The following is a 283,285-nucleotide window of genomic DNA, read 5'->3' on the forward strand; positions in this document are numbered from 1 at the left end:
CTACATATGAGATCATACACAACGTCATTATTTGTAGTAGCAAATATCTGGAAACAGTAAAAAATCTATAATGGTAAAGATGATGAATAAATGTTGATATAACTAGAGCTATTTGTATCAACATGGACAGAATGTTGAAGGAAAAACACGAATTACAGAACACTTAACACGCCAGGTATATCAAGTTTTTAAATATGCAAAAGCTATGTATTACTGTGCATATTTAACACACGGAATAAAAGTACAAAGAAATATAGGGGAATGGTAAACTTCAAACTCCTCTACCAGGGCCTGAGGGCAGGCAGGAGGCAGGGAGAGAAGGATATAACTGGAGAAGGGTGCACAGTGGGTTTAAATTGGATCATTACTTTTTTTTTTAAGTTGAATGGTTGGTTCATGGATGTCCATTCTTTATATCAAGTTGTATACCTTGAATGTTTAATAATAAATAAAAATGTGAGTTTAACATGAGTTTACCAAATGGTGTACCCTGTTTTGGGGAAGTGGGGTCAATCTTTATTAAAATCCTTGAAAACTCAGGTTTAAGTCTGGATGTCTCATACTAAAAAGAAAAAAGTTGTTTCACTTTTAAAAACTAGACTGACCCTTAGGGAAAAAAATAGAAAATTGTATCGCATTCTTGCATAGATAGCTTATGTAAATCTTCCAGCAACAAACTGGGAATTATTTTTGTTTCACAGAATCAGAGTTGAGTCAGACTCTGAGTTGTCTAATAGGTTCAATCAGCTTTGCCTTTCTAAGTCCCTTGCTCCAGACACAGCTTCAACAGCATGACAGATCCACATGCCCTAGGCATAGTGACTTGGCATCAATCTGCTTCAAGAGAGCAAATAGAAGTGTAAGTGGCAATGACGTTAGTGTTTCAGTGTGTGAAAACCTAGTGTGAATTTTCCCCTTTCTCTGGCAACAGTTCACAAGGTATTATAAAAAGAAGAAAAAAACCCTTCTTGCTCTGCTTTTACTGACTTCAGAAACAGTAATCGTTAAAACTGTCTTTTGATCTAGAATGACTTAAGTAGTTCTTTAAGGATCTCTTACAGTCCCCTATCTTCAAGTTACCTCAATCACAAGCTCCTTTTTTCCTTCCACTTTTACCCACCCCTCCAGAGTAAAGTGACATCAGCCGCAACTGTTGGGCGGGTACTGCCCTCTAGTGCTTATACTTTTATAATAAAAATGTATAATAAAATTAAACACTAACATCATACCACAAAAAAAAGTCTGTCAAAACTTAAATAACATCCTATTAACCCAGGATTTTTCAACTTCACACTGTTGACATTTTGGGTCAATAAGTCTTTGTCCTGGTGTATCCTGGGTGTTAGCAGCATCCCTGGCCTCTGACCACCAGATGCAGTAGCATCCCCAACCCCAGTTGTGACAAACAAAAAGGTCTCCAGACTTTGCTAAATGTCACCTGGGGAGCAAAATCACCTCTGGTTGAAAACCACTGTTATTATACTAAAAAGTTGTCCAAAATGTTCACATTAGTCCTGAAAATTATAAGCAGAAAAGGGTCTCCTCTAATTACTCTAAGTGAGATAAAGGAGAATTTCATTTCTGCATTCAATAAAAACAAAAAAATAGAGAATTAAGGTTATCAGGTCTCCCTCCCTACCCCCCTAAGTTCTGGCTAGTGGGAAATTCTTTACACCTTTAACTTTATACCCCAGTTTTACTTCTTAGATCTTTTCACTTCCTTTCAAAGTGCTTAGAAAACAAAGCTTGCACTTCTAGCTGAATGCAGGGAAGATGGTAGGGAAAAGGGTAGGGGGAGGTATGGTCTGTTCTGTGTTCTAACATAATATGAAACATAATAATTGTACACATAACATGAAAATTCTTATAAATTATCAAAATTTTAAATCTGGATTTTAGAAAGTTACAGTAAGAGGGTTTATTTAGATCTGCCTGCTGTGAATGATTATTCCTCATGTAAGTACATTATGCTTATAAATCCTGATTCGGTGAATTTTAAAACCTACAAATGACTACAAATGAATTTTAAAACCTACAAACTAGATACTTTAAAAATGAAAAAGGAGTTTGGACTGGCCCTGAATGTAACTTACCCCCTTCATCAAATTTCTCACTGACTTAAATTGGTTTTACTAAAGAAAATAAAGAAATAAGAATCAATAAATAATTATTATTTGGTTAAGAATATATCACTTTTACAGGGCGCCTGGGTGGCTCAGTTGGTTGAGCGTCCAACTTCCGTTTAGGTCATGATCTCGCAGTTCGTGAGTTCAAGCCTCACGTTGGGCTCTGTGCTGACAGCTTAGAGCATGGAACCTGCTTCGGATTCTGTGTCTGCCTCTCTCTCTGCCCTTTCCCCGCTCATGCTCTCTCTCTCTCAAAAATGAATAAACGTTACAAAAAAAAAAAAAAAAAGAATAGATCACTTTTGGGACACCTGGGTGTCTCAGTCAGTTAAGCGTCTGACTTCAGCTCAGGTCATGATCTTACAGTCCATGAGCTTGAGCCAGACATCAGGCTCTGTGCTGACAGCTCAGAACCTGGAGCCTACTTCAGATTCTGTGTGTGTGTGTGTGTGTGTGTGTGTGTGTGTGTGTGTGTGTGTCTGCCCCTCCCCCACTTGTGCTCTGTCTCTATCTCAAAAATAAATATTAAAAATTTTTTCAAAAAAGAAATTCACCTTTTTAAAAAAATATATTTATTTTTCTTTGAGAAAGAAAGAGTGTATATGTGTGAAGGAGGGATAGTGAGGGAGAGAGAAAATCCCAAGCAGACTCCACGCTCAGTGCAGAGCCCAACACGGGGCCCCCCTAGGCACCCCTAGAAAGTCTTCTAGTGGTATAATAAAGCAAGGTAAGATAGATTTTAGCCTTTGATCTTTTTAAAGAACAGCCAAATGGCTTAGAATGTGTATTTAAAATGATAACACAGGGGTGCCTGGACTCTTGATTTTGGCTCAGGTCATGATCTTACACTTTGAGATTGAACCCCACGCCTGGCTCTGCACTGACAGCTTGGAGCCTGCTTGAAATTCTCTCTCTCCCTCTCTCTCTCTGCCCCTCGCTCCCCTCTTTCAAAATAAATAAACACTTTTTAAGCAAATTATTCTAGACATTAGTTTATGTATTCATTGCTAATTTCATAGCACTCTAAACCCTGTGAAGGAAATATTTCCTTAGGTTTTCATTTAAAGGAACAGGATAATCACCCCACTGTTCCCCAGAAGTCCATGTCCTGATTCCCAGAACCTGTGAATGTATTACCTAACATGGCAAATGAGGTTTTGCAGGTATGCTTAAGCTAAGGATTTTGAGACGGGGACATTAGGCTGGATTATCTGGCTGGGCCCAAGGCAATCACAAGGCTCCGTCTTCAATCCGAAGAGAAACCAGAGTATCATCACAAGTGTCCTTACGAAAGAAGGGGACAGGAAAGTCAGAGGAGATATGATCACGGAAGCAGAGGTCAGAGTGGTGCAGTGGCCACCTGTGAAGATGAAAGGGACATGAGCTTAGGAATGGGGGCTGGAAAAGACAAGGATGGGGTTCTCTACTACAGCTTTGCGGACACCTTGATTTAGCCCCATTAGACCCATTTCAGACTTCTGACCTCCAGGACTGTAAGAAAATTAATTTGTATGATATGACTAAGTTTATGGTCATTTGCTATATATAGCAGCAATCGGAAACGAATACAGAAACATTTCATGAACCTTTTAGTATTTTTAATATCCCATTAAGTTGGCATTTCACCATTTGAACAATCACATTTCATCATGTTTGTGTTCTTAAAATGTGTGTTCTCTTTCACTGGTTGCTGGTAACTATGTTTTCACTAAAATATACTTGCTATCTACCTTAAGTTAAATAACATTCCCAAGAGCCAAACCTGGAGACAAACACATTCAATGAGGAGCACCCATACTAACCACCGCAAGACAAATTTAGTGGACATGACACGTGCATTTAAACACGTGGCAGTAGCTACCCATGAAATCTCAAGAGATAAAGTAAATCCAGTAGCACAGCCAAAAAAGTTGAAATTTGATTCAGAAAATAGAAGCTGACTTCAGAAGACAAAATGACAAGAGTCAACAATGCTACTTTGGTGTGACCCTTTAGCAGAAAGCTGACCTTTTCAGTAGATGTTAGAAACATGTTAGGTTACTGTAGGAGAGAACTAAGCTTGATAACTTGTGAAAAATAGGCCTACCCCCTTCATGTGGACAGAGGGAACTGGCTGTCAATGTATTCTCATCTCATTTCACTGGTATTTTCACGGTGAAAGCAGCCATTGTGAAGGCTCCCTCCATGGTGCCTCGGAGCCTCATTGTGATGCAGCTCCGGAGGGTCCTTCCAATGGGAAGCATCCATACAACACTCCTCAACTAGAGGTATTATTCAGACATGCTTTATGGAATTATAATTAAAATCTACCTTCAAATAATTAAAATAATGGCATATACTCCCTAAAGAAAACTTTCCTTCCTTTGCCACCCACTGACAAATTTAGAAAGATCCAACTCCAAACATAATGTTCATTATTGCTTATGATTTTGACTCTTGAAACTTTGCGAAGAAAATTCTGTACACATCTTTTCCAAAGTACTTATGAAAAACAAGAATATTTAATCCAGATGCTGTTTCCTAAATTGGCCAAAATGTGTTCTTCCCTGATTTGAAATGTAAGAAATTAGTTTAGCTTAGCACTTAACAGTTTAAGAAAGTAAGCTTCAGAAATTATCTTGCTTCATCTTCTCTTGTCCTGTTTGAATATCACCTGGCCTTTCAATTAGAACATGGGTTCATTGCTTCTTAGTGTCCACAGAGTAAATTAATTCATTACAGAACATTTCTTTATTTTCAGCTGGCATCAATGCAGACATCAAGATGCTCCTTGTACTAAGCAATTTAACCTGAATTGTCAATATATCGATTAAATATGTATAGTACTTTAGGGATTTAACTGTATTTCTCTCTTTACACAACTTATTTTTTCTCCTTTGATATGGAAAAATGTCTCTAGACAACTTTATGCTTTATGTCTAAACAATAAGAACAGTGTGAGGTTATGGGGAAATATTTCAAGAAAAGTAAATTCTAACCATTTTTAACCTAGCATCATAAACAAGGATTATAAACAAGCATTATAAACAAGATACTGCTACAAAAGGTAGAAAATGCAAACACCTGTCCTCCAGGAGTTTTCCCTTTGGTGATGCTTAGAACAAGAATTTAGTGAGAAAAAAATGTAACACATTTTTATTTGATTTGTTTAAACAAATTTTATAACTAATTTTTTTACATCAGGTCTACATCTTCCTCATAAAATTAAATTTGTTAATGATAACAACCCATAAGAAAAGACGACATCACATTTTACTTACATCTTATTACTGACTAATGTATCCCTAGAGCTTGGAACACAGAAATCAATAAATACCTATTGAATGAATAAATATGTCTTACTTTTTGTTTATTCTTTTAGATCAACTTTAGAAATAATTTCAGTTGCCCCTCAAAACATTCCAGTGAGAATTTAAATGGAAACTGTATTAAATTTTTAAGCTGACTTAAGATAGCCTGAAATCTTTACAATGTTTAGGCTTTGCATTCAAAACAGCATTTTGAAAAATTAAGGGTGTTTCTATTAGAGGGTGTTTCCAATGTTTTCTTCTCTGGTAATAATTTGATGATTTGGATTATATAGATCAAACACACTCTTCATTAAGAGCATAACTATAAATTGCATTTTTTGATATGGTAAATGAAATCATTTTTCATTACATTCCCTACCTAAATATTGTCAGAACAGTAAAGTGCTTTTTCCTGAACAACTTTATTAATTCAAACATTTAGTCTAACATAAAAACTCCATCATCTACTTTCTGCAACCCCTAGATTAAAATACTTGTTTACTATCTTTTGCATTAGTCAAAAATTTCCAGACAATTTTATTTTTATTCATTTTTATTATTTTTTTAATATTTATTTTTGAGAGACAGAGAGACAGAATGTGAGCGGAGGACGGGTAGAGAGAGAGGGAGACACAGAATCCGAGGCAGCCTCCAGGCCCAAGCTGTCAGCACAGAGCCCAACGTGGGGCTCAAACCCACAGTCCGTGAGATCATGACCTGAGCTGAAGTCGGACACCGAACCTACTGAGCCACCCAGGATCCCCATTACGATTTTTAATAATAGTGGCTGAGAGACTAAATTGACAAATGGACAATGGCCAGACCATATAGAAAATATAAACTTGGCCCACAAGCTTCAGCCACCTCCCCAGGAAACCAAACCCTTATCTACAATAAACAACCCAAGAAGCCAGCCTATTACAAGTCAGACTTACAGGAAGCCAGGTTGCTATCTATACTGACAATCCAAGAAGCTGAACAATCACTTCTGTAACAATCTGCCCCAAATGGCCAGGACTTCATTAATAACTGACAGCCTCCCTAATTTTGGTCCCAACTCCCCGTGTGGGACCAACCACAGAAGGATGCCCCACTTCTAGTTAGCCAGGCTACAAACTTCCCCATGCCAACAGTCTCTAGACAGGCGGGCCACACGTGAAACCTTCCCTTTTCTCCACTATAAAGCTTCCCCAATCTTCTGCCTGCCTTTGAGTAACTGACAAAACTCCAGTGACAGTAGGATTCCCTTGCTATATCAAACTCAGAATAAATAGTCTTTGTTTTTCTCATTTGGTTGGTCTTCATTTATTTGCACAGGCAACAGCAGGCATCCTTAATTTGCTCCTTTTAATGGAAACATTCTTTTTAATTATTATTATTTTAATTTACATCCAAGTTAGTTAGGATATAGTGCAACAATGATTTCAGGAGCAGATTCGTTAATGCCCCTTACCCATTTGGCCCATCTCCCCTCCCACAGCCCCTCCAGTAACCCTGTTTGTTCTCCACATTTAAGAGTCTCTTATGTTTTGTCCCCCCCTTTGTTTTTATATTATTTTTGCTTCCCTTCCCTTATGTTCATCTGTTTTGTATCTTAAAGTCCTCATATGAGTGAAATCGTATATTTGTCTTTCTCTGACTTATTTCACTTAGCATAATGCCCTCTAGTTCCATCCACATAGTTGCAAATGGCAAGATTTCATTCTTTTTGATTGCCGAGTAATACTCCATTGTGTTTGTGTGTGTGTGTGTGTGTGTGTGTGTGTGTGTGTGTACACATCTTCTTTATCCATTCATTCATTGATGGACATTTGGGCTCTTTCCATACTTTGGCTATTGTCAATAGTGCTGCTAAAACATTGGGGTGCATGTGTCCCCTCAAAACAGCACACCTGTATCCCTTGGATAAATATCTAGTAGTGCAATTGCTGGATTGCAGGGTTGTTCTATTTTTAATTTTTTGAGGAACCTCCATACTGTCTTCCAGAGTGGCTGCACCAGTTTGCATTCCCACCAGCAATGCAAAACAGATCCTCTTTCTCTGCATCCTCGCCAACATCTGTTGTTGCCTGAGTTGTTAATGTTAGCCATTCTGACAGGTGTGAGGTGGTATCTCATTGTGATTTTGATTTGTATTTCCCTGATGATGAGTGATGCTGAGCATTTTTTCATGTGTTGGTTGGCCATCTGGATGTCTTCTTCAGAGAAGTGTCTATTCATGTCTTCACTGGATATACCTATTTCTTCACCCATTTCTTCACTGGATTATTGTTTTTTGGGTGTTGAGTTTGATAAGTTCTTTATAGATTTTGGATACTAACCCTTTATCTGATATGTCATTTGCAAATATCTTCTCCCATTCTGTAAGTTGCCTTTTCATTTTGCTGATTGTTCATTCGCTGTGCAGAAGCTTTTTATTTTGATAAGGTTCCAATAGTTCATTTTTGCTTTTGTTTCCCTTGCCTCTGGAGATGTGTTGAGTAAGAAGTGCTGCAGCCAGGGTCAAAGAGGCTTTTGCCTGCTTCCTCCTGGAGGAGTTTGATGGCTTCCTGTCTTACATTTAGGTCTTTCATTTTAATGGAAACATTCTTAATTATTTTGCCACTAAGAATAGTATTCTTATTTTGAAAAAGATTTTATCATGTTGAGTTGTCCTTTTATTTCATTGTAATAACTACTTAAGATAGAATGTTCATTTTTATCAGATATCTTTTCAGCATTTTATATAGATAGATAGATAGACAGATAGATAGATATAAATGTTTATTTTTGAGAGAGAGAAAAAGAGCATGAACCTGTGAGAGGGGCACAGAGAGAGAAGACACGGGATCCGAGGTGGGCTCCATGCTGAGAGCAGAGAGCTCTGTGCAGGGTTTAGACTCAGGAACCAAGAGATCATGACCTGATCCGAAATCCAATGCTTAACCGACTGAGCCACCCAAACGACCCATATCTTGTATTTTTAAAAAATGTTTGTTTGTTTGTTTTTGAGAGAGAAAGAGAGAGAGAGAAAGAGAGTGTGCATGAGCGGGGAGGGACAGAGAGAGTAGGAGATAGAGAATCCCAAGTAGGTTCCACACTGTAAGCACAGAGCCTGATCTGGGGCTCAAACTCACGAATCCCAAGATCACGACCTGAGCCAAAGTCAGATGCTTAATGGACTGAACCCCCACCCAGGCGCAACTTAATATTTAATGTTTTAAGATTAGATTTATTATTGAATCATCCTCAAGTTTCTGAGATAAGCATTTCTCAGTTATTGAATTATTCTTTCAATATATTGTAGGTAAGACTCATTTTCAGTAGTCAGTATTAATCTTGTGTTTTTTTTTCCAATGGATAATTTTATTTTCAGATTAGGAGGGCATCTTTTAAGTAACTAAAAAAGATAAACCAGAACATTAGTAGCCACTTATAATTACAAAGAATAATAAATAAATGCCTCATCTTCAAGAATGTAACAACAATCAAATGTATTCAAAAGTAAAATGAGGGGCACCTAGGGGCTCATTCAGTTGACCTTCTGACTTAGCTCAGGACATGCGTGATCTCACTGTTTGTGGGTTCGAGCCCCATGTCAGCTCACAGCTCACAGCTCACAGCTCAGAGCCTGAAGCCTGCTTCGGATTCTGTCTCTCTGCCCCTCCCCTGCTCACACTCTGTCTCTCTCTCTCTCAATATAAGTAAACATTAAAAAAAATTTTTTTAAGTGAAATGAAAATAAACCTACTTGCAAATTTCTGCTTTAATCAAGTAGAAAACCATTATTTTAAGCACTGTCTTTATTTGAATATTCTCTACTGTTGAAGCATTCAAGCTAGAGAGAAAATCCTACTGATACTAGAGATAGAACTTAAGACTTCTCAGAAATAGGAATAGTAAATACATATAGTAATGCTTCTTTTTAACTCTAACATACCCTGTATTAAATGATAGTACATTTTACAGATTAGATTAATATATGTTGAAATTTTAACTTCATGAAGTTAATATCCTGATGTTAATGGTACTAACATTTTCAAATAATTAGACATAAGTAAAATACAAAATATAAGATTTAATATATGCTTAAAAAGGTATCACAAATCACTGGCAAATGGATAGATCATTCAATAATAAGTAGTGTTGGAATAACTAACAATTTGAGGGTATGGAGAGACAACAAAGATTGTCCAAAGAATCATCCAGAATGAGCTGGCTGGTATCTGGAGGTACCTGATCTCACCTTCCCCCAAAATACCCAAGCGCTGGGCAGCTAACATTCCCAGCTCCTCTCTAAAGAGCTAGCACCCAAACTCAGGCCATTTGACACCGAAATTCAGCTCCAATCTCAAGGCCACTCCCATGTTTGACCCTGCACACCTGGTACACTCAAGCAAACACACTACTCTCCTGCTTAGTGAGCACATGACCCCAGGAATCCTGCTGACCTTTCTATTTTTGAATTCCTGCTTGAACCAAATAATGCTTTCTGGTATTTGCCTGAGCCCACTGCTTGAGGAAATGTGTTTAAATTCTGACCTCACATTATGCACAAAAACTAATTCTAGGCAGTCAACAAGTCAATCAAAATAAATCAAGGTACGGAAAAGTTAGAATAAAGTAGAATTAAATGATCATCAAATCTCCGGAAAATGAGACGAATTTCCAGGCTTCATAAGGATAAGATGAATCACAAACAAAAATACTAATTGACTTACTACATAAATATTTTGAACATTCATATAACCAAAATAAAAAGACGGGGCACCTGGGCGGCTCAGTCAGTTGAGCACCCAACTTCGGCTCAGGTCATAATCTCTGGGTTCATGGGTTCAAGCCCCGCATCAGGCTCTGTGCTATCCCATCTCCTTCTGCCCCTCTCCGGCTTGCACTCGCTCTCTCACTGTCTCTCAAATGAATATTTTTTTAAAAGAATGGAAGAAATAGTTTTATGTAGTATGACAAAGGATTAAAGTCCCTATTACGTGAACAAATTAATACAATTTTATTTTAAATCAAATGGTAAAAGCCCACCTGATAAATGTTATAAACAATCTACAATGGAACTTGCAACCAGTCGTGAAAGAAATGTAAATGAAAGCAACAATGAGGTAACCTATTTACCTACTTTTCCTCCTACTTTCCTGGTAGGTCCTTCTTAGTCTCGTTTGCTCCTGTCTCCCCAACTTCTGTATGTTGAAGTGTTCCCAGAACTCAGTACTGAGACTTCTCTTTTTTTCAATCTCTACTCATTCCCTAATGATCTCATCCAGTCTCATGTTTTAAATAGCATCTATTTATCAATGATTCCCCAAATTTATATCTCCAGCTTGGACTGGAATGCCAGCTGCCCACTTAACATCTCTCCTCGGATTTTTAACATGTGACTCAAACTTAATGAAAATGTATCTCAGTCTGAACTACTGAGCCTCCCTCTCCCAAACCAGTTTCTCCTGCAGTCTTCCCCTTCTCAAGTAATGGCAATTCCATTCTTCCCGTTGCCCAGACCAAAAATATTGGTACTACCCTGACTCCACTTTTTCCTTCATATGCCACATCTCATCGGTCGGCAATTCCTGTCAGCTCCACCTCCAAAACGCATTCAGAATTCAATTCACCTCCCCCATCACCACCAGGACGCAAGCCACCATCATCTTTCTCTTGGATTATTGCCATAGCCTCCTAACTGGTGTTCTGGCTTCTGTCCTTGCCCCTCTTCCTGTTTTCAGAATAGCCAGAGTGAACCTCTTAACACCTAAGATAGATGCCCTCACTCCTTTGCTCAGCTCTCCCATAACTTCTCATTCTCATTGAGGGTACAATCCAAAGACCTTAGGAGCCCTACCTGATCTATCCCCTTCTTACCCTTCTCTACCCCTTATCTCCATAAGCTTATCTAATGTTTCCATCCTTCTTGTTTACACTGTTCCAGCCGCATGGCCTTGGTATCCCTCCACCACACCAGCCATGCTCCTTATCTGGAGTGGTCTTACCAAGGAATCAAAGAGTTAGCTTTTCCATTTCCTTTGGGTCTTCACTAAAAATTTTCCTTCACTTTTCCTCCTCCCATTCCCTTCCTTTCCTAAGCAATTCAGTCTTAAAGACATTAGGATGGGGCAGAACAAGGTAGACTAGCCCACAGTGGTGTGTCAGAGTCAAGAAGGGTAAGGAGGGCACCCTTGCAGAGGGATGGCCTGGCATGAGATGTCAGACCTGAGCAAGGTGGAGGCATGCTGAATGAGGTTAGAAAAGGCATGGAGGGGCACGTGGGTGGCTCAGTTGGTTAAGTGTCCAACTTTGGCTCAGGTCATGATCTCACAGTTCACCAGCTCGAGCCCCACGTCAGGCTCTGTGCTGACAGCTCAGACCTTGGAGCCTGCTTTGGATTCTGTGTCTCCCTCTCTCTCTGCCCCTCCCTCCCTCATGCTCTGTCTCTCTGTCTCTCTGTCTCTCTGTCTCTCTGAAAAATAAACATTGAAAAAAATTTTTTAAAAAAAGGCATTGAGTCAGGGAAAGGTGTGGCAGCAGAGGAAGAGATTGATAATACACAGAGGGTTTGATCAAGTAAGTAAATAAATTGAGGATAAGGGGAACTAATTTCTGTTAGATTACAGAGGTATAAAGATGCAAAGGGGATAAAACTAGAGTGAACACTGAGGTGTTGGATTGAAATTGGGAGTGAACCATGGTTTTCAATATAGATATACAGAGATAGGTAGATATGTATATATATTGTGTGTGTATATATGCAAAAGTGACAAACACATACACATATATTCACTGTCCATTAAGAGGGCCTGGGAGGGGCACCCGGGTGGCTCAGTCAGTTAAGAATCTGACTTCAGCTCAGGTCATGATCTCACAGTTCATGAGTTCAAGTCCTGCTTCAGGTGAGCCCAAGCCCTGCTTTGGGTAAACTCGTGCCTCACTTCAGGTGAGCTGCACTCACCTGCCCCCTCTCTCTCTCCTTTTCTCTCTCTCTCTCTCTCTCTCTCTCTCTCTCTCTCTCTCACTTGGCTCACTTGCGCTCGCTCTCTCTCTTAAAAAAAAAAAAAAAAAAAAAAGGGGCCTGGGAGGAGCAACTCCATTCAATCCCTGTAGCAATGAGCACACCTAGTCCCCAGGGAATGGCTTCAAAACAGCATTCTTAAGGGCTCCTCAGAGAAACAGCTGATTCCAGGGCTGGGCCAGGAAAGTACAAGATAAGCCTGGAACTTGCTGGCATGCCTGAAAACAAGGAAGTGCTCAAAGAATGACGGGGGCATGTCAAAAGGACACAGAAGCTAAGCTTGAAGGGGTTCCAATGGGAAAATCTAAAACCAATTTAAACACTGAAGAAATGACACTCACTCACTGACTAAAATAGGAAACTATGAGCTCACATACATAGAAACAAACAAACTGAAAGTCTGATGAGGAATGTGATCAAGTTTTTCCCCACAAAACACTTAATTACAAAGAGAAGAGGAACAATTTTACAGTGGACAAGATTGAGGGGCACCTGGGTGGCTCAGTCATTTTAAGTATCCAACTTCTGATTTCAGCTCAGGTCCTGATCTCACAGTACATGAGATCAAGCCCCACATCCAGCTCTATTCTGACAGCACAGGGCGCACCTGGGATCATCGGGCTCCCGCTCTCTCTGCCCCTCCCCCGCTCGCGTTCTCTGTCAAAAATAAACGTTAAAAAAATAAAATAAAACACAGTGGACAAGATTGAAAGATACTATCTTTGATACTACAATTGTAGTGATCAAAGTAAACATTATCCCTAATGGAGCAAACGGATATTATGTGTCACCTGATAAGATACAATAAGAACATAACATTGTCTCTGTCATAGTCGCACCAGAAATGAATAACCCTAAGTCTGATCACGAGGAAACAGCAGACAAATCTAAATTAGGGGATGTTCTACAAAATAAGTGGCCTGGAATTTTCAAAAGTATCAAGGTCACAAGAGTTGAAGAAACACTGAGAAACTGTTTCAGCCTGAAGGATACTAAAGAGACATGATAACTAAAAGCAACAATTTGATGCAGAATTGGATCCTTTTTTTATAAAAGGCATTATTCAGACAATTGGCAAAATCTGACTGGGGTATGAGAATAAGATAGTATTAATGTCTCAGTGTTAATACTCTTATTTTGATGGTTACATTTTGGTTGTGTAGGAGAAATATTTCTGCAGTAAAAACACATCAAAGTATTTGGGGAGGAAGAACATTACATGAGTAATTCTCAAATGTTCAGGAAAAAAAAGTTCTTCTATACTTGCAAGTTTTCTTTGGCCTGTGATTTAAAATATATTTTCAAATTTTGTCAGTCACTCAATGAGACCTTTAAAAGCCACTCTAACTAAAATGCTCACCCTGATGACACCCAATTCTCCTTCATGCTTTATTTTTATCTGTTAGCACATATGTTTTATTTATTTATCCAGGTGATTTTTTTCTCCCAAGAGGATCTGTGAGGGCAGGAACTTTTGTCTGTTTTATTCACTGCTGTGTTGGGAGGACATTGCCTGGAGCATAATAAGTATTCAATAAATATTTAATGAATAAATGAATGTATAAGCCTATTAAATAAGTAAATGTTTTACGACAGATAATAACCATTATGAGTGAAGTAAAACTGTTACTCTCATAATCAATGATAGCTTGTTAGAAATCCTTTGTTGGGGGTGGGGGGGAGGCAGTGCCTGGGTGGCTCAGTTGGTTGAGCATCTGACTTTGGCTCAGGTCATGATCTCACGGTTCGTGAGTTGGAGCCTGGCATCGGGCTCTGCACTGACAGCTCAGAACCTGCTTCAGATTCTGTCTCCTCTCTCTGCCCCTCCTTCACTTTCTCTCTCTAATATAAATAAACATTACCCAAAAAAAAGTCCTTTGGGAAAATAGGCAATTAAGAATCATAAAAATATTAATGCCCTTTAATCTAGAAATTCTACTTCTTGGAATTCATTCTAAGGAACTACCCTAAAATATGGGAATGCAATCACAGTATTAAGCTGTTCACTACAGTGTTTTTTATACAAAGAGAGAGAGAGAGACAAAGAGAGAGAAATAGAAAAAAAACATTGGATAAATTAGGCATATGCACAGAGTAAAATTCTATTTCATTTGAAATTCCATTTGTTTCAAAAACCATTTCATTTGAAATTCTAATAATATGGGGGAAAGTTTTTATGTCTTATTATATTAAGGGATAAAATTAACAATATGAATTTATAGTCTATGATTCCGACTAAATAAAAATATGTACTATAATAAACAATTATTGTATTATGGTAGCTTTTATTTGTTTTTCTCTATTTTCCAAAATTTTAGTAATATGATTATAATTTACGTTCTTAAAATACATTTATAATTAAAAATATTTATTTTTAAAAATACATCATGGATAAAGTTAGCCAATTGTGGTATTAACCCCCATGAAAGAAAATAACTGCGTGGGTGAAGAGATTAGACACATATAAATCAGATTAACTTCTCTGTACTCAAACACGGCCAAATATAAAAGAGGTAAAGAAATTTAAAAACCTGTTTGAATACAAAGTATGTTAATAGAAGAAAGCAGTTTACATAAAATCAGAAGAATTTGGCCATAGTAGTCTCATACTCCTGAGGCAAGACATGCTTAATACAATAAATACTAAACCAATGGGGGCGCCTGGGTGGCTCAGTCAGTTAAGCAGCCAACTTTAGCTCAGGTTGTGGTCTGGCAGTCCATGGGTTCAAGCCCTGCCTCGGCCTCTGTGCTGACAGCTCAGGGCCTGGAGCCTACTTTGTATTCTGTGTACTCCCCTCTCTCTCCCCCTCCCCAACTCTGATCTGTCTCGCTCTCTCAAAAATAAATAAAATGTTTAAAATTTTTGAATAAATACTAAAACAATGAAAAAGGTATATTCTAATGGGGATCAAAGTAAGTTCATCCAGCTTGCCAGACCAACAACTTATCCCCCAACCATCTAGCACCTTCAGTTCTAATTCCATGCTGTAATTAACTGGCCTCCCAGTTTTTCTTTTTCTAGGAAGGGGATATCCTAGACCTCCACGGGGCACATGAGTACTTGAAATGTTGCTACTCCTAACTGAGTTGTGCTTAAGTATAAAATCCACCCCAGCTTGCAAAGGCTTAGTATGAAAAAAAGAATGTAAAATATCTCAGCAATAAGTATATATTGATTATATGTTAAAACAATAACATTTTAGATATACTGGGTTAAATAAAATATATTATTAAAATTAATGTTATCTGTTTCTTTTTACTTTTTTAATATGGATACTAGAAAATTTTAAATTACTTCTGTGGCCCACATTTGTGGATAGTATTATATTTTTATTGGAGAACACTTATCTAGAGCATTGAACAAGAATACTGCAGTTAATATAAATGTACAATATCCCTGAAAACCAATTATGTTGACCCTCAGGTTTAGGCATCAGTCTCTGTGAGCTTTCATGGCACAGGTCTATCCCTCACGAGTCTATCCCTCACATCTGCATTGACAAAATCAGATCTTCACTGAGGTGAGTAAAACAAGGTTCTGGCAGCCTCCACACTTCCTGGGCACAAGTTGTCAGCTCTGCTATTTGTCTACCTTCTATCATTTCTCTCTTGGCTCATAATCTTGTGTTAAGTCTGTGTTCTTCAAACTGAGGGTTGATGGGGGTTGAGGGAGAGGGGAAAGTGGGTGATGGGCATTGAGGAGGGCACTTGTTGGGATGAGCACTGGGTATTGTATGGAAGCCAATTTGACAATTAATTATATTAAAAAAAAAAAGACTGTGTTCTTCAAGGGATAGGGTTGTATATTATTCATCTTTGTTTTCCTAGCACTTCAATGCCTTAAACAAAGGTATTAAAAAGTTCATTAGGGACACCTGGCTGCCTCAGTCAGTAGAGCACACAACTCTTGACCTCTGGGTTATGAGTTCAAGCCCCATGTTGGGGGTAGAGATTACTTAAAAATAAAATCTTTAGGTGGCATCTGGCTGGCTTAGTCCATTAAGCGTCCAACTCCTCTGATTTCAGCTCAGGTCATGATCTCAGGGTCTTAAGATAAAGCCCCAAGTCAGGCTGAGTGTGGAGGCTGCTTAAGATCCTCTCTCACAGTCTCTCTCTGCCCCTCCCTCTCTAAAAAATAATAATGAATAAATAAATAAAATCTTTAAAACGTTTGTTAAATGAACAATTTTCCACATCTTATGCCTTTGATCATAGCTCTAGACCTCCTTACCTTAAAAAAACATGTGGACATAACCTCTCCATTGGTTTTTTCCTCACCAGGTAAATTGGAAATGACTTGTGAAGATTGAACACATAACAACCTGAAAGAAAGTAAATCACAAGCATGTGAACTAAAAATAATGAATCGCTAACATGGGGTGATAGCTTCACAACCATCACAGCACAGTGTATCTTACTTTGAAGGACAGAGCCTTACAGACAGACCACAGAATTGACATTTCATCATTATGCAATGACCTACATTATATGACCTCTTATTTGTCCCTGAACTCCAACAGCAACCTCATGGCTGATACAGAATAGTGGTGGAAGGGAAAAATAAAGGACACAAAAAGAAAAGATTTATCATCACATCGGTGTAATGCTTTGGCCTCTTAATATAGACGAGATGGCTATAACCTCTTTCTCAGCAAGTAGTTTCTCAGTGTTCTACTGGTTGTAAAAAAAAAAAAAAATTCATTGCCAACTTCCCCTGTTAATAGTTATTTTTTTAGAGAAGATTTTTTTTAATGTTTATTTATTTTGAGAGAGAGAGAGAGAGTGCACAAGAGGGAAAGGGGCAAAGAGAGGGAGAGAGAGAATCCCAAGCAGGCTCTGCACCGTCAGCACAGAGCCCAACGCAGGTCTTGAACTCACGAACCATGTGATCATGACCTGAGCTGAAATCAAGAGTGGGACACTTAGCCAACTGAGCCACCCAGGCGCTCCAATAATTATTTTTGAATGCTGTGGCAACATCAAAACAATGCTAAAAATACAATTTCCCAATATAAGGGGGAGGGGAGGAGAACTTACTCCTAAATATTTACCTTGTCAAAAGGAAAATCCTTTTCTGAGAAATGCTGTTACCCAACAGAAAATCTTGGCTTCTTAAAATCCAGGTATGTTCTCATCTCTTATTTTAAACAAAGTAGTTGGTCTTCATTTAACCCAATTTTGTGACTGTTTTGTAAAAGCCATTGAAAAAGCCTGAGAAGGGGCACCTTGCTGGCTCAGTTGGTGAAGCCTGTGACTCTTGATCTCAGGGTTGTGAGTTTGAGTCTCACGTCGTGTGTAAAAATTACTTTTAAAAAAATGAAGTCTGAAGAAGAAGAAGAAGAAGAAGAAGAAGAAGAAGAAGAAGAAGAAGAAGAAGAAGGAGAAGAAAGAAGGAAAGGAAGGAAGGAAGAAAAAAGAAAAAGCCTGAGACATTATTGGCATTAGATTTACTCGAGTTAAACATTTATAGGGGTACTTGGCTGGCTCAGTTGGTAGAGTATACACCTGAAGTTCTGGGTTGTAAATTTGAGCCCCACGTGGGGTGTAGAGATTACTTAAAAATAAAATCTTATGTGGTGCCCGCGTGGCTCTTGGCTCAGATCATGATCTCACAGTTCGTGAGTTCGAGCCCTGCGTTGAGCTCTTTGCTGTCAGTGCAGAGCCTGCTTGAGATCCTGTTCCCTCTCTCTCTGCCCCTCCCCGGCTTGCACTGTCTCTCTCACAATAAACTTTAAAAAATAAGTAAAAATAAAATCTTACCAAAAAATGTAGTTGCTAATTCTATAGAAACATAAACCCAACCTTTTTTTCTTAAAAAAAAAAAAATGTACAGTTGCTAATTCTATAGACACATAAACCCATTCTTTAATTTTAAGATTTTATTTTTAAGTAATCGCTACAACCCAAGTGGGGCTTGAGCTCACCACCTAGAAACCAAGAGTCCCATGCTCTACCAACTGAGCCAGCCAAGCACCCCAGCATCCTTTAATATTTTTATAGAAACTGTACACACCGGGGTGCCTGGGTGGCTCAGTTGGTTGAGCGTCCAACTTTGGCTCAGGTCATGATCTCTGTTTGTAGAGTTGAGGCCTGCCCTGAACTTTCTGCTGACAGTGTGGAGCTTTGAGCCTGCTTGGGATTCTGTGTCTCCTTCTCTCTCTCTCTCTGCCCCTCCCATGCTTATGCACATGCTCTCTCTCTCTCAAAAATAAAAACATTTTTAAAAAATTACATACAGGGGCGTGTGAGTGGCTGTCAGTTAAGTGTCGGACTTCAGCTCAGGTCATGATCTCACAGTTCCTGGGTTCCTGCCCCATGTCAGGCTCTGTGCTGACAGCTCAGAGCCTGGAGCCTGCTTCGGATTGTGTCTCCCTCTCTCTCTGCCCCTCCCCTGCTCAAACTCTGTCTCTCTCTCTCTCTCAAAAATAAACATTAAAAAAATTTTAATTGCATACACACAAATACTATCTGAAATGAAAGGTGACTTACTAATTCCAATAAAAAGTATAATTTCATGACAGTTTCTCAATAGTTTTGAGGCACTTCTAACAAACTGCAATTTAGCTGCCCTACCTAAAAGAAAACCTTAAATGCTCAGCCTGTTGACCTTTACAAAACTTCTCCTATGGAACCATTCTTTCCTTTTAGGAGAAAGGGAAAAAACTCAATCTATGTTATATTTCTTTTGTCATTTTACTTGTGGTCTAAGTATCATTTTCCAGTGCTTTGCCTATAAGCAGTTGCTTGCTCTAATATTTTCCACAACTGATTCGTCCTTAGGTACCAACCTGACTGAACTTTAATACAGAAAATGAAAATAGGAACACCACAGGATAGCAAGCTAGCTCCTAGAGACAAGGAGCAAAGTTCACAAACAAACGTCACTCGAATGCAAACTTGAACATGCACAAACAAGAAGCAGAAGCAAAGTGTCCTCGGCTCCAGCCGCATTTCCAGCTTAGAAATCACGAAAACGTACATACAACACTAACTTGGGTGATACTCATGAACCTGAGACTAATTCAAATTTTGAAAACAACAGCTCTGTACATCGTTAAGCGAGAGCTGGAAAGTGTAAAAGAATGAATAAAGTTAAGGTCCTAAGGACCTGACCAGCGAGTGTCCCTGGGTGTCAGCGGAGCGGACCCAGCAGGAGGAAGGAAGCGGGAGAAGGACCAAGGGCGCTTTTGTGCCGACCGTTGGCGCCAGGACTCCCAGCGCGACTCCGCCGCTCGCACAGCGCGTGCGCAGCTCATCACAGAAAGTTAGGGGCGAGCGGCCGCCCTCTTTTATCTTGGCGGGGAGGGAAGGGAGGTGGGGCGCGAGAGCACGTGACCAGGAGTGCGACATTTCTGGTCCAATCGAAAGCGTTTCGGAAAGCGCCCTTGCAGACCCGTTCGGGTACCTCCGGTTCGAGCGGAGGCCGCTCCTCTTTTCGGTCCACTGGTTTCTGGACTCCGGCTTTTGGATCTGAGGGTCTGGTTTGGGGCAACTTTTTGTTGCGCATCCCGCGAATCAAGTCAGGGTCACGGTCTGGAGTGATTGGCGCTTTTTATTTCTTGTACTCCCTAATTAGAGTTTCATTTCTCTAATTTCAAGGCCTGGTGTTCTCTCCCCAAGACGCTCAAATCCGGTGGAGACTCTGGATGCCCTAAAGGGCGTCTTGTTGTAAAAATGGTACTCTCAAAAAACAAAAACTGGTTTATCTGTATTTCAGGGGTTGAGGATTGGGGAAATAAGTAAAAATTTAAGGAGTCAAGTCTCCCATAGGACTACGATAGGTAACACCTCAAAAACGTACCCCTAGAAGATTTTATTTCAGTGTAATCATTTAGGTAAAAATCTCTCGCTCTGTTTATTCAAACCTATCAGGAATCTAAAGCAATGATGCTGGGATAAGATTACCTACAGGGTGTGGTAGGTAATCAGTCGCCCCAGAGGAGTGTGACAAGCAAAGAGGCTTTAGAGAAACTCAATCTTAAGGCTGAAGTCCTTGAAATGAGAAGGGAGGGCTGACAGCTTCAGCTATATTCCAGGAACCTTGGCAGTGGGAAATCAAACTGCAAAAAGATAAAATGTCAGGTGTCAAAACGATACCAAGGGATATTGCCCTCCACACATCCTATTATAGATACCTTGGTAAAAATAAGACGCCTCACCTGGGATCCTAGTCAGAAAATTTCACTAATTTCCTACAAATTACAAATCCTCAGCCCAGCAGAAATGAATTTGTTCTTAACTTAGAATACTCTCATAAAAGGAAGGTGGGGGATGCATGGCTAAAAGGACCGGACTTGCACGGACTTCTCTGCCAGAGCTGCAGAGTGATAGTTAATTGCTGCTTCCCTTGCAGATGCTAGTTTCCTCTGGTGCTGCTGTCTTTGGTTCTTAAGTAAAGTTGCTTCAGCTGTAGTTCTTTCTGTTACACTTAAAGATTCTTCTACCAACCCCAATCTTCCTTAGTCACAGCTGTCTAGATAAGTGACAGCTCCCCCGAGCACACCGTTGCTGGCTTCTCTGTGCCAGCAGAAGACTTGGGAGAAAAGGCCAACAAGTAGAGAAATCCAGTAGCTTCAGTGAGCTAATTCTGGGGCTGGGGAGTGAGTTTATCACACTAAAGTAGAGGCACAGATCATGGCCTTCATCTGCAAGATGGTGTCATCGGAATGTTTAATAGGAGGATGACAAAATAGGGACGTATTCGGTGGCAACGTTCCATCCTGACAGCTAGAATGGGATTTTTTCCATCAGTGTTGTGTGCCTATTTGATGGCCTGTGTCAATAGACCAGTAATGTGGGTGTGTGCATTTTATGGGTAACCGGGTCCAAATGATGCCTTAGCAAAAATTTACTTGTAAATGTTCATAAATTTGAAGAAATAATTGTTGCTTCTGATTGTTAGTCAGAATTGCTATTATGAGGTAACCCTGCTTGGATCTTACCACCCCCAAAAAAGTGAGTAGCTCTGTATGAAATGAAACTATTTTACCTGTATATAAAGTCTTTTTATAAAGATTTTCCTGGAGATCAACCCATTTTGTAATTTCCATTTTGTGGTATAACCTGTTCTCCTTCAAGTTAGGGCTGATCAACAGATTAACACAAGTAGCTGCCTCGGGCCAAATTACCCAAACCTTGTTTTCAAATCTTAGGCTCATTAGTACATGAAAAAGGAATGCAGTAGTAGAATGCTATTATTAAGCACCAGCTGCAGAGTATCATTGCTAGTACGAGGAACAGAGGCGAAATTTTCAGCAACTGGGAGAATGTCCCTTGTTCCAAAGCCTCTCTTTAAAATATAGAAGGAATAAACAATACTTGTGTTTTGAATCACCATGTCACACAGAATTGTTTCATTACCTAATACCTTCATCAAAAACTTTTAGTGTAATTCTACCATTTTCTTTAACCAAGGGGTAAAACGTTTTGAATTTTAAGTTTACTTATTTTTTTTAATTTTTTTTTTTAACGTTTATTTATTTTTGAGACAGAGACAGAGCATGAACACAGGAGGGTCAGAGAGAGGGAGAGACAGAATCCGAAACAGGCTCCAGGCTCTGAGCTGGCAGCACAGAGCCCCACGCGGGGCTCCAACTCACGGACCGCGAGATCATGACCTGAGCCGAAGTCGGCTGCTTAACCGACTGAGCCACCCAGGCGCCCCTAAGTTTACTTATTTTGAGAGAGAGAGACAGAGACAGAGAGAGAGTGCACGCGCTCGCGCACAAGTGGGGGAGGGGCAGAGAGAGCGGGAGAGAGAGAATCCCATGCCAGCTCGATCCCACGAACCAGGAGATAATGACCTGAGCCAAAATCAAAAGTTATGCATTTAACTAACTGAGCCACCCAGGCACCCCCGAATTTTTTAAAGAGGTACAACACACACACACACACACACACACACACACACACACACACACACACACACACACACAATTTCAATAAACAGTTTCTGTAGTTGAGATACACTCCAATATTTTCCACCTCTCAGGGAGCAGAGTTCCGTAATTAAAATACTTTTCCAATATTAAACTGTAAGTAATCACAAAAACATTACTTCACATGCTTGTGCCTTGACTTTATAAATAGACACATGCCAAAGCTGTCTACAAATGAAACATGTTAAAAATCACTTCTCACTGGATAACCCAGAGAGCAGAAAAAAATATTGGTTCAGGTTTGATTTACTCAAGGTAAACACGAATTAGGTTTGTATCATATTATCTTAAGTGTTCTGAAAATACTATACAGTATAAATGAAGACTTTGGATTCATTTTTAAAAACTACTGGTGTGTGACAGGTTTATAATCACGTTAGTTAACTATGGATAGGTTACATCAACTGTCGGAAACAAAGTTATGACTTCAAATCAAAATACAAAACGTGCTGGCTCAATTTGCAACTCCAAAAGGAAAGTTAAAGAACCCAGAATTTTTTCTGCTTCTTGGACAAAAGTGAATAAATAAGGCAGATGATGAGTTAAACTATTAAACTGTAATGTCTCACATGACATCCAAGTGTTTGAGAACTTTCGGGCTGTTTCTGTTTTTAAAAAGACATTCAAAGCCCCATTGGAGGGTTCAAAAAGTGAATGTCATACACTGAAACTATTAACAAATCTTCCATTTATTTGAAGCAATTCAATTTCAAAAACTTTTAAGTTACAGCAGTCACAGAAGAAGAAAAAAAAACAGGGAACAGTCAGAAACAAAATAATCAGGAGTGCTGCATTTTTTTGTTTTTTAACACTGTCATGGCTTTATTCAAAACACAGGTGCACAAAAGTATTAACTTCAAAGTTTTTTAAGGACAGTTTTGAGGAATTTAACACACTATATACATACTGCCATACAAAGAGCATTAAAATAGGACCAAAAACTTCTACAAAATATAAAACCCACCCTTACTTATTTGCATGAAAATACCACCCACAAAGCTAAATAAGTCTTAAAAAAGTCATTTGGAGGCTCTAAATGTTGTTTTCAAACCAAAGAACTCTAATTTTGATTGCACAATAAGACGATTGATAAAGTCAGTATATAGATTTCATTTTAAAAATAAGTATTTTATAGTCTGGCATATACTCTGTGATGAGAATTCTTAGGGACTACAACAGGGTATTTCAAATGTTAAAAAGGAGTAAAATGTTAGCCTTTTGGAGATTCCAATCCCCCCCTCAAAACTTATTCCAAGAGTTTTATTTCAGTCACTTGTGCAACGTTTTTAGTTTACCCACAAATAACTTTGTAGTTTTTACTCTAAAACCCAAAGTCATACATTTGAAACTAAAAAAGAAGTTCTTTACTCAGTAATTTAAATGTGTCCCAGTAACTTCAATTAATTTGCTGAATGCTAACTTTACAAAAACTTACAGATATCCAAAACAAAGCAGAAAAACATTTAGATAGCCAAGATTTCAAAAGCAATTGCCTTGACCGTGGAGCCTCCAAAACAAAAAGGGGATGTACTTTTCTATTGTTATTATACTTAGTAGCCATATATAGAAACACACATTCGTCCTGAAATATTTTTGATTTTTAATGGACATCCACTTGAAAATAAATCTTAATCTTGAATACTGATTTAGTTTCAAATATGTTTCCAACTGCCCAGTATATTCCAATTAAAAGCTATATCTGGTAATACCTTAAAACTATAAGAAGAATAATGAAAGGTTCTACTCAGAAAAATTAGAAATACTTTGCCGTGTGGTATCCAAATCGTTTGGAAAGCTAACTTGAAAATTTGACTTGAATGTCTCATTAATTATCAACAGGCAATAGTTCTGACTTTTGAGGAATATTAATTCTGCTTCTGAAAGCCTCCTCTACTTTTCTTTCTGCATCCTAATAATACGGTCTGTACATCTTGTCAATCAAAAATGATTTACAGTAAGCAGAATCTGTTGCATACAAACGTACTGGTAATAATATTCGTATCTCAGAAAATACTGAATTTCTTTCACTTAGCTTGTTTAAAACTGAGACAGTGTGAAAAGGTGGTTGAGGTATAAAAGACTAAAAGTTTTCCTGGGTATCACATGAGTTTCCCAACTTTTTTTTGAGATAGAGGGAGAGGAGTGAAAAGAGAAATGAAAGTGATTATAAAGGAATTGCTGGGAGGAAAATAAAGAATGCACATTTAAAAACAAAATAACCAACCTACTAGTATGTTGTAATCTTCAGCTTGAAAAAGAAAGGGCTCACCTGCATGTCTCTGAACACATCTCTCTGAACTTCAAAAAGAAAATCGTATTAGTCACCTGACTTTAAAAGTTTTCAGAAGCCTCCACAAAAGCTATGAACTATATTGTTGAGTAGAACCTTTACTATTCTGCTCCTACTTTCCAAGCTACTCAAGTGACAAAAAAGCATCCAAATACCCTTAGCCAAAAAAAAAAAAAAAGTCATTGCCTTCAAACTAAAGATCTCTGGGTCACCTCTAAAAAAATAACCAACTTCTCATTCAAGAGACTTCATTTCATATTCCAGCTGATCGTGATTTCCATTAACTATAAATAACTTTAAAACCTTATGAATGAAATGCACCAAACTACGCCTGTGTAAAAGTGATCATGTTTTAATTATGGGCTAAAAATAACTAATACAATGAGTTTGAATGAGAAAAATGAAGATTCTAAATAAATTGCTAGGGAATTTCACAACGGGGTCAATGAAAATGTTTTCTCTACATACAGTATGATTATTAACAGACTAGTAAATCTTATTTGGAATGATAAGGCAAAAATAGTAAAACCACACTTTTCCTATAAAAGTTACAGGTTATTTTCCGTAGGGTTCACTATGGTACATGAAGAAACAAAGAAGATGTGATCACTCTATTGCACACCCAGGAACTTTAGGGAATCTGGTCTTAGAATGATCTAGTCGTCTTCTTCATCTCCATCGTCTTCAGCATCTCGTTTCCTTTTTTCCCCTCGAAGACCTTCTTCTTCTGAAGGAAGAGTGAAAGAAAAATTGTAAAGTACTCAATTTTAACAAATGAGTACCTGTTAAATTACAAAGTTTTGAATCTTAGTGAAAACTTAATGGCATAAAAAAAATTACAGGTTTGGGGCACCTGGGTGGCTCAGTTGGTTAAGCATCCGACTTCAGCTCAGGTCATGATCTCATGGTTAGTGGGTTCGAGCCCTGCGACAGGCTCTGTGCTGACAGCTCAGAGCCTGGGGCCTGGAGCCTGCTTTGGATTCAGCGTCTCCCTATCTCTCTGCTCCTCCCCTGTTCATGCTGTCTGTCTCTCTCACTCAAAAAGAAATAAACATTAAAAAAAAATTTTTTTTAATTATAGGTTTAAGTTTCCTCTCTGAAAATTTTTCAATTTTAGTGTATTGTAAAGGCTTAATAGACAGAAATCCATAAATAATGACGGCTTGCTGTGCACCCTTGTGGCCAAATCATGAAGTACAGATCAAGAAACTAGGGGCTTGTCATTACAAGAATTATTAGCGAATTTTTAAATTTATTTTGAAAGACCTAGGTAAAGAGGACTAGAGAGCATTATTTGAGAATTCCACTGCTCTTGAGAGATAAGGCTTCACCCTCTTCAAAATGAAAGACCTAAGAAAGTAATAAATTAAGGCTCAAGGTTCCATGATCTCTTCATACCATTTTAAAAATAAATGTTAGAGTGGTGCCTGGGTGGCTCAGTCGGTTAAGTGTCCGACTTTGGCTCAGGTCATGATCTCACAGTTCGTGGGTTCTAGCCCCGCATAGGGCTCTGTGCTGACAGCTGAGCCTGGAGCCTGCTTTGGGATTCTCTGTCTCCCTCTCTCTCTGCCCTTCCCCTGCTCGTGCTCTGTCTCTCAAAAATAAATAAACATTAAAAAAAATTTTTTTTAAATAAAAATAAATGTTAGAGGCTGGTTTTTTGTTTGTTTTTTAATGAAATTATTGAATGCCCTGAGAACATTACTCTTTTAAAGAGGTTTTAGGGGTGCCTGGCTGGCTTGTTACAAGGAGCATAAGACTCTTGATCCCAAGGTCATGAGTTCGAGCCCCACGTTGAGTGTAGAGATTACTCAAATCAACTTTAAAAGAAAAAGGTTTCATACTTCTCAAGGTGCTCTATGTTACCAAAATCAATTACAATTTGAATTATAGACTCATTTGTTAAAGTATACGAATAATAGCTGTAACTTGAATGTTAGGATTTCTTTAATGGCTAATGTAACTCACCATCTTCTTCCTCTTCTTCCCCTTCTTCAACATAGTCATCATCATCTTCTTCATCCTTGAAAATCAAATATTTGATTTGAGAATAAAAAGCCATGACGCATATTTTTCACTGTTTGGTAATAATACATTCCAACAAGAGCAAAAAACTATGGTCATTCTACATTCTGACAACCTGTGCCTAACTTACGTAGGTGTTTTCTAGGAACCCAACTAAATCTAGATTCTTTATGAAAGTAACTTATGTTTTGGACCAGCACTGTTCAAAAGAACTTTCTGCAACAATGGAAACGTTCTGTATCTATGCTGTCCACATGTGGCTACTGAGCATTTAAAATGTGACCAGTACAGGGGTGCCTGGCTGGCTCAGTCAGCAGAACATGCAACTTTTTTTGTTTTTAAAGTTTATTTACCCAGAGGGAGAGGGAGAGGGAGAGAGAGAGAGAGAGAGAGAGAGAGTGTGTGTGTGTGTGTGTGTGCGCGCGCGCAAGTGGGATAGGGACAGAGAGAGGGGGAGAGAGAATCCCAAGCAGGCTCTGTACTATCAGCATAGAGCCCAATGTGGGACTCAAACCCACAAACCGTGAGATCGTGACCTGAGCCGAAATCAAGAGTTGGACGCCTAACTGACTGAGCCACCCAGGCGCCCCAAAGTGTGCAACTCTTGATCTTGCAGTTGTGAGTTTGAGCCCCATGCTGGGTGTAGAGATTACTTAAAAATAAAAAAAAATCTTAAAAAATAAATGAAATAAATAAAAATAAAAAAATAAAATGTGACCAGTACAAACAAGGAACTGAATTTTTCATTTTATTTTAATTTAAATAACGAAATATGTCCAGTGGCTACTATAATGGACAGAGTACCTTTAGACTATTTCAAAGAAAGGTCTTCTATTTTATAGAGTGAGAAAGGAATTACCTGAATTCTTGCCCCAACATAGTTATATGCACTAAATATGTCACTTAATCTCTCTAGACCTCAGTTTTCCTTTTTTTTTTTTAATGTTTATTTTTTAGAGAGACAGAGCATGAGTCGGGGAGGGGCAGACAGAAGGAGACACAGAATCTGAAGCAGACTCCAGGCTCTGAGCTGTCAGCACAGAGCCCGACGTGGGACTCGAACTCACAAACGGTGAGTTCATGACCTGAACCGAAGTTGGACACTTAACCGACTAAGCCACCTAGGTGCCCCTGGACCTCAGTTTCCTAATCAATAAAAGAAAGTATTCATCTAGAAAGATCTACAAGTTCCTTCTATATCTAAAAATCTACACATCAAAACAGCAAAAAAATCACACAAAAAAGTCACAAAACTTGATCTACAACTCTTGTGAAAGAGCTGTTCAGGATAGCTAAGATGTAAACATAGCCAATTGGGATACAAATCTCTAAAGTGCACTACCATTTTATGCTAACAAACCTTTCCCTTGCATAATCAGTCATCATTTTGACCATGAACACTATACTCATTAGTGTATGCTATTCCCTCAGAGCCTATTAATATATGTAGGATGGTTTTCTCCTTTTAAAAATGACCCTCGCCTCTACTTTTAATTGTACCTTTTCCTAGTTTTCGTGCCTTCTCTTTTACAGTAGGTTACTACTTCAATTTTAATCTGCTATGGATTCAGAAAATAGATCAATAAGCTTATTAGAGATTTGAATATAAAAGAGAAAATAGGTTTAGAATAACAGCTGAAACACTGTCCTACAAAGAAAATGTCTTTGGTTACTTTATATTGGCTATTCAGAGGCCTTTTACACTTACTGCCAAATAGTTGAGTTCTACTATATGTTTGAAAAAAATGAAACCAATCTAGGGTCTCCCCTCCAACCCCACAAAAGTTTACTGCTCCTTAAAAATATTTTAATTGGCAGGGCACGTGGGTGGCTCCATCGGTTAAGTGTCTGACTTCAGCTGAGTTCATAATTTCATGATTCTTGGGCTTGAGCCCCATATCAGGCTCTGTGCAGAGCCTGCTTTGGATTCTGTGTCTCCCTCTCTTTCTGCCCCTCTCCCACTCACTCTTTATCTCTTTCAAAAATAAACATAAAAGAAACACTTTAATTGGCAAATGTCAAGAACTGCTGGGTATTGAAGGAAAATTTGTACAACCCATCCCTTTCACAGTATCCATAGCCCCATTTGTGTCTAGAAATACTAAACAGAACTTAATTTCCCAGCACGTAGCTAGGATCCCCTGAGAAACTCAACTGCACAACACTCATATCAGAAATCAGTCTTATACAATTAATTCAAATACTGAAAAGCATTCTATACCAGAACATCATCAAGCTACAAGGAGCAGAAGGAATAGATGGGGTAGCCAATAGTATAAAAAGGAACCACAGTAAAAATCGGAGAACCTAAAGCCTTAAACTAAAGACGAAAAGAAAGGAAGAGAGAAGGGTAGAGGAGAGAGGGGACAGGAAGAGGAAGGAAAGGGAAAGAAATAAAAAGAAAGAAAAACAAGGGACACATTTTAAACATCTCCTATCTGCAAATGATAAGTGAGGATATTTAAATATTTGCAATTTTTTAAAAAACAGTGGAGACACTAATCACATTTATTCCTTAATTTAGAAAAGCCCAAGTCTCAAAAGCTAATTACTTCTCTGGATTTTGCTTTAAACAAAATATGGTTCAACTAACTGATTCATGGAGTGGCTCAGTCAGTTAAGTATCTGACCTTTTTTTTTTTTAATTAACATTTTATTTATTTTTGAGAGACAGAGTGTGAGTGGGGGAGGGGCAGAGAGCGAGGGAGACATAGAATCCCAAGCAGGCTCCAGGCTCTGAGCTGTCAGCACAGAGCCCAGCAGGGGCTGGAACCCACCAACTGTGAGATCATGACCTGAGCTGAAGCCGGGTGCTAAACCAACTGAGCCACCCAGATGTGCCAAGTATCTGATTCTTGATTTTGGCTCAGGTCATGATCTCACAGTTTGTGAGTTCGAACCCCACATCAGGCTCCGAGCTGTCAGTGCAGAGCCTGCTTGGGATTCTCTTTCTCTCTCTCCCTCAAAAATAAATAAATAAACTTTAAAAAGTTGATTCATGTTTTTAAGCCTTTTTTATTTTTTATTATTTTTTTAATGTTTATTTCGAGAGAGAGAGAGGGAGCAGGGGAGGGGCAGAGAGAGGAGAGAGAGAGAATCCCAAGCAGGTTCTGCGCTGTCAGCACAGAGCCCAGCGTGGGGCTCAATCTCACTAACCTTGTGAGATCATGACCTGAGCCGAAATCAAGAGTCAGATGCTTAACCAACTGAGCCACCCAGGCATCTCTAAGCCTTTTTTTAAATTGAAGTAGACTTGACATACCATGTTACATTAGTTTCAGGTGTACTACATGGTGATTCAGCAAGTCTATATCTTCTGTTACACTCACCACAAGTATAGCTATCATCTAAGCCTTTAGTTATTAATGTCATCTATTAGATAATACCCCTCAATAAAAACTCAGCTTTCATCAGTGACTTGTTCAGTAGAGACTATGATCTTTTCCCAATTAATGGGAAATAACATGTTTCCTCATTGTACTATGTACAGTACAGGGGCACCACAATTCCCAATTCTTCTACAGCCCCCATCCCCATTTTTAACGAAATGTCCTACAGATACATCAAGACCTTCTTTATCCATATTAATTCCTTACCTCTAAAGAGCAGATGAAATAAAAATATTACTCAAACCATGCAGGTACTACACTGACTTAACATCGTGGGAATTACCTCAGAGATTTTTGCTCTATACTGGACTGTGTCACTTTTAACATTTCCCAATATTCAGTGGAATGATAAACACAAACATCAGCAGTCAGTTGAAAATCATTTTAATGTTTATTTCTTTTGAGAGACAGTGCATGGCTCCACGCCACCAGAGCCCGACAGAGGGCTTAAACTCACGAACCACAAGATTATGACTTGAGCCAAAACCAAGAGTCAGATGCTTAACACACTGAGCCGCCAAGGCGCCCCAGTTGAAAGTCATTTTTAGGGGCAGGTGCCTGGATGGCTCAGTCAGCTGAGCATCTGACTTCAGCTCAGGTCATGATCTCGCAGTTTGTGAGTTCAAGCCCCTCATCAGGCTCTGTGCTGACAGCTTGAATCCTAGAATATGATTCAGAATCTGTGTCTCCTTCTCTCTTCCCCTCCTCTGCTTGCCTCTGTCTCCATCTCAAAAATAAATAAACATTATGGGGTGACTGGGTGGCTCAAGTTGGTTAAGCATTCGACTTTGGCTCAGGTTATGATCTCCCAGTTCGGGAGTTTAAGCCCCACATCAGGCTCTGTGCTGACAGCTCAGAGACTAGAGCCTGCTTTGCATTCTGTGTCTCCCTCTCTCAAAAATAAATAAATGTTAAAACATTTTTGGGAAAAAAATGAATAAATAAATAAATAAACATTAAAAAAAACTTTTTAAAGTCATTTTTAAACTACTTAATACTAGGGGTGCCTGGATGGCTCAATCGGTTATGCATCTGACTTTTGATTTTTGCTCAGGTTGTGATCTTATGGTTCATGAAATCAAGCTCCAGGACAGACTCTGAGTGGGTAGTACAGAGTCTACTTGAGATTCTCTCTCTCCCTCTCTACACTCCTCCCCCTCCTTATAAATAAATAAATAATAAAATTATATCAGAGAAAAATTATCATCAGTGATATTACCTATCTAACCAATGTAAAGGTCATTAGGAAAACAAATAATGCTAACAATTCCTAGTCTAAATCAAGAGATATTATTTTTAATAATAAAAAACTTTGAATTATTAACATAAAACAATAATTTAACAACATTAGGAGAAAACAGTAATTCCCAGGGGCTGAAGATCATTTGTTCAAGTCAACTGACGTTTTCTGTGAGCTTACTATGTTCCTGTCAATGCACTAGATGCTGAGATACAAAGATAAATGGCCCTTCCCTCAAGGAGCTGACCCTCGAGTAGAAAGTGGCCAAATAAACAAGTTTTTACAAAAGTGTGTACAGGCAATAAAGCCTAATCAAGGTTCAAAGGTAACAGAGGAAGGAGTAGTTATCTATGAAAACTTACAGAAAGCTTCAATAATGAAGCAACTCCAAAACTGAGTTTTTAAAGAGTCTGCAATGCATGATTTGCATAGCAGTCACAGGAGTATATATACATAAGTGGCTTGGTCATGGACTTGTACATAAAATCAGTGTACTTTACAAGCTTTACTATACTTATGTTTACCTCAGTAAGAACAGAAAATAAAGTTCACCAGAGAGCATGGGTAGAAAGTCACTACAGATAGAATACACAATGTAGCTACAGTCAGAAAGGCAAGAAATAGCTCGGTGTGACAATTTAATTTGGTACTGAGGGAGAAGAGGCTAGAGGAGGAAGCAGGGGCTAATAATGATGGGCCTTGTATGTCTTGGTGGCAACAGGGAAACAAAGTGATTCATGCAGCCTGGTGACATGATCTCATTTGCATTCAGAGTACCCAAGCACATACTGTGGATGATACACCTTTGTGGTGACACTGTATTCAGAGAGACCATTTGGAAAGCTACTACAAAACCATTAGCAAGACATAATTAGGGGAAAGGAAAGTCTTCTTGAGTGCCTACGATGTGCCGGGGACTAGATACTTTAAGTGTATTATCCTGTCAGTTCCTTAAAATAATCCTAAGAGGTTGGTATAATCTCCGTTTTATAAATGCAGAAGCTGAGGCTCAGAAACTTTTGTAAAATGTTCTCCACCATCCCACGCTACTGAGGGCTGAGCGGTTTTGAACGATAGCTGGGTGGTAAAATAGGGGTTTGCGATTATCTGGATACACTGTGAGCTGACGGACAGTGGTAAAAAGGACAGGCAGACAGATACATGCAGACCCACAAGTCAGGAACAGCTTTCCACTTTCCACTCAACTTCCTACTTTAGGACTTGACCTTAGGCCTAAATGGCTTTCAGTGCAGGTAAAAAGTGCCTATTCACCTGGATTTCTTCTTTCATTAAGTAGGAGAGGCCCACTTCCTCTTCTCCCTCTCCCAGTTCTGAGCCTGCCTCCTCCTCCTCCTCCTCCTCCTCCTCCTCTTCCTCCTCCTCCTCGTCCTCCTCCTCCTCCTCATAGCCTTCTGGTGGACCAGCTTCATCTTCCTCTTCGTCTTCATCATCTTCATCTCCGTCTTTAAAAATATTTTGAAAGATGAACAAATGGCTGGGAAAAATGTTTCTTGGTAGTATGTCGATCCTATTTTCCCTTGTCCCAATCACCTCAAACTCTTAAGCCAACGGGTGGGTGGAAAGTATCCCAGGGTGATTTTCTTTTTTTTTAAGACTTCCCTTTTGTAACATCCTCCTTTACTATTTGAGAAACATGGCTTCTAAATACTGAACTGTTTCCAACATATAGATTGTCATCAAAACGTTGCATGCACTAGGGGCGCCTGGGGGGCTCAGTCCATTAAGCGTCCCACTTCAGCTCAGGTCATGATCTCGCGGTTTGTGAGTTGGAGCCCCACGCTGGGCTCTGTGCTGACAGCTCAGAGCTTTGGAGCCTCCTTCGGATGCTGTGTCTCCTTGTCTCTCTATCCCTTCCCCACTCTCACTCTGTTTCTCTCTCTCAAAAATAAGTAAACATTGGGGCGCCTGGGTGGCGCAGTCGGTTAAGCGTCCGACTTCAGCCAGGTCACGATCTCACAGTCCGTGAGTTCGAGCCCCGCGTCAGGCTCTGGGCTGACAGCTCGGAGCCTGGAGCCTGTTTCCGATTCTGTGTCTCCCTCTCTCTCTGCCCCTCCCCCGTTCATGCTCTGTCTCTCTCTGTCCCAAAAATAAATAAAAAAAACGTTGAAAAAAAATAAAAAAAAAAAAATAAAAAAAAAAATAAGTAAACATTAAAAAAAATTTCTTTAATAAATAAAAAATGAAATGTTACATGCACTAAACTTTATTTTATTTTGTGGACACTTCAAAGCTCTTTTATCTATCATTCCATTCCATCATTTTCTAACATTGTTTATCCATCAAATTTCTTTTTAGAGTAAAAAACTTTTTTTAAAAATATTTATTTTTGAGAGAGAGGGAGTGTAAGTGGGGGAGGGGTGTGGAGGTGGGGGACAAAGGATCCCAAGCAAGCTCCCTGCTGACAGGAGAGAGCCTGCCCTGATGTGGAACTCAAACCCAGGAACCTTGAGATCATGACCTGAGCCAAAGTCAGACGCTTAACCAACTGAGCCACCCAGGCACCCCGTTACACTAAAAACTTTTATGGGGTCTTTTATTTGAGCAGGTCATGATCTCAAGGTTCATGAGACGGGGAGCCCCGGGCTGTGCTCTGTGGCTGACAGCACAAAGCCTGCTCGGGATTCTCTCTGCCCCTCCCCCACTTGCGCTCTCTGATGCACTCTCTCTCAAAATAAATAAACTTAAAAAAAAAAAAACAAAAAACTTTTCTACCAAGAATAATAAACAGTATCCCATAACTAACAAGATCCATTCCATCATCTGTTAGTCACCCATTTATCCAAACATGTATATTCAGTATCTAATTTTAGAACATTTTCATCACCCCCCTCAAAAAAACCCATACACATTTACAGTCATTCCCCAATCTCCTCTCCCCCAGCCCTGGTGACCACTACTCCATCTTCTATGAATATGCCTATTCTGGACACGCCATACAAATGAAGTCATACAAAATGTGGCCTTTTGTGTCTGGCTTTTTTCACTTCATAGAATGTTCTCAAAGGTACAGCATTTATCAGTGCCTCATTCATTCTTATGACAGAATAATATTTCATTGTATGGACGTATCACATTTTGTTTATCCATCAGTTGATAGGCCATTTGGATTGTTTCCATTTCTTGGCTATTATGGATAACACGCAAGGAATGGTTCCTTTTTTAAAAAAATAAATAAATAAAAGGTACTATTTTAAAAGTTACCACTTTTACTAGGTGGTGGTTACACAGTTTATACAGATATAAAATTTTCATGGAGCTTGGTACTACAATAATCATTAAATTCCCCAAGCTATCAGAAATCTTAAAGAAGAAACACAGGATTAGGGCTTTGGGTTTTTAAATTTTTCTTCTTACTAATCTCTTTTTTTTCCCCCCAACACCTAAATATCCAGGCCCAATCTAAATTGCACAGCTAGACTGGAGGCTGTATTTATAGGCATTAAGAATGATTACCTTCATCATCCTCTTCTTCTGAGTCCGGTGCCTCATTATCATCCTGGTCAAATCCATCTAGGTAAGTGATTTGCTGCAGCAGTTCAAAAATACTTTCTCTGTAATCCTCCAGGTTTGTGATCTCACAGTTAAACAAGTCAAGGCTTTTCAAATTTTTAAGATTTTGCTGGAAAAGTAAAAAGTTAAAGCTTACATTTCAAGATTTTAAATACTATATTACTTCTTTGTAATTCATGAACCAGAAAACACATATTTGAAATCAGAATGATTTTTGGATCTTTCGCATTTTATAATGAAGGGTTATTGTATCAATTCTCTTAATGAGGCCCCAGGATGCAAGTATCACGAGGGAAGGGGCTTTATTCTGTTCACCACTGTAACTGCGGCACCTGATTAGTGCCTTACTATGGTAGCCACTTGATAGATTCTGTTGACAAAATATGTGCATAAATAGACAATAACAACATTGTGGTTAGCTTAAATCTAGTCAAGCTTATTGTCAACAATTTTTACCTCCTCCCAAGCTTTTCTTTAAATCAGAGCAGCAGGGGCCCCTGGGTGGCTCAGTCAGTTAAGCATCCAACTTCAGCTCAGGTCGTGATCTCAAGGTTCGTGGGTTCAGGCCCCACACAGGGCTCTGTGCTGACAACTCAGAACCTGGAGCCTGCTTCAGAGTCTGTGTCTCCCTCGTTCTCTGTCCCTCCCCTGCTCGTGCTTGGTCTCCCTCTCTCTCTCTCTCAAAAATGAATAAACATTTTAAAAAATCTTTAAAAGAAGTAAAAGCAGTAACCATCTAGATCAAAACATGTAAGAAATTCAGAAGTTTCAAACAGTGAAATATAAATCAATAATGAAATATAAATCAATAAAACAGAAGCAAATCTCAGAAAATCAACCAAAAAAGAGAAAGTCCAGAGACTTTCCACTTACCAGAGCTTCTACTGTACTGAGATCTTTGATTTTGTTTCCACTCAGATTGAGGTAGGTAAGATTTGGACATTTCTCTGCCAGGACTTCCAAGCCTCCCGAAATTATATTGTCACTGAGTTCCAACTAAATATTCAACATGGAGAGAAAACAAACCATTGTGAAAGCTTAGGGCAGATCAGATTTTCAAAATATATCCATGTGAAGAAGAAAAACAATTGTCATTCTCTCTGGCTTCAAGAAACTGTCACAAATTATTAATTTCCAAATTCCCACCTACAAATGCCAAATAATATATTAGAACCCCTACAGAGTAAGCTTATAACCCTAGTTTGGCTCCAGTCGTATTATAGTTGGATCTTTATGTTTCAGAGAAAAATATTTGGTAGATATTAAATCCAAATTCATGTCATAAAGCAATTTCATTAGTAAATGTAAATTTCTAAAAGCATTAATAGAGCTGATTCCAAAATCCTACATAACCCTTTTTCTTATCTGTAGAAGTTTAGAAACTTCTAATTAGAAGGCAGAATGGTTGTTTCACTTGGCCAAAACCTGGGCCTCAAAATTATGATGATTTCAAGCTTAATGCCAACTTACCTTTCGAAGTTTATTTAAGCTGGGCAGCCGAGCCAGTGAACTTAGTTCCACATTAGCCATACTCAGAAACTCTAGTTTTTTAAAAGTATCATTCAGGCCCTCAATTTCCCCATTGACACATAGGCAATTATCAAGGACTAATTCTGTCACCTGTAAGACAGAAAATGAAATGAGTCTTTACTCTGCAATCTGTTTAGCAAAAGATCTGAGTCTTGACACACTGGAAATATGAAGATAAAACCATCAGTCCTGGGGCGCCTGGGTGGCTCAGTCAGTTAAGCATCAGACTTTGGCTCAGGTCATGATCTCGTGGTTTGTGGGTTTGAGCCCCACCTTGGGCTCTGTGCTGACAGCTCAGAGCCTGCTTGGGATTCTCTTCTTCTCTCACTGCCTCTCCCCCACTCCTGCTTTCTCTCTCACAAAATAAACTTTAAAAAAAGAATACACACATCAATCCCCTTACCCAGATCCTTTTCATTCTCTCCTCTCCCACCAAAACCTGAAATACAATCTAAAGTCATCATTATAAGTTAACCTTTTAAATTTAAACTTAGACCAATTAGTTCAATGCCTGTTGAAATCACTGATGCAGGGGAAAAAAAACTTTGAAAAAGGTCCCATGTGAAACTTGCTTCTGCCGGTGATGAGAAGGACTCTCAACATGAGAGCATATACTTTACAGTGAGGTGATGCCTGGGCTACTGGTAAAGGATTCCAGGGAGCTGCCCTAAAGCATAAGGGAGAAGAAAGGAGACTATTTTATTCATGTTTCCAGTTTAAATTCCTTGATCTTTGGTTGATAAATGCCACCATAACTCCCAAATACCTTATTACCCTTCGTGAAGAAATGTTAGAAAGCTCATGCTGAGAAAGCTGGCTTTTAGAGTGGCCTAACAATGTCACCCAGAACGATACATCCTTGACAAAATGTTATTTCTCTGTAACACCCTCCTAGCATTTTTGTTTCTCCCACAGTGGGGGAGGGGGAGGGGCTGCATCCTCTATTAGGTCACAGTTGTAGAACAAAACTTGCCGCTGTGTGGACCTGGAAGGACTTAATCTTAAGGGGGAGCCAGGAGACTCTGGCAGTCTATTCCCAATGCAAAAATATGTTTGAGGTATTTTGAGGGCTAAAAATTAGCAACGAGGAATGCCGCCTTCTCTAGTTGAGTATGACTTTGACAATTATTTTAGAGACCAGAGAAGGTATATGATCTGTTTAGAGGTAAGGAAGCCAAGGCCCAAAGGGTAAGAATGACTTGGCTAAGGTCACACAGTTTGTATGACAGAACTGTGCCTCACTCTAAATCTTCTGACTCCTGGTCCAGCTGAGCGGGAGGAGAGAGAGCCACAAGATTTGGTGTCAGAAAGCCAGTTCTTCCACTTAAGTAACTTCACTGCCCCGGAGGGGACTCCATTTGCTAATTTGGATTCTAGAACAATACAATCCACCTTACAAGTCCCTCCAAGGAGAAAAGTAAAAAACAAACACAAACAGGTTTTGTAAACAGTAAAGAGCTATACAAATACAAGAGACCGTTATTACACCACAGGGGAGGAAGGAGAGACTGCAAAAAAGCAACATCCGGCACTCCCCAAAACTGGCAAGGAAATTACTATGGATAGGGTAGGTAAATGAAAGGGGGGTATGGAGGAGCAAATTCACTTTTCCAAACTAAGACATACAAAGCATACTAAATGTGTGCTTCTGTAAGGCAGCTTTTTTTTTTTCCTGAAGCCCCCAAAGAGTAGGCCCTAGAAAACTCCCATCTCTCTCTGGGGTGATAGCAGCGACTGTTTCCTCCTCCCCGCCCTTTGCCAATTTCAGAGAAAAAGGGACTTAAAACACACACACACACACACACACACACACACACACACACACACACACACACACACACATTAAGACATTGGGTTCCCATTCTGCAGGCCACCACAGCCCACCGAACAGAGCCCACTCCTCCCCTGTGCTGGTGTGCGCAGGCACCACCCCCACCCACCCCTGCAGAAAACAACTGTATCCTCATGTTCCACCTCTCGTGTTTATTTCAGAGGCCGCAATTAACAAGACTCGACGCTTTCCTCGGCGTCCTGGAGTGCGAGCTTCCTCACGAACCACGGGCCCCGCTCTCGCGACCCGCAGCTCCGACCCACGGGAAACCCAAGACGGGGCGGGGACTCCTCGAGGGAACAGGGGGTCGCCTCCCCGCCCGCGTGCCCGGCACCTCCGCCCCGGGCGGAGAGGGCTGGGTGCAGCCGAGGAAGCGCCCTCAAGCAGGAGGCGGAAACGCCTCCCGCCCGACCCCCGAAAAGTTGGCCGCGACCCGCCTCACGTGGCCCCTCCCAACCCCGTCTCTTTAACTGAGGCGACGGCAGCAAGAGCGCATCATTTAGTTTCGCCGAGCCCAGCTTTAACGCACGAAACTACTACGGCCCATTTGTTGAGTTCTGTGAAACCTTCTCCCGGGATCAAATTCGGAGTGACGGCCACTACGACACGACACGCCGAGTAGCATTACGCCGCGGGGAGACCGAGGGGATTACGCCTCGCGTCCCCTCCCCACCTCCGGTCTGGGCGACGACTCCCAAAACTTACCCGCGGCCGCGGAACCGACCGCTGACCCAGATTCCGCCCGGCGGCGGGCGGCGCGCGCCGCTTCCCGGGGGAGTGGGCGCAGCCGTCGGCAAACGGTACGCGGACTCCGCCAGGGACCCCAGCCCGCGCCCGGCGCGACGTCAGACACCCAAGGGCCTCGAGGCCGCGGGCACCCCCCGAAAAAAAGAAAAAAAGAGTTGGCAGCGTTGCAGAAAAGTTGGACTAAGTTCTCAGGCGACGATGGCTGCAGCGGGGGCAAGTGCGACCGGTGGGTCGCCCCCACGCCACCGGCCCCCAGGAGGAGGAGGAGGGGACGAGGCGGCGGAGCGGCCCCCAACACTCCGCTTCCTGCCCCCACCAGGACAGGACTCCCGACTCGAAGAGGGCTGAAGGAGGCTAAGCCCCCGGGTACACACAAAAACGCCCCTAGAAACTTAAACCTTCGCCATTTTTAAGTAGAAGATTTTAATGATTTAACACTTAAAATTAAATATTTCCCCCAAACCGTAACCTCAGGGTTACGGGGTTAACTCAATACCCCTCCTCAGACACCCACCCGGATCCCTACAAAGCCGATCTTCCCAATACAGGTCCGGTGGGGAAGGGGAGGGGGCTGAGTCATCTCACCTCCTCCGGGGCTCTGTTCCTTAACTCCAGGTTAATCCTCTTCTTCATCTCCATGTCCTCCTCCTGCTCTTCTGCGGCTACTCCCTTCCCTTACCCTTTCCTGCCTTTCCCACTACCCCCAACCCTTAATTTTAAAAGATTTGTAAATGAATGAAAAGAAAAGCAAATATAAACGCCCACCACCACCAGATAGGTGTGGGGAAGAAAGAAGAGAATAGCAAATGGAGTCCAAGGAGTTGGGACTCTAACTCGACTGCCCCCACCTCCTTGTCCACACACTCGCGCGCACTCACACGCACACACACACACGCGCGCGCACACACACACACACACATACACACACACACACACACACGCACACACACACACACCCGCAGTTCCTTCCCCTTCAATGGCTGCTCTGAGACTGAGCCTCCATGACACGGCACCGCCAACCCCCTGGCCTACACTCCACCCACCTCCCGAATGTATTGGTCAAGTCTTCAGCATCGCACTGTTTCATTGGGCTGCACAAATGTCCGTCAGTCTTCAGGGTGGACCTGAACCAGAAGTACTGTGTCTATTGGCTACGACCAAGCGCGCAGTTAACTCCGATAGGTCCAGGAGGGTGTTCGTCCTGGGGAAATGATTTTGAATCCCTGTAGCCCCCCTCCTTTTCTTTGTGTGGTTGGCGCGCTTTCCCTAGGCGTTCGACGGTTTTGATGCTCGCTGGATTTGTTTGGGTTTTTTTTGTTTTTAGTGTGAAAGGGAGGGAGAAAGCATCTTACGTGCCCAGGTTGCAGGACTGATCATTTGGTACACAGCACGCACGAGCTCTTGGCCTTTTTAAAGCACCTTGCAGCCAAGGTGCGCCGCAACGTGCACATGATCTAAAAAGCGTGCCTTCATGGTACTGCCCTTCTTGAGACAGTCTTCTGGTGCAGAACCAGAGCCGGGATAAAGATAGTATTTTAACTTCCACCCTGAAGGACTGAACGATTTTGAAAGAAGTTGGGTGAAGTATGTAAGTTAGGCACCTTTAAACAAAACTACCCTGAAGGAATTGTTACTGGGGTAATTGTTGCTGTAATAAACACTAAGTCCTTGGAGGAAAAACAGTGCTGGACTAATGAAAATCAGACGTCGATTCGCATAGAAATGGTACCCCAATGCCTCTCCTTTCTAATTTCCCCTCCGTTGGTTTCAATGGATATCTGTAGGTAAAATGTGCCTTTAAAAGTCTGAATGCGAGTATAAACCAGCGGGATGAGTTTTGTTTGTTGTTGTTTTTTTTAATTTTGTCTTGAGCAGTCTAACTTTTCTCAGTTCTTGCTTAAATGTTGTCCTTCTCATTCCCTTACACCACTCTCAGGATAAACACCCAAAGAAATTCCAGATGATTTGGAGAAGAAAGTGGATGAATTAGTCCCAATTCCTCTCAGCGGAGTGCTTGTTGGCTATTTTTTCAGTTTCTCGGGTTAGAGACCTTTAAGGGTTTCAAACAGACTCCTCACCACTTTGCCACCACCTCTGCTTCTCCCACTCAGAGACACACCGCTCCTCAATTAGGCTTACATTTAAAATGTAAATATTTAGTATTTTGCATGTTAAGTACTTTATGGGGAAAGAAAATAGTGATTATCTTCTCGATAAGTGTTTCCTTTGAAATCTTGAAAAGGAAATTTTGTGAAGAGGAAAACAGGGAAAGGGAGAGCTTTTGGTATAAAATGACTTGGGGGGTGGGGCAGTCAATTCAGCGTTAGTTAAGCTTGTTTTGTTTTCACACAGGCTAAAGGAAGCCAGGATAATATGAAAACAACCAAATGGATTGAGGAACAGTTAAAAGGAAGAGTTTTAAAAGGGGTGGGGGGAGGGGCAGGAGTGGTGGAACAAAAGGGCTATAAAGAAACCTGAAAGTACATTTTAGTACCAGCTTGAGTAGAAGACCTATGGTTGGTCTCATCCCACCAGCCACAGCAGGGTTTGGAACTCTGGAATGGCATCCCAAAGAGAGTTCAGGGAAGGCGATTCAGATCTAGGAGCCATACACATATGAATAATAGTTGAGACTATGAGAAAAAAATAATAAGATGCCCATATTTAAGAGGAAGGCTATCCGGCAAAGGGGAGCAAAATATGATTGAGGGGAAGGAGAGAGGGACTGTCTACCAAAATAAATTAAGGAACAGGCAGAAAAGAATGAGTTGAGGGGTACCTGGGTGGCTCAGTCAGTTGAGCCTCCGACTTCCACTCAGGTAATGATCTCACGGTCTGTGGGTTTGAGCCCCCTGTCGGGCTCTGTGCTGACAGCTCAGAGTCTGGAGCCTGCTTTGGATTCTGTGTCACCCTCTCTCTGCTCTTCCCCCACTTGCGCTTTGTCTCTCTCTGTCTCTCAAAAATAAACATTAAAAAAAAAATGAGGTTGAATTTGAGGGCAGGCGATACATGGAAGCCAAAGAGTTTCAAAGAAGAGATGATTATTGAGGTTAAATGGTAGGACTTTTATATCAGAACACAGAATGGGAGAGTATGTTGGAAATAATCAATGTGGGGAAAGGCCATGAATTCGTTTTGCCATTGGATAATAGCTTCAGAAAATACACTGTAGTAAGCATAGACAGGGATCCACCAAAGTGAGCCTCCCCCCCCACCCCCCATCCCATAGTTCCCACCCACCTGTCATCTCTCATGTGCCTTACCTCACCTCTTTCTAGTCTTAATCAAGAAGCCAGGATAAGAGACTGGGCGAAGAAAGAGTCTCCAGAGGATTGGTGCACAGAAGGAAAGGTGTCAGGAAGAGGTTGGATGAAGAACATTACCAGGCTAGTAGATGGGTATATGGAGCTAAATGAAGGATGAAAAAATAAAATAGGGTCAGGAGAAAAGCCAAACTCATGAACTAGGACACGTTTTAAGCTGAAGTAATACGGCAGAGTTTATTTTAAATGGCAGGATGAAAAATGAGGTTAAGTTATCAGAAGGTAGAGGAAAGCAAAGGAGCAAGGAATTGAATGAATGAGAGTGTGGTTGGGACCACTCCTCTAATCCACCAATAAGATGTACACATCAGGATATTATTTAGCTCAACATGCCTTTAATGTTCAAAAACTAAACTCACCTTCTGCTGCCGAATATCTTCTGTTGCCCCTCTAGATCCACTCTTCACCCTTCTCCACTCTGCTCTGTAACTCAAAACCCACAGAGTCCTGTGACTTCCTGAGTTTGGTGCATGGGAGAGGGCACTGGCAGAAGATCGGAAGTCTGGAGGACTGTGAGGTTGGAGTATTTATTCCTCAACGTCCTCGGTGGCAGGTTATAAGAGAGCTGAGTCTATCTACCAAAACCCACAGATCCTGTTAGAACTGTGGTGACCACCGTGATGTACCATCCAGATTTTCCTTCAGATACTACACTTGATCTTAGCCAAAAGGCCGAGAAGCGATCAGTTTCCCTCAGGAATGAGTGACTTATTCCCCCTGAATCTTGAGTAAATAAAGCATGGTTGTTCTTTTAAACTATTCAGTTTTGAGGTGATTTGTTACAGTGGATAACTAAGCAAGGGTATATACCCAAGGTCCTGTGCTTAGTAAATTGTGAAGATGAATCTCAAATCCAATTCCTGTGATCAAAATTAAAATATTTTTCCAAAGGTGGCCATTATAATCCTGTTTACTTTTTTTAATATTTATTTTATATTTGAGAGGCGGGGGAGAGGCAGAGAGAGGGAGACAGAGGATCCGAAGCGGGCTCTGCACTGACAGCAGAGAGCCCAATGCGGGAGCTCGAATTCACGAACAGTGAGATCGTGACCTGAGCCAGTCAGACACTTAACCAACTGAGCCACCAGGTGCCTCTATAATCCCGTTTAATTCTCAGATGAACAAAATGTTCTTCTCCCTGAAATATCATTCTTACTTCCTACTGATGCCCAGAATACTACAAATAGATATTCGATATTATGACCCCTGTTGAGATACAAAAACTCTAGAACTAATAAATAAACTTGATTATTCTATTAAAACTTAGTTGAAGATATGAGATTTTTTTTTAAGAAGAGGGTTTGATTGGCACCATGAATATTATAAAATAATTGAACTACCCTGCATTTTCCAGGTGTTTTCCAATTCCATTCTTTCTTTAATTCGGGATCCTTTTCACCTTAGGGGTTGTTAGTAAACACTGAAGTGGGAAGCATACACATTGTTGTGGTAAAATTTTTATTACTGTTGTGTGAAAACCAAATTTGGTGGAATATCTGCAAAAATTTTTAATTCATGGCCGAGATTTTCCAGTCTGAGTCACCTCTTTATATGTTAACATTGTGCAACCTGGTTTTAACATTAGCCAAAGTCAAACAAAATTAGAAGAGTAAGTCTCCCAAATAAATCCATATTGCAATGGGAAATACAAATGATTGAGAGACTGTAACCTAGGAATTATTGCATCATTGCATTCTCCCAGTAGCACAAATAATAAATAGTTTTCTTTTTTTAATTTTTTTTTGCATTTATTTATTTTTGAGAAACAGAGTGAGACAAAGCATGAGCGGGGGAAGGGCAGAGAGAGAAGGAGACACAGAATCTGAAGCAGGCTCCAGGCTCTGAGCAAGCGGCAAGTGGTAAGCCTGATGCAGGGCTCGAACCCACAAACCGTGAGATCATGACCTGAGCCGAAGTCAGACGCTCAACCGACTGAGCCACCCAGGGGACCCAACAGTTTTCTTAAAAGAAATTTGTAACCTTGGTAACAAAATTACTTTCTGGGGCCCCTGGGTGGCTCAGTCGGTTGAGCGGCGGAATTCGGCTCAGGTCATGATCTCATGGTTAGTGGGTTTGAGCCCCGCATCGGGCTCTGTGCTGACAGCTCAGAGCCTGGAGCCTGCTTCGGATTCTTTTGTTTCCCTCTCTCTCTGCCTCTCCCCTGCTCATGCTCTGTCTCCCTCTGTCTCAAAAATAAATATAAACATTAAAAAGCTTTTTAAAATTACTTTCAAAAGACTAATGTAAACTTCTGGTTAAAAGGAAGATAATTTAGGGGCGCCTGGGAGGCTCAGTTGGTTGGGTACCTGACTTCAGCTCAGGTCATGATCGCACAGTTTGTGAGTTCAAACCCCGCGTCAGGTTCTGTACTAACAGCCTGGAGCCTGCTTCTGATTCTCTGTGTGTGTGTGTGTCTCTCTCTCTGCCCCTCCCCTGCTCACGCTCTGTCTCTCAAAAATAAACATTAAAAAAAAAAAAAAAAGGAAGATAATTTAATATACATATTTACTTCCATTTCTTCCCAAACCTTACTAAAATAACTTTAAATGAATAAGATCTAAACCCAAATTTGTAACTCTGTGTGGTGATGGATGTTAACTAGACATACAGTGAGCATTTCACCGTATATACAAATATCCAACCATTATGCTGGGAACCTAAACCTACTATAATGTTACATGTCAATTATATAGCTCAATAAAAAGAAATTTTAAAGACCTAAACCCAAAAGGACAAAGAGAGTGAGCAAAGAGAAGAGAGCTGATAAGAGAGCTCAACAAAATCTTAGCATCTGCAAAGTGATGTACCATTTAGTTCAGAAATGCTTCCTTACTCCTGATGTCTGACCTCTTGTGAAAAAAGCTTGGTTAGTATAACTGGGCCTCTCTCAGCCCTTTGTTCATCCAACCTAAGTGGAGTGTTCCACTCTGCTCCTTGCTCTTGGGAGAGGGAGCCTGTTCATCAAAGCACATAATTCTGCTTGGTTTGTCCATACCAAAGTCCACCTCAGTCCAGACTGCCTGGTTCTGGGCACAGTTAGCAGCAGGCCCATTAACTCTCATCCTAAAAAGTACATCTCCTATCTGGCCTCCATCACTTAGTAATACAAGTGATATGTTTGTCTCCATATCTGCCTGTTGCTTTATTTCTCAACTTGTTCAGGACCACTCCACCAAGAAGGAATGCCATTATTGGGATCCCCTTCAGAGATCCCTATAGACTAGAGGCAATCATCTTAGAAGAGAGGGGGAAGTTGAAACTTAACTGCTTGCAGGAGATTGAGAGACAAACTGATTTACATTAGAACCACACAAAAATTCTGAATTTGGAAGCACTAAGAACCCCTGAAGATGAGGGGAAGGGTGTGGCTAAAACAGATTTGGTTGAAGTTCATGGTTTTTTGTTTGGTTGGTTTTGTTTTTGAAGTTCACGTTAAAAGCAACTGAATTCCTTCCCAACTCTGAATCGCAGAGGTCAAAATAAGGTATTCTAAACTCAGAAACACCTGGTATAACTAAGACTAAGTTAAATGTAATGAAAATTGGCAGGAAAAGTGAAAAATCTATATTTCAAATAGTGAGAACTCTCCCCCAACAAACCAACCCTTTCTCTCCTCCATTCATCATACAATTGGGTATACCTTCAGGTAAAAAGTTAGAGGTTTCCTCTCTGGAGAAACTAACCAGAAGAGACAAGTCCAGAGATACTGACAAAACAGTAGGAAATGGCCAGATACCTGTCCCACCCCCTCATTGTACAGTCTACCAGTCAACAAGTTTCCATACATAGTTACACACACCATTTAAGTGCCTTGCTCTTTTTTCTTCCTGAGAGAGAGAGAAAGAGCACCAGCACACACAAGTGTGTGAGTGGGGGAGGGGCAGAGGGAGAAGGAGAGAGTCTTAAGCAGGCTCCATGCACAGTGCAGAGCTTGACACAGGGCTTGATCCCACAACGCTGGGATCATGATCTGAACTGGAATCAAGAATCAGAGGCTCAACAGACTGAGCCATCCAGGTGCCCCTAAATGCCTCACTCTTAAGTGTAAATGGATAGGTAAAGATAGCCAAATATTTCAGAAAATCCTTTCACATAAAAGCAGAGACCAAAAAAGAACCACAACAAAAACCTAACTGAAGAAAAATAATTCAGAGGAAACAGAGACAAGAAGCAGAAGATAATTTTTAGAAGAAAGCCTAAGTTAACATTATAAAAGATAATGTATTTGTGAAAATAAAATAGTGCTATAAAAAGAACATTCATGGAAGAAAGGGCTTATGAAAATTAAAAATATGAATGCAGAAATTAATAATTCAATAGTTAAAGTTAAGGAAATCTCCCTGAAAGAATAAGAAGCAAAAAGATGGAGAGATGGAGTTGCCTGGCTGGCTTAGTAGAGCATACAACTCTTGATCTTGGGGTCATGAGTTTGAGCCCCACATTAGGTGCAGAAATTATATACATAAATAAATAAATAAACAAATAAATAAACACACAAACGAGCAAGCAAGCAAAAATATGGAAAATAGAACTAAAAAGTTGGGATTAGAGAACATTCCAGAAGTTTCAACATACAATTAACTGGAATTTCAGAAAAAGGGAACATATAAAAAAAAATTATCAAAGAAAAAATATGAGAAAACATCCCTCAGTTGAAGGAAATAAATTTTTAAGCAAATGAGCTCACTGAGTGCTCTTCCAAGAAATAAAAAAGACCTAAACCAAGATATATTATCATGAAATTATAGAACATCTAAGGTAAAGGAAATATACTAAAAAGCTTCTAGAGAGAAGTCAAACTTCAGAACTGGAGAACTGAGAGTTCCAAGAGGAATATTTCCTTAAAAAAAAAAAAAAAAAAGTTTATAGGGTACCTGGGTGGCTCAGTCGGTTAATCATCCAACTCTTGGTTTCGGCTCAGGTCATGATCTTGTGGTTCATGGGTTTGAACCTCACGTCAGGCTCTGCACTGACAGCTCAGAGCCTGGATCCTGCTTCCGATTCTCTGTCTCCCGCTCTGTCTGCCCCTCCCCCACTCATGCTCTGTAAAAAATAAATAAACGTTAAAATTTTTCCAAAAACAAAGATAAAGCAACTAGAAAACTAAAGCAAAAGGTGGGGAGGCTATTATCAATTCAAGGGAAGTTAAAAGTTGTACAAGAAAGAAAATATACACTGCTTGGCTCAGCTGTGAATAAATATTGATGATAATCTAAATGCTGCTTTAGCTAAAATTATGATTCAGTAACTAATCACCAAGGAAATGCAAATCGAAACCACAATGAGATATCACCTCATACCTATCAGAATGGCTAGAATCAAAAAGACAAGAAATAACAAGTGTTGGGGAGGATGTGGAGGAAAAGGAACCCTCATGCACTGTGGGTGGGAATGCAAATTGGTGCAGACACTGTGGAAAACAGTGTGGAGGTTTCTCAAAAAATAAAAACACGAATTACCATATTATCTAGTAATGCCACTACTGGGTGTCTACCCCCCCCCCCACCCAAAAAACAAAAACACTAATTCAAAAAGATACATGCACCTGTGTGTTTACTGCGGCATTATTTACAACAGCCAAGATATGGAAGAACTGAAGTGTCCATCCATGGATAAAGAAGATGTCATACATGTGGCATACAACACAATGGAATGATATTCATCCATAAAAAAGAATAAGATTTTGCCATCTACAGCAACTTGGGTGGACCTGGAAGGTACAGTGCTGAATGAAATGTCAGAGAAGGATAAACACCATTTGATTTCATTCATATGAGGAATTTAAGAAAACAAATGAACATGGGGCGCCTGTTTGACTCAGTCGGTTGAACGTCCGATTCTGCTCAGGTCATGATCTCACAGTTCGCGAGTTCAAGTCCCACATCGTGCTCTGTGCTGACAGCTTGCAGCCTGGAGCCTGCTTCAGATTCTGTGTCTCCCTCTCTCTCTGCTCCTCCCCTGCTCACACTCTCTCTCTCAAAAATAAATAAAGATCAAAAAATTTAAAAAAAAAGAAAATGAAAACAAATGAACAAACAAGGAAGAAAAGAGACCAAAAAACAGAACTTTTTTTTTTTTGGTTCCCAAATTTTATTATGAACTCATATAAAATATTCCAGATAAATGAGTTTTAACCCTCTTCTCCCTCCTCTTTCTGGTCCTAGTTAATCTGGAAGTAATGATTTGTAACTCTGCTGTTAGTAACTGTGCACAACCCATCACGTAGATTAATCTTCTTTTTTGGTTTATTTCAAATACCTTTTGGGAAAAGTCACCTCAAATATTATCATAATCTTGGGGCGCCTGGGTGGCTCAGCCGGTTGAACATCCTACTTCAGCTCAGGTCATGATCTCACAGTGTGTGAGTTCGAGCCCCGCGTCGGGCTCTGTGCCGACAGCTCGGAGCCTGGAGCCTGGAGCCGGCTTGGCATTCTGTGTCTCCCTCTCTCTCTGCCCCTCCCCCACTCATGCTTCCTCTGTCTCTCTCTCTCTCTCTCTCTCTCTGTCAAAAATAAATAAACATTAAAAAAAGTCTTAATAAAAAAAATAATTGTAATCTTGCTCTTGCTCCCTTCAATGGTTATAACCCCTACCGGAGATTCACAGCTTTTCCTCTCCTCACACTCCTCCTCTTTTCCTTCTCCTTACACTTTAATTCATTTTTAAAACATTTTTTTAATGTTTATTTTTGAGAGAGAGAGAGCGTGAGCAGGGGAGAGGCAAGAGAGGAGACACAGAATCTGAAACAGGCTTCAGGCTCTGAGCTGTCAGCACAGAGCCCAATGCGGGGCTTGAACTCACGAGCCATGAGATCATGACCTGAGCCGAGGTTGGAGTTTAACAGACTGAGCCACCCAGGCACCCCCACTTTGATTCTCTCTTAAAGAAACTTCTCACAATTGGCAGCATCCACGATTCCATCTTCTACAGGGTAGTTGCCGTCAAGGGTAAACTTCAGAACTTGCTTCTTTTTTTTTTTTTTTTTTTTTTTTTGTCCCCCTTCACTGGAAGCTTTTCCACAGGCACCGAGGCGGCAGGAGGCAGAAAGGGAGGTAGGCCTACTATGCAGAGGCAAAAAGCCCACCAAAAAACCAGAGTTTTAAATACAGAGGACAAATGGGTGGTTTCCAGAGGGGAGGTGGCTGGAGGGATGAGTGAAATAGGTGAGGGGAATGAGAAGCACACTTACCTTGACAAGCGCTGAGTAATGTAGAAAATTGTTGAATCACTATATTGTACACCTGCAACTAGTGTGTGATGCTGTATGTTATTTATACATCAATAAAGAGTATAAGATAATAACTATCAGGAGGAAAGGGTAGAAATATGTGTTGGGGAGGGATACTGTGTCAAAGAGGTAAATCCTCCTCTTTTGTAGTTGCAAGTTAATAGACAATAGTATCTGAAACTGAAAAATCAAGAAATAGCAGTATAAAACATGTTTTTGAAAATTTGGTGTTTTACCCTCAAAGAAACCACTAAAAAGTTGCAGTGATCGTCTTAGGAAATACAAGTTGGCGGGGGGGGGGGGGGGAGAATAGAGTGTTATATTGTGACTTTTATCACTCTATTTGACTTTTTAAACTATGTACCTGTACTACTTTGATACAATTAAAAAATTAAATTTAAAAATAATATGAAGTAAAAAATAATAATATGAAGTAGGGGCGTCTGGGTGACTCAGTCAGTTAACTCTTGAGTCAGTGACTCTTGATTTCCGTTCAGGTCGTGATCTCACGGTTTGTGACTTCCGAGCCCCACATGAGACTCTGCGCTGACAGTGCAGAGTCTGTTTGAGATCCTCTCCTTCTCTCTCTGCCCCTCCACTGCTCTCTCTCTCATTCTCTGTCTCTCTCTCTAAATAGATAAATGTTTAAAAAATAATGTGAAGTAGCTAACAACTGACTTGGGGACCTCCTACAAAGATAATAAAATGTATTCAGTGTTTTAGCTATCTTTAAGCCAACGTGTGCTTTTCTTATTCTGTGGTAAAAGATTAGAATGTAGGTATATTTTGTTACAGAGAAGTTTAGCATGCCAAATCCAAACTTACAGTTACAAGATAGAGAACTTACTTATTCAATGCCCAATGCCTGTTGACAGGATTTTGGTATACTCTTCTGCCTCATGTTTTAATAAGTGTGTCCCCCTACTTATTTCTTAATACAGTTTAGATTTTTGCCAAGGCTGTGTTTGTGTTTCCATTTAACTTTAGTTCAATCACATCAATAGCTTCCACAAAATGCCAAAAGCAAAGTCTTAGTAACCCAAAAGTTTAATGCAATCCTACTGAAATATATTGAAATTTGATAGAAGCTCGGTGACTGGTACAACGTGGTCCATTTAATTCAGGTTTTCTCCTGCTTGGTTATTTGAGCTGTTTTGAAAGTAGTATTTTACATTAGTATAAATTATTTTGGTGCCATGATTTCTAACAAAATGATGGGTTTACTTTCAATATGTGTCTTTTTTTGTTGTTGTTTTGCTTTTTTTATGCCTTTTTTGTTTCTTATTCACTGTTTTGGTGCGTCTTTGAAGAGCTTGCTACAGTCACTAATGTAGACTTTACTAGCCTTTAAACCAAAATTTCCTCCAATTGAACATATCTCTCACTTTATACTGAAAATCCACGAAAAGATGGGATTCATTGTACAAAAATTTAACCATGATACAAGTTAATTTTATCTGTGTAATAGCTAAAAGGTCCTGAAGGAGAGAAAAATACTGCAACTCGTGTATATACCATTGCAGGAGTATGACCTTTATGGAGGGCAATATTACAATAAATATAGCAAAAAAACTAAAAAGGTACACAAAACCCAGGGCGCCTAGTGGCTCAGTCAGTTGAGTGTCCGACTTTGGCTCAGGTCATGATCTCATGGTTTGTGGGTTCCAGCCCTGCGTGGGGCTCTGTGCTGACAGCTCAAAGCCTGGAGCCTGCTTCAGATTCTGTCTCCCTCTCTGCCCTACTGGCACTCTGTCTCTGTCTCTGTCTCTGTCTCTCTCTCTCTCCCTCAAAGATAAACATTAAAACATTTTAAAAAAAATTTTTAAAGGTACACACCCCAAATTAAAATGAAATATCACAGGGCGTGTGGGTGGCTGTCTGTTAGCCATCCGACTCTTGATTTCAGCTCAGGTCATGATCTCACAGTTCATGAGTTAGAGACCCACATTAGGCTCAGCGCTGACAAGCATAGAACCTGCTTGGAATTCTCTCTCTCCTCTCTCTCTGGCCCTCCCCGCTCTCTCTCTATCTCCTCTCTATTTCTCTCTCAAAATAAATAAATAAACTTACAAAAATTACATACATATACATAAATATATATATATAATTTATATATACATATAAAACGAGCAAGTGGAGTTCTCACACATTGCTGGTAGGAAGGAAAAACAGAATAAGCACCAAGACAGACAGTTTGGCCTGTTCTCATGAAGTTGAACATACACTTACCATTCAACCAAGCACTGGGTGTTCATTCCCACTACTACTCCCACTGAAGAATAAGAAAAAATATGTTCATTCAAAAACCTGTACTCAAACGTTTATAGTGGTTTGATTTGTGGCTGTGAAAAACTAGAAACACACTACATGGTCTTCAACTGGTAAGTGGGTAAACAAAGTAGAAAAACTCAGCAATAAAATGCAACAAATTTCTGATATGCAACAACATGAATGAATGCTAAGTGAAAGAAGCCAGACTCCAAAGGCTACATACTGTATAATTTAATACATAAGACATTCTGGAGGGAAAGGCAAAATTACAGGATCAGAAAACAGATCAGTAGTTACCAAAGGATGAGTGTGGGAGGAGACGCTGACTACAAAGGACACAAGAGAATTATGGTGAGGTGGGGGTGATAAACTTCTGTATCTTGACTAAATGACGGTTACATGACTGTATGAATTGGTCAAAACACATAGAACTCTACACTAACAATGATTATGTATGTGAGTTATAGCTCCATAAACCTAACTTTCAGTAAAGGGTTGAGTTTGAACTTTTTCAAAATAAAAAGTTTTTAAAAAAAGCATCGGCCATCTTGCAATTGTAGGAAACAATTGGACAATGTGTAAATGCGTATGAACAAGGATATTCTCATTGAAGTGTTGTTACAGATAAAAACTGGGGGGGGGGGGGGAACCTAACAGTCCAAAGGCAGAGGGTTGGTTAAATATATTAGGTTATTTCTATACAATACTATTTCTATACAATTCTATACATACAATACTATGCTGTTTAAATTGATGACGGGGGGCAGCGGTGGGAGGGAGGGAAGGGTGGGTGATGGGCATTGAGGAGGGCACCTTTTGGGATGAGCACTGGATGTTGTATGGAAACCAATTTGACAATAAATTTCATATATTGAAAAAAAAATAAATTGATGACAGGGAAGGGGAGAGGGAGCTTCTAGTGAACTTCTTTATCTGACTGGGTTCCTTGGGAAGTATAAACATTTCACTATCAGAATATCCAACTATATCTGGTGCTTAGAGTATCTCTAGAAACAAATGTGAGGTCACTATATTCTGCTTAGTTAGAATATTGATAAATATAATATTAGTAGGGGGAGAAGTGAATCTAAATTGTAATTAGAGAACTTTCTGATAGTCATAATACTTTGAGGCTCTAGTGAATATGAATATATGCTGGGTTTTATATGTGTTCAATAATTTAAAATGTAGGAGTTCTTTTTTTTTATTTAAATTTTTTTTTTTACATTTTTATTTATTTTTGAGACAAAGAGAGACAGAGCATGCGCATGGGAGGGGCAGAGAGAGAGGGAGACACAGAATCTGAAGCAGGCTCCAGGCTTTGAGCTGTCAGCACAGAGCCCGATGCGGGGCTCAAACTCACAAACTGTGAGATCATGACCTGAGCCAAAGTTGGACGTTCAACCGACTGAGCCACCCAGGTACGCCTAAAATGTAGGAGTTCTTATTTGGTCTCATTCTTTTTGTAACTCAAGAAAGGAACAAGCCATCTAGTAAAGCAGCAAATGCCTCAGAAAAAGAAGGAAGGAAGGAAGGAAGGAAGGAAGGAAGGAAGGAAGGAGGTAAATAATGTCTGACTCTTAATTTTAGCTCAGGTCATAATCTCGTGTTTAGTGAGTTTGAGCCCCATATCCAGCTCTGTGCTGACATCTCGGAGCCTGCTTGAGATTCTGTCTTCCTCTCTCTCTGCTCCTCTTTCGATCGCTCTCTATCTCTCTCAAACAAAAGAAAAAAAATTTTTTTTTAATTTGTAAGATATTAGAATGTTAACACGATTTTCTCTAATTGACGAAATTTTTAAGTGATGTTATTTTTTGAATCTTCTCTTTTCCCTAAACCCATCAGATATTACTTGTACAATTAAAAAATAATAATTAAGAGGAAAAGTGACAAGCCATTGCTACGATCTGATTTTCTCTACGTTCTAGAGGCAACTCCAAGTAACTATTTCCTTTTTATTTTTTAAAAAAGAGCAAAAAAGTCAATTTTTCCCAATGTGCATGGATTTATAAACAACCTGTGAGAGTGCTACTTAATTAAAATATATGTAATACCTGATATAACAAGTATGTTGGATAGTAGAACAATAGAAAGAATGCAGGATCTATGAGCTCAAAAATAGCTGCATTTCACTTTTGCAAATGCTGCCTTAGAAATGACTTGCAGCTTTGAGAGGCACCTGGATCGCTCAGTCGGTTGGGCTTCTGACTTCAGCTCAGGTCATGATCTTGCGGTTTGTGAGTTCGAACCCCGCTGTCAGTTCAGAGCCTGGAGCCTGCTTCAGATTCTGTGTCTCCCTCTCTCTCTGCCCCTCCCCTGCTCATGCTCTGTCTCTCTCTGTCTCAAAAATAAATAAAAACATTAAAAAGAGAGATTGTGAGGTTCTTGAGGGCAGAGATTACCTCCTGTTCATTTTTTTGAGAGAGAGCGCAAGTGAGCATGAGCAGGGGAGAGGGGCAGTGGGGAAGAGAGAGAGCATCTCAAGCAGGCTCCATGCTCAGCATAGAGCCCAATGCAGGGCTCGATCCCACAACCCTGGGATCATGACCTGAGCCAAAGTCGAAAGTTGGTTGCTCAACCAACTGAGCCACCCAGGTGCCTCTTGTTAACTCTTTATTTCTAGGGTGTGGTAGGGTGCCTAGCATCTAGAAGTCCTCAATACATAACTGTAAACTAGTGAAGCTATTGTGGCTCATCTCTGTAAAGTTGAATGCAAATAACAACGCCAGATGGCTGGAATCCCTACAAAGAATGGCGAACCCCCTACTACCTCCCCTCCTCCAGTTGGTATAGGGTATTGATTCTCAAGTGTGGTGCCTCAGACCACCAGCATCACCTGAGGACCTGCTGTAAATGCAATTCTCTGGACATACTCTAGACCCACAGAATCAGAAACTATGGGAGGGAGGCCCAGAAATCTTTATTTCTCACCAAGCTTTCCAGGTGATTCTGATGTACACTGAGGTTTGAGGACCAGTGGCATTGCAGAAAGTCCAATGGGGCCTGTGCCCTTGCTCTGGTTCAGCTTAGCTGCTGTGTCTAACCATGAGAGAATCCCTAAACCCCTGGAAACTCTGTCTTCACAGGATATAACAAGGGAGTTGGAATGATGCCTGAGAACCCTTCTGGTCTAAAATTCTGTGACTACCAAAGACAGAAAGAAAGTAAACAAATGTTCCAATGACTAGATTATTCATTTGGTCAGCAAATACCAGGCAGTGATGTGGGCATGGAATCAACACAGGACACAAAATTACTCCTTTTTCATTACAGTTGTGAGATTTGAGACTACAAACTTACCTGTCTTCCGTTTACAATAGTCTCATAGTGCATTTGTCATGCAGTGTAAACTGGAAAACTAAGAAAATGATCCAGAGTTCTGATCAACCCTCCCCCAAATTACTTTGACTCTAATTCCTTTTTTTTTTTTTTCACTTTGACTTTAATTCTTGAAAGCACTAATATGTTAGGAGACAAGCGTGTGATAATAAATGTGATTGTCAAATTAGAATACCTCTGGGTCTACATTACTTCATGGTACAAGGTTGCTTGCTCTTTTAGAAAACCGAATTCCATCTAATTCTGTCTCCTTATTGATTCTCTCTTCTTGGTAATTAGTTATCACCTGTATGCTTGACTAAGTTCCTGGGTTGGTCATTCTCTTTTCCTTTTGATCTGTCTCCCTCCCACATTGAACTGTAAGGTATTTTAGACTATTTAGGACATTTGTGGATTTTAAATGTCCAAATGTCCTTTTTATGTATGTATGTATGTATGTATGTATTTATTTAATTTATTTATAGAGAGCATGAGGAAGAGGGGCAGTGGGAGAGAGAGAGAGAGCTCGACCAACTGAGCCGCTTAGGCACCCCTAAATATCCTTTTTAAAAGGACTTCTTAATGGGGCACCTGGCTATCTCAGGTCAGGAAAGCATGCGACTCTTGATTTCGGGGGTCATAAATTTGAGACCAAGTGGGGTGTAGATATTATTTAAATTTAAAAAATAATAAAATTTAAAGGACCTTTTAAGAAAAAACAAACCAAAAAGTCACCACGCTTGGACACTTGATTCTCTGACCTGTTTACATTTCGCTGCACTTGAAAGGACAGGAGATGGCGCCAGAAGGCAGTGGCATGCGTTAGATTTAGCCCACCCCACCGCTTCCCGGGGTGAGGAATGAGCTGGAGAGAGAAGTGGGAATTAAACAAAGGTGTCAGAGTTTAGTAGCTACTGAGGTGAAGGGAATGCGGGGTGGGGTGGATTTTGTTTTGTTTTAACATAAGGATCCTCTTGACTCCAAATTAGCTTAGTGACAACAGAAATATCCATAGTACAGCCAAAGATCAAAATAAAGGCAAGTCCCTGGAGGATGGTGTTTGCCTAGAAAACAAGGCCTTTGTCTATGTGGGAAGCACAAGAGCCTGAAAAGGCTGCTCACTCAAGTCGGAAGGTGCTGATTTGGGACTAAGACGTTTTTGTGAAACAATGTTTATTTCTGTAGGCAAAATCCCAAATCCCCCCAAGCAGTGAAACACTTCCCTGAAGCAATCACACACCCATTTTAAATTAAAAATTTTTAAATGAGGGGCACCTGGATGGCTCAGTCAGTTAAGTGTCCGACTTTGGCTCAGGGCATGATCTCAGGGTTCATGAGTTCGAGCCCCACGTCAGGCTCGTTGCTAACAGCTCGAGCGCACTTCAGGTTCTCTGTCCCCCTCTCTCTCTACCCTGCTCTGCTCGCATGCTCTCTCTCAAAATATAAAGATGTAAAAAAATGCTTTTAATAAAAAAAATTCATAAGACAACCAGGAGGTGGCGCAGGGCAAGACACACTATTGGCCTTGGGAGGCTGAATCACGCTGGAAGGGAACTCTGTCCTGGCAGAGGTCATTCTGTCTAGGCCTGTTCTTTCCTACCATGCAGTAGATGTCTCTGCTTTTCTTCTTTTTTCTGTTCCTCTATGTTAACTATCTTGATTCCCAGGAAGTCTAGTTTATACTTTACACTTTTTCTTCTTCTTAGAGGAAATGAGTGGGGCTTTGGGGGAACTTCAAAACATAAAACGCTCCTTTGAGGGAAAAATAATTGAGGGTGATGAGAAAATTCAAAGGAAATGACATCTGCAAAACAGTTTTGCTTTGCAGATCAATCACAGGGGACGGAAAGGCACGTGGCTCCTGCCTCAGCAGGCACTGATGATCCAGCACATGCATTATTCTGATCGTTTGGCTCTTATCCTGCTCCCTTATTTAGTTCCTGCTCCCTTTGTTTTGGCTTTTTCTTGCTCCTTGGCAGGAGCGATGAAAGCAGAGGGGGTTCAAATGGGTGCATCCTCAGAGCTGGGGACTCTGGTGAAGGGCATGGAGGAGAAAGAGGTGTGAGTGTCTGGCTCGAAATTATCTGTGCGTTCACATTCTCTAATGAGGGATTTAGGATGTACATTCCAATCGGGATTTCCAGTCCCATGAGGAAACAAGCACCAGCCCACATTCCTGAGACCCAGCAGCCTCTGTGCTCTACTCATCCAGCTCCCCTGTGGCAGATTTCACTCAGTCCCACAAGTCCTGCCACAGCCCTTTGTTGGGCTGGAGGGAAGACCCTGGGCCCCTCTTCCAACTAGATCACATGGTTTCTCTCTGCTCCCTCCCCTCCCTTTCTCTGGATTCTTTTTTTTTTTTTTTTTTTTTTTAGGGTGGTAATGATTGTTTCTGAGGTCTCCCCACCTCTCCTCCTGCCCTGGCCTCCCTGCCAGGGGTCAGTGTCCTCTTCAATGACAAAAGCCGTCCTAGATCTGGGCTCCCTGGGGAGGGAGGTGGCTGGGTCTGGCAGTTGGAGCCGCTGTCTCTCCATGGTGCTGCTGCAGCCCCTCCCCCGCTGGGCACACAAATGGGCTTTATACAGCAAACAAAACCACCCCCCTCCCACCCGGCCACACAGGCACGTGGACCCAGGCCTCACCGTGGGAAGGGGGTGGTGACAGGCACAAGAGAAAGAGATCGCTCCAAACAAGTTCTCTTGCCTCACTTCTCTTCTTTATTTTCCACAAGCCAGGTTTTAGCCCTTGACTTCCTACCCTCCACCTGCACCCTGAGTCCCCAACTCCTTCTGGTCACCTATCTCCAAACTCTGGACTCAGCTCAAATTCTGCAGGGGACTGGGAACAGGTCTTCCCACCCTCTGCCCTATGCCACCCAGGGAGTCGCTCCTCGGAGAAGCCAGATGGGAAATGAGAACCCAGGGTCCCCCTGAGGGGGCTGGATTGGACCCCCAAGCCCTCCTTCCAAGCCCCAGCCCACTCCAGGGGACACCTATCTGGACAGTGCCCATAAGAAGAGCAGAGGAAGGAAGAGCTCACCCCAGCTGGGCTCCTGAGCCAGGGCCAGGGCTCCCGTGAAGCCACTACCCGCTCCAGCTCCGAGCAGGGCCATCCTGCATGCCTAATCGGCTATTTAAGGAGCTGTTCGCCAGCAACCCGGCAGCACCCCCCCACCACGTACACCCGTCCAGAGCCACCTTAAAAGCGGGAGGCAATTGTGAAGTCGCTGGCCTGCAAGTGGAGTGAAGACTGTAGAGGTAGATTTAAAAAAGAGAGGCGGCGAGAGATTTGTCCTGGGGACCCAAAACCCTACGGTACCCTACTGAAAACCAAATCCCCTGGAAGCCCACAGAGACCCAGAGAACGCAAGCAAAAAAGAGATAAATACATCCAGCTCAGCTCCAAGAAACTCCTCTCTCTCTCTCTCTGTCCCTTCCCACTTCCTTCTCCCTCCCTTCCTCCCTCTCCCTTTCTCTCTCTCTCTCTCTCTCTCTCTCTTTCTACCTCTGTCTCCCTCCCCCCCCCCCACCTTTCTCTGCCAACCCTAGCCCTCTAGTCCCCAAACTCCCAGTACCTGCTTCTTCTGGGGATACCATGTTGTTCTTCACTCTCCTGCTGGAGGTGATTTGGATCCTGGCTGCAGATGGGGGTAGGTACATCTGGATGTCTGTGTGTCTGTCTGTGCTGGTGTCCATGTGCCACCAGGCTCGCTTAATGGGGGAAGGGAAGAAATGTAAAAGGAAGCCTAAGGGGCTAGTATAATAGGCTCGGGATGGGGGGAAGCGAGAGGAGTGGGGAGAAGGGCACTTTCCATCTCCCCCCTTTGCCTGTACAGCCCTGCAGTTAGTGGGGATGGGGGGGGAGGGTTGGGGAGCTAGCTGGGGAGCAGAATGTATACACACATTGCGGGAATCTCCTTACAGGCTACGGATTCTCTCCGGAGCTCTTTGCCCCGCTGCCCTAGTCCCAGGCAACCCTCCTGGCCTCATCTATTTCAGAACTCCCCCAATTAGGGAGCCAAGGAGGCAGAGAGTGAAAAGATAAAGGACTGATGGGGGTTGGGGGCATATCTCTACACTTCCTCATTAACTCAGATGCTTATCCCCAACTATGAACCTCATGGCCAATGTCCCCTCCTGATTCTATGGGGCGACTGGTTTCCCAGTTTCTCCCTGAAAGCAGTAGCAATAATAAAGGCTGTTGGCCCTTTACAGTTTGCAAAGGACTTTCAGATGCTCCCAGGAGATGAGAGGACTTTTGGGAGAACGGGCCTAGGTGCTTCCAAGAGTGTCCTCAGGACCCCTACCCCTCATTTTTGTGTTTGCTTTGCCATATGCCTATGCTATGTATGCCTACCTCAGTATCCAGGACATAGTAGGTGTGTAATTAAGATCCCTTGGAAGAGCAAGGGGGGGGGAGGGAAGTGTCTAGAGAGCAGAAGGGAAATGCAGGGAGGGTGATGGGGTGAGGAGCCAGCCAAAAGGAGGGTTGGAAAGTGCATCTGAGGGAAAGAAAAAAATAGGGAAAAGGAAAAAGAGGTGAAGAATTAGCAAGTTGAGGATTTGGTGGGAGGGGAAGGGCAAGATTACCGGCCCAGCACAGAACCAGGGAATTCAAGTTGTCTGAGTGTCCCAAGGAGCTGGTGAGACGTTGCTTTCCGCCCTTCCTTGGGCTGCTTTTCGGAGTTGTCTGAACCAAGGGATGGGCCAGAATGAGAGCCCAAGGATGAGATCAAGGATATCTCAGAAGTCTGAAGAATTTAAGGGGATAAGAGAGAGAGAGGAAGGAATTTAGAATTTTTTTCCAGAGTTTGAATTTGAAGTAGCAATTTGAATAATGCAGAGAAAACCTGAAGGAAGGCCTTCCCTCTCCCCTTGAAGCAGTTTGGTCCTGGGTGAGGCTGGACCATCAGACCCCCAGCCTTTCAGCCTGAGACAGGATTGCACGAGAGCCTGGCATGTGACCCAGCTGGCAGCTCTCTTTTCCACATACAATGCTTCGTTTTCAGTCTGTCTCTGCCAGCCTGGCTGCCTGTGCCCACCCACCACCCTCAGTGTGGCCTGGACCCTGCCCTGACTCCTGCCTTCCCTAGCTAGCCATCTAGGGATCTAGGGAGCAGAGGCTCCTGGCAATGGGGAAAGTTTCCTTCAGAGCTACCGGGACCAAAGGAAGAACTTGAATGTTATTTCACAGCCAAGGGCCTCAACGTGTGCAATGCTTCAAAGCAAATGAATAATGTCCCTTCTCCCCTCAGTAGCAGCACCCCCCCCCCCCAAACAACTGCAACCTTTTTTCCCCTCCCCTTGTTCTAGTCCCTTGCCTCCAAGCCCTCTGTCCACACCCTCACCTCACCCCAATCTAATAAGCGTGGGACTGGCTTGGCCCAGGTTCAGAAAAGTGAGGGTGGGGGCAGGGTGCCCATTCGGGTCCAGGTTAATTTTAGGCTCTGGGCTCGATCTACGTGTTTCTCCTCTCCCTGCACTCAGCACGCACCCTTACAGCCCGGCTGGTGATTTTAAATAGGCCCCCCGACCTTTCCACCGAGGTGTCGGGTTTCAGGGCTTCCTCTGGGAAGTGCTCCGGGCGGAGGGCGGAGAAAGATCGGCGGGAGGTGGGGAGGGAGAGGAGCGGGGAGGACGCGGCCCCTGCTGAGCGGTCTGCAGCCCCGCTTTCTCTGCCTTGCAGGTCAGCACTGGACATATGAGGGTGAGAGCAGAGCCCAAAGCCCACCGCCACCCCTTTCACACTGGGACCTCTTCACCTGCCAGGAAGACTTATGTCGAGTGTGTGGGGAGTTCGTTCCCTTTAGTTTCTCAGCCCAGCTCCTCCCTCCCGAGCCCCCACCTCCACTCCCGGCCCTTGTTTTCCCGGTCGGACTCCGGGACCCGATTCTAACTGCCGGATCCTGTACCTCCTGATTCAGAAAGGCTGGGAAACCGGGTAGGGAAAGGAACACTGAGCCTAGCTGCCAGTTTACTTCCTGGCTGTCTTTCCAACCTCATTGATCCTACCTGCATCCGAAATTGGGACAGAGCCTGAGGTCAGGGGTGAGGAAGAGGCTGGCAGCATAGTTTGTGACCCTGGTGGAGGTGGATTTCATCCCTTTGAACTTCTGACTAACGACTGAATTCCAGAGTCAAATGCAAGGTCCAGTGTGAGAGCAAGAAATGAATTGTGGGAAGTCAACCGAAAGAATGGTATCCCCACTTATTAGGGGCCCCCACGGAGACTTGCTCTTTCGAGGATCAGTTTATTTTCCGGGCCATCCTGTTTCTGCTCTCTAGCCCCACCTCTCCAGGCACGCAGGCTTTCCATCCACCCCCTTTTCCTCCCATTCAGCTTTCTGGTCCCCAAACTGCTGGTAAGTAAAAGCCTCTGCTCTCCACCTATCAGGAGAGCTGGGGAGTCATCACAGCCTGGGGGCAGGGAAAGCGTTCTGCAGCCTCAAGTCTAGCAGGGACCCCTGCCTCACCTAGCCTTGCACAACTGGCTAGGTTGCCTGGGTTGGTAGGGGAGGGTTCCAGAAGGGTGGCTGGGGCTTGGAGAGCAGGACAAATGTCTCTGATAATCCCCACCAGGCCCACATGGTCAAGACCATTGGCCAGCCTCTTACCCTGAGTGTGGAAGCAATGCCCAGTCCCCCATCAATATCCAGACAGACAGTGTGACTTTTGACCCTGAGCTGCCCACTCTGCAGCCCCATGGATATGACCAGCCTGGCACTGAGCCCTTGGACCTGCACAATAATGGCCACACAGGTAAAAACCCAGGCTCCAAGGAGGTGTAAACTCCAGTTCCAATCTTAGGAGTCAGGAGAAAGATGCATTCTAACTTCCAAATTCTTAGAAGGCTTCATCTATAAATTTGGAGATGTGACAATGGTGATGAGACTCCTACAGCCTCATCAAGGGTGGGGAGTGAATGTCTACATTCAAGCTCTAAGGATGGATTGGTATCATAGCATGAATTGGATCCTCATTGAAAAAGGGAGACATCCCCCCATGAAAAGGGGGATATGCTAGAAAAGCAGAACTGGGTGCTACTGGGGGGCGGAGGCAGAAAAGGCTGGCCAGGTCTCCCAAGGAGCAGTGGCAATGGGAATGTGTCCACATTCCTCCACCAACCCTGACCTTCTCTCTTTTCCTCACAGTGCAACTCTCTCTACCCCCTACCATGTATCTGGAGGGATTTCCCCGAAAATATGTAGCTGCCCAGCTCCACCTGCACTGGGGTGAGACAGGATCCCTGGGGGGATCAGAGCACCAGATCAACAGTGAAGCCACAGCTGCAGAGGTACTGGGGAACAAAGCTTGGGCTAGGACACAGGGACAGGCATGGTCAGCTCCCAGGAAAGGAAGGATCTGGAAACTGGGAAAAGTCATACTTGGGGGATAAGGCCAACCTTTGTGGGAAAGTTTTAGGGCATACCGGAGGTGGTGGTGGTGGTGGTGGCAGCGGCGGCTAGGGTCAAAGCCTTTAGGAAGGGTTAGTGGAGAAACATTAAGTGATTTAATTCCCTTTCCCCCCCTTCTCAGCTCCACATTGTACATTATGATTCAGATTCCTATGGCAGCTTGAGTGAGGCCGCTCCAATGCCTCAGGGCCTGGCTGTCTTGGGCATTCTCATTGAGGTGAGTGGCCCTCAGTCTCCCCCAGGGCTCTCTCCACTCCCTCTGCACCCCTCAGTCCTATTCTGCCCATGTTTGTTGCTCTCCCTCCCTAGGCTAGTCAGCAACCCACTGTGACCATTTGTTCTGTATGTGAACGTCTTACTCCAAATGTGGACCTATTCCAAACTCTCCCTTTCCAGGTGGGGGAGACTAAGAATCCAGCTTATGAACACATTCTGAGTCACTTGCATGAAATTAGGAATAAAGGTGAGCCTGTGAGATTAGACTTCAGGGACACTTCCCCAAAAAGGCCAGCAAGGCCTGGGATGACAGTGAGTTAGGAACGAGAGGGTGTCACCTCTGGGAGCCCTATCTAGGTAAGCTGGGGGCCAGCGAGGGGAAGAGCAGTCCTAGCCTGTTCTCCTCCAGATCAGAAGACCTCAGTGCCTCCCTTCAACGTGGGAGAGCTGCTCCCCCAGCGACTGGACCAGTTCTTCCGCTACAACGGCTCACTCACCACTCCACCCTGCTACCAGAGTGTGCTCTGGACAGTATTCAACCGAAAGGCTCAGATTTCCATGGGACAGGTGAGTGGTGAAGAGGTGAGGCAGGGGGCGCCTGGGTGGCTCAGTCGGTTTAAGTGTCCAACTTCAGCTCAGGTCATGATCTTGCGGTTTGTGAGTTTGAGCCCCGCGTCGGGCTCTGTGCTGACAGCTCAGAGCCTGGAGCCTGCTTCAGAGTCTGTGTCTCCCTCTCCCTCTGCTGCTCCCCTGCTCACACTCTCTCAATAATAAATAAACGTTAAAAAAAAAAAAAGAGGTGAGGCAGCAGAGACCTAGTGGTAACCTCAGACCCTCTCCCACTCCCCAAAGTGAGTGATACTTCTCCCCTAATCCCATTCTTCTGCTCCTCAGCTGGAAGAGCTTCAGGAGACATTGTTCTCCACAGAAGAGGAGCCCTCAAGGCCCCTGGTACGGAACTACCGAGCCCCCCAGCCTCTCAATCAGCGGACAGTCTTTACTTCTTTCATCCAAGGTGACTATACAGGGCTTGGAAAGGAGATGGGAAACTGGGGGACTCCGTGCCAAGAACTAGGGAGTCCCTGGGAACAAAAGGAAGGATAGGAGGGGAAGCGGTTTCTAGGGCTTGCTTAGACTGGGAACGTTTCTACCCCTGAGTGCCAGGTGATCTCCCCGGGGAATAGAGGTAGAGTGCTGTTCCCCACTGGGATGGGGAGCTCAGGTCACACTGACCCAAGTCTTCTTCCCTTACAGTGGGATCCGTATATACCACAGGTAAGCCGGCCCCACCCAGGTATGAAGAGAGGGAGGCGTGCTCCACAAAGAGGGAGGGAAAGGCTCAGTATCTATGGGAGTTCTAGAATGAATGACACTTTCCACCTTCCTCCCAGGCGAAATGCTGAGTCTAGGAGTGGGAATCTTGGTCTGCTGTCTCTGCCTTCTGCTGGCTGTTTATTTCATCGCTAGAAAGATTCGGTGAGGTCCTACTTTCCATTCCTTCGGTCCTTTCTTTTCTACCGGAAAGCACTCTATTCCACCTCTAATCTGTTTCACCTAGGACACTAGTCATTTCCATGAACTATTCCCCCTTCCAGGAAGAAGAGGCTAGGAAACCGGAAAAAGCGTGGTCTTCACCTCAGCACGAGCCACAGAGGCATAGACTCCTTCTCGGACATCATGGATGCCTTCCCCTCATGCCAATCAGAGAGCTTCTAAAATGAGGGGCAGGGACTGGCCAGAAAATACTGTAGAAGTAGTGGGCAGACACCCCTCCTTCCTCCAGACAGCCCCTCCCGAGAGGCATGGACAAGCTCTCATTCAAGGAATAACAGCAGAGCCCGCGGCCTCTCAAATCATATAGATCAGGACCATCCCCACATTGACAACGCAGAGGGCAAATTGTGTTTATTAGTGGGGGAAGTTGGGGATGCGCCCCAAAGTCCTCTATCCCCTTGCCTTTATGTCCCTTTCCCTACATGTCGTGCAGATTCTCCCCTTAGGAAAAAGAGTTGCTGCTTTTGGGGTTATATTTTTTTGCTCAATATATCTGGAAATTAAAGTCTCTAACCCCACCCCTGGCCTTACCTTTGGGGCCCTTGAGAGGAGAGGAGTTCCTTAATCCCTCAGGTGGCAGAGGTGTGCAAAGGACAGGGGAAAAGAAGCAGGGGTGAAAAACTCTTTTTACCCCAGTCCTGCGAAGGGAGGTCCACTTCTGGAAAATGCTTAACCCAAAGTTTCTGACATATGAGACCACCAGCCCGGGTTTTTACCCTTGTACCAAAGCCATGCTGGAGGGGATCAGAGGTTGCCAGGGTGGGAAAGAGGTTGGGTAAGAGATGTGGGAGGGCAGAAATCTCAATTAACATGTTATCCCCTCCCTTAAAAGCCAAGTTCCCCCACAATTATAAATTCCTTTTTATTAGTCAAAATCACAATCACCTTGATTAAAAGGATGGGATGTGCCATCCTCAGCAGAAAATGATACAGTTCATAGAAAACCTCCCCACCCCCCCCCCACACCCCAATTAAAAACTAGAAAAAAATCTGCCCTCCTTCCCTGTGATGTCATGGTAGTCTGACTTCTCCAGGGGCATTGCCGCTCCGGAGTGGGCCAGCTCACCGCAGCACCCTCCACTTCACCTTGGGGAGGGGAGGGATGCTGGTGGTCTAGGAGGTGAAAACATTAGTTCCAGTAATACCAGTTTCCCAAACATGCACTTCCTTCCTTTCCCCCAAGGCCCATGACCAAAGGGAAAGGTGGACAGATAAGCCCAGCCATGAAGAGTAATTTGAGGAGAGAAAATATAGTCCAAAGAGGTTAGAAGAATTCCAACTCACCTCCTCCCTCCCCACTCAAAAAACAGAAACAAAACCAAAAAAAAAAAAAGGCAGTTTGGGGTCTTTATCACACCAAAAATGGTTCCCCTCAGACCTGAGAAAAAGACCAAGATGCCCAGTCTGGGGAGGAGGTACTGGGAAACTTAGAGCTCATCTACCCTTGAGCCTCCGTTAATCTCATCTCCACAGCAACAGCTAAGCTAGGTCCCTTTTCTTGGCAACCTGCACTGTCCAGAACTGGAGATGGAGAAATACAAGGCGAGGAGATCAGGAGGGCACCCCAGGCCTAGGGGCCCCCCCAGGTTCCCTCAGTCCTCGGGTGGGATGCGCAGGGCAGAATACACCATCACCCGACTGTCCTCCTGCCGTCGGCCTGCAGAGGGGAAGGGGGGTGAGTCTTGCGCAGGGTGAGAGCAGAGCACTGACACATGGGGAGTCCTGGACAACAAGGGGGTCCCCAGATGGTGGGGATAAGTGCAGATTCAAACCCACCAGTCACTGACTGGCTGAACCCAGGCTGCTCCTGGTAAAGCCTAGAGACTAAAGGTCACGAGTGGACAAAGCAAAACCCTGAAGGTGGTGGGATAGACCGACGAGGAGGAGACAGAGAATGGTGGGTAAAGGACCCGGGCTAGGGCTGGGCTCAGTCATGGGCAGTGGGCAGGTAGGTGGGATCTGTCAGGCGATCAGTCCAGGTAGTCAGTCCTTACACGAGAGGCTGCGCTGGATACTTCGGAGGGACCCTCCAGCTGTGATGAAGGCCCAAAGCCCCATGGAAACAGTGACTGCATAGATGGGCAGCAGGCTGGCCTCATACCAGGGATTCAGGAATGTCTAGGGATGGAGATAAGAGTAGAAATGAGTTTAGCTTCTCTCTCTGCCTAATCCCCAAATTCTCTACATGCCTTTGACCCAAACCTCCCTGCAGGTAGCTCACCCAAATCCCCTGATCCTTCCCTTCAGAGCACCAATATTTTGTGGTTGAGGACTTTTGATTTTCAGCTCCCTCAGAGGTTTCTGCCCTCTTGCTCACCTCCAGCCATTCGTATTACAGTTTGACTAATCCATTCAAACTCCCAGAGGATACCCAGGGCAGGTTATACAATTGATGCTGAGATGAGAGTCTTCTAAACACTAACCTTTCTGCCTCCTCCCTAGATATGTTTTAACGTGTTAAGAAGTGAGAATAGATCTCCCTTCCATCCTGCTGACCATTAAATATTTTTCTAACTCAGGCCCCTGTCCCCAACTCACCAGTCCCGAGGTCAGTAGGTGACTCCCGACTACCAGGCCCAAAGCCCAGTACCGTCTCCTCTCACAGGCATCAAAGAACACAACTCCCCAAAAGGTATGGAGCAGGATAATGGCTGCTGTCAGAAAGGCTGCAGGGAGGGAGATGGGAATGAGATACATGCCTCATCTGCTCCCAGCCTCCTGAGATGCTGAGCCAAAGAAGTCTCCCAGGGAGGACCAATAAATCAGATCGGGGCCAGGGATGGATGGGGCATGAAGGCAAGGCAGAAAGCAGATCTTACCTGAAGTCAGGAAGTAATAGGGTGAGTCTCCATGGATCCCAACCACACCTGGCCCAAGTGCATCAGCCAAAATATTGATAACAGAGAAGACACCACTGATGATACCGAAGGAAAGACCAGAAACTGGGGGGAAGGAGGGTCTCATCAATGTTAGAGATCGCTGTAGCCTGATTACCAGTGATCTCGCCCCATTCCCAGTCACAATTCCCCCCACACCTACTTTCCCTCCAGACCACCTCTCCTTGGAAGTCAGGGATGAAGGGGAAAAAAGCAGCCCCTTGGAACATGTGCATGTTTTGACTTCCCTGGGAGAGGGGGGTGTCCAACCCCCTCCTCCAGTCCCTCTCCCTTGGCTCACCATAGGCCATCTGGCGGATGGAGATGGGTGATCTTCCGTCCTCACTCAGCGATGCTAACCCCTCATCTGCCTTCCTGGGGTGGGGTGGGGTAGGGTGGGGTAGGGGAAACATGAGGAAAGGCAGGAATGCTCCTTTCCCTCTGACATCCTCCCTTAGTGCCTCCTCTTCCAAACCACCACCCAGGGGCTGCCCCACTTCTCAGAGTGCAATCCTCTGCCCTTCTCCCCTCTGGACCATCCCATCTTCTTACTTAAGCAGCTTGTAGTAGGCAAAGCGGAACACCTCCTGTAGAAGGACAGAGACCGCAGCACCAAAAATCAGGAGGCCATACTGGAGCCGGGCATCTGACCTGTCGGTCACATGGACCAAGATGAACCAGACCACAGAGGCCAAGAGCAGGGAGACCAGCCAGAAAAATGCCCTGAGGAAAGACAAGGGCAATCAGACAGGCCAGGGTAGGGAGAGCCAGAGAAATCAAGGAGGAGAACCAATCAAGGCTGCAGCATGTAAAGTGGAAGTTAGACTTCCGGATGGTCTGGAAGACTGGGAGGAGACAGGATAGGTGTCTCCACCAAGGGAGTCTTGTAGGGATCCGGACGCAGGGGAAGGGATAGAAATCTGACTAATGAGTCTTCAGAGCGATGAGAACCAGAATGTACGCGCACAGTAGTAGGGAGAGGTATCCATTCCTGGATCCTCCTTCAGGCCGGCGGAGGTCAGCACACCCCCCTCACGAGTCTTGGCCTTGGGCCTTCTCTGACGTCGCCGGGAGGAGTATAGGAGGAATCTGTGCGATCCCTGGAAGGCGGAAACCAACTGCGGGAAAGGGCAAATCATCTAGACCCCTGACTGGACCCTTTCCAATCTTCACCGCCGACTTGTCTCCCCCAACTCAGGCTCCCAAGCTCGCCCAGCCCCTTCCGGATCTCTTTCTCTCTTTCTTTCTCTCTCTCTCTCTCTCTCTCTCTCTGGCGCCCTCCCGCGTCTTCCCGACCCCCTACTCACCCCGCCACCAGGATGATGACGCGAAGAGGGTCCCCAGCCACAGTGATCAAGAAAAGCGCAAAGGCCGGGCCGAAAGCGACGAAAGTGCATCCGAAAAACACTGCGGCCCCCATGGCTGGGCAGCTGGGGGCGGGGTGGAGGCCTGGCCAAGAGGGGTGGACGGGGGCAGCACGTCAGCTAAGGAGTCTGCTTGGGGTGGCGACGCGACCCCGTGAGGGGCGCGGTGCAATGTCACCCCGGACCCCAGGGAAGGGGAGGGGGGACACCGAAACCCCTGATACAGGTCCGCGCGACTTCCTCTACGGAAGCCGAGGAGGGAACAAATCCCTGCCGCAGCACCATGGCCACCTCCCATCCAATCCCCACCCCCGAAGGCCAATGAAGACTCGGCGGGGGCGGAGCTGCGGGGGCGGGGGACAAGGCAGCACAACCTGCCGGGAGTTGTAGTCCTCCTGCCCTACTAAGCCTTCGACTTCGGTCCTGGGAGTGGCTTGAGCTGGTAAAAGGAGGGAGTGGGCCGGGACTGGCCCGGCTTCCTGGGTCCCATTGGACCTTGGCTGCGGCTTCCTTTCGTTATTTTGTGGGGAAGGGTGGTAGCAATTCTGCGTCTTCTTGAAGAGCTGCAGAGCGGGGGAGGGGAAGATCCTGTTGGAACCTAAAGGACAAATACAAAGAAAGCACAGGATAGAGGGTGCAGGGAGATAGGGACGGGTATTGTTCTTACTTGAATGAGAGGAAATGGGCTTGAGCTACTGCCTAAGAGATGAAGGTTAGACTTAAAAGTAAGAGCTCTTTGAACAGACGAGTATAGGAAACATGCAATTCAGTGAGTATACCGCTAATGACGCTTTCATCTGTAATGACCAGAGAGTAGGAAAGACGAAGAGGAGCCTGGAGAGCAATGTTAGGAAGGAGGTCAGATGGGATTCGGTGTTAAGATTCAGAGTTAAGACTGTTTGTAAAAAGCAATTAGAGCTGTGGGGTTAGAGGAAAACGACAAGCACCCCCGCCCCCCAAGTCACACAGTTCCTTTTAGGTCATACTTCCTCTATTTATTTCTGAAAATGAACTTCAGTGGTGTCTTTTCCTTAGGCCAGGGGAAGACACAGGGGTTGTGTGTATTAGAGTGAAAGAAAATTAAAGTAGGAGAGGAGGGTATTGTAACCTCATTTGGATGGGGGTAGTGTCAGTCTTTAGGGAGGAACGTTTAGGCAAAAGAGTACCAGGATGGAAAAGTGAGGGGATCTGGAATATTGTTTTTGAGAGACTAATCAAAGTACAAAGAAAACAACTATAGAAATTGTTCAAAGAGAATCGGGCTTCCTTTCCTTACTGGAAGTGATTTATGAGTTAATGCATATGGGTACATCCACAGAAGCGTTTTACATTTTTTTCCAGGAAATTCTAGAAAGGAGCTGAAGGAATAGATTGTATAGATGTACATGGAAAATCATCATCATCAAGCAAATCCTCCCCCGCAAAAGGTTAAGATGGTGGAAACATGCTGGCCAGTGGTCAAAACTCCAGTGTGTCTTGCTTCCGAGGCTAGCAGGCGGAGTCAGAAGAGACACGAGAATACAAGTCTTCTCATCTCTCCTTTGAGCTATTCACACAGCATTTCTAAGTGCTAAAAGCAAACACCAAACCTCTCTTGTCCACAGGTGGTTCCACAGAGACTTTCATAGTGCCTGGCTTGTAGTAGATGTTAAATAGATATTTATTAACTTCCTTTTAAACAACATAACTATTCTTATTCCCTCGCCAGTGACCTCTGAATTGCCTATCAGACTGGGCCTAGCATATATGTTACTAAATGCTTCTGAGTTGAACTGAATGAAAATGGGAAATATAAAAGCAGAGAGAAGGGTGAGATGAACTCTATCCCTGTGGATAGAATGAAGGGGGCATAGCAAGTGGGGAGGGGGGGCATCTATTCGAGGAAAGAGGCTGTTTCCTCCCTTCTTCCATCCTGTATCCAGAAAGTGGAGAAAGACATGAAGTGAGGTCAGTACTTGCCATAGAGGAAATAAGTGGCCTTGGCTGGGAGATTTTTATCAGAAGTACTGCAGCAGGTGCTTTGGGTATCAGACAATGATGTTAGTATTGCTCTTGTATTTCAGAGTCCAAGACAGGCAGAAGAGAGGACATTCTTTCAGTCTAGAAAAAAGTGCTCATCAGTTCCTCTAAAATTTTGACTGTGAAGAAAGAGATTGTGAATAAGCCTGGACTCTAGATAGTGATGGTAAGTTAGGGACCGTGAAAGGGAGGGTGAGCTTTTTGTGAGGACTAGGAGGGAGTCCTCTTCTTCAGAGAGGAAGCTTCTAGATAGGCACGGGTTTTGGGTTTTGGTCTGGCTTTTGGTTTGTCTGCTTGCTTGCTTTGGTAGTGTCAGCGGAATCCTGAATGGATCTAATCTAGGACTGGGGAAGCTCAGTGAACACGTTCACATCAAAATCCACTTTGCCTCTCTCTTAATCTGGGCAGCTCTCTGGCTGACCGGTAGCAACCATTGATCTAGTCAGTCGGCAACTGGGCGGGGAATTCTACTCCCTGGGGAAAAGAGTTGCAGCAGCTTTGGAGGAGGGCAGGAGGCGGGGGAAGTTTGGTGAGAAACGCTGTAATTTCCTTTTTTACTTTCACAGCAATAGTGCAGAATCCAGAATGGATGTCCTCTTTGTAGCCATCCTTGCTGTGCCACTTATCTTGGGTAAGTTCACTCTCTCTCCCTGAGCTTTTGGGCCAGATCTTCTATCATAAGTAGGGTGGGAGGAAAGAAAAATGAGGAGTGGATGAGAGGTGCAATTTAATGGGGAGTAATAACACTCATTTGTGCCAGAGTCCAGTGTTGGGGCGGGGCGGGGTGGGGGGTGGGGGGAATCTGGAAAGTAGAGCCAGAAGAGGGGGAGGAAAACAGAGTCCTGTCAGAAACAGCTGATGAAGATGGAACCCTTGACACAGGGAGTCCCCACCAAGAGTCACGTCAGCTGTCCATCACCGCAGAGTTGGACAAGAGGGAGAGGGACTACAGTGAGGGTGGAGGAGAGAGGTGGGCTCTTGGAAGGCGGGGCACTCTGATACTAGTGAGAGAAGCTGGGGGAATCTTCCTTCCCAGAGGGTTGGAGAAAACCCCTTGTATTAGTAAGGACACAGAAGTAGGGGGTGGCCTTTATGGTAGTGGAGAACTGGCTTCCCTTCAGGGACAGACTCCCAAAAGTAGCTTGGCTCCTTCCCTCCTTTGTTCCCAGTCTGCCAGGTACTCTCATTGTTTCCTTTTCCTCCAGATTTGTATGTCATTGCCTGGGATTCAGGGAGAGCATTCAAGGAGCATAGGGAAGTGTTTAGTAGGAGGCCTGGAGACCTAATCATGTCAAAGCCACATATTTTTAGTCCTAGGAAGGAAGAAAAACTAATGTAGATGGGTCATTTAGTCCAGCTGACTCATTTGAAAAAAGCGATGGTTAGTGGCTTCTTCAGGGCTATTCCGTTAGTCTGCAGCGAATCGGGAACTAAAACCGGAGTCCAAAAGCCTAAAGATGTATGTCTCCGTTCTGTGTGAGACACTGAGGTGAGAAGGTCTCTCACAGATCTAATATGGTCTGCAGCATTCTCCAGAAGAGATTTGGAATTCTTCATTTCTGGTATCTCTGCTTCCTACCTTTTTCAGCTTTAGGTCTTATTTTGGGTTTACAGAATGTGAAGGGACACATTTTCTCTCTAGGAGTTCCTGAATTGAAAGGGCACAGAGTCACAAGCCTCATCACAGATATGGAGCCCCAAAGACTGAGAAGGGCTTAGAGGTACAGGGGCAGTGAGATAGTAAGGCCTTGGAGGGGAGGCAGAAAGCAAAGACATTGACAGAGCTGAGATCAACTTCAGGTGTCCTTCTTTTGCTAAGGAGTTCCAGATGCCCCTTGACCTCTAGTCCTTGTCCCCGTAGGACAAGAATATGGGGATGAAGAAGGACTAGAAGAGGATGATTATTATCAGGTGGTCTATTATTATACAGTCACCCCCAATTATGGTGAGTATGTATGCGTCTCTGATCCCCAGCAGGATGGACAGAGGTTTTGGGGATGCTTAGTTCTGAGACTTTGCCTTTCTCTTTGCAATTGGAACAACTAGATCAGAGGAAATTTGGCTATGAGCAAAGACCTTATCAAGGCTTGTGGCATTATTTCTCAAGCCAGTGACTTTCAATTCTTTGGAAATGGGTTGAAACAATTTAAAAATTCTCAAATTTGTAAATTATTTTGGATACCAGATTGAAAATATAAATTCAGACACACTCACAAACATTTTTAACATTAAAGTTCATTAGAATTAGATTACACCAGTAAATGTTACAACTTGAGCAAGTTGAAGTATTCGGAGCAATTTCTTCCTCTTTCCATTTCTAGACCTACTGCTACCTTTTTCCTTTGTCACTACTGATTTTTTTCTCCCCCCCCCCCCCAGATGACTTTGGTGCAAATTTCACTGTTGATTACTCCATATTTGAATCAGAAGATAGACTGGTGAGTGACCTCTACATCTAAAAGCGTCAGAATAGGTAACAGTTGAAAAGAAAGTGGGCAATGTTGAACTGTAAATGATTAGCAAAAATAAAAATGAGTTAGGTGAAATGAAACTAGGTAGTGGGCCCAAAGCAGATTTGCTAACCACAGGTGGGGAGAATAAAGCCAGAACTTAGTAGGTTTGCTAAGACATTGAGAGGGAGGGGCAGTCCTTGAGTCAAGAGAATTGGTGAATGGAAATGGGTACATAATCCATGCAAACAATAAAGTGGGGAGGACTCCTGAGCTTAAGTCTTGGGCAGTGGGGCGTTCAGGAGAGAAGGCTTCTAAATAGAGAATCTATGAGGATATTGGATGGAGGCAATGATAACTCTGTTTCTTGATCCTACTGAGAGCAGAACAGGTTGGATAAAGAGGTAAGGGAAGGAGCGGAAACTACTACCATTAGTCACGAAACAGAACTTACAGACCATCAGAAGCCTGAAACATTGAAACCAATGACAATGGAACCAGTAAGTAGATTGGGGATGGCAGGGTGGTGGGGGGAAGGTATGAGACATCTCTTAGCCCAGGACAGATCCCAGGGCTGGAGACATAGAACAGGGGGAGGGCTGGAATAATAGGCTTGGGGAGGGGTGGGGGGCGGCGGGGGAAGGAACCAAATAACTAGTACACCAGTGCAGGTGCCCAGCTCAGCTTGGCCATCATACCTTTTGCTGAGATTCAATACTAACCTTGTATTCAGAAAACTGGGAAGATTTGGTGCAGTTAAATTTCAGTTCAGTGGTACTTAACGTGTATGAAACCTATGACTAAAGCTGTGAAGGATGCCGCTGCTGCTGCTGATGAAAAAGAAATCTATGATGTTGTTATTGCCCTGAAAGTATTTATAAAACTCAAGTTTACACTTGCAAAACATTTCGAACAAAATGAAAATGTTTGTAACACTGTTAAATTACATATAAATTTGAGAGCATAGGCAAATTTGAGGCAAGTGTTTTAGGCAGTAGAAGGACAGAGATCAGTATGAGCTGGAGTTGCCTGGAAGACTTTTAGGAGGTGACTATGCTTCAGATACACTTCGAAGGATAGGTGAGCTTTTGATTGGTGGTTAAGTTATGAAAGTATGAAAACAATTAGAGGGAAGAATAGAGAATGAAAGAGCTGCAGGGGTGAGGGTATGGAGCAATCATGCATGTCTAGTGGGTAGGGTATGATTGAAGGAGAAGGTATACGGGAAGGTACAGTGGGAAATTAAGAAAAAACAATTTAATTTACAAGGCTCCTAATATTTGCTTGGTAATTTCACATAGGGCAAGATAGGGCTGAATTACAGGAGAATCTGAAGTGTCAGGCTGAAGTTTGGACTTACAAGCAATGGGGAGCCTCGTAAGTTTTTCAGTGTAGTAAAGATACAGTGAAAATGGTATTTAAAAAAATTTTTTTTAACGTTTATTTATTTTTGAGACAGAGAGAGAGCATGAACGGGGGAGGGTCAGAGAGAGAGAGACACAGAATCTGAAACAGGCTCCAGGCTCTGAGCTGTCAGCACAGAGCCCGATGCAGGGCTTGAACTCAGGGACCACGAAATCATGACCTGAGCCGAAGTCGGCCGCTTAACTGACTGAGCCACCCAGGCGCCCCTGAAAATGGTATTTTAGAAAAACTATTTGTCTGGTTGTATGCAGGATGCAGTGGAGTGGGGAGAAATGCATGAGACTTGCATCATTCCAGAAACAATCCATTAAAGGTTTGGACTAGGGAAGTAGCATTTTGAATGGAGAGGAGAAAAATAAGAAATATTTTGAAGAAAGTGCCTTGCTTCAGTGATAATTTCAGAGGAGCAATAAATGAGGAGAATGTTGAAATAAGTTTCAAATATGGATGTCTGCAAAAATGGCTGACCAAAATGGGACCTGTGGAAGGAAGGTCAGAGTGGTTTAGGACTGAAGTTATAAATTTGGTATTGGCCAAGCTGAATTTATGGTGACAGCCCTATAAGGGTGTCCTAAAGGTAGCTGAACTAGGTCAGAGCTACAGTCCTAAAGCCACAGTTACGGAAGTAGATGAGCTCAACAGAGGCAGTACACAGAAAACCAAAAGGCCAATGAATGTGCCTATAGCTAGTAGAAAGAGGACAAGGAATCAACCGAGAAAATGTGGAAGTGACTGGAGAGGCAGATAGCCAAGTTTGTATTTTAGAATCTAGAAGATTTAATTTAATATAATCAATACAAAGCTACCAAGAGGCCAGAGAAAAGGAGGTTACCAGTAACCCCAAAGAAGAAAGTTTTAATTGAGTAGTTAAGCAAAAGGTTTTTGTGGAGTTAGAGAGGGAGTACATTGTGAAGAAGGGGAGGGAGAGTATAGACCAATCATTTGAGAAATCTGATAATGAAAAAAGAGAAACAACATGTTGCTAAAAAGGGCAACAGGACCGAAGTGCAGCCTGAATATAATTGACCACAGATGGGAGGAATCAGTAGGAATGGAAAGCTGATTGATGACAAGGACGAAGAAATATTTTAAAGTATATGGTAGGCTCCATTTAGAGTGTAAACTCTTTGAAGAAAGGGGTCAGATCTTAATCACATTTACATCCCCCCTATAGCACCTAGCACATTGACTAACACAGTGTCAAGCCCATAACAGATAAAAATGTGCATTCTTGAAGTGAGTTGAAGCTCCCTGGTATGGTCAGGAGGCTGAAAGGCACAGAGGAAAGGACTCCTTATGGTAATGGGGAGGAGAGATGGATCCTTCTGTAAGCTCAGAGGAAAGGAAGACTGAGGTTGGTGTAAAGAGACGGCTACCCTTTCAGAGGGGGAGGGGGATGGTAGGAAGGATGACACTGGCCTACCGTGGGGGGGATGTCTGTATTTTAGCAGAGTCCAGATCTGAACGATGCTGTATCCAGTCTGCAGAGTCCTGTTCCCCTCCTCCTGTCCTGGGCCCTCGTTCAGGGGGGGATGTATTTCATGTAGAAGGTGAGAGTGCAGCCACTGGCCTTGGGGGAATCAGTGAACTAATTTTTTTTACCAGTATCTCTGGCTAATGTTTCCAGCCTGGTCAGTTCTCAGCTACTTAAAAGGAAGAAGGATCTCGTTTAGAAAAATCTTATCTAATTTCAAGAGGTCTAGGAAATGTTGAGGCAGAGACTTTTCAAACAAGAGTCATTACTTTTTCTGAACTGGGAGGACTTCAGCACCTTGTACAGCAGAAGCAGATGAAATAGAGAAAAAAACCTCCCCAGATTTCCAGTCTGCCTTGAGGAATCAAAGCTGGTTCCAGCAAGGAGGTGGTTCAAGATATGGCAGTTGCCAGAGGGCATAATGGGAGGGGCCTTACAACCTGGCAGAGTCTAGAGGCAAAGTTCAGAGGCTGTAGGGGTGGTGGTTGGTTCCCTAAAGTAGAGCACAGGTGGTGGAGACAAAAGGAGGGAAAAGAGGCCTGTACTATAGGGAAGGAATTTAAAATTCGGATTCTAAATAACTAATGGGGGGTGTGTGTGAAGAGATTTAGCAGAGTAAGGAGTGAGCAAGGGAGGGGACACATCTTCCAGGAGACGTCAGGGGGAAATCTAGCTTGGAATCTGAAATATGGGGAGTTTTCTTAGAGGTGGGGGGCCCGGAGGGGCGCTTCCTCAGCCACCTGAGCCTGGTGTTTTTCCCTTTCTTTGCTTTTTTTAGGAAAAAGAAGGCTGCTACAAATCTTTGGATGGGGATTTGGGAAGAGGAATTTGGAAGATAAATAAATGAAATAATCTGGTTACTCTCTACTCCCTGAGAGGCTCTGTTCTAAACTCACAACACTAAAGAGAGCACCAGGATATGGGGGGTAGGAAGGGTAGATTAGAAAGGGTGTCAGCTGGCAAAAGAATGAGAGGAATAATTAGGACTGTGAATCAACCTGAAATTTTGTGAAGAATGGAGAAGAGCACCACAGACAATTCCGTCTAATTCTTTTATTACACATGGTTTTGAGGCTGTGTTTGGGAAAAGAGAGTTGAGGTTTATGTAGAACACTTTTTCCTTTTTGTATAATAAGCACATTGTTAAACATATGTAAAATATTAAAAACTACTTAGAATAGATTTTTAAAATTCACACCCTCCTCCACTCACACCCCCCACCCCCCACAATGTGCCTTTTCCAGGGCGTAATTAGGGCAGGCAGGGACACATTTTAATTTTCTCTATCCTCGAGACCCTAATCAGAACTGGGCTGCCCCCTTGCGGTCTCTTTGGTGTCTCACCTTCTATGAGCAAACCGTCCCTGAGCCCCTATCCCCTTCTCCGCACTGTACTTTCAGTACTACAGGGGGCAGCGAATAGTCCATTCCGGACTCTGTGAACTCCGAACGTACCACCCTCCCTCCTTCCAAGCCTTCCGAATCTTCTCCAGGGAACAAATAAAGGAAATGAAGGTATCATCTAGGAAATCAGGGACCTACCCATACTCCGTTCTCTACGTTAGGGAACACGGAATTCAGGGCGCAAGGCCGGAGGAGCCTGGATAGAAAAGTCAGAACACCCGAGCTCAGCTTTGACCTCTACAGTCGTGGCCGACTGGCATCTGAGCTGGTAACGTGCGTGGCGGGTTATGTAAGGAAAGGGCCGGAGGAGCCGCCCCAGTGGGAGTCTGGGAGAGGACGCGGTGTTCTCGGCGGCAGTCCCCACCCTCCTCACCCAGCAGGGCAGGAGGCACCCAACTTGTAGAAGGAGGAGGCGGGGAGAGGGAGCCAGAGATCGGAGAGTCACGAGGGCCGCGCGGCCCAGAGGGGGGAGGCTACACAGTAGCATACAGCCGTTCTCTCACACACGTTGCAGACCCAAGTTGCTGCTGGCTTCCACGTGCTGCCCTCGTGAGCGGAGGCTCTAACAGCTGGAGGGGAGATAAAGGGGGAGGGGAGAGTCTGCTACCGAAAAGGAGCCGGGAGTCCCACATCCCAAGACGCGCGCCTCACATCACACACCCCGTCCGTGCACTCCAACCGCACGTCTCCTGCCCACCACCATCCTATTTAAGACCGCGGGCTCCTCCCTTTTCCACTCTTCTTCCACCCTCCGCCTTTTCTCCTCACCGGGTCCCGGTCGCGAGCCGCATGTAGGGGCGGAGCACGGAATCCTTTCCTTCCAGCCAATCGTCACCTAACTGGGTCTCTATTGGCCGAGCCCCTAGTAGGCTGTAGCAAATGGGATGTGAAAGTCAGTAGCGGGAGTCACGTGCCACCGGTTAGACAACCAATGAGGGTGTGAGGTCTGTGTTCGCAGGGGGAAGGCACGTGCCTCGCCGCACGTGTCTGGGAGGGGGAAGGGGCGGGACCCAGTGGGAGAGAGGCGGAGGTGGGTAGCCGAGAGCGAAGGAGTTGGAGAAGCCGGAGGCAGCCTGGGCTGAGCAGACCCGACGCAGGTGAGGAGGCTTGTAGGACGGGGAAGCCATCCGCGCGCGGGAAGATCAGACCCCGAGGGAGTAGGTTTAGGGACCGAAAGCAGAATTGGGCATTGGGAGTGAGAGCATCACGTGTCAGGCGCGAATGTAGAGGGTCCTGGTGCAGGGCTCCGGATTGGAAAGATTGGAAAGAGGCGGGAGGTTCCTGTGGGGAGCAGGCCCTACAGGGTCACTAGGTGGCTTCGGTTACCGGAGATTTACGGCTCGGCTCGTCGTAGCCCTTGCTGCGGGGTTAGGTTGGGAACAGACCTGGCGAACAAATGTTCAGGGTGGGGAGATGGAAGGTGTCGAGTCAGGTAATTTACTCTGAACAGAGGGAGGTAAGAACAGAGTGTGCGTCAGACTAAGTAAGGGCTGCCCTGCGGAGCCCATAGGGGCAGTCCAGGTACTTAATTGAGGGGGGCAGGCGGAGGAGATGACCTTGTCTGTCGGCTCTGAGACAGGTGATAACTGGGGAGGAGAGAAGAGATATTATCATCCCATGCAGTACACCCCAGTCTCCCAGTCCATTTCCTAATTTTCAGATTATGGTGACATGCTCCCTTGCTTTGCTCTTCAGTTGCAGGTCCCGATCTTTGAGTACTCCGGGAGCTGCTCTCCAGCCCCTGCTTCTGAACCTATGGATTCTCCATCTAGCGTTTCTTCCTGTTCTTCCTATTCTCTCTCTTCCTCTTTTTCCACCTCCCCAGTGAACAGTGACTTTGGTCTCCCCTCCGATAGTGAGGGGGAGGACAAAGGGGCCCATGGCCCCAGGCCAGACACTGTTGGGCAGAGGGGAGGTTCTCGGCCACGGCCCGGTCCTATCCGCTCCAGGCAACGGCCCAAGGTCTCCAGCAACCAACATACAACATCTTACTTGGAACAGCGGGGCTTGGCCTCTCCTATGGCAGGATCTGGGGTCAAAAGATCAAGAGACGGTGAATTACAGACCACTGTAAACATCCAGGGTTGTATCACAAAAGGAGACCTGCTTTTTGCTCAGAAGGTAAGAAAGAGCAGGGGAAAGGAGACAATACTGGAATGGCTTAGCACCCAGATGGCTAGTAAGGACCCTGTGAAGTGGGGAATAACAGTACTGGTGTGTGGGCAATTCTCAGCCCTCCCATAGCCTTTGTCCTGTTTTCCTACAGTGTAAAGAGCTCCAAGGTTTCATCCGCCCTCTCACAGACCTACTGAATGGGCTGAAGATGGGTCGATTTGAGAGAGGTAATTATTTGGTTAGTTGCAATTATTTGGGCTAGGTTCTCCTCTTTCTTTTTCTCTCTTGATGTTTTAAATGTGTATTTCTTTTAAATCTTTGCATTTAAAGCTTTATTTTTTTAAATCTTTACATTATTTCTTTTGTGCTTCTGTGATTTCATTTCTTTGGGTGAATCTATTTTAACCATGCTTTGTTCTTCCTTTACCTGACTAAATTGTTGCATCTCAATCCTTCATGTCTTTCCTTCTCCCTGACCCCAGGATTGAGCAGTTTCCAGCAGAGCGTGGCAATGGACAGGATCCAGCGTATTGTAGGTGTTTTGCAAAAGCCCCAGATGGGGTGAGTTCTCCTGGTTCTTTCCTCAGTATTTCATTAAAAGGAGATGTCCACAATCCTGTCTTGTTGCCTTTTTCACACTTGATGGCATTTTAAGTAAATGTCTTTCTCACAGGGAGCGTTACCTAGGAACCTTGCTACAGGTGGAAGGGATGTTAAAGACTTGGTTTCCTCGTATAGCTGCTCAGAAGTCATCTTTGGGCAGTAGCAGGCACAAGCTGACCAAGGTAAGAACTTGTAAACCTGAGAGAGAGGTGGGGAAATAAGAGAATGAAGTGTACATGGAGAAATGGGTTCTTTCTGTTTTCTTCTAAGTCTCTTCCTTTTTGCCAATAAGTTTCTTTTCATGGGAGGGAATGCCCAACGTTCCTTCATTGTCTTGATTCTTATATGGTTTTTGTTCTATTTTGTCTGTATCACTACAAAGAACTCCATGAATGGGCACCTGGGTAGCTTGGTCAGCTAAGCGTCTGACTCTTGGTCTCACTTCAAGTCTTGTTCTCAGAGTCATGAGTTCAAGCCCCACATTGGGCTCCATACTGGACATGGAACCTACTTTAAAAAAAAAAAAGGCACTCCATGAAGTTTAACCTTATTCCTCACGTTTCAGCTTCTCTGCTTTCTGCATGGATACAGAGGACTTTTTTTAAATACTTTTTTTAAATGTTTATTTATTTTTGAGAAAGAGCATGTGCACGCATGTGTCGGGGGAGGGACAGAGGGAGAGGGAGGCAGGATCTGAAGTAGGCTCCATACTGTCAGCAAAGAGCCTGACTTGGGGCTCTAACTCAAGAGCCATGAGTGCACAACCTGAACTGAAGTCAGAGGCTTAACCAACTGAGCCACCCAGGTGCCTCTATAGAAGGCTTTTTACCTGGCCAAATGAGTTATGCAGTAAGAGTTTTTAGTTTTTCTTTACAAATCCTTTCTCCTCTGCTGCCCTGAAACCCTTCCCTTCTCTTTCTTTTTACTCCTACCCAAGTACTCTGTACCAAACCCTCTGGAAGTGTGGGTTTCAAGGACTGGTCATAACAAATATATCACCGAGAGAGTAGGAGGGCGGCCATGGAACACCTATAGAAGGAGTGTTGGATAGATTTTTTTTTTTTTTTTGAGAGAGAGAGACAGAGCACAAGTGGGGGAGGGGCAGAGAGAGAAGGAGACAGAGAATCCAAAGCAGGCTCCAGGCTCTGAGCTGTTAGCACAGAGCCCGACACGGGGCTCAAACTCACAAACTGTGAGATCATGACATGAGCTGAAGGTGGATGCTTAACCAAGTGAGCTACTCAGGTGCCCCATGTTGGATAGATTCTTAGACTTAGTGTGGAAGTGATCCATTTTTTAAAACTTTTTGTTTATTTCTGAGAGAGAGAGGGAGCACGCTTTGGGGAGGGGCAGAGACAGAATCGCAAGCAGGCTGTACACTGTCAGTGCAGATCCCCATGCAGGGCTCAATCTCACAGAACCATGAGACCGTGACCTGAGCCAAAATCAAGAGTTGGCCACTTAGCCAACAGAGCCACCCAGGTGCCCCTAGAAGTGACCTATTTTTTTGTGCCTTCAAACAACAGTGTGTTTATGGGGTACTCAAATGATGGGGAGGGGAAAGTCTCCTATAGATAATGGACAGTCCTTGTTTTCAATCAACCACGATTATTATTGCTATGGGAATAACTCATTTAAAAATAAGCAGAGGGAGTGCCTGGGTAGCTCAGTCAGCTAAACCTCTGGCTCAGGTCATGATCTCACCATTTTTGAGATTGAGCCCCAAGCCAGGCTCTGCACTGACAGCATGGAGCCTACTTGGGATTCTCTCCCTGTCTCTATCCTTCCCCTGCTTGTGTGTGCAGTGTGCATGCGCTCTCTTTTTTCTCTCAAGATAAATAAAACAAAAAAAAATTTTAAATAAGCAGGAGGATTCTTGCCTGCATATTTTTAAACAATTTTTTTTAAGTTTATTCATTTATTTTGAGAGAGAGAGAGCACAAGTGGGGTAGGAGCAGAGAGAGAGGGAGAGAGAACTCCAAGCACTATCAGTGCGGAGCCTGATGCAGGGCTTGAATTCACAAACTGTGAGATCATTACCTGAGCCAAGATAGAGAGTCATACACTTGGAACGCCTGGGTGGCTCAGTCCGTTGAGCGTCCAACGTTGGCTCAGGTCATGATCTCACGGATCTTGGGTTCAGGCTGGAGCTGAGCTGTCAGCACAGAGTCTGGAGCCTGCTTTGGATTCTGTGTCTCCCTTTCTCTTTGCCCTTCTCCAACTCACACTCTGTCTTTCTCTCTCTCTCTTTTTTAAAAACAAATAATCATTAAAAACAACAACAACAACAAAAGAGCCGCTCAACCGACTGAGCCACCTAGGCACCCCATTGCCTGCATATCAATTTACATTTCTTAAGCAATTCAACCAAGGGAAATGAAAAATTTTAAATATACAAATTGGGAAATGATGATTCCAATTAAAAATAGGCTTGAAGTCGGGGCACCTGGGTGGCCTAGTCAGTTGAGCGTCCGACTTTGGCCCAGGTCATGATCCCGTGATCCTGCGCTTCATGGGTTAGAGGCCCGCATTGGGCTCTGTACAGTTCGCAGCCTAGAGCCTGCTTCAGATTCTCTCTCTCTCTCTTTGTCTCTCTCTCTCTCTTTGTCTCTCTCTCTCTCTCTCTCTCTGTCTCTCTCTGTCTCTCTCTCTCTCTCTCTCTCTGCCTCTCTCCTGCTTACACTCAGTTTCTCTGTCTCCCAAAAATAAATATTAAAAACAGCCTTGAAAAATAAGTTCTAAAATGAACTATTTTTTAAATAGTGAAACCTTACAGGACTTTTATTTTGCCCACCTGGATGTCCAGTGTTTGATATATATGTGGTACGTAACAGGCTTGCAAGTATTCGTCAAGTAAGTGAAAGTCTAATTAGGTTACTAAAATTTTTATTTAATCATGGCCTGCCAGGAAATTATCTGTTGCATAAAACACGGTATGTTTGCCTTGCAGACAGTCCCCAAGGAAAGAAAAATTTTAAGCAACTAAGTGGAGTTCATCTGAGAGCTCTCTCACGTATTTTTTTTTCTCTTGTGTCTTCCTTCTAGCATTTTCCAAGCCACCACAGCCATCCAGCTGCTTCCTCTCCTGCACCTCCCACGGAAAAGATGGACCAGACACAGCTAGGACATCTAGTGTTGAAATCGAAGCAGCCTTGGCACCTCACAGAATGGCCAGCCATGCACCTCACTTGGACCCACACCACTCCAATTTGCAACCCACCCCTCAGTTCCCCAGGTACCATTTCCCTGAGCCACGGTCCTTTAGGCACTGGAGCCAGCATCGGTATCATCCTTTTTGTCCAGCACGGAGTACAGCCCTTCACCCACTCTGCCCCAACCACTTCAGTTCTACCTGCTACAGCATCGCCTGTCATCCCCAGTGCTCCTAAGAAACTCTCTGGAGAGGGACCTCCTTGTCACAGTTTGCCAGTAACTCTGCCATCAGACTGGAGCTGTACCCTGTCCCACCCTGGTCTACCCACCATGGCCAGAGAGATGACTGGGAGACATCTAGAGCAGATGAGAAGCCATCCTTCAGTTGCCCCTGATGTCCATTCTCTCAACCCCTAACCCAGGACTCAAGACTGTGGTTTCTAATTTGTGTAAATATGTGTCTCTCTCATATATATTTTTTACTTTTAACGTGTGCATTTGTGTTGAGGGAAGAGCAATCCTTTTTGATTAAAGAAATTTTATACCTAAACAGTTTGTTGATTGGAGGAAATGTAAACCTGCTTCAAGTACCAGTATTTATTCTCTAAGCAGCAGGAAAGAAGAGAGGGGATGGGAATGTTTTCGAACATGAGCTCCAGCTAGTTAGAATCTGAATGGGATGAGAGAGGTCCAGTGGAGAAGAAAAGGGACTCTTGCTGGCTTCCTCGGGACCACTGTTGGGACAGTTACAGGGTTCAGAATGGGCCTTGTGTTTTCATGTAGTCTCAGAGACTAGTACATTTCCTTTGTGTCTCTCACTTTTGAAATCTTCCAGTTGGCCCAGACTAGCAGGCTCTTCTGCTCTGGGATAGCTCTTTGCTTTGATGGGAACTATTGGTGCTTGTGAATAAATGCACATGTAATCGACTGCTGCCAGAAGGGGGACACAGGAGCCAGGACAGCCACTGGGGTTGCTAGTTGTGATGAGGAAGGGGTGCCCTAGAGCTGTCAGAATGGGGAGTCCACTCAGACACAGGCCACATCCTGATTCAAAAGGCTGCAGCTGCTAAACGTATGGAAAGCCGCCCGGTGTTATCAGGACGCGGAAATGGAGTCTGTACATTTATCTACGTCCACTCTTCTCTCTATATCACTCTGACTCATTTGTCCCAGTGACCACCAAGACCATGTCCTCTCCCATCCTAAGCCTTGGCGATGTATCAGACGACTCAGCCATTTTCATTGTTCTTATTGGCTACTTAGCATGTTTCTCACAGCTGGTTATCCATCTTTCCCCCATTGCTCAAGTTTTCTGTTCTCAGGGAAGAATCGTCTCTTGATTGAATTCAGAGAGCGTAACCTCCTTTCTAAGACAAACCACTCCATTTGTGCCCTTGATTACCTTTCTCCTCTGGAACTTTTGCTGTGTCATTTATCCCCCTCTTTATCTTGTAGCTTCACTTTGTTCTTGAATTATTTATTTATTTCTCCTACAAGTAATATTTATTCCTCCCACAAGTGGGATCAGTTCTCCCCCTTCTGGAAAACATCTTTTGAGTCTGCTTGTCCTCTTTCTCATATTTTCTTCATAACATTATAAGTTTATTTATTTATTTTTGACAGAGGGGCAGGAAGGGCAGACAAAGAAGGAGAGTGAAAATCCCAAACAGCCTCCATGCCCCAGCACAGAGCCCAATGCGGGGCTCAATCTCACGACTAGGAGATCGTGACCTGATCTAAAACCGAGAGTCAGACACCCAACGGACTGAGCCACCCAGGCACCCCATTTTCGTCATATTTTTGACAGTCTAATCTTTCCAAATCCTGGGGCTCCTGGATGGCTCAGTCAGTTAAGCATCTGACTTCAGCTCAGGTCATGATCTCACGGTTGGTGGGTTCAAGCCCCGCATCAGGCTCTGTTCTGACAGCTCAGAGATGGAGCCTGCTTCAGATTCTGTGTCTCCTTCTTTCCCTGCCTTTCCCCTGCTCGCACTCTTTTTCTCTCTCAAAAATAAATAACACTTCTAAAAAATTAATCTTTCCAACTCCTACCACTTACTCCTTAGCCCCCTACAGCTTAGCTACTACCACTCTGGTGCACCTTCCAGAGTCACTAATTATCTTACAGAATCAGGTATTCTAATGGAGCTTCCATCAAATCAATAGCTAGATCCAGGATCCTTTACAAAGGCTATGTGCTTCCTGCTCTCTGTAGCATTTGACACTCTTGATGCTGCCTACTGAAACTCTCCTCCCTTGGGTTCCATGACAGCACACTATCCTAATTCTCCTCTTACCTACCTGGCAGCAACTTCTGTATCTCTTAATGGCCCCACCTCTGCCCACTCTAGAATGTGGGTGTGCGCTCAGGCTCAGTCCTTGATTCTTTTCTCTGACTACATACTTTCACAAAAAGATTTCATCTTTCATGGCTTTTAATTATTGCCTCAACTTTGAAGACTCCTGAAGCCCTATCTCTAGTCCCAGTATTTCCCACAGAAGACATATTGAGCATCTACATTTCTGCTGAACAGTTCTGTTTACATGTTATTAACACCTAAATATTATTGAAAATTTCAGCATTTTAGAACCAACAGGTGTCACTCAAACCCCTCAAACTCCCCTTTTTAGACAAGGAAACTTAGGTGGCTTGTACAAGACAACACAGCATGTGGTACAGAATTCTGAGTTTCCAGTCTGGTGCTTTTTCCAGTAGTCCCCAATCAAAATACTTTCTTTCCTTTGAAGATGTCCTGTTCTGCCTTTTTATACTCGTCTTCTTTTGTAAGCGCTATCTATGCTACCATCATTTCTCTAAACTCAAAACTTGGTGCCATTCAGTCAACATGTTCTTTTTTTAAAAATATTTTTTTATTTTGAGAGAGAGAGAGTGAAAGTGTGAGTGGGGTAGGGGCAGAGAGAGGGAGAGAGAATCTGACTGCACCCCAACATGGGCTGGGAACCCAACCCTGAGATCATGACCTGAGGCAAAATCAAGAGTCAGACACTTAACCAAATGAGCCACCCAGGTGCCCCATCATCAAATCTTTTTATTCTGCATTTGGAATGTCTTTTTTTTTTTTTAAGTTTATTTATTTTGAGAGAGAGAGCACGCACGCACATGCAGGCACCCAAAGGGGGAGAGGACAGAGAGGGAGAATCCCAAGCAGGCTTCGGGCTGTCAGCACACAGCCTGACGCTGGGCTTGAAATTAGGGACCATGAGATAATGACCTGAGCTGAAATCAAGAGTCAGACACTGAACTGACTAAACCACCCAGGCGCCCCTTGGAATGTCTCTTAAAATCTATTTTTTCCTATCCATTTCATCACCACATCTTTGGCCTAAACTTTATAGCAATAGTCTCTCTTACCTCTAATCCTTTCTCACTGATAACCAGAATACTTTTACAGAACAATGTCTTGAATGTTATATCCTATTTGAATCCTTCAATGGCTCCTCAGTGCTTGGATAAGAAAGTTCAAAGCCTTTAGTCAAAGCCTTTGTTTCTCCTTCTCCCCTAATTGATCTCTTTGCTCACTTTTTTATTTGTCCTTGAACACTTTAAGACTTTTTAGCTCTAAACTCTAATTCATGCTGGTTACCTTGCCTGGCCTTTTCCTGCTCCTGTTAACCCTTCCATTCTTTCAGTGACCAACTCAAGTCCTTCTCCCAACAATTCTCTCCAATAAACATGATATACAGGCTGTCTTTGGCCCTTTACTCCATCAAATGAGATCATGCACTTAAAGTGCCTGTACAAGGTTTGGTATATAGCAGACTTTCAAAAATGTTATGTTCCCTCTTTATTTCAAAAATAATTTTATATTTTATCCCATTTGATTCCCATGACAAATTTTGTGTGATTGAGGACAGATATTAGCACAGATGAGGAAAGAGACTGAGCATTTAAGAGTCGGGGCACCTGGGTGACTCAGTTGGTTAAGCGTTCGACTCTCGATTTTGGGCATGGTCTAACTGTTTCTTGGGTTTGAGCCCTGTGCCAGGCTCTGCACTGACAGTGTGGAGTCTGCTTGGGATTCTCTCTCTCCCTCTTTCTGTGCCCCTCCCCTGCTCACACTGTCTCTGTCTCTCTCAAAATAAATAAGCTTAAAAAAAAAAAAAAAGGCGTCAGCAAGGGTCAATCAGATAGTAAATATTTTAGGCTCTGTTCCAACACCCAAGTCTGCCATTGTAACCCAAAGCAGCCATACCTAATATGTAAACTAATGAGCACAACTGTGTTCCAATAAAGCTTTGCTTAACAAAAATGAGTGGAACTGGATTGACCTGTAGGCAATAAATTGGAGACTAATGGTTTAAGTGACAGGACATGTGAGTATCAGAGTTTGGATAGAAATCAGATCTCTTGACTTCTAAACCAGTGCTTTCCCATCATGTTATCCTGTTGCCTATATAATTTATTTTGCATTTATTATATGCTGATGTTTTACTATTTAACTTTCACGTCTACCATACTGTGTTCTGGTGGTCCAAGAGGCACTGGAATGGTATCAAAAACGTCTAACAAAGAGCAGACATTTAATAAAAGTTTGTTAATAAGCATAGTAATGTTCCAGTCTAGCATTAGTTTGATACTTTGAACCTGGCTTAGTTTGAGGCTTTTGTTTTTTGTGAGTTCTATTAGCGTAACTGATGAGGATGCAACTGTGTGTGTGCTGGTGCACGCCTGTGCATGTTAGGGGAAGTATGCAAAAAAACCGTATTACACAAGTACCTGCTTGTGTACCTTTCTTCTTTCGAGCCTTTCCCTACTGTTTTCCAGTAGCTCCTAGATCTGAATTTATATGAATAACCGCAAATGGAAATGTAGAAGTAACAGAGACAAATAAAATAAAAGCGGTTTCCACAGTGAAGAAGAAATAAAGGAGATGTTTCTACTAGGTCTCCCTAAGAGGCAAAGGGATAGAAGTCGACATAAAAAGAGTCTTCAGTTCAGGGCACTTGGCCGGCTCAGTCCGTGGAACATGTGACTCTTGATCTGGGGGTTGTGGGTTCCAACCCCAAGCTAGGTGTGGAGATTGCTTAAGAACAAAATCTTAAAAAGAAAAGGAGGGGGAGGTGGAGGAGGAGGGGGAGGTGGAGGAGGAGGAGGTTGGAGGAGGAGACTTCGATTCTAAAACCTGAAGGTGTTTCCCAATTCCTTATTTCGTAATTTCATTTTATTTCGTGAAATGCCTGGGCAGATGATTTCATAGGCAACTCGTGGTTTGTTCATTTCTTTTCCTTCCTTTTTAAGCAGATGAGGGGTTTGAAGCTGTTTTTCCCGGAGAGCAGATCTCAAAGAATCTGTGTCCTTTGAGAAAACAGGAAGCGTGTTCAGGAAGCTTTGCCTATTTCTCTCATTTTTCTTCCAGAAAAAGAAATCTGGAAATATCAGATTTGATAGGATTTAGGGATACGGAATCGCGCTGACCTCAGACATGGAGGGAGGAGAAGGCGAGGAACCAGTTTTGGGGGGACTTTAAGGCAACGGATATTTTGCTTTGTCCGGCGTGGCGTCCGGAGTGGAGGCGTCGGGAGTCCGGCAGGAGGCGTGAGGGGGCGTGGAGAATCCGTCGACTCGGGCTGGAAGCAATATTGCCATGCTTTCCACACAGGTGTTTTCTTCTACCCCCGCCCCCCCCGCCCGCCCGCCACAGCCAGTACTTCTTCGCGAGGCGCAGGAGATTACGTATTTCCGCTTCCGGCCGCGAGCCAGCTTCCCGGAGGCTGGTTCCGGAGGGCGTGGGGTGAGGAACCAGGGCTGGCAGTAGGGAAAGCAGGGCGGGTGTGGCGGAAGGGAGGCTTGCGCGTGGTTGCCCCTCTTCGTAAAGACCTAGAAAGACTCCGTTCCCAGCCCTCAGCCCCAACACTCCTGGGAACGTGAACGATAACGGAGTACGCTGCGGCGCCTCCCCGTCTTCCTGTGCCACGACAACTCCGTGGTGCCCCCCTGCTGCCACCTCTTCCGTAGGCTAGGGTGTGTATTGCCACAGAGAACTAGGCAGGCTTTATAACGATTCACGTATGCTAAGATATGAGGACGTTGCTTTTCCAGATCCTGAGTAAGCCACTCGATAGAGCGGGCATTCTGTGTTTTTGTTGTTGTTGTTTTAACCTGGTCTCTGTACTTTCCTCCCCCTTTCAGCACTGTCCTTTAGATCCTGCAGAGTGAGGATTTAAACCCCAAGGTGATGGCAAAACATCTGAAGTTCATTGCCAGGACTGTGATGGTACAGGAAGGAAATGTGGAAGGTGCATACAGGACCCTAAACAGGTAACCAGAATCGTGCCTAGACCAGCTGTCTTGGGAAGTGTGGTGGTTATTCGCTCCCTTAGTTTTTTATCTTAAAGATGAAGTTTCTCCCAAAACCTGTCTGAAGTTTGTTTATACACAGCCTGAATTCTCTCCCCAAGACTTAAGGAACCCAAAGGGAAAACCAAGTTATAACGTGGTTGGGAAGCAGGAATGTAGTGCATGATAAATAGAAAGCTGAGAGAGGGATTGGCAGAGGACAAGGCTAATGGAAAGACAAATTCAGATTTGGGATCTTGGAGAAGCAAGCAAGAGATGTAAAAGTATAACAGGTTTAGAGGAAGGTTACAGCATAAGCAAAAACATACAAGTGGAAATGAACTGGGTGTAGAGGAGCTGTATTGATTGGTTCTGAATGCTACATTACGAGATTTAGAATGGCTGTAATAAAGAATGTCTTACTATTATACTTAGGCCAATAGTTCCTTAGTCTTACCTTGCCACTGGTTGTAAGTCTTTTGATTTTCTGGCTTGCTTCATCATTTTCTCTCCCCAGTGTAAAACAGTTTGGAGAAACAAATGCTTGTTGAGTTGAATTATCAAAGAATTGTATGGGGGAGACTGGGTGGCTCAGTCAATTAGGGATCTGACTCTTGGTTTCGGCTGAGGTCATGATCTCACGGTTTATGGGTTTGAGCCCCAAGTCAGGCTCCTAACTGACAGTGTGAAGCCTGCTTGGGATTCTCTCTCACCCACCCCCTGCCCTTCCCCTGCTTACACACTCTCAAACAAATCAACTTAAAAACTAACTCAAGTAAGTTAAGAATTGTAGGAAAGAGATATTAAGAGATTATATGAGTTGGGCTTCCACCTTAAAGCCAATAAGGTGGTAGCTTTATTTCACAAGTAAGGGAAGCTTAGGACATTTAAATTACGTTTCTTGAATCACACAATTACTGAATGGAAGAGAGGAGTGCAAAACACACCTTTCGAGTGCGGTGCTCATTGCTTTATGTCACTAGATTGTTTACTACTTCCTCTGGAAAAATAAACACCTGTTTCATTAATTTTCGAGTTAAGAATCTTTATTTGATTGGGTTTATTAGTGGGGTTCTTGGGGACTGAGAGGGTAAATGAAAGATGATCTAGTTCTTAGCAGAGTTTTAGGTGTGGGTGGTTGGATGGCAGAAGACCATAATAAATGAGGACCAAGATGCTGTCAGAAGCTGTGTAATCAAGAAGTTGCAGGCTTAAGATGGATTGTGTGTCTTTTAAAAGGATCTGGTCTTAGGTCTCAGCCCCATTACTTCATTCTGTGTTTGTGCATACCAATCCTGTCCTTGGGTGGAAGCTGTTTCCTAAAGATACTCCATTAAGTACTGGATAGTAAGATACACTATATTATTTTTTTCTGTGGCTGCTCATTCCCAGCTCTTTCCTATTTCAGACCCAGTGGCATGTCTGTGAGAGGGTTGAGATGTCTAATGACCTTATATATATAGACCTTACATATCTCTGCCTTTATATTAGAAGCACAAAATAAATGTCTTTAAAGACTCAGTAGTGAATTAGCTAGTGAGATGAAATGCTGAATTTGGGAAAAGTCTTACAGATTCCTTCACCCTTTTTCTGACCTTTCTCTGTAAGTCTTTGATTTATTTTGGTAGATTTAGATGGGTCTGTTAGCCAGGGTGATTGAGATGTTTGTATTATTGAAGGATGTCAAAGGGCAGCTGTTATTTAATGATGAAACATATTTCCAAAGGCTCAGCTTTAGCTCTCCTAACCTCCCCTGTTCCTAAAGTGCAAATAACACAAAAGCAAAAAATTGATTTTTTTAAAGAAATTAGCTGCTTTGGGGCTGTCTGGGTGGCTCAGTCAGTTAAGCCTCCAACTCTTGATGATTGAGCCCCGCCTTGGGCTCTGTGGTGACAGCACCCTGTCACCTCCCTGCTTACTCTCATACATACTCTCTCTTAAAATAAATAAATAAAACATAGGTAGGCATTATGTGTTTGCTATGATAATTGGAAGTCATTGTAAGGAAATTTTTACCCTTTTGGTTTTGCTTTTTGGTGATTTGTTTATTTATTTTGAATGATTGAGAGTTTGCTTTAGGAATCTGTTTTCACATCCCTGTTTCCCTTTTTTTTCCTCTCTCCCTTTTTTTAAAAAATATTTACTTGAGAAGGAGAGAGAGAGGGAGACATAGTATGAGTAGGCGAGGGGCAGAGACAGGAAGACACAGAATCCGAAGCAGGCTCCAGTGTCTGAGCTGTCAGCAGAGCCTGATGCAGGGCTCGAACTATGAACCATGAGATCATGATCTGAGCTAAAGCCCAGCGCTTAACCCACTGAGCCACCCAGGCACCCCTCCCCATATTTCTTTTAAGATTATCTTTTTGTAGGTGAATGGCAGTTCACACATACTTTTTTCCTGGGTCGAAGTTGCCATGTTGGGGGCAAGTATTACAGTAGTGATTTTGTTTTTAAGGAATGTGTATATTTTTTAATGTTTATTTTTGAGAGAGAGAATGTGAGTAGGGGAGGGGCAGAGAGAGGAAAGACAGAAGATCCAAAGCGGGCTCCACATTGACAACAGTGAGCCTGATATGATGCTCAAACTCATGAACTGTGAGATCATGACCTGATCCAAAGTTAGAGGCTTCACTAGCTGAGTCACCCAGGCACCCCTACACTAGTGATTTTTATAGTCGTTGGGGAAGATACTTATTTTGTCAATTTGCATTCAGTCTTTGGGAAGCTACATTTCTATTCCTTTTAATCTTGGGGTGTTAGATATATATATGCCATAAATTGTATTTTAGCTTTGGGGAAAAAATGAACAAGTATTTTGCTCTTAGAACAATTTTCTAGGCAAGGACTTTAAACATGAAAATGTGAGCCAGCTGGTTCTGGAGTATCCCAGTCTTCCTGTCAAACAGTATTTTTTGATGTAATTTTATTTTTCTCTGCTTTTTCCTAATCTCTCTGGCCACCTTTTCTGTATATCTGTCTTACATCCCAGGCTTCTCCTTATCTCTCAGCTTTCTGATGTTTCATAGTTTAAAAATTAGTCTCATGTTCTGTGGTCTAATTACAGCAGTAGGTAGGAAACCAAATGAGATGAGTGGGAGGTGGTTAAAGCTTTGGCGTGTTTGGAGCAAAAACGTAGTCTTACAAAGGAAACGGCCTATGTGTCTGCCCAGTGAGACCACCACAAAATGCTTGTTATATAACCAAGTGCCCTGGGATGAGGAGATGGAAAGTGGGGGTTGCTAGGAAGCCCTGCATGATTGGCTGGCCCCCAATCAAGGAAAGGCAAGCACACTGGAAGTATGCCCAGTTGACCCCTTTTATTCCTGGTAGGCCAGCTTCTGGGCCCATTGGGTCCTTGTGTATACATGTTACCCTGCCGTAGGCTGGCTACACTGACATGTGAGTTTGCCACACCCAACCTCCCCCAGCCCAGGCAGCTCAGCTACTTTTACATAATCTGATGAATTCCACTAAAATTGGCAGTTGATTTCTCCTTCAGTGTTAGTTTGCCAGGTGCCTGAACTCTAGCTGATCTGTTTACTCTAAAGCTTTTGATCTGCTAGTCCTTGAGCTACATTTGGAAGCAGAAGTAACACCCTCATTAGTAACACCCTTTCTATTTACTTCATGAGTTCTTTTTATTTATTTATTTATTTTATTATTTATTTTTATTTTTTATTTTTGATAGAGACAGAGCACAAGTCGGGGAGGGGTAGAGAGAGAAGGAGACACAGAATCTGAAGCAGGCTTCAGGCTCCAAGCTGTCAGCACAGAGCCCAGTGCAGGGCTTGAACTCATGAATTGTTATGACTTGAGCCAAAGTTGGACGTTCAACTGACTGAGCCACCCAGGTGCCCCTCTATTTACTTCATGAGTTCTACAAAACTCTTCCTGCATCCTTTTTTATTAAAAATGAGTTGAGATGCCTGGGTGGCTCAGTTGGTTAGGCATCCAACTTGAGCTCAGGTCATGGTCTCATGATTTGTGGGTTCAAGCCCCGTGTTGGGCTCTGTGCTGACAGCTCAGAGCCTGGAGCCTGCTTCAGATTCTGTGTCTCCTCTCTCAGCCCCTTCCCTGCTCATACTCTGTCTCTCTCAAAAATAAACATTAAAAAATATTTTTAAAAAATGAGTAGATGCCTCTACTGTAGGGACTCTGGAGCTTTGGAAGGTAATCTGTGCTTTTTTTTTTTTAATTTTTTTTTAACGTTTATTTTTTATTTTTGAGACAGAGCATGAACGGGGAGGGTCAGAGAGAGAGGGAGACACAGAATCTGAAACAGGCTCCAGGCTCTGAGCTGTCAGCACAGAGCCTGACGCAGGGCTCGAACTCACGGACCGCGAGATCATGACCTGAGCCGAAGTCAGATGCTTAACCGAGTGAGCCACCCAGGCGCCCCAATCTTTGCTTTTTTAAGATAACTAGAAATGTCAGGGTAAGGGTTAGAGTAGTTAGAACCATCCAGGGAATACTGTTTGGCAATGGTGTTATCATTTTGTTGGGGACTACGATCTTTTCATCCTTTCCCTTCCTCCACTCTTAGATCCTTCTGTTACTTTTTTCTTATCTTGCTTTTTTGCCTGAGCACACAGGCATTTACTTGGAAAGGTGATCACTTCTGTTTCAAACCCTTGGAAACTCCAGTAGGTTACCTGAGTATGTGTCTAAACTCCCTTCTCCTTTTGCAGATTTCTTTCCTCCTCCTTTTAAACTGTCTTTTTCATTCCATTAGGATTTTCTTCCTAGTAAAGTCATATCCGGGGTCCCCGATTTTTTTAATCGTTTCTCCTCAAACACAGTCTCTGTGTCCTTTTTATAATTTATATCCAATCTTTTTATTTTCCCAGAGACTTTTTTCTGTTGTTTCTCTAATGTATTAGAGTAGTCCAAAAAGTAGCCTTCATCAGACAGCAGTAAACAAGATCCGGACGGATGTCTGGGTCATCCCTTTCCCTCAGCATGCCGTTTCTTCTTGGCTTCCGTTTTTTTACTCTGAGGAGCCCAGCCCAGCCCTTTCCTTCCTCAGGGTCTCCTTTGCCCATAGGCCCCACAATAATTTGTCTTCTGAACCTTGTGGTTTTTGTTTGAGAAGCAGAATGCTACTATAGAACACTGCACTTAAAATCTAGATTCTACTTCTAGCTCCATTTTGTGACCTTGGGCAGGTCAGTCTCTCTGGACTTCCATTTCCTGAAGATGACATTATCTGCTTAATTTTATAGGATTGTATTAGGGTCATGGAGGTGAAAATGCTGTCTAAACTCTCATGTTACATCTTAGGAAGGGTAATATTATTGAGACTTTCTGAGCTATTATAAAGGTGCTTAATCCCTTGAGCTCCGGACATTTGTCAGTCACCCAGAGGATTCTTTTTTTTTTTTTTTTTTAAGTTTATTCTGAGAGAGCGCGAGACAACACGCACAGGTGTGGGGCACAGGCAGAGAGAGGGGGAGAGAGAATCCCAAGCAGTCTTTGCATTCTCAGCACGGAGTCCCACGTGGGGCTCAAATTCAATGAACCGTGAGATCATGACTGAGCTGAAATCAAGAGTTAGACATTTAACCGACTGAGCCACCCAGGCTCCCCTAGAGGATTCATTTTTATCATACATTTACTGATAATACGCTCTTTGCTAAGCATTATGTTAAATACAAAAATGTGTAAATTCATTTTAAAAAATGAATAAATTCATTTACAAAAATAATCTCTAACATTAGAAAGCACAAACTCCAATAAGGGAGATTTTAAAAATTAAAAAGAAAATGGGTGCCTGGTGGCTCAGTTGGTTAAGCATCTGACTTCAGCTCGGGTCACAATCTCACAGTTCATGAATTCGAGCCCCATGTCAGGCTCTGCACTGGCAGTGTGGATTCTGTCTCCCTCTCTCTGCCCCTCCCCCTTCTTGCACTCTGTCTCTGTCAAAAATAAATAAATAAACCTTTTTTTTTTTTTTTTTTTTTTTTTTTTAAGTAAAAAGGGGCACCTGGGTAGGTCAGTTGGTTAAGCATCCGACTTAAGCTCAGGTCGTAATCTCACAGTTTGTGAGTTTGAGCCCCACATTAGGCTGTGTGCTGACAGCCTGCAGCCTGGTTCAGATTCTGTGTCTCCCTCTCTCTCTCTGCCCCTCCCCTGCTCATGATCTGTATCTCTCTCTCTCTCTCTCTCTCTCTCTCTCTCTCTCTCTCAAAAATAAACATCAATTTTTTTTTTTTTTTTTTTTTTTTTTTAAAAGACGGGGTGCTTGGCTGGCTCAGTTGGAGGAGCATGTGACTCTTGATCTCAGGGCTGTGAGTTCAAACCCCACATTGGGTGTAGAGATTACTTGATAACAAATTTTTTTAAAAACTTACAAAATAAGTAAAAATTGAAAAGATAGAACATGGTTAAATATGATATTGTCTGATCAATGCTTTATAAGAGGCATTAACTGTGGTATGGCATTGGTTTTCCCTAGACCATTAGCAGCAACATCACCTGGGAACTTACTAGAAATGCAAATTCTTGGGCCCTACCCTAGACCTATGGAGTCAGAAACTAAAGGTGACACAGCGATCTGTTTAAGTTTTCCATGTGATTGCTACATGCTAAAGTTTGAGGACCACTGTGCTTTGGGAACAGAGGGAAGAAGTGATCAGACTCTACTGTAATTCTTGTATAATTGTCCTCTCTACTATACAGCAGGGGGAGGGAACCATATTTAGGTTTGTTTTCTATAGCATTTAACACAGTATCTGGTACCGATTTGGGATTCCATGAAAACTTCATTCCATGAAGACCAGTTAGATGCTTATGTCTGGAGTCCAGACACAAGATGATAAGGACAATAATTAGAGCTGTGGCCACAGGAAAGGAGAGAAGGAAGAGATCTAAGAACTATTTCAGGTTATAGAATTCATAGGATATGGTAACTGTGGGTGTAGAAGTAAAAAAAAAAAAAAAAAAAAGGCCTAGTCCAGGAACACACAGATTTTTAGCTTGAGTAACTGGTGATGTCATTAACACTATAGATTTTAGAAGACAGTAACTTTGGTCTGTGTAGGTTTTGAGGCAATTGGAAATAACAGTCTAGCTCTAAGGTAAGTTTGGGACTAGAGTTAAAGAGTCAACCGTGTCTGCATCAGTTCTCAGTTGAGGCTGAGAATCACCTGGCAGTATTTCAGAACATTTCCAGTGCATAACCCCACTCTAGACCAATTAAATCAGAATCTCTAGGGGCACCTGGGTGGCTCAGTCAGTTAAGCATCTGACCCTTGATTTCGGCTCAGGTCATGATCTCATGGTTTGTGAGTTCAAGCCCCGCATCGGGCTCTGCGCTGACAGTGCAGAGCCTGCTTGGGATTCTCTCTCTGCCCCTCCCCCGCTCGCTTTCTCTGTCTCTCAAAATAAATAAAAATTAAAAAAAAAAAAAAATCTCTGAGGAATGGTGCCCAGGAATCAGTACTTTTTAAAAAACCTTCTAGAGGATGACTCCACTGTGCATTGGGGCTCACTGGTAAAGGTTAAGGAAGTCATGAAGAACCAGAAAGACAGAGGTTTTCAGTCAGAATCTGGAGGGATGCCAACATTTAAGAGTAAATTAGGGAAGAAAGGCAGCAAGGATATGGAGTCTTTTGGTCTTTGGTGCCCTGCTTCTCTATTGTAAGATTCTAGTGTTGGATCCAACATGATTTTTGGGCATGACTATGTTTCCAGTAGAACCTGAATTATCTGCTTCTCCTGTTTCTGGGAATTTGCAGCAATTCCCTTGCCTCACATTTCCCTACCACTAACAAACTGATCTATACAAATAAGATTTTCTAGTAGCCTATAAATCATTCTTTTTTTTTTTTTTTTTTAATGTTTATTTATTTTTGAGAGAGAGGGAGACAAAGTGTGAACAGAGGAGGAGCAGAAAGAGGGAGACACAGAATCCGAAGCAGGCTCTGAGCTGTCAGCACAGAGCCTGATGTGGGGCTCGAACTCACAAACTGTGAGATCATGACCTGAGCCAAAGTCGGATGCTCAACCAACTGAGGCACCCAGGTGCCCTAATCATTCTTAATATGAAACAACAGGAGCCTGGGAGAGGATCCCATAGGACACTGGTTCCCAAGTCTATTCACATTTGTAATTTACCCAAAGCTCACATCTTTTCAAGTTCATGTTCAATGTATTATTGTTATTTTGGGCTTTGTGGTATAACATAGCAGCAAAAAATAGGGTTTCCTGCTGGGCAGAAGTAGCTGGTGGTTTCTCTTATTTTGATTTCCTTTTTCCTCTATCCCCCTTCTTCCACTTAACCTCCTTATCTCCAATTGTGTTTGTGACTGACTTTTTACCTGTAGTAAAAGGCCAGGGTGAGCAGGAAGGGGGCCATGTAAACAGTGCCAGGAAGGGAGGGCAGCAGCAGATGCCTCCAGACCTCCTGAGGACCAACTGGTGATGGGTTGAGAGGGAGCAACAAATTACAGATTGGAGCCACAGCTCTCAGGAGCCTGGGGATGGGTAGCTTATAGAAGCCTGATGTCTTTGTGGGAGAACAAAGAGGTGAGTTTGAGTTAGATATGTTTTAAATCCAACAAGAGGAGCTGCATTGCAAGGAATTGGGTGGGCAGGAGAAAACAGATTGAGCTCAATTTTATGGACCCTTAACGATTAATAAAACATAGTTTCTGCCTTCAGAGGCTGTCAGTCTAATGAGGGAGATGTCTGTATAAATAATAAAATGGCAGAATGAAATAACTGCTAAATAGGTATACAATAAAATAAATGATTTTCTCTAAAAAGATGAGAAACCTTTTTGGAGAGGTGGCATGTAGGTTTGGCATGAAAAAGATGAGGGAAAATTTCACTCAGAAGGTTGGCAACTGGGGGTGCCTGGGTGGCTCAGTCAGTTAAGCATCTGACTTGGGCTCAGGTCATGATCTCACAGTCCGTGGGTTCAAGCCCCGCGTCAGAATCTGTGCCGACAGCTTGGCGCCTGGAGCCTGTTTCACATTCTGTGTCTCTCTGCCCCTCCCCTACTCGTGCTCACTTGTTCTCTTTCTCTCTATCAAAAATAAACATTGAAAGAAAGATTTAAGAAGGTTGGCAACTGGAAGTAGGGGTGGCATTCTAGGCTGAGAAAGCAGCTTGAGTAAAGACTTGGTATCAGCGTGTTCAGGGAGCAATCTGTAAAGTAGTGTGGTTAGAGCATGTGTACATGGCAAATGATGGGTGAAGCTGTTATTTAATGTTCCCATTTGTATCATTAGTGTATCATTGAGCCTCTTCTTTCCCCAAGTAGGCCCAGGGATATCTCAGGCCTCCAGACTTCAGCTGTATCAACCAGTTAATGCGATGGGATGGCTTTTGCAACTAAGGAACATGTAGGAATCACCCCCTGGTGATTTATTTTTTCCTACTACAAATGACTTATTCCATCTGAAGATTCTGAAATGATCCCTTGGTTGAGAATCACTGCCATAGAGAGCCACTCCTTTTTTTTTTTTTTTTTTTTTTTTTTTGAGTTAATTTATTTTGAAAGAGAGAATGTGAGCGAGGAAGGGTTAGACAGGGAGAAAGAGAGAATCCCAAGCAAGGCTCTGCACTGTTAGCCCGCAGCAGGGTTTAAACTCACAAACCGTGAGGTCATGACCTGACCCGAAACCAGGAGTCTGATGCTTAACTCACTGAGCTACCCAGGCACTGTTCTTACAGGACTCTGTCACATCCCTCAGGTGTGCTGTGGTAGAAAAAAGATTGAAAACATAACCTTGACCATAAACTTCCCAAGAGCAAGGACTATGTAATTACTTTTTTATATCCCACAAATTCCTGTTTGGGGCCTCTGTAAGTAGGCAGTTAATGCTATATAACCACCATTTCACATAATTTTTATAGACACCAGTTGTTTGGCCAGTTGGCTTCTGGCCATCTGTGAAATTCAGAAAGAATGAGCCCAGGTTTCTAACTTTACTGCCTGCCCTTACACAGAATTCTCACCATGGATGGGCTCATTGAGGACATTAAGCGACGGCGGTACTATGAAAAGCCTTGTCGCCGACGACAGAGGGAAAGCTATGAAACCTGCCGGCGGATCTACAACATGGAAATGGCTCGCAAGATCAACTTCTTGATGCGAAAGAATCGGGCAGACCCATGGCAGGGCTGCTGAGGCCTGTGGATTGTAGGCCCAGTATGAAAATCCCTTTCCAGCTGTCTCCTTCCTATCTCAAACCTCATTTTTTCTCCCCTTTTTTATAATAATAAACTCAATCACATATATGCAAGAAGGCCTGCATATATAGAAGTAATCCCGTAGTTACCAATGGACCCTCTCTTTTATTAAGTGAAGGAGAAACTGAGTCAAAAAGTAGTCTAGGAATAGAATGGTGATTACCAAGGGCTAGTGGGGAGTGGGGAATTACTGTTTAATGGGTACAGAGTTTCAGATGGGGATGGTGAAAAAGTTCCAGAGACAGACAGTAGTGATACACAACAATGTGAATGTACTTAATGCACTTAAATGGTTAAAATGGCAAATTTTGTGTATGTTTAGCTATAATATTTAAGTAGTCTAGGAGAGGTGAGAAGCTTTTCTAAAATATAGCAGAATAGATCTATGATTTTTTTACCCGATTCTTACGAAACCCAAATCAAGACCTTATTATTGGAAAAGCACCTGTTACTCTTCACTGAACTGTCCCTCCCCACCAACTGTTAGATAAAAGGAGAGGAAGCATGTATGTATTTGGAATAAATTTTGCTACTGAAATACCCATCGACCAGACTAGAGTGCCAGAATCCTTGCCCAGAGGAATCCTTAAGATAAATCTAACACTCCTGTGTCTGTCTTTCCCTTAGTTTTTCTAAAGGAGGATAGTGGAGAAGAATTAAAGCAGTAGGTGGATGGTAGAAAAGAGGGAATGGGAGAGTATTAAGAGATTAAGGGCATAGAGCCAGAAATATCTACAGCAGTGATAATCAAAGTGTGGTCTTTGGATCAGCAGTATCAACATCACCCAAAAAATTATTTGAAATGCAAATTCTGAGACCTACTTTAGACTTTATGAATTGGAAATTAGGGTTAGAGCCCAGTAATCTAGTTTAACAAGCCCTACAGGTGATTCTGATGCCTGCTCAAGTTGTAGAACCACTACCCCATACTACTCAAAGTAATTTCCAGGCAGAGATCCCCACCATCACTGCTACTTGTCAACACGCATTCTTGGGTATGTGATCACTGTAGGAAGACTAGCTGCTCTGCTTGTTTCCTTTGGCCTTGGCCCCCTGACAGCCACGCTGCTAGTAAAGAGTTGGTGCCAATCCCTGTAGGAGAAATGCAGTGAGTAGGTGGAGCGACAAGCTCACTTCTCACCCAGGCTCCAGCCCTCAGTCTGGGGTTTAAAAAGGAAGTAAACTAAGTCCCTGGCTTCTCCAGATTACTAGTGTTCAAACATTGCCCCCTTGTGGTAAAGCAGCATGAAATCACATTTCTCTAGTCTTAATTTTAGTCTTCTCTCCCTTTCACAATTACCATATTTCTTGATTAGGCAGGCCTGCAAGAAGACGTGCTGGAACCACTGTTCCTTGTCTTGCAAGGCTTGATCGTCTTCCCCTCATCAGGCCCATGGTGAATAAAGCATAGAAGTAGCTTAGAGAAGATCTGGTCCTTGCCCTCCAGTAACTTGTGGTTGGAGAAATTCTTTATAGACTGTGTTCAGTTTTGTTATTTTTGTACAACTTCATTTTCAAGTTATACGTTGGTACTTCTGAATCCCTTTTCAGTCCCTGAATTTGGTCTTTAATATATGACTTTTGCGTGATTTTGAGCCATGGCATTGTTTCACCTCCTGCCAATTGCTGTTGCTAAAGATTAAAGGCCTGACCTTGGCCAAAATGGAAGGGTATGTTTGTGACAGTAGAGCCAGGCCTGTTACTTGGCAGTGTTCCTCTGAGATTACAGTTGCTTCTGAGCTCCCTCCAAAATATCAAGCGGCGGCTAAGATCTGGAATTTCCTTCATCTCTAAAATTATCCTCTGCTTGTTCTAGTCATTCATCCTGACCATTGTCTGTGTCCCCCAGAGCAGTGAACAGGGAGGTTTTAGCAGATAGCCCCTTTGAAAGGCCTCATGGAAAAGGGGTAACTGGCTGGCTGGCTGCCTGAATTCCAGTCGGCTTGTGCTGTTGTGGCAGGGAGAAAGATGTCCTTTCTGTTCTGAGAAGCTACAAGATACCTCATGGTCATACAATAAGTAGAAAATTCCTTAATCATTTGTCCCTGGTGGGTTTAGGAAGGGTGGTTTGGGGTTTACCCAGTTACACAGTGATAGATACAACACCTACTATCGTGATCTTCAGCATCTGTGACATTTCCTAGATGTCCACTGGATTTGCTCTGGCAGGTTGATTCTAATCATACATAATTTAAGAATCATAAAATGTTTAGTGCTCTGGAAACAGGTATCCATTTAAAACTGGGACTCTGTTGTTTAACTCTAACATTGTACTTTAATGCTTTCAGAAGTGTACTAAGTATGAAATGAGAGTTTCCCTATCTGTTGGCTGCAAACATTGAGGAATAGTAACTCACTGAATATTGACAAGGTAAAGTAATAATGGAGTGGTGTGTTCAATGTAAGTAATTGAAAGGAAAATGTTGGAGCTTCCACTGTGTGCCAGTTATCTTACATAAGTAGTTTTTTACTTAGATCTGGATTTGATCATGACCTTGGCAAGTTATTTAACATAAAATCTAGTTTTCCCTGTAAAATGAGAATAATTGAATATACAGGTTTTTGGTGAGAATTTAATGAGATCATGAATTTTAAGTACTCAGCATGGTATCTGGCACATAGAACTCAATAAATGTTAGCAGTAATCCCTCAGTTGTGCCAGACAGAAGCCTGATCATTGATTCCTCCTCCACACTCAACCATTGCTACATCTACTTAATCCCTGTTTTGAGGACTAAGTGCCACAACCCTAGTCCCAGCTACTGTCATAACTCTTCTGAATTACAACAGTCATTTAACCATTTTGCATCAGTGTCACCTGGCCTTCAGTCCCTCCACCCTTAGGTCAGAATGATTCTTCAAAAATGCAGCCTTGATCATTTCACTTTCCTGCTTAAGTAGGTAATTGGTTCCCACTGTTTTCAAGATAAAATCCAAACTACTAGCATGGCATTTAAGGCCCTTCGTGACGGAGTCATGCTTTTCAGATTAGGCACTTGATGCCCTCAAATGCACTTCTGGGATGTCCTGTTTTCTCTCCCTGCCTATATAGCAGCTCTCAGTTCTCCGAGATGACTAACCTGATCTCTTTACCAACTTTTCTTCTCTTGAATTTATCTTTATAAGCTTACTATTGTAATAGTTTATTTCTATACTGTATTGTGATTTATCGCTTATTTGCCTTTCTCCCTCCATTATATTTTCAGTTACGTGGGGGTAACTTTGTTGTTGTTTTTGAACCAGTATATTCCCAGTGCCCCAGTATAATGCCCAGTATTTAAATGCTCAATAAATACATTTTTTTAAGATTTTTCTTGAGAGAGAGCATGCGAGGGGCAGAGGGAGAGAAAGACTGCAGAGTGTGGAGCCTAGAGTGGGGCTCTAGCTCACGAACTTTGAGATCATGATCTGATCCGAAGTTGGACGCTTAACTGACTGAGCCACCCAGGCAGCCCTTAAGATTTCAAGCCACACCCAGGGTGAGGCATGAACTTACAAGCCCAAGATCAAGAGTCGCAGGCTCTACCAACCGAGCCAGGCAGGCACTCCAGCATTCCAAATTCTTTATATCCTCACCAACACTTGTTATTTTCTGTTTTGTTTTTAAAATTTTTTTGCTAGTAGTCCTTCTAATGGGTCTGAGGTGATACCTCATTATGGGTTTTTTTTTTTTACTTGTGGGTTTGGATTTGCTTTTCTGTGATGACTAATGATGTTGAACATCTTTTCATGTGTTTATTGGCCATTTGTAGATCCTCTTTGCAGAAATGTGTATTCAAGTCCTTTACCCATTTTTGAATGTTTGTTTTTTGTAGTTGTTGAGTTAAAAGAGTTCTTTGTATATACTCTGGATATTAATCACTTACCAGATATATGACTCCTAAATGTTTTCTCCCATTCTGTGGGTTGTCTTTCTGCTCTCTTGATAGTGTCCTTTGATGCACAAAAGTTTTACATTTTGATGAAGTCCGATTTATCTATTTTTTGTTGCATGTGTTTTTGATATCATAGCCAAGAAATCATTGCCAAATTCAATGTCTTGAAGATTTTCCCCAATGTTTTCTTCTAAGAGTTTTATAGTTTCTGTCTGTAACTTTAGATCTTTGATCCATTTTGTGTTGATTTTTTAATATGATGTGAAAAAGGGGCCCAACTTTATTCTGTGCATATGGACACCCAGTTTTTTCTGTACCATTTATTCAACAGACTGCCCTTTCCCCATTGAATAGTCTTGGCACCCTTGTTAAAAACCCACCAGTCCATATATGTGAGGTTTTTTCTCGACTGTCTATTCTGTCTGTGGGTCTATATGCTGTCCTTATATGTGTCCTTATGCCAGTACCACAATAATTGTTTTACACATTATATTTAATCCTCACAATATTCTTTTTACATAGAGATTCCTATTCTCAATCACCTGAAGGAATCACACCTAGTACCTGGGAGACTAAGGATTTGAACCCATCTAATTCCAAACATTAGAAATAAAATCAGTTCCTAGAAAAACATTTCCCTCTGGGGAATTGAACCCAGACTGTTAAAAGCACTCAAACAGAATAAACTTACAACTCTGCAGAGTTGGAATCATTAACCTATTCAGACTTTGAGTGAATATTCTGTGAGACATTGGTATTAGGTGCTGTAGATACAATGAGGAAAGAAATGGACCCACAACTATATGGTCAACTAATCTTCAACAAAGCAAGAATGAATATCCAGTGGAAAGAAGACAGTCTGTTCAACAAATGGTGGTTGGGAAAACTGGACAGCAACATTCAGAAGAATGAAACTGGACCACTTTTTTACACCATACACAAAAATAAACTCAAAATGGATGAGAGAGCTAAATGTGAGACAGGAAACCACCAGAATCCCAAAGGAGAACACAGGCAACAACCTCTTTGACCTTGGTCACAGCAACTTCTTACTAGAAACATCTCTGGAGGCAAGGGAAACAAAAGTAAAAATGAACTATTGGGACTTCATCAAGATAAAACATTTCTGCACAGCAAAAGAAACAACAAAACTAAAAGGCAACCTATAGAATGGGGGAAGATATTTACAAATGACACATAATGACAAAGGGTTAGTATCCAAAATCTACAAAGAATTTATCAAACTTAACACCCAAAGAACAATCCAGTGAAGAAATGAGCAGAAGACATGAATAGACATTTTTCCAAAGAAGACATACAGATAGCTAACAGGCACATGAAAAGATGCTCAACATCATTCATCATCAGGGAACTACAAAACCACGATGAGATACCACCTCACCCATCAGAATGGCTAAAATTAACACAGAAAACAACAGATGTTGGTGAGATGCAGGGAAAAGGGAACCCTCTTACACTATTGGGAATGCAAACTGGTGCAGCCAGCCACTCTGGAAAACAGTATGGAGACTCCTCAAAAAGTTGAAAATAGAACTGCCTTATGATCCAGCAATTGTGCTACTAGGTATTTACCCAAAATACAGATTCGAAGGTGTATACGCATGTCGATGTTTATAGCAGCATTATAAACAATAGCCAAACTATAGAAAGAGCCCAAATGTCCATTGACTGATGATAAAGATGTGGTATATACAATGGAATATTACTCAGCCATCAAAAAGAATGCAAACTTGCCATTTGCAACAATGTGGATGGAGCTAGAGTGTACTATGCTAAGCAAGTAAGTCCATCAGAGAAAGACAAACATAATACGATTTCACTCATGTGGGACTTAAGAAACAAAATGGATGAACATATGGGAAAGGAAAAAAGAGGGAAGTAAACCACAAGAGACTCTTAATGATAGAGAACAAACAGGGTTGATAAAAGGAGGTGGGTGGGGTATGGGTTAAATGGGTGATGGGTATTAAGGAGGGCACTTGCTATGATGAGCACTGGGTGTTATATGTAAGTGATGAATCACTAAATTCTGAAACCAACATTAGACCATGTTAACTAGAATTTAAAAATATGAAAAAAGATACAATGGGGGAAGCTGAGGCATGAATAACTTGAGCAACATATTAGGGCTCCCTCAATTTGTTACCCAAAACTAAGCTTTATTCCATTATGTCATGCTGCACCATCAGGGAAGGTGGGTCTTAGTATATATTTCTCAAACTTCTTTGAAGCCAGCCTTTTAATACAAAAGTCTTATGTTCCCTGGGAAATTTTAATAACCTACTTAGAGAATAACTGCATTTTCTAGTGAGCCTGTCATCTAAGAAGACATCTTGGAATTTCATTTTCTGTAGTTTGTAATCTGATATAACAGAATAGTTTATTTCCCATACATGAAACTGTGCCATAATATTGGACGGGTTTTTTTCCGAACTATACTTTGCCCACATACATGCTTTTCAGAAGCTTTGGTTTAATGGTCAGTAAGGTTTAGAGCCTCATTTTGAAGAAAGGGAAAAATACAGGCTTACTGATAGAATGGGAAAATGAGTACTGTCAGGTCTTATTTATCATTTATTGAGCCTTTATTTGGTCTATCCTAGGTCCTGGAGATAAAAAAACAATGTGACACACAAAGCCTTAAGGCTTTTCCATTCTCTAGGTGAAAAACAGACCAGCGGGTTCTGAGGCCTGCAAGATCCGCTGCTGAAAAATACTCATTCTCTAGCTCAACAGATATTTAATTGTGCCAGGTGCTATTGTGGGCATTTATGATATATATCAATGACAATGATTCCTCTTTAAGTGTTTATTTATTTTGAGAGAGAGAGAGACAGAACATGAGCAGAGGAGGGGCAGAGAGGGAGAGAATCCCAAGCACTGAGGCCGATGTGGGGTTTGATCCCACAACCCTGGGATCATGACCTAAGCTGAAATTAAGAGTCAACACTCAACTGGCTGGGCCAGCCTGGTGCCCCTATTTTATTTTATTTTATTTTATTTTATTTTATTTTATTTTATTTCAAAATTTTATTTTAAGATTTTATTTTCAGTTTACTTCTTTTGAGAAAAAGAGCATACATGTGAGTGGGGTAGGGGTAGAGAGGGGTGTGGGGAGAGAATCCCAAGCATGGAGCCTGATAGCTGAAATCGAAAGTCAGATACTTAATGGACTGAAACACCCAGGTGCCTCAAGGATTCTTGTCTTTAAGTTTGTATTTTAGCAGAGGGAGTCATGATAAGCTATAAACATAAGTGAACTAGTAGAAGTACTGTGGAAAAAGAAAAAGATCCGGGAAATCAAGAGTACCCAACGGGCTTCAGAATTGAATAGGGTGGTCAGGAAGGTTTGCTGAAGTCATATTTGAATAAAAATCTGAAGGGGATGCAGGGAACAAATCCTATATCTGGATTAAGAACAATCCAGGCAGAAAGTATCAAGTCCAGAGGCCTTGAGGTGAAATTATCTTTGGTATGTTCAAGAAACAAAAGGGGTTAGGATTCTGGAGTTGAATGAGTGAGGTAAAGAGATCACAGAGGTTATGGAGTGGGGCAGATTTTGTAAGGCATTTTACTCTGATATGGAAAGCCAAGGGATGGTTTTTAACCAAGAGAAGAATAATAACCTTTCTGATGTGTGTACATGATCACTACAGTACCTGCCACTCTAGTACTAGATAGTTTGCTGCTTATTCTTACGTGATGAGACCAAAGGGGGACAGAGTGGAAGCAAGAGAGAAAGCAGGAAGCTACTAAAATAATCCAAGCATAGGGACACCTGGGTGGCTCAGTCGGTTAAGCGTCTGACTCTTGATTTTGGCTCTGGTCATGATCTCGGGTTGGTGCGTTTGAGCCCCGCTTTGGGCTCTCTGCTGTCAACACAGATACCGCTTCAGATCCTCTGTCCCCCTCTCTCTCTGCGCCTCCCCTGCTCACACTCTTTCAAAAAAATGAAATAAACATTAAAAAAATAATAATCCAAGCATAAAATTGAGAGTACTGGAAGCTGTGAGAAGCAAGTGGATTCTATAGGACCAATACAACAGGAGACCAGGACCATTCCAAGATCATTGGCTTGCATAACTATGAATACAGTTGCCGTTAACTGAGGATGAAGATTGGGAGCTGTTTTGGGGGAGGGAGGATAGCAGTTAGAATCAGAAGCTTAGTTTTCATTACTTGAGATGTCTTTTACACATTTATGAGGCAACTGGCTAATTATTATATATAATGAAGCTTTATTGAACTCTGAGAAGCACTTACCCTCCGTCATTCTTGCAGTCCTCACAGCAGCCCCACCAAGTGGATTTTTTTTTACAGGTAAGGAAACAGACTTAAGTAACTTGCCTAATGTCACAGCTAATGAGTGAGAGAGCTAGAATACAAATCTAGACAGTCTGGCTTTAAAGCCCATGTTCTTCATCATTAAGGGATATCCATTCTCAGATAATGCCTGGCACATAGTAGTAGGTACTCAAATATTTACTATGTCAGTGAATGAATGAGACAGTAAAAGGAACAAATGCGGAGCTGCTATCTTCAGAGTCCTCCTATGTTCTCATTTTTCTTGGTAGTCTCTGGCATCACGCTTAAGTAAGGGAGAAAGGTTAAAGAGGGGCGGATAATGCTAGCGACCACGACTCTCAGGTTTACTTACTACCAGAGAGGCCGCGTTTAGCCCGAACGCAAAAGTCCCGCTTTTAGCGCACTTAGTCTCCACACTAGGAGTACTGCAAGCAGCCCAATTTCTGCTTCAGGTAACATTAACTTCGCAGGAATCTAGTTACCGCATTTCGCTGGGGAAACCTAAGTAGGTAGGAACTTGTACAGGCAAACTTCACGGCTCGGGCACGCATGCGCGCCGCCGCCGAGAAGACGGTTACTACGGCTGCGCGAACCGGTGGCCCCGCCCTTCCCCGTCACATGTCGGGGGGCCGCGGCGTGGCGGCGGCCGTGGCGGTAGCGACGGCAGGCCGTAGGGCGGTCGGAGGGTTTCCGGTTCCGGTGTAACGTTCGGGCTCCGTCTCAGGGGCTGAAGTTTGTGAGGTGAGTAGTGACCCCGGGCCCGGGGAGGATATGCTGTGGTCCGAGCGGTGAGGACCAGGTTTCAGTCTAAGGGCAGGACCCAGGCGGGAAGGTTCAGTGGGAAGGCAGCCGGAGAAGTACAAGGTTCTGAGGGAGAATGGGTTGGAGTGAGATTGTAAAGAGGAAAAGGGCGGGGGCGGGAAGGGGACGGGGTGGGGAGACTGGCTCTAAGATGGGAGTTTGGGGAGGACAAGGTGGGGTGGGGAGCCAGTGGGAGATAGGGAAAGAGCAGAGAAGAATAGGGGTTGCAGAGGGAAGGAAACTCAGGTTGTAGCAAAGAACACGGAGTAAGGGGATTCTTCAGAAGATTGGATTCTGCTACCTGCTCATTCAGAGATCCTTCTGCCTACCTCTTCTTCCACCCCCACCCCACCCCACCCCGCCCCGTCCCAGGCAGTTATTGTTGAACATTTGATTAGTGACAAAGCTAGTGACTGTTGGGAACTTTTATTTTTGTCCACTGGCTGTTTAGTTTGCTAGAGGATTGAGTTGAAGTTGAATACATTTGTTAGTGTAGTATTTGGGCACACGTTTCATCTGATAGAGTGGTAGCTCATTTGTTGCTTTGGCTTTTCAAATTGCTTACGCTTTCTAGCCCATGATTCAATTCTAGTGGAATGTAAGCCTCGTTAAGGCGAGGATTGTCTGATACGTTCACCGTTGTAGGTATCCGCAGCACCCAGTGCACTGATTGAGACTTAGTAATTATACAATAAATATTTACTGAATGATAAAAAATGATGAAGGTATGGCAGATTGTCCTCAATTTGTAAGATGAGTAGACCGAGGCTCAGAGGAATTACTTGCCCCAAAGCTGGTAAACAGTAGAACTCTGTGACCCAAATAATGTTCAGTGTGAACTCTTTCTTCATTCTCTGTGGTGTCTATGCTTCTTTTGGTAATGCATGTTTAATATACAGAGATTTATAAACTATACTCTATCATGATATAGGTGAATAGAGCTGCCATAGAATTATTCATAGAACATGTCCCTGAGACACAAAATCTTTCACTCCTAGTTTCTTGATTTTAATCTACTGGCTTCCCATGGTTATGCCAAAATTAAATATGCTGTTTAGCAACAGGTCTTATAGAGAGGGTAAACCTGCCAAGAAAGTAGAAATTAATCAGACTATCTTTTAGGAGAAAAGAGGTCTTAAAACATCTTGAAAGATTGACTACCGGAGACCCTGATTTGTAGCAGTGCTGGGAGGAAGTTAGCTTGGAAATGGAGGTCAATGCAGTTTATTGATTTAAGCACTTATGGAGAAAATCAGGGAAATAAAATTTTCTCTATGCTCATGAGTTTTGCTGTTTAAGTAGGAGATCAAAAATGTAAAATGAATAATGTTAAAGAATTATATTAACTTGCATTAAATAACAAAGATTTGTTGTAGGGGGTCCTTTATGATAGTGTTTTCTCTGCTAAGCTAAAAAGTAGAAGAATAAAGATGAAAAGGGAGAGAGAGAAAGTACATCCAAAATGAGGGCATTCTTTTCTGAGGTGAAGAATTAATCTTACAAAGTCAGCTGACAGAGTAGAACATGAGAGAACGTGATCTGGGTACAGAATTCCCACAGGGATGAATATGACTGTAGAGATAAGTGACAGCATTCTTAAGGATTATAAGATTTGTTTTTTTTTTTTTAATGGTTTATTTATTTAAAGTAGGCTCCACACCCAATGTGCGACTTGAACTCATGCCCCAGAGATCAGGAGTCACATGCCGTAACAAGTGAGCCGGCCAGGCACCCCAGGATTATGAACTTTAATATAGGATGGCTGACCTGGATAGCCCTTTCTCTCTCCCCCTCCCCACCCCCACCACCATTCCTTAAAAGAAGGGAATCCTACAGGTCAAGGCTAGGTTAAGGAATGCCTACCTGGAAGCAGGAGAGATAGAAAAGCTGGCCTCTGGGGGGCACCTGGGTGGCTCAGTCGGTTGAGCGTTCAACTTCAGCTCAGGTCATGATCTCACGGTTTGTGAGTTCGAGCCCCGCGTCGGGCTCTGTGCTGACAGCTCAGAGCCTGGAGCCTGCTTCTGATTCTATGTCTCCCACTCTCTCTCTGCCCCTCCCCCACTCATGCTCTGCCTCTCTCTGTCTCAGAAATAAATAAGCATTAAAAAAAAAAAAAGAAAGAAAGAAAGAAAAGCTGGCCTCTGGGTGGGTTTTTTTCAGTCTTGTTTTCAGGTTATATGTTTGCCACTCCTTGTTATGACAAGATCAGAAAAGAAGCTAGAACTCATTTCTCAGACTAGGTTATTCCCAGGGTTGGTTTGTTTATTCCCCAGATTTCACTGATCCACTGATACCTAACTGAGTTAGAGTTGCAAATGAAATGTAGTTCTTTTTGCTTTTAAGTAATGGGTTTTGGAGAAAGTATTTAGGTCAAAATGAAGTGCAGGAACTTGCCTAAGGATTGGGAAGAGAGGCAGAGAGGGCATTCCTGATACACTAAACATTGCTTGGGGTGCTCTTTTCCTACCCTCTAACTAAGTGTTCTCCTGGTTTCTTTTTAGGTGCAGGACTGAATCCCATTCGAGCTACCCTCCCTTTCCTGAAGAATGGCACTGTCTAAGAGGGAGCTGGATGAACTGAAGCCATGGATAGAGAAGACAGTGAAGAGGGTGCTGGGTTTCTCAGAGCCCACAGTGGTCACAGCAGCACTGAACTGTGTGGGGAAGGGCATGGACAAGAAGAAGGCAGCTGGTATGTCCTTTTATGAATCTTTTTTTAATGTTTTTATTTTTTGAGAGAGAGAGTATACAAGTGGGGGAGGGGCAGAATGAGAGGGAGACAGAGGATCCAAAGCAGGTTCCATGCTGACAGGCTGGCAGCAGCAAGCCTGATGTGGAGCTTGAACTCATGAACCTCAAGATCATGACCTGAGCCAAAGTTGGACACTCAATTGACTGAGCCACCCAGGAGCCCCTGTTTTATGAATCTTTTGACTTATAGCAGGATCCCAAACACTGCTTTGAACTTCCCCAAATTCTCTCTGCTGGGAGTGTCTAAAAAAAAATTAGGCCACATATTATTTTCTCCTGCATTATGATGGAAATAGCCTAAATGACTAATTTTGCTTTTTCCCTTTTTTTAATACTATTTGTGACATATTTTGTTTTTTATTTGTTATTTTTTTAATTGTAAGCTCTATGCCCAATGTGGGGCTTGAACTCATGATCTCAAGATCAAGATGCTGGCTCTAGCAACTGAGCCAACTGGGTACCCCATTTATGACATATTTTGAATCTCAGACTGACTTCTTTTGACCAATGTCAAGTCAGTTGAATCAACTAAGTTATATTTACTTAGGAAAGATGCTAAGGGCGCCTGGGTGGCTCAGTTGGTTAAGTGGCCGACTGTTGATTTTGGCTCAGGTCATGATCTCACGGTTTGTGAGTGTAAGCCCTGCTTCGGACTCTGCACTGGGTGTGGAGAGCCTGCATCAGATTCTTTCTCTCCCTCTCACCCTGCTTGTGGGGGCTCACTCGCTCTCTCTTTCTCAAAAAAAAAAAAAAAAGAAAGAAAGAAAAAATATGCTAAAGTCAGATGGGTAGATTCAAGTTCAGAGTGATAACTAAACCAAGTTTATGAAAAAAGTTGAGGGAGGTAGAATTTGTTAATAGTAGTCTCTTCCAGCTTGCTCTTTGGGAAGAGTTAGGGTGATTATTCATCATTAACTTTGATGTTCAACCTGAATAGATTGCTCTGGCTTTGCTACTTCTTACTGCAAAAAATTGTAACTATATTTTTACCTCATAGGGCAAGGTCATTCAATATAAGAGGATTTATGGGAATCCTACAAAGAACTTAGGAAAACATTTCCCTCCCTCCTGGAGGTAAAATTCCAGTGTTGGTGTCTGTTATATGCCTAATATTGGACTAAGTACTGTTACTTTGTCTTTTTTTTTTTTTTTTTAATTTTTTTTTTTTTTTTAACGTTTATTCATTTTTTGAGACAGAGAGAGACAGAGCATGAACGGGGGAGGGTCAGAGAGAGGGAGACACAGAATCTGAAACAGGCTCCAGGCTCTGAGCTGTCAGCACGGAGCCCGACGCGGGGCTCGAACTCACGGACCGCGAGATCATGCCCTGAGCCGAAGTCGGCCGCCTAACCGACTGAGCCACCCAGGCACCCCTTTTTTTTTTTTTTTTTTTTTTTTTTTTTTTTTTAAGTTTATTTATTTTGAGAGAGAGAGAGCCTGTATGTGCTAGCAGGGGAGGGGCAGAGAGAGAGAAATGGAATCCCAAGCAGGCTCTGCACTGTCACATCAGAGCCCGATGCAGGGCTCAAACTTAAAAACCATGAGATCATGACCTGCGCAGAAATCAAGAGCCGGGCACTTAACCAACTGAGCTACCCACTCACTCCTTGTACTCTAACTTTTTCAACCCTACCACCTCTTTTTTTCCTGTCAGACCATCTGAAACCTTTTCTTGATGATTCTACTCTCCGATTTGTGGACAAACTATTTGAGGCTGTGGAGGAAGGCCGGAGCTCTAGACATTCCAAGTCTAGCAGTGACAGGAGCAGAAAACGAGAGCTAAAGGTAGGTTACAGTTAATTATCTGATGAGCTTGGGAGTGTTTTGAATGGTAATAAATTTGCTAAGCTTACCTGACTCACACTTTGGTATTTAATATTAGAATACATAATATTCAAGAGAGATACTAAGACATTAAAGGAGAGGAGGTGAGCTTGTATTATCACCATCTTATGATGGTGAACTACGTAAGTTCATGGGTTGAAATACTTCAGGGAAACAATTGGTAGCTTTGTCCTTTTTCACGTACAGTTAGGAGTTTTAGTTCTTACATTTCCCTTTGTCTCCTCCCCCCCACCCCCCTTACTACTACCTATAAGTTGATCGCTCTAAGGTTTTATGTTTTGGTTTACTTGATACCTAATAGATGTTTCAGAATGTGACTCCACTGTTGTAAACCTCCCTGTTGTTCCTTTTAGAGGTTTTTCTACAGTGGACTTGTAGATGGGATACCTAACGAAAATTATTATTTACTGTATGTCTTGAGAGCCTGCTGTTTGCTATATAGCAATATGGCTGGTCATCTGGCCCCATGAGTGGACTACTTAAAAGGACCATCATTAGTGTCTTACTTCCTTCACTTTTTATTCTGTAGTTGCTGATTGGTCATGCCTTTTTTCAATATTAGCTGCATCAGGTGGCTGGTTTCTCTATCTCTTTTCTTTTGCTTTAAAAAAGTCTTTTCTGTGACTCCCATCAAACCTTCCAAAGTGCATTTGATACCTTGGCTATCCTATTGCTTTTCCTGGGGCACAAAGAGTGAATAAGCAATGTCTGCTTGGTCCCTGGCCAGGCTGTAGAACCGAGAGAAAGAGGGTCATGTGCCTTTTGTGTTTAAGTCATCGTGGGTGGTGAGAGGAATGAGAAATAGTCCTTGCCTTAAAAGAATTTGCAATTTAAGGAAGGGCACAACAGAATATAGTCACAAATTACAAAATCTAAGTAGCAGTCTCATAAATTTTAGAGATGACTGTAGGGTTTCAGATTGATGTTGAATTTGGTATGTTTAAGTGGGAATGCTTAATCCACGATCTGCACAGATCTGTGGAGTGAAATTAATGCTATAATAGGGCATGTGGCTGTGTAAGGGCTGAGGCATGCTGTGAATGAAGTGACTACATTGGGTGGGATTGATAAAAATGGTTTCTTGAAGGAGGTATCTAGGTAGCGTTGGGATACGGGTCCCATTTTGGTCCGTTCAGGTCCCCACCCCACACAATATATTATGGGAGAGTCCTTTTTCTTGAACTGTAGGAGTTCCAGGAAGCGCTCGCCCCTGGCCGAGGATATGTCCTTGCAAAACACGAGCCCTCCTAGTGAAGAGGGGATGTCACCCAAAGCCTACCACCGGTGTGTACATTTGCTTTTTCCCGTTGTCCCTTCCAGTTGGCCACTCTTGGTCCTGTTAAATTCACCTTGCAAATTGGTCAGCGTATTTGAGTTCCCATTGTTTGATGAGAACAGAGTGTTACTGGGTAATACTGAAGAAGAAAGAGAAAACCCGTCCTGAAAGAGCTTAGACTCTAATTGGGAGAAGGTACTAACATTGGAAGACTTAACACTTGGCAAGCAGAATATTAACAATGTAATTTTATGTAATATGAACCCAGCTCTTAAGTGCTAAGAGGATATAAAACAACAGTTTGATCAGAGTGAGATGAGATTATTAGTGAGGAAAACTTCCTGAGGCGAGTTTTAGGCAGGACTTGGAACAGGGGTGTGGAAAAAATTGAGGGATATCATTGCAAATGTAGGCAGTAGTATTGGCAAAGACCTTGAGATGGGAACATTTATAAGGACATGGTGATGAAATTTGCTTGACTGGAGTAGGAGAACGATGAAGTTGGGTGAGATGGTCCGTTTGGTGGAGGGTCTAAAGGACTCTGGGGAAAGCTACAAAATGCTGGTAGGGACTAGGATGATTCTTCCCTTCTCCCATGGGCAGGGAGAAAACTCTTCTGTCATCTTGGGTTTCTTTAGGAAGTGTTTGGTGATGACTCTGAGATCTCCAAGGAATCATCAGGAGTAAAGAAGCGACGGATACCGCGTTTTGAGGAGGTGGAAGAGGAGCCTGAAGTGATCCCTGGGCCTCCCTCAGAGAGTCCTGGCATGCTGACTAAGCTCCAGGTGAGTAATTAGGGACTGAAAGCAGTGATTCTGTGAGCTGAAGAAGTGAGAGATGCAGGGGTCCAGATTCATCATGACCTTGATTTGAATTAGTATTTAGCATTGGGAAACTTTTGTTTACTGCTCTATGTTTTATCATTTCTCAGTTTAACCAGGAGTATTTCACCTGAAGGCTATTGAAATAACATTTACGAGCACCTGTTATGTGGCAAACAAGGGTGTTACATACATGATTTGCCCAGTTGTCTACCTCGTTGGGTCATTGAGAAAATTATTGAACTAATCAGAACTCAGCTTGATGACAGAGGAGAATTTCCAAATATAACGCTGACATGCTATAATCCACTAAAATAATTTCAAGTTGACTTGTTTTTAATAAGAATTATCTGCATTTTTAAAATGGACTTTCTTTTTTTTGTTAATTAAAAAATTGTTTTTTAATGTTTTATTTATTTTTGAGAGAGTCAGAGTATGAGCAGGGAAGGGGCAGAGAGAAGAGAGAGAGAGAGACACCAAATCCAAAGCAGGCTCCAGGCTCTGAGCTGTCAGTACAAAGCCTGATGCAGGGCTCGGACCCACGAAAATGACCTGAAGTCGGTCGCTTAACTGACAGAGGGAGTGAGGGAGAGAGAGAGGGGGGAGACATAGGATCTGAAGCAGGCTCTAGACTCTGAGCCAAAGTCAGCTGCTTAACCACCTGAGCCACCCAGATGCCCCTAAAATGGGCTTTCTTAAAACAATTTTGATACTACATAAATAATAAATATTTCTTGTGCTGTTTAAAGTCTCTTGGAAGAAGAACAGAATATATACATATATGTGTGTGGGAGGGTGGATGAATTTGCTTATATATATTTATATATGATATTTCTGCAGGGAAAGATACTGGTGCTTTATAGAGAGTAGGAGTAGAAGATTTCACAGTATACTCTTTTGTACTGTTTTGCATTTTGAACTATGTAAATATATCACTTACACAAAAAAGATGTCAAAAATAAACTTTAGGGCACCTGGGTGGCTCAGTCAGTTGAGCATCCAACTCTTAATTTCGGCTCCCAGGGTTGTGGGATCAAGACCTGTGTCCGGCTCAGCACTGAGCATGGAGCCTGCTTGGAATTCTCTCTCTCTCCCTTTGCCCTGCCCCTGACTCTAAAATAAAAATGAAAAGGAAAAATTAGGGACACCTAGGTGGTCAGTTGTTCAAGCATGTGACTCTTGATTTCTGCTCAGGTCGTGAAATCAAGCCCCATGTCAGGCTCTGCGCTGATACTAAGGAACCTACTTGGGATTCTCTCTCTCCCTGTCTGCCCCACCCTCTCTCCCTATCCCTCTGTTTCTCTCAAAGTAAATAAACTTTAAAAAATTTTTTTGTGTGTGATTAATTTAAAAATATATCTTGAAACACCTTGACAGCAAGGTTTCTTTTGGGAAGTTCAAGAATTATTTGATTGTATTCTCAAAGGTTATTATTCTCATATTCTTTAGGACAGAAGAAGTATTTTACACGGGATAGGAAACAGATCTTTGCATTGTTGTCTCCAGTTACCCAAAGCAGGAATTCATCAAAAGTATGATAATTTGGGGCTTCTGTCTGGCTCAAGTCAGAAGAGCATGTGACTCTTGATCTCTGGGTCATGAGTTCAAACTCCACCATGGGTGTAGAGATTCCAAAATTAAATAGATAAACTTAAAAGTATAATTTGTGTGGACTCTGCCAAGAGTTTTGTTTAAATGCTCATAATAGCCCTGTAAGGTAGGTCTGTTGTTACCTTTTTTTAGGCACTTGGAGTTTTAGAGATTAAATACCATGTCCAGTGTCACATAAGTGTTAAGTGGCAGAGTTAAGATTCAAGCTCAGGTTTCTGTTAACCTGAGTCTTTTTTATTTTTTTTCTTAACATTTTATTTATTTTTGAGGCAGGGAGAGACAGCATGAACAGGGGAGGGTCAGAGAGAGGGAGACACAGAATCTGAAACAGGCTCCAGGCTCTGAGCTGTCAGCACAGAGCCCGATGCGGGGCTCGAACTCACGGACCGCGAGATCATGACCTGAGCCGAAGTCGGCCGCTCAACCGACTGAGCCACCCAGGCGCCCTGTTAACCTGAGTCTTAATCATCAAGCTATGTTACTACCTACCATGCCACTCCTGCTTGAGGAAGATGGGTTGAAATGTTTCAGTGCTCAGCTATGTAGGCTTTTCTTTACTGAATTTTGTAGCCTGTGGTACAGGCAGAATTTGGTGGGTTCATTCAAAAAATTTTTAGTTCTCTAGACCTGAAAAGCCCTTTGTGTTTAGGAACCTGTATAGGAGAAATAAAAAAAAGATATTAACAGTTTTTCAATTTTTCCCCCCACCGAGAGCAGATCAAACAGATGATGGAGGCAGCAACACGGCAAATTGAGGAGAGGAAGAAACAGCTGAGCTTCATTAGCCCCCCTACACCTCAGGTATTGTGCTCAGATTACTCTGAAATGAAGACTCTTTAGCAAAGAATTTCTTTCCATCCACTCTCATTTTCTTGCTATCCACTCATTTGAGTTTGGAAGGTCACTGCATGTTCCGTGCCACCATCTACCAGTCTACATGTGTGACCTGTCCGCCTGTCTAATTCTTCTGATTCTTATTTCTTTTTTCTCCTCTCTCACAGCCAAAGACTCCTTCTTCTTCCCAGCCAGAGCGACTTCCAATTGGCAACACTATTCAGCCCTCCCAGGCTGCCACTTTCATGAATGATGCCATTGAGAAGGCGAGGAAAGCAGCTGAACTACAAGCCCGCATCCAAGCCCAGCTGGCACTGAAGCCAGGGCTCATTGGCAACGCCAACATGGTGGGCCTGGCCAATCTCCACGCCATGGGCATTGCTCCCCCGTGAGTATCTGTTTCATGGAACCCCTTAGTATTTCTGAAGCTGGAGAAGCAATAAATACCTTCGAATATTACTGATCCTTTTCTCCCAAGGAACGTAAATCATTTCTTACAGTTTCATATTTCTTACGTGTGCTTAATAAATACCAATTGAATTCTCTTAGCTTGCTCGTGGCAGAATTTATTAGCTTCTTTTTATAATTGGTAGAACTGAGGTTAAGATTCTTTATCTGTTGTTGAGCTAGGAATAGAACCGGTCTCCTGGTTCCTAACTCAGAACTATATCCATTAGACCTCAGTGAATGATACCAGATCTGAGAGTTCTCTACAACTGGATAAAAATGATAGACTTTATTTTTAGCGCCTACAATTGGTTTGGCATACTATGTCGGATTCAGAAATTCCGGAGTGAAGATAGGCTTGCAAATTCTTATCAATGTAATATATAAATTCATTTCATCCGATTTTACTCTGTACTCACATACTCAGTTTGATGTTTTCAGTCACGGTGTTACTATTCACAGATGGGTTTATGTTCCCTAGAATTGTGTGTAACCTAGTTCTCTTTGTTTGGTTTGATTTGTTTCATTTTCTGTTTGTTTCTTGTTTGCCTTATTTATTGTCCCATATGGCATTTATTTCTTTGTGGGCTGTTTCGCAGGAAGGTGGAGTTAAAAGATCAAACTAAACCTACACCACTGATTCTCGACGAGCAAGGTCGCACTGTAGATGCAACAGGCAAAGAGATTGAGCTGACACATCGCATGCCCACTCTGAAGGCCAATATTCGTGCTGTGAAAAGGGAACAGTTCAAACAACAGCTAAAAGAAAAGCCATCAGAAGACATGGAGTCTAATACTTTTTTTGACCCTCGAGTCTCAATTGCCCCTTCCCAGCGCCAGAGACGCACTTTTAAATTCCATGACAAGGGCAAATTTGAGAAGATTGCCCAACGATTACGGACAAAGGTATCTGGTTTAGAATATAACCTAGAACTTCAGGGGTACCTGGGTGGCTCAGTCAGTTAAGCATCTGACCCTTGGTTTCAGCTCAGGTCATGATCCCGCGGCTTTGTGGGTTCAAGCACCGCTTTGGGCTCTGCACTGCCAGCGCAGAGCCTGCTTGGAATGCTTTCTCTCCCTCTTTCTCTCCGCCCCTCCCCCACTCACATGGTGTCTGTCTCTCTCAAAATAAGTAAATAAACTTTAAAAACAAAATCTTTAAAAAAAAGAATATAACCTAGAACTTCAAAGAAGTTAGGAAGGTGACAAAAGAAATGTAATACAGTCCTAAAATACTGCCAACTCAATTCTCAAAGTTTTAGGCAATTAGATACACAAGTAATAAAGCAATGACTAATTTCTTTTTGATTTATTTATTTTGAGAGAGACAGCGCAAGCAGAGGAGGGGGAGAGAGAGAATCCCAAGCAACCTCAGCAGGGTCAGCGCAGAGCCAGATGTGGGCCTCAAAGTCACAAAACTGTGGGATCATGACCTGAGCTGAAATCAAGAGTCAGTCTGTTAACCAGCTAAGCCACCCAGGGTGCCCCGCAATGACTAATTTTTAAACTACTTTATTCCTGGGATACTTGAATTTTAGCTGATTTGTCTTAATTCCATTCTACTTAAGTGGAAATAAAATTGACTTTGAAAATTCACATACAGACAGTGGAGGGAAACAATTCAGAACCCTCTGCGTGATTGAGGAAAGATAGCCTGTTATATAACATTTACTGCAGATAATCCATACACCTTGAGAGTTGAATTGACTCTATATTCGGTGAGTTTTGCTTCTTGTTTTCATTCTCAAGAATGGAGTTTTCATAGAATTCCATTTCTGTGTATTTGCCGCAGGCACACACTGTGGGGTGAAGGATGGTGATAAGGGTAGTTGTATGTAAATCATTTAAGTAAAGGATAAAGTAGAATGCCTCTTTTCTTCTAAGTTTTCAGAAATTATGAATTCTTTGCATTAGGCATAAAGAGTGCAACAAGGGAGTACTTTAAAATTTGAGATTCTACTATTTCCCTGTTTTCTGTGACTCCATTTTATCTTCCCATCTTTGTTTATCTTGTCTTTAGGCTCAACTGGAGAAGCTGCAGGCAGAGATCTCACAGGCTGCTCGAAAAACAGGCATCCATACTTCCACTAGGCTGGCCCTCATTGCTCCTAAAAAAGAACTAAAGGAAGGAGATATCCCTGAAATTGAGTGGTGGGACTCTTACATCATCCCCAATGGCTTTGACCTGTGAGTTTGTTAGTTAATACCTTTTAATAAGGCTAGAGTTTTATTGGGAGAGATAATACTCATGCATTAAATAAAATTATGAAATCCTAGTGAAATAGGTAGCCATATACAGGCTCTTATATTGGTAAATATGTTGAATAAGTTATTTTTAGTTTTTAAGGTTAACATGGGAAGGAAAAGGCACAAATGATCTAAAAGAGAAAGGATGTAAGTTTATATTTGCTTTTGTTATACATGGTTATTATTTTTTTTGCTACTTATAATAGGCTTTTACATTTCTTAAAGATCCAGTCCTACAATAGAGAGGAAGGAGTCTTAATTGATGAGGGAAAGAATGAAATCATTTGAGAAACACTTGGAGAGCTTTAATTATATCCGTTCTATAATTCTGATCCATGGCTTTAGGAAACTGTATCTCAGTCTTTCCCCTTAACCCTTCCTTTGTCAACCATTGTCCCAGGGAGTTATTGTTATTAATGAAAGAATGTGGCATCCATCCATCAGGGATATTAGGGTAGAAAAAGGTTGAGAGTGACTGGTGTGGATTGTATGTCCAACCTTAGCGGACCCAGTTTTCTCATCTTGAAAATTATGTGTAATACAATTACATGTTGTGGATATGCAAACTAAAAGGTGCTAGAATATGTTATGGAGAGTGCATTTTTTCATTGTGTTTCTGAGACTCCTTCTCTCTTAGATTTGTCTCTACCCACATATCCTGTTTTCCCTTCTTCCTCCAATTTTAGTACAGAGGAAAATCCCAAGAGAGAAGATTATTTTGGAATCACAAATCTTGTTGAACATCCAGCCCAACTCAACCCTCCAGGTAATGTCTAGATTACTCAATCAAGGCTCTAGAGAAGTATTATCCAATAGAACTTCATGTGACAATGGACAGCACATGTTCTCTGTGCTGTCCATGCAGTAGCCACTATCCACTTGTGACCGTCGAGCATTTGAAAACTGAGTTGCACTAATACAACTGAGAGACTGAATTTTAAATTTTATTCTGTTTTAATTAATTTTAGTTTAAATAGTGTACGTGGCTCGTGGCTACAGTATTGGACAGTGCAGGTCTAGAGCATTGAGGCCTAACCTAGAGATGGTTTCAACTGAAGTATATTACAAGTTGGGTTTTAAAAAGCATTCTCATCTTTGACTCCCAACTCCAGTTTTGTACACCACTGCCCTTCAGTCGTCTTTGTCTTCAGCCTTCTTCTCTCTTGATCATCTTTGTAGCAAAAGCCTGTTGGCTCACTCAGAAGAGATAGGTTTTAGTTGCAGCTGTGTTTTTAACTAGCTGAATCCCTTGGGTAAGTCGTTTAGAACACAGAACTTTCTCACATATAGAGATAATGTTGATTGATAATGCCTTCTTCAAGAATTATGTAGATCATAAAAGATTTTAACATTTTCATCATATTTGGGATGAACAGAGGAGGTAATACCTCAATTAGTAAATTTGCTTGCCAATAACTCCAATAAGTTTAGAAGAATAGATTGGGACTTTGAGATAATATAGTATATGATAATCATTGTAATATTATGTAATGTTGTGTAATGTAAAGATACTCCTTACTTAACCAGAGTCTACTTAGTTGTCATCAGTGTGGATCATTAGAAGAACGTAAGGGATTTTGTTTTAAAAAATTGTCAGAGCCCCTGGCTGGCTCAGTCAGGAGAGCATGTGACTCTTTATCTCAGGGTCGTGAGTTTGAGCCCTATGTTGGGTATAGAGATTACTTAAATAAACTTTAAAAAAAATAATAATAGGGGCGCCTGGGTGGCGCAGTCGGTTAAGCGTCCGACTTCAGCCAGGTCACGATCTCGCGGTCCGTGAGTTCGAGCCCCGCGTCAGGCTCTGGGCTGATGGCTCGGAGCCTGGAGCCTGTTTCCGATTCTGTGTCTCCCTCTCTCTCTGCCCCTCCCCTGTTCATGCTCTGTCTCCCTCTGTCCCAAAAATAAATTAAAAAAATAATAATAATAATAATAATAATAATAATACAGTCGCCTGGGTGGCTCAGTCCATTGACCATCTGACTTTGGCTTAGGTCGTGATCTCGTGGTTTGTGGGTTCAAGCCCCACATTGGGCTTTGTGCTGACAGTGCAGAGCCTGGTTGGGATTCTCTCTCTCCACCCCTCCCCCACTTGTGCTTTCTCTCTCAAAATAAATAAAATATAATAATAATAATTAAAAAAATTAAAAGTTGAGTAAACCTGCTTTGGGAGTCCAGAGGATTTTCCCCAATTCCTGTAACTCTAAAATTATAAATTTCATTATCTTGGCCCCACCTACCCCAAATCCTCATGCAGAGCAACTGGAGCAGCTCTAATTTTGTTTTCTGTCTTTGCCACTTTTCAGTTGATTAAAGCATTCAACTACTTCAAGAAAAAACAAGTTAGAACACTCTCATGAAAGATAAGAATGTTTTTTAAAAACGGAACATACTGGGGCGCCTGGGTGGCTCAGTCAGTTGAGCATCTGACTCTTGATTTCAGTTCAGGTCATAATAATTCCAGGGTCGTGGGATCGAGCCCCATGTCAGGCTCCATGCTGAGCGTGGAGCCTGCTTAGGATTTGCCCCCTTCCTCCCCCCCCCACCCTTTTAAATAGATAGATAGATAGTGAGATAGTAAAATGCTATACTATCACAAACTAAAAATAACTAATAACACTTAAAGTTTCTTTTAATGTGATTGATAGTCAGCTACATCCTTCTAATAGGCTTATTGCTTTTGTTATTTTATTTCTCTACCTGGCAGTTGACAATGACACACCAGTTACTCTGGGGGTATATCTTACCAAGAAGGAACAGAAGAAACTTCGAAGGCAAACAAGGAGGGAAGCACAGAAGGAACTACAAGAGAAAGTCAGGCTAGGCCTGATGCCTCCTCCAGAACCCAAAGGTACATATCTTAGAGGCAGGGATGAAAGGGTGTTAAGTTTATCTGTGTAATTCCAGAGGAACTTTTGCATCTCTTGATATTTGAGTGCTTTCTGTTTCTCAGAATCATTCATTGGTTATTTTCTTCCTTTCCTAAATTTTCTACAATCTGGCTAAGACAGGTCAACATAGGGGTGCTTGGCTGGCTCAGTCAGAGTATGCGACTCTTGATCTTGGGGTTGTGAGTTCGAGCCCCATGTTGAGTGTAGAGATTACTTAATAATAAAATCTTAGGGGTGCCTGGCTGGTTCAGTCAGTTAAGTATCCAACTTTGGCTCAAGTCATGATCTCATGGTTCGTGAGTTCAAACCCCTCATTTGGCTCTCTGCTGTCAGCACAGAGCCTGCTTTGGATCCTCTGTCTCTCTCTGCCCCTCCCCTGCTCACTCGCTCACTCTCTCTTAAAAATAAAATAAACATTTGGGGCGCCTGGGTGGCTCAGTCGGTTAAGCGTCCGACTTCGGCTCAGGTCACGATCTCGCGGTCCGTGAGTTCGAGCCCCGCGTCGGGCTCTGGGCAGATGGCTCAGAGCCTGGAGCCTGTTTCCGATTCTGTGTCTCCCTCTCTCTCTGCCCCTCCCCTGTTCATGCTCTGTCTCTCTCTGTCTCAAAAATAAATAAAAACGTTAAAAAAAAAAAAAATTAAAAAATAAACATTTAAGAAAATAAATAAATAAAATGAAATCTTAAAGACAGATCAACATATTCACTGTAGAGGTCATTTAAAGCTTTTTCTTTTTTAAGTATAAAAATATAATATTCTGATCTTCCTGAAAGAATAATTGTCTTGAAATTCATGAAGATAATAGTTGCACTGCTTCCACAGTTGTTATGTACTTAATTCTATAGTTGAAAAATGAAAATATTGTTAAACCCTCCTGTAGTTTCTGTTATCATTCAGTAATATTTTGCGTGAGCACTGTTATGTTCAGGATCTTTCACTACATGTTGTGATCAGAGTGAAAAATACCAAAGAAATAAAACTCCTTATCTGTCGTAAATTTTCAAGCAGTGTAAATAAATGTATACCAACTATATATATTATGTGACTTTCTACAAATGCTGAGTTCTTTGGATGGGCTTTTCAAGGTAGGGGTTTTTAGAGGAAGTGAGCTTTGAGCAGGGATTTGAAATAGGTAAACAGTTATGAATTGATAGAGAAGAGGTGCCAGGTTATCCCAGCTGGAAATTTAATTTAATCTTCTCTCCACTTGCAGTGAGAATTTCAAATTTGATGCGAGTATTAGGAACAGAAGCTGTTCAAGACCCCACGAAGGTAGAAGCCCATGTCAGAGCTCAGATGGCAAAAAGACAGAAGTAAGTGCCATGGGATTGGGTGGAAACCCAGGGCAAGTACCTTTCCCAGACTCTTCTGGGGGGATCCATATTTGGAGGGAGGGGAGAGTCCTCCGTTGCTCTCTCTTTCCCTCAGCTTTGCCTCTGATCTTCAATGCCTTTCTCACTTGTGGATGTCCTTCCTGTCACGACAGAGCGCATGAAGAGGCCAACGCTGCCCGAAAACTTACAGCAGAACAGAGAAAGGTCAAGAAAATTAAAAAGCTTAAAGAAGACATTTCACAGGGGGTACACATATCTGTATATAGGTAGGTGTCCAAACTGGGCCAGCCTTTCCCTTAGAAATGCCAGAAGTTTTCCAAGTGCTTGAGGCAGAATCACTGTGGTCTAAAGCATTCCTAACATCAATATCTACTCACTTCTAATGACCCCAACGTGAATCAGGAGCTAGTAAAGCTTTTATAATGATGAGGATTAAAGACTTACTCTTCTGTCTCTGAGGGCTTCTCAGTGAACCAGTACTAGTTCTGAAGAATGAATGAGTGAATATACTTGTTGAGACCAAGATGTGAACTAAGGATCATTCATCCTTTGTGGAACAGAAAATACCCTATTTCTCCAGGCAGCACTAAAAGTTTCTTTCTTCAGTAACTATATCCTTATCCTGATGTATTGCAGTAATCCTCTTATTTCTACTCCAAAATATATTTAATATGTTGTAAATATGTTCTACCTTGGTGCTGAATTAATGTTTTCATTTTATTCTTTTATGTTGAGTGCATATGTTCCTTCCATTTTTTAAAACGTGCTAGTGTTTAATAACTCGTTCCTTACTATGAAGATGATAATGAGGATTTTTTTTAATCTAACAATACAGAAGGGCCTTGCTGAACAAGACCCCTACTCTCTGAACCCTTAGTACCACTTACTGTAGGTAATTGCTACTAACAGTTTTTCATGTAGCCTTCTAGAAATTTTCCATGAGTAGCATTCTGACTACATTATAAGCATCTAGAAGGCAAAGAATTTGTTGATCTTTATACTGTCAAGAACAATTAGCTTACACATTTTTTTGGATGATGGTAAATATCTCTTTCCTTAGAGTAAATTTTGATTACCTGCTGTTTATTACATGGTATATACAGTGCTAGTCTTTGAAGTATAAGACAGTGGAATTACTTCTAGATTCATTGATTTTACCTTTCAAGCATTAGTGTATTTGCTTACTTACTCCGCAGATTTTTGTTTTTAGAGAGAAAACCATTTTGGATCCATCTGTTTGTTTGCCATTCCATTCAGGCAGCTACTGATGCTAACTGAAACAAAAGCCATAACTAAACTTTCCCTTCTCCAGAGTTCGAAATTTGAGCAACCCAGCCAAGAAGTTCAAGATTGAGGCCAATGCTGGGCAACTGTACCTGACAGGGGTGGTGGTACTGCACAAGGATGTCAACGTGGTAGTAGTGGAAGGGGGTGAGTCTGAAAAACTGAAGGAGACTTGTCCCCACACAACCCTAGGCTTTGAAGTGATTAGCATGGTGGGGAGAAAGGAGGAAAAGATAGAGTTTTAGAGCCATACCTGGGTATAATATCCTGGGCCACTGTTTCTGTGTTTATTGGAGCAAAAGGACCTAAGATGTAGTTCCTGGTATTGCTTCAACTACCACATTAATGGCTGAGTATCAGATGAGCTCAGAGGTTCTTTCTACTTCATCATCATCTACAACTCTGGCAAAATTCTCCTTCTCTGTTTCCAGGCCCCAAGGCCCAGAAGAAATTTAAGCGTCTTATGCTGCATCGGATAAAGTGGGATGAACAGACATCTAACACAAAGGGAGATGGTGAATGGGGGTTAGAGGGGATGGAGTGGGAGGTGGGGTGGTACTCTGTCCATTCATCTACTCCCTCCCACTGACACTTGCTCACACTAGATAATGTTTAGGAATTGTAGAAAACCCCTTTGGACTGTGAACATGTAGACATTCATGCCTACATATTTATTACGTGATGATGTGCATGTTATTCTTCTCCCTGGCCTTCAGGGCGTTTCTGCCAGCTGCTTTCCCTGTCTGTCCAGATCTGGACACTAGTTATGGGAGTCTATTCAGTTTGTGAAAATTCAGCAAACTATGCACTTCATATGTGCATTGTCTATATTATTTTTTGAAAGAAGTTATTTATTTTTAATGTTTATTTTTGAGAGAGGGACAGATAGCGCACAAGTGGGGGAGGGACACAGAGAGAGAGAGAGAGACAGACAGAATCCGAAGCGGGCTCCAGACTCTGAGTTGTCAGCACAGAACCCGACATGAGGCTCGAACCCACGAACCGTGAGATGATAACCTGAGCCAAAGTTGGACACTCAACTGACTGAGCCACCCAGGCGCCTCTTGAAAGAAGTTTTTAAAGGGTTGAAGGCAAAATTATATGTGTGTGTGTGTGTGTGTGTGTGTGTGTGTGTGTGTATATATATATGCACACATATATACACATACATACTTTTCATTCTTTTGCCCAATTTTATATATGTATAAAATATATTTGACACCCTTCTGACCATCATTCTTCCATCAATATTCATTCTCCCCTTTGCAGACCTGGGTTAGCATTTAACATGTGCAGACAGTCATACTTTTCTTAATTTTCCTAACTTTGGCCCTTTTATATTTTGTGTCCTTAGTTAAGATATTTTCATGCCTTACTTAAAGTACACTTTTCACTATAATTGCCCTATATTTTCTTTTGTTTTACAAGTGTTTCTAAGATATTTTCATTTGGTTTATCTGCCCTCCTTCTCCATTAGATCAAACTCCTTAGGTAACGGACTCTGTTGTCTTGGCATCTGAGGCCTGGTTTTCAAAGTGCTTAGGACAAGTTTTTATTGTTGATTCCTTGTCTCTATCTCCTTATTCCTGGTATCTGGTTCAGCTCTTGACACTTATTATGTGCTCAGTAAATGTTGAATTAGTTACTGTCTCTGTTTGGAACTTGCAGTCTGATTTGCAGGAAATAAAGATAACAGAAGACATTTGACCCTGATACAATGGAAAGGGGAACAATATTTTAAAAGAATTGGGGTACACTTGAATACTCTTTGTTTAGAACCTAAATCTTGGTCTCTAAGTCTAGAGCAAGATTTAGCTATATTGTCTTTTCCAGATGATGAGGAATCTGATGAGGAAGCTGTGAAGAAAACCAACAAATGTGTACTAGTCTGGGAGGTAGGTGATCTTTTGTTAAACACTGAAGCAGAACTTCAACTAGTTCCTGGTTGTTTATACTGTTCTAGTGGAGCAAAGGAATGGTAAAACTAAGCAATGATTGATTCCTTAAGTAGTTCATGTTTCCTTTTGGAATTCAGTGTTACATGTTTGGCAGCAGATTCTTCCTGACTATATTTTAAATTGATGAGTATATAGTATATGCCATCTGGGGAAGAGTACGGAAAACTGGTGGCAAGAATATAAATTCTCGACTGAGTTGTTTATTTCACAGTCATGGATATGAGACTTAGAAAGAGGGAGATGAATCACTGGGAATTTTTTTTTTTTTTTTTGGTCTGGATAATAGTGAAAGAAGTGTTAGACTTAAGAATATAAAGTTGGGAGTCTGGGCATTACCACTTACTAGCTGCTCAAATGGGGCAAGACACTTAATATCAATTACTGTTGGTTTGTCTACAAAATGTGGATTTTGTTTCCTTTTTCTATTTGTCAGTTTTCTGAGACCAGAATTAGATTATGATGTAATAGTGCTCTGTAAAATACAATTTTTTTATGATTATACACGTCCTTCATCCCTGAAATATTAATGAACCAATATTAGTTCCTCTTTATTTTCTTTTTTTTTTTAATTTAAAAATTTTATTTATTTTTTTAAGTAAGCTCTACACCCAACATGTGGCTTGAACTCATGACCCAGAGATCAAGAGTTGTGTGTTCTATCAACTGAGCCAGCCAGGCACCCTGAACCAGTATTAGCTCTGAAGACTAAATGAATGCATATGCTTATTCAGGCCAAGATGTGAAATAAGGATTGTTCATTGTTTGTGAGCATATAAAATACCATCCTATTTTTCCAGGAAGCATTAAATTTTGTTTTAGTAATTATTTCCTTAACCTAATGTGTTGCAGTAATCCTTTTATTCCCACTCCAAAATACATTTGTTTACATTGTAAATATCTTCTACCTTTGTGTTGAGTTAATGTTTTCATTTTATTCATGTATGTTGAGTGCACGTATATTGTTAATTTAAAAAAATTTTTTTAAGTTTATTTTGAGAGAGAAAGAACACACAAGTGGGTGAGGGGCAGAGAGAGAGAGAGAGAGAGAGAAAGAGAGAGAGAATCCCACCCTATCGGCACAGAGCCCAACATGGGGCTCAATCTCACAAATTATGAGATCATGACCTGAGCTGAAATCAAGAGCCCAATGCTCAACCAACAGAGCCACCCCGGGCGCCCCTATCTTTTATTTTTTTAATGCACTCATTTAGTAACTAGTTATTTATTATAAAAGTATTATGTCAAAGGTAGTGAATGCCTATTAAATTCTAATAACACAGAAGAGCACTTACTGAAATGGTCCCTTTCCAATTTCCCCAGTTCTTTAAGACCACTCTTTATAGGCAATTCTTACTGTTTTTCGGGTATTCTTCTATCTTATCCCAGATTCCTCCAATTTATTATGCATACAAAATTAGGCTATAATAACTACCTCACCTGCATCCTGGATATTTAATATCCTACCCCCTTCATCTCTTTCAGTTACCTTTGAGAGTCCACAGGAATTGTATCTCAGGTTCAGAAACAAGCCAGGTTCTACTCTAGCTTCTTATTGGAATCTGATCCCTGAAAGCCTCTTGAGATAGCACTTTATGACTTCATTGTTGTTGGTGCCTTGGGTGAGAATGTGGTTACACCCAGTAATGTATCTTTTTCTATTGTAGTTCTCTTCAGGTACCCCCCTCACTGCTCCCATTCCCCTCTTCACCTCACCCTCCTATTCTTGTTTGTCAGTGGACCCCAAAGCCTCCTGCTTGTATACAGTCTTACCGGGTCTTGTGGAAAGAGTTCTTTTAGCCTCTGGTTCTTTCCTTAAAGGTCCTCTAGTCATAGAGGCCTGGTGGGCAACTAGTTCATCCCATCTCACCCTCCATAGTCCTTCCTGACTTGCTTTTCCACCCAGGTATCAATCAGAGCACAGACTTTCTCATCCTCCATTCAGTAAAAAAAGACCCAAAAAACCTGAAACCTTTATGCCTATAAATTCATGAAGACTCACACAAATATCCAAGGGAATGGAGGTTAAAATAGTTTTTAACATAAAATCACGTTCAACTACATTGCTACACACATGTTATTAGGGTTTAGAAAAGAGTATATTATATCTGATTTACATTAGAAATTGCAGTGTTTTGGGGTGCTTCAGTCAGTTGAGCGTTTGGCTTCAGCTCAGGTCATGATCTTGCAGTTTGTGAGTTTGAGCCCTGTGTCAGGCTCTGTGCCGACAGCTTGGAGCCTGGAGCCTGCTTCAGATTCTCTGTTTCCCTCTCTCTCTGCCCCTCCCCCACTCATACTCTGTTTCTGTCTCTCAAAAAAATGAATGAATGTTAAAAAAATTGAAGAATTTGGGGTGCCAGCGTGGCCCAGTCGGTTAAGCCTCCGACTTCGGCTCAGGTCATGATCTTGTGGTTTACGGGTTCGAGCCCTGCTTCAGACTGTGTGCTGACAGCTCAGAGCCTGGAGCCTGCTTCGGATTCTGTGTCTCCCTATCTCTCTGCCCCTACCCTCTCAACACTCTGTTTCTCTCTATCCTTCAAAAATAAAGATCAAAAAAAATTTTTTTTTAATTAAATTTTTAAAAATTAAAGAATTAAAAAAAAATTGCAGTGTTTTGGGGTGCCTGGATAGTTCAGTCGGTAGAGCCTGTGACTCTTGATCTCAGGATTGTAGGTTCAAGAGCCGTGTTGGATGTAGAGATTATTTAAATAAAAATCTTGGGGCACCTGGGTGGTTCGGTGGGTTAAAGCGTCTGACTCTTGATTTCAGCTCAGGTCATAATCTCATGGTTTGTGAGGCTGAGCCCCATGTTGGGCTCTGTGCTGACAGTGCAGATTGTGCTTGGGATTCTCTCTGCCTCCCTACCCTCTCTCTCTCAAAAAATAAATTTAAAAAACATTTTTTAAAAAATCTTAAAAGTAAATAAGTAAATCTTTTTTTTTTTTTTTTAAAGTGTTTTTATTATAAATTTTGTCTTTTTCCCAGGGTACAGCCAAAGACCGGAGCTTTGGGGAGATGAAGTTCAAACAGTGCCCTACAGAGAACATGGCTCGAGAGCACTTCAAAAAGCATGGGGCTGAACACTACTGGGACCTTGCTCTGAGTGAATCTGTGTTGGAGTCTACCGACTGAAACTACTGCGAGCCCTTGCCTCTCCTTTCCTGCCTTTGTCTCTTCAGTCCTCTTATTCTACTTCCCAAACCAGTTCCACTTGTGTGTGTGATTTCAGAACTGTGCCAAGCTGACATGGGGACAAAGGGAAAATACCTTACACCCTTCCCCAGTCAGCCTGGTGCCGCCCTTTATTCCCCTCATGTGCATATGATTAAAGAGTTATTTTTAAAGTTGGTATGATATTTTTCACACACTTACAGGTATTGGAGTTTAGATCTTCAGGTGATCTTTTCTCCTAACTTCTAGCAATTGCTGTGGAAAAAAAATTTTTGTCATTGATATCTATGTATATGTAAATGGATGAATGGAAGGATGAATGGAAGGGTGAACGGGAGGATATGTATTTTTGATGTCTAATGGAAATTTCTGACCTCATCTTAGAACAAGTGTGAGTAAGAAATCCTGCTTTCCTGGAGTGGAGTGGAGCCCAAAGTGTTATGGGTGAAAGAGGGTAGGACAAGGAATGTTCATCTGTTAACCTTCAGTAGAGTCACAAGGTAGATTGCCACTGGTCTGGGCTAAGTAGTCTGGACAGGAAATCATTTCCTCAGAAGGTGCTAGTCTGGACAGGAAATCATTTCCTCAGAAGGTGCATAAATGAGAACACGTGTTGTGGTGAAGTGGACACAGAGAGAATCCAAGGAGGATGTTGTGGGTCAGTTTGTAAAATGGAAAAGGATTCAGGAATTTAGCCTATATCCTCTCTTTACTAATTAAAAAAAAAAAAAAAAAAAAAAACTTTTTCTAAAAGACAATGTGTAGTTTCCTTTTTCTTTTCCTAGGAATCTGACTAGATGTGGTTCTGTTTAAGAACTTAATGTTTCTGGTTTGATTTTAGGAGTATTGAGGTCAGCATAAGTATTCATTCAAGTCCAAAATTCTTAGTAGATCTACACTTCCATTTCCTGTTGCCTGTTGAGGGAATGGATCAAACACAGGAGCCATTAGAGCTCCCATAACTTCCTCTAGTTGGAGCTTACCAGGAAATAATGTTGGAAAATGGATATTTGATCAGAAGTTAAAACATTCTGGGGCAACCTGGCTGGCTCAGTGGGTTGAATGTCCGACTTCAGCTCAGGTCATGATCTCGCGGTTCTAAGTTCAAGCCCCGCATCGGGCTCTGTGCTGACAGCTCCGAGCCTGGAGCCTGCTTGGGCTTCCGTGTCTCCCTCTCTCTGCCCCTCCCCTGCTCACGCCTCTTCTCTGTCTCAAAAAAAAATTAACATTAAGGGGCACCTCAGTGGTTCATTGAGTTGAGCATCCGACTTCAGCTGAGGTCATGATTTCACGGTTAGTGAGTTTGAGTCCCACATTGGGCTCTGTGCTGACAGCTTGGAGCCTGGAACCTGTTTTGGATTCTGTGTCTCCCTCTCTCTCTCGCCCCTCTCCTGCTCTCTCTCTCTCAAAGATAAACATTAAGAAAATAAACACTTAAAAAAGCTAAAACATTATTATAAAATTAACCCTTTTTTAAAAATTATGTGTTTGAAGTCCTGGAGTTCCAATTCTAAGGCAGTGTGAGAGAGCTTTAGAATAGAAGAGATGGAAAAAGAAGGGACTGCTAAAGGCCATAAGGAAAGAGTAGTACGATCTCTCTTCATTTTAGAGGTAAGTAAACTTTAATCCAGACAGGTGAAATTAACTATTCCCGGAGCAGGATGAAATCTGAAAAGCTTGCCAGGACTCAGCAATGAACTGGGTGCTTGCTAGTAATCCTCTCTGAATCTGTGAGATCGGAGCTAGAGAATTAAACTCATTTTTGATACTACTTGATTTAAGCAAATCCAGGGGAAAAATTCATTGTTACAGAAATATTTTGCTTTATTAAAGGATTCATCACAATAATGTGTAAATAGTTTATATACAACTTCGAAAATGTATTTGCATAAGGCCTAAAAGGAATATTTATACTATAATATACAATTATGCATTGTAAAGTGTAGTGAGACTTAACTGTGCCTTGAACAAGTCTTTAATCTCCCTGTGCCTCAGATGTTTTTTGTTGTTTTTAAATTTTCTTGACCCCCCATACTGTATTCAGCATTGTGTTCAGTAAGCATTGCCTGCTTTATCAGAAAAAACAAGAGAAAACTAGATTTTAGAGATGGGGAATCTGAAGCTTAAAGTGAGTAAGTAATTTGCCCCAAGATTATGGCTACTAAGTAATTGAGTTTAGTTTGAACCCAGGTTGGTCTGACTGGAGCCCAAACTCTTAGCCCCTACATATGCTGTTTCACTTGTGAAATAAGGTGGTAGGGACAGTTCTTTCAAATGAATGTGATTCCGAGAGTAGTTCCTATCTTGAGATGCTGTTCTCGTTTGAAATACATTGTGAACTTAAGTAATTCCTTTCATAATGTTTGAAATTAAGTGTATTATCTCCAGTTAATGGCAGTTATTTGTCCTTCAGAATTCTAGGAAGAATTTAAAAGTCATTTGGAATTTACTATAGAGAATAAAGTGAGATGATCAAGGTAGAAAATAGCTTTCTTGGTTTAAAATGTGAATATAAAGTAACTGGACTGATTTCTCTTCCATGTATGTGGCTTATTTTGATGAATTTCCAGAAATATCTTGGGGGAAAGTCAGTATCTTTGGAATATAGATATCCAATAATTATTTTGGATAAGACAATTCAGTAATAATGCTGTTGAGCATTTTACAATTTTCAAGGTGCTTTTGCATGTTACTCAATGCAATATTCCTGGAGGTAAGAAAACACAGATAATTTCAGGGCAGAAAATGTTATTGCACAAAAGAGAAATTCCATCCAGTTGGAATGATCAGGGAAGTTTTCACGAAAGAGGCAATTTAAAATAGCTCTTGAAAGATGGGTAGGATTTTGATAACAGAAGAGGACACTTTAGGCATAAAGAACAGAATTAATTATAAATAGAAAATGACAGGCTATATTTAAGGCAAAGAACAGTTTGGAGCCCAAGGAGCCACGGAGGGAAGGCATTTGAGATAATACTGGGACGTTAGATTGGAACCATTGTAGAGCGTCTTAAAAGTCACGGCTCTTACTTGATAAGTAACAAGGAACACTTTGTTTTGAGCGGAGGGAAATTAAGATGTTCATCTGGTAATAGTACATAAGCTGAAGAGCTAGACTGGAAAACTTACTGCAATGCTATTGATGTATAATTTATTAGGATGGTAATGATAACTGTTAGGAAGAAGGCCAAGGGAATGGAAAAGGAACTCATTCAAGAGATTTCTATGTAAAAGTCTATTGGATTGATAACTAGATGGAAGGGGTGGAATCAAAGATAAGTAGGATATCCAGCTAAAATATGTCTGAATGCAGGTTATAAAATTTAATCTTTAGGAGAGGATAAGGAGAAATGACAAAAGGGCTAAAAATGGAACTTTGGTAAACACGGGATGAGAAAACTAGCAATGGGCAGAGAAAGCCATTAGTTTAGTAGAGTCTGATTAAGGATTGTACATGTAACAAAAGCAAAAGGAAATTCATTTTAAGAAAGGTTTAAGTGTTGGGGCACTGGGGTGGCTCAATCAGTTAAGTGTCGGACTCTTGATTTCAGCTCAGGTCACGATCTTGCAGTTCATGGGATTGAGCCCTGTGCTGTTAGCTCAGAGCCCATTGGGATTCTCATTCTTCCTCACTCTGCCCCTCCCCATGCTCACTACCTCGCTCTCTCACTCTCTCTCAAAATAAGTAAACATTTTTTAAAAACAAGAAAGTTTCAGGAGCACTTGGGTGGCCCAGTCGGTTAAGCGTCTGACTTCAGCTCAGGTCAGGATCTCGCGGTTCTGAGGTTGAGCCCTGCATCCGACATTGTGCTGACAGCTCGGAGCCTGGAGCCTGCTTTGGATTCTGTGTCTCCCTCTCTCTCTGCTCCTCCCTCTGCTCACACTCTGTCTCTCAAAAATAAACAAACATTAAAAAATTAAAATTAAAAAAAAGAAATGTTTGGGGTGCCTGGGTGGCTCAATTGGTTAAGGTCTGACTTCAGCTCAGGTTGTGATCTCACAGTTATGAGTTCCAGCCCCACATCAGGCTCTGTGCCAGCAGTGCAGAGACTGCTTGAGATTCTCTCTTACCCTCCCTTTCTGCCCCTCCCCCACTTGCACTCATTCTCTCAAAATAAATAAACTTAAAAAAATGTTTAAGTGTAATAACAGATGACATAATCATCAAACTTTTACTAACCCAGGCACTACTCTAAGCACTCTACATGCGTTAACATATTTAATAATTATAGCATCACAGAGGTTAAATTTATCTAAAATTCCTGCTGGTAAGTGGCATAGCCTGAATTTCAGCAGTCTGGTTCTAGAGGTCTTGTTCTTTTAAATTTTGGGGGCTTTTTTTAATGTTTGTTTATTTTTGAGAGAGAGACACAGAGCACAAGCAGGGGAGGGGCAGAGAGAGACACAGAATCTGAAGCAAGTTCCAGGCTCCAAGCTGTCAGCACAAAGCTCAATGCCGGCCTCAAACTCCCAAACCGTGAGATCATGACCTGAGCCGAAGTCGAACACCCAACCGACTGAGCCACCGAGGCGCCCCTAGAGGTCTTGCTCTCAACTATTACACTTTCTAAGAGAAAAGTGAAAGGTGAAGACTATAAATAATGCACCAGAATTGGCAGTTAACAGATTATTAGCTTTTTAAGAGGGTGTTTCCTCAGGACTTACTATAGTACACACCTATGTCACTGAGAAAAGAAGCAACTGAAGAGAATTTCTGTACATTCTCACCAACAAGTCTACCAAAATCTCTACTAGATTACTTATGTTCCTATTACAAGAAAGGAACTGTCTGTGGAACTATCTACTCAAGGAAACCAATCCAGTAATTGTCCCATCTCTATCCTGTTTCAATAATTAATCCTCAATTTTTCATTTGCATTGGCTACAATTATTTCCCATCTTAGAAAAAGAACCCCTTGATTTCACATTTCCCTGCAGCTTCAGCTCCATTTCTCTGCTTTCATATTTTTTATATTTTTTAAATATTTTATTTTTTTTAAGTAGGCTCCATACCTAATGTGGGATTTGAACTTACACCTTGAGATCAAGAGTCACATGCTCCACTAACTGAACCAGCCAGGCACTCCCCCCCCCCACCCCCCATTTTATTTCTTGAAAGAGCTGTCTATACAGGATATTTCCACTTCTCCCATTCTCTCTAGAACCTTCTATCACTTCACTTCCTGGAAACAGCCCTTGTCAAGATGACTATGATGCCAGGGCACCTGGGTGTCTCAGTCGGTTGAGTGTCTGACTTTGGCTCAGGTCATGATCTCACAGTTTATGGATTGGAACCCATGTCAGGCTTTGTGCTGACAGCCTGCTTTGTAGTCTCTGTCTCCCTCTCTCCACCCTTCCCCTGCTCACACATTTTCTCTCTCTCTCAAAAATAAACATTAAAAAAAAAAAAAAAAAACTAAAAAAAAGATCACTCTGTTGCCAAATCCCGTGGTTATCTCAGTCTTCAGGCAACCTACACAGCGACATCTGACACAATTGATTAGTCCTTCCTTCTTGACAAACTTTCATTACTTTCAGAACATTATTCTCTGAGTTCTCCTTTCACTAGTCATTCCTTTTCAATATCCTTTGCAAGTTGTTCCTTATATCTTAGTCCTTGGACTTCTTTTCTTATCTATACTTATTCATTTCCTAGGCAACCTTACCCATCTCACGGCTTTAATACTCACAATTCTTTACTTTTTTCTTTTTAATACTGACATTTCTTTAAAGTTTTGTTTGTTTGCTTGTTTACTTATTTTAGTAATTGCTACCCTCAACATGGGGCTCACACTCACAACCTTGAGATTAAGAGTTACATGCTCTTCTTGCCAGTCAGCCCTAAATACTGCCTATTTTTTTTAGGGCAACATGCAAGCTTTATTAAACAAAAGTAAAATATTAAGAGAAAAGCTGACTAGAAAAAAGTGTATCTTAAACACCTTACAGTAACCTACTTGCAGTTGGATTTAACTGAGCTCTGTTGCTGTGAAGAATACAGCTCATGAACATATATGAAAGAACAATTTGTACATTTTTCAAGTATTCACTGAACACTACCTTATGTACACAGATATATTACATTGGAAAAAGATTTATTGGATGGTCCCCAGATATACTTCATAATTTTTATTAATCTTTTGGAAGAGGTCGTCTAAAGAGAAGAAAATATTCTGGCTCATGAATCATGTAATGAAGCCAGCCTATACTCTGTTGGTCACCCAAGTCTCATCTACTCCTTTTCTGAAATCAGATGGATGTTTAGTACTTGTTTGCAAAGTTCCCTGGGTAGCATGACATGCTAGGTCACTACTTTATCATAGAAGAATACAACTCAGGAACAGCCAGATGAAGAGATGCACAGGGCCAGCTATGGGGAAGGGCATGGAGCTTCTAGGACCTCTCTGGGTGCCTGTCTCCAAATTATGAGCTCACCAACCCAGAAGCTCCAATACTGAAAATTCTTAAATTTATGTTTCCTACCCAGATCTTCCTTGTGGACTTCAGACTCACATGTCTAGTGCCATTTATGTATCTGATATCTCAAACTCAAGCTTCCATAACTGAAATCCTGATTCCTACTCATTTCTCACAGGACTGCTTCTCCCGCTTTCTTCTTCTGGTCCATCTGAGAAAGTGGCAACTCCATTCTTCTAGTTCATGCATTTTCAAGGTTCTTTTTTTTTTTTTTTTTTTTTAATATTTATTTATTGGGGGGGGGGGGAAGAGGGGCAGAGAGAGAGGGATAGAGAGAATCCTAAGCAGGCTTTGCTCAATCTCACTAACTGTGAGATCATGACCTGAGCTGAAACCAAGAGCTGGATGCTGAACCAACTGAGCCAACCAGCTGCCCCATATTTCATGTATTTTCAATGGGGGCAATGTCACCCCACAAAAGGGAGGAATGCAGTTCTTGGGCAATGAGGAATTCTTAGATACTACAGTGGTTTGTAAATCCGTAAAATCCAAACATACACAACACATTCTTTTTTTTTTTTTAAGTTTTTATTCATTTAAGTAATCTCTACACCCAATGTGGGGCTCAAACTCATGACCCTTAGTTCAAGAGTTGCACACTCTTCCAACTGAGGCAGCCAGGCACCTCAAAGATTTTAGTACTTCCTAACTCTGTATTGAATAAAACATGCAGCACACAAACAGATATACAGTGCATCTGGGCATTAAAATTCAATGGGGACTGAGAGATTAGGGAAAAAAATGTAAAAAGGATCTTTAGGGGCAACGATAATGCAAAAGGCTGAGAAACACAGTTGTAGTTGCTCAGCTCACGACCCCCAGTGCCTGCCATACTTGACTCGTTTTTCTCATACTCTCCTTAAATCCAATGAGCAATTCTTTTGGCTCTACCTTCAAAATATGTCCACGATCTGACACCACTTCTCATTATCTTTTTGCTACCACTTTTGTGCAAGCCATCGTTTCCTTGTCTGGATTATTTCAACAGCCTCCTTGACTCGTGGCCCTTAAATCTATTATCAACATAGCAACCAGTTAAAAAGATTGCCGTGTAACTTTTCTGTTTAAAACTCCTCTGCATAGAACCGCTCCCCAACTCAAAGTTAAAAGCCAAAATCCTTACAATGGCCTGCAAAGCCTTATATGAACTCTCTCCCTTCACCTCAGACCTCATGTTCTACCTCTCTTGCTCTTCTCCAGCCACACTGGCCTCCTTATTCTTCCTCGAATATGTCGAGACATTTATAATTTTAGGTCCTTTGCACTTGGGTGTTACCTCTGCCAGTATGTTCTTCTCTACCTTCCCCATACCTGCTTGGTTGCCTTATTTTCAGCATTCAGATAGTGTCTCTTCCTTCCAGAAGCCTTCCTGGATCACCAAACCATTTCCCTTCCCCTATAGGATCACACACACAATATCCTCTCTTCCTTACTGCTTCATACGTCTTCATAGAAGTTATTACTTCCTGATATATATTTGTTTATGGTCTCCTGCTACTAAGTCCCACAGGGAGGGGATTTTTTTTTCTGTTTTGCTGTTTTACTCCTCCATATCTAGAACTGTACTTGGCACAAAACGTTCAACTTTTTGTTCAATCAGTATGAGCTTGAATCAATATATTTAATCAATACGAGCTTCACAAAACAGGTTCCCTGCCTCAAGAAACGTTGAGTCCACTGGGTAGAGGTAAAAGACATAAAATACAATAACTGCATGTGCTCAGTGGGACACAGGAGCCTCCAAATCTGCCCAGAGGATTTACGTACGCAGATACGATGGAATGGTTAATCGAGGTTGTGCTAATTTAGAATACAATAGACAGCCAAGGCTCTTATAAACTATAATGTATTAGGCAATCGTGAGATTATTATAATTGGCAAAGGTGAGATCACATCTTCCCTATTATTACTTCCTCGTCTCGAAAAATTTACGGGGGATTTACTTCATTCACTTCCTCTTTAATCCAAAAACCTTACTGGCTGTGAATGGTATCGTCCAAAGGGAGTGTAAAATATTGTTTGGTCTGGGAGTCTGCGTAGCGAAGGGCTCGCTGGGGCTGGCGCATGCGCATCTTCCAAGGCCCGGCAAGATGGCTGCCAGCCACTTTGTCGCGCGTCGGTGCCCCGAGGAGTTGGCGGCGGCGGCAGCAGCAGCTGCCAGACAGTAACAGTGGCCTTTGACCGGTGGGAATTTTACAGCCTGCTGTGTGAGCTGGACAGCCCCAGGAGGGAGACTTTGCTAGGAAGCAAAAGGCGGGGCGGAGCGGTGAAGCCCCTCCCCCAACCTCTCCTTAGTTTGACCAACTCCCTCACCCTCCTGCGTTCTTCCTTCTAGCCCGCTACACGCTGATCTGCTGCGCAAGCGCACAAATAATCGAAGAGCCTTCTTGGCCCTTGGGGCTTGCGGGCTTCTGCGCGCGCTTCTCGTTCTTGCCCTTGGATTGGTCAGATTGCCCCGCCATCACGCCTCCCTCTGCTTTCTAGGTTGAGAAGGAAGCGGGGAGGCGGGGCTAAGCAGCGCGTGCGCGATACTGTTGCTGTCCCTTTGCTGCTATTGCGTTGCAAAAAAAAAATCCTGACTAGGTAGCCTTGGGCCTTTTCTGTGCTAGAAGATCTAAAGGAGAAAGATTTCTGCAACTGAAGGGGCAATCGGGTAGTATTAAATTTGAGATATTAACGCCTACCCTTACAGGAGTGTGTGTGGCGTTGGAGTGGGGAAGAGCCTTAGCTTTGAGAGCCGAAGAGTGTAAAACCATTAATTTCGGGGCCAGGCGTTTTGAAAGGCTTCGCAGGACCTTGTTTTCTGCGTAATTCTTCCGTTATTATTGACTGGTTCAAACACAACCCCTTGAACAATTCTGATAAACCTTTGATACCCGCAGCCCCTCCTTCCAGCGTGTAGGAGCCGCCAGCGTGCCCGGCAGCGGGTCCTCCCGTCCTACCTCTCGAAGAGCCTAGCGCGTGCACCATCCCCACCCCCTGGCCTCCCTCCCCACCTACGGCCTTCACGCACTCGCAGTGATTGTTTTGCCCGCTCCCGCCGCCGCCGGCGCGGCCGCCAGAGGAGCAGCAGCGCTTGTGCAAACCGGGAAGATGGCGGCCGGCGGCGGCGGAGGCAGCAGTAAGGCCTCCTCCTCGTCGGCCTCTTCGGCAGGGGCTCTGGAGTCCTCGTTGGATCGAAAATTCCAGTCGGTAACCAACACCATGGAATCTATTCAAGGCCTGTCGTCTTGGTGTATAGAGAACAAGAAACACCACACTACTATCGTCTACCATTGGATGAAGTGGCTCCGGAGATGTGAGTGTTGGGGGTGCCTAGGGAAGGGAAGACTGGGGAAATGGAAGGAAATCCTTCCCTAAACGCCTGGGGTTTTCCCACGGAGTCACTGCATTCGGTTGGCGTTATTCACGTTCAAGCTTTGACGCGAGTGTTCCCAAGCCCAGACTCCATTCCCAGCCAGGGTTGCCCAGAACTGCAGGAAGCTCATCATTTCTTGGATTTTTTTACTAGCTGCTGACTTGGTGTGTGTGACCTTGGGCCCTTGGGCCTGGATCTTTCGGGATGTAGGTATTACTTCTTTTCGGAGCCTTGTGAGGTGCTGTTAGCTTTACTGAACCTTCGCGGAAATTGTCGCGTCCGTTTGTTTCTCATAGGCCTTGACGTGCAAATGGTTTTCCTGATGATAGACAAGCTTTGGTTTAAGCAGTAGCAAACCCACGTACTTGGTTGGCATGTGTTGGACCACTCTATTTTACGTTGACCTAAATTCGTGATGTGTAATAAGAAGGGCCTTACTTGGGTGAATGTTGAGAAGTAACACGAGCTCCACGTAGAGCTGAGAGGACCACCTGGGAGGGTTCCCTGCACCCGTGTTAGCTGCAAATAAAATACGGGCTTCTTGATACCAGAAATAACTGTAGTCAGTGTCATCACTGATGCCTTAAAATATAAAAAATGTCCGGCTATTTTTCAGCACCTGTAATGCCTTTTTAAAGAAATGAGTTTGGTGTCCTAGGTAATCAAAACAGGAAATCAAGAAATGTGCTTTTTAAATATGTAGTACTTTTTTTTTTTTTTTCCAGTGACTGCTTTTTTGTCTCTTCGGGGGATTTTTTCCCACTTTGCTGCTTTACTACAGAAAAGAAGTATATTAAACTGGCAGGAAGCATGGATTGTCAGCAAAACATTTCAAATCTTTTAGGAGTAAGTGTGAAGTCACTGTTGCTTCAGGCTGAGAAGAGAGAGAGGGTTAACCCTAATGCCATATATATCTATTTGACTTTTAGGTCTTTTGTTGCTTCTTGTCTGTGGCATGTCACCAGTGAGACCCATCTTCTAGTTACTCTTCTTATTCCACTTCTGCCATTGCCCCTGTAATGTTTGGACTTGTATTTACCTTTTAGGGAACAGATGGATAAAACTTATGAAATCATAGGCCCCAGTCTTCAGACCATTTGTGTATATAAAGTTATTGTTGGTAGAGATGTCTTGTGGTTCTTTGAATAACATATGCCAGAAAGGTTGTAGAACCAAGACAAGATTACCTAGATTTACTAATAGATCAAAGTTACTTTCTTTCCAAGAAGTAAAGTTAGAACATACGATAACAGGCATCATCAAAGACTCTCATCTGCTATCTGCCCAGTCCATTGTCATTTACAATATCTCATTATACTTTAAAATATCTACAATACTTTAAAATATTTACAATATCTCATTATACCTTAAAATAATCCTAAGAGGGGCGCCTGGGTGGCTCAGTCGGTTGAGCTTCCGACTTTGGCTCAGGTCATAATCTCATGGTCTGTGAGTTCGAGCCCTGCATCGGTCTCTAGGCTGACAGCTCAGAGCCTGGAGCCTGCTTCGGATTCTGTGTCTCCCTCTCTCTCTGACCCTCCCCCGATCATGCGCGGTCTCTCTCTTTGTCAAAAATAAATAAACATTAAAAAAAAATTTAAAAACAATAACCCTAAGAGGTAGATTTTTTTTTTCAATCATTGATTTCAGGTAGGGAAACTTAAGGCTCAGCAAGTAAATTCCTTAACGTTACACAGAAAAAGGGTGGAGTTAGGATTTTACTCTACAAATACCAGATGACAGTGGCCACATTTAACTTTGTAAAATAATGTTTTCGAGATTAAAAAAAAAAAATTAGTCTTTCATGTACTTGGTTCACCAGTGGTAGCAAGTGCTCACGTGAGTTTGAGAATATATTCTCTCTTGTTTTAAACCATTTTTACTAAGTTATACAAGCATTTAACATTCCCTACCTTTGAGCTCTGGTGCTTTAACTGTATGGTTACATCATTTGCAAGAATAGGTTGACTCCCATCCCTGCCTTGTGGGATTTCAAATGACAATTAGAATTTTTTTCCTAGTTAGCAATAATAAGATATAATGAAGCCAGAATTTTTCTGCCTCTACTTTGTTGATATTTTGCCTAAGCTTATTTCCCTAGTTGATGTCTTGAGTGAAAAAAAATGATTGCTCTAGGAAAACAACACTTCATTTGAAGTGTATTATATATAGTTTATACAGTTAAATGCTTTTGGCTTTCTAACAACTTGATTTTTTTTTTCCTAGTGGAATGGAACTTTCTAAAATGGTTAAGGGTATATATAGTCCTTTTGTGTTTACATTTAATGAACATCATTCATCTCAATGTAAGTAAAGCCTTTTGAGAGAAATATTCAGGAGAGTGATGAAGGGCCCAGTGAAAATAGTTTATGCATTGGGCCTCGTTTAGTTTCATACTTCTTTACAGTTGAGATTCTTTCAGAGTTTGGTTTCTAACTTTACTTTCGGCAAATTTGTGAAGTAGGTACCTGGCATTCCCGGCCTTTCTGTCCGTTTTCCTGATGTCACTTTCGCTTCTCTTTTTTGTTCTGGCATCCATTCATTATTTAGTAATTTGTGTTTAGTCTTCAGTGTGAATTTAAGGAACTGTTAGATCTTCCAAAGATATTTTCATTTGATCCTGTGTTTCATAACGTATTGACAGGCTTTTGTTCATTTTAAAGGAACTAATTCAGAGAAAGCAAGCAGGCTTCTTTTTTTTATTTTTTTATTAAAAAAATTTTTTTTTAATGTTTATTTTTGAGAGAGACAGAGACAGAATGTGAGTGGGTTAGGGGCAGAGAGAGAGGGAGACACAGAAGCAGAAGCAGGCTCCAGGCTCTGAGGTGTCAGCACAGAGCCCGACGCCGGGCTCAAACTCACAAGCTGTGAGATCATGACCTGAGCCAAAGTCGGATGCTCAACTGACTGAGTCACCCATTTGCCCCGCAAGCAGGCTTCTTGAAGATGGGTTCTAACTGATTTTATTCAGGCTTATTTTAATTTGTCTGGCTGAAATATTCATTGTCATCATATTTTTTAAAAGATTTTTTTATTTTTTTATTTTTAAGTAATCTTTATACCCACTGCTGGGCTCGAACTTAGAATCCCAAGATCAAGAGTCACATGCTTCACTGACTGAGCCAGCCAGGCACTGCCATTGCTGTCATTTTTAAAAGTGGTCTTTCTATAGTATAAACAGATGTCATTCCTGTGCTTCAGAATCCTCCAGTGATATCCCATTGCAACAGGTTAAGATCTAAACTACTTTTACTATGGTCTTCAAAGTTCCTACAACATCTGTCCTGTCTACTACCTTTCAGGCTTCTTCCAGTTCTGTTTCCTCATCATTTAGATTCAACCTCATATATTACTTTTTCAGAAAGGCCTTTCCTAAATGACCTTATTTCAGGGGGTCCCTTCAGTTGCTTTCTATCACTTCACATTATTTTCAGTATATGAAATTACCATGTTTATTTGTTTACATGCTTATTGTTTCTCTTCCCCCACCAGATGACAGGGCTAGGTCTTTGCTGCTGTATCCCCAAGCAACTAGAACAGTGTTTGGCACAAAGTAAGCAATCAGTAAATATTTGCCAACGTAATTTTGTGTACTAATAAATCAAGAACTTGAATTGTTTTAATTTCTGTTTATCAGAAAGAAATATTTATAACTTAGTGAAAGAAAGGATAGATATGGTTGTCAGCAGGTTCAAGATAATAGCTCTTTTTGGACTTGATGTGCAGTTGACCAGATTACCATTTCTTTACTTCATTTGTCCCTCCTGTTTTTAATATTAAATAGGAATCAATGTGGAAAAGTAGAAAAAGGCGTACTTTAGAATTAGACTTAGATTCATATCTTAATTCCTTCACTTAATACCTGACTCCACACTTAAATTGTGAGCCCCAATTTGTGATCTGTAAGTAGAGGTAGTAACTATGTCTCATAGAATTGCTATCTAGGTTTTAGAAGGTAATATATGTATTTTAGCATAGGTAAAAAAAATCCAAATTATTTATTATGATAATAATGGTGCAGATGGTCTTAAAATCCTGAGTATTCAGAATAATTACAGCAGAGTTTTGTTTTGGGTATGGTCCTGGAAATTACATTCCCAGTTAAAGCCAAATGGATTGGACTCTGTAGTGTATTAGCAAGTGCTCTGAAGAACTAGTGGAAATTATTATGTTCATGATAGTTCCATATTGTTTTGTTTTTGTTTTTGTTTTTTCATGTTTATTTATTTTTGAGACGGAGGCTAGGAGCACAGAGCCTGATGCCAGGCTTGAACTCACAAACCCAGAGATCGTGACCTGAGCTGAAGTCAGATGCTTAATAGATTGAGCCACTCAGTCACCCCCATATTGTCTTGTTTTTAACCATTGAATGGGTTGGTCTGTTTTGAAGAAAAGGTGGATATAGGAAAGTAGAATCGGTTGTAGAGCAGAAAATCTGTTAAGAATAACCTTCAGCTAATTTTATTTTTATTTTTATTTTTTTAATTTTTTTTTTTTAACGTTTATTTATTTTTGAGACAGAGAGAGACAGAGCATGAACGGGGGAGGGGCAGAGAGAGAGGGAGACACAGAATCGGAAGCAGGAAGCAGGCTCCAGGCTCCGAGCCATCAGCCCAGAGCCCGACGCGGGGCTCGAACTCACAGACTGTGAGATCGTGACCTGAGCTGAAGTCGGAGGCTAAACCGACTGAGCCACCCAGGCGCCCCCAGCTAATTTTATTTTTAATTTTTTAATGTTTATTTTTGAGAGAGACCCAGTGTGAGTGGGGGAGGGGCAGAGAGAGAGGGAAACACAGAATCCCAAGCAGGCTCCATTTTCTGAGCTGTCAGCCCAGAGCCTGAGGTAGGGCTTGAACTCAGGAAAGGTGAGATCAGGACCTGAGCTGAAGTAGGACACTTCACCGACCAAGCCACCCAGGCGCCCCTCCCTTCAGCTATTTTTGATATAAACTTTAAATATTTACACCCCACTCCTAACCTTCTACTAATTAATATACTTCAGTAGTTATCAACTTAATGGCCAGTCTTTTTTTCTTCTACCCCTCTTTTTCCCCCTCCACTTCATTTGAAGGAACTCTCAGTACAATATAGTCCTTTCCAGCGCCCCTCCCCCCGCCAGGAGAAGCTGTTGTATAAACATGGGCTAGCAAAAAAAAAAAATCTCTTTCTACAGGATTAAGTTGTTGCAGAGAATTTGCAAAGTGCAGTTACCATTTTTGATTTATGGCAATGGTTTGTCAGTTTGGGTCTCAGGATCCTTAGATGGACCATGAAAGTGGTGGTAATTTTGTACTTTTATCAAGTGCTTACTATGTGCTAGGCACCTTTCCTAGCATTTTACACATATTAATTAATTCAGTCCTCACAACGCTTTGAAGTAGGTATTGTTATGATCCCATTTTACAGATGAGAAAACGGAGACACTAAGAGATCGAGTAATTTAACAGACCTAGTAAGTGGTGGAGCCAGGATTCCAGGCATTCAGGGTTTTAGAATATACACTCTTAGCCACTGTACTATACAGCCTTTCTGATTTATAAAATATTCTCTACCATGAAGAAAACTTTTGATTACTTGCTTATTTATTCAATATTAGGCAATATAGATTAACCAGAATGTTTAGGTTTTAAGTCTCTGTGTGTTTTTTTTTTAAGTTTGTTTATTTATTTTAAAAGAAAGAGAGCGGGGCGCCTGGGTGGCGCAGTCGGTTAAGCGTCCGACTTCAGCCAGGTCACGATCTCGCGGTCTGTGAGTTCGAGCCCCGCGTCAGGCTCTGGGCTGATGGCTCGGAGCCTGGAGCCTGTTTCCGATTCTGTGTCTCCCTCTCTCTCTGCCCCTCCCCCGTTCATGCTCTGTCTCTCTCTGTCCCAAAAATAAATAAAAAAAAAAAAAAATAAATAAAAAAAATAAAAGAAAGAGAGCACGCATGTGTGCGGGGGAGGGGCAGAGAGAGAGAGAGAGAGAGAGAGAGAGAGAGAGAGAAAATCCCAAGCAGGCTCTGCACTATCAGTGTGGAGCCCAACACAGGGCTCAAACTCACAAACTGGGAGATCATGACCTGAGACAAAAAAAGTCAGATGCTTAACTGACTGAGCCACCCAGGCACCCCAAAACTGATAATCTTATGTGGATTTTGAGTTCTGATAGGCATTTATGTTTTCATTTAATATAGAATGGAAAGACAAGTTGAACATGTTAGCTGTGAAAGCTGACTACTGGCTAAAAATCTCTAAATGTGAGGTGCATTTGGATTAAATAATAAAGCAGGGGTTTTTTGTTGTTGTTGTTGTTGTTTTGTTTTGTTTTGTTTTTTTAAAGTAATCTCTATGCCCAGTGTGGGGCTTGAATTCACAGCCCCAAGATCAAGAGTCTCATGCTGTACTGACTGAGCCAGCCATGTGCCCCATAAAAGACTTTTCTTGACAAAAAGTTTGGGGTGCAGTACTGGTCAGTGGGGAGTGTAGTCTGCTGTCTTATCTTTAATAATTGCACAAATTTAAAGGTCTGGGGCCATTTCTGCAGGTTTGGCTTCTGAAAGCCTTTTTAATTACCTATCGTATATATACAAAAGAGTAATGCAGGTGGACTAGATACAGATTCTGACTTTGAGCATCAAGATGAATTTTGCTTATAAGTCCCTAGTTTCCATTCAGTTACTATTATTATTATTTTTTTAAGTTTATTTTGAGAGAGACAGCACGAGCCGGGCAGGGAGGGTCTGAAGTGGACTCTGTGCTGGCAGCAGAGAGCCCGATGTGGGCTTGAACCTACGAACCGTGACATCATGACCTGAGCCGAAGTCAGACACTTAACCGACTGAGCCACTCAGGCGCCCCTAGATTCATAGTTCTTTTAAGAAGTATTTGTGGAATACCTGTTGTACCAGGCACTGGGGATTCAGCCGGTGAACAGAATGGAGAAAAAATTTTGCCCTCACAGAGCTTATACTCCATTAAGGGGAGAAACAAACAAAATAAGTAAAATATTAAATGTATTAGAAGGTAAAAATATTAGTGCTACAGAGAAATGTAAAGCAGGGAAGAGAAATACAGAGTGTTATAGGAGTTTGCAGTTTTAAATTAAGTGGTAAGAGAAGGCCTCCCTGGGAAAGTGACATTTGAGCAGAGAGATGAGGTATTAAGCAACATAGATAAAGTGTGAGGGGAGGATGTTCCAACACAGAGTGCAGACAAATACAAAGGTCCTGAGGTTAGAGTGTGCCTGGCAAGTTTAAGGAAGACAAGAAAGCTTTTGTAGCTGGCAAGGAGTAGTAGCAGATGAACTCAGAGATTATGGTGGGTGGTGGTGGGAGACGGGGCATATCACAAAGTTTTATAGCTACTGTAAGGATTTGGCTTTCTTTCTGAAGGAGATGGGGAGCTATTTGAGCAGAGGAGTATTGTGACTTGATTTTTTTTTTTTTTTTTTAAGTAAGCTCTAGGCCTGATGTCAGGCTTGAACTCAAGACCCTGTGAGGTCAAGAGTTGCATGCGTTACTGACCGAGCCAGCCAGGCACCCCATGATTTATGTTTTTAAAAGGCCATTCTGGTTGTTGCAGAAACAAGGGGCACTAGTTAGGTGACTATTGTACTTACCTGGGGTAAGATGTTGGTGGCTTGGACCAGGTTATGGCCTGTGGAAATGATAAGAAGTAATTGAATTCTGGATCTATTTTGAATGTAGATCTAACTAGATTTCTAGATGAATTAAATGTAGAGTAAGAGAGGAAAATAATCAAAAATGACTCTGGGTTTTTGCCTGACTAGAAGGAGTTGGTATTTATTAATATGGGGAAGGCTCAAGTGGAGCAGATTTTGGGAGGAAGATCAGAAACTCAGTTTTGAGTGTTAGGTTTCAGTTGTCCACATTTTAAAATATCTTTATTGGGGCACCTCGGTGGCTCAGTCAGTTGAGTGTCTGGCTTCGGCTTAGGTTGTGATCTCACAGCTTGTGAGTTCGAGCCCCTCATCGGACTCTGTGCTGACAGCTCAGAGCCTGGAACCTGCTTCAGACTCTGTCTCCTTCTTTCAGTATATTCAGAGTTGTGCAGCAGTTACCACATGGAGGCTGTTTAGTGTGTAGACTGTCTTTGGAGCCATGAGACTGGAAGAGATCTACATGGGAGTTAAGTGTAGATAGAGAGGTAGGTGTAGTAAGGTAAAGTGTAGATAGAGAAGAAGCCAGTAGAGAAGGTGGCTCTGGAGCACTCAGTATTTTAGATACCTCTTTCTGCTTATTTGGTCTAATGTGTTCTTGGCTTAGGTTCTTTTTGAGGTTCAAGGTAAACTTTATTTCAGTGTCCTAAAGAAGTAATAAATCTATTTTGAGCTCTTCAATGTTTCTACTCTTGGTTTAGGCTAAATGACAGTTCTGAATTAGACAGTAGCTGTGTCATAATTACCAACTCTAAAATTATTGCATAACTGCCTTTCTCCTTCCCCTTTGGATGCCTAGGTCACTTTTTCTTCATTCCATGGCCCTAAATTCAGAGAGATATAGATAATATTTTCCGTGTTTCCTGACACTATTTCAAAACATGAACTACCTAATTAGGATATCTAATTATTGTAATGGTGTGTACTAAACAAGGTCTCTTACTTGGATTATGAGACTTTACACTCAGTCATTATGTTCTTCATTTAGCTGCTTTGTCTCTCAAATGCAGAAAGGTGATATTATAAACACAGCCCTGGGTGGATTTGAAGCATTATGTATGATATAATTTTGTTATACATTCTGTGGTAAGCTAACTGTTAAATTATGTAGCAAGTAAACCTTCCCATAACTAAGAGTGTGAAATGAAATAATACTGAGAAACGTTGGGGCGCTTGGGTGGCTCAGTTGGTTGAGTGTCTGACTTGATTTCGGCTCAGGTCATGATCCCAGGGTTGTGAGATTGAGCCCACACTGGGCTCTGTGCTGCATGGAGTCTGCTTAGGATTCTCCCCCTCACCTCTCTCTCCCTCTCTCCCTCTGCCCCTCCTCCCTCCCCCCCATACTCTCTCTCTCTAAAATAAAAAATGACAATAATAAAAAGTTATATTGAGGAATGTCAAATGGTTCTTTGGTATGGAAAGGAAAATTTCATTGGCAGTGGAAAAATACTAATATTAAAATTTGCTCAAATAGGCCACCCTGAAATTACAGTTTTGTCTGCAGAGGAGAGGTGAGTGTATCTATGTGTATAATTTCTTAGGGAGTAGAGGGTTGCTGATTTTATTCTTAGTGATTTGGCTTTCTGCTTTTCATAAACTAATAAATAATAGATGCATCCAAACTCCTCCTCCTAAGCTTTTGTCAGTCAGTTTTTGTTTTATAATTTCAATTATCTGGAAAGTAAGGATACAGGAGGTTTTTTAATGTGTAGACGAAGCTCAGAGACCTTAGTAAAAATTACTCCAGAACTTTACACTGTTGTACAAATCAGCTAGACTGAGTTTCTCATCTGTTTGTCAAGGAAACAAAAAGTAGTTGGTGTTTTGTAGTGCTTTCAGTTCCCACTGCCCCCACAGATTTTAATTCTAGAACACTGGGGAAAATGCACATCTTGTGGAGAAAGTAATAGAACCTAGTTACTCTTTTTAGAAAAAGGCAACATTTCCATCTGTGCTTCGGAACAGTAAAGTTTTTCTAACTAAGATAAGAGTTTACAAAAAAACTTTATTTTTATTCTTCTCTTAGAAACCTTGAAATTGAGTCTCTGATGAAAGAAATGAAGTGTTCAGTATGCTGGGTTTAAATTTTGGTTGTAGCCTTTATCTTTCCCTCATCTCTTCCCCCTTCCATTTTACTCTTTAGTGGTTAGTTTCACTTACTTTCACTTTATGATTCTTTGGTACCCACCAACAGAGAGAGTGTGTTTCTTTATTACCCTTTAATAAAATTTTCACTGCTATAGGGGAAAATATCTTTCAATGTTAGGAATTATAATTTACCATTTTTATTTTAAAAACACCAGAATAGAGGCACCAGAGTGGCTCAGTTGGTTGGGTGTCCGACTCTTGGTTTCAGCTCAGGTCAGTGTCTCAGAGTTTCAGGAGTTCGAGCCCAGTGTTGGGCTCTGAGCTGCCAGCACAGAGCCTGCTTGGAAAATTCTCTCTCTCTCTCTCTCTCTCTCTCTCTCTCTCTCTCTCTCTCTCTCTCTCTCCCCTCTCTCTCTATCTTTCTCCCCTCTCTCTCTCTCTCTAAATCTCTCTCTCTGCTTCTTCCCCACTCACGCTGTCTTTGTCTCAAAATAAATAAACTTAAAAAAAAAAAAAAAGAACGGAATGAATCCTGTGCTGTTTCTGTGTTCCTTTTACCATGAAGATGATTTGAAAACTGTAACATAACACATTATTTTAAAATGATGATCTGTGTGCAGGGGGAAGTCAATAGTACTTAAATTATTAAAATTTCTTTTAGAGTGTGTTGCTATGTTCAAAGATTGAGAATTTAGAAAATAAAATTAGAAATACTGAGTACTTGTTCTATGTAAAACTCTGTATTGGATGCTGAAAGAGGTGGAAGTATAGGAACTTAACTCTTAGTAATTAAGATAGAAATTGAACAAAAACAGCTGGTTCTGGGAAGTATGATAGTAATGAGTTTTTATATGCTGTTAACTGTTTATTTATTTATTTATTTATTTTGTGATGTTTATTTTGGGGGGAGAGAGAGCACATGCAAGTGGGGGAGGGGCAGAGAGAGAGAGAGAGGGAGACCGAATCTGAAGCAGGCTCAGACTCTGAGCTGTCAGCACAGAGCCTGATGTGGGTCTCGAACTCAGGAACCAAATTTACTGGTATTTTGTAGTGTTCCATAGGCAGAAGGTTTCCAAACAGCCTTCCGCTTATTTTTTTCCAGCTTTATTGAGATATATTTGACATACAACATTGTGTAAGTTTAAGGTGTACAAGGTGATGATTTGATACACATATACAGTGTATTGCAAGATAATTTCCACAATAAGGTTAGTTAACATTTCTGTTACCTCACATAATTACCCTTTTTGTTGTTGTTGTGAGAACATTTAAGATTAACTCTCTGGGGCATCTGACCTCGGCTTAGGTCATGATCTTGTGGTTCAGGAGTTCGAGCCTCATGTCGGGTTCTGTGCAGACAGCTCAGAGCCTGGAACCTACTTCGGATTCTGTGTGTCTCCCCCTCTCTCTGCCCCTCTCCTGCTTAACGCTTGCTCACTCGCTCTCTCTCCCCCCGCAAATAAACATTTAAAAAAATAAAAAAAATTTACTCTCAGCATCTTTCAGGTATATAATACCATATATATATTTTTAGTGTTTATTTTTTTTTTTTTAATTTTTTTTTTTCAACGTTTTTTTTTATTTATTTTTGGGACAGAGAGAGACAGAGCATGAACGGGGGAGGGGCAGAGAGAGAGGGAGACACAGAATCGGAAACAGGCTCCAGGCTCGGAGCCATCAGCCCAGAGCCTGACGCGGGGCTCGAACTCACAGACCGCGAGATCGTGACCTGGCTGAAGTCGGACGCTTAACCGACTGCGCCACCCAGGCGCCCCATATATTTTTAGTGTTTATTTTTGAGAGAGAGAGAGAGAGAGAGAGAGAGAGAGAGAGATAGAGTGCGAGCTACAGAGGGGCAGAGAGGGGGGACAGAGGATCCAAAGCAGGCTCTGTGCTGAAAGCAGAAAGCCTGATGTGAGGCTCAAACTCACGAACTGTGAGACCATGACCTGAGCCGAAGTTGAATGCTTAACCGACTGAGCCACTAGGCGCCCATATATAATACCATATTGGTAACAGTAGTCTAAAGCTGTACATTAGATCCCCAGAATTTATTCATCTTATAATTGGAAGTTTATACCCTTTGACCAACATCTCCCCATTTCCTCAACTCCCTAACCCCTGGCAACCACCATTCTATTGTTTCTGTGAGTTCATGTACCTATTTTGATGATTTCACTGAATTGCAAAGTTGAAAACAACTCATTAATTCAATAAATTGAATATAAGAGCAGATGTGAGACCCTAGTTGTTTTCTATTAAACCAGATTTTAAATAGATTTTCAAAAATGTGGGATGCTTGGCTGGCTCATTTGGTGGAGTGTGCAACTCTTGATCTTCAGGGTTGTGAGTTTGAGCTCCACATTGGGTGTGGAGGTTGCTTAAAAATAAAATCTTTAAAAAAAGCAAAAACCAAAAGGGGTGACTGGGTGGCTCAGTCAGTTGAGCATCCGACTTCAGCTCAGGTTGTGATCTTGCACTTCATGAGTTTGAGCCCCACATTGGGCTCTCTGCTGTCAGCATGGAGCCCACTTTGGATCCTCTGTCCCCCTTTCTCTGCATCTCCACCACTCGGGCTTGCACTCTCTCTCTCTCAAAAATAAACATTTAATTTTTTTTTTAATGTTTATTTATTTTTGGAAGCGAGAGAGACGGTGCAAGCAGGGGAGGGACAGAGAGAGAGAGATACAGAATCCGAAGCAGGCTCCAGGCTCTGAGCTGTCAACACAGAGCCCAATGTGGGGCTCGAACTCAGGAACCGCAAGATGATTTGACCTGAGCGTAAGTTGGATGTTCAACCAACTGAGCCACCCAGATGCCCCTAAGTGTAGTTATTTTTAATAATTATATATAATAATTGTTTAGTTTTGCTTTTAATGAATTAGTGGATTTTAAAAATTCTTAGTTTTAATTTCTAATACAGTAAATGGCATAGATTTAACCCACATAAACAAAAGCTCTGGGATCTTCAGTAATTTTTAAGAGAGTAGGGGTGCCTGGGTAGCTCAGTCGTTTAAGCCTCCAACTCTTGGTTTTGGCTTAGGTCATGATCTCATGGTTCATGGGATTGAGCCCTGCATTGGGCTCTGTGCTGACAGTGTGGAGCCTGTTTGGGAATCTCTCTCCCTCTTTCTGCCCCTCCCCTGCTCATGTGCGCGTGCTTGCGTGCGTTTGTGCTCTCTCTCCTCAAAATAAATAAATAGACGTTTTAAAAAAAGTGTAAAAGGATCCTGAAACCAAAAGGTTTGAGAACTACTGCTTTACAATATAGAATGACCTTTATTAAGTTTCTGCAAAGTACACATCCATTGTCTCTCATCTGAATACTGCATATTGCCCAGTGGTTTCCAGACTTTATCAATCATTTAATTATAACCATTATTCTAATTTGTGAGGTCATAAATTTGCCAACTTTTTATTTTGCCAAATAAGTATATAGAAATATACTACCATTTATATTATCACTATCATTTTATAAATTACTGCTTATATGAAAATTTTGCGCTGATATCTTTGTCTTTCAGGTCTTAGCTCAAATGTCATCTCCTTAGAGGTTGACCCTTTACCATAGCCAAGAGCCTACCCTCTTTTCCCCCATCATTCTGTTATCACATCACCTTTTAAATTTTCTTCAGTTTTTCTCGTTACTATATAAGATACTACTTGCTGGGAAGTGTGTGTTGTCCTTCCCATCTCCCCACCCGCCCCCCCCCCCCCCACTAGAATGTAAGCCCCTGAACCTGACAGCAGGAAATTGGTTTTGTCCACCACTACATCCTCAGCACCTTGAAGAGGGTGTAGAATATAGAACATGCTTAACTAATCAATCTTCCTTAAATCTGATCCCAGATGAGAATTGCTGCTATGTAGGTTACACACAATTTTGTTAGATTTACATATATAGGAATATCGTATAGTGGTTAACTGGCAAAGAACATGGGTTTGGGACTCCAGTAGGCATTATAGTTGCTACTTTTTAAAGCCTTTAATAAATGGAGGATAATAGTATAGCTTCCCTTACATGATTATTGGCATTATTAAAAAAGATGATTCATATAAAGTACTTTGCAAACTACCTGACATTTTGAGAGCTCAACAGATGGTAACTATTGTCATTTTTGATAGTTCTCTAGTTGTGTTTGAGGGATGAGATGAGCCTAGGGTACTCCTACTATGCCTCTGTCTTAGCTCCCACTGTTGTCATTTTGTTAAAGATTTTTAAAAATTATTTTTTTATTTTATTATTTTTTTAAAATTATTTTTAAATAATCTCTATACCATGGGGGGCTCACACAACCCCAAGATCAAGAGTCAGGCTCCACAGCTGAGCCAGCCAGGCACGGCCCACTATTGTCATTTTTAAACGCAACTATGCTATGTATACATTTTTTATACCATGTTTCATGCAAGCCTGTCTGCTTAAGCTTTAAATTCTTCCAGTTAATTTTAGTTAATTTTAATTCTTCCTAGCTGAAATTTTTTTTTAAGTTTATTTATTTTGAGAGAGAGAGTGCAGGGGAGCGACAGAGAGGGAGAGGGAGAGTCCCAAGCAGGCTCTGCACTGTCAGCATAGAGCCCAATGCAGTGGTTGATTTCATGAACCGCGAGACCATGACCCAAGCTGGCTGAGACCAAGAGTCAGACCCTCAACCAACTGAGCCACCCAGGTGCCCTTCCCTAGGTGAAAATTTAAAGTTAATTCAAAGGAATGAATGTGAATTTTTTAGTTCTTTCTTATTAATGCTAGTGAATGCCCATGGGGAGTCTGCATGGTTCAGTAGGTTGAGCTCCTGACTCCTGATTTTGGCTCAGATGACCTGAGGTCGTGGGATCAAGCCCTCTGTGTTGGTCTGTGCACTGGGCGTGGAGCCCACTTAAGACTGACTTTCTCTCTCTCTCTCTCTCTCTCTCTCTCTCCCTCCCCCCCTCCTTCCCCCTCCCTCTCCCTGCCCTTCTCCCCTGCTTGTACTCTCTCTAAAAAACAAAAAATAAACTAGCGAATGCCCAGAGAACACATAATTTAGAAACTGTTTACCTGCTTTATTTCAAGTGGCTATTCATATAGGAACATCTTATAGTTCCAGGAATTCATAGACTTTAAGAATCTTTCATATGTTTTTATAGCTGTTGTGCTATCATGAAAATGCATCTCAAAGGAAGGGATTTCAAAGTGACAGCCATCTCTTTAGTGTTGCTGGATCTTAAAAAAATAACCTACTGTTGGGCACTTGGCTGGCTCAGTCTGTAGAACATGCACCTCTTGATCCTGGACTTGTGAGTTCAAGCCCCACATTGGGCATAGGGATTACTTAGTTAAAAAAAAAAAAAAAATCTTTTTAAATAACCTGTCAAAAATAACTATGAATTTGTACTTAGTACAAAGTATAGCATTTCCGCAGAAGTCATGTTTAAATGTCAATGTCAAAGTTTAGGAACTACCCAATTAAAGTTAAACCTTTTCATGCTGCTGAACCTTTAGTTTCATGAATTTCCAAGAGGTGTGGGGGATAGAACATTCAGTATTTTCCAAACTTACTTGACCACGGAATCTCTTTCTTTTCTAGCCATCTTATGTAATTAGTGTTCCTTGGAACACACTTTGTGAAACTTTGTTATGGAAGTTTTTCTATGAAACTCCATATATTAAAGAACAGAGAGAACCAATTTATATTTGTGTGTAATAAGAAAGTCTTCATGGAGGATTCAGGTGCTCAAAAAAGATGTAAAGCAGGTGAAAGAAGGAATTCCATATATATACAAAGGTGTGAAAGAATCAGAAGCTGGGAGTGACAATAAGTTAGGATGGAAAAGACAAAGAGAAGGAATAAAAGTCATGATTTTTTGAAATAAAGGGGAGTAAAATATGTCAAAAAAGAAAGTAACTATGTATGGGCACAAAAGCTACATTAGATAGTGATTGTAACACTGCAATCAGTGAAGCCAGAAATTTAATATATTGCATATTTTGAAAATTATTTTTTAAAGTTTTTTTTTTTGGGGGGGGCGCAGAGAGTAGGAGAGAGAGAGAGAGAGAGTCCCAAGCAGGCTCCATGCTGCCAGCACAGAGCCTGATGCGGGGCTTGAACCCACAAAGCTGTGAGATCATGACCTGAGCTGAAACCAAGAGTTGGACACCTGACTGGCTGAGCCACCCAGGTGCCCCATCATATTTTGAAAATTATTATTAAAACATAAAGTAAAAATATGGAGATGGACAAGTCAACTGAAGATTTCTTCCAGATGATGACTGCAAAGTGAAGACCTGTTTTCAACTCCTCTCCCCATAGAAGAATCAAATTAAATCTTTTACTTAACTCTTAAAAAAAAAAAAAAAAGGTTCATTTACTCATTGTTTCATATAGCAAAAAAAAAGGGGGGGTGTCTGGGCAGCTCAATCAGTTAAGCATCCAACTCTTTTTTTTTTTTTTTTTTTTTAAATGTTCGTTTATTTTCGAGAGGGAGAGAGAGAACACAGACATACATGCGCAGAGGGGCAGAGAGAGGGAGACAGAGGCTCCAAAGCAGGCTCCACACTGACAGCAGAGAGCTCGACGTGGGGCCTGAACCTACAAAATGTGAGAGCTGAAATTGGACACCTAACCAACTGAGCCACCCAGGCACCGAAGCATCAAACTCGATTTTGGCTCAGGTCATGATCTCATGGTTGTGGGATTGAGCCCCACATCAGGCTCTGTACTGGCAGTGCAGAGCCTGCTTGGGATTCTCTCTCCCACTCTCTCTGCTCCTCTCCCACTCACTATTGCACTCTCTCTCTTGCTCTCTCAAAATAAATAAACTTAAAAAAAAAGAACATATTAACTTTCAGTTGGAAAAATCATCTAACACAAAGCTGATTTTAAAATTTATATTTTTATATATTTCTATTTTTAATATATATTTTAATATTTATAAAATATTAAATGTAGGTAATCTTTCTAATATAAGTCATCAGCTGCTGCTGGCTCTGCTGCTTCCTTTTTTGACTTTGGTCTTTTGGCCTGAGGCATCTTTATAATTGCCCTGTGGCTGTAGCTGGTTGGGTTGGACTTAAGTATCTTTTTGCCATATGGCAAAAGTAGTTCAAAATTGCTGAAGTTTTGGGGGTTTTTTTCTTGGCCAACTAGGTTAAGATTACACTACTGGAGATCTAAATCCTTTCTTTCCCCAAGGAAAGATCCTTTGGGTTCTTGCCCTCAGATGCAGACTCACCCTATAAGTGGGTGGTGACAAGAGGAGAGGGGACTGAGTCAGGGGAGTTTCCTGAGCTGAGTAGTAAATGGTAGTAAACAGGGTAAGGAGTTTGTGGTGAAAATGAGTGGGTTGGGGGAGGAAGAGCTAAAGATAACCAAGAAAGACAAATGGAGCTGCTTTTGTATAATGCCAACCAAAATGTTGTATTTTGATATTTAAAATAGGACAGTAAACTGTAATATGTAAAACTGATATTACAGTTACTAAAAATAAATATATTTGGGGAAATGTCAGGAGGCCATCATAATAATCCAACAAATGACCAAGATTTGAATTAATATAGTGGTAGTGGAGAAAGCAGAAGAGATCTAAAGAGGTATTTAGAAAGTGGAATTTGATAGAACTTATTAAAGAGTTGGATGTTGGGGATAAGAGGAAAGATTGAAAGACATATTCTGTGGATTCTGTCTTGGGTGGCAGGGAATTTGGGAGGAAGAAGTAGATGATGAAAGCAGGCTTGAACATACGAAGTTGGAGTGTCTGGAGAGCATCTGAGAAGAGTTGCTTGGTAGATAATTAGCCATATAGATGGTGCTTATAATCCTAATATTTGTTAATATTTATTGACAGTTGACTTCATGCTGTCCTAGGAATTTTATGTGTATTATGTCATGTAATTTTGACAACCTTTGAATGGGTAGGACTATTATTATCCCAATTGTATAAATGAGCAAAGCAGTGTTTAGAAAGGGTCATGCAGTTGGAAACAGGGCTGGGCTTTAAAACTAGGTTTGACTCACTTAAGAAAGATGTTCATAACCACTCTATTGTATTTGGGAGGGAGCTTTGAAGTAGAGGTGTAGACTTGGCAATTGTAAGCATATTGGTAGTAGGTAATGGATGAACGAACACTTCAAGAGACAGTGTTTGAGAAGAGAATAGGGCCAATGAAAGAATCTTGGGAAACACTAGAGTTTCAGGGGTTAGGAGAAGAAAAGGTGTCATAGGTAGATGAGAGGATCAGAGCAAAGTGATTTTTCAGAAATCAAGGAAAGAAAGCTTGCCAGAGGAATTTCTTTGGAGTGTAGTTCTGGGAAGGAGCATGATTATATTGGGCAGAAGAGTAAATAGAAGGACTTCTGTTTCGGTGATATGACAGACTGGATTTTGCAGGATCCTTTCACTAAAAAAACAACTAAATGGGCAGAAATTGCAACAAATAGAGTTTTAAAAAATAAATGTTGTAGGGTAGCTTTAGATTTACAGAAAAGTTACAAAGGTTGTAGTTCCCAGTTTCCTTTCCGGTTAACATCTTACTTTAGTATGGTGCATATGTTACAATTAACGGAAGAATACTGATACATAATTATTTACTGGAGTCTATACTTTATTTGTGGATTTGCTTAGTTTTTGCCTAATGTCTTTTTCTGTCCTAGGATCCCATGCAAAGTTCCACATTATTTAGTCATCATGTTTCTTTAGGCTCCTTTAAACTTCCAACAGTTTTGGGGTGCCTGGGTGGTTCAGTTGGTTAAGTGTCTGACTTCAGCTCAGGTCATGATCTCACGGATCGTGGGTTTGAGCCCCGTGGGTTTCAGCCTCTGTGCTTTGAGTCCCGTGTCGGCCTCTGTGCTGACAGCTCAGAGCCTGGAGCCTGCTTCAGATTCTGTGTCTCCCTCTCTCTCTGCCCCTCTCCTGCTTGTGTTCTGTCTCTCTCAGTCTCTCAAAAATAAGTAAATGTTAAAAAAAAATTTTAAAAACCCCTTCCAACAGTTTTAAGGAGTACTGTTCAGCTATTTTGTAGAATATCCCCAATTATGGCTTTGTCTGGTGTTTTTCTCATGATTAGTGGAGGTTATAGGTGCTTGGGAAGAAGTATGCAGAGGTAAAGTGCTATTCTCATCACATCATATCAAGGGTATCCTACAACATGACTTCTCACTGGTGATGCTGACCTTGATCACCTGGCTGAGGCCATGTTTGTCCAGTTTCTTCCCTGTAAAGTTACTCTTTCCCCTCTTATCATACTGTATACTTTGCAAAGAAGTCACTATACACAGTTCACATTTAAGGGAGTAGGGAGTTATACTCTATCTCCTTTAGGAGGTAGTATCTATGTAAATTATTTGGAATTCTTCTGTAGAGAAGGTTGCAAGCATGTTATTTATTTAGTTAGTTATTTTAAAGTTTACTTATTTTGAGAGAGAGGGTGAATGAACGGGGGGGGGGCAGAAAGAGAGGGAGGGAGAGAACCCCAATGCGGGGCTTAGCCCCACAAACCATGAGAACATAACTTGAGCCAAAATCAAAGTCAGACACTTAACCAACTGAGCCATGCAAGCACCCTGCAAGCATAATTTTTTTTTTCATTTAATTACTTTTGAGAGACAGAGAGAGACAGTATGAACAGGGGAGGGGCACATAGAGAGGGAGACACAGAATCTGAAGCAGGCTCCAGGCTCTGAGCTGTCAGCACAGAGCCTGACACAGGGCTCGAATTCACAAACCTCGAGATCATGACCTAAGCCAAAGTCAGACGCTTAACCGACTGAGCCACCCAGGCGCCTGTGCAAGCATAATTTTTAATGCATTACTGTATATGCTAAAAAGCAAGGATGCTCTGTAAGGGTCTGTTCTCACTTACAAAAGGGAAGAGTTAGCTGAAACAAGACAATGAGCTGTGAGCAGACAGAAATGGCAAGATTGCCCTAAGGGCAAATGCTCATATTTGTACTAATGGAAGACTGTGTCTTTGGCCTACAGCAAATGGAATAGCCATCTGAGAAGGATGCTAAATTGGACCAAGGTCTGATTTCTGCCCCTGCCCTCACCAGAGCAAATGCAAATACGTTTTGAGAGAATGCCTTTTCTGATTAAGCTCTCTGAATTCCCAGAGATAAAATTCAAATATAAACTCACAATAAAAAAAATTACCAAGCCAGTGGAATCTAAAATACAACAAGAAATGAAAGACTCTCAGACATAGTTACTTCGATTTGTAAAAGAACCAAGTGAAATTAGAAATGAAAAATATAATTTTTGAAATTAAAAGCTCAGTGGATGGATTAATTGAAAGAAAGATCTAAAGTAATTTCCCAGAATATCATGCTGAGAGATAAGTTGCTGGGAATGGTAATGAATCTAACATATGTGTGATTGAAGTCCCAGAAGGAGAGACTGGAGAGCAGGTGATATTTGAAAGAATAATGGCTGAGAGATTTGAAGAATTAGTGAAAGACATGAATGTACAGGAAGCAGAACAGGTATGAAGGAGGTTAAATAAGAAGAAATCTATAACTGCACACTTTGTAGTTACACTGAAGACTACCAAAGACAAAGAAAAGCCCTTAAAAATAGCCAGAGAGAGCAAATAGGTAGCTTGCAAAGGAATGACAGATTGATAGCAACAGTGGAAGTCAGAAGATTTAAGAATAAAATTTTTTTTTTTAATTTTTTTTAACGTTTATTTATTTTTGAGACAGAGAGAGACAGAGCATGAACAGGGGAGGGGCAGAGAGAGAGAGGGAGACACAGAATCTGAAATAGGCTCCAGGCTCTGAGCGGTCAGCACAGAGCCTGACGCAGGGCTCGAACTCACGGACCGTGAGATCATGACCTGAGCCCAAGTCAGACGCTTAGCCGACCAAGCCACCCAGGCGCCCCAAGAATAAAATTTTTAAAGTGCAGAGAGGGGGCGCCTGGATGGCACAGTCATTTAAACGCCTGGCTCTTGATGTTGGCTCAGGTCATGATCTCATGGTTCATGAATTCGAGCCCCGCATCAGGCTGTGCACTGATGGCACAAAGCCTGCTTGGGATTGTCTCTTCCTTTTCTCTGTCCCTCCCTCACTTGTGCACACTCGCACGCCATCTCTGTCTCTCAAAAATAAATAGGGATGCCTGGGTGTCTCAGTTGGTTGAGTATCTGACTTTAGCTTGGGTCATGGTCTCACGATTTGTGGGTTCGGGACTTGCTGTCGGGCTCTGTGCTGACAGCTCGGAGCCTGGAGCCTGCTTTGGATTCTGTGCCTCTGTCTCTCTCTCTGCCCCTCTCCCACTTGTGCTCTGTTTCTCTCGCTCTCAAAAATAAATAAAGAATATTTATAAATAAATAAATAAAAAGAATTTAAAAAAACTAAGTACAGAGAGCAAACAACTATTAACCTGGAATTGTATACCTAGCAAAGCTATTTTTTTTTTAAGAACAAGGGCTAAACGATAACACTTCCAGAAAGACAAAAGCTGGAAACCAACATGTCTCACTTTGGGACCTTCTAAAGGATATATACTTTTTTTCAACATTTATTTTTGAGAGAGAGAGACAGAGAGAGAGAGCAGGAGCAGTGAAGGGGTGGGGGGGAGAGAGAATCCCAAGCAGGCTCTTTGCCGTCAGCACAGAGCACCATGTGGGGCTCAATTCCATGAACTGTGAGATTGTGACCTGAGGCAAAATCAGCAAAATCAAGAGTTGGACATTCAACTGACTGAGCCACCCAGGCACCATTGAAGGACATAATTTAAATATGGAAGAAGAAAAGTAATCCCAGAAAGATGGTCTGAGAGACACAATGCAGTGCTTAACAAATAGGTAACCATGAGAGTAAATCTAAATTAACATTATCTGTATAAAGTAATGTTTAATGTGTGGAGTTTTTTAAAAAGTCAGAATTAAAATACTTGTTAACATAGGTCAAGAAGAGGTTAATTTGAGATAAGAGTATTCTAAGAGCCTTGTATCTGTTGAAAGTAGCTACTAAATGACTGGAAATAGAATATGTAACTTCCAGCCACTACAAGGGGGAAAACAGAATTAAGGAATAAAAACTTGCTGCAATCCCTATCAAATAACACCAGCATTTTTCACAGAGCTAGAACAAACAATCCTAAAATTTGTACGGAACCAGAAAAGACCCCAAATAGCCAAAGCAATCTGGAAAGAGAAAACCAAAGCTGGAAGGATCACAATCCCAGACTTCAAGCTGTATTACAAAGCTGTAATCATCAAGACAGTATGGTACTGGCACAAAAACAGACACTCAGATCAATGGAACAGAATAGGGAACCCAGAAATGGATCCACAAATGTATGGCCACCTAATCTTTGACAAAGCAGGAAAGAATATCCAATGGAATAAAGACAGTCTCTTCAGCAAATAGTGTTGGGAAAACTGGACAGAGACGTGCAGAAAAATGAACCTGGACCATTTTCTTACACCATTCACAAAAATAAACTCAAAATGGATGAAAGACCTCAATATAAGACAGGAAGCTATCAAAATCTTCGAGGAGAGGGGTGCCTGGGTGGCTCGGTCAGTTAAGCATCCGACTTCGGCTCAGGTCATGATCTCACGGTCCGTGAGTTCGAGCCCCGCGCCGGGCTCTGTGCTGACCGCTCAGAGCCTGGAGCCTGTTTCAGATTCTGTGTCTCCCTCTCTCTCTGCCCCTCCCCTGTTCATGCTCTGTCTCTCTCTGTCTCAAAAATAAATAAACGTTAAAAAAATTAAAAAAAAAAATCTTCGAGGAGAAAGCAGGCTAAAACCTCTTTGATGTTGGCCACAGCAACTTCTTAACACATCTCCAGAGGCAAGGGAAACAAAAGCAAAAATGAACTATTGGGACCTCATCAAAATAAAACCTTCTGCACAGCGAAGGAAACAGCAAAACTAAAAGGCCGCCAACAGAATGGGAGAAGATATTTGCAAATGACATATCCGATAAACGCTTAGTATCCAAAATCTGTAAAGAATTTGTCAAACTCAACACCCAAAAAAACAAATAATCCAGTGAGAAATGGGCAAAAGGCATGAATAGACACTTCTCCAAAGAAGACATCCAGATGGTCAACTGACACATGAAAATATACTCCACATCACTCATCATCAGGGAAATACAAATCAAAACCACAATGAGATACCACCTCACATATGTTAGAATGGCTAACGTTAACAACTCAGGCAACAACAGACGTTGGTGAGGATTCGGAGAAAGAGGATCTCTTTTGCACTGCTGGTGGGAATGCAAACCAGTGCAGCCACTCTAGAAAACAGTATGGAGGTTCCTCAAAAACTTGAAAATAGAATGGCCCTATGGCCCAGCAATTGCACTACTAGGTATTCATCCAAGGGATACAGGTGTGTTGTTTCGAAGGGGCACATGCACCCCAATGTTCATAGCAGCACTATTGACAATAGTCAAAGTATGGAAAGAGCCCAAATGTCCATCGATGGATGATTGGACAAAGAAGATGTGGTATATATATACAATGGAGTATTACTCAGCAATCAAAAAGAATGAAATCTTGCCATTTGCAGCTACATGGATGGAATTAGAGAGTAGTATGCTAAATGAAATTAGAGAAAGACAAATATATTATGACTTTACTCATATGAGGAATTTAAGATACAAGACAGATGAACATAAGGGAAGCAAAAATAATATAAAAACAGGGAGGGGGACAAAACATAAGAGACTCTTAAATATGGAGAACAAACAGGGTTACTGGAGGGGTTGTGGGAGGGGGGATGGGCTAAATGGGTAAGGGGCATTAAGGAATCTACCCCTGAAATCATTGTGGCACTATATGCTAACTAACTTGGATGTAAATTAAAAAATAGATAAATTAATAAAAAAAAAAAAAGAAAGAACTTGCCAGAGAGGCAGGAAAGAGAATAGCAAAACATGACACACAGAAAAAGCAAGGCAAATAAAAACAAGTCCAAATATATCAGTCACAATTAAATGTAAATAAAATGATCCCAGCAGTTTAAAGACAGAGATGACTGGTTTGGATTTTTTTTTAAGAGACTTATCTAAAATGGAAAAGTTTACCCCCTCTCCCCCAAAAAGATGTTAAAGGTAGAAGGCAGTTGCTGACCAAAAACAATAAAAAACATCACTGTGGTAGCTGATTGAATAACAAAAAACATTAGGGATAAAGAGGGTCCCTAAAATGACAAAAAGTTCAATGACCAGAAAGATATATCTGTTCTAAATTTGTATGCACCTAATAAAATAATATCAATAAGTAAAGCAAACATTAGTATACTAAAAGGAGATTTTATCAACTCCATTATCCTCATAGGAGAGTTAAAACAGCTCTTAATTACTGGTAGTTTAAGCAGATACAAAATATGTAAAAATATACAAAATTTGTACTACGGCATCTGATATAATGGACTGACATAGAGAACCCTGTGCTCTAAAATTAGAAAATATGCACGCTTTTTGGACAAATGAGGAATATTTATTTAAACAACTGATAATTTATTAAAAGGTTGATACTTAAATCTGCAATGGTGACTTCAAGCTCAGCTCAGTTCTGATAGAAGTAATCTGATTAACAATCTCAGAAGGAGTGTGCAAATCAATGAGTCACTTGTGGATCCTCATTTGAAAATGATCCTGAGTGTTTTTTAATATTTGTTTGTTTGTTTTAAGTAAGCTATAAGGCCCAACATGGGGCTAAAACTCATGACCCTAAGATCAAGAGTTGCATGCTCTACCAACTGAGCCAGCTAAGTGCCCTGATCTGAAGTCTTAGAACCTTCACCACAAGGAGTTTTTCTTGCAGTGATTCTCAGAGTTTTGGGAGGCATCCAAACTGGTCCTTTGACTTTGAGATTGTTTTCCTTTGCACCTCTGATCAAGCCAGTACATAACTCCTCCAAATATCTTTGCATTGTGATTGATTAGACTAATTTTATTTATTTATTTAAAAAAAATTTTTTTTTAAATGTTTATTTATTTTTGAGAGAGAGAGACAGAGCTGGGGAGGAACAGAGAGAGAGGGAGACACAGAATCTGAAACAGGCTCCAGGCTCCGAGTTGTTAGCATAGGGCCCGACGCAGGGCTCAAACTCACAAACCGCGAGATCATGACCTGAGCGGAAGCCGGACGCTCAACCAACTGAGCCACCAGGTGCCCCTAGACTAATTTTAATTCAGTGAATTGCCACCTCTGGTTCCACAAGTGTCTTTCAGTATCTTTAAAGGCCAAGGACACAGCTTGGCTTCCTGAACAACTTGTTCCTCAGGAGAGTGAACAGTGGGGAGTCAGGAGCAGGAGTGGGGTGCAGCTGCCTCTGTCTTCCAAAAACTCATATGTGGAATCTTTAAACCAATTGTACCATCCAGCACCCTGCCCCCTTTAAACAGTTCGGATGTGTACTGGCCCCTAATGCAAGATTAATTTTCACATGCTCTGTATCATACAAATTCATGCTCTTTAATCATAGTGCTATTAACATAGAAGTCAACAAAAACAAAAGGTTTCACTTTGTTGGAAATTAAAATGTAGGGGCACCTGGGTGGCTCAGTCAGTTAATCCTCTGACTTCAGCTCAGGTCACAATCTCACGGTCCGTGAGTTCGAACCCTGCGTCGGGCTCTGGGCTGATGGCTCAGAGCCTGGAGCCTGCTTCCGATTCTGTGTCTCCCTCTCTCTCTGCCCCTCCCTCATTCATGCTCTGTCTCTCTCTGTTTCAAAAATAAATAAACGTTAAAAAAAAGGAAATTAAAATGTACATTTCCAAATAATTCACAGGTCGAAGAAGAAATCAGTGCAGTATGTAGCAATGAGCAGTAATAATACTACATGTCAAAACTAGTGTGACTCTTTTATTGAGTGCTTACTGTGTATGTGCCATTTGGGAATACATTAAGATTTCTGATCTTGTGGAGCCAACGTTTGGTGGGGAAATGGACAGCCAGTGAACATAAGGAAAAAGTAAATGATCTAGTTTGATGGAAGATGATAAAGTCTTCTTGGGAAAAAGTAAAAATAGTGCAAAGGGCTTTGGAATTAATGATGGAGATTGGGGGGGACAGGTTGTAGTATTCAAGGTTTGAGAGTGAGAATTGAGTAAAGACCTGAAAATACTGAGTCAGCGCAGTGGTATCTGGAGGCAGAGGATTCTAGGTAGAGGGCACAGTTCTAACTAAGACCCTAAGGTATAAGCATATCTGATATGTTCAAGGAAAAGTGTTTAAGAATACTGGCTGGAACGGAGTGAGAGGGGGCAAGGTAGGTAAGGTCAGTGAGAGAAGAGAGACAGCAGATCATGTCAGGCAGTCTTTGGCTTTTCTCAGAGTGAAAGGAGGAACTATTGGGAGGATTTTAGCAGAGAGTTACATGCACTGATTTACATTTTAAAAGGGTCCCCCATGGGAATGCAAGCTGGTGCAGCCACTCTGGAAAACAGTATGGAGGTTCTTCAGAAGACTAAAAATAGAACTACCCTACTCCCAGCAATTGCACTACTAGGCATTTATCCAAGGGATACAGGTGTGCTGTTTTGAAGGGACACATGCACCCCATGTTTATAGCCGCACTATCAACAATAGCCAAAGTATGGAAAGAGCCTAGGTGTCCATCGATAGATGAATGGACAAAGAAAATGTGGTATATATACACAATGGAGTATTACTTGGCAATCAAAAAGAATGAAATCTTGCCATTTGCAACTACGTGGATGGAACTGGAGGGTATTATGCTAAGCAAAATCAGTCAGAGAAAGACATATCATATGACTTCACTCATATGAGGACTTTAAGAGACAAAACAGATGAACATAAGGGAAGGGAAACAAAAATATATAAAAACAGGGAGGGAGACAAAAGAGACTCATAAATATGGAAAGCAAACAGAGGGTTACTGGAGGGGGTGTGGGAGGGGCGATGGGCTAAATGTGTAAGGGGCACTAAGGAATCTATTCCTGAAATCATTGTTGCACTACATGCTAACTAACTTGGATGTGAATTTAAAAACATAAAAAATAAAATTAAAAAAATATATAAAAAAATAAAATAAAAGGGTCCCCCAAAGGGGCACCTGGATGGCTCAGTTGGTTAAGTGTCCGACTTTGGCTCAGGTCATGATCTCACGGTTCGTGAGTTCGAGCCCTGCATCAGGCTCTGTGCTGACAGCTCAGAGTCTGGAGCCTGCTTTGGATTCTGTGTCTCCCTCTCTGTGCCGCTCCCCTGCTCATACTCTGTCTCTCTCTCTCTCTCTCTGGCTCTCAAAAAAAAAATAAACATTAAAAAAAAAAAAAAGTAAAAAAAAAAAAAAAAATAAAAGGGTCCTCCACTGCCATGTAAGAACAGACAATAAAGAGGAAAGGTCGAGGAAAGGTCAGAAGTAGAGAGATCTATTATAAGTAGAGTATACAGTCCAGGTGAGAGATGATGGTGGTTTAGACTGCAGTGACAGGAATAAAGGTGATAAAAAGGAAATGATTTCTGGATATATTTTGAAGATAGAACAAATAGCCAATCTGTGTGTGTGTGTGTGTGTGTGTGTGTGTGTGTGTGTGTGTGTGTTTCCAATAATTCCAAGGTTTGTGCCCTGAGTGATGATGTTGTCATTAGCTAAGTGATGAAGACCTTGAGTGGACAAGATCTGGGGGACATCAAGAGGTTAGTTTTTAACAGGTTAAGTTTGAGATGTCTTTCAGATACTTAAGTGGAGATGTCCAATAGACAGGTAGATAGATACGGGTCTTGAGTTAAAGGAAAAGTTCTGGGTTGGGTTGCAGTAAAGCTATACTTAAGGGAAACTTTTAGAAAAGATTTTGTTTTTATTAATGTTTATTTTTGAAGGAGAAAGAGAGCATGAGCAGGAGTGGGGCAGAGAGAGAGAGGGAGACACAGAAACCAAAGCAGGCTCCAGGCTCTGAGCTGTCAGCACAGAGCCCCACACAAGGCTCGAACTCATGAATCGTGAGATCATGACCTGAGCCGAAGTCAGACGCCCAAACAACTGAGCCATTCAGGCTCCCCAACTATATGAGTCTATTAGTGGTACTGCCAAAAAATAAAAATAAAAAAAGGTATTGTCTTGTTGTTATTTATTTATTTATTTAGCCTTGCCATTATGTATCCTGTAATTACTGAACTCACATTACTTCTAGTATCTATTTTGTAGATTCTTTGTGATTTATTTTTTATTTTTTTAAATGTTTATTCATTTTGGAGAGACAGATAGAGCATAAGTGGGAGAGGGGCAGAGACAGAGGGAGACACGGAATCTGAAGCAGGTTCCAGGCTCTGAGCTGTCAGCACAGAGCCTGATGCAGAGCTTGAACTCACAAACTGTGAGATCATGACCTGAGCCGAAGTCAGATGCTTAACCAACTGAGCCACCCAGGTGCCCATGATTTTCTAATTAGACAAATCATGTTGGTTGCAAATAGAGACAGTTTAATTTCTTTCTTTTTTTTTTTTTTTTAAATGTTTATTTCTTTTTGAGAGAGCACACAAGTTGTGGAGAGACACAGAGGGGGGACAGAGGATCTGAAGCAGGCTCTGAGCTGACGGTAGAGAGCCCAACGCAGGGCTCAGACTCACAAACCACAAGATCATGACCTGAGCCGAAACAGAGGGTTGGATGCCTAACTGACTGAGCCACCCAGGCGCCCCTGATTTCTTTCTTTCTAATCTGTATGCCTTTTATTTCTTTTTCGTTGTATTACTGTACTTGGCTAGAACTTCTGGTTGTAGAGGAAACATCCTTATTCTGTTCCCCTTTCAGTCTTTCAGCGTTAAGTATGAGAAAGTCTTTGTGACCTTGGGTTAGACAAAGATTTCTTAGGATACTAACAACACAATCCATTGAAAATTCTTTTGCTTAATTGGACTTCATCAAAATCAAGAAATTTTGCTCTTTTAAAGATACTATTAAGAAATGTTTGTAGTGATTTTCATTGGCATTACCTAAAACAAAACCAGACAAAACCCACACAAATATCCTTCAACAAGAAAAACTGACAAATGACAATAAAAAGAAATGTTACCTGTATTTTATCACAATTTTTAAAATAATGACTAAAAGAATAAAGTATTGGTATGCACAGCATAGATGTATGTCACGTATTTTGCTAAGTGAAAGAAGTCAGACTCAAAAGGTTACATATTATATACTTTCATTTATATGACTATAGGAGTTGGAGGGTGGGAGTGGGGTTCACTAAAAATGGGCTTGAAGGTTTTTGGGGGTAATAGAACTGTATCTTAACTGTGGTGGTTATACGACTATCAATTTGTCAAAATTCATAGAACTGTGCATTAAAAAGGGTGAATTTTGCCATATGTAAATCATACCTCAATAAACTTAACTTAAAAAATAGTAAGTCAGTAACTGTTCTATTTTATAATATCTTCATCATAACATCTTGTCAGCTCTCTTAATTTTTTGTCACTAAAGGGAGGTAGATGCTATCTCATTGTGATCATGTACATTTTCCTGATTATAAATGGAGTTCATTTTTGATTATTCACTATTCAAGATTCCTGTCTGTGAAATGCCTGTTATGTCTTTTGCCCACATTAGAAATTACAAAGGGCTTCTCCCAATTCAAGGTTTGTCTTGGTACTGTCTTTGTGGTGTCTTTTTGATGAAGAGAGGTTCTTAATTTTAATAATACTGAATTTTTGTATGTATTGTGGTAAGCATACTTGTTTATATTTGTTATGGTATAGCACACTGTCTGGCTTAGGAACTCTCCCTACTTTATGGTCATAGAGATGTTGTTCTGTATTTTGTGTTACAACGTTTTTGTTTGTTAGCCTTTTGTATTTGTCTTTATTCCACTCAGAATTAATTTTTATGTATGACACGATAGAATTCATTTTCAGTTTTTCCCAAATATAAAGACAATTGACCCTGTTCGATTTATTGAATAGTTTTCTCCTTTTCTCCACTGATCTGCAATACTGCCCTGTTGTAAATATCAGTTAAACACAGGTCTGTTTATGCGCTCTCCGTTCAGTTTCACCAGTCCATTTGTCTATTTTTTGCAAACTCCATAGTCTGTTATATGATGTTGTGGTATCTGGAAGACCAGATTCTTCTCCCTTATGTCTTTGTTATTCTGAGCCCTTTGCATATCCATATACAACAGAGGATCAGCTTTGTCAGATTCCTCAATATATTTTATTAGGATTTGGGTGGGAATTGTATTGAATCTAGTGATCAGTCTGGAAGAACTGATCTGATATATATGATAGTCTTCCCCTTATGGTTTCTCACTCTTTGTATTTAGGATTTTATGAGGTTATGTGACTCCTTTTTATTTCCAACAAGGAATTGTTATTTGCTAGCAATATCCATTTAAATGGACACTGAATTTTATCAAGAGTTTTTCTGTAAATGTAGTGAATGATACTTATAAGTTTTTAAAGGTTAAGCCACCATTGCATTCATGGGATAAATAAAGCATAGTCTTTATTATTATTTATTTTAAATTTTCTAATGTTTATTTTTGAGACAGAGAGTGCAAGCAGGGGAGGGGCAGAGAGAGAGGGAGACACAGAATCCAAAGCAGGTTCAGTCTGAGCTGTCAGCACAGAGCCCAATGTGGGGCTCGAACTCATGGACCACGAGATCATGACCTGAGCTGAAGTCAGACGCTTAACTGACTGAGCCACCCAAGTGCCCCTTTAAAATATAGTTTTTATGTATTACTGTGGCTTCTTGCATTTCTGTGATCTTCAGACCATGGGTTCATACAATCTCAAGAAAGAAATTTTCCCAGCACAGTTACAAGAGAAGTCAATTATTGATTGTAAAAAGCAGATTAAGCAGATGAAGTATTTAAAATTTTTTTAATGTTTATTTATTTTTGAGAGAGACAGAGTGTGAGTGGGGGAGGGGTAGATAGAGAGGGAGACACAGAATCCGAAGCAGGCTCCAGGCTCTGAGCTGTCAGCACAGAGCCCCATGTGGGGCTCGAACCCATGGAACACAAGACCATGACTTGAGCCGAAGTTGGACTCTCAACCGATTGTGCCACCCAGGCGCCCCAGAGATGAAGTATTTAAGCATGCATTTATTTTTGTAGCTCATGTTGAGTCAGAGTCAGAGAAGAACCATTCGACTACTAGTTTCTAGACATGGGCCAATCAATTTAAGAAAGTAAAAAACTAAGGGTGCTGAAATAGGATTGTTTATATTGCCAGTTAAAGACATTAAAATTGTTACCATCATTTCATAAGATATTTTATATTTAAAAATATTTTTTTTAAGTTTATTTATTTATTTTGAGAGAAGGGGGGTGGGCAGAGAGAGAATCCCAGTGACAGCACAGAGCCTGATGCGGGGCTTGAACTCACAAACCCTGAGATCACGATCTGAGCCGAAATCAGGAATCGCAAGAGTCTTAACCAACTGAGCCACCTAGGCACCCCAAAAACAAATTTTAATTACCAGAAAAGTAGGAAGGGAGAATAAAGAATAATCCTTAACTTGGATACATCTTGCTTTAGGAAAAATGTGCTGGTATATCCTTATTTTTCTTATTTCTCTGTAAACCAGTGGAAGTTTCGCAGGGGCTAATGCCAGAATTTGGGAACTGGTGCATCAGGCCATACTAGACTGCTTCTTGGAACTGTTCTTTAAACAGATGGAGAAAAAAAAGTCAGGGCACAGTACCTAACTGTGACAACTGATTGGCAGACATGAGATTATGAAAGTTTTATGGAAACTAATTCTTCTAAGGTGTTTGTTTTTTTTTTGTTTTGTTTTTTAAGTTTCTTTATTCTAAGAGAGACAGAGAGTGAGCGGGGAAGGGGAAGGGATAGAGGGAGAGACAGAATCCCAAGCAGGCTCCGTGCTGTCAGCGCAGAGCCCAACGTGGGGCTCGAACTCACAAACTGTGAGATCATGACCTGAGCCGAAACCAAGAGTGAGACGCTCAACTTACTGAGCCACCCAGGCACCCCTCTAAGTTTTTTTGTACATGTGTAATTTTACAACTCCCTGTTTCATACATGTTCTATGTAGCAGTGATATTAATGTTGAAATGATACCCTGGTGAATACATTGTTTCTGGTAAGTTATCCTTTCCTACTCCTGGCAGCATCTCTCTTCCCTACCTTCTAGAGAAGAATAAGGTATGGAGAGTGATAGGTTGTTGTGATGTAAGCTTAAGCATGTAATTACCAAGGTAAGTTTGTTTGAATAATTGATATGATCTGTTCTAAACACACAATGGAAATGTTTGGAAAGTTAAGTTGTTTGGATCAGCCACACTGGTATTTCCTTTCATTGATATGAATAATAGTTGTACTAGTACTCATTGAAGGAATAGGAATAATCTTTCCTTGGGCTCAAGTTAGACTAAGCCAGACGGGCAGGTGGTCAACAAATACATATTAAAAGGCTAGTTCATACTCAGCACTACGGAAGATAGAAAAGAAGTAAAAGGTATAATTCTGTTTTCAAAGAGTTTACAGTGTAGCCAAGGAAAAGCTAATTCGTGAAACACTGCATATTAAATCTAAGAACAGTATGTGTTCAGAGCGAAGAAAGATGGAAGTGGTTTCAGGAGCTTTCTTTCATTGAGGACCAGAGATTTGACTTGGGATTTGAGATGAGAAGTCAAGTAAATGAAAAGAGAAAAATAAGGTCATTTTATTTTATTTTATTTTTTTTTAATTTTTTTTCATCGTTTTTTATTTATTTTTGGGACAGAGAGAGACAGAGCATGAACGGGGGAGGGGCAGAGAGAGAGGGAGACACAGAATCGGAAACAGGCTCCAGGCTCCGAGCCATCAGCCCAGAGCCTGACGCGGGGCTCGAACTCACGGACCGCGAGATCGTGACCTGGCTGAAGTCGGACGCTTAACCGACTGCGCCATCCAGGCGCCCCAAAATAAGGTCATTTTAGATGGAAGGAATAGCATGAACAAATTTTTTTTTTAAAGTTTTATTTATTTTAGGGGCGCCTGGGTGGCTCAGTCGGTTAAGCGTCTGACTTTGGCTCAGGTCATGATCTCACGGTTTGTGAGTTCGAGCCCCGTGTCGGGCTCTGTGCTAACAGCTCCGAGCCTACAGCCTGCTTTGGATTCTGTGCCTCCTTCTCTGTCTGCCCCTCCCTCACTTGTACTCTGTCTCTCAAAAATAAATAAATGTAAAAAAAAAATTTTTTTAAGTAATCTCTACTCACAACATGGGGCTCAAACTCACAACCTTGAGATAAGAGTTTTATGCTCTTCTGACTGAGCCAGCCATGCGCTCCAGAACAGATTTTTGTTTAATGTTTTTATTTATTTATTTGAGAGTGAGCACGAGTGGTGAAGGGGTGGGGGTGGGGGGCGGGAGGGGGGACAGGGGAACCAAAGCAGGCTCCATGCTGAGAGGCTGACAGCAGCAAGCTTGATGTGGGGCTTGAACTCATGAACTGTGAGATCACGACCCGAGCCAAAGTTGGCCGTTCAACAAACTGAGCCAATGAGCCAACGAGGCACCCCAACAATTTTTAAATCTATGAGCAAACAGCTTGGCCATGTGATTAGCCAGTGCTGAGTCATGTAGTAGCAGAATTTGGGTTATAATCAACTTTTTAAAACATTTTGCTGATGAAATGATATGTACATAGTTATTCTGCATAGTTATTAGATAGAAGCAATTAGACAATTAAGATGAATCTCTATACTTAGTGTTACTGCAATCAGAACAAATGTTTCTGAGGTCAGCTGAGAAGAAAACAGTTGACTTGAAGCTCAAAGACTTCTTTGAAGATGAGAGTTCCCGGTGATCAGGCCTCTGTTTTTTTGGCAGCTTAGATGTTTCATGAGCCTCCTAGATGTTAGCAGCCAGAGCAGAGCAAGGGAGTCCTGGGATTGGAGGAGCTAAAAAACACAAAGCTTGTTTTCTTTCCATTTTCAGAGGCCAAAGTTAAAAAGGAAGAAACTATTGCCATACATACCTTAATTTAGTTTAATTAGATGGTACTTTTTCCTGTACTTACCTCATATATACTAGCTTAGAAAAAAAAGAAAACTGGGAAAAAACAAGTACTCTTAGTGAAATATTTGAAATATTCTGCAACAGTAGTATATACGACAAATGTATTTTACATACATTATTTATTCCTTCCAAAAGCCTTTTGAACTATTATGTTCATTTTAAGATGCAGAAATCAAGGTTTGGAGACATGTAATTTTTGTCAAGATAATAACCCAGTTAGTAAGTAAGGTAGAATTTGATCTCTTTCTGGGTCCAATTTCTGTTTCCTAAATGAAAAGTTTTTAAGTTTGTTTATTTTGAGACAATGTGCATGCTAGCGGGAGAGGGGCAGACAGAGAGAGGGAGACAGAGAATCCCATGCAGGTTCCATACTGTCAGCACAGAGCCCAATGCAGGCCTCGAACTCATGACCTGTGAGATCTTGACCTGAGCTGAAATCAAGAGTCGGATGCTTAACTCTCTGTTTTCTTTATACAATACCAACCTCTGAAAGGAGTGAGAATTCTGATACGTGGATTTGAGACAGGACTATCCTTAGCACCCAAGGTAGAACAGATTACATTGCTTATTTGATCTTCCTCTTTTCGTCAGCATTTTCACCAATAATGGTGAAATTAGGTCAAACTTCAAAAGAGTATAAATGTTATAAAAGTGCAATGGTGCAGATTGTTTAAGACTCTGTAATAATAGATTTATAGAAGATGGACTTGGTTAACAAGGGACAGGAGTAAAAGATTTCTTCTCCTCTTAGATTATTGCATGGTGTTATCTAGGAGAACCCAGAACATTTGGGGTTAATTGATAGGAGAGAGAAGCAGATAGTTTGGAGCGTAGGGAAGATGAGGTCTGGATGGGGGGTGATTTTAGAAGTGAGGCTTTGGTTAGTATCTGTTTATCTGATAGAAGTTATTGTATACCTGCTAAATAGTTGATTGACATTGGGATACAAAGCCACTGTGCTCAAGGAGCTCATGGTCTGCTGGGGAGACATTTGTTAATGGATATTTTCAACTCCAAGTGAACAGTATCTATGCACAAAGTGTTTTAGCAGTATTAAGAAAGGGCTTAAAATGTAGCAGTATAGTGGTCTTTTTAAAAAAAATTTTTTTTTACATTTATTTATTTTTGAGAAACAGAGTGAGACAAAGCGTGAGCGGGGGAGGGTCAGAGAGAGAAGGAGACACAGAATCTGAAGCAGGCTCCAGGCTCTGAGCAAGCCGTCAGCATGGAGCCTGATGAGCAGCTTGAACCCACAAACTGTGAGATCGTGACCTGAGCCGAAGTCGGGTGCTCAGCCGACTGAGAGACCCAGGTGCTCCTGTAGTGGTCGTTTTAATGTACGTGCCCACGTAAGTAATGTACGTGCCCACGTAAGTAATGTACGTGCCCAAATGAAATTCCAAAAAGTATACAGTAAAAAAAATGAATTCCTTTATCATGACAGCCCCTGCTTCTCTTGATCCTTGGTTTCTTCTTTCTGCAGAGGCATTACTATTAACAGTTTCTTGTTATCTTCTCAGAGGTGTTCTCTGTGAATATAAAATGTATGCTTATTTGTATTTTTTGTGCACCTATATAGTGACATACTACGTCATTGTGCTTTTCCCTTTATATCTTGGAGAAGGTTGTAAATGAACTATTGAATGTCCTCTGTTTAATAGTTATGTGCTGTTCAGTTGAGTGTAGATGATTTATTTGGCCAATCTCCTATTAATGGACTTTCAGGATATTTCTAGGCTTTTGTTGGAAATAGTGCTGCAGAGAGTATTTTTTATACATAGATTTGTACATAGGAGCAGGCATATCTGTAGGATGAATTCCCAGTAGTCTGGAGAATGCACTGTAAAGCAGTAAAACTAGAAGCCGAGGAATTCTAAGTTAAATGCGAATACAGTGTGACCTCCAGTAATGTATAGCTCTTGAGATCTGTAATTTCTGTATTAGGATATCACATTCATTTGTGTGATATTAGTGTAAGACTTAGTTTGTTGGGATGGCACATAGATTGCCAGGGTTCTTATATAACAATAGTATAACTGAGTTAGTACATGTTTCCCCAGTCCCAACAAGAACATCTCATTAAGGGAGAGGTTAAGGTAGATTTTAAGTTCGTTGATAAATCTGTTCCAGATAAGCTTCATTGTAAATCTGAGCCCCCAAGCAAAATATCAAAGCACTCTCTTTTTTTAATGTTTATTTATTTTTGAAATAGAGAAAGAATGCATGTGCATGGGGAGGGGCAGAGGGAGAGAATCCTAAGCAGGTTCCATGCTGTCAGCAGGAGCCCAGTGTGGGGCTTAATCTCATGAACAGTGAGATCATGATCTGTCCTGAAATCAGGAGTTGGATGCTTTTAACCAACTGAACCACCCAGATGCCCCTCTTTTTTTTTTTTTTTTTTTAAAGGCCTAGTAAACAAAGTGTCTCTGACTTTTTTTTTTTTTTTTTTAAATTAGACCTGGGGAGAGGAACAGAGGGAGAGAGAGAGAGAGAGAGAATGAATGAATGAATGAATGAATGAATGAATGAATATCTCAAGCAGGCTCCATGCTCAGTGCAAAGTCCAGTGCTGGGCTCCATCCCATGAGTTTGGGATCATGACCTGAGGCAAAATCAAGAGTCCGGCACTCAACCGACTGAGCCACCAGGTCTGACTTCTAAAGAGTACAGCACTGTTCATTATCTTTAGTTCACAAAAGAGAAAGAAAATGGTATTTTAGCTTTTTAAAAAAGTCTTAGAAACTGTTTGAATGCCTTCATTTTACAGAAGCTAGTTCTTGGCTCAGCCCTACACATAGGTGACCACACATCCTGATGGCATTAGCACCCTTTCACTCTCATTGTGTCGCAGTTTAGATATAGATGATTGTCCTTACACAGTTGTGGATCTTTGTGGCACTCCCAATGATTCTCTGTAGTTCAGTATTCTCTCTACCACCTTGATGCTCTTCCAGATAATTATTTTTTTCTTGTTAACTCTCAACAAATCTACCTAGTGATTTTAAGGAAGTTGGAGGATTTATATTTTTAAACATTTCTCTCTTTTTTAACATTTGCTTATTTTTGAGAGAAATCATGTACACATGCTGGGGAGGGGCAGAGAATGGAGACCGAGAATCCCAAGCAGGCTCCATGCTGTCAGCGCAGAACCCAACTTAACTTGGAGCTCTAACTCTTGAACCATGAGATGAGCTAAAATCAAGAGTCAAGTGCTTAACTTACTGAACCACCCCAGGATTTATCTTTTTTAAAGAGAAGATATGGATTCTTTGTGAAAAGGTGTAATTTTCTTTAAGTATTTCTGTGGCACTGTCATTATTTGTACTAAATATCCTTACAAGTAAATTTTTTTTTAATTTAAAAAAAAAAATTTTTTTAACATTTATTTATTTTTGAGACAGAGAGAGACAGAGCATGAGCAGGGGAGGGTCAGAGAGAGAGGGAGACACAGAATCCGAAACAGGCTCCAGGCTCTGAGCTGTCAGCCCAGAGCCCGATGCGGGGCTCGAACTCACAGACCGCGAGATCATGACCTAAGCCGAAGTCGGACACCCAACTGACTAAGCCACCCAGGCGCCCCAAGTAAATATTTTTTTTAAATTAGGCAAATATTTAAAGGCAATGGCGGGGGGTGGGGGGAATGAGATGAGAGAGTAAACCATGAGACTCTATGGGAAAAGAATGTGCCAAGCAGAGGGAGCAGGCTGCTTAAAGGACCCTGAGGTGGGTGTGACCCTGCATAGGCCAGGTGTGCTGCAGGCCTTTTATCAGTAAGGTGCCTGGAATGGGATGAATGGTGATCAGGACAGAAGATCAGAAATAATGTGGTGTCAGATTGTTTAGCACTTACAAGACATTGTTAAGATTTTGATCTTGAAGGAGGGGAACGTTATTGGAGGGGATTTAAATAGTGGAGTAATATGATCAGATTTATATTTTAAAAGGATCATTCTTCTGAGATGAGGTTAGACTGAAGTGAGGCAAGGTAGAAGCAGGGAGACCAGTTAGGAGGCTACTACAATAATTAAAGCAAAAGATGATTATGACTTAGACCAACAAAGTGGTAAGTAGTAGTTGGAATCTATGAATTTTTTAAAATTTGTTTTAAGGGGCACCTGGGTGAGTGACTTCAGCTCAGGTCACAATCTCGCGGTTCGTGGGTTCGAGCCCCGCGTTGGGCGCTGTGCTGACAGCTCAGAGCCTGGAGCCTGTTTCAGATTCTGTGTCTTTCCCTTTCTCTGTCCCTCCCCTGCTCATGCTCTGTTTCTCTCTCTCAATAATAAAAGTTTAACATTTTTTTAAAATTTGTTTTAAATAATTTCAAATTTAAAGTTGTGGTATAATGCGAAGACCTCCTGTACGTTTCACCCAAATTCCCTAGTAATAACATGTATCTCCTTATCTCTTACTGCTCTCTCCATATACACACACACTTCTTTCTGCTGAACTATTTGAAAGTATAAGGCAGCCATGATGCCCTATTTAATACTTCATTGTCTGTTTCCTAAAAACAAAGATATTCTCCTTCTGTTGTTGCATTAATAAGCTTGGGTTGCCATAACAAAATACCACAAGTTGTTAAACAACATAAATTTATTTTCTCACATTTCTTTTTTTATTTATTTTTTATTTTAGAGATTGTGCAAGCAAACAAGCAGGGGAGGGACAGAGAGAGAGAGAGGGAGGGAAAGCATCTTAAGCAGGCTCCACACTCAGCATCGAGCCTGATTTGGGGTTCAATCTCGTGACTCTGAGATCATGACCTGAGCTGAAATCAAGAGTTGGATACTCAACCGACTGAGCCATCCAGGTGCCGCTGTTTTCTCACATTTCTGAGGTGGAACATGGAAAGCCCAAGATCAAAGTTCAATCCCAAGATCAAGGTTTGGCTTCTGGTGAAAGCTGTCTTCCTGATTTATAGACAGCCTCCTCCTTACTGTGTCCTCTCATGGTGGGCAGGGGTGTTGGGAGTAGGAGGGCTCTCTGGTGTCTGTCTCTTCCTATAGAAACACTCTTATCTTCCTATAAGGCCCCCACCCTCATGACCTTGTTTAACCTTAATTACCTCCTCCCCCACTGCGGTTTAGGACTTCACCATACGAATTTTGGGGAGACACAGTTCAGTACATTGCAATGATTGTTGTGTGATATCTGCACAACCATCAAGATCAGGGAATGAACACTGATACAGTACTGCCATGGACTCTACAGACCGGTTGAATTTTGCTAGTTACCCCAATAATGGTTAAAGGTACAGGGTCTTGTGTAGCAGTTAGTTGTCACATCTTCTTATTTTTCTTCAGTCCGAACAGTCTTTCCTTATCTTTTATGACCTTTCCATTTTTGAAGGACTTGGACCAGTAACTTGTAAACTATCCAAAAATTTGTGTTTGATGTTTCCTTATGATTAGGTTCAGGTTATACAGTTTTGGACAAACATACTGCAGAAGTGATGCTGTGTTCTTAACTTGTTATATTTGGAGGAACATACTGTTGATCTGCCCTGTTTTAAAATTCTTTTTTTTTTTTTTTAAACATTTATTTATTATTGAGAGACAGAGAGACACAGAGCGTGAGCAGGGGAGGGGCAGAGAGAGGGGGAGACACAGAATCTGAAGCAGGCTCCAGGCTCTGAGCTGTCAGCACAGAGCCCAATGCGGGGCTTGAAGCCACGAACCGCGAGGTCATGACCTGAGCCAAAGTCAGACACTTAACTGACTGAGCCACCCAGGCGCCCCATGATCTGCCCTGTTAATAGTGATGTTAACTTCTGTCACTTGGTTAAGATGGTTTTTGCCTATAAGGTTTCTCCACTGTAAAGTGAGTGTTTTGTGGAGAAGTAGTTTGAGACTTTATAAATCTCCTGTTCTGCATTAAACTTTCTCTGTCTAGCTTTAACATCCATGATTATTGTTGCTTGTGTCAGTTCTTACAGTGATGGTTGTGAGATGCTGGTTTTTTTTAATGCCATCAATCCTTATATATTGGTTAGTTGGCATTTGATTATAAAGCAGGGCTTTCCCCCTTCATCTGTTTATTTCAATATGTATTCATGGATTGCTGTTTTATTCAGTGGTTATAATCCTTTACTATTACTGATTTTGGCACTTGGCACTTGTTCATTGCATAGAGTTGGCCAGCAGGAACCCCTTGAAGGTAGAGCCTGTGTCCTTTGACATCATTCTTTGAGCACTTTTTTACTTTGGTTCAAGGTGTTCCAAGCTCTTGAACCTTCTTCTTTCCTGGCCTCCAATCAGCCATTTCTCCAGGAAGCTCTGGTTCTCTGAAACCAAGATCTAGATATTAGATACTGGGATATTATCACTTCTAGGCCTTTCAGTGGAAAGATTTAGGAAATAGTTGTATGTATACACACACACATGTATACACAGACATTTCTTCCCTGTATAGTTCTGTATATAACTATGAGGTTTATACCAAGACTCCAGTTACAGTCCCAACGTAACAGGGTTTATTCTAATCTTCCCCTTTCCACATTTGTAACTTCCTAAAGATAGCATTAATGAGATCTGCATTGTGACTTTGGATGTAGAATATGAAAGAGAAAGAAGGGATCCTGGGTGGCTCAGACAGTTAAGCATCTGACTCGATTTTGGCTCAGGTCATGATCTCACTGGTTTGTGGGATTGGGCCCCTCATTGGGCCCTGTGCTGACAGCGTGGAGCCTGCTTGAGATTCTCTCTCTCTCCCTCTCTCTCTATCTGCGCCCCCCCCCCCCCCACCACCCACTCTCGTGTTGGGAGCGTGCGCTCTCTCTCTCTCAAAATAAATATTCATTTTTAAAAAGAAAGAGGAGTCAAGAGTGACTCAAGATTTTTGGCTGAAAAAAGCCACCAGAAGAACTGCCATTTACTGAGATGAGAAGACCATAGGAGGAGACAGTTCAGAGGAAGAGATTGGAAGGTCACATGTTGAGGCTAAACTGTGAATTAGACATGCAAGGTGAGGTGTTGGGGAGGCAGTTGGATATTTGAGTCTGCAATTCAAAGAAAGGTCCAGGCTGAAATGCAGATTACTTCAAGACAACTAGTTGGGGCGCCTGGGTGGCTCAGTCGGTTGGGCGTCCGACCTCAGCTCAGTTCATGATTTCACGGTTCGTGAGTTGGAGCCCCACATCTGGCTCTGTGCTGACAGCTCGGAGCCTGGAGCCTGCTTCGCATATTGTATCTCCCTGTTCCTCTCTGTATCTTTCTGTTCCTCCCCCACTCGCACTCTGTCTCTCTCTTTGTTCTCTCTCTCAAAAATAAAAAATAAAGATTAAAAAAATTTTTAAAAACCTTAATTCCATATCCTTTCTGATCTCTTTCACTGATTTTTTTTTCTAACATGAAATCACTGTAATTACTGGGTTTTTTTAATTTTTTAATTTTTTTTAATGTTTATTTTTGAGACAGAGACAGAGCGCAAGTTGGGGAGGGGCAGAGAGAGAGGGAGACACAGAATCTGAAACAGGCTCCAGGCTCTGAGCTGTCAGCACAGAGCCCGATGCAGGACTCTTATCCACAAACTGTGAGATCATGACCTGAGCCGAAGTCAGACGCTTAACCGACTGAGCCACTTAGGAACCCCTGTTTTTGTTTTTGTTTTTGTTTTTGTTTTTTTAAAGGTTGACTCTTTATTATAAAAAAGTTTTAATTACCAGAGTTCTTATTTCATCCATAGCCTGCTAGGTATTGAGCAGTTGATGGTTTTTTTTTTTTTCTAATTTCCTTTTCAGTAAATTTTCGTTTTATCTAATGCCAGAATTCAGATTTCTTTAGTTTATCCAGAAATGTCATTTGCAGATGATTAGTCCAAACCTTTGTGCAGTTCAGGAACACAAATTAATTACATCAGATTATTTTGTCTCTTGAGACCCTTCATCTCTCCACTACGTTTTATGCCACTGATTTGTTTTTGTTTTGTTTTGCCTTTTCTATTTACTTTTTTTAATTTTTAAAAATTTACATCCAAGTTAGCATATAGTGCAACAGTGATTTCAAGAGTAGATTCCTTAGTGCCCCTTACCCATTTAGCCCATCCCCCCTCTCACAGTCCCTCCAGTAACCCTCTGTTTGTTCTCCATATTTAAGAGTTTCTTATATTTTGCCATCCTCCCTGTTTTTATATTGTTTTTGCTTCTCTTCCCTTGTGTTCATCTGTTCTGTGTCTTAAAGTCCTCGTATGAGTGAAGTCATATGATATTTGTCTTTCTCTGACTAATTTCACTTAGCATGGAACCTACAGTTCCATCCACGTAGTTGCACATGGCAAGATTTCATTCTTTTTGATTGCTGAGTAATACTCCATTGTGTGTGTGTGTGTGTGTGTGTGTGTGTGTGTATGTGTATATATATATATACACATACACACACACACCACATCTTCTTTATCCATTCATCCATTGATAGACATTTGGGCTCTTTCCATACTTTGGCTATCATTGATAGTGCTGCTATGAACATTGGGGTGCATATGCCCCTGCGAAACAACACACCTGTGTCCCTTGGATAAATATCCAGTAGTACAATTGCTGGGCCATAGGGTCGTTCTATTTTCAATTTTTTGAGGAACCTCCATACTGTTTTCCAGAGTGGCTGCACCAATTTGCATTCCCACCAGCAATGCAAAAAGAGATCCTCTTTCTCTGCATCCTCGCCAACATCTATTGTTGCCTGAGTTGCTAATGTTAGCCATTCTGACACATGTGAGGTGGTATCTCATTGTGGTTTTGATTTGTATTTCCCTGATGATGAGTGATGTGGAGCATTTTTTCACGTGTCGGTTGGCCATCTGGATGTCTTCTCTGGAGAAGTGTCTATTCATGCCTTTTGCCCATTTCTTCACTGGATTATTTGTTTTTTGGGTGTTGAGTTTGATAAATTCTTTATAGATTTTGGATACTAACCCTTTATCCGATATGTCGTTTGCATATATCTTCTCCCATTCTGTCGGTTGCCTTTTAGTTTTGCTGATTGTTTCCTTCACTGTGCAGAAGCTTTTTATCTTGATGAGGTCCCAATAGTTCATTTTTGCTTTTGTTTCCCTTGCCTCCAGAGACATGTTGAGTAAGAAGTTGCTGTGGCCAAGATCAAAGAGGTTTTTGCCTGCTTTCTCCTCGAGGATTTTGATGGCTTCCTGTCTTACATTTAGGTCTTTCATCCATTTTGAGTTTCTTTTTGTGAATGGTGTAAGAAAGTGGTCCAGATTCATTCTTCTGCATGTTGCTGTCCGGTTTTCCCAGCACCACTTGCTGAAGAAACTGTCTTTATTCCATTGAATATTCTTTACTGCTTTGTCAAAGATTAATTGGCCATACATTTGTGGGTCCATTTCTGGGTTCTCTCTTCTGTTCCATTGATCAGTGTCTGTTTTTGTGCCAATACCATACTGTCTTAATGATTACATACAGCTTTGTAATACAGCTTGAAGTCCATATGCCACCGATTTGTTAATGGATTGGGCCAGTTGCCCTGTAGAATATCTCACTTTATAGATTTGTCTGGTTGCTTTCTTGCTGTGTTATTAGCTCTTTTTATTATTTCAAACAATAAAATTACCTGCAGCTTTTTCTAACACACCCTTTTTTATAAAAACTTCATGGTCTTTGTTAGCCACAAAATAAGGGTTAAAACTTTCTTAGCTCAATATATAGTAACCATCAGAATTTGTCATCTCTGCCTATTCTCCCACTGTTCTTCCAGCCAAACCCATGTCCTGGTCTGAGACACAAATAGAAGTAGGTAGTGATTGGTGCGCCTAGGTGGCTCAGTTGATTGAGCGTCTGACTCTTGGTTTTGGCTCAGGTCATGATCTCTCCGTCATGGGATCAAGCCCCATGTCAGGCTCTGAGTTGGGCATGGAGCCTGCTTGAGATTCTTTCTCTCTCCCTCTGCCTCTTTCCCCAGCTCGTACTCCCCCCCCCCCCCCCCAAAAAATAAAAAAATTAAAAAAAAAAGAAATCAGTAGTGATTAAGAATATAGACTTTGGAACCAGATTGTGTGTATTTAAAAATATTATTATTTTTTTTAATTTTTATTTTTAATGTTTACCTGTTTTTGAGAGATAAAGACAGAGCATGAGCAGGGAAGGGGCAGAGAGAGGGGGAAACAGAATCTGAAGCAGGCTCCAGGCTCTGAGCTGTCAGCACAGAGCCTGACGTGGGAGTCAAACTCATGGACCGTGAGATCATGACCTGAACTAAAGTCGGGTGCTTAACTGACTGAGCCACTCAGGTGCCCCTCTATTTAATTTTTTTTAATACTTTTTTTTTAAATTTTTTTTAATGTTTATTTATTTTTGCGACAGAGAGAGCATGAATGGGGGAGGGTCAGAGAGAGAGGGAGACACAGAATTGGAAGCAGGCTCCAGGATCTGAGCTGTCAGCACAGAGCCTGACGCGGGGCTCGAACTCACGGACTGTGAGATCATGACCTGAGCCGAAGTCGGACGCTTAACCGACTGAGACACCCAGGTGCCCCAATACTTACTTTTTGAGAGAGAGGGAGAGAGAGAGAGAGAGACAGAGTGCGGCGGCAGGGGGAGGGGGAGAGGCAAAGAGAGATACGGAGACACAGAATCCGAAGCAGGCTCCAGGCTCTGAGCTGTCAGCACAGAGCCCGACGCGGGGCTCAAACCCATGAGCTGTGAGATCATGACCTGAGCCGAAGTCAGATGCTCAACTGACTAAGCCACCAAGGTGCCCCCAGACTGTCTGAATTTAAATTCCAGCTTCAGTACTTACTTACTTCATACTTCATACTTTGGACAGTTCGTGCCATTCCATCTGTTAAATGCAGATAATAGTACCAACCTCATAGGGTTGTTGTAAGGATATCAGTTAATATATGTGTCATCTTGAAGTGCCTGAGTGGCTTAGGTTGTTGAGTGTCTGATTCTCGATTTCAGTTCAGGTCATGATCCCAGAGTTGAGGGACTGAGTCCTGCATCGGGCTCTGTGCTAAGCATGGAACCTACTTAATATTCTCTATTTCTCTCCCTCTGCCCCTGTCTCCTGCTCACACTCACTCTCTCTAAAAATAAATTAAGTAAATATTTGTATCATCTTTAAAAATGTCTAGCACATAGAAAACGCTTCCTGCCTACAAAAATACAACTTCCTCATCAGACATTTAACATATATTATTTAAGCACCTGCCACACACTCAATTAGTCATTGAGGACTTAGCAATAAACAAGACAGAATTCCAGCCTTTGGGGAGCTTATACTCTAGTGGAAATTGCAGAGAAGTACACTACAATGTGATAAATGCATGACAGGTATGGGTTCAGGATGTACTAAAGGCCTTATCTTACGGAGTCAGGGGAAGCTTCATGGAAGATGTCATATGTAAGCTGAGAGTTGAAGGAGGGAAAGGAATTAACCTGTTGAAATGGGTGGTAAGGCAAGGGTAGGAGGTGGGGCTTGATGATGAGAACAAATTGTAGGTCAGTAAACTGCACCTTTAAGGTCAGTAAACTGCACCTAAAGAAATCAAGTAAGCAAGAACTCTGTGCGGAGGGTTTGGAAAGCATTCAGGATTGGTCTTCTCAAATCCCACTGCCTTTAGGCATCTTCTCAGGCTACCTCAGCCAATTTTTCTCACTCTTCTGACTTTCAATAGTGATTTGACTATAGAGTGTAGGTTTTACATTGAGAAGAAATTGCACTAAAATAGTTTGGGGAGGTTTGTTTGGGGAAGAAGTAGAGATAAGATGGGGGGAGACCAGAATCTGTCATGAATTAAATTTAAAATTTTGAACTTTTTCCCATGGATGAGTAGAAAACACAAGATATTTAGGATGGGTTCTCCTAGAAAAGGAAAATTCAGAGAGAGAGATTGAGCGCATGTGCAAGGTTTCTGGGAACTGTGAGTTCTTCCTTAAAGATAGAACTTTGAAGGGGAAGAGATGAGACTGAAAGAGAAGGTAAGATCCAGATCATAAATGAAGACCACGGTGTTTAGGCATTTTCCAGTGAGCAGTTGGAAGTCGTTGACACATTCGATATGATGGGAAACAATTAGATAATGAGAAGCAAATTTAGCAATTGAGAGAGTGAACTTGAGGGGACTTAGAGGCAAGGTACCAGTTAGGAGGGTACTGCAGTAGTAGTCCAGGTAAAAGGTGATGAAGCCAGCAAAGAGCAACAGGAAGAAGAGAAGGAAAAGAGGGGAAAGCTTTGACAAATATTACTGGAGTAAAAATTGGCTGGACTTGGAGACTTATCAAATATGGTGAGGGTCTCCTATGGAGTAGGAAGAGTCCAAAAATGTTGCTAAAATTCTGGCTAAATACAAGAGCAGTACCAGAAGAGGAAGAAGATTAGTAATAAAATATTGAAAAATCAAGCTCAAGGTGCCTCTGAGACATGGACGTGGGTGTGTGCATTGACTGATAAAGGGAAATCCAGGGTTGGTATCTATGGACATGGGAGTCATTGATGCATAAGTGGTGGGAGTTAAAGTGGTACAAGTGGATGGTTTTGCAGGTAGCATTCCATTTTCTGTGTGCTAAGCACTGTCCTGAATGCTTTACATACATTGTTCCATTTAATTCTTTTTTTTTTATTTTTGAGAGAGAGAGAGAGAGAGAGAGAGAGAGAGAGAGAGAGAGACAGAGCATCAATCAGGGAGAGGCAGAGAGAGACAGAGACACCAGATCCAAAGCAGGCTCCAGGCTCTGAGCTGTCAGCACAGAGCCCGACACAGGGCTTGAACTCAACCATGAGATCATGACCTGATCCAAAGTCGGATGCTCAACCAACTGAGCCACCCAGGCGCCCCTTCATTTAATTCTTATAACAACTCTATGAAGTTGTCATTTTACAAAGAAAAAGAAAGTGTAATATAGGAGAGTTAAGTAGTATAAAAAACCCCAAGGCTGATAAGCGACAAAGTCAGGAATGGAGCAAACTATCTGACTTAAAACCTGAAATCTTAAACATCGTGCCATGGGTGAATTGAGAAGAGTGCTCAGGAGAGAACCCTGGGGAGCTTCAACATTTAAAGGAGGATGGTCATGGATGGAGCAGTCTATCTGCACATATATGTAGATATTTGCATATATGGAGAAGGAACCAGAGAGGTAGGAAAACCAGGAAGGTGGCTGTGACAGAAATGGAAAGAGGAATTACCATAACATTACCATAACATTGTGCCAGAAGCCACAATGAAGTAACATTTTAAATTTTTTCATTGGGTTTAATAATTTGGAATTTACTGGTAACCTTGGTAATTGCTGTTTGGTGGCAACATAAATGAAATAGCATAATTTGTGTAAAATTCTTAAGCATAGTAGATTGCATATTTTAAGCACAGCAAAAAAAAAAAAAAAAGTCTCTCGTATAGTTACAGGAGTTAAAGTGGAGACAGTGAGGACTCTTTTAGATACCTGAATCTAAAAGATCTTAACTGACTCAGGTAAGTTGATTTGGTTGGGTTTAAATATGGATACATTTTTTTGAGAAAACAGAATTTCCATCCAATGACTTCTGCTTTCTCTGTAGAGTAGCGTATAAACTTATCTGTTGAGAGTGAGAAGGAATGTGGTGAAACAGGGGGCTTGAGAAGAGTGGTAAAAATTTGAAATCACTCTTACAGCAGATGAAAGAGGATGCTGATTAAGAACATGTGGAAGGGGGGGCACCTGGGTGGTTTAGTCGGTTAAGTGCCCGACTTTGGCTCAGGTCATGATCTCACTGTTCTTGAGTTCGAGCCCCATGTTGGGCTTTGTGCTGACAGCTCAGAGCCTGGAGCGTCTTCAGATTCTGTGTCTCCCTTTATTTATGTCTGTTCCTCCCCTGCTCATACTCTCAATCTCAAAAATAAAGATTACCAAAAAAAAAAAAAAAAAGAACATGTGGGAGCACTGTAGCATTGTAGTGGCAAGGGCCCAGTTGAAGGAGACTAGATTTATATGGTTTCAGTCCTCCTGGTGGTATGATTTTTCTCCAGCACAATCCAGGAGCAGAAATAAAGGTGCAGTAAAGGGATTTAGATTGATCCAGATTTAGGATTTTGTTGAATGCATGTGATGGAAAGGCTAGATTAGGGAAGAAAAGGAAAAGAAAATGAACGTTTTTTTATTTTTTTTATTTTTTTTAACGTTTATTTATTTTTGAGACAGAGAGAGACAGAGCATGAACGGGGGAGGGTCAGAGAGAGAGGGAGACACAGAATCTGAAACAGGCTCCAGGCTCTGAGCAGTCAGCACAGAGCCCGACGCGGGGCTCGAACTCACGGACCGCGAGATCGTGACCTGAGCCGAAGTCGGCCGCTTAACCGACTGAGCCACCCAGGTGCCCCGAAAATGAACATTTTAATAAAAGAATGGTTTAAATAATAGATCAAAGACTGTGGAATTGATAGAGAAAAAATTGAGTAAAAAAAAAGTGACTAAAGTTAGAGAAAATATAGAACTTAGATCTTGATGAACAGATAGAAGGGGAGTGGGAGGCTATGGTCAGAAAAGGGGATTTTAAAATGCACAGAAGAGTGGTTCTTGGAGGTCACTGAATTTAAGATAAGATATTGAGAGACTAGAAAATGTGATGGATCATCCAAAAGGGTATTAAACTTGTCTAGGATATAATGAAACTTGGGGTGGTTTTGCTTGAGGTTCTAGAAGGCAGATTGATTTGGCCTTTGAAAAACTTAATCTAGGTGTGTGGTCAAATTACTTGTCCTAGGACCTAGTGCTGTAAGTAGCAGATAGCAGGATTTAGGTGTATGAGTAGTATGTGGACTAGTTGATTAAAAAAAAAAAAAGAGTCTATCTACAATAATAATGTAGAGGAGGTTAAGCAGTTTGCCTAAGGTCACATTCCGGGTGGTTCTAAAGCCCATACTCTTTCCATTAACCCTGGTGTATTTGCAGTAAGCTGAGCTTCCGGAGAACAATTTCATTTTAGCTTCTCCAGAGATAATGAGGTTTTTAGTGCCAAACATCTACAAAGTGAAATGGAAATCTACCCAAGGAGCACCTTGAACAGAAAATTGACCTGAAGTAGTCAAGGTTTTTAGGTACCAGTTTCAATAAATTGATCCATTAGTTCATTTTTCTGTTTATCTGTTATATACCCATATAATAGTTACACAGTTTACACACTGTATTTAGAATAATTGAACTAAGTGTAATTTGACTCATTTGGTTTAATTTATTGTCTTTTGTCATTTCTAGCTGCCTATCCCCACCGTTTGAATCTCTTCTACCTTGCTAATGATGTCATCCAGAACTGCAAAAGGAAAAACGCAATCATTTTCCGTGAATCATTTGCTGATGTCCTTCCTGAAGCAGCTGCTCTAGTGAAGTAAGTAAATTCTTACTGCTTTTTGGGATCTAAGCTTAGAAAATTACGAATTTTAGTTCGCCTTTTTACCTGTTAGTAAGAATTGTTAATAATTCTACATGCTTAAAGACCGAAGGATATTTTGCTCAAATTGTTCATGTAACTTTCGCACTAATACACATATTTTTCTTTTAAACATTCTTTCTTCTCTCTCTCTTTTTTTTTTTTTTTTAAATGTTTTTATTTATTTTTGAGAGAGAGAGAACAAGTTGGAGAGGGGCATAGAGAGAGGGAGACAGAGGATCTGAAGTAGGCTCTCCACCAACAGCTAAGAGCCTGATGCAGGGCTTATACTTTCGAACCCTGAGATCTTGACCTGAGCCGAAGCCAGACACTTAACCAACTGAGCCATCTAGGTGCCCTTCTTTCTTCCCTTTTTGAAAGCTTGTTTGTTACTTACTCTCTCCCTCTTTACTACCTTGACCATATATATCTCTTGGTCATATTCTTTGGTTGGGAGTACTTTCCAACTGTTTCTTCTGTTTCCATATTCTTTTACACATTTCCTTTCTTCTTTCAGTCTTTTTGAAATCTTGCACCCACTATGACATCTGTGTAATTAAAGAGAGATGGAAATATTTATTCCCAACCTCATATTGATTTATTCCATCCTTAGTGAAATTGTATGCAGTGTTTCCCAAAGTATGGAATACTTAACATTTGATCTTACTTTTACTCTGTATTAATAGTGTTTTCTTGGTGTTTCACCCATATTTGCAAGTTGTTTATTTGGTTTAAGAGGCATACACACCCAACTGGAGGGTAAACAATTATATGGAACAATCAAAATAGTTAAATATTAACTCAAATTATATATTGACTAGCATAGTATTATATACTTGTATAAATAATGTGACTATTGCATATTACCGATCCATTTGTTAGTATTAACCCATTAAAAACAGAACGATCCCTTTTCCTTCCTTTGGATTATTAAGTTGAGGTGTTTATTTTGGTCCTACTTGAATGTGCTATGTAATACAGGTTTATACCCACGTCAGAGTACATAAAATAGAGGTGCCTGGCTGGCTCAGTCAGTAGAGTGTGTGATTCTTGATCTCCCACAGTTTGTGTGAAAATAGGTTATAAATTCAAAATTGTTATACAAATATTATTTGCAACTCACGGTGACTAACTTTTCAGGGAAGCATATTGAATTTTATTATTTCTTTTTACAAAATGAGAAAACTGAAGCCCAGTGCAGTTAAGAAATTGCCCAAAAGTAAAATGTCAATTTAGTAAAAGAGGTGAGAATAGAATTGAGATTTTTTTCTGACTCTGAGTCCCCTATTTCTTTCTTTTTTTGTTGTTAATTTTCTTTTTTTTAATTTACATCCAAATTAGTTAGCATATAGTGCAACAATGATTTCAGGAGTAGATTCCTTGATGCCCCTTACCCATTTAGCCCATCCCCCCTCCCACACTCCCTCCAGTAACCCTGTGTTCTCCATATTTATGAGTCTCTTATGCTTTGTCCCCCTTCCTGTTTTTATATTAATTTTGCTTCCCTTCCCTTATGTTCATTTGTTTTGTCTCTTAAAGTCCTCATATGAGTGAAGTCATATGATACGTGTCTTTCTCTGACTATTTTCTCTTAGCATGATACCCTCCAGTTCCATCCACGTAGTTGCACAGGCAAGATTTCATTCTTTTTGATTGCTGAGTAATACTCCATTGTATATATATACCACATCTTCTTAGCCTAAACATCCATCGACGGATGAATGGATGTTTAGGCTCTTTCCACACTTGGGCTATTGTTGATAGCACTGCTATAAACATTGGGCTGCATGTGCCCCTTCGAAACAACACACCTGTATCCCTTGGATAAATACCTAATAGTGTAATTGCTGGGTCATAGGGTAGTTCTATTTTTAATTTTTTGAGGAAGTTCCATACTGTTTTCCAGAGTGGCTGCACCAGCTTGCATTCCCACCAGCAATGCAAAAGAGATCCTCTTTCTCTGCCTCCTCACCCACATCTGTTGTTGCCTGAGTTGTTAATGTTAGCCATTCTGACTGGTGTGAGGTGGTATCTCATTGTGGTTTTGATTTGTATTTCCCTGATGATGAGTGATGTTGAGCATTTTTTCACGTGTCAGTTGGCCATCGGATGTCTTCTTCAGAGAAGTGTCTATTCATGTCTTTTGCCCATTTCTTCACTGGATTATTTGTTTTTGTTGTTGTTAATTTTTTTAATATTATTTATTTTTGAGACTGAGATAGAGTGTGAGTGGGGGGAGGGCAGAGAGAGAGGGAGACACAGAATCCGAAGCAGGCTCCAGGCTCTGAGCTGTCAGCACAGAGCCCGATATGAGGCTCAAACTCATGAACCGCAAGATCATGACCTGGACTAAAGCTGGACACTTAATAGACTAAGCCACCCAGACACCCAGCCACCTGTTACTTCTATTTTACGGTATAGTCCGCCTAAACTTAACTTACATTTTTTCATTTTTTTAAGTGATTATTTGAGAGAGAGAGAGAAAGAGCCCAGCAGGAGAGGGGGCAGGGTAGAGAGAATCCCAAGCAGGCTCCATACTGTCGGCATGAGCCCCACAGGGGGCTTGATCTCACAAACTGTGAGATCACAACCTGAGATCAAGAGTCAGATGCTTAACCAGCACCCAGGCGCCCCTTTTTTTCATTTTTTTAAAATGTCTTACTTACAGTTTTTCATCTTATAATGGCCCCTTAGTAATTTAAATTCTTGTCTCTACATTTCTTAGTTACCAGAGGCTGATTATTTTCCTATTTCTCCCTCCTTTTCTCTCTGCCTTTAAATTTCCCATTATCATCTCTATTTGATGTATTTATATTATTATGATATTCTTCTAACTACTTTCTCAGTGTCTGATATCCTTTTCATTCACTTCAGGCTATGATGATTTAACACTATAGGCTCTGGAACCAGTGTACATGGGTTTGAATCCTGGTTCTGCCACCTTCCAGCTATATAACTTTAGGCAATATAAATTAGCCTCAATTTAGGGGAGGTGGGAAGGGGGTAAGCTAAATGGGTATTAAGGAGGGTACTTGTGGTGAGCACTGGGTGTTGTATGTAAGTGAATGAATCACAAAACTCTACTACTGAAACCAATATTATACTAAATGTTAACTAACTGGAATTTATTTTTAATTTTTTTTTTTTCAACGTTTATTTATTTTTGGGACAGAGAGAGACAGAGCATGAACGGGGGAGGGACAGAGAGAGAGGGAGACACAGAATCGGAAACAGGCTCCAGGCTCTGAGCCATCAGCCCAGAGCCTGACGCGGGGCTCGAACTCATGGACCGTGAGATCGTGACCTGGCTAAAGTCAGACGCTTAACCGACTGCGCCACCCAGGCGCCCCAACTAACTGGAATTTAAATAAAAACTTGAAAAAGAAAAGTAAATAAAACTAGTGGGTTTCCACATCAAACCCATAAAAAAAATAAATTAGCATCAGTTTTTTTATCTGTATATTCTTATCTGTATAAATCTGCCAATAATAGTACCCACCCCATAGAGTGTGGGAACTAAATGAGTTAATATTATATAGAGAGAGTGCTTAGAAAAGCCACTGGCATATAATGAACACTTAATAAGTGTTAGTTGCTGCTGTGATGTTGAGGTTGACAATAACGATTACTCCTGTGATTATTATTAACAAATTAATGTTACCAAATCACTGTTGTGACCCTTCTTTTAAAAATATTTTTACATTAGTATATAATTTAACACATTCCTTTCCATGTTTGTTATTCTTTGACTCTCAAACCAATTATATAATATAATTAGAGGCAAAAAGTATTATCTTCATTTTGCAGATGAGAATACTGATAATAAATGATACAAAACTACTTTAAGATAGGAAATTGGGGACACCTGGGTGGCTCTGTTCTTGGGGCACCTGGGTGGCTCAGTCGCTTGAGCATATGACTCTTGATCTTGGGGTCATGAGTTTGAGCCCCATGTGGGGTGTAGAGTAAATACTTAAATAAATAAAACTTTGAAAAAAGAATGTAGAAGGTGGGTATGATTACAGATGTTCCAGACCATAAAAGAATAATAGGAACGGCTTTATTCCAGTGAATTTGGAAATTTAGACAGTATGGTTAAGTTCATCAAAAATACAAGTAACTAAAATGGCTCAAAGAAAAAATTGAGGACTTAATAATCCTATAACCACCGAATAAATTCGATCAGCAGTCAGAAATCTTTCCATAAGAACATCCCCCTGTTTTGCAATGGGTTTGCCACCCGAACACAAGTGTCATGAAAACCACCGCTAAAGCCAAGCCAGAATGGTAAAGGAGAGGATTTATATCAACACTGGTTGTTGTTGGAAAACAAGTCTGCCACTGCTGGCCACTTGATCACAAATGTGATGGGATGAAAAATAAGAGAAAGCAGCTGCTTTTATGGGAATGGGCTCCTTCAAGTACTCCTGGATCTTCGATAAATTGAAAGCTGAATGTGACCATGGCATCACCATTGATACCTCCCTGTGAAAATTAAAGACAGCAAGTCTTATGTGACCCTCAGTATGCTCCAGGACACAGACTTTATAGAAAACACGATTACAGGTACATCTCAGGCTGACTGTGCTGTCCTGATTGTTGCTGCTGGTGTTTGGTGAATTTGAAGAAAGTAACTCCAAGAATGGTCAGACCTATGAGCATGCCCTTTTGGCTTACACATGGGGTATGAAACAACTATTTGTTGGTATTAATAAAATGGATTCTATCAAGCCATCCCACAGAAGAAATATAAGGAAATCATTAAGGAAGTCAGCACCTAACATTAAGAAAATTGGTGGGGTGCCTGGGTGGCTCGGTCAGTTAAGTGTCCAGCTTCAATCCAGGTTATGATCTCGTGGTTCATGGGTTTGAGTCCCACATCGGGCTCTGTGCTGGCAGCTTGGAGCCTGGAGCCTGCTTCAGATTGTGTCTCCCTCTCTCTCTCTCTCTCTCTCTCTGCTTCTACCCATCTCGTGCTCTGTCTCTGTCTCTCAAAAATAAATGTTAAAAAAAATTTTTTTAAGAAAATTGGCCATGCCCCTGTATGAATATTTTATAGCAGTTCTGTAACTCATTTTCAGTAGCTGTGTTAATGTGTTTGTGATTGCATTTTTTGGTGTGTTTTTTTTTGGTGTGGGGTTTTTTGTTTTTGTTTTTTTTGGTGATTGCATATTTTGGCATGAGATGATACTACTTTATCAGAAGCTAATGAGAACAGATTAAATATGGCTTTAATATATACATAATTTTTGCATCAGGTGAAGGCACTAATGATTTCACCATACGCTGTGAAAAATATTTTCAGTAATGTAGATGAAGAAAAATGGTGAAATAATTGAATAGTAAGTATTATAGGCTTGATAAAATGAAAACAATTTATATGTTATCATGCTTGCATTGCAATTTGTAATTTGTTGTTAAAAGAGAGAGTGCAAGCAGGGGAGAGATAAGAGAGAAGAAGACAGAGAATCCAAACCAGGCTCTGCACTATCAGCACAGAGCCCCACATGGGGCTCAAACCCAAGAACTCTTGAGATCATGACCTGAGCCGAAATCAAGAGTAAGAAGCCTAATTGACTGAGCCACCCACCCAGGTTCCCATGGTATTTGCTTTATACTTACTTTGTAAATCTAATTTGTAGTTGTTAAAGAATTATAGAATGTAACCAATGGGATCATAAAACTGTAAAAAGATATATGGAGACTTTGCCATTAGCTTCATAGGAAATCCAAGGGCTAAAAAGGATTTAGCAGGGTTGCTGGGTACAAATCAACATCTAGGAATCAATAGGTTATTTCAATATGTCAGAAATAACCAACCAAAAAATATAGAAAAACATTCATAACAGTAACAAAAGTTATAAAGCCATATTTGGTATCTAGAATAAAAGGGTGTTAAGACTTCTCTGGAGAAAATTATAAACTGTTACAAAAGGTAATAGCATGTAAGTATAGTACACTTTAATAAAAATCCCAATAGGACATTTAAAGAAACTTGTTATGCTGATTCTAAAGTTCATATAGAAGAGTCAATGTCTAGAAGTAGCCAAGACTGTTGGTTAGCAGTGAGTAGGACTTAACTTACGAAACATCAAGATTTATTATTTGACTATAGTAATTATAAATGAATGTAGTATCAGTGTAAGGATAGATTTAAGGAATAAAACAGAAAGCCCAGAAATGGAACTATACATGTGTGGGAGAAGTTGTAATAGTAGAAGTGCATTACAAATCATTGGGGGGAAAATGAACTCTTCAATAAGTGAGTTTGGAACGTAGGCTTTCCGTGCAGAAAAAATAAAATTAAATATTAAATGTTTTTCTATACCTTACACACAAATATATTCCAAATAAATTGCCTTAGTGTATAAAACAAAACTTTTAAAATGTTAGAAACACGGGCACCTGGGTGGCTCAGTTGGTTAAGCATCTGACTTGAATTTAGGTCATGATCCCACAGTTCATGAGTTTGAGCCCCACCATAGGCTCTCTGCTATAGATCCTCTTTCCCCCTCTCTTGCTGCCCCTCCCCTACTTGCTCCCACTCTCTTCTCTCTCTCTCTCAAAAATAAATAAACATTAAAAAAAATTTATAATTAGAAAAATGTTAGAAACAAATCTACTTTTATGATTCTAATGGTTAAAAAGCTCTTATAAAGACACAAAGAACTGATAATAAAATATTTATGAATTTAATTACATCAGCATTAGAGTTCTGCATTATATAAGACACCATAAAATTAATGACAAGTGACACACTAGGGAAAATATTTGTTATAGGCAAATAAAAAAGATAAGATAAAAAATAAAAAAGATTTTAGAGGTAAAATCTATCTTCATCTAATTTCTAAACTCCAAGGTTTTTTGATTAAATACTGATTATTTCCTTAAGTTGACTTATTATTTAGTCTTCCATTCAGTCAGTTAGCAAATATTCACTAAGCACCTGACACATGAAATCCCAGAAATAAGATATTGATCAAAAATACTCCCCTGAGTGAGGTACAAGATTGTGCTGTTTAGCTCTGTTTATTTTGACTGTGATTCCTGGGCACCTCCTCCTGTACTCTTTTTCTTTTTTTTTAAGTGTATTTATTCTGAAAGAACGTGAGTGGGGGAGGGGCAGAGAGAGAGCGGAAGAGAGAGACAACTCCAGGCAGGCTCCACACTGCCAGTGCAGAGCCCCACATAGGGCCTGAATCCACAAAATCGCAAGACCATGACCTGAGCCGAAACCAAGAATCTGAAACCCAACTGACTGAGCCACCTAGGCACCCCATCCTTCTGTACTCTTCATCAACTTTATGCTTTGAAATAATTTGCCAATACTTCGCTGTTTTAAAGTCAGAAATGGGGGGTGCTAGCAAAGGAAGCATCTGTTGGATATCTTAGCAATTCTATAAGGTCAGCTTGTTGTTTGTTACTTATAAGTCAAACAACACAGTTTATAATTAATTTCTTGTGTTGTATGTGGTAATAATTGTACATTCTGTAGAAATTGAGATTGTGATCAGTAATGGCTAAAATAGAGGCCTAGAATAACAAGGTAAATAAAACTGCCATTCTGGGTTTTGTTTCGGTTTTATTTTCACAGAATTCCTAAATATGAGAGAGGGATGGTTGAATTGTAGAAGTTTGAGAGTTCTGTGTTTGTATAAATAATGAACAAATTTAGGAATTTTAGAGCCAACAAATTATTAAAAATCACTTTTACAAATGAAGAAACCTAGAGATACCTGGCTGGCTCAGTTGGTGGAGCATGGGACTCTTGGTCTCAGGGTTAAGTTCAAGCCCTATGTCAGGTATAGAGATTACTTTAAAAATAAAATCTTTTAGAAAGTTTTTTGTTGTTGTTAATTTTTAATTTTCTTTAGAGAGAGAGAGAGAAAGTGGGGAGGGGCAGAAGATGAGAGAGAGAGAGAGAGGGAGGGAGGGAGAGAGAGAGAGAGAGAGAGAGAGAGAGAGAGAGAGAGAGAGAGAGAGAGAGAGAGAGAAAGAATCCCAAGCAGGCTCCATGCTCAGCACAGAGCCCCATGCGGGACTTGATCCCACAGCCCTGGTATCATGAGCTGAGCTGAAATCCAGAGTTGGGCCACTCAGCCGACCGAGCCACCCAGGTGGCCCTTAAAAAATAAAATCTAGGGGCGCCTGGGTGGCTCAGTCAGTTAGGCGGCCGACTTCAGCTCAGGTCATGATCTCGCAGTCCGTGAGTTTGAGCCCCACGTCGGGCTCTGTGCTGACAGCTCAGAGCCTGGAGCCTGTTTCAGATTCTGTGTCTCCCTCTCTCTGACCTTCCCCCGTTCATGCTCTGTCTCTCTCTGTCTCAAAAACAAATAAACATTAAAAAATAATAATAATAAATAAATAAATAAACATTAAAAATTTTTTTTTTAATTAAAGTGCAGAATGGGCAAAGGTATTTGTAATGTTGGCAAAATAATTAATATTTTATATATAAAACTTAATCCTTAGATAAACACTAAAATGCTAGTGATCAGATAGGCACAGTTCACAAGAGAAAATATTACCTCATTCCATTGATCAGTTTTAGTGTTATTAAAGGTGGGGTATCCAGACATTTGTGTATGTCCTGATAGGATACAGTATAGAGTATATAGTATCATTAGTTAAGTATTCACTCTCCCAAATTTAAGCATGTATGTAATGCAAATAATTTTCATCTAGAAGAAATTCAGGCAGTGGAACAAGTTAAATGACACCAACAGAAGCAAATAAATAAAGCTAGAGTGTGGAATGTTCTGCTGGAGAGCTGACCCCTCAACTTTAGCATTAGTAAATGGCATGGGAAAAATACTGAGAACAATGTAATCTAATTGCTCTAGATTAAAAAAGATTTAAGAGACATAACCAAATGCAATGTGTTGACCTTCTTTGAATCCCAATTCAAACAAACCAACCATAAGTGGACATTTTTTAAACATTCAAGGAAATTTGATTGTAGAACAAATGAAGATGGTGCCAGTGAATTATTGTTAATTTTATTAGGCATGATAGTAACACTGTTGTTGTATAACCAACTGTTAGAATTTTTTTAGAGTAGGGGCAAAATGACATGATAACTGGGATTTGCTTTAAAATACAGTAAAACCTTGGGGCACCTGGGTGGCTCAGTCGGTTAAGTGTCCGACTTCGGCTCAGGTCATGATCTCATGGTCCGTGAGTTCGAGCCCCACGTCGGGCTCTGTGCTGACAGCTCAGAGCCTGGAGCCTGCTTCAGATTCTGTGTCTCCCTCTCTCTCTGACCCTCCCCCATTCGTACTCTGTCTCTCTCTGTCTCAAAAATAAATAAACATTAAAAAAAATTAAAAAAAATAAAATACAGTAAAACCTTGAATGTAACTTGTATTGTGACTGTTCCTCAAAGTGAGCAAACATTTCTAACAAATTTTAACTTGATAAATGAGTGATGTCTCGCAATATGAATAGTATATGATGCCGAATGTCACATGATCACAACTGACCCGATGGTTCTTGAAATTCACTTTGATATACGAGTGCTTTGGTTTACAAGCATGTTTCTAGAACGAACTGTGCTCACAAACCAAAGTTTTACTGTAGTGCAACAAAGTGGCACCTGCCTGGCTTAGTTGGTGGAGCATGTGACTCTTGATCTTGGGGTTACAAGTTCAAGCCCAACATTGGGTGTAGAGATTACTTAAAAATAAAATCTTGGGGTGCTTGGGTGGCTCAATTAAGCCTCTGACTCTTGATTTCAGCTCAGGTCACGATCTCACGGTTAGTTACATCGAGCCCTGCATCTGGCTCCATGCTGAGCGTGGAGCCTGCTTAAGATTCTCTCTCTCCCTCTTCCCCTCTCTCCCGCTCATGCATGCTCTCTCTCTTTCTCTAAAATAAAAAATAAATAAATAAGCCTTCAGTTTGGGGCATGTGGGTGGCTCAGTTGGTTAAGCATCCAACTTCAGCTCAGGTCATGATTTCACAGTTCATGGATTCGAGCCCCACATTGGGCTCTGTGCTGTCAGCTCAGAGCCTGGAGCTTGCTTTGGATTGTGTCTCACTCTTTCCTCTCTCTGCCCCTCCCCCGCTTGTATTTGCTTGCTCTCTCTCAAAAATAAATAAACTAAAAAATAAATCTTCAGTGTAAAAAAATGAAAAGGAAAAAATACTGTAACAAAGAAAAGATAGATGAAGAAAATGTGGCAAAATCTTGAAAATTTTTTAGGTCTGGGGTGATTCTAAGTATAATGACATTTTTGAGAGTAAAAATTTTTTAAGAGGGTAAAATGGTTAAATTGGGATTAGGAATACAAATTGAAGTGAGACCAACCATTGCTGCAGAAGTTTGGTGATATATACTGGTGAACAGTATGTTTACACTGGTGGTTGTAGTATAACCCTCTTAGAAAAAAACATTTTGGCATTATTAAGGAGAAAGACTTGGATCAAAAAATACTTATTGCAGTATTAATTAAAGTAACAAATCTAGAAATAACCCTAAGTATACGTAACAGTAGGCAGGTGATAAATTTTGGATGATAGAGTATTGTCATTATAAAAGTAATTTTTAGGGATGCAAGGGTGGCTCAATCGGTTGAGTGTCCAACTTCATCTCAGGTTATGATCTCACGGTCCATGGGTTCGGTTCGATCCTTGCGTTGGGCTCAGTGCTGACAGCTCAGAGCCTGGAACCTGCTACAGATTCTGTGTCTTCCTCTATCTCTGCCCCTCTCCTGCTCACACTCTGTCTCTCTCTCTTTTTCTCTCAAAAATAAATAAACATAAAAAATTTAAAAGTAATTTTTATAAGGAATTGATTGGAACATTGGGAAATGCTTGTTTCATTAAATGAAAAGAATAGAATACAGTTATGGACACACACATACATAATATAAAATTGGTTTCATATACAATAGTAGCATCCATATTGGAAAAAAAGACTTAAAGGTAGAATACTGAAGTTGGTAGACTGTAAATCTCCATTTGGTGAAAATCAGTCAAGTTTTTCTTTATACTTTCCCATAATTATTTCAGTGTTATGTATACACATAATATGTATAGTATAATGTGTATATATTATATATAGTATTTATATTATAGTGGTTATAAAATATAACATACTTATATATACTATATACTACTATAATATTACTGTGTAAATACTATATATACTATTATATGTAATATATATATAAAAATATATATATATAAATATATATATATATATATAAATGTATATGAGAGGAAGATTATCAGCATAAAAAACAAGAAATGAGAATAGAGTGCCTTGGTTCATAAATCCGTAGAAAATATCTGTAGAAGTTTAATACAATTTTCTCTTTCCTATACATGCTGTTATTTGGTTAAAAAGTCTTTTGTGATACATGATGTTACAGATTTAAAGAGTCTCCTGCTTGAAAGGAGCCATAAAACCGGTATCACTCAGTTTTTTATCTTCAGTCTCCATATGGGTTGGTAGATTCACCTGGGAAGAGATTAAGTTCCCATTTTGTCTTTTTGTTTTGTTTTGGTTTGTTTCTTTTGCATTGTTTTTCTTCTACAGTTTCAGGTAAGACATGATTTTAATTTTTGCTTCCTGATAATTGTTTAATTTTTGCTTCCTAGTAATCAAATACTTCTACTTTAACAATATTCCTCCTTAAAGTATGATGACCAGCTGATGCAGAACTCCCATCTGTAAAGCAAACAGGAAAGTGATAACCCTCCCCTCCCTCATTCTAGATATGTTTTCTTACAGTATTAGGGGATAGCCTTCTGAAAAACTTGTTACAGTACATGATTGATTCATGATTATTTCCAACTATACCTTTAAGAAAAAGCACACTTTATAGCATTGCCAAACACTGTACTCTCATTCTGTACTAGTATAGTTGGTTGGGGGGCCAGATGCTTCTATATTAGATTTCATTTTTTTTTTTTTTTTTTTTTAAATTTTTTTTCAACGTTTTTTTATTTATTTTTGGGACAGAGAGAGACAGAGCATGAACGGGGGAGGGGCAGAGAGAGAGGGAGACACAGAATCGGAAACAGGCTCCAGGCTCCGAGCCATCAGCCCAGAGCCTGACGCGGGGCTCGAACTCACGGACCGCGAGATCGTGACCTGGCTGAAGTCGGACGCTTAACCGACTGCGCCACCCAGGCGCCCCTTAGATTTCATTTTATTAAATTCACCTGCTCTTTTGGAATGCCAGTTGCATCAGTGAGCACGTGGACCAGCCCTCATAACTTCATATCCGTCAGAAGGCTTAGTGCACTGTCCATAACCTCATAAACGTCATTGATAAAAAGTGTTAAATAAGAATGTTTATGATCTTAATGTGTCAACTGTACTTTAATTTTTAAAAATTTAAATGAAAATGAAAAATTTTTAAGAGTAAAGATTTTTTTTAAATATGAAATTTATTGTCAAATTGGTTTCCATACAACACCCAGTGCTCATTGCAACAGGTGCCCTCCTCAGAACCCATCACTCACCCTCCCCTCCCTCCCACCCCCCATCAACCCTCAGTTTGTTCTCAGTTTTTAAGAGTCTCTTATGTTTTGGCAAAAGAGTGAAGATTTTAGCTTACTAGACACTGTAGGGAAAAATATTTATTTATTTATTTATTTATTTATTTAGGAAGAGAGCATGCGAGCAGGGGAGGGGGCAGCGGGGGGAGGGAGAGAGAGAGAGAGAGAAAATATCTTAAATAGGCTCCATGCTCAGTGTGGAGCTGAACGTAGGGCTTGATCCCACAACCCTGGAATCAACCCGAGCTGAAGTCAAGAGTCAGACACTCAACTGACTGAGCCACCCAGGCACCCTGGAAAAAAAAAATATATCTTAAACATCAGAAGACATTTGGAAAATAATTTTGTTTCAGATTTCTAGTTTGAGATATAAATTCACATTTTTATATGTCTGTGTCACTTTTTCTTCTCAGGGATCCATCTGTCTCTAAGTCTATAGAACGAATCTTCAAAATCTGGGAAGATAGAAATGTGTACCCAGAAGAAATGATAATGGCACTGAGAGAAGCTTTGAGTAAGTGTATTTTCTCTCCTAAAAAAAAAAAAAAAAAAATCATTGAGTCTTTAAAATTAAATATATTTTATAGATGTAGGCCTGTTGCATAACAATGAAAAATAAAGTTTTGAATTGGGCCCTATTTGTTTAAAATTAAATACTTACAAAAATCTGTTTGAATTAAAATTTAAATAGAATTGGTTTGGGGAGGGTTGGATTTTGTTTGTATTGACTAGAGAAAGTCATGCATATTACGTGATGATGGCTGATTATTTTCCTACACTTACTTTACTTTGAGCATTTTTAACTGTTCATGTTTTAACAATTACTGCCCTGTCCATTTACTGTTGGAGGATTTTTTTTATGGGGTTTCAGTTTCCAGTAAGCTATTTGATACTAAGCATATATATTAAGCATTCTTTAGTCTCTGTTTTGGTTTAGATTTGCAATAAATTGTGTATTTATTTTTATGAAGTTACTTACTTCTGATGTATTAGGTGTATTTACTTGAGTCATTAAATGGAAGTTGGTGATATCTGACACCTTGACATTATTTGATTAGAAATTTGCTTTAAAAATAGCATCTTCTAAGAAGCTGTTAAATTCTTCATTTGAATGTGGTAACTAGTATTTTTAAGCTTCCTGCCCTATTCTTCTCAAAAATCAGTGACTTTATTGATGATAGAAATCATGTTTATTTGACAGCTTCTTAGATCTGGTGGGTGTTTTTATTTTTTTTATAAAAATGAAAGGAAAAGAAAGAAAGAAACAACACACAGTCTCGGATTGCCTTTTTTCAATGCTACAACTTTGACACTGAAGTGGACAGACAGAACAGCTTCCCATAATGCCAGATTGCAAAAACTGAAATGTTTTCCAGGTACCACTTTCAAAACTCAGAAGCAGCTGAAAGAAAATCTGAACAAACAACCGAATAAGCAGTGGAAGAAATCACAAAGTAAGGAACAAAATCTCAACTAATATAAAATTACCTCCTCTTTTTGGAGCAGAAGAAAATGTAGACCATTTGACATCGTACCTGGCATAAACCATGGGGAAGCCTGTGTTTTCCAGGCCTGGGAGAGTGACCCAGTGACTTATATTAAACAAGCCATCATGGAGTTACTTCTTTAAAAAAACAAAAACAAAAAAAACCCCTACTTTTAAACAAAGGAAATGCAGAAAAAGGGTTTAAATGAGTGAAGATTCAAGAGTAGTTGGGGGAGTGAAAGAAGAAAAATGCTTGATAGTGCCCAGGCTAACTCTCAGACTGAAAGATATATGAAGGTAGAGGCAGCTGGCATTAAACAACAGAGCTGAAGAGGAGACTAGGCATTAAGAAGCATTTATGTGGGAGCCATGAAATCCTTCAGATTTGGGGACACTCTACCAGATTAGACATGGGCCTCAAATCCTGGCCAGAAGCCCACTCTCTAACAGGAGCTCCTGCTATGTTTATCATGTTTACCCAGCATGAGATCAAGGGAGTGGAATTCTGCATGTGATAGGCTGCTGTGGGCCAAACTGTGGAATATTGAGAAGGACTTGGTATGGAGGGAACGAGGTAGAAGACAGTAAGAATTGGGAGGTAAAACAAGACACTTGGGATGGTTTCACTCCAGCAAGTATATGATATTCATCATGATTAAGGGAGTCCTGACATCCTTTTGCTCATAAGTTGCATGCTTAGGAAGAGCAAGAGTCATCATTTCAGCCCAAGTTGAACCACAGCGGTAATGTGCTTAGAACTCTCCCTGCCTGTTTTTGCTGTGAATTGAGTCAGCAGAAAAAGAAATCCAAAGCTTAAATCGTAGGAATAGAGTTGATGTTTGTAAGCAATTTTCTTCAGCCAGTGCTCAGGATTAATTGGATGTCCTGCTCCTGAACACTCTTAATTTGAGGTACTGAGATCCTCTTAGACTAGGAAACAAGGTACTTCATGTATCTCAGAATCTCCAAATCCATAATTCTAGGACTTTGTGATTTAAAGGGTCTGTTGGAGGTAAGTAGGTTAGATGTACCTAAATAGTATATTTTTAGGGGCGCCTGGGTGGCTGAGTGGGTTGAGTGTCTGACTTCAGCTCAGGTCATGATCTCGCGGTTCATGAGTTCAAGCCCTGCATCGAGCTCGCTGCTGTCAACACAGAGCCTGCTTTGGATCCTCTGCCCCCCCGCCCCTCATCCCCCCCTCCCCTGCTTGTGTTCATTCTCTCAAAAATAAACATTTTTAAATTAAATAAATAAAGAGTACATTTTTATATTGGCCATGCGTGGAAGTGTTGAAATTTCATATCTGAGGAATATGAATATTCAAGGAATATGAAATATTACAGAAATACTTATTCTAGGAATTATATTATTACTTAAATGTGCATATTTGATATATGTTCATAAATACACCCTTAATTATAGACCTGAAAAACTTCCTCACTATTTGTCAACTTTTTGTGTCTGTATTCTTAATGACCTTTTATTTAATTCAACAGCATCCACGAATCCAAAAGCTGCTCTCAAGTCTAAGATAGTTGCCGAATTTCGAGTAAGTTAAAGAATGCATTTAACATGCCAAAGCTTTATTCACCCATTTTGTTATAGTTCCCTATATAGTCCAGTAAAATTTATTTTTATTCAGTTGTACATCAGTTATATTTTAAACAAGTTTCAACTGTTCTGAAGCAATCTAGATTGGGATTATATTACATAGAGTTTTATATGTTGCCTTAATGGAAAAATTAACCTTCTTCCAGAATATCTATGACCAGCCAGGTTCTATTACCAGCCGAGGCCCCCGACAAGGGGTTCATCCTTTGGTGAAGTACTACTAAATTAGAACTTGCTTAGAGTTAACATAACACTATGTGTATCTCATTAAAATTTAAGGAAGATATAAATGGACCTTTGTCTTAGCCTTAACTTTGTATGCATCAATTAGCTTTGAATAATCAAGGATAGGATCTTGTAAAGTATACAACTAAAAATACAGTTTTGTTATGAAAATTGGTATTAATATCTCTGATTATGAGGAAGTGCAAAGAGCCTCTTTCCTCTTGGTTTTGTTAGGTTTTAGACATGTTTTATGTTAATGGGAATAGATAGAGTAAATGAATGATTTCATAAATGAATATGATTCTGGTCTGTGTTCAGTCCCAGGCCCTCATTGAAGAGCTGTTACTGTACAAGCGCTCAGAGGATCAGATAGAGTTGAAGGAAAAACAGCTGTCGACTATGAGGGTGGATGTGTGCAGCACAGAAACTCTGAAGTGTTTAAAAGGTAATACTTACATCTTTTTAAATAGAATACCTCAGATTTTGTTCCCAGGTCTGTAATTTTTCAATGATCAGACTGGCTTCTCCCCTAAAGAGAACCTTAGATTTTGGAGACCAGTTGTGGCACTTCTGGTTTTCCAGGTAGTGATTTCATGCATATGAATTTCATAAGTAAAGTCCTGTCTTTGACATCGCATACCTTACACTTACCCAGTGTTATATTTTAATTGTATCTCAATAAAGCAGGGGAAAAAAGAAATCTAAAAAAAATCATAAAACAATTCTTTCCCTCTCCTTACTTCTAGTGCTTTCTTGCTGTGTTAGGTTATATATAGACAAATGTATTTCACATGTGTGATAATGTGGCTTGGGTATGTTCTTTATTTATTTTTTATTTTTTAAAGTTTATCTATTCCAGAGAGCGAGCATGAGCTGGGGAGAGGGACAGAGGGAAGGAGGGAGAGAATCTTCTTAATTTTTCTTTTTTAACGTTTATTCATTTTTCGATAGAGACATAGAATGAGTGGGGGAAGGGCAGAGAGAGAGGAAGACACAGAATCCGAAGCAGGCTCCAGGCTCTGAACTGACAGCACAGAGTCCGACGAGGGGCTTGAACTCACGGACCATTAGATCATGACCTGAGCTGAAGTCGAACACTTAACCGACTGAGCCACCCAGGCACCCCAGGGAGGGAGAGAATTTTGAGCAGGCTCCACATTCAGTACAGAGCCCGACATGGGATTTGATCCTACAACCTTGGGATCGTGACCTGAGCCAAACTCAAGAGTCAGATGCTCAGTTGACTGAACCACCCAGGTACCCCTGGGTATGTTCTTTAGTAAGGTCAGTGTAATGCCCCATAACATCTAGTTAGTTGGTCTCTTTTCCTTGGGTTGTAAATTATAAATAATAAATTAATAATGTACTAGAGGATTGCGTGGGTGGCTCAGTCAGTTAAGTGTCTGAGTTTGGTTCAGGTCATGATCTCATGGTTCGTGAGTTCAAACCCCCACATCAGGCTCTGAGCTGACAGCACGGAGCCTGCTTGGGATTTTCTCTTTCTCCCTCTCTCTCTGCCCCTTCCCAACTCACACTTTCTCTCTCTCTCAAAATAAATAAACTTAAAAAAAAAAAAGTGTTAGAATGTAAATCTCGTGAAGGTAGAAATTATCCTTATTTGTTCATGCAGTATCCTAGTACCTAGAGTAATGCCTGCTACATAATAGGCATTTGATAAATATTTTTGAAATCATGAGTAAATGGCTGCCAACTATTCATTTTGGCACCTGTTTTGTTCTTGCACCATACTTTAAAAACTTTTTTTTTTTTTTAACATTTATTTAGTTTTGAGAGACCGAGCACAAGTGGGGGAGGGGTGGAGGGAGAGGGAGACACAGAATCCGAAGCAGGCTTCAGGCTCTGAGCTGTCAGCACAGAGCCCAACATGGGGCTCGAACTCACTAACTAACCATGAGATTGTGATGTGAGCTGAAGGTGGACTCTTAACTGACTGAGCCACACAGGCACCCCTTTGCACCATACTTTAAATCTAACAATTGTTACCTAATTTAATACTCACAACAACCCAGAAGCATATTAAAAACTTCCATTCTGTACACGAGAAATCTGAGGCTTCAGGTTGTAACTGAACACTGATTATAACTTGCACAAGTTATACAGCTGATAAAAAGCAAAGTCAAAATTTGTACCCACATCTGAAGCCATGTTCTGGTAGTCACTGGGAAAGATGGGGATAGTTAGGAGAGTAACATTTTGTACTATCACTATTATTGAAAAAACAATTCGTGATTTGTAGTCTGCTGATAACAAATTATCAGGGATCTTCAGGTAGGAAGGAAGAATTTTTACTGTGATATATCTTCAGTCTTCATCTTTACTTTTCTGAACCTCCCATTTTCTCACATTCCATAGTGAATCTAAGTGAACAGAATCGAGCCTCATCCTGATACTCCTAATTAGCAGCTCAGCATCCAATTTTCGAAGAAAAACAGTCAACACACTTCCTTTTAGCTGAACTTTCTTTTTTTCACCTTAATTACAGGAGCCTTCATGATATACTCTTGGCTGCACTCTAGCAGGTTCACATGAATTGTTTTAATAATATGTTTTGTGGGTTTTGTGATTTGGAGAAGCTTCACCTTAAGTGAAACTGAGACTGAGAATATTACATACTAACACAGCAAGAAGAGGTTCACAAGTTATGTAAAGAGGGGTTTTCTTCAAAAGATTACATTTTTTTACGTTTTCTGTTTTATCCTGAAACGAATACTTCCTCTGTTATTTTAGATAAGACAGGGGGAAAGAAGTTCTCCAAAGAATTTGAAGAGGCAAGTTCCAAGCTCGAGGAATTTGTGAATGGTTTAGATAAGCAGGTGAAAAATGGGCCCTCATTAACAGAAGCACTGGAAAATGCTGGAATTTTCTATGAAGCACAGTACAAAGAAGTAAAAGTGGTGGCCAATGTAAGTAATAATTAAACCTAACATGTATCAATTGCTTACTATAAATCAGCGACTGTTAACTATAAGGGTTCTCTAACTCCAGGGGTAAACATTATTTCCTCCAGTTCATGGATGAAGAAGTTACTTTTAAAGAAGAAGAGTGACCCTTGTGCAAAGTGATAGAGCCAGCAAGTGGAAGCGTCTAAATTAAGACCTGGTTCTTTCTGACACTAAAGTTCACAGATACCCTGACCATTGAGCTTTGCTATGAAGCCTTATGTTTTAGCATTTCAAAGGGCATGTGCCAAGCTACTGTTTCAGGATATAGAATTGGGCAGAAGTATATACACTTTCTTGTTTCACCACAAAACTGGATGGAGACATTCTGTTACTAGTGACCTCTGAAAGAACCTATCTGTTTTATACTTATTTTTTTTAAATAGTTTTAATTGATATATATGGTTATAAAAGCATATACAGTAGAGTAGATCCCACCAGTCCCACTTACTAGAAGCAATCCCTTTTATCTCATTTAGCTAATTTTCTTTGACATTTACCTTCATATTTCTGAATAATATGCCTATATTGTTCTTTCTTGAGTTATCCTATTTAAGAAATACCTGTTGACTTCTTGGTATGACAAATGAGGCTTTCACTTATATGCCCCTTCCTCCTTCTCCCAACATTATAGAACCCTTATATTTAATTTTTTTATTTTTTATTTATTTTTATTTTTTAATTTACATCCCAGTCAGTTAGCATAGAGTACAATAATGATTTCAGGAGTAGATTCCAGTGATTCATCCCCTATGTGTAACACCCAGTGCTCATCCCAACAAATGTCTTCCTTAATGCCCCTTACCCATTTAGCCCATCCACCCACCCACAACCCCTCCAGCAACCCTGTTTGTTCTCCGTATTTATGAGTCTCTTATGTTTTGTCCCCCTCCCTTGTTGATATAATTTTTGCTTCCCTTCCCTTATGTTCATCTGTTTTGAATCTTAAATTCCACATACGAGTGAAGTCATATGATATTTGTCTTTCTCTGACTGACTGATTTCGCTTAGCATCATACCCTCTAGTTCCATCCTTGTAGTTGGCAATGGCAAGATTTCATTCTTTGTGATTGCCGAGTATGGGGCGCCTGGATGGCTCAGTTGGTTGAGTGTCCGACTTCGGCTCAGGTCATGATCTCACAGCTTGTGAGTTCGAGTTCTGAGCTGTCAGCACAGAGCCTGGAGCCTGCTTCAGATTCTGTGTCTCCCTCTCTCTCTGCCCCTAACCCACTCGCATTCTGTCTCTGTCTCTCTCAAAAATAAATACACATTTTAAAAAAAAATTTTTTTAGAAAGATTTCATTCTTTATGATTGCCGAGTTAATACTCCATTGTGTATATATATACCACATCTTCTTTATCCATTCATCCATTGATGGACATTTGGGCTCTTTCCACACTTGGGCTATTGTCCATAGCGCTGCTGTAAACATTGGGGTGCATGTACCCCTTCAAAACAGCACACCTGTATCTCTTGGATAAATACATAGTAGTGCAATTGCTGGGTCATAGGGTAGTTCTGTTTTTAATTTTTTGAGGAACCTCCATACTGTTCTCCAGAGTGGCTGCACCAGTTTGCATTCCCAGCAGCAGTGCAAAAGAGATCCTCTTTCTCTGCATCCTCGCCAACATCTGTTGTTGCCTGAGTGGTTGATTTTAGTATAGAACTCTTTTAAGTCTGTTGATTACCTTCATAAATGGTAGTACTATATTTAATGTTTTTGACCACTAACTCTAGAGTCTCAACTTTGAAAATGCAGTAATTATTCCCTCTCCTTTCCCATTAGTTTTCATCCCTCCCTTCAGTTTTCCAACTTCGGTAAACTTTAGTTTTACACTGTCAACATTGGTAATATTTACATTTCAATCTGTAATCATAATTGTTACTTCCTTGCTCTAAGGGCTGAAAATTAATACAAACAAAGCTTAACAGTACAACTGTGTAAACATTGTTCACCATTAAGGTCTTGTGGTAGCTATGGTTATATTAGAGATTTTTAATTTTTTCCTAGGATTTCTTTTTTTTGCATTGTTTGCCTTCTCATAGCCTTTTTTTCTGTCTTTCTCTAAATTCTCTATCTCATCAAATATTCTCAATTCACATTTTCCTCCAGAAACTTCCCTACCTGAACTTCTGTTCTCCTGCTCCAGTTTTAAGTGGCTAGATGTCATGCTAGGACTACTCTTTAACTGATACGCTTATATTTTAGCACTTTATATTATAGATTTATAATATATAGATTATATATTTAGCACTTTATTTTACAGATTCCATGTCATCTTTTTTTTTTGAATGTTTATTTATTTTTGAGAGAGAGTGAGAGCACAAGCAGGGGAGGGACAGAGACAGAGGGAGACACAGAATCTGAAGCAGGCTCCAGGCTCCCAGCTGTCAGCACAGAGCCTGACGCAGGGCTTGAACTCACGAACTGTGAGATCATGAACTGTGAGATCATCACCTGAGCCGAAGTCGGATACTTAACCAACTAAGCCACCCAAGCGTCCCTCCATATCTTTCTTTTTGGTTTTCTGTCCTGTTTTGGTGGAGCACATTCTCAGTTCATTTCCCTAAAAGGAGGCTTGTGAGAGATAAATTTTTCTGAGTCCTTAGATCTCAAAATGCCTTTATTCTGTTTTCACATTATTAGTTTGGGTGGTATGAAGTCTTTGCAAGACCCTTTGTAGGGGACTATTTTTTCCTGTCTGGAAGCTTTCAGGGACTCCATCCATAGTGTCCTGAAACATTTACAATGATTTATATATATATGAGGTTTTGTTTTTCATTCATTATGGGTTGTTTGAAGGGTTCTTTCAGTCTAAAGATTGGTGTTCTTCATTTGTGGGATAATTTCTTTCTCTTCTATGTTCTCATGTTTTCTCAACCTTGATCTTTTTGTTCTGCTTTCTGGAAGATCTTAAGGTGTTTCCTCTCTAGCTATCTTGGCCTTTCTCTTTTACGATCTTAGCTTTTATCAAAAATCAGATAATATCTCTGTCCACTTATATTTAAGAATGAGGTATTAAAGGGGCTCCTGGGTGGCCCAGTTGGTTAAGCATCCAACTCTTGGTTTCAGCTCAGGTCATGATCTCACAGTTCGTGAGATCGAGCCCCTCACTGGGCTTTATGCTGACAGTGCAGAGCCTGCTTGAGATCTTCTTTCTCCTTCTTTCTACCCCTCTCCTGCTCATGCTCTCTCTTTCTTCTCAAAATAAGTAAGTGAACTTTAAAAAAATGAGGTATGAAAAAATTGAGAGGCTTTCTCTACATAGATAGGGATTATTTACTCATGGGTTTAACTAGTAAAGTCTGAAGGTGAAGAGTTGACTGTTAACTTGGGGCAAGAGTTGCCCTAAGTGTCAGAAGGTTGGAATTTTTTTTGCCAGGAAATTGTCATTCTTTAGAGAGGTCACAGTTTTTGCCCAAGGCCTAGTGCCTTGGCTGCTGACTATGGAGATTGCGAGGGAGGTAGTACTGAGGCTCTGGGGGGTCACACTCTTAATTAATTATCCTGATTTCAACCCCACTACTCATTCTACCCTTCTATACTCATCATTTCCTACATAAAAGCTGCTCGGGGATTCTGCAAGTCAGATCAGCTCCTTTCTCCCTCTGCGTGCTCCTGACCTCATTTTTCTCTCCCCCTGAGTCATCACTTCTTTCTTACTCTTCTATTCTCTTTCTGTCTTCTAAAAATTTGTAGAAATGTTTTCCCAGGTATCTAATTATTGGTTTATACCTTTGTATTAAAAAAAATTTTTTTTAATCTTTATTTATTTTTGAGAGAGAGAGAGAGACAGAATGTGAGCAGGGGAGGGGCAGAGAGAGAGGGAGACACAGAATCCGAAACAAGCTCCAGGCTCTGAGCTGTCAGTACAGAGCCCGACGCAGGGCTCGAACTCAAGAACCACGAGATCATGGCCTGAGCTAAAGTCGGACACTCAACCGACTGAGCCACCCAGGCGCCCCCCCAAAAAATAAAACAGTGTACAGTTAGATCTTGTTTTTGTTTTACTGTTGTTTTTAATCCAATCTAATAATCTTTGTCTCTTAATTGGAGTGTTTATTGCATTTATTGATATGCTTGAATTTAAGTCTACCATCTTGATACTTTCTTTTTGTGTTGTCTGTCCTTTGTTTCCTTGTTACACCTTTTTTTTTACTCAAAAAAATTAAAAAGGTTTTTTTTTAATGTTTATTTTTGAGAGAGAGAATGTGAACAGGGGAGGGGCAGACAGAGAGGGAGACACAGAATCTGAAGCAGGCTCTAGGCTCTGAGCTATCAGCATAGAGCCAGATGCAGGATCGAGCCATGAGATCATGACCTGAGCCGCAGTTGGACACTTAACCAACTGAGCCACCCAGGCACCCCTACTCAGAGATTTTTAAGGTTAAGTTTATCTCTTTTACTTTCTCTCTTTTCTTTATTTTTCTCTCCCTCCTTCCCTCTCTCCTCCCTATCTTCCTCTCACTCTCTCAGTGTTTGCTCTAGGGATTCAATATACGTTCCTAACATTTCCTTAAACTTAATTATCTTAAATTAATATCCTATTGTTTCATACTTAATGTAAGACCCTTAAAATAGTAGGGTTCCCTTCCCCCCAGGCCTTTGTGCTGTTATCTATTTTACTTACATATATTTTATATAGTTTATACTTTTTTTTTTCTTTTTTAATGTTTGTTTTTTTTTTTGTTTGTTTGTTTTTTTTAAATTTTTTTATTTATTTTTGGGACAGAGAGAGACAGAGCATGAACGGGGGAGGGACAGAGAAAGAGGGAGACACAGAATCGGAAACAGGCTCCAGGCTCTGAGCCATCAGCCCAGAGCCCGACGCGGGGCTCAAACTCACGGACCGTGAGATCGTGACCTGGCTGAAGTCGGACGCTCAACCGACTGCGCCACCCAGGCGCCCCTTTAATGTTTATTTTTTAAGAGACAGCATGAGTGGAAGAGGGTCAGAGAGAGGGAGGCACAGAATCCAACACAGGCTTCAGGCTCTGAGCTGTCAGCACAGCTCAGATGGCCATTTTCTCCCGGTATCTCTTCACATGGTCTTTTCTTTTTTTTTTTTTCTTTTTTTTTTTTTAATTTTTTTTTTTTTTTCAACGTTTTTTTTTATTTTTTTTTTTTGGGACAGAGAGAGACAGAGCATGAACGGGGGAGGGGCAGAGAGAGAGGGAGACACAGAATCGGAAACAGGCTCCAGGCTCTGAGCCATCAGCCCAGAGCCTGACGCGGGGCTCGAACTCACAGACCGCGAGATCGTGACCTGGCTGAAGTCGGACGCTTAACCGACTGCGCCACCCAGGCGCCCCCACATGGTCTTTTCTGAGTATGTGTCTGTGTCCAGATTTCCTCTTTCTATAAGGATTGGGGCCCATGCTAATGACCTCATTTTAATTTAATTACCTCTATAAAGACTTTAACATAATGTCACATGTGGAGGTGTATAGGGTTAGGACTTCAACATATGATTCTGGAGGGTCACACCCCTATAGCAAACTGCTTGATGTTTTTCACAGACTTTAGGAAATTCTAGACTGTTATCTGCTCAGGTATTGTTTCTATTCTGTTCTCTCTCCTCTCCTTCTGGAGCTCTATTAACATGTATATTAGATCTCATCACTGAGCTTTTTTATGTTCCTTTCTGTGTTCCAAGTGTTTTTTTATGTTCCTTTCTGTATTTTCCATCCTTTTTCTCTTTAGTGCTTCCTTTTAGATATTTTCTATTAACCAGTCTTCTAATTCATTAATTCTCTTCTGTTGAATCTTATCTGTTGTTAAACCCATCTATTAGTTTTATTTAGTTGACTTGTTCAGTTCTAGAATCACCATTTGATTTTTTTTTCCTCCCATCATCACTGACCCCCCCCCCCCCATTTCTTTTTAGAGAGAATTTGATTTTCTGGTAAAATTCTGCTGATCTTTTTTCTTCATCTTTATCTTTCAGTTTTTCATTCTGTTTAAAATTTTGAAACATTCTCGTACTTGTAAACATCTTAAGTACATTATGAAGACATTTTTTTTCGAGAATCATTTGAAACTAAGTTGGTGGCGTCCCATCACCCCCAAATATTTTCATTTGTGTTTTCCTGCCAGACAATTGTATTCTCCTTTATAACTGTAAAGTAGAGCCATTTAATCAGGAAATTAATTGATACATTGACATACCATTATTATATAATACTTAAACCCTATTCAGATGACCAGTTTTTATGGCAAAAGATCCTGTCCAGAATAATATTGCATTTATTGCATTTTTATTTTCCTTTGATCTAAAACAATTCCTTTCTCTTTTCCTTGGTTTTCATGTTCTAAATATGTTTGAAGATTATAAGTCAAAATATTTTGTACAGTGTACCCCAGTTGAGATTGATTGATTGATTTTTAATTTACATCCAAGTTAATTAGCATAGAGTGCAATAATGATTTCAGGAGTAGAATCCAGTGATTCATCCCCTATGTGTAACACCCAGTCCTTATCCCAACAAGTGTCTTCCTCAATGCCCCTTAACCATTTAGCCCATCCCCCTACCCACAACCCCTCCAGGAACCCTCAGTTTGTTCTCTGTATTTGTCTTATGTTTTGTCCCCCTCCTTGTTTTTATATTATTTTTGCTTCCCTTCCCTTACGTTCATCTGTTTTGAATCTTAAATTCCACATATGAGTGAAGTCATATGATATTTGTCTTTCTCTGACTAATTTCACTTAACATAATACCCTCCAGTTCCATCCACATAGTTGCAAATGGCAAGATTTCATTCTTTTTGATTGCTGAGTAATACTCCATTGTATATATATATATACCACATCTTCTTTATCCATTCATCCATTGATAGACATTTGGGCTCTTTCCACACTTGGGCTGTTGTCGATAGTGCTGCTATAAACATTGGGGTGCATGTGCCCCTTCAAAATAGGACACCTGTATCCCTTGGATAAATACCTAGTAGTGCAATTGCTGGGTCGTAGAGTAGTTCTATTTTTACCTTTTTGAGGAACCTCCATACTGTTTTCCAGAGTGGCTGCACCAGTTTGCATTCCCACCAGCAGTGCAAAAGAGATCCTCTTTCTCTGCATCCTCGCCAACATCTGTTGTTGCCTGAGTTGTTCATGTTAGCCATTCTGACACGTGTGAGGTGGTATCTCATTGTCATTTTAATGTGTATTTCCCTGATAATGAGTGATGTTGAACATATTTTCATATGTCTGTTAGCCAAATGGATGTCTTCTTTGGAGAAGTGTCTATTCAGTGTCTTTTGCCCATTTTCTTCACTGGATTATTTGTTCTTTGGGTGTTGAGTTTGATAAGTTCTATATAGATTTTGGATACTAACCCTTTATCTGATATGTCATTTGCAAATATCTTCTCCCATTCCATCAGTTGCCTTTTAGTTTCGCTGATTGTTTTCGCTGTGCAGATGCTTTTTATTTTGATGAGGTCCCAATAGTTCATTTTTCCCCGTTGGGATTTATGTGATTTTTTTGTGTGTGATCAGGTTTATGTTACTCATCTTTAATAGGAATATCACATAATTGATTGTATTCTTCTCATCACACAAGTTTGATGTCTTGCACTACCTGTTATATTTCTTTTGATATCTTGTTAATGTAGTGTCTTCCAGCTTGTCCATTGAAAAGTTTTCACTTGGTAATTGCTATGGATTGAATTGTGTACTCCAAAAAGATGTTGAAGCCCTAATTCCTAGTATACATGAATGTGACCTTACTTAGAAGTAGGGTCTTTAGGGGCGCCTGAGTAGCTCAGTCGGTTGAGCGTCCGACTTTGGCTCAGGTCATGATCTTGCCTTCTGTGAGTTCGAGCCCCACGTCGGGCTCTGTGCTGACAGCTCAGAGCCTGGAGCCTGCTTCAGATTCTGTGTCTCCTTCTCTTTCTGCCCCTCCCCTGCTTGCACTCTGTCTTTCTCTCTCTCAAAAATAAATAAACATTGAAAAAAAATTAAAAAAAGAAAGAAATAGGGTCTTTGCAGATATAACCAAATTAAGTTGAGGTCATTAGGGTGGGCCTTAATGCAATATAACTTGCGTCCTTATAAGAAGGAAATTTGGATACAGACAACACACAGAGAACATCATATGACAACCAAAACAGATAACTGTAGTGATGCAGCTGCAAGCCAAGGGGCATCAAGGGTGGATGGCTACCACCAGAAGCAAGGAAAAGGTAAGGAAGGATTCTGGCCAGTCTCGAAGGAAGGATAGCCCTGCGGACAGCTTGATTTTGGACTTCTACCCACCAGAATTAGGAGACAATAAATTTCTGTTGTTTTAAGCCATCTAATTTGTGGTACTTTATTACCACAACCCTGGGAAAGTAATAATTAGTGTTTTATGGGGAGGTATTTTGAAACTATGTAATAAATATCTTATTCATCATTAAACCTTCAATTTATTCATGTATTTAGTCATTATGGACTATTAGACTCTTATTTATTCAATGTTTTAATTCATTACTACCAATAATTATTGTGATGTTCAAATTGTACCAGATTTGGCCAGTGGGAGCTCCTTTCAGGCTGCTTTCTGTGTTCTTTTACATGTCCCTATCATTTTTTTGAGCATTTCATTACTTTTGGAATGAGGTGTTCCACCCTATCTTGCATTTTCTGCCAGGCCCTGGAATCAGTCATTTACCAAGGAGCCTGCATTCCTTTTCATGAAAAACTATTTAGAAACCAAGATCTGAGTACTAGGTGTACTCATTGATGTTGGGTTATCACAGCTTCCAGACCATTTCCTACAGAGGTGGGAAATCAATGTTTGTATGTAATTTCTGTATCTGCCTATATATATCGGAAACCATGAATTCACATTGCTCTCTCCAATCCCAATCCAACACCACAGGATTCATTCTAGTGTTCTCCCTTTCCCCATTTGTAATTGCTTTTTCTTTTTCTTTCTTTCTGGTGTTTTTTTTTTTTTTTTCATGTTTATTTATTTTTGAGAGACAGAGTAGGAGCATGGGAGGGGGAGAGAGAGGGGCAGACACAGAATCTGAAACAGGCTCCAGGCTCTAAGCTGTCAGCACAGACCCAAACACGGGGCTCATGGTCACAAGCCATGAGATCATGACCTGAGCTGAAGTCGGATGCTTAACCGACTGAGCCACCGAGGTGCCCCTATAATTGTTTTTTCTAACAATACAAAACCTTATCCCCCTTATTTTCAACATAATCACTCACTTGATCCATCCCTGTGTGTAGCCAGACTTCCAGCACATCTATCCCTCCTCATCCACCTCTTTGAGCCCAAAGCTTTCTCTGTGTCTTGGCTGGGCCTCAGCATCCCAAGCAGTGCCTTCCTGCCATGCACACGTACTCTTCTCCCATTTTGCCTCCATTATCTTACTTTAGGCTACCCAGTCTCTCTCTTTAGCTACAGCTAACGGATTTTGGACTAAAGTGTTCAAGATGGGATTTATCTCTATTTTCTCAAACATGTGAAACAACTATTTGGTTTTGGTCAGATAATTCCAATATTGGCTTCACCTGTTATGAGTCTGTTTCTAGTATCTTTTTTCTTTTAGGTCATTTAGTCCTATGTCTTGGCATGCTGGCTAATTTTGTGTTGAGTGCTAACATTGTATATGAAAGTATTTATAGTCTCTAGATGACTTTTCTTTCTCCAGAGAGGATAAACCCTGTCCTTCACTAGGTGGGTATTGTGAGAACTGATCATATTAATCCAGTCTGAAACTGAACTGACTTGGGCTGAATTGCAGTTTGAGCACAACTTTGTGATCTTCTGGTTCTTCCCAGCTTCTCAGACGTAGAGTTTCCCCACTGAGAGGCTGACATTATCACTAGGGCCCCTCCTCTGTTGCAGGATTTGAACTCTAATCCTTGTCTCCTCACCACCATGAGATTGTGTTAAACTACTCTTTTCAAAGTTTTCTGTTTGGCTTCTTAATTCCCTCTTCAGAATTTAGCAAATATCTTAATGGGGAAAAAACAGCATATTGTTGAGCCATTTCTGTCCCTTCTCTTTCACCAGAATCTTGGCCTTTCAAGTCTCTAATTTTTAGGTGTACAAATCAACAAGACTGTTAAAAGTTCTGCTTTTTTTCTTCATATTTAATAGTGGCCCTTTGCCTTGTCCTTTCACCTGAGTTCTCAAATTCTTGCCTGGTTCGCCAAAATCAGCGGAACCCTGAGAGAAAAGCAGCTGCAGAACGCCAGCTTACTTTTCTCACAGATTCATGCGATGGGGTTCGTCACTTAAGGTTTGGTGTTCTCAGCACTCTCCAGCACACTGAAATGTGTGTGTGCACATGCATGTGTCTGTCTGGCTGTCCTAGTTGTTCTTGGTGGGAGCGCTGCTCCACTGCAGGCTACTCAGGTATATCCAGAAGCAAAAGCTCAACTCTAGCATTCTTTTCTGTTCCATTTCTTTTTTTAAAAAAAAAAAGGGGGGGAGCCTGGGTGGCTCAGTTGATCAGGTGCCCAACTGCGGCTCGAGTCATGATCTCATGGTTTGTGAGTTCGAGCCCTGCACTGCATCAGGTTCTGTGTTAACAGCTCAGAGCCTGGAGCCTGCTTCGGATTCTGTGTCTCCCTCTCCCTCTGCTCCTCCCCCTTCGCACTCTGTCTCTCTCTCAAAAATAAATCAACGTTAAAAAATTTTTTTTAAATAATGCTCCTTGGGGCACCTGGGTGGCTCAGCTAAACGTCTGACTCTTGATCTCGGTTCAGGTCATGATCTCCTGGTTTGTGAGGCCCGTCTGCACCTCGGGCTCCACACTGGGTGTGGAGCCTGCTTAGGATTCTCTCCGTCTTCCTCTGCCCCTCCCTTGCTTGCACATGGACATGGTTGCGTTCTCTCTCTCTCTCAAAGAAATAATGCTTCTTGTTCAATCTACCAAAGTGATTTCACAATCTAATGGTCCAAGAGTCTTAACAAAAGAAAAAGACAGACAATTTTAGGGTATTGGTATTAAGATAATTAGAGGAATAGAATTTAAGCCAGGTGATAAAGGTTAACATCAACAATGGCACATCATATTGATTATATGTACCCTTGATATGACGCAGTGATAATAGTGCTTTACCTCTGTGGTCTTCCTCCCAAAAACCTATAATCCCAGTCTAATCAGAAGGAAAACATCAGGCAAATCTTATTTGAGGGACAGTCTACAAAATACCTGACCAATACTCCTCAAAACCGTCAAGGTCATCAAAAACAAGGAAAATCTAACAAACTTACAGAAAAGCCTAAGAAGACATGACTACTAAATGTACTGTAGTATCCTGCATGGATCTTGGAACAAGAAAAGGATATTAGATAAACACTGAGGAGGGGCGCCTGGGTGGCTCAGTTGGTTAAGCATCCAACTTCAGCTCGGGTCATGATCTCACGATTCGTGAGTTCAAGCCCCATCCTGGGCTCTCATCCTGCTGACAGCTCCTGGCCTAGAGCCTGCTTCAGATTCTGTCTCTCCCCTCTCTCTGCTCCTCCCCTGTCCCCCCACTTATGCTCTGTCTCTCTCTCAAAAATAAATAAACATTAAAAAAATTATTTAAAAATTGAGGAAATCTGCATGAAGTATATGGACCTAATTAATAATAATTATCAAAATCAGTTCATTAATTGTGACAAATGTATCATACTGATATTAGAGGTTAGTAAAAGGGAAAATTGGGAACTCTCTGTATAATCTTTATAGTTATTTTTTATACCTAAAACTTTTAAAATCAAAAGTTTAGGGCTCAGTCGGTTAAGTGTCTGACTCTTGACTTTGTCTGAGGTCATAATCTCATGGTTCATGATTTTTGAGCCCCACATTGGGCTCTGCGCTGACAGCATGGAGCCTGCTTGGTATTCTCTCTCTTTCTCTCCCCCTTTCCTGCTTACTCTCTATCTCTCTCTCAAAATAAATAAAAATAAACTTAAAAATAATAATAAAATCAAAAGTTTCTTTTTTTCTTTAATTTTTTAATGTTTATTTATTTTTGTAAGGCAGCTATGCTCACCACTATACCACCGATGCCTTTTAATGTTTATTTTTGAAGGAGAGACAGCATGATGGGGGGGGGGGGGGGCGGGGAGGGCAGAGAGAGGGGGAGACACAGAATTCGAGACAGGCTCCAGGCTCCAGGCTCTGAGCTGTCAGCACAGAGCCTGACATGGGGCTCGAACTCACAAACTGTGAGATCATGACCTGAACCAAAGTCAGACACGTTACCAAGTAAGCCACCCAGGCACCTCTCAAAAGTTTATTTCTTAAAAAAGTCCACACTGTTTGACCTCCCAGGCTGTAGTACTTTATGGATTTGATTTTTGTCTATCTTCTTAGTCATTACTGTGTCTCCAGTACCTAGAAGATTGGCCAGCACATTTAGGCTCTCAATAAATATTGGTTTGGTAAAATGGATAGAAAAAAGCAAGGGAAGATTAAGTACAAAGTTAGCCTCAAAGTTTCTAGCTTGGGCAACTACGTGGATGATAATATTTATTTAAGGAAAAAAGCAGAGACTAGAAACTACTCCATGATTGACAGATTTGTTTTTGATTTTGTTTTTCAATGTTTATTTATTTTTGAGAGCGTGTATTCGCATGAGTAGGGGAAGGGTAAAGAGAAGGGGGTACAGAAGATCCCAAGCAGGTTTTGTGCTGACAGCAGAGAGCCCGATGTGGGGCTCAAACTCCCGAACCGTGAGATCATGACCTGAGAAGTCAAACACTTAACTGACTGAACAACCCAGGTGCCCTGGGTTTTTTTTGTTTGTTTGTTTTGTACCAGTGCTATAGTTAATAATAATGAGGAAATCTGGTCAAAGTCAAAATAGTAATATCTTAGTCCTTTTCTCAGAGGAGTAACTTCTTTTTCTCTTTTAGGCATACAAAACCTTTGCTAATCGAGTGAACAATTTAAAGAAAAAGCTGGATCAATTGAAGTCAACCCTTCCTGATCCTGAAGAATCACCAGTCCCTTCCCCAAGCATGGATGCTCCTTCTCCGACTGGTTCCGAGTCTCCTTTTCAGGGAATGGGAGGTGAGGAATCCCAGTCACCAGCCATGGAGAGTGAGAAGTCTGCCACACCTGAGCCTGTGACAGATAATCGTGATGTGGAAGACATGGAACTCTCAGATGTGGAAGATGATGGGTCAAAAATCATTGGTATGTCCTTTATGTGATTAAAGGGCACCTTGTTCCTTACGTATTTTCTTTTCCCACCAATGAATCTATCACAAGCTGGTATTAAGAGCAGCAAGATTAGGGGTGCCTGGGTGGCTCAGTCGGTTGAGCAGCCAACTTCGGCTCAGGTCACGATCTTGTGGTTCGTGAGTTCTACCCCTGCATCAGGCTCTGTGCTGACAGCTCAGAGCCTGGAGTCTGCTTCGGATTCTGTGTGTCTCTCTCTCTCTGCCCCTCCCCCACTTGCTCGCGCACGCGCTCTCTCTCTCTCTCTCTCTCTCTCTCTCTCTCTCTCTCTTCTCTCAAAAATAAATAAACATTAGGGGCCCCTGGGTGGCTCAGTCGGTTAATCATCAGACTTCAGCTCAGGTCATGATCTCGAGCCCTGCTTTGGGCTCTGTGCTGATAGCTCAGAGCCTGGAGCCTGCTTCTTATTCTGTGTCTCCCTCTCTGTCTCCCTCTCTGTCTCTGCCCCTCTTCCTTTCATGCTCTCTCAGTAATAAACATTAAAAAAATTTTTTTTAATAAATAAACATTAAAAAAAAAAAAAAGAACAGCAAGATTAGATTAGAACAGCAAGGTATCATTATCCCAGTTTAGGATTTGGTATGCCACATGGGCTAAGAATCATTGCTCAAGATCTGTTCTGTTCAATATGGTAGCCACTAGCTACTTGTGGCTGTTGAGCATTTGAAATTGTGGCTTGTCCAACTTGAGATGTACTGTAATTTAAAGGTACTTACTGGGGAAGGGGGAACCTGGGTGGCTCAGTCGGTTAAGCATCCAACTCTTGGTTTCGACTCAGGTCATGATCTCATGGTTTATGAGTTCAAGCCCTGCATTGGGCTCTCCTGCTGTCAGTGTGGAGCCCACTTTGGATTCTCTGTCCACCGTAGCTCTCTGCCCTTCCCTGCCCACCCCACTCAAAAATAAATATTTTTTTTTTTAAAAGATACACACTGGATTCTGAAAACTTAGTACCCAAAAAAGTGAAAATATCTCAATAATTTTTATATTTATGTTTTTTAATTTTTTTTTAATGTTTATTTATTTTTGAGACAGAGAGAGAGCATGAATGGGGGAGGGTCAGAGAGAGAGGGAGACACAGAATCCGAAGCAGGCTCCAGGCTCTGAGCTGTCAGCACAGAGCCCAACGCGGGGCTCGAACTCACGGACCGTGAGATCATGGCCTGAGCCGAAGTCAGACACTTAACCGACTGAGCCACCCAGGTGCCCCAATAATTTTTATATTTATAACGGAATGAAAATATTTGAGAGATGCTTAGGTAAAATATATAATTAAAGTTAATTTTACTTGTTTCTCCCTTTTTTTTAAGTCTATTTATATTTATTTTGAGAGAGAAAGAATGAATTCCAAGCATGCTCAGAGCCTATCCCTATGGAGGGCTTGAACTCAGCTGAAAACTGTGAGAACATGACCCGAGCTGAAATCTAAGAGTTGGACGCTTAACCGACTGAGCCACCCCAACACCCCTCTACTTTTTTTTCTAATGTGGCCATTAGAAAAGCTAAACTTACATGTGTGGCTTGAATTACATTTCTGTTGAACAGCACTGTTCTAGAAGGAGGGGCACTTATACTCTTGACCTTCCAAGATTCCAAAGCCATGCCCCTGGGTGGCTCAGTCAGTAGGCGCCAGAAGAGCATGTGACTCTTGATCTTGGGGTCTGGAGTTCCAGCCCCATGTTGGGTGTAGAGATTACATACATTCTAATTAACATATATACACACGCACACAAACAAAATTAACCTGGATTGGTGCATTGTTTCTCTGACATCCCAAGCTTTTATAATCATTCTTGTTAGGCAGTTGGAGTTTTGTTGGATTTAATGCATAAGTTTCTATGTCTTAGAAAGCTCTCAGGTTAATGGAAAAGAAAAGACAGGGTAATTTATGACTATAAATATTGTAACTAAAAGAACACGTGTGTACCAAATAACATGATCCCAGAAATGTACAAATTTAATACACAAATACTAAGAAAATGCAAAGAAATCTTTAAAAAGATAAAAAATGAATTTGGGAAATTTATTTTAAGCAGGTGTTGAAGGAGGGAAGCAACATAAAGAGTATGGCTTATGTAAAAATCATGAAGTGAGTGAATGATTTTTCTCTAAAGCATTGTGCTTTATACCCCCACATCCGGATATATTAGGACACATTTCATACTGGAAGTCAAGTCTGGAAAGCAGTAATGCAGTCTCACCTCTTTTCTTTAAACAGTAGAGGACAGGAAGGAAAAACCTGCGGAGAAGTCCGCTGCTTCCACTTCTGTACCCACAAAGCCAACAGAAAGTATCTCCAAGGCCTCTTCGTGTACCCCAGTGCCTGTGACCATGACAGCAACGCCCCCTCTTCCAAAGCCTGTGAATACTTCTCTTCTGTCCCCTTCTCCAGCACTGGCTTTGCCAAACCTGGCTAATGTGGATCTGGCAAAGATCAGTTCCATCCTTAGTAGCCTGACATCAGTCATGAAAAATACTGGTAAGTAAGCCCCATAAAGAAGATAAAAGGCTTATTTTCATCTTTCCAATTGAACCATCATCAGTCTGGGTTTTTTGTTGCTTTTTTTCCTTAAATTAACAGTGATTTTTTTAAGTCGAAAAACCAATACATGGTCATTATAGAAAAATAAAATAAGGGAATGAAATAAATAACCTGCAACCCTACTACCCTGAAAGACACCAGTTGTGTCTAACTTTACCAGTGTGTGTGTGTGTGTGTGTGTGTGTGTGTGTGTGTGTGTGTGTGTGTGTGAATGTTTTGGTAGATTAAATATTTGTAATAATTTTTCTTTCAATTGAAGCATATTGTATATGAACTTATCTAAGCCTTTATTACTAGACATCTGATATTTTTGTAATTTTTCACTGTTTTAAAGAATACTATAATGAACCACCTTGATGCTAAAATCTATGCACAACCCTTCCTAAATGGTTGATGAGTATATAGGGCTTTTTCTTTCCTTAATGGAAATGTTAATGAAAATACACACAAGTAGAGCACCTTTGTGTACTCATCATTCATCTTCAACAGTAGAAACACATGGCCACTCTGGTTTCTGCTGTGCCTTACCCAATCTTGATAAATTTGAAGAAAATCCCAATTACTTAATTTCTTTATAAAAACTTAAATTTATATTTCTCATATAAAGACCAAAAAAACCCATACAGGTTTGTTTTTTTTTTTAATATAATTTATTGTCAAGTTGGCTAACATACAGTTTGTACAGTGTGCTCTTGGTTTTGGGGGTAGATTCCCATGATTCATCGCTTACATACAACACCCAGTGCTCATCCCAACAAGTGCCCTCCTCAATGCCCATCACCCATTTACCCCTCTCCCCCCCAGCCAACATACAGGTTTTTAATCTTTTCATGTTATTCTAAAATGATCACCAAAAATGTACTATTTTATGTACCAAGCACATGAAAGTTCCCTTTGTTTCTCAGCCTCTCCAGCACTATTTTGTTTTATTTTAATCTTTGTCAAATTCAGTCTTAAAAGCCATTTGTTTTGGGGTGCCTGGCTGGCTCAGTCAGTAGAGCATGCAGCTCCTTTTAAGTAATCTCTACATCCAATGTGGGGCTCAAACCCACAACCCTGAGATCGAGTCGCACACTCCACCAATTGAATCAAGCCTGGTACCTCAAGCATGCAACTCTTGATCTCAGGGTCATGTGTTGAAGCCCTACATTGAGTATAGAGATTACTTAAAAAAAAAAAAAAAAAGAAAGAAAAGTAACTTGTTTTAATTTACATTTTTTTGATTAACAATGTGATAAAAACTTTTTCATTTTTATTTTTCTTTGTGAAATATCTACCTATTCATATTTTTGTCATTCAAAAATTATTTTCTTTTTTTATTATATACCGTTTTTTTTTTTCTGAATTAAAAATTAACACAGTGTTTTAAAATATAAAGATGTAGGAGCACCTGGCTGGCTCAGTTGGTGGAGCATGGGACTCTTGATCTCAAGGTCATGTGTTCAAGCCCCATGTTGGGCATGGAACTTGCTTAAAAAAATAAATAAAATATAAAGATGTAAAGGAAGTTGCTTATATAATCTCACTTTAAAGGCCTTTTCAAAAGCAAATAATTTATTAATCACATAGAATTATGCAGTGGGTTGAGTTACACAATTGGAATGTCTCTGATCATAATGAGCCAGCAATATTTACTGAGCACCTACAAGATTCTGTGGTGTTGATGCCATTTGGTAGAAAGAAAAGAAGTAGGTTCCCTAAATCTCTTTTGGCTCTCAAAACTAAAAAATACATCTGAAAATACTTGTTTACTTTAGGGGTGTTCAAAGTAGACAGGAGCAGATTTTAATCTAATTTTCACATTTTTTCCTTTGTACAAGCCATGATATGCCCTATTTGTGGATCTGTCACAGAAGCATTCCTGTTAAACATACCAAACTGGTTTGAGTGAGTGGAAAGTTATTGTGAATTTAATGGTCATTTTGAACCGCATTTTCTTGAGTTAATCTTTCTGCCACCAGGGGTCAGTCCTGCATCAAGACCTTCTCCAGGAACTCCTACAAGTCCCAGCAACCTCAGCACTGGCCTGAAAACACCTGCACCTGCCCCGACAACATCTCACAATCCTCTGGCAAATATCCTCTCAAAGGTGGAGATCACCCCAGAGAGCATTCTGTCTGCTCTTTCCAAAACCCAGACACAGTCAGCCCCTGCACTGCAAGGTAAACTGACCTGTGCCACAGGGACTTGAATCCTGGGTTCCAGTTCTGAAGCATCCAAAGCCATGAAATGTATAATACAGTTAGTTCATTGTCTTCTTTATATTTCTTATCTACAAGCTGGCATTTATAGAATTAGAAAATGTCAAAGCTGAAGGAGACAAAATACCATCTGGTCTAATCCCCTCCTTTTCAGGTGAGGAGAATAAAGCTCAGTGAGGTGATGTGACCTGCTTTAAGGTTACAAATTTATCTACTCAGTGATGAGTTGAGACTAAAAGCCAGATTGCTTGACTGGATTCTAGTATTCTTTTACCTACACCATGAGCCCTCTAGGGGCTGCATTTATTCCAGCTCTGAGGACCGGTTAGTATATGTTGAGGCTTATATTTTTAATGTTAACCAAAGCTAAAGACAGTAAGAAAGGTCAATCTACTATCAAAAATCTTATGAGAAATGATTTTCTTTTTTTTATGTCCTAATTTAGAGGCCTTTATTTGTAGGTATACCACATCTCTGTACCTGTAATCTCTACCTTATTTGAACCTAGTATACTTTGTTAATTATCTGTTTTGTGTCTAAAACTGCTTTAATATTTTTTCATAAAACATACCTGCTCTCTGTTCTCAAAACCTCCAGATACAAGCACAATCGTTATTTAGCACCTCAGTATAATTATTCAGTGAATTATAAATATCAGAGCAATATCTTCAATACAGTGATTTAACTCTGTATCAAAGTTCTCAACCAGGAGCCTCCAGGGGACATTAATAATACTTACAGCTTTTCCTTTCAGTAGATTATGACACCAGCATCATATGGACTTTCTCATCAGGCAAAATTTGAACAGAACTAGGTGTTCTGACAGAATGTGTTTTTGGGGACCCCAGAAGACAATCTTTGTGGAGTAACTGGGTGGTTCATCACCTTTCATTTCCTTGTGGAAAATAGAATGCTTGACTTTTAAGAAACTTTATCCAGCAACTTAAATAGATGCATTTTTAAAAGCCTATAGAGATTCTAAGGGATCTCTTAGAACTTTGCTCTGATTGTGTCACCCACAGCCATTATTGACAGATTTTTAATACAAAAGAATGACTTCAATGGGCAAAAAGTCCAATAGAGTATGGCCCGTTAAGATTGAAGAAAGTTGCGGTGCCTGGGTGGCTCAGGCGGTTAAGCGTCTGGTTCTTGATTTCATCCCAGGTCATGACCTCACAAGTCTGGCTTTGCACTGACAATGTGCTCTCTCTCACTCTCCCTCTCTCACTCTCTCTTAAATAAATAAACTTTAAAAAAAAATCAAAGAAAAATATTAATATTAAGTGGTAAGGGACTATATCACCTGTTATCAGAAATCTGAGTAGTGTCTATCTTAACAAGATGATCTTTTGAAGAAATCCCACAGTATCTGAAAGATATGCTGAAATATCTTAAAAATCATGACGTCATATGTCATGTTCTAGTGCTTGAGGACTTCTGATTTTGGTATGAACAGTGGCTGCTAAGAATTAAATGAAACTGTTAGGAGGGGGAAGTTATATAGCCAGAGAACTTTTCGGAAATGAAACATGTTTTTTGTTTGTTTGTTTCAGCAGGATAATTGAAATAATATTTCAGTTATTCAGATATTAGTGAATATTGGGTATCATGCACCATTATATATATAACTTTATGGCAGTTAAAAATGTTCCAAGGATGGAGGCACCTGGGTAGCTCAGTCAGTTAAGTGTCCGACTTTGGTGTAGGTCATGATCTCATGGTTCATGAGTTTGAGCCCTGCATCGGGCTCTGTGCTGACAGCTCAGAGCCTGGAGTTGCTTCGGATTCTGTGTCACCCTCTCTCTGCCCCTCTCCTGCTCACTCTGTTTCTGTCTCTCAAAAACAAATAAAACATTAAAAAAAAAAATTTTTTTTTAATGTTCCAAGGATGGAGTAATCTCAGAATTCTTCAGAGCTTAAGTCTGTTGGTAAATATGGATTAAAATTGAAATCTTGAAGAATCATTAAGTAAAGTACCATATGAAGTACTGGTGTCTTTCATCACACCATTATGAAGGAACAGTTTTAGTATATGATGAAAAGCTACAAATCCAGGTGAAGTATGCCCAAAAGGTTTTCATTTATGACCAGAAATTGGGTAAATTTGCCAAAATATGATTGAATTTATAGGACCTCCTTTTATCTCTTTGTCAAGTATTTTTCTAAAAAATTTTCTACAGGAGGAGCAGTTTGCTTTGGTGGACTTCAGCCTTTACCCCAAAGAATTCTTTCTCAGAGCTTCTGAGGTTTTGTCTATCAGTGAGTAGGGTTGAATCTCATCAGTGTCAACTTGGGTAGATGAATAATTCTTAAATTTTCCAAGCTATAAGATGATCTACCTTTGTAAGTCTTTGGGGTGTGTGTTTGCATGTTTACTATTGCTACATTTTACAACCAAAAATGATAGCTAAACCATTGTTTCCCCAAAGTCTAGCAAGAGATGCTTGAAAAAAGTGTCCCGTTCAAACAAATTTCAGCAATGTGCATACGTGATCTCTCTCTTGAGAATAAATAACCGTGTTTGTTAACTTACTAGAAACAATTGCAGAGGCTAGAAAGGAATATCTATTTGCATTTACAGAAACAGTTCCACAGATCAGACGTTAAGAAATCATGGCTTAAAGTGTTATTTTAAGGATAATTTGCCTCCTTTCTCTTCCTGCTTTGTCTTGTTTAAACTATGAATGATTCTGACACTAAAATCTCCCCTTTCCTGTTGCCTTTTATTGTGCTGTGTTAGACTTGTTTGATGACTGTACTAGAAACATTTCAATAATTTGCTCTCTTTATATTGAGAAATAGGTCCAGTATTTTCTATGACACTTAGCCATTGCTTGTTTGGTCTGGATTCTCTTTGGCCTCATATTTTAATGTCTATCTGGTTCCCGCTGGAATGAATGAGAATATCCGATTAGCCTACATTGTTTTAATTGTAGGGCAGGCAGTTGTTCTTTTTAACTCCTTTAATCTCTGTTTCTACAGGCCTGTCATCTTTGCTTCAGAGTGTTACTGGGAACCCAGTCCCAGCCAGCGAAGCTGCATCCCAGAGCACTTCAGCTTCCCCTGCAAACACCACAGTCTCTAGCATCAAAGGAAGAAATCTGTCCTCCAGTACCCAATCCTTTATTCCTAAAAGCTTCAACTATTCTCCTAATTCATCAACTTCTGAAGTCTCTTCAACATCAGCTAGCAAGTCCTCAATTGGGCAAAGCCCAGGGCTCCCAAGCACTACTTTTAAGCTACCATCCAACTCTATGGGGTTTACAGGAACCCACAGTACTAGCCCTGCTGCCCCACCTACTGAAGTTGCCATGTGCCAATCTTCAGAGATCTCCAAGCCAAAGCTGGAGTCTGAGTCCACCTCTCCAAGCCTGGAAATGAAGATCCACAACTTCTTAAAAGGTAATCCTGGTTTCAGTGGCTTAAACTTAAACATCCCAATCCTGAGCAGCTTGGGGTCCAGTGCCCCAGCAGAAAGCCACCCCTCAGACTTCCAGCGTGGCCCTACTAGCACGTCAATTGACAACATTGACGGAACCCCTGTGCGGGACGAACGGAGTGGGACGCCCACCCAGGATGAGATGATGGACAAGCCCACATCCAGCAGTGTAGACACCATGTCCCTGCTTTCTAAGATCATTAGCCCTGGTTCCTCAACACCCAGCAGTACAAGATCACCACCCCCTGGGAGAGAGGAAAGCTACCCCCGGGAACTCTCCAATTCTGTATCTACATATCGACCTTTTGCCCTGGGCAGTGAATCACCCTATAAACAGCCTTCGGATGGAATGGAGAGGCCATCTTCACTGATGGACTCTTCACAGGAGAAGTTCTATCCAGATACTTCTTTCCAGGAAGATGAGGATTACCGAGATTTTGAATACTCAGGGCCTCCACCCTCTGCCATGATGAACCTAGAGAAGAAGCCGGCCAAATCTATCCTGAAGTCAAGCAAGCTCTCTGATACCACCGAATACCAGCCAATCCTCTCCAGTTATAGCCACAGGGCCCAAGAATTCGGGGTAAAGTCTGCCTTCCCTCCATCTGTAAGGGCTCTCCTGGACTCTAGTGAGAATTGTGACCGTCTCTCCTCTTCCCCCGGGCTATTTGGTGCCTTCAGCATAAGAGGGAGTGAACCGGGGTCTGACCGGTCACCGTCACCGAGTAAGAATGATTCATTTTTCACCCCTGACTCCAACCACAATAGCTTGTCTCAGTCTACCACTGGGCATCTCGGTTTGCCGCAGAAGCAGTACCCAGAGCCTCCTCACCCAGTCCCACATCGTTCCCTTTTCTCTCCGCAGAATACCCTTGCCGCTCCCACGGGCCACCCACCCACACCAGGCGTGGAGAAAGTCCTGGCCCCCACCATTTCCACCACGTCGACGATTGAGTTTAAGAATATGCTTAAAAATGCCTCGCGAAAGCCCTCGGATGATAAGCATTTTGGGCAGGCCCCCAGCAAGGGCACTTCAAGTGATGGTGTTGGCCTGTCAAACCTCACCCAGCCCAGCTTGACAGCCACTGATCAGCAGCAGCAAGAAGAGCACTACCGCATAGAAACCCGAGTCTCCTCCTCCTGCTTAGACTTGCCTGACAGCACCGAAGAGAAGGGGGCCCCTATAGAAACCTTGGGTTATCATAACGCATCCAATAGGAGGATGTCAGGGGAGCCGATACAGACCGTAGAGTCCGTCCGAGTTCCTGGGAAGGGAAATAGAGGACACGGGCGCGAGGCTTCAAGGGTGGGTTGGTTTGATCTGAGCACCTCAGGCAGCTCCTTTGACAATGGCCCCACAAGTGCCTCTGAGTTGGCATCCCTTGGGGGTGGGGGCAGCGGAGGCCTCACTGGCTTTAAAGCAGCACCATACAAGGAACGGGCACCCCAATTTCAGGAAAGTGTCGGCAGCTTCCGTTCCAACAGTTTCAACTCTACATTTGAGCATCATCTCCCCCCATCCCCCTTGGAACATGGGACACCCTTCCAGAGAGAGCCAGTGGGGCCGTCATCTGCCCCACCTGCCCCTCCTAAGGATCATGGGGGTATCTTCTCTCGAGATGCACCCACTCATCTACCCACAGTGGATCTTTCGAACCCCTTCACAAAGGAGGCAGCCCTGGCCCATGCTGCCCCACCCCCTCCTCCTGGAGAGCACAGCGGAGTTCCTTTCCCCACCCCACCCCCTCCTCCACCCCCTGGGGAACATAGCAGCAGTGGTGGGAGTGGTGTTCCCTTTTCTACTCCACCTCCTCCTCCACCCCCTGTTGACCACTCTGGGGTTGTACCCTTCCCAGCTCCACCACTGGCAGAGCACGGAGTGGCGGGAGCTGTGGCAGTATTTCCCAAGGACCATAGTTCCCTTCTTCAAGGGACCCTGGCTGAGCATTTTGGGGTGCTCCCAGGACCCAGGGACCATGGGGGCCCCACCCAACGGGACCTCAACGGCCCTGGCCTTAGCCGTGTACGAGAGAGCCTCAGCCTACCCTCCCATTCTCTGGAGCACCTGGGCCCAGCCCATGGAGGAGGAGGTGGGGGAGGCAGCAACAGCAGCAGTGGCCCCCACTTGGGTCCCTCACACAGAGACGCCATCAACCGGAGTGGTATGATTTTGCGGAATCCCCGGCCAGACTTTCGGCCTAGGGAACCTTTTCTCAGCAGAGACCCATTCCACAGTCTAAAGAGACCCAGGCCACCTTTTGCTAGGGGCCCTCCGTTCTTTGCACCAAAACGCCCATTCTTCCCTCCCAGGTACTGATGGAAACCAAGGGAAAAGCATTTTGAACAGTCTAGAGAGCATTGGAAGTAGGAGTTTGATTTATTATTGTTTTTATTTGATTTCCTTCCTTTGATCTTTTTTTTTAATGACAAAGGGCCTCCCTTCGAAATTAACAAGTCAAACATGCTTGCATTTCACTATTCCATCCAGTCTGCTCTCCCACTGCACTTAACCCAAGCTACTTGTATTTTATAGAGGCTGGGGGGCAAAGAAACACAACCAGAGCCACTTCATTTGGCTGGGGGTTTGAGGGGGTGGGGAGGAAAACAAATCTTACCCATTTACTGAAGAGTATTACATTTGAAATAAAACTTCCATCAGTACAGAGAATAACGTGCAATGTTGGGATGTTCTTTGGGCTTGGCTTATCAAGTAGTCAATGAAAGGATTCCTTTCCCCTTCTCCCTCCCATTGAGTAACTACTGTGACCAGCTTGGCTCCCTTTCCTGTATGCTCTGTGCCCTGCTGACAAGCCAAGAGATGTTGCAAGGGGAAATAGGTGGGAGACCGTGGACCTTTGAAGTTTTGTTTTGTTTTGTTTTGTTTTTTAAAGACCTATTGAAGTTGGGTTCTTTACCTCTCTCCTAAAATCTTACCAAAAAAAAAAAAAAAAAAATGAACCTCTTCTTCTAAAGGACTATCTGTAACTTTGAGGAGATACAGGTGTCATTCTATCCTAGTAAAAATTATTACTCTTCATCCTTGGAATGAAAGAGAGGGGGCTAAATATAATCTCCAGGTTAAAATAAGGTGTGCCTCCAATGTTAGAGTTAGAGACAGGAACCAGTAACGGTGCCGTGTGACCTGCCCATCGCTCATAAACGAGAACGGGAGACTTCTATAGCTTGGCACGTCCTGCAACCAAGCTCATGCTTCCTGCTTTTCTTTCTTGATTGACTTTTTCTCCCTCAGTTTGCACGTCTGCTTTGGCCAGAAAGAAAAGTCACTACAGTTGACAATTGCTAATAAAGGCACAACTGAAATATTATCTTTGAATTTTTTGGTGTAAGAGATAGACGTTTTTACCATGGTGCCTCCCAAATGTTAAGTGATGCTTGATGGTTTTCAGCAAAGGTGGAGTAGTAGGGAAAGGGAACTATTGACCTGCATCTTTCTTTCCTCTTCGCCCTAGTCCTGTATTTACCCCTGTTCTTGGTATTTCAAAGGAGGAGGTTGGATAGCATCTTTCTATACATTCTACCTCTTCAGAAGTGTTTTAGTGACAAGTGGGTATACATATCTTTACAGAGGAGGACCTGAGAAATCCAAATTTCCCCCATTCTACAGCTAGCAGCCTGTCACATTTCAAGGCTCAAGCCTTATCCCCACCTTCTGCTTCCCCTAGGAAATAAAGAATGTTTCTGCCCTTAGTCATTTTACACAAGAATGGTTTGCTTTCCTTCTCCCCAAACTGAAAGGCTTCTTTATATTTCCACAACTAGTACTGGGAAAAAAGACAATCAGTACGCTTTGAGTGTTTATAACTTTATATCAAGGAACACTGAAAAGCAAATACTGCTTTACTATTATTTTATATTATTTAGTGTCTTACCCCAAGGTATACACACTGGTAATATCCAGCTAGATGAGTAAAACAATATGTGTTCTTTTTTTAGGGAATCCTAGCAAGTTTCATATTTTCTTCTCTGTGAGTATAGAACTGTAGGAAGTATAGGGATTGCTTTGGATTCCTCTAGTAAAATATTAAAGATGGGAGAGAGTGGACAACATAGTGACAGAAGATGACTCTTTGTGTCAGCATAAACTTGCTTTTCAGATCAAGAGCAGCTTAAACCAGGTGTGCGTCATAGTTTGGGAGTTTTTGTGTAATTTATTCCATGTTATTTATTTGGGCTCGCCATGTGCTCTGTGGCTAGGAGGCCACAAGCCCTTCATCTTCCTGATGCATTTCTGGTCTTAAGCCAACTGTTGTGTCTTTGACCCTCTCGAGACTCTCTGCCCTGTAGCTCTCCCCCACAAAAATGCATGATGCCATGACCTTGTGTGTGGGGTGGGGTGTGTAGTGTAGCAAAGCAAAGAAATGATATAGTTACGTTGAGTCCTGAGACATTTGTTTAGGGAAAAGTGTAAACAAGAGTAAGGGGAGGGGTGGGGGGAGGGGGGAGAGAGTTCTAATTGACTCAGAACTGAAATGGATTTTTTTTTTTTTTTTTGCAGAAATTAAGTGGGATGTTTTTCATTCTAGAATAAAAGAATGTGAATTCTTTCTGCTGCTCTTGTTTAAGCTAAAAGTAACGTTTACTTGAAAAGGCTCTCTGACCATTTGATTTTATCAGAAAATGTGGAGATGTCAGGAAAGTGGCTTCCTAAATGTTGGGGCAGGGTGATTGTCCTCAAAAGCATGATGACTAATACATGAAAGGAAGACCTTGTACAGTTTAAAAGATGGACTTTTAAGGGTTGGGCTCTTTTGTGGGGTGTTTTGTTTTTTAAGCTACAAAATCCTCATTGAGTTTGTTTCAGGATGGACGGGAGGGAGGATTTGTGTGTGACTGTCAGGTGTTAACTTTAAGGAAGTCTGTCTACAGCAGTAAATGAAGACGACAATGTATATATGTGATATAGTGAAACAAAAAAGACAATTCTGGTATTCATAACATGAAACAAAGGGGTTTTATTCTTTCTGTGTCTGTGATTTAAAACTCCACGCCCATGCTCTGACTTTTGTATTTCAACCTGAGTTTAAAAATATAATAAACAAGATTTTTTTTTAAAGAAAGCATAACATAGTGTGTCTTGGCAAGGACATGATTTATATGAAATCAGAATATGCAAAGTTGTTACTAAGGTCCTTGGTGCTCACTGTAAAATCACAGACAGAGAATTGGTGGGGGGGTCGTGAATATGCTGGTACTGCTTAAAACGCAGTGATAGTATCAGAAATCAAGTCCTTAAGTATTGAGAGTTTACTCTCCAGTCAGCTTAGATGACAGCCCCCTCCCTATTTCCCTCTGCCCTCCCAAAAGGTGAGCATAAATGGATTTTGGTTTGATGCCAGGGAGGGTAAAATGATAAGAGAGTAGGACTTTTATCCTTTTTGATCCCAGGAATACAACGTTTGTGATATATATGGTACAGCTAACCTATCTGGATAATGTGAATATGCTAAACTTCCTAATTGCAGAATATTCACTATCAGTCCTGAAGTTATCGGGTCATGCAGAATTAAGCTTCAGCTGTTAATTGTTTTGAAGCCGCTGTAAAATACTGCTTTCTCCCCCTTCCCCCCCCCCTTTTTGAATGGGTGGGGGTGCCTGTTAAGATTAAAATTAGATATGTTGAATGATATTCTCACGTGTTCAGTGTGGAAAACAAAACAAGTACATGCTTTAGAGGCAACAACAATGAAATCCTTTTGAAATGTGTATTAATATCATTTAATAAAATAACTAGTTCTGAAGGTTTGACATTTTTCTTTGAGATTTCGGGCTTTGACCAAGGTCTCCTGGCTTCCGTGGTGAGCACAACTAGGAGAGAAAACTTCTTCAGGAGCTGAAACTGCTGCTTTGTGGAGCAGACCTATGGTTGGAAAATCTAAATTTTCTCCAGCAAAGACCCTACATGACTGTCCAGGGCTGAAGGTGAAACCAGCTACAGGATGCAGAAAGAAGGCCTGGATGCATCTCTGAAGATCTGATTGTATTGGCTTTTGGTATAAGTGCGACAGGGGTCAAGGGGACGGGGTGTGTGCCTGCACATTTGAGGTTCTTGGATACCACAGACCACCTGTCTTGTCCCTTCCTTGTGACCACTTGCACTTGCCTGTCTTCCAGCCATTCTTTTTTTTTTAATCTCTTTGTCCCCAATATTATGTTTTTGTTTTCCAGTTTAATAAAGTATGGTTTCCTTTGTTGTGTGGTTGACTTTCCCCCTCTCACACTGATCTTAATCCAAGTGTTCCCTTTGACTTCCAGCGCTCGGTGTCACTGAAGGCAGTCTGAGCCTCTGTGATCTTCATGGCCGTGTGGGTTTTCTGTTTGATCCTCTGTGTAATTCAGTTTTGGAAAGGGGATGATGGGTGGGGTAAAATCAAGATGTTAAGGGAGTGGTTGGTCATGAAGTGGGATATACTGTATGGATAACTATTTGTGTATGTCTTCAAAAAGTTGTACAGTTGTGAGTGAAGAAGCATTTTTGAAGCAAGCCTAGAGTTGGGGTGGTGGTGGTAGGGATCCTTCTGATCCATTCTTTTCCCACATCTACCCTTCTTGCTGTGAATGGCAGTCTGTCATACATAAGCCACACTTAACCCTCTCTTGCCCTATCATACCTTTTTCATACCTCAGTGAAGCTTAATAAAAGGAATGTTGGCTTTAAGGGGTGAAGAGAGAGTCACCACATCTGGACCCCACCTAGGTCACTGGCGGGGTAAAAGGTTCTAAATAGCAACCTTCATTACGTGAAGTTCCACACGTCACTGGACACTTCAGAAATAGCAGCCTAGGAATACACCCAGTAGGTAGGGCATACAGTTGTATTGGCTGCTTCTGGAATCTGGCTCACCCTTTTCCTTATCCCCTCTTGGCACTTTGATTTGCCCAATTGGTTTCTTTCTCCACCCCCAAGGAATCAACAGCTTTTAGACTTCCACATTTGCCTTTCTGGGCATGTTGAAAATGCACAACTTCAAACCCCTGAATTGTTTTATTTAAGGCACTCTGTAGAAGAGGGATGCGATACCCACTCATGTATGTAGGCAGTAACACAAACATCATCCAAATGGGTTTTGGGGTATTGGGGCGTTTCTCATACTTGTTTATGAGTAACTATGGACATGTCCAGTCAGCTGCTGTTCACAATTGCTGAGTAATAACTCATTGAGACTGCATAGACAAAGCTACAAGAGGTTCACGCAAGTGAGATAGCTCTTAAGTAAACATCCTGTTCTCCCTTCTCACCCCCACCCCCACCCCCACCCCCACCCCCACCCCCATAGAAGTAAGGAGAAGCGCGTGCTTTGAAGGAAAGGAGCAAGTGCAAGGTAAAACTGCCAAATTGCTTCTAACTGCTGGGGAAGAGCGCATTTGATGCTTAGTTAAGTCTGAGGAAAAGGGTATAACGCTGAGGTCTATTTAGGAATTGATACTGTAGTTACCTAATGGCACCATCATTTTTTTTTTCTTCTGCCCTTACCCTTTGTTCTCACTGTAGCAAGAGTCAAAAGTTGAAAATACAGACATGGGTGGAGGGGCTAGTGAGCAGTGCCAAAAGAAAAAAAAAAAAAAAAAAACATACAGGCTGCAGGGTTTTGTTTGATTCAAAAGTGTGCTGGCTAAACCCATCTGCCCTGGATTTGTTGGATTCATAGCAACTTTACTTCCTTCCTCATCCCCATTATGTCTCCTTTATTCTTGCCACATAATTTGTGGGAAAGAGAAGAGAACTTGAAACTTTGTATATTTTCCTTGTGGTATTTCAGTTGGAATGGATAGAGAGGAGATGGCAGCGTCCAGTTCCCTGTTTCTTGCTCCCCATGGCTAGAAATCCTTTCCACTTGTATGAAACAACACATAAGATCCTGTGTCTGCTAAATAGCCAACCATCGCCGAGGGCAGTAGAGATCAGTAAAGGATTAATTTGAGATCTTGATTATTGGGCAGTGGGCTTGGTTGTACATTGCCTTCTAGAGCTGTACCTAGGACCTTCTTTGAGAGTACTTTGCTCTTGACCTTTGTTTTTTACTTCCAACATCAACCTAAACTGACACTTCCTGCGCTGGCTCCTGTGTTTGGGAGACTTTGCTACATTTTTTCCCTTGGCCTTACCTCACACCTCAGGGTCACTTAAAGGGGAAGGGGGCTTGGAGATGGCTCTGTCTTTGTTTCTCTTTTACAGACTCAAGAGTTGTCTTGGGGAAGGGAAATCATAGTAGAGATTCTAGGTGAGCTGAAGGCCTTTTTTTCCCCGAAAACAACTCATCCCCAGGCCCTGGTAGGAAGTTTCCCTCTTTTTATTTATCAGCAAATGTGGCAGGACTTTATCTCCTTTTTTCTGGCATCTTAAAGTAAAACCTTGGCCCCACCCTGCGTCTTCATCACTAAGGATTTGGGGTGTTTTTTATGTGTTTGTTTTAAGTAAATGTAATCTCCCCACACCACCTACTGCACTTTTAGCCACTTGGCTGGTTCTCTGGGCCTCAAAAACATTTGGTGACAATGACAAACCTTTATATATTTTACCCTCTTAAATTTTGCTTTTTTACCTCCAGTATCTTTTCTACTTCTTGGGTACAGAGAAATTTTGTGAAGAGCTGGGATAAATTTGGAGGTATGTGTTGATCCTGGTGACAAGTGGAAATGTACTTTACCTTCTATGGAGAGCATTCTTACATATATGTAGTTTAGGAATATAAATACAACACCTCTTCAACAAAAGCTTTAGCTAACTGGTGATGTTTTAAAAGTGGAGTAAAGCTGACAATTTCCCAAAATGTGATTAATGGTCTAGGATACCCATTACTGAGGATTGCCTTTTCCTTGGACTTCTGTGAAATCTGCTGGCATTATTTTCTAAACAGTTATTTCTTCTTTGGTCAGAGAAAATCTGGTAAGACGGGTCTTTTCTTGGCTTTTTATTAGACCCTTTTCTCCACTGTATATTAAAGGCCTCTTTGGCTCTCCAAGTGATGTACCCTGGAGAGAAAACGGGAACTCTGCTATCAAACGTAATGCATTAGGACTGTTCTGGTCACTGAAAGGCAGCACGGCATGGTATAACACAGGCTTTGGATTCGGATTGGCTGAGGCTTGACTTCTCTGAGGGTTTTCTGTGTTTTAAAGAGAGCATGAAAAGAGCTATTACTTGTCAGGGTTCTTGGAATTAAAAGATAGTGAAGGCATCACACTTGGCACATAGTGGGTGTTTGGTGATATTCTGGGTGGAAGGTAAGAGAAGTTTTAGGGATAGATGTTTCCCAGGCAGACTAGTGGGTTAAAATTCCCCAAGGCTGAGACATGGTGGTCACAGACCAGAAATTGTAAAAGAACAGATGATTAATGCATTGGTCTTAACTAGCTTGCTATTCCTTGCTCGCTGGCTGGCTTGTTTGCTACAAGGAGAAGAATGTAATAACTCCTGACATTCCTTCCTTCCTCCACTGCAACACAAGTTACATAGGTGATGATGTAGTCGTTGATTGATGGGTAGCCCATGAGCCCTCAGTTCACGGCATTGCATACAGTAAGTCAGTGCATGTTTGAGGGATGAGTGCTGGAAGCTGCCGTAACAGTGTAGCCTACTTATTCTACCATCCCTCTAGTATCTGACAAAAGAGGACAAGGTACAATGATCAAAGAATGTATGTGTCAGTAAATGTATCCTTTGGAGTTTTAAGTCAATACAGTGATTGATACATTCTTAATTCAATACTGAGCACCTATCATTTTGTTACCTGCAATGTAACATTCCTATCCCTTTTGGTGCAAAGCCATGGGGAAAGTTCTGCTTGTCACACTTTTTGAATGCCATTTTAAAATCCTCTGCCTTTTCCCAGCCCTCCACACCACCCCTCCCACACACAAGTAATTTTCCTGTTCCACAGTCTTGTCTGTTTCTTTTTTTATTTCAGGGTGTCTTAACATACCAGGAGAGGGAGCCAAGATCCAGAGTGATGCCTGTGACTCAAATCAACTGCTGCCTTCCCCAGAAAGAACCTCTGGCCTCTGGAAACCTAGATTTAACAGCTTTCTCTGACAGCTCTTCCTCCACAACCCTTGATTCCATCACCATTGGAAAATTGAGAACCATCTAACCATCCCCACCCCCAGGTGAGGGGACGAAGGGGAGTTACTGAGAACCCTACAGCTGCTCCTAAGTCCATTTCCCCTCATACTTTACCACAAATGTGACCGTGTTTCAATTTTTGCTGTATAAAATAAACCAAATATACCCAGTCCTCTGTCCTAGATATCACAGGGAGTAAGAAGAGATTAAAGGAAGTGGAGAGCTAGGATGGGAGTGAGAGGCAAGGTCTTGTATAGGAAACAGAAAGCTAAGATTCTAGGGTCAGGTGCCTCTTTCTGAAGTGATGGAGTATACTGGAAGTAAATTCTATTGTCAGAGATAGCATGGTGTGGTAGAAGAGTGTAAAACTTGGATTCAAGGGGCACCTGGGTGGCTCAGTTGGTTAAGCGGCCGACTTCGGCTCAGGTCATGATCTCACGGTCTGTGAGTTTGAGCCCCGCGTTGGGCTCTGTGCTGACAGCTCAGAGCCTGGAGCCTGTTTCGGATTCTGTGTCTCCCTCTCTCTCTGACCCTCCCCCGTTCATGCTCTGTCTCTCTCTGTCTCAAAAATAAATAAACGTTAAAAAATTAAAAAAAAAAAACTTGGATTCAAAATCTAGTATCGGCACTTACTGTTTGACCTTAAGTCATTTATTTTCTCTGACCTTAAATTCTTTCATCTGTAAAATAAAGAGGTCGCTAAGGTCCCTCTTAAGCAGTATGACTATGAAGAAATTGCAAGAAGTGCCCTCTGTAGATTCTTTGGTGCAGCCCCAAAGCTATTAAATTTATTTATTCTAACGGCTTGTCGCTATTATAGCCCATTACTGAGTACCACGCATGATTTACACGAAACTAACCTCGACAATTGGGAGTGTTACTGTTATACCCATTTTGTTTTTTTAAGATTAAAAAAAAATTTTTTTTAATGTTTATTTTGAGAGAGAGGGAGAGGGAGAGCACAAGCCACAGAGGGGCAAAGAGAGAAGGAGACAGAGAATCCCAACCAGGCTCCATGCCATCAGCGCAGAGCCCTCTGCCACGATCAGCCCCAAGGAACCAAGAGATCATGACCTGAGCAGAAATCAAGAGTTGGACGCTTAACCTACTGAGCGACCCAGGCGTCCCTAGTTTTTTAAAGTAATCTCTACGCCCAAAGTGGGGGCTCCCACTCACAACCCCAAGATCAAAAGTCTCACGCTCCACTGACTGAGCCAGCCAGGAGCCTCTATTACTATTTTATGTATGAGAAAATCGAAGTTTAGAAGGAATGGAGTAATCCACCTAAAATTATATTGTGAATGGCAGGTCCAGGATTTAACACTTGGTTCCAACGTCTATCCCCCTGATTTCTACCTGCCAGTAAAGACGATATAAAAGAAAACCTATGGTTAAAAGGAAATGACGAGCCACCCTTTCCCCTCCGTTTTTCTCCCACTCTCATTTCTCATGAGTTTTCACTCCCCTTTCCTCCACGCTGCCAGAATATGCTCTTGCTACCGCTAGCTGAAACCCAAGTTTTGGGACTGGGAGTGTGTGTAACAGTTTAGGTCTTCCGGCCAGCCGGAACCACCCACACCGCCGCTCAAGCAGTGTGGGGCGGACCACTTCGGAGCTCCTGGAGGTGGTCCCGGGTTAGAGTGGCAGCTGCCGCAGCCAATGGGCTTGGGCGTCATTGGGCCGGAAACCTATGAGAAATCCGGTGAAAGAGTCGAGGATAATTTGTTTAAGGATGTAGGCACGGGTTTGAAGGAACATGGGCCTGTGTCAGAGGTGGCGGCGGCTCCGGCTGTCGGGCTTGCAAACCTGCCGGCTACACACGGTGCGTGAGGTACCCACCCAAAAGTTAAGAACCGCATCGGACCCAGACCAGGCCCAAAGTGCAGGCTCCCAACCCCTGCCTTGAGCCCCTGGATCCGGCCCCGCTAAGCCTTTAGTTACAGCCATCTTTTCCCTAGAGTCGACCACCAGAAGAGGCTAGGGCTCCTAGTCTAGAGCCCTGTATCACCCAGCCCTCTTAAAGGCCTGGGTTTAGGATTAAGGCCACTTCGGTACCCTCACCTCCTGCCAGCCTCAATCCCAGGAAGGAATGATGGGACCTGAGTTACCTCCTAACATTTTTCTCTCCAGGCAGCTGTGCCAGCCCCTCCACAGTGGTTGGCAGAGCGGCTCGGCCTTTTTGAGGAGCTATGGACTGCTCAAGTAAAGAAGTTAGCAAGCGTGGCACAGAAGGAGCACCGGACTATTAAGATATCACTTCCTGGAGGCCAGAGGGTGGATGCTGTGGCATGGAGCACAACCCCTTACCAGCTAGCCCAGCAGATCAGGTACCAGACCATTTTGTACCTACCAGGATCATCCTTCTCCCTCTGTATTTCGCTGGACTCGAGCAGAGAATGAAAATTATGCCTGGTATCTATTCCATCTCTATCAAGATCGCCTTTTCATGAGAATTCATTTTCATCTGGGTTAGTTTCAGAGTCTCTACCCTTTGTTTATTATCCATTGGGAAAAGAAATGATAGGTTTTATTGCTCTGGTGCACCTTTCCCCATTTGCAAGCTTAGAACTATTGAGAGATTAGTCCCTGTCTTCCCCTGTGGACTGTGACCATGTCTTTTTCTTTGTCCTCACTTCCCCTCCCCCCCCCCCCCCCCCCTCCCAATTCCCAAGCTCAACACTGGCAGATACTGCAGTGGCTGCTCAAGTGAATGGAGAACTTTATGATCTGGAACGGCCTTTGGAGACAGATTCTGACCTCAGATTTCTGACATTCAGTTCTGCAGAGGGCAAAGCAGTAAGTTTCTTCCTTTTCAGGAATACAGTGACAACTAAACTAAGGGATTTTTAAGTGGGCATACTTCTAGTATTTCTTTTGCCTCAGTTTCTCCCTTTGCAGTTGGGAGGGAGACCTACCACAGACTGCTTGTCTTGACTAACCCTGGATAAGCTAGAAACTTAGGATGAAAATTTTCAACATAGGTCCATTAAGTAAACATCATTTGCACTAGTAAAAAGGAAAGCTGAAAATAGAAGGGTAATATGCCAGTTCTGTCACTTCAACCCTAGAGACATACATCATAAGTCATCTGTAACATATATTTTTTTATAATTTTTTTTTAATGTTTGTTTACTTGTGAGAGAGACAGAGACAGAGGTGTGAGCGGGGGAGGGGCGACAGAAGTTCCGGAGAGGGAGACACCGAATCTGAAGCAGGCTCCAGGCTCCGAGCTGTCAGCACATAGCCCGATTCGGGGCTCAAACCCACAAACTGTGAGATCATGATCTGAGTCAAAGTCGGACGCTTGGGGCGCCTGGGTGGCTCAGTCGGTTAAGCGTCCGACTTCAGCTCAGGTCACGATCTTGCGGTCCGTGAGTTCCAGACCCGCGTCGGGCTCTGGGCTGATGGCTCAGAGCCTGGAGCCTGCTGCCGATTCTGTGTCTCCCTCTCTCTCTGCCCCTCTCCCCGTTCATGCTCTGTCTCTCTCTGTCTCAAAAATAAATAAACGTTAAAAAAAAAAAAAAAAAAGTCGGACGCTTAACTGACTGAGCCACCCAGGCACCTCTACGGGCATATATTTTTTAATTCTAACTTGGCTTCCACAACTGAGCACACAACTCCTCCTCCCTACTTTGTCTTCTTCATGTCAGCTTGGGTAATATAGACCTCATCTACTAGGATCCAGAAAAATGGAGTTTTATCATCTTCATCTAAATGGTGACCAAAGGGGCGCCTTGGTGGCTCAGTGGGTTGAGCGTCTAAATCTTGGTTTCAGTTCAGGTCATGATCTCCTGGTTTGTGAGATTAACCCCTGTGTCCGGCCCTGCACTGACACCATGGAGCCTGCTTGGGATTCTCTGTCTCTCTCTCTGCTCTTTCCCACTAGCACACACACATGCACTCTCTCTCAAAATAAATAAACAACAAATAAATAAATGGTGAACAAATCCTAGAAGAGGGGTTGCATCACACTAGATTCCTGTAATAGAGAAAAATAGAACTAAAAGATCAAATAGAGCCCTTAGGAACTATGGTCTTGAGAAGGTAGTTTACTCTGAAGCCCTAAAAGGGGATGTTATAGGAGCAGAAAAAGAAGCCTAGGCCCTGTTTCTATGCTGTAGGACCAGGAAGCACTGAGGAGTGGGAGTGGGGGTTACCCCTGTCTGCGCATGTTTCTACTAGCCTTTTGTTTTCAGTTTTTCCTCCTTTTTACTGTTTAGTTAGTATTCACCTCCAAGGTCAGATTCCCCATCTTGTGATAGTTATTTCTAGAAGAGCCATACTGGTTTCACGCCAGCTTCTCTGAGAAGAGTATCAGAGAGTGAGGGGTTAAAGAAGGAGGTTATGAAAAAAAATAAAATAAAAAAACAAAAGCGGTGGTTATGAACTCCTTTCTTGTGAACCCAGGTGTTCTGGCACTCCAGCACCCATGTCCTGGGAGCAGCAGCTGAACAGCTCCTTGGTGCTGTCCTCTGCCGAGGTCCAAGTACAGAATGTGGCTTCTACCATGATTTCTTCCTGGGAAAGGAACGGTGAGTAGTGCAAGCAGAGAGGAGAATGATTCTGGAGTGGTTTCTTAGATATTTCACCATATTTTATTTCATTTGTCAGCTTTTTGGAATTTAATTGACAAAGTAATATATTAAAAGTGTACAACGTGAGGGGCGCCTGGCTCAGTCAGAAAAGCGTGTGACTCTTCATCTCAGGGTTGTGAATTCAAGCCCCATGTTGGTTGTAGAGAATTACTTAAACTTTTTTTTTAATGTTTATTTATTTTTGAGAGAGACAGAGACAGAGCATGAGTGGAGGAGGGGCAGAGAGAGAGGGAGACAGAATCTGAAACAGGCTCCAGGTTCCGAGCTTTCAGCACAGAGCCCGATGCAGGGCTCAAACCCACAGACCTCAAGATCATGACCTGAGCTGAAGTTGGATGCATAAGTGACTGAGCCACCCAGGCGCTCCTTAAACTTTTAAAAATAAAAAAATAAAGTGAACAAGCTGATAATTTGATATTTATATTCATTGTGAAGGGATTCCCACGATTGAGTTAATTAGTACATTCATCACCTCACTTCATGTGTGTGATTGCTTAAGGTTTACTCTTAGCAAATTTCATGCATACTGTATAGAATTATCAACTATAGTCACTATGTTCTACATTATCTTCTCAAACCTAATTCATTTTATACTGAGTTTGTACTGTTTCACCCGAGTGGTTTCTGCATCCTCTTCTGGGGCGTCAGGGATGTTCAATTTGGAAGAGAAAGTTTAGAGGAGGGCCTCTGCAGGCCTTTGCTGTGATATTGGTGCCAATTTCTCCCCTAGTCCATGCTTTTCCTTTTCTAATTCTCATTGAAACTTCTCTAGTCTTTATGAATTCTTTGGCTTTTATTTTTTACTTCATCCTTCATTACTATTGCCTTAATTATGTCTGTCCATATTGTCTGCATCCGACCTTTAATTTAACATATAGAGCTTTTGCTCCCACTGTAAAATTTATACCTGATTTCCTATTTATGTTTTCTGTCAGTTTGTCTGCCTTTACCAATAATTCTAGATGTCTGTGGAGAGCAGGGTTTCACCCCCTAGCCAACAGGTGTGGCACCCAGGTGATGCTTCTTAAAGGATGAACGCCAACAAGTTCTCACCTTTCCAGGACAGTCCGGGGCTCAGAGCTGCCTGCTTTGGAGCGGATTTGCCAGGAACTTGCAGCTGCTGCTCAACCCTTCCGGAGGCTAGAGGCTTCCCAGGATCAGCTTCGCCAGCTCTTCAAGGTGGGGTGGGGGTGCACACATTTAGGAGGACGATCCAAAAGCATGGGGGAAGGGGTGATTGTCTCCCAGGACATCTTTTTTTCTTTTTAACTTTTTTTTTTAACGTTTATTTATTTTTGAGAGAGCGAGAGACAGAGCACAAGCAGAGAGAGGGGAGGGGCAGACAGAAAGAGGGAGACACAGAATCTGAAGCAGGCTCCTGGCTCTGAGCTGTCAGCAGAGAGCCTGACGTGGGGCTCAAACTCTCGAACCGCAAGATCATGACCTGAGCTGAAGTTGGACACTCGACTGACTGAGCCACCCATACACCCCTCTCCCAGAACATCTTTATGGGAATAGAGACTTATCCTCACTCTTCTCTCCTTCCAGGATAACCCCTTTAAGCTTCGCCTGATTGAGGAGAAAGTGACAGGTCCAACAGCAATAGTATATGGGTGAGCGTTGTCAAAATGGAGGGAAACGGGGAGGTAGGTATGCACAAAAAAAGGCCAGAAATAGGATGAGGGAAAGAAGGTAGAAGGTAGTCTGTTGTTCAGAAAAATAATGGGAACAAGAAATTATTTTTATCTCCCATTGCTCTTGCTGTCTCTGTAGAACAGGTCTTACATTTTTTTTCCGTCTGCTAGAGGCCAGGAGAACACCGGAAGCTCAAGAATTTGGAGACCACTAAGTGTTCCCTCCTTTCCCCCAGGTGTGGCATGCTGGTAGACCTCTGCCGGGGCCCCCACCTTCGGCATACTGGACAGATTGGAGGACTGAAGCTGCTGACGGTCAGTTGTGAGGGCAAGGTTAGGTTAAGACTCCTGCTTTCACTGGGATGAGCAGGGGAGTAGGAAGATGCTCTCTCAGCCCCTTCTCTCCTCTTATAGCTAAGGGAGGAATCCAGTAGGAGGAAGATTTCTTGGTTCCTGCCTTCCACAAACTCCCAGTGTGATGGCAGCTGCTGGACATCCTGCCGGAGCTCAGAAGCCAATTCACAATCCGTAGTTGGACCTCAGTGCTAGGGAGGTGGAGAGGGAGTGTGAGAACAGTCTGGACAGGGTCACATAGGGGAGGCTGCTGTGGAGAGGGTGTGTAGAACCCCACTGGGCAGGCACAGGGAGAGTATTCTAAGTTCAAGTCATGCCTTTTATGAAAATCCTGTGCCTGGGCCAGGTGAGTTATTTGTTCGGTGGAATGAGAGCAGGGAGCGAGAGGAGAGGCAGGAATATGCAGCCAAAAGCCCTGGACTAAAAACCTCTCATCTTGCTTAGTCCTGGCTCTGCCATAGGTAAAGTATGTGGCCTTGGGTAAATCTCCTTACTCATTTTCCCCATCTATAAAATAAGACTGTTGTTAATTCCTGTCCTACCAATAAATCCACGTCACAGAGACAAAGTCAATTAACACAGGTGAAAGTGGTATAAAACGCTGGCTGTTTCTTGTTAAATTGTTTGAGGAAAGAGTAGGCAGAAGCATTTGAATTTCATGTGGCCAGGAATAGGGCATAGTGGAGATTGATAAGCAGGTGGATAGAAACAACAACAACTGACATTTGACCGGAGCTGAAGGTTACTCCCATGAGTAGTCATTGATTAGAGGTGGGGGAGGGGGGATCTAAGTACAGAGAGAATGTACTGGTGGGAGAATGGGGAGAAAAAGAGGTGGCAGGATAAGGTTAGGCTTGAACAGGATACAAGTGGGAATTAAGCATCCAGTGTGTCTAAGGCTGTAAACATGGCAGGGGTTCTGAGGGGTATCACGCTGATGGAGGCAGTGGAAAATGGAGTGAGTGCTGAGACGGGACACTTGTGGTGCGTGTCGTATGCTCAGAATCAGACGAGCATCAGCGAAGGAGAGCTTGGGTACCCGCAGTCCCTCATCTTCCCTTTGACTCCCTCTGTTTTCCCATAGAACTCGTCATCCCTGTGGAGGTCTTCAGGTGCCCCAGAGCCACTGCAGCGAGTGTCAGGGATCTCCTTCCCCACAATGGAGGAGTTGAGAGCCTGGGAAGAAGGGAGGGAGGAAGCGGAGTTACGGGACCACCGGCGCATTGGGAAGGTACGGAGATTGGAGAAGGAGAGGGTGCGTGAAGGAACCTAATTGTGAAGCTGGGAGCAGATTCTGAATCCAGCAGATTGAGCAGCTCCATCAGTTATTTCTTCTGGGTTCCAAAGTCCTTGCTTCTCTCTCCAAGTGACATTGCCATTCCTGACTCAGGCACAGGAGCTCTTCTTCTTCCATGAACTGAGCCCCGGGAGCTGTTTCTTCCTGCCTCGAGGGACGAGAGTGTATAATGCACTGGTGGCTTTCATCAGGGTAAGGGGGCCTCCAGTCCAGAGGAGGGACGACCAGAGAGGAAATCAGGACCCAGAAGCCAAGTGTTAGAAGAGCGGGATTAGAAGCACGAACATAAACATTATAAGGTGCTGGTGGCCTTTAACAAGGTCCTAGGAATGTGTGGTGCACAGAGGGGGGAGCGTAGAGAGGGAACACGGTACTTAATAGGTTGTAGTTGAGATCAGCCTGACCTGAGGTCCCCGGAGGATCACACACCTGCCTCTCCCCGACTCTGCCTTCCATATTTGTGCTGTCCTCCCCCAGTCACTCTGCCTTCCATATCCTGTGCCCTCCTCTCCAGGCCGAGTACACCCGCCGTGGTTTTTCCGAGGTGAAAACCCCCATACTGTTTTCTACGAAGCTCTGGGAGGTGTCAGGACACTGGGAGCATTATCAGGAGGATATGTTTGCCCTGCAGCCCCCAGACTCTGACAGGCTCTCCAGCTCCCTGAGTGACCACGCTCCTAGCCATCCTGCAGACACACTCGCCCTGAAGCCCATGAACTGCCCTGCACACTGGTGAGCTAGGAGCCAAGAGGCCTGGGTCCTCCCAGGGCTGGGGGTAGGCAACCAGGTTGCTGAATATGAAGTAATAGAAAGCGCCTTGGCAGAGCACTACAACACCTGATTCGAGTCTTAAATCTGCACTCCAGAAAACCTTGTGAATTTGGGAAAACCATTGTGTCTCTCTGAGCCTTAGTCTCCTTGTATAACATCAGGGGTTTGGAGTTGCTGTCCGAAGTTCCTCTTTCACCTCAGTGCCTGTCACACAATAGGGGCACAGTAAATGAAGTCTGCTGCTGTTGTTCTGAGAAATGCACCTTGGTTTTTGTTTTTGTTTTTAAATTTTTTTTTAATGTTTTTACTTATTTTTGAGACAGAGACAGAGCATGAACGGGGGAGGGGCAGAGAGAGAGGGAGGCACAGAATCAGAAGCAGGCTCCAGGCTCTGAGCCATCAGCCCAGAGCCCGATGCGGGGCTCGAACTCACGGATCGCGAGATCGTGACCTGAGCTGAAGTCGGACGCCCAACCGACTGAGCCACCCAGGCGCCCCTGAGAAATGCACTTTGAACCAGGAAGGGCTCAAACTGCTGAGTGGGATGGACAGGACTTGGGGGGAGGGCATGCCCAGGCTGGGGAGAGGGCGTGCTGATGGCGCAGGGAAAGTAAGCAAGCACACTGGGTAGAGATGCAGTCTGCGGGGGCTGCTTTTCCCTGTGGCCCTGACCCTTCCTCATCCCCATCTCAGCCTGATGTTCGCTCACCGGCCCAGATCCTGGCGAGAGCTGCCCCTGCGCCTGGCGGACTTCGGGGCCCTGCACCGGGCCGAGGCCTCTGGCAGTCTGGGGGGACTGACCCGGCTGCGGTGCTTCCAGCAGGATGACGCTCACATCTTCTGTGCACCGGATCAGGTGGCCCTTCCCCAGCTCCACCAAAGCATTTCTAAACCGCCTTCCATTCTCCATTTGAACTGCCAACACTCCTGCTCCCTGTCTCCCTCTTTGTATACTACAACTCAGTTGTATGATAGCCCCAGCTTGCCTCTATGTTTTTGCCCTGTGTTTCCCCCAAAACTCCCATCACTCCAGAACTCTAGGTTGCACACAACTCACTCACCCTTATTTTCTGTCCCCAGCTTGAAACAGAGATACAAGGCTGTCTTGATTTCCTCCGCTCTGTCTACACTGTCCTTGGCTTCTCCTTCCGCCTGGCTCTATCTACCCGGCCATCTAGCTTCCTGGGCGAGCCTTGCCTTTGGGACCAGGCTGAGCAGGTGAGGAGGCAGATAAACCACTCTCTGATGGCAGAAGAGGGGAGATGGGAATTGGGGTCCTCAATAGAGGCATATGCCAACCAGGTCATTTGTTGGGGGACTGGAGGGGTCTGTTGCTTATAAAGTCTAAAATGATACATTCCTCTCTCATCTCATTCCCTTTAAAGGTCCTTCAACGGGCCCTGGAAGAATTTGGAGAACCCTGGGAACTCAACCCTGGAGATGGTGCCTTCTATGGGCCTAAAGTAAGTTGGGGATCCTCCTAAGAGTTGTATTTACTCATTTTTTGTTTTGTTTTATTAGGTATTTAATAGACACAAAGGAATATTTTTTAACTTATATAGGATAGAAAGAAGAGCAGTATGTTCCCTGGCCCCGTGGAGCTTATGGTCCTGTGAGGCGTGTGGGAGGCAAATAGGCATTTCAGGGCCACTGAACCCGCGCTTGCAGGTACCAAGGGAGCATATCATTCAGGAGGGAGGGTCAGGAAAGGCTTCTTGCAGGATTCTCTTTCTTTACCTTTTTTTTTTTTTTTTTTTTTTTTTTTTTTTTTTTTTTTTTTTTTTTTTTTTTTTTTTGAGAGAGAGAGGGTGTAAGTGAACGAGGGGCAAAGATCAAGAGAGAGAGAGGGAGAATACCGTAAGGGGAAGAGAGAGAAGCAGGGCTCACCCAGGGCTCATGTTTTCCCTGAAGTGGGGCTCGGACTCCCCCGATGTAGGACTCGAACTCATCAACTGTGAGATGATGACCCAAGCCGAAGTTGGATGCTTAAAGACTGAGCTCCCCAGGTGCCCCTGCAGAATTCTCTTTCTAACCTTAAAGGTCATTGTTGGCCAAGGAAAGAGGGGTTCCAGGTGGGAACAGTGCAGGCAGAGGGTGGAGGCAGGGTAAACAGGGCAAGTTGGAAGAAGTAAAACAAGTCAGGGGGAAAAAAGGACTGGAAAGTGTCTACTGGATTCCATGAAAAGGCTGTTAGATGTTGAAGCACCATTTCTGGTACAGAGGCTGGGGTGGGAGTCAGAGGTAAATGAATGAACATAACTCTTTTGAGCATTTTGGCTCTCAAAAAGCAAAGGAGAGTAGCAAGAGGGGCCTGGATAGTCAAAAGAGATTTTGATGAAGAGAGAAATTCAAGAATGTTTAGCTCTGATAAAAGAGAGCGTGTTTGAGTCAGGGAAAAATTGAAGTTGTAGAAGGGGTTTCAGTGGAGGGAAGTTCTTGGGGAGGTTTGAGGGGTGGGATTGAGAGCCCACAAGAGATCACCTCTGCCATTGTTCTGGAGGCAGGAAGAAAGGTTGGAGGCACATGCAAGGAGGTCTATAAGTGTGGTGACAGGAAGTTGAGACACTTTTCGTCTCATGATGTCATTATCTGATTTCCCCATAAAATGTGAGACAGGATCATTTGCTGAGATGGGAGTAGGGAAGAGGGGAGTTGTTAGTGGGGGCAGTGAAGATAGGAAGAGAGAGGAGAAAGCTTGAAAGTCCTTGAAGAGAACAGGACACAGAACTGATTAGGGCAGCAGGGGATTGCCGACAGCAGTCAGGGTCCACTTGAGGTTCAGAACAGGGATTTGCATGGCGGCATCAATCCCCGTTTATGTATCTGTTGTGGTATGGGACATGCTGGGCAGCTCTGAGCAGTTCTGTTGCAGGGGCAAGGAGGTGGGGGGCAGGAGTGCCACCAGGTTGAGGATTTGCCATGGGGATGTGACAGAAGAACAGTGATAGAGGGGAACCTGGGAAAGTGGTTCCAGCCACATGGGGAAAGAAAGAAAGGTGGATGGAGCCTGTGAATGGGAAGGAAATAGAGGAATTAAGCAACCTGGAAATTAAAGAGCCATTTGTAGGAATAATTGTCAGAGCCAGAAAACCAAGAGACAGTAATCAGAGCAGGGTGTGTGATGAACTGTTCCAGAGGTGTAACCATTCTGGGCGATGACAAGATGAAGGCTGTATCCATAGGGTGGGTGCAGGTAGACATCCCGGAAATGACGAACTCAAGGAATTCAGAGGCCAGGGTGTGGGTGGGTCATTTGTATCAAAGTCCCCTAAGGTCATAATACCATTATCAGGTAGAAAGAGCTACTGCTGGGGTGTCCAGTGAGTGAAGTAAGAGTACAACAGAGCTGGGTGAGGAGTCTCTCAGAAAGCCTGGCACGTAGGCAGGTGGAAGGTGGGTGGTGCGGACAGTAGAGGGTACTGCTTCTGGTTGCTTTTAGGCCTCTGTCTCTCTCCTCCAGATTGACGTGCACCTCCGCGATGCCCTGGGCCGGCCCCATCAGTGTGGGACAATCCAACTTGACTTCCAGCTGCCCCTGAGATTTGACCTCCAGTACAAGGGGTACAGAACCGTGCTCATCCCCTTTTCCCTTGGCTGCTAGTGGAGTAGGTGGAGAACAGCGTCTCCTTCTATCTTTGTACCTAACATGAAACTCAAATCCTTTACACCTTCACCGGAGCTGAATATTGCTTAAAAACCAGAAGGTAATCTCGTGTGCATATCTCGTGACATTTCCTCTATTCCCTCCTTCTCCCTTTTTCCCTCCAAGGCAGGCGGGGGCCCCAGAGCGTCCAGTCATCATTCACCGAGCAGTGCTAGGTTCTGTGGAAAGGATGTTGGGAGTGCTAGCGGAAAGCTGTGGTGGAAAATGGTGAGAACTCTGGCCCCACATTTCTGTTCTGGTCCTCAGACCAGATGGTACATGCCCCAGATCCTGGTGCCCTCAGACTCACTCTTCTCTTTTCCTCTCGAATCTGCTCTCTGCAGCCGTATTTGTAGTCGAGCTAGAGTAAAGAGTTTGCCTTCCTCTCTTCTCTCTCAACCAGGCCACTGTGGCTGTCCCCGTTCCAGGTGGTGGTCATCCCTGTGGGAACTGAGCAAGAGGAATATGCCAGGGAGGTGAGGAGAAACTGGGGGTGCATGCACAGGGGCTAACGCAGGACTACGGCGAGTCCGGGGCTGAGCAGTGGGTAGGAAGAAGTCACACAGCACAGTAGAAGGGGAGTAGCACTTGGAGCCACAGGACTGGTCTCGAATGGGTGCTGACATATATGCTGGATATTCCACATCTGAGAAATGACACTAGTTCCTTGCCTCGTGTGTGAAAATTAAACAAATTCACAGATGTTAAATGCTGACAGTGGAGCACTTGGTACAAAAGGGGCTTAGGTAAATGTCAGCTGCATGTTTCCTTTCTAGAGGAAGGGTGTGGACAGTACAGAGTCAAGTAGCTGGTTGGGTAGAGCCGGGCTAGAACAGGCAAAGCAGGCAGAGTCCGGGAATTGGTGGCGGGTGCAGCTTCAGTAGGAAGCAGACAAACTATGAGGGACTGGGGAGGGGCCTCGGTGCAGAGATGAATGAGGAGGGGTTGTCCACAAGAACCAGAGAGCCTTGAGGCAGAGGACAGAAGACAGAAGACAGCATGGGGAAGATTGGTATCAGGCTACTCTAGCCCCTGAGCCTTCAGTTCCCATCCTCAAACCCCTGCCCCAGGCGCAGCGGAGACTGCAGGCTGCAGGGCTGGTCTGCGACCTGGATGCCAACTCGGGGCTGACACTCAGCCGGAGAGTCCGCCGGGCTCAGCTCGCTCACTACAATTTTCAGTTTGGTAAGTGACCAGCAGCACAGGCCCTCCGAGCCCAGTGCTCCCCCACCAGCCTTCTACACTGTTCTTTCCTATTGGATTTGCATTAACTAGGGCTCAGTCCCTGAGCGAGACTTTCAGGGAGCCAGGATTCAGGACACCTGAGCTGTTTGGGCCCTCAGTTCCTTCACCCCCTGACAATCAGTTCTCATCCTCAGAAGAACTTTTTCTTTTTAAAAAATTTTTTTAAATGTTTATTTCTGAAGGAGAGAGAGAGAGAGACAGAGCATGAGCAGGGGAGGGGCAGAAAGAGAGGGAGACACAGAATCCAAAGTAGGCTTCAGGTTCTGAACTGTCAGCGTAGAGCCCAATGTGGGGCTCGAACCCACAAACCATGAGAGCATGACCTGAGCCGAAGTCGGACGCTTAACTGGATGAGCCACCCAGGCATCCCATTTCTTCTTTTTTTTCTACCACTAATTTATTCTTTGAATTTGTGCAAGTCATAGAAGATCACATCACAAGCATGAAAAGCACTTTCTTACCTAGTGCAGAATAATATTCTCAACGAAACAAAAAAAGTACAAAATCACAGACGTGAGAAAACATTCGATGAGATTTGGGTTATTGCAACATATGTTGGAAAGTGAATACCTTCGGGCACCTGGGTGGCTCAGTCGGTTAAGTGGCCGACTTCGGCTCAGGTCACGATCTCGTGGTCTGTGAGTTCGAGCCCTGCGTCGGGCTCTGTGCTGACAGCTCAGAGCCTGGAGCCTGTTTCAGATTCTGTGTCTCCCTCTCTCTCTGACCCTCCCCCATTCATGCTCTGTCTCTCTCTGTCTCAAAAACAAATAAACATTAAAAAAAAATTTTTTTTTTTTAAAAAGAAAGTGAATACCTTCAAGAGTAAGGCTAGGGTTTTTGTGTAGCCAGCCAAAGTGTTTGAATTTTACCTGTTGGGCCTGTATTTTCAGACATCTCTGCTAAAGTTCCCCTTAAGACTGAACTGAGATCATGTGAACTACATTCACCCTGGGGAAATTGCCCAAGGTTCAGAGTATTTTGATGCAAAGGTAGCATTTCTTTTCAGACTCACGTTTTATCCTTACAATTTTTGTATATTTTGTCACTCCTGATTATATACATAGCAACTTTAATATTCTTTATTTTTATTTTTACTTAAAAAAATTTTTTTTTTTTAACGTTTATTTATTTTTGAGACAGAGAGAGACAAAGCATGAACGGGGGAGGGCCAGAGAGAGGGAGACACAGAATCTGAAGCAGGCTCCAGGCTCCGAGCTGTCAGCACAGAGCCCGACGCGGGGCTCGAACTCATGGACTGCGAGATCATGACCTGTGCCGAAGTCGGCCGCTTAACCGACTGAGCCACCCAGGCGCCCCTATTTTTTTAATTAAATTAAAAATTTATCTTAATTGAAGTATAGTTGACACACAATGTGTCACTTCTATACATTACTCAGTGCTCATCACAATAAATGTAGCTACCATCTGTCACCATACAATGTTATTAGAATATTATTGACTATATTCTCTATGCTGTACTTTTCATCCCTATGACTCACTTATTTTATAATTGCAAGTTTGTACCTCTAGTCCCCTTCACCTTTGCCTTCCATCCCCCCAACCTGTCCACCCTAGCAGCCACCACTTTTTTGTTCCCTGTATTTATGAGATTGTTTCTTTTGGGGATGTGCATGTGTGTGTTCATTTCTTTTGTTTTTTAGATTCCATATATATGGGGCATCTGGCTGGCTCATTTGATAAAGCATGTGACTCTTGATCTCGGGGTCATGAGTTCAAGCCCCATGTTGGGTATAGAGATTACTTTTTTAAAAAAGTGAAATCATGATATTTGTCTTTCTCTGACTGACTTCACTTAGCGTAGTACCTTCTGGGTCCACCCATGTCGTCACACATACAAAATCTCACTCTTTTTCAGGCTGAGTAATATTCCAGTGTACGTGTGTGTGTGTGTGTGTGTGTGTGTGTGTGTGTGTGTGTGTGTGTGTACACCCTGTGTATTTATCCATGTATCTGTCAGTGGACACTTGGGTTGCTTCCATGTCTTGGCTACTGTAAATAATGCTGCAGTAAACATAGGGGAGCATAAATCTTTTTGAATTAATGTTTTCTTTTGGGGGGGTAAATACCATGCAGTGGAATTACTAGATCATTATGGTATTTCTATTTTTAATCTTTATTGAGGACCCTCCATACTGTTTTCTACGCTGGCTGCACCAGCTTACATTCCCACCAACAGTGCGTGAGGGTCCCTTTTTCTCCACATCCTTGCCAACACTTGTTATTTCTTGCCTTTTTGGTGCTAGCCATTCTTCCTGGTGTGAAAAGATATCTCATTGTGGTTTTGATTTCCATTTCCCTGATGTTTAGTGTTGTGAAGCATCTTTTTATGTACCTGTTGGCCATATATGTCTTCTTTGGAAAATGTCCATTTAGGCCCTCTGCACATTTTCAAATATGATGATTTGGAGTTTTTTGGAGTTGAGTTGTATGAGTTCTTTGTATATTTGGGGGGGTATTTTGTTTAAGTTTATTTTGAGAGGGAGAGAAAGCAGGGGAGGGGCAGAGAGAGAGAATCCCAAGCAGGTTCCACACTGCCAGCACAGAGCCTGATGCGGGGCTCAAACCCACGAACCATGAGATCATGACCTGAGCCCAAATCAAGAGTCAGATGCCCAACCAGCTGAGCCACCCAGGTGGCTTATCATTTGCAGATATATTCTTCAGTTCAGTAGGTTACTTTTTCATTGTGTTGATAGTTTCCTTTGCTATGCAAAAGCTTGTAGTTTGATGTGGTCCCAGTAGTTTATTTTTGCTTTTGTTTCCCTTGCCTGGGGAGACATACCCAGAATAAAGTTGCTTAGGCTGATGCCAAGATATTATTACCTCTATGTTTTCTTCTAGGAGTTTTATGGTTTCAAGAAAACAGTTTTCTTCTGACCTCCATCCTAGCTCTTGGTGTCTGTTAGGTTAATTAACCAAAGGAGCATCAGAGAGAAAGGGACAGGAAGGATTAATCAGGGATTAATTAGTTAGCTTTGTTTATTCTAGACCTAGTTGGAATTAGCCCTGAGGGATGATAAGGAGCAGAAACTCCTTTGCCAGATTACTTGATCCTCTCATTTTACACTCCCACTTGCCCATGAGCTCTTAGAGCAAGTTACCCCATGACCCCACGGGCTTGCATGTGTTTCTTATACCCCTGCCACCCTCCCCTCTCTCTAATGCCCACACACAGAGTTTCTCTCTGGGTCTGCTTCTTGGTCTGTTTGTCTTTTTCTGTGGCTGACCCTACTGTCTCCGACCCCTAGGCTCAGGACTGGAAGTGATAAGGCATGTGGAGAATGTCTGGAGCATTTCCTTATCCGTCAGGATGATCAGGAAACTGGAAAGCAAGAGGCAGCTAAATATACCCTTTTCCTGAACCTTATCTGGCCTCTGCTCTCACCCTTCCTAAAGATTTAGGTCTCTTGAATTTTTGTATATCCCATGTAGAAAAATGTGCCCTGACAGTCTCAAACCTCCCCTCTTCCCGCAGTGGTTGGCCAGAAAGAGCAGAGTAAGAGAACAGTGAACATTCGGACTCGAGACAACTGCCAGCTTGGAGAGCGGGACTTGACTGAGGCTGTGCAGCGGCTGCTGGAGCTCCAGAACACCAGGGTCCCAAACGCTGAGCAAGTGTTCTGAGCTTTCGTATATAGACGCGGCAGAGACCCGCGGGAGCTGCCAGCCTCCCTTCATGTGGAAGAGCCCGAACTGACCGCCAGAATCCGGAGGCCCCCAGGCCCCTCAGAACAAGTGTGGAGGCATGAGCTTGCTCTCCTGGAAAGAGACTTGATCTGGGGGAAGCTGTAGCTATTTGGATGTGAGAGGAGTGAAGCAATAAAGAATAAACTTGAAGTTTCCGGGTATGTGTCTTCATCTCTGATTCCTGAGTAGGCATAAAAGGGAGTTTGACCCTGTCTCCATCTCTTTCATCCTGGGGTGCTGGGGAAGCAGAAAGAGGGCAGCCCTGGCCTCCCCCTGGGAGGGGCGCTCCTGGGGTAGCTGTTCTGTCCCCTACCCAGGATTCCTTAGTGCCCGGTTTCCCCAGCCCACTTCAGCAGGTGTACTGCTCCACAGTAGGCAGCATGCAGACAGAGGACTTGAACCGAAAAGGCAGGTCTCAACATCTCTTACTCCATGAGTCGCAGAATCCATTTCTCTGGAGATCATAAGAATGCTCTCCTCCCCTTACTCCAGTTCTCCTCAGTCCTCTCAGAAGGCTTCAGGGTGAATTTGGGAGGAGTGGCTGCCAGGCCAGAGGAGGAGCAGCCGGGACTGAGTCATGGCAGGAAATAGGAGGGAGGGAGTGATCCCCAGATAGCCAAATAAAAGGAGAAGGAGCCAGCCCCAAGGTTCACAACAGCGGTAACAGCAACCGGAGAAGCAGGCTCCCAGCAGCCCAGCCCTTCAGATCCAGATCTACCTGAGACAACGACCCACCTCCTGGGTGCCACTGACCAGTCCTTGCCCCAGGATGGGGACCATGCACAGAGGAGCCTTGGTCTTGGCCTGTCTGGCTGTTGCTTCTGTAGCCTCCTCCGAGGGAGGTGAGTTGGGGTTGGAGGCAACATTGGGCAGAGGCCCTGGCCAGCGTGGGCCTGGGGCCTGGGTCCAGCCATCCTCTGAATGGCTCATCACCAGAAGGGTGATTGTCCACTTGGCCTTGGTCCAAGGTGGGCCTGGGTACTGGAGCCGAGGCTTTAACCAGGGAGGGGAGCAGGTGCACAGAGGGAGAGTTTCCTAGAGCTTGCTGCCGGAAGACATAAAACTGGAATAAAATGGACAATTCAGTGGGTGGCTAGACTCCCAAAGTGAGGGGATCTGCCTCAGTAAGATATATATATATATGGGGCCTGTCAGGCAGGGGAGAGAGAAAGAATGGGGCCTCCTGGCTACTCAAAACTGATTTGCTGACCCAGAGAGCCTGGACTGCTTCCCTGCCTGGTTAGGAGAGGAGTAGAGAGGGTGTCCGTCCACAGGGGACCAGACACACTCTATCTAGCACACATATAATCTGCTGGATGCTGGACAAAGTGCTACCAAGGGAAACTGTTGAGTGCCACAGATCTGGTCTGTATCTGGAAGGCCCGTCTGTTCCTCCCAGGTGCTAGTCTTTGGTGACTGCACATCAGCCACAGGCGATACCTTTCCCTGCAGCTGTGGGGCAGTTTGCCTCAGGGGTTTTGAATCATCCCAGTCCCCAGGTCCTAAACTGAAACCTAAGCTAAGGAGGATCTGGGACCAGCTGAAGGAGAGGCACTTAAACTTCAGTGTGGGCTTCTTATGAGAAGGCCCACAGATGTTTAAAGGGCCTAGAGGAGGTGAACAGATAAGACCCCAACCAGTTCAAAGTTGGGACTTGCTCCTGTAGAAAACTAGAGAAGCATCAGAGCTGAGAGGCTGAGAGGAGGAGAACCCAGGAGCCCTGAGGAAGAGACACTGACAGATTAGGGTTTCCACCACCCCATTCCTCCCACCCCAGCCCCATGTCACATTCCCTTCAAGCCTGGACTCAGGAAACCCAAGGCTTTGAGCCTGGTGGAGGTGAGGCTGTCAGAATATCATGACTTTCTCAGAACCCAATCAGTCACACCTAGGTGGGTTTGGGGGGAGGGTGTGGATTGATTAGGGGACATGGGACAGGAGCAGTACGGAAAGGCTTCTGGTGTCTTGGTCATCTTGCCTACACCCTTGATGTCTACTGTCCCTGCATCTTGTGCTTGGGGCCAAGAAAGTGCTCCTCAGATCCACCCTGACTCCCCCCTCTTCTTTCAGACTTCAAGGCTCAAGGGCAGAGGGAGCTGGGGCCAGAACCCCTCACTTATCACATTCAAGAAGGTGAGAGTTTGGGTGAGCAGCATGGGATTGGGGGGGGGGGGGGGGGGAGGACAGGAGAAACTGTCCACTCTATCTCCCCTCTTACCTCTAGTTGGCTATGCAGCACCCCCTTCCCCACCCCAGACCCGAGCCCTCCCCATGGATCACCCTGACACCCCTCAGCCTGGCTTTCACTTTGAGGGACAGAGTGAAGGTAAGTCCACCATGCACCCTTCTCAGTTACCCACTCCCCCCCACCCCCCACCCCCAGCCCCAGGTTGCTGGTTGGGCTTACTTCCCGTTCTTCAGATGGGGAGGGGTGAGGAGGCCCTGCCCATTCCTCACTCTGGTTACAAGGGGGGGTTCACTCACACACTCCCCCTTCTGTAGTACAGCCCCCTCCCGCTCAGGAAGCCATCCCTGCCCAAGAGGAGGAGCTGCCCCCTCCCCAACTCCCCATGGGAAAGAAAGGTGAGTGCTTGCCCATCCCCCTCCTCCCCCTGCCACTACAATCGTGCTGCCATCAGTCTGACCCTTGCTTCTTTGTGCCCTCACTCCTGTCTTGCAGTGGAGTCCCCTCTCCCTCAGGAAGCCATCCCCCTCCAAGAAGAGCTGCCCCCTCACCAGGCCCCTGTTGAACAGAAGGAAAGTAAGTGACTCCCTCTCCACCCTCCCGACTGATGCGCATGGGCTTTGGGGGCTCTGCCACTCGCTCGCTGTGTAATCTTGGGTAAGTTATCTCCCCAAGCCTTAGTTTCCTCATCTGGGAAAATGGGGAAACAAGACCTCTTTTATAAAGTTATGAGATTAAGTGGCATAAAAGGCGCATTTTGTTTTCTCTTGTGTCTGTACTGACTTCCTCTTTATGAGTGGCAACTGGCCACGTCCCCCTCTTCTAGTCTATCCCAACATGGCTTCTGTTTACACATCTGCTTCCACCCTAGTAGACCCACCTTTCCCACATCAGGAGGAAATGACCTTCCCATCTAACCAGAGAGAGGGTGAGTGACAGCTCTGGTCTGTCCGTGCCCCTGATTTAGTGCTCAGGGCCCTGGGGTGGGAAGCCTGAAGCTTGGGAGGCAGCACAGGGGAGCAGGTCTGACTTGTGGGGACTGTAAGAGTGACACCTTTCATGCCCCACTTCTCTTCCCTTTCCATCAGCCATTCTGAAGGTAAAAGCCACAAGTTTATGTCTGTCTCTTTCCCCCTGTATCCTCTCAACCCCAAGTTCTTTCAGTCCTCCCAGCTCATCCAGACTTTCTCTATTCCTCTACTCGTTCTCCTTCCCTGTTTTCCCCATTCTAGAAAAGCCTTTCATGGAACATAGCCCCCCAGAGCCTGAGTCTTGGAATCCAGCCCTGCACTGCCAACAGGGCCTGTCCCTAGGGGCCTGGGGCCACCGGCTGGACGGCTTCCCCCCTGGGCGACCTTCTCCAGACAATCTGGACCAGATCTGCCTTCCTACTCGCCAGCATGTGATGTACGGCCCTTGGAACCTACCACATTCTGGCTACTCCCACCTTACTCGCCAGGGTGAGACCCTCAATTTAGTGGAGACTGGATATTCCCGCTGCTGCCGCTGTCATAGCCATGCACACCGCTTGGACTGTGCAAAACTTGTGGTAGGTGTTGGGCTCTTGGTTCTGGGACTTGTCCTTTAACCTCCAGACAGTGTGTGTGTGTGTGTGTGTGTGTGTGTGTGTGTGTGTGTGTGTGAGAAGGACTAGAGGCCTCGGCCTTGGCACGTAGGAACCCCAGGTCCCTTTTGCTGGCCCTACCATAGGCCTCCTTAGTGGCTGGAAGGGCAGAGAACAGCCTCTGCTTCTTTCTTATCTACCTGCCCAGGGTCCTTTTCTGGAGCCTGGGAGGAGGACAGGAATGTGGACAATGGGCTGCTGGGCTGATCCATCCCTCTTGCTCTAGTGGGAGAACGCAATGATCCGATTCTGTGAGGCCGAGTTCTCGGTCAAGACCCGACCCCACTGGTGCTGCAACCGGCAGGGGGAGGCTCGATTCTCCTGCTTCCAGGAGGAAGCTCCCCGGCCGCACTACCAGCTCCGGGCCTGCCCCAGCCACCAGCCTGGTATTTCCTCGGGCCCCGAGATGCCTTTCCCCCCTGGGGTACCCACTCTAGACAACATCAAGAACATCTGCCACCTAAGACGCTTCCGTTCTGTGCCACGCAACCTCCCAGCTACTGACCCCATCCAAAGACAGCTGCAGGCATTGATCCGGCTAGAGGGGGAGTTCCAGCGCTGCTGCCAGCAGGGGAACAACCACACCTGTATGTGGAAGGCTGTAAGTGGGCGTCCCAGCCCCCCAAGAGCAGGGGAACAACCACACCTGTATGTGGAAGGCTGTAAGTGGGCGTCCCAGCCCCCCAAGAGCCCGTCTGCCTGCCCACCCATCTCCGACCTCTGATCCTGCCGGTCCATCCATCCGTGTACCTCCCCACTGTGAGCTCGTCTGCCCGTTCGTCTGCTTGCAAGTGTCCATCCATCCACTGTCTTCGTCATCTGCGTCTGTTCATCCTAAACCTTCATCCTGCACTCCTGGCCTCGTCCACCCGTGATCCCACACATGCACCCGTGTGCCATCCATCCGTCCAGCTCTGGCCTCACCTGACCCCCTCGTCTACCACTCCAGCTCATCTCCCGTGGCCCGTGCCAAGCCTCATTTGTGCTTCCATCCCTTCCTCCTTCCCAACACCATACATCCATGCCCTCTGGTTGTTTGTCCTTCCCTCTTGACACCTGTGGCCGGGAGTCCCTCATCTCATAGTGTAGGGCAGTAGAGGGTCAGAAGAGAAGGGGCCGAGTGTCCAGACTTCTGACTTCCCTCTCTCTGGCCCACAGTGGGAGGATGCCCTTGATGGATACTGTTATCGGGAACAGTCTGTAAAGACCCACCACCACTCGTGTTGCCACTATCCTCCTAGCCCTGCCCGCGATGAGTGCTTTGCCCGTCAGGCTCCCTACCCCAACTATGACCGAGACATCTTGACCCTTGACCTCAGCCGAGTTACCCCCAACCTCATGGGCCATCTCTGTGGAAACGGAAGAGTTCTCACCAAGCAGTGAGTCTTGCCCGGTTCTTCCCTCTCTTCCCTTCCCCCAAACCTTCCTTCTGGGGCATCCTCTGGGGGCACTCTTGGTAAGAGCAAAACCATGGTCTCCAAGCACCATTTTGGTGCCTAGGGATGCATAAAGACCCTGACCCTTGCCCCTTTCCCACCAACATAGTAAACAGATTCCTGGGCTAATCTGGAACATGACTGCCCACTGCTGTGACCTGCCATTTCCAGAACAGGCCTGCTGTGCTGAGGAGGAGGTGAGTGAGGGCAGCAGGGGGGTCATAGTCTCCAAAGGAAAGCAGGGTAGGGGAGACAGAGGGCTAGCACTGCAGGCCACCCTTTCTCTTTAGTACCTCACACCCCCCGCCCACAGAAATAGAGGACTAGTGGGGAAGATCTTTTTCTTGGTTCCAGAAGTCTTCATTCTTTTTTTTTTTTAATGTTCATTTATGGTTGAGAGAGAGAGAGAGAGAGAACAAGCAGGGGAGGGGCAGAGAGTGAGGGAGACACAGAATTTGAAGCAGGCTCCAGGCTCCGAGCTATCAGCCCAGAGCCTGACGTGGGACTCGAACTCACGAACCGTGAGATCATGACCTGAGCTGAAGTTGGACGCTTAACCCACTGAGCCACCTAGGCACACCCAGAAGTCTTCATTCTGACCTGATCTGCTCCCTACCTCTAAGTTCTTATTATGCCTTCTCTGGGCCCTAAGCTTTAGGCATTTCCAGATGTGCACATATGTCTGTCACAAGGAATCTAAGTATGCAAGGCAGCCTTGCACCCTCTCTGGCCCCAGGAAGGGATCCAGGGAGACAAGCCGAGAGCAAGGGGACTTTGAACACCCAAGTATTGATGCTTGACCTCCATCCAACACCTCCTTCCCCATCATCTCTGCTTTACTTTTCTCCTTCATCAGAAATCAGCCTTCATTGAGGACCTGTGTGGTCCCCGACGTAACTTCTGGCGAGACTCTGCTTTCTGCTGTAACCTGAGTCCTGGAGATGACCAGACCAACTGCTTCAACACTTACTATCTGAGGAATGTGGCTCTAGTGGCTGGAGACACTGGGGATGCCAAGGGCCAGGGGGAGCAAGGCCAACGCCGGGAAGAAATATCAGCCCCACCCCCTGAGCTCAAGGAAGAGTGAGTCACCCAGAGCCTCAGAGGATCAGATTGGGGGAACCCCACCCTCCTTGAACATTCATTACAGTAAACACCTCTTGGATTTGCCATCCTCATTGTCTTTAACGTCTCACATACAAACACACCCTTCTAAGCCTGGTAGGATTTTCTTCAGTGACTGGCCCCAGAGGCCCACTGTCCTGCCCCCATTGACTGAGCAGAACCATACCACAGGCTATGATGGTACCATAACTCAACAGCTTAACTTCACTATTTGTCATCTTGAATTTATTAACATATTTGAACAACAGTGTCACCTTGTCAGCTAGCTATCATCATTTAAAGGCAAAAAAGATATGGTTTCATGTCTTGGGTGAGCCCCCAAAGTGCCATAACCCAGCCCTACATTTTAAAATCTTCACTCTTGAAGTCCATACTTTGATTCATTCCATATCCATTTACTGAACGCCTACCGATGTGCACTATGCTAGATGTGGGGGGGATACACATCCAGAAAACACTGCCCCTTCCATCAAGTTGCTCATAACTCAGGAGCCTAACAGGTGTGTTAAGTTGTATTGCAGGGGGCTGCCAGATAGCCTGGTCCGAGGTGGGAGTAGGGCTGAGGGCTGTATGGATATACTGGGGAAAGCCTCTGTGCGGTGGAGGTCGGAGTAGTAGTATAAGGTGCAGGGGGCAGGTAAATCTCAGGCAGGACAGCTCAGGCAGAGAAGCACCAAGGCTGAGAGGGCCTGAGGCTTTGGTGGTCTCCCTTCCAGATGTGGCTGGAATGATAAGCAGGAGGTCATCACAAATGTCTCCTCTGCAAGGGTTTAAAAGTGCATCTTGGCACCTCTGCCCACGAAGGCACTGGCGGTTTCAAGCAGGGTTCAGATCTGCCTTTTGCAGCGTCTGGTAGGCAGCCAGACTGGCAGGAACCCGGAAGTCCAGTTAGGAGAGTATCGCGCCCACGCCTGAGGGGAGGGGCAGGACTCTTCAGCCCTCGGAGGCTGCCCCCAAGAAACAGGAGCTGGAAGGATCGGAAAGAAGACTCGTGTCTCGTGGGGACAAGTCTCCAGAAAGCGGGACTTCCCTGGTCCCAGTTATGACTGAGGGGGGTGAGGCAAGGACCGCCGTCCTGCCCCAACTAGGAACAAGCTGAACCCCAGCAGCTCCCAAACAGACACCTGCCTCTCGGTTCTCCCCAGCCTCTTATTTATTTACTTTGGCGGATGGGTGTTTCTAACGAAGCAGCGTCTTGGCAGCTCCCTCGCCTGTCCTTCAGCACCAGGCTCAACCAGCGAGAGAGATCGGCGCCTCGTCCTGCTCCTGCGCGGGCAACTGGGGCCTAGGGCTTGGGTCACGTGTTCAAAGAACGTCTCCGCGCCTGCGCGAGCGGCCGGCGGATGTCCGGAGATCCTCCCGACAGCCGCTGGGACCCGGGGCCTGAGCCAGGCGAGGCCGGGCCCAGTCCTCCGCTCACCCCGCCCGCGCGTGGCTCCGCCTAGGTCGGGATCAGGGAGGGGGCGGGTCCGCCGGCAGGGACGTCTCCAAAGGGCTGTGTCCCTTCGTGAGCTTCCCGGAGGTGCTTTACGGCTGCGTTTGCAAAGCGCAGCGCCAAGTACTGGAGGGCGAGTCAGAAAGGTAGGATCGCCCTCCCCACCCCTACAAGGTTACAGTCTACAGGATGGACAGGGAGGGAACCGGGAACGCGATAGTAAGCCGCGGTAATGAAAGACTATCAGGCGCTAAATAGATTGCAAGGCTTCGTGAGCTGAGAGTTAAAAGAAGTAACTCTCTGGGGATCAGGGTAGGTGGTTGTGGATTGAGCTCAGAAGCATGGATAGGATTGATGTTAGTTACCAAGAAAAAGGGAAAGTGTTCACATTTACGGCACTTAGTTATATAGATAAACTATTAAAGTATAATTTATTAAGCTCAGGGCAGTGGATAAAGGAGCCAGAGCCCTAACTACTTGTTGGGGCCGTTGAAGGCTTCAAGAAGGAATTCAAGCTTGGGTAGGATTTTGCAGGAAGAGAAGTGGAGAGTGTACAAAGCACTGGATGTATGTAGAGTTCCCGCTGAAGTAAACAGAGTGTCCGTTTTGTGTCAGGTAGAGTATTCTTAGGTGGTGAGTCTAAGTATTCTGGCCATAAAGAAGACCAAAGCACCGCCCTCAAGGATTTTTATCTCTGTGGAGACTTGAATATTTAATGATTAGATGTATTCTCAGGATTCTCTGGGAGTCTCCTAGCTTTCAGGGAGGTCTTCGCGGAGGCGGAAATAAAGCAGAAAGTGTGATTGGTATATTTGAAGAGCCAATAAGTAGTAAAAATGATGTGGGTGGGTAACTGGGCAGGAGGTTATAAATTTAAGGGTAGTCATACTTTCTGGCAGATCTTGAAGGACTATGGAAGTCATGCCAATCTGGGTATAAGCAACTGTAAAATATTGCAAAAGAAAAGTGATGTGAACAGACTTTTTAAAAAGATAAATTAGATGGACAGACAAATAGATAAGCTAGAGAAAGGATAGCGATGGGGACCAGTTCAGAGGTTGAAATTGTAGCTCATTAATATCAGTCAAATGAGAAATTTTGAGATCCAGAGCTTTAATGGTACAGGGAGAGGACATCTGTTAGAGATATTTAAAAGATGAGAGTGAAAGAACCTGCCTGCTGCCAGAGATACCCTAAATTTGAGATTTGGGTAACTGTAAGGTAAGATGTACAGGAGGAGGAGCAGCAGGGTTTCCAGGAGGAGGACGATGAGTTCAGTTTTGGGGTCTTCAGTGGTTGGTGTCCTTAGTGAAAGAATCTTTAGAAGGAAGAAGTTAGGGGCGCCCGGGTGGCTCAGTCGGTTGAGCATCAGACTCTTGATTTCTGCTCAGGTCATGATCTCACTATCGTGAGATCGAGCCCTGAGTCAGGCTCTGCATGGAGCCTGCTTGAGATTCTCTTTCTCTCTCCCTCTGCCCTTCCCATGCGCATGCGTGCACAACTCTCTAAAATGACTGACTGACTGACCGACTGACTGACTGACTGACTGACTGACTGAATAAATAAATAAATAAATAAAATTTTTAAAAAGAAGGAAGATATTAAAAGCTGCATTCTAGAGGCACCTGGCTGGGTCAGTCAGAAGAGCCTGTGACTCTTGATCTTTCAGTTGTGAGTTCAAGTCCCACATTGGGTGTAGAGATTATAAATAAGTAAGCAACCTGTTTTTTTACAAGGCCTAATTCTAGGGAACTGAGTATGAATGGGAGGTGAAGAGGGGGAGGCAGCATGTGCAGCCTGCTTTTTGAATGTGCTTCTGTCCTCTAGACCAGTAGCCTACAAGACATGATACTTGGAAGTCTCTTAGATCCCACACATTCAGCTTATTCAATAATGAACTCCTATGGGTATGTGGGAAGATATAAAAAAGAAAATATAGCAGTAAGTGTGTTGTAGAACCTATATGGTAGCTATATGGGTGTTCACTATACAGTCTGTCAACTTTTCTGCAGTTTTGAAGTTTTTCATAAAATATTGGGAAAGATAAGCGACCATCTCTACCCTCCAACTCTTCCTACCCCAGTGGGCCCCATCTCAGTAAACAGAACCACCATCTATTCAGTTGTTTAGGCAAGAGACCTGGGAATCACTTTCCTTCTCCCTTCTATTCCAGGCAGTCACCAAATCTCCTAAATAGCTCTTAAATCTGTCAACAGTGCGGGTGCCTGGGTGGCTCAGTTGGTTAAGCTTCCGACTTCAGCTCAGGTCATGGTCTTGTAGTCTGTGAGTTCGAGCCCTGCATAGGGCCCTGTGCTGACAGTTCAGAACCTGGAGCCTGCTTCAGATTCTGTGTCTCCCTCTCTCTCTGCCCCTTCCCTGCTCACGCTCTGTCTCAAAAATGAATAAATGTTAAAAAAAAAACCAAACAAGTTTAAATCCATCAACAATGGAGTTGTACCTTATACCAAAGTTAGGTTCTAAAAGCAGTACATAAGGCAAAAGTTACATAGTGAACATAACCTTTGGAAATCCCTTAAATCACTCAGAAGATACAGTGGCCATATTCTTATGTGCACAACTCTGTACACAAAATGTATATATAAGTATATATGCACATAGTAAGGTACAGTATGTGATAAGGGTATATAATATAACATTAAGGTATTTTTAACTTCATAAAAAAAGGGAGATTGGGGCACTTTGGTAGCTCACTCGGTTGAGCACCGACTTTGGCCTAGGTCATGATCTCAGTTTTGAGCCCCACCGCAGATTCTTTGCTGACAGCTCAGAGCCTAGAGCCTGGAGCCGGCTTCAGATTCTGTCCACCCCCCCTCTGCCCCTCCCCCTCTCATGCTCTGTCTCTGTCTCTCAAAAATAAATTAAAATGTATAAAAAATTATTTTAAAAGTCCCTTTTATTCCTAGTTTGCTAAGAGTTTTGTTTTGGTTTGTTTTTAAAAATTTTTAAAGTAATTTCTAGCCCCAGTATGGGGCTCAAACTCAACCCTGAGATCAAGAGTTGGATGCTCTACCAACTGAGCCAGCCAGGCACACTCACTAAGAGTTTTGTATCATAAATATATGTCAAATTGTATTAAATATTTTCCCTGCAGCTATGGGGAGGATGCATGATTTTTCTTGTTTGGTTTGTTAATATGGTAAATTCATTAATTGATTTTTTTTTTAAGTTAAACTTAGCTTGTATTACTAAAATAATAATAAACACAACTTGGACATGATGTGTCATTCGTTTTTATATATTGCTGGATTCAACTTCCTACTGTATTTTTTAGAATTTTTGTATTATTGTTCATGAATGGGATTTACCTGTATTTATCTTCCTCATACTGCCTTTATCAGTTTTTAGTAACAAGATGACATATTTCGTGGTTTTTATGAGGTGGTCGGTTAGATGCAGCCACAGAAGAGACAGAACGGGGGCAGGGGGACCTCACAGGTCCTAGAAACAGGAGACACAAAGCCATTTTTGTAGATTAAAAAAACAAAAAACAAAAAAACTTTCACATTGGAAAGACACCAAAGTCAGGAGGCAGAAGGGATGTGAGAAGGTTTAGGCCACAGACTTTATTGGGGTTTCTGGGGAAAAGGCAAGGCAGGGAAGGGTTTAGAACTGACTAGTTGGAATAATTTTGGCCAGCTTTGGATTAGAGGGCTGGTCCCTAGCTGCCTGGCACCTAGCCCTGGGATGATTAAGGCAGAGGAGTATTGCCTCCTGGAGTGAAAAGGGCAGGACAGAGGAGGGACGGCTCTGGATGATGCTCTCAGCTGGGCCATCTCTTAAGAATTGTCTCTCAGGGCGCCTGGGTGGTCAGTGGGTTAAGCATCTGACTCTTGATTTCAGCTCAGGTCACGGTCGGCCTCTGTGCTGACAGCATAGGGCCTCCTTGGGATTCTCTGTCTCCTTCTCTTTCTGACTCTCCCCTGCTCACGCTCTTTCAAAAATAAACATTAAAGAGAAGAAGAAGAAGAATTGTCTCTCCCAAGCCGGAAAAGATTCTTCTAGAATGTCAAAACATAGTAATATATAGAAAGTTTTACATTATTTAAACTGGTGCATTATCTAGTTGAATCCGTGGAACAGGTGAGCTCAGGGTCCTCCTATTCCATCTTCCCTTTCTTCAAAAATTTTAAAAATATATTTTATATTTTATACAAAAATTAATATTACTTTTATATAAATATTAAATGTAAAAATATATTTACAATATATTGTATTAGGCTCAAAATAAGTTGGCGAAAGTAATTACTACTTTTCTCTGAAAGGGTTTGCACAATACTGACCTCATTGTCTTCTGTAAATATTTGATAGTTTGATAGAAGTTGCTGAGGAAGCCATGTGGGACAGGGAAAATTTTAAACTGGTGTGTAAATTCATTTAAGTTACTGGTCTTTTCAGAATTCCTATTTTTTCCTTGAGTATTTTATAAACTGTCTTTTTCCCCCTTGGGGATGTATCCATTCCATAAAAATTTTCCAGTGCTTTAGTGTCAAGTTCCTAATATCCTCTTGGTTTCTTCTGAAGGTCTGCAGGGACTATAGTAATGCCCTGTTTTTCATTTTCATTCCTTACAGGGTTCATTTGTGTCTTCTCTCTCTCTCTCTCTTTCTCTCTCTCTCCCTTTTCTTTTTCATTTGACCAAAGGTTGATCAGTTTCATTAGTCTTCTCATAGTACCAAATTATTTTATTTTTATTCTATTGTGTGTAATGTATGCTTTCAATTATCTTTATTATTCCCTTATTTCTAAGTTCATCAAGTTTAACTTGCTGTTTTTGTACTTTTTGGTGCATCTAAGTTCATTAATTTTCAAATTTTCATCTTTTCTGATTTAACTATGTAAGGTTATAAATTTCCATCAATAGCTTGTAACCCACAACCTTTGATATGTAATATTTTTTAATTCTTTTATTTCAGGCTTTGTAATTTAATTCTGATTTCTTCTTTGATTCATGAGTTATTTAGAAGCATATTATTTTATTTCCAAACATCTGGGGTTTTTTAGCTGTCCTTTTGTTTCTGATGTCTAACATAATTGTGTCGCGCCTAACAAATGAACTCTGGATGATTTTAACCCTTTGGATTTGTTGAAACTCGCTTTATGGCTTAGTATATGGTCAATTATAAATACTTTGTGTGTGTTTGAAAAGAATGTGTATTTTTGCAGTTTTTCAGATACAGTATTCTATATATTTGTTTGGTACATATAGTTAATAATATTATTCAAATCTTCTAAATCTTTACTGATTTTCTTATCTATTGAAAGAGTATGTGAAAATCTCTACTATGATCAGGTATTTGTTTACTTTAGTTTTTGCTTTAAATACATTGAGATCATGTTATTGGGTACAAAAAAATTAGAATTATTATATATTCCTGGTAAATTGAACCCTTGAACTTTTTGTTTCTTAAACCATTGAACCTTTTTATAATTATGAAGTATCTTTATCTTTAGTAAAGAGCATAACAGTTGGATCTAAAAAAAAAAAAAAAAAAAAAAAAAGTCCTGGGACACCTGGGTGGCTCAGTTGGTTGAGCATCTGACTTCAGCTCAGGTCATGATCTCACAGTTTGTGAGTTTGAGCCCTATATCAGGCTCTGTGCTGACAGCTTAGAGCCTGGAACCTGTTTTGGATTCTGTGTCTCCCTCTCTCTCTGCCCCTCCCCTGCTCACACAGTCTCTCTCCATTTTTCTTTCTTTCTTTCTTTCTTTTTCTTTCTTTCTTTCTTTCTTTCTTTCTCTCTCTCTCTCTCTCTCTCTCTCTCTTTCTTTCTTTCTTTCTTTTTCTCTCTCTCCCTCCCTCCCTCCCTCCCTCACTGGGATGTAATTTGCTTATCATATAACTCACTCATTTAAAGTATACAGCTAGGAGTGCCTGACTGGCTCAGTTGGTAGAACATGCAGCTCTTGATCTCAGGATTGTGAGTGCGAGCCCCACATTGAATGTAAAATAAAAAAAAAGTAAAATAAATAAATAAATAACGTATACAATTAAATGCGTTTTTTAATTTTTTAAAATGTTTTTATTATTTTTAAAGGAAAGAGAGAGACAGAGCATGAGTGGGGGAGGGGCAGAGAGAGAGGGAGACACAGAATTCGAAGCAGGCTCCAGGCTCTAAGCTGTCAGCACAGAGCCCGATGCGGGGCTCGAACTCACAAACTGTGAGATCGTGACCTGAGCCAAAGTCGGATACTTAACCAACTGAGCCACCCAGGTGTCCCTAAGTGGGTTTTTAGTATATTCACAAAAGTTGTGCAACCATTGCCACAAATTTTAGAACATTTTTATCATCCCAGAAACAGACCCTTTATCATTTAGATGTCACCTTCATTCCCCCTATCTACCCCCCAGCCCCTGCCTGTCACCCCTCAGTGACCATTAATCTACTTTCTGTCCTTATAGATCTTTTCCTATTCTGTCAATTCCACGTAAAAGGAATCATTCAATATGTTGCCTTCATTGTCTACCTCCTTTTACTTAGCGTATTTTCAAAGTCCATCCATATTGTAGCATATATCAGCACTTCGTTCCTTTTTATGGCTGAATAGTACTCCGTTGTGTGGGTATAACACATTTTATCCATTCATTGGCTAATGGACGTTTCAGTTCCATTTTTTTTTCTATTATTCCACCATGAATATTCATGTACAAGTTTTTATGAGAACAAATGTTATCATTTCTCTTGGGTCATACCTAGGGGCAGAATTTTGGGGTCATACAGTGATCCTATGTTTAACCTTTGAGGAACTACCAAATTGTTTTCCAAAGTGACTGTACTGTTTTACATTCCCAGCAGCAGTATGTGAGGTTCCAGATTTCCACATCCTCATCAACCTCGCTATTAACTGTCTTTTTTTATTTTAGCATTCTGGTGGGTGTGAGATGAAGTACTTTTCATTGTAGTTTTGATTTGCATTTCCCTACTGGCTAATGATGGATGTTGAGCATCTTTCCAAGTGTTTATTCGCCATTTGTATGTCTTCTTTGTTTTTTGTTTTAATTGTTTTAACGTTTCTTTATTTATTTTGAGAGAGACAGCACGAGCAGGGGAGGGGCAGAGAGAGGGAGAGAAAAAAATCCCAAGCAGGCTCCGTGCTGCCAGCGTGGAGCCCGACACAGTGCTTGGTCTCAGGACCATGAGATCATGACCTGAGCTGAAATCAAGACTCAGATGCTCAACCCACTGAGCCACCCAGGGGCCCCTGTGTGTCTTCTTTGGATTAATGTCTGTTCAAATCCTTTGCCCATTACTTAACTGGTTATTTGTCTTTTTACTACTGAATTGTAAGAGTTCTTTATGTATTCTCATTAAAAGTCCTTTATCATATATATGATTTGCAAACATTTTCTCCTACTCTGTGGATTGTCTTTTCACTTATTTGTTTTAAGTAAACTCTACCCTCAATGTGGGGCTCGAACTCATGACCCCAAGATCAAGAGCTGCATGTTCTACCTAACTGAGCCAGCCAGGTGCCCTTGTGTTTTCACTTTCTTGATGGTATCCTTCGAAGCACAAAAGTTTTAAATTTCATATAGTCTAATCTATTTTTTCTTTAGTTGTTTATGCTTTTGGTGTTATATCTAGAAAACCATTGCCTAACCTGAGGTCACAAAGATTTATTCCTGTGATCGTTTTCTTCTAAGAATTTTATATTTTTAGGTCTTTGTCCCATTTAGAGCTGATTTTTATATATCACATGAGGTAGGGGTCCACTTTTATTTATTTGTATGTGGATATACAATTGTCCCAGAATTGTTTATTGAAAAGACTTTTGTCCCTATTGAATTTTTGGCACCATGTTGAAAATCAATTGACCATAAATGTGAGGTTTTATTCTGGACTCTGAATTCTATTCCACTGACCTGTTTACCCTTATGCTATTACCACACTGTATTGATTCCTGTAGCTTTGGAGTAAGCTTTGAAATCAAGAAGTGTGGGTCCTTTGAATGTTGTGGCTTTTAATTTTTTTAAATGTTTATTTATTTTTGTAAGAGAGAGAGCAAGCAGGGGAGGGGCAGAGAGAGAGAGTGAGAGAGAGAGAATCCGAAGCGGGCTTCACGCCCAACACAGGGCTCTAACTCACAGACCATGAGATCATAACCTGAGCTGAAGTTGAATGCTTAATCTACTGAGCCACCAAGGCACCCCTGTTGTGACCTTTAAAGGTAATTTGTGTTTTATTCTGACCACTTTTACTATTTTCTCCTTGTCTTTGGTTTTCTGCAGTTTCACTAATGTGTAAGGCAGTGAATTTTGTATTTATCCTGCTTAGGATTTGTTGGATTCTTAAATGTATGATTTAATGTGTTTCATCAACTCTGGAAATTTTTGAGCCATTATTTCATCAATTATTGCCTATGTCCATTCTTTCCTTTCCTTTCGGACTCTGCTTAGACCTTTTCATTGTGATATCATGTCTCTTACCCGCCCCTCTGCATTTCCTTTTTTTTTTCCCCATTATGCATCATTCTTGGTATTTCCTTCTGACCTGTATTCCAGTTCATTAATTTTTCCTTTACTATTTCTAATCTGCTGGTAAAATTCTTTCAGTTCTTAATTTTGGTTATTGTAGTTTTAAGTTCCAGAATTTACGTTGTTCCCCCTGTTTAAGATTTGTAATATCATTTTTTAAAGTTTCTATTTCCCAGCCAAATTTTCCATTCTTGGATTTTATTGTTTTGTAATCTGTGCTGATCATTTCAATATCTGGAGACCCTATGAGTCTACTACTATGACCTGTTGTACCTACTGTTCTTATTCATGCTGTCTGATGTCCTTGGGTTATCTTTGTGTACTGGACATTGTTTTTGAAAGTTATTTATAGAAATACCTTGAGGTTCAAGATAATAGTGTCTTTCTCTAAAAAGAACTTATTATTTACCAGCTCTTGAGGGCACTAGCAATCCAGAACCACCTGACTTTGAAATTTTCACCCTAGCCCCTCCATGCAGCCACAATTGCAGTTCAGCCTTTTCCAGAACAAAGCCCCAGGGCATAAGCAACCTTCAGAAGAGACTTCACTTCTCCACTTTCCCCTCTTCAGTATCTCAGCATCACAATTCAGCAATTCCTCAAATCTTGTTACTTCTCTGATGCTTTTTTTTTTTTAAGTTTATTTATTTTGAGAGAGAGAGAGAGAGAGAGAGAGAGAGAGAGAGCGCAAGCAGGGGAGAGGCAGAGAGAAGGAGAGAGAATCCCAAGCAGTCTCTGCATTGTTAGCCCGGAGCCCAACGCAGGTCTGAACTCACAAACCATGAGATCATGACCTGAGCTGAAACCAAGAGTCGACACTTAACCGACCGAGCCACTTAGACACCCCACTGATGCTTTTAAGATGACTTTTTAGGGGCGCCTGGGTGGCTTGGTGGGTTAAGCGTCCGAGTTCGGCTCAGGTCATGATCTGACGGCCCGTGAGTTCGAGCCCTGCGTCGGGCTCTGCTGACCGCTCAGAACCTGCAGCCTGTTTCAGATTCTGTGTCTCCCTCTCTCTCTGCCCCTCCTCTGTTCATGCTCTGTCTCTCTCTGTCTCAAAAATAAATAAACGTTGAAAAAAATTAAAAAAAAAAGATGACTTTTTAAAAGTTTAAGTTTTATTGGTATGAAGGTTAATTTTATTTGAATTATCTAGGTGTCCATATCCAGAATTGGTAAACCCTTTAATCCTCATTTGAGGAGTCCGATAAGCAGCAATATCTTCAGAGAAGGTAGGATCCTCACTGTGCTACGGGATTGATCCTGGTTGGACTAAGTGAGTCATGGTAACCCCCTTTTTCTATGCCTGAGGTGGGCATATGACCCACTTTTGGGGGAAAAAAAGAGAAAAACTCCTGGGAATTTGTGGGTGAATTCTTGTGCCCTTCTGAAAGAGAGCTGCTGGGGGACCAGAACCCTTTCTCTTTGTGCTTCAGAGTGATGTTGTGTAAGTCACGCTTGAATCTATGGCAACCTTTTTATGACTGAGGGAAAAGCTAAGAAATTTGTAGGGATATCAGTGATATTGATATTGATATTGTTGAGCTATCTAAAAGCCCTGAAACTCTTTGCTTCTAGACCTTCTTCTTCTTCTTTTTCTTCTTCTTCTTCTTCTTCTTCTTTTTTTTTTTTTTTTATAAAGGGCTCTGATTTCTTTTTTTTTTTTTTATGTTTATTTTTGAGAGAGGGAGAGAGTGAGCATGGAGGGCAGAGAGAGAGGTGGGAAGACACAGAATCTAAATCAGGCTCAAGGCTCTGAGCTGTCAGCACAGAGCGCGATGTGGGGCTTGAGCCCACGGACCATGAGATCATGACCTGAGTCAAAGTCAGACACTTAATTGACTTGAGCCACCCAGGCGCCCCTTTGCTAGACTTCTTAAGGAAATAATAAACATCCTTATGGTTTCACTGTCGGTCAGATTTTCTGTTGTGTGCAGCCCAAAGCATTCCAAACTGACATATCATCCTTCAGGACTCAGCTTGAAAGGCCACCACTTCAGGGAGGCCTTCCTGAAATCCCCACATCAACACATTTAGTGTCCCTCACCATACTTGTAATTATTTGTGGAATGATAGTCTTTTTCTCTGGGCTGTAAAGTTCGTGGGAACAGAGACCATAGTCGGGTCCTAGAGCCCAGCCCAATGCCAGGTATGGTAGCCTCTAAATAAATAATTATCCAAAAAATAAAGGGTCAAGAGCCCAAGTACATGGAGAAACTGGATAAAAATCCTGGAGGTTATGAATTAAAATTTGTGCAATTATGTTTCTAACACATGAAAACTTTTAAAGCTCAAAGAATCATTACAGAAGGGTTGGAGTGGCCATCGTGAGAAAGGGTGTGAGTGTTTATCTGGTACAAGAGCTGCCAAGTAGTGTTAAAGACCCAGCTGGGATTAGACCCCATAAATGTGCATTGGCATAAATCGGCAGAATTATGAGATTTCTTCCAGCAGTGTTCAGCTGGCTAGATGTGTGAGAGAAGTGGGTAATTAAATTGATCCAAAGATGGGGATTCTCAGGATGGACTGCTTTTTGTTCTGTTCACTAGTGAAGTAAATAAAAGTAGCTATGGAATTTTATGTATTTACTTTTTTATTTTTTAAGTTTATTTATTTTGAGAGAGAGAGAGAGTGAGCACAAGTGGGGGAGGGGCAGAGAGGAGAGACAGAATCCCAAGCAGGCTCCGCGCCGACTGGCACCCTTGGAATTTTATTTTTTAATTTTTATGTTTGTTTATTTTATTTTGAGAGGGAGAGAGAGTGTGTGCACGCATGCGTGTGAGTAGGGGAGGGGCAGAGGAAGAGGGAGAAAGAGAGACAATCCCAATGCTGGTCTCAGTCTCACCAAGGTGAGATCGTGACCTGAGCCCAAATGAAGAGTGCTTAACCGACTGAGCCACCCAGGCGCCCCTGACTTTTCACTCTTTTAATAAAGTAAATCTCTTAAAATTCAAAGCCATGCCCTTTTGTTCCAGACTGGAGAATATCCCCCGGCTGAAACACTCACCCCAGAAGTCTTTCCCATCACCCACTTGCCATGGAAAGGCTTGGGGGGGGGGTGTCTGTGAATTTCTTAAGGGGTGTGAGTGTGTGTGCATGCACACATTTTCCTGGGGCGAGTGTTAAAGGGGTCTGTGATCGAGAAAGGCAAGAACCACTGATGTGGAGTTGGCTCCTAGGCACAGACCACCGTGTGGATCAGGGCTTGAGTGATGAGTAGTCCCAGCCCTTGCTTATTTTTTTTTTTTTTTCATTTTTTTATTTATTTTTGGGACAGAGAGAGACAGAGCATGAATGGGGAAGGGGCAGAGAGAGAGGGAGACACAGAATCGGAAACAGGCTCCAGGCTCCGAGCCATCAGCCCAGAGCCCGATGCGGGGCTCGAACTCACGGACCGCGAGATCGTGACCTGGCTGAAGTCGGACGCTTAACCGACTGCGCCACCCAGGCGCCCCCCCAGCCCTTGCTTATTGAAGAGAGGCCGTGTGGTAGTGGTGGGCGTGCAGACTCCAAAGTCAGAGGCATGGGCTATGCCACGCAACTCCTTGGTTTTCTCCTCCGTAAAGTGGAAACGATAATCACAGTTCCTTACCTCAGAGGGCTGGTACAAAGATTAAATGAGTTAGTACAGGGGCACCTGGGTGCCTCAGTCAGTTAACCTTCCAACTCTGGATTTCAGCTCAGGGTATTATCCCATGGTTCATGAGTTCAATCCCCACGTCGGGTTCTGCACTGGCAGGTGCAGAGCCTACTTGGGATTCTCTCTTTCTCTGTCCCTCCCCCCCCCCCCTTTCAAAATAAATAAACTTAAAACAATTTTTTTAAAGGGGCACCTCGGTGGCTCAGTCAGTTAAGTGCCTGGCTTTGGCTCAGGTCATGATCTCACAGTACGTGAGTTCAAGCCCCATGTCAGGCTCTGTGCTGACAGTGCAGAGCCTGAAACCTGATTCAGATTCTGTGTTTCCCTCTCTCTCTGCCCTCCCCTGCTCACACTCTGTCTCTCTCTCTCAAAAATAAATAAACATTAAAAAAAAATTAATTTTTTTTTTAAATAAGTGAGTTAATGCAAATGCTTAGCACCATGCCTGGTATTTAGTGAAAGCTGACTTTTATTATAGCTGATTGATGATGATGCATTGGGACACATATCCGAGGACAAAGACCTTGAATCAGGAGGCAGCGTTTGAGGGTACACAGCTGCTGCTGATTTGTGCAAAGCACGCAATCTAAGCATTCTCTCCCCTCTGACACTGTGTGACTCAGGGCAAACTCCTTAGCTGCTCTGTGCCTCAGGTATCTCACCTGTAATATGGAGATAATAATAGTAACTGCCTCATGGTACTGTTGCCGGGTTTCTCTGCAGGCTTAGAGCAGTGACTCCAACTCAGTAAGTGCTTGGTTGTTTGTCTGATTTTTTAGGTAGGCTCCATGCCCAACGTGGGGCTTGAACTCATGACCCTGAGATTAAGAGTCACATGTGCTACGACTGGGCTAGCCAGGCGCCCCACTGCTGGCATTATTATTATCACTGTCTAGGTACATTCAGCCTCCTTATTCTGATGAGAGAGGCCCTTTCCAGGTGTTTCCCACAGCCTTCCCTCATGCTGAAACCTTCACAGCTCACAGCACCTTCATGCACACCATGTTTGCCTCACAGAGGCTGTACACAGTGAAGAATTAAGACTCAAAGGAAGTGACTAACCTAAGGTCTCTCCACCTGCCCCCTGCCTCATCGTATTCCCTTCCAAGAGTGTCCCCCCTCTCTCTCCCCAGTTTCCATCTGTAGCAATCCCACTCCTGAAACCCCACACCTTTCATAAAACCTTCTCAACTCAGAATCCCTGCGTTGAACCCAACACACGACTCGTGGGTGCGTGTGCCTCACCGCCAGGCCTTCCTGCCCCTCTCACTGCACCTCTCTCCATTCTTTGCACCGCGAAGGCTCTCGCCAGAGAGCTGCAGGACGGAGGAGATCAAAGACTTGATGGTTCTACTGGCCCGGGATGTTCCCGTGTTCAAGGGAAGGAGGGAGGAGTCCCCAAAAGACTGATCTGCACTGAACACACAGACAATGGCGAGACCATATGGAAAAACAGACCTCGGACATCCACAACCTGCAGAAACCCGCCCAGGAAATCACCTCCTCAAATACAGTAAACCACCCAGGTAATCCATAGGTCCCGTTTGTAACAAGTCAGACTATGTCTAGGAGCATTTCAGAAAGCTAACCACTAACTTCTGGAATAGTTGGCTCAAAATGGCCAGAACTGACAACTTCCCTAACTTTTGTCCACTCTGCAACTTAGGACCAGCCAGAGAGTCAAATATGCACCCCCAACCAGTCATACAGGATGCCTGGCTTCTAGTCACCTGCCTTCCAGCTTCCCCACGCCAACAGGCTCCAGAGAAGGCACCAGGTACCTGAATCTTTCCCATTTCTCTGCTATAAATAAAGCTTTACCACCCCTCCACCTACCCTGGAGTCTCTTTTAAAATGCAAGTGACCTTGGCTGACTGACTTCCCTTGCTGTAGCAAGCTCTTGAATCAATAGCCTTTGCTTTTCTCACTTGTTCGGGCTTCGTTTATTGGCCCAGGAATGGCAGCTCAGTGAGCAAGGCGAGGACCGGCCTCATCAGTACCCTTGGTCCCACTGGGGTGGAGCTCAGAGCCCTCAGACGACAGAGTTGCTGGCTAGTCCGCTGGAAACACTGATCAGACCTTTGGACTCAGCTGAGCCAGGGCTGGCGATGCCAAATTGACTCAGATTAAATCCCCCGGGCATAAAATCACAAAAGAGTTTTTGTTAGATGCTGATTGGGAAGGAGGGGCCCCAGAGATCTGGGAAAAGGGTAGGACATCTGGGAATAGAGAAATGAGGGAGAGGCAGGAACTTTGCCTAGAGCGGGAGCCAGGATGGCCTGGAGCTACTTTGATGGGATGGAGAGTTGAGTCTCGATTCATATCTGATCTCCACCAAGATTCTTTAGTCAATGCAGAGACATTTACTGAGTGCCCCCTTCTGGGCACTAGAGGTGGGACACGCAAGGCCTCTGACTTCCCAGAGCTCGTGTCCTGGTGGCAGGGGCGGTAGATGGCTACAGAAGTCAGACAGCTTCAGAAGAGTAAGCGCACCGAGGAAAATGAAATGGGATGGTGCCCTCCAGAAGGGGTGCCGAGAGCGGGGCACACACGAGAGTGGCTGGGGAGGGACACCAGAAGGAACCAGCACTGCAGCCAACAGGGGAAATGGTTTTCCTAGCACAGGGAGCAGCTTAAGCAAAGACCCTGAGGTGAGACCTGGGTGTGACAGAAAGGTCGGTGTGGCCAGAGCTGTGTGGTCAGAGGGCGATCGTGGCTGGAGGGGACCAGGAGGGACGTTCAGGGACACCACGAGTAGAGGGCCTCCCAAGCCATTCTAAGAGTTTAGATTTTATTTGGGCCTCAGTATAACAGGGAGTTTTTTAAAGAAGGCACTGAACGGCTTGCTTGCTTAAGCTGCTCCATCAAGGCCTTAGAAGCTCTCCTTTGTTGAAATCTTGTCAAATCCTGGCAGGCAGGGGAAGTGTGTATGTGGGGTAACAGTGTTAAGGAGAGAAAATGTGGATCAGACCCAGACACGTCACAACCAGAATCCCTTGCTGAGTAGGATCAAAAGGGCCACAAGAGTGTGTTATAATCCCCTGAAATTGCACACTAATTTGTGTGTGTGTGTGTGTGTGTGTGTGTGTGTGTGTGTATACCCTATTTCAGTGAGTTTTTTTCAGACTCTCAGAGGAATCTCTGCCACCAGAAAAAGCCAGAAAGGGAGAATATTAACTTCTATGCTAGCATACCCATGCATCATCCCAGTAAGGACACAGATGTTGCTCCGAGGAGGGGAAGGTGGGGCGGGGCAGGACAGGGAACTTTCCACTGTGTACCATGTGCTTTACCTATTTTTAAAAGTCCACTTCAGTGTAAAGGACTGAAGCTGGAGAGGAATGGATGGGTGGGGAAGAAGGTGCCGAAGCCTTGGTGTGGCCAGGGAGAGGCAGCAACACATATCTGCTGGTCCTAACTTGACGGCCCCACCCCTAGCCTGTGCTCACATGCCTTGCACTGGAGAACCCCGCCCAGAGAGGCCGCACTGGCCCTGAGCCTGCCCAGGGCTCAGCTGCCCAGGGGGCACCAGCCTCACTGCCCCGGGAGAGGGACAGGAACAGATGCCCTCTGCTCAGGTCACCAAACCCACTGTCCTCTGCCCATGTCCCGGGCCCCTCTGGTCCCCAAACCTTCATAGAGAGAAGCCCGAGCCTCCCGAACACCCTGCTGACCCCACCAGGAGCTCCTGGCTCCGATCTGAACCCGCCTCTTTTCCCAGCCTCTTGGTTGGTCATTTTGCTTTGAGTCAAGTCCCCCTTGCTCTGCTTTCGTGTCGTGCCGTGCCCAGCCCCAGCCTGGCAGATGGGAGCTGAGATGGGGGTGTTTTCTCTAATTCTCTCCAACATCTCGGCTTGGATTTGCTTCGCCTCCCCAAAAATAAGTCTGGCCTAGCCTTCAGGACCCACCTGTTCTCAGTGATCAGCCAGTGGGCAGGGACCAGCCTCCCTGGGGTGTTCAGTTCTTTGGTGATTCAGGGCCAAGGGTCAGAGAGCAGAGTCAGCCGCTGATGACATTTCCCTGCCAGGATGCAGAGCAGGTGAGGGCCTCCTGGTCCACCCTTGGAGAAGGGACCAAGGAGGTTCTATCCAGGTCAGTTAAACCACAGAGCAGACCTTGCAACACCTTCCTCCTGAGGCCTCCGGACCAGACGGGGGTATGCAGGCAGACACCTACACTTGCATAGCCAAACAATTCTACAGCCCATTCTTCTAACTCTAGAATAAGTGTATAATAACACCAACCGATATTGTGGGGACTTACTGTGGCCAGGCGCTATTCAGTTAAAGACTTTATGTGTATCACCTCATTACGGGGTGCCTGGGGGCTCAGTCAGCTAAACGTCTGACTTCGGCTCAGGTCATGATCTCGCAGTTCATGAGTTCAAGCCCTGCATCAGGCTCTGTGCTGACAGCCCAGAGCCTGGAGCCTGCTTTGGATTCTGTGCCTCCCTCTCTATCTCTGTCCCTCCCTTGCTAGTATTCTATCTCTCTCTCTCTCTCAAAAATAAAAACATTAAAAAAAAAACAAAAAACAAAAAACCCTAGGCAGTGGCATAGGGATGTCCCCTTTGCACACAGGGAGCTGGGATGTGAACCCGGGCAGGCTGGGAATACTGTGCTTGTAGTGCTCATGAATGAAAACGAAGGGATCTGCAGAAGGGCCCCACAACCTTGCACAAATGGGATCCGATCTGTGGCCCAGTCACCAGAGGACAAAAGCATGGGTCCTGACTGTTCCACACACTGAGTGTGCAATGCGGCTCATTCCAGCCTGGAGTAAGAGTCCCCCACCACTCTGCGCTCCAGGAACCTGTGGCCCAGAGCAGCTCAAGACCTCCTGGGCCCTTTCTTTTGTAACATAAGGAGACAGCCTACACTGCTTCATCCCTCCCAGCGCCAAAAGGCCACTTGTCACTTAGGGTGATGGTACTTAAGCCCCCACTCACCCCCCCCCCCCCCGCAGGGAATCCAGGCTGAGCCCACCACGCCTTCTCCCTGCCCCTGCCCTAAGTGCTGGGCCAGAAGGTGGGAGACCCCAGTCCCGGCTCCCGCTTGGTGGAATGTTTGGCACCTCCTGCCTCGTTTTTCTCATCTGATGCATGGCTGGAATGTCCTCCAGTGCACCCCCACTTTACAAGGTTTGGGGGAAGATCAGATGAGAGGATGAATCTGAAGACCCTATAGGGACTGGGAGGCCCTGGGCCTGGTGAAGAGTTTGGGCCCGTGGTGTGTCTCTGAACCCCCACGTGCTGGTGTCTCCCCGCCTTTGGAGCGGGATGGGATCTGCAGGGAGAGGACAGTGACTGGTACTGGGCCTAACTGCACCTCCATCACCTGACTGTCCAGCTGCCCCCCATGGCAGCGGACCCTGCCCAGAGGTGAAGGAACAGGGACGGGAGGAGAGCGGCCAGCCACAGCCGGAGCAGGAAAGCTGGGGAGCCAGGCTGGAGTCCCATATGGAACAGGAGGCCGCTGAGCAGGGACCACCACACTTCCCAGCTCCGGGAAGGGCAGGGGTCACTGGAGAGCCCAGGAAATCCCATCGGGAGCAGAGGCGCACCTGTGTGTTTGCCAGAGGTGACCTGGGCCCGTGGCCACAGGCGCTGGGTCACCTCCTGCTGCAGCAAAGCCTCAGTCTGGTTCTGACTTTTGGTCCTCAGTGTGTTCTGTCTCCCCTATTGTTCTGGGGCACCTGCTGGACTTGTGCACCCCTTCTTTCCCCCGAGAGTTTTTCGGCTACTTTTGGGGCTTGCTCACCCTGTATGGTAAATATTTCCTTCCCGGTTTATGTCTCCGGCTCTTCTGGGCTTATAATGGCTCAGTGGACATTTCTGCCTAGAAATGTCTGCATTTTGCTGAAGTTTCCCTCAGCATACACCACACACAAGAGGTGACTGAGA

General features: G+C 42.4%; 10 protein-coding genes, 1 long non-coding RNA gene and 1 other non-coding gene across 35 annotated transcripts; 8 read left to right on the top strand and 4 right to left on the bottom strand.

Annotated features, from left to right (window-relative positions):
* Positions 1–24,971: 24,971 nt before the first annotated feature.
* ANP32E (acidic nuclear phosphoprotein 32 family member E) lies at positions 24,972–40,006 on the bottom strand. 3 transcript variants are annotated; one of them, XM_042953821.1, is made up of 7 exons: positions 39,514–39,973; positions 36,291–36,440; positions 35,694–35,816; positions 34,764–34,929; positions 32,562–32,752; positions 26,604–26,658; positions 24,972–25,362 (listed from the first exon to the last, which is right to left on the bottom strand). In XM_042953821.1, exons 1-7 carry the CDS (start codon positions 39,565–39,567, stop codon positions 25,292–25,294), a joined length of 810 nt encoding a protein of 269 aa, XP_042809755.1. In that variant the 5' UTR covers positions 39,568–39,973; the 3' UTR covers positions 24,972–25,291. The 3 variants fall into 3 exon arrangements, 2 of the variants coding, with proteins under 2 accessions (XP_042809755.1, XP_042809756.1); XR_006206701.1 differs by lacking the exon at positions 32,562–32,752 and having other exon boundaries at positions 39,514–39,966; XM_042953822.1 differs by lacking the exons at positions 24,972–25,362; positions 26,604–26,658; positions 34,764–34,929 and having other exon boundaries at positions 31,761–32,752; positions 39,514–40,006.
* Positions 40,007–42,749: 2,743 nt separating this feature from the next.
* LOC122228859 lies at positions 42,750–42,935 on the bottom strand. Its single transcript, XR_006206779.1, has one exon. It is a non-coding gene; the product is annotated as a U2 spliceosomal RNA (small nuclear RNA).
* Positions 42,936–58,237: 15,302 nt separating this feature from the next.
* Positions 58,238–64,772, top strand: CA14 (carbonic anhydrase 14). The gene is given in 13 exon segments (XM_042953823.1): positions 58,238–58,325; positions 58,617–58,717; positions 60,754–60,774; positions 61,647–61,826; positions 62,219–62,361; positions 62,604–62,699; positions 62,879–62,945; positions 63,108–63,265; positions 63,593–63,713; positions 63,953–63,973; positions 64,090–64,174; positions 64,294–64,315; positions 64,317–64,772. Coding segments are annotated over 12 exon segments (1,011 nt in total). The 5' UTR covers positions 58,238–58,325; positions 58,617–58,662; the 3' UTR covers positions 64,359–64,772.
* Positions 64,773–65,100: 328 nt separating this feature from the next.
* On the bottom strand, positions 65,101–68,768 carry APH1A (aph-1 homolog A, gamma-secretase subunit). Its single transcript, XM_042953824.1, has 7 exons — positions 68,436–68,768; positions 67,681–67,851; positions 67,430–67,503; positions 67,072–67,194; positions 66,791–66,918; positions 66,247–66,370; positions 65,101–65,909 (listed from the first exon to the last, which is right to left on the bottom strand). The coding sequence occupies exons 1-7, from the start codon at positions 68,546–68,548 to the stop codon at positions 65,845–65,847; spliced, it is 798 nt and encodes a 265-aa protein (XP_042809758.1). The 5' UTR covers positions 68,549–68,768; the 3' UTR covers positions 65,101–65,844.
* A 78-nt stretch (positions 68,769–68,846) lies between these two features.
* On the top strand, positions 68,847–76,720 carry CC1H1orf54 (chromosome C1 C1orf54 homolog). Of its 6 annotated transcripts, XM_042953825.1 has the most exons (9): positions 68,857–68,934; positions 69,834–70,439; positions 70,556–70,677; positions 71,078–71,142; positions 72,373–72,456; positions 72,891–72,949; positions 73,348–73,461; positions 75,835–75,936; positions 76,639–76,720. In XM_042953825.1, the coding sequence occupies exons 4-8, from the start codon at positions 71,097–71,099 to the stop codon at positions 75,931–75,933; spliced, it is 402 nt and encodes a 133-aa protein (XP_042809759.1). In that variant the 5' UTR covers positions 68,857–68,934; positions 69,834–70,439; positions 70,556–70,677; positions 71,078–71,096; the 3' UTR covers positions 75,934–75,936; positions 76,639–76,720. The 6 variants fall into 6 exon arrangements, with proteins under 6 accessions (XP_042809760.1, XP_042809759.1, XP_042809764.1 ...); XM_042953826.1 differs by lacking the exon at positions 69,834–70,439 and having other exon boundaries at positions 68,847–68,934; XM_042953828.1 differs by lacking the exon at positions 68,857–68,934 and having other exon boundaries at positions 69,483–70,439; positions 75,838–75,936.
* A 1,285-nt stretch (positions 76,721–78,005) lies between these two features.
* On the top strand, positions 78,006–83,654 carry CIART (circadian associated repressor of transcription). Of its 2 annotated transcripts, XM_042953832.1 has the most exons (6): positions 78,006–78,360; positions 78,959–79,384; positions 79,530–79,605; positions 79,861–79,939; positions 80,052–80,163; positions 83,027–83,654. In XM_042953832.1, the coding sequence occupies exons 2-6, from the start codon at positions 79,019–79,021 to the stop codon at positions 83,549–83,551; spliced, it is 1,158 nt and encodes a 385-aa protein (XP_042809766.1). In that variant the 5' UTR covers positions 78,006–78,360; positions 78,959–79,018; the 3' UTR covers positions 83,552–83,654. The 2 variants fall into 2 exon arrangements, with proteins under 2 accessions (XP_042809766.1, XP_042809765.1); XM_042953831.1 differs by lacking the exon at positions 78,006–78,360 and having other exon boundaries at positions 78,367–79,384.
* Positions 83,655–88,358: 4,704 nt separating this feature from the next.
* Positions 88,359–88,767, bottom strand: LOC122228663. Its single transcript, XR_006206703.1, has 2 exons — positions 88,572–88,767; positions 88,359–88,451 (listed from the first exon to the last, which is right to left on the bottom strand). It is a non-coding gene; the product is annotated as an uncharacterized LOC122228663 (long non-coding RNA).
* Positions 88,768–88,837: 70 nt separating this feature from the next.
* MRPS21 (mitochondrial ribosomal protein S21) lies at positions 88,838–101,594 on the top strand. Of its 2 annotated transcripts, none has more exons than XM_042953834.1 (3): positions 88,838–88,887; positions 89,286–89,414; positions 99,387–101,594. In XM_042953834.1, exons 2-3 carry the CDS (start codon positions 89,332–89,334, stop codon positions 99,565–99,567), a joined length of 264 nt encoding a protein of 87 aa, XP_042809768.1. In that variant the 5' UTR covers positions 88,838–88,887; positions 89,286–89,331; the 3' UTR covers positions 99,568–101,594. The 2 variants fall into 2 exon arrangements, with proteins under 2 accessions (XP_042809768.1, XP_042809769.1); XM_042953835.1 differs by lacking the exon at positions 88,838–88,887 and adding an exon at positions 88,895–89,117.
* Positions 101,595–108,460: 6,866 nt separating this feature from the next.
* PRPF3 (pre-mRNA processing factor 3) lies at positions 108,461–131,267 on the top strand. 4 transcript variants are annotated; one of them, XM_042953837.1, is made up of 16 exons: positions 108,461–108,571; positions 111,133–111,322; positions 113,036–113,166; positions 115,141–115,287; positions 117,652–117,735; positions 117,936–118,156; positions 118,815–119,121; positions 120,236–120,402; positions 121,149–121,228; positions 123,167–123,310; positions 124,564–124,663; positions 124,837–124,950; positions 125,997–126,115; positions 126,400–126,483; positions 127,802–127,863; positions 130,909–131,267. In XM_042953837.1, exons 2-16 carry the CDS (start codon positions 111,178–111,180, stop codon positions 131,053–131,055), a joined length of 2,052 nt encoding a protein of 683 aa, XP_042809771.1. In that variant the 5' UTR covers positions 108,461–108,571; positions 111,133–111,177; the 3' UTR covers positions 131,056–131,267. The 4 variants fall into 4 exon arrangements, with proteins under 4 accessions (XP_042809771.1, XP_042809772.1, XP_042809773.1 ...); XM_042953838.1 differs by lacking the exon at positions 108,461–108,571 and adding an exon at positions 108,598–108,618; XM_042953839.1 differs by lacking the exon at positions 108,461–108,571 and adding an exon at positions 108,676–108,694.
* An 8,427-nt stretch (positions 131,268–139,694) lies between these two features.
* RPRD2 (regulation of nuclear pre-mRNA domain containing 2) lies at positions 139,695–237,305 on the top strand. 7 transcript variants are annotated; one of them, XM_042953844.1, is made up of 12 exons: positions 139,695–140,869; positions 189,788–189,917; positions 202,883–202,983; positions 203,846–203,923; positions 205,452–205,504; positions 206,110–206,236; positions 208,540–208,715; positions 221,607–221,889; positions 224,153–224,413; positions 226,438–226,638; positions 229,660–230,699; positions 230,982–237,305. In XM_042953844.1, the coding sequence occupies exons 1-12, from the start codon at positions 140,665–140,667 to the stop codon at positions 232,431–232,433; spliced, it is 4,107 nt and encodes a 1,368-aa protein (XP_042809778.1). In that variant the 5' UTR covers positions 139,695–140,664; the 3' UTR covers positions 232,434–237,305. The 7 variants fall into 7 exon arrangements, with proteins under 7 accessions (XP_042809778.1, XP_042809779.1, XP_042809775.1 ...); XM_042953845.1 differs by having other exon boundaries at positions 229,660–230,841; positions 230,982–231,164; XM_042953847.1 differs by having other exon boundaries at positions 139,696–140,869; positions 229,660–230,079; positions 230,982–231,164.
* Positions 237,306–241,872: 4,567 nt separating this feature from the next.
* TARS2 (threonyl-tRNA synthetase 2, mitochondrial) lies at positions 241,873–257,599 on the top strand. 3 transcript variants are annotated; one of them, XM_042953850.1, is made up of 19 exons: positions 241,889–242,019; positions 242,328–242,524; positions 242,870–242,993; positions 244,605–244,729; positions 245,854–245,971; positions 246,341–246,405; positions 246,663–246,741; positions 247,865–248,011; positions 248,171–248,269; positions 248,592–248,621; positions 248,709–248,809; positions 249,542–249,704; positions 249,929–250,066; positions 250,234–250,311; positions 252,309–252,409; positions 252,618–252,719; positions 252,895–252,967; positions 253,562–253,676; positions 257,233–257,599. In XM_042953850.1, the coding sequence occupies exons 1-19, from the start codon at positions 241,954–241,956 to the stop codon at positions 257,379–257,381; spliced, it is 2,070 nt and encodes a 689-aa protein (XP_042809784.1). In that variant the 5' UTR covers positions 241,889–241,953; the 3' UTR covers positions 257,382–257,599. The 3 variants fall into 3 exon arrangements, 2 of the variants coding, with proteins under 2 accessions (XP_042809784.1, XP_042809783.1); XM_042953849.1 differs by having other exon boundaries at positions 248,592–248,809; XR_006206704.1 differs by lacking the exons at positions 253,562–253,676; positions 257,233–257,599 and having other exon boundaries at positions 241,873–242,019; positions 248,592–248,809; positions 252,622–252,719.
* A 483-nt stretch (positions 257,600–258,082) lies between these two features.
* ECM1 (extracellular matrix protein 1) lies at positions 258,083–263,861 on the top strand. Of its 4 annotated transcripts, none has more exons than XM_042953851.1 (11): positions 258,083–258,286; positions 259,515–259,577; positions 259,669–259,770; positions 259,947–260,027; positions 260,125–260,205; positions 260,501–260,557; positions 260,862–261,178; positions 261,480–261,854; positions 262,412–262,632; positions 262,799–262,886; positions 263,546–263,861. In XM_042953851.1, the coding sequence occupies exons 1-11, from the start codon at positions 258,214–258,216 to the stop codon at positions 263,774–263,776; spliced, it is 1,689 nt and encodes a 562-aa protein (XP_042809785.1). In that variant the 5' UTR covers positions 258,083–258,213; the 3' UTR covers positions 263,777–263,861. The 4 variants fall into 4 exon arrangements, with proteins under 4 accessions (XP_042809785.1, XP_042809787.1, XP_042809788.1 ...); XM_042953853.1 differs by having other exon boundaries at positions 260,504–260,557; XM_042953854.1 differs by having other exon boundaries at positions 259,681–259,770.
* The last annotated feature ends 19,424 nt before the right edge of the window (positions 263,862–283,285 follow it).

The sequence above is a fragment of the Panthera leo genome, chromosome C1, assembly GCF_018350215.1.
Source record: "Panthera leo isolate Ple1 chromosome C1, P.leo_Ple1_pat1.1, whole genome shotgun sequence".
Taxonomy (NCBI): Eukaryota; Metazoa; Chordata; class Mammalia; order Carnivora; family Felidae; genus Panthera; species Panthera leo.

What these genes read in the sequence shown, in the direction of transcription:
- CC1H1orf54 (XM_042953826.1), top strand. Translation starts at nt 71,097, where the DNA reads ATGGATGTCCTCTTTGTAGCCATCCTTGCTGTGCCACTTATCTTGG. An exon ending in TGCTGTGCCACTTATCTTGG is followed by an intron (nt 71,143 to 72,372) that starts GTAAGTTCACTC and finishes TTGTCCCCGTAG; the next exon opens with GACAAGAATATGGGGATGAA. An exon ending in AACCAATGACAATGGAACCA is followed by an intron (nt 73,462 to 75,834) that starts GTAAGTAGATTG and finishes TCTGTATTTTAG; the next exon opens with CAGAGTCCAGATCTGAACGA.
- APH1A (XM_042953824.1), bottom strand. Translation starts at nt 68,548, where the DNA reads ATGGGGGCCGCAGTGTTTTTCGGATGCACTTTCGTCGCTTTCGGCCCG. An exon ending in GCCTACTACAAGCTGCTTAA is followed by an intron (nt 67,504 to 67,680) that starts GTAAGAAGATGG and finishes ACCCCACCCCAG; the next exon opens with GAAGGCAGATGAGGGGTTAG. An exon ending in ACCTACTGACCTCGGGACTG is followed by an intron (nt 66,371 to 66,790) that starts GTGAGTTGGGGA and finishes CTCCATCCCTAG; the next exon opens with ACATTCCTGAATCCCTGGTA.
- TARS2 (XM_042953849.1), top strand. Translation starts at nt 241,954, where the DNA reads ATGGGCCTGTGTCAGAGGTGGCGGCGGCTCCGGCTGTCGGGCTTGCAA. An exon ending in CAGCTAGCCCAGCAGATCAG is followed by an intron (nt 242,525 to 242,869) that starts GTACCAGACCAT and finishes CCAATTCCCAAG; the next exon opens with CTCAACACTGGCAGATACTG. An exon ending in GTGCCTTCTATGGGCCTAAA is followed by an intron (nt 250,312 to 252,308) that starts GTAAGTTGGGGA and finishes TCTCTCCTCCAG; the next exon opens with ATTGACGTGCACCTCCGCGA.
- CIART (XM_042953831.1), top strand. Translation starts at nt 78,935, where the DNA reads ATGCTCCCTTGCTTTGCTCTTCAGTTGCAGGTCCCGATCTTTGAGTAC. An exon ending in TTGCAAAAGCCCCAGATGGG is followed by an intron (nt 79,940 to 80,051) that starts GTGAGTTCTCCT and finishes TCTTTCTCACAG; the next exon opens with GGAGCGTTACCTAGGAACCT. An exon ending in GCAGGCACAAGCTGACCAAG is followed by an intron (nt 80,164 to 83,026) that starts GTAAGAACTTGT and finishes TCTTCCTTCTAG; the next exon opens with CATTTTCCAAGCCACCACAG.
- RPRD2 (XM_042953841.1), top strand. Translation starts at nt 140,665, where the DNA reads ATGGCGGCCGGCGGCGGCGGAGGCAGCAGTAAGGCCTCCTCCTCGTCG. An exon ending in AACTCTGAAGTGTTTAAAAG is followed by an intron (nt 206,237 to 208,539) that starts GTAATACTTACA and finishes CTGTTATTTTAG; the next exon opens with ATAAGACAGGGGGAAAGAAG. An exon ending in GTCAGCCCCTGCACTGCAAG is followed by an intron (nt 226,639 to 229,659) that starts GTAAACTGACCT and finishes CTGTTTCTACAG; the next exon opens with GCCTGTCATCTTTGCTTCAG.
- MRPS21 (XM_042953834.1), top strand. Translation starts at nt 89,332, where the DNA reads ATGGCAAAACATCTGAAGTTCATTGCCAGGACTGTGATGGTACAGGAA. An exon ending in GCATACAGGACCCTAAACAG is followed by an intron (nt 89,415 to 99,386) that starts GTAACCAGAATC and finishes GCCCTTACACAG; the next exon opens with AATTCTCACCATGGATGGGC.
- ANP32E (XM_042953821.1), bottom strand. Translation starts at nt 39,567, where the DNA reads ATGGAGATGAAGAAGAGGATTAACCTGGAGTTAAGGAACAGAGCCCCG. An exon ending in GCTTAAATAAACTTCGAAAG is followed by an intron (nt 35,817 to 36,290) that starts GTAAGTTGGCAT and finishes TTGAATATTTAG; the next exon opens with TTGGAACTCAGTGACAATAT. An exon ending in TCAGTACAGTAGAAGCTCTG is followed by an intron (nt 34,930 to 35,693) that starts GTAAGTGGAAAG and finishes TTACTTTTCCAG; the next exon opens with CAAAATCTTAAAAATTTGAA.
- PRPF3 (XM_042953837.1), top strand. Translation starts at nt 111,178, where the DNA reads ATGGCACTGTCTAAGAGGGAGCTGGATGAACTGAAGCCATGGATAGAG. An exon ending in AGCCCAACTCAACCCTCCAG is followed by an intron (nt 121,229 to 123,166) that starts GTAATGTCTAGA and finishes TCTACCTGGCAG; the next exon opens with TTGACAATGACACACCAGTT. An exon ending in CAGATGGCAAAAAGACAGAA is followed by an intron (nt 124,664 to 124,836) that starts GTAAGTGCCATG and finishes CTGTCACGACAG; the next exon opens with AGCGCATGAAGAGGCCAACG.
- ECM1 (XM_042953851.1), top strand. Translation starts at nt 258,214, where the DNA reads ATGGGGACCATGCACAGAGGAGCCTTGGTCTTGGCCTGTCTGGCTGTT. An exon ending in CACTTATCACATTCAAGAAG is followed by an intron (nt 259,578 to 259,668) that starts GTGAGAGTTTGG and finishes TCTTACCTCTAG; the next exon opens with TTGGCTATGCAGCACCCCCT. An exon ending in CCTGCTGTGCTGAGGAGGAG is followed by an intron (nt 262,887 to 263,545) that starts GTGAGTGAGGGC and finishes CTCCTTCATCAG; the next exon opens with AAATCAGCCTTCATTGAGGA.